The sequence below is a fragment of the Canis lupus genome, chromosome 19 (assembly GCF_003254725.2).
Source record: "Canis lupus dingo isolate Sandy chromosome 19, ASM325472v2, whole genome shotgun sequence".
Lineage (NCBI taxonomy): Eukaryota > Metazoa > Chordata > Mammalia > Carnivora > Canidae > Canis > Canis lupus.
Window position 1 is genome coordinate 31,228,119 of NC_064261.1, and position 281,231 is coordinate 31,509,349.

Sequence of the window (281,231 nt, forward strand, 5' to 3'; positions counted from 1 at the left end):
CGAAGGGCAAAGGGCTTGGGAATAGGAGGTGGGGAGAGGCTTTGGACCACTTCGCAGGTCGAACACCTGGAAAGGAGTGGGGCATGCAGGAGGATCGGGTAGGCAGGGTCTCAGGCTTCAGAGCAGCTCTGAGAAAAAACCTGCTGGGCTCCTGGGGGGCCCCGGAGCCACAGCCACCCAGTGGAGGAGTCCCCCAGTTCACTGGAATGGACCTTAGGCCTGCCACCAGGCCAGCCACTGGCTGAAAGCAGCCCGTGAGAGGCCCAGCTCAGTGAGAACGTGGTGGGGGATCTGGAGAAACGACAGCTGTGGCCGTCAGTCAATTCCGGTCCCCGCAGATCCGAGCGGCACATTTTCATGCCGGCCACAGCCACTGACAGAAGGTTGGCCACACCCCAAGGATACGGAGCCAAAAGCAGCGATGCCAGGATCTGTCACCTTGATGCCGGGAGAGGGGGTGGGCCCACGGCCCCTCGGAGTGAGGCTTCATACATATGCAGGAATAATAGAGCAGGGGGCCTTTACGTACACCCAATGCATAGTCATTCAAAGCTCCACCATCACAGATTTACTTTCAAGCTTGTGATTTCTTTCTCTTTTTAAATATTGTATTTATTTATTTGAGAGAGAGAGAGAGAGAGAGAACAAGCAGGAGGAGTGGCAGGCAGAGGGAGAGGGAGAAGCCGGCTTCCTGCTGAGCAGGGAGCCAAATGTGGGGCTCGATCCCAGGACCTTGGCCAATATCATGACCCGAGCCAAAGGCAGCCACTTAACCCATTGAGCCACCTAGGCACCCCTCAAATTTGTGAAGTTCCTTCCAAGTCTTACCATGGCTACATTATTGCAATTGTCATACAAGTAGTACTTCACCATTTTCTAAAGATTTGATATTTATAACTAATGTTTCTACCTTTCTGTCAGAATCTTAATAATTCTACTTTTTGGTGACCAAACAATATTCCACAGAGGGACATACCACATTTCCTAAGTCATGGCTGTTCAACATTTCCTGTTTTGATTTTTTTTTTTAAATTACCATAGCAAATGCTCTTCTGTACATCTTTGGACATATACTATTTGGTTTCCATTGGGTTATAGCTCCAACATAAGTTTCTAGGTTTCAAGTTACTGGCTCAAAAGATAAAGCTTTGCGATTCTATTAAGTTTTGCCCAATTGCTTTCTTTTTTTTTTTTTAAGATTTTCTTTATTTATTCATGAGAGATACACACACACACAAAGAGAGAGAGAGAGGCAGAGACCCAGGCAGAGGGAGAAGCAGGCTCCATGCAGGGAGCCTAATGTGGGACTCGATCCCAGGTCTCCAGGATCACACCCTGGGCTGTAGGCTGTGCTAAACCACTGAGCCACCAGGGCTGCCCACCCAATTGCTTTCTAAACACATTATATCCATTACTTATCTGTTGCTATACAAAAAAATTACTGTAAAACTAAGTGATTAGTGCAGCTCACTGCTTTATCGTCTTACTGCTTCTTTTTTTTTTTTAAGATTTTATTTATTTATTCATAAGAGACACACAGAAAGAGAGGCAGAGACAGAGGCAGAGGAAGAAGCAGGCTCCATGCAGGGAGCCTGGCGTGGGACTCGATCCCGGGACTCCAGGATCATGCTCTGGGCCAAAGGCAGGCACTCAACCGCTGAGCCACCCAGGTTTCCCAAGTCTTGCTGCTTCTGTGGGTCATGGATCCAAGCACAGCTTAGCTGTGTCCTCCACTTAAGGGTCTGTCACAGGTTACAATGAAGGTGTTGGCCGAGGTTGGGGTCTCTTCTAAAAGCTTGACTAGGGATGGATTATCTTCCAAGCTCACTCAGTTGTTGTCAGGATTCAGTTCCTTGTGGGCAATTGGACTGGGGGCCTCAGTTGTTAGCTGGCTGTTGGTTGGAGGCTGCCCTTAGTTCCTTGCTATGTGGGCCTCTCCAATATGGCCACTTGCTTTATCAAAGCATGCATCTAAGAAGACAATAGAGTCTACTAGCAAGACAGTCATCACAGAAGTGATAACCCTTGCTGTATTCTATTGTTTTGAACCCCGAGGGCAAGGGAAGAGGATGACAGCTCTTGCAAGGCCAAGTGCTCCCGAAGTGGGGACCGTTGGGGGCCATCTTGGAGGCTGTCTACTACTACAAATGTTACTAAGAGCATATGCTTGTACCAATTTTCCCACAGACACTCTAGCACTGAATGTTCTAGTATTTTAAAATTACCAGTAGGGAAGGTGTAAAGGACTATCTCCCATTTTAATGCTCTCTTCTCTGGCCTGGTATCTACCCCAAGGGTCCCTCTGCTCTCAGATGCTGCCAAGTAATTTCCCAAGAATTGTCAGCCAGTAGCAACTAAGACAGCTGAGGAACTGCCCTAATTGGGACATAGAAAAGCTGTAAATGCAGATGCGTAGTAGGCAGCGAGTCCCTGGGGAGGGTTCCGGTATCAAGGAATTGCTGGTATTTGGGCAGCAACTCCAAGGTCTGAATACCCTGGTCAGTACCTGTTCTACTTAAAAGCACAGAAAGTTAGGAGACCAATCTTCTTTTAAATCTTACTATATAGAGGTGCCTGGTGGCTCAGTAGGTTGGGTGTCCAAATCTTAAATTTGGCTGGATCTTATCTCAGCTTTGAGCGATCTCTTGGATTGGGCCCACCTGGGCTCTGCACTCAGCAAAGTCTGCTTGTCCCACTCTCTCTACCTCTGCTGTTTCCCCACCCATACTCTCTCTCTCTTAAATAAATGAATAAATAAATAAAACATTTATTTCAACAAAAGCTTACTATATAGGCTGGGCTCCAGCTTCCCATCAGCAGAGGACAAGGTGGTATGGACAGCAGCCCAGCATCCTGTGCCCTGTCCACCTGCCTGCCATGGCCCGATGAGCAGCCTCCATGCAAGTCATCAGGTGTGAAGCAGTTGGAGATGGAGCTGTACTTAAAACCTGCCTACTGGGACGCCTGGGTGGCTTAGCGATTGAATGCCTGCCTTTGGCCCAGGGCATGATCCTGGGGACCTGGGATTGAGTCCCGCAACAGGCTCCTGTGTGGAGCCTGCTTCTCCCTCGGCCTGTGTCTCTGCCTCTCTCTCTCTGTCTCCCACGAATAAATAAATAAAATCTTAAAAAAAAAAAAAAAAAGAAACGCTGCCTACTGATCAGTTACAAAACCAAAGCATTTCCTGGGGAATATATCCCCACTGTCTTTGACAACTACTTTGTCAGTGTGATGGTAGATGGAAAACTGGTGAATGTGGGCTTATGGGATACAGCTGGACAAGAAGATTATGTCAGATTAAGTCCCTTATCCAATCCATAAACAGATGTATTCTTTTTTTTTCTATTTTTTATTTTTTTTTTTTTAATTTTTATTTATTTATGATAGTCACAGAGAGAGAGCGAGAGAGGCAGAGACATAGGCAGAGGGAGAAGCAGGCTCCAGGCACCGGGAGCCTGACGTGGGATTCGATCCCGGGTCTCCAGGATGGCGCCCTGGGCCAAAGGCAGGCGCCAAACCGCTGCGCCACCTAAGGATCCCAACAGATGTATTCTTAATTTGCTTTTCTCTTGTGAGTTCCGCATCATTTGAAAATGTTGGAGCATAATGGTATGCTAAAGTGTGACACCACTGTCTCAACACCTGCATCATCTTAGTTGGGACTAAACTTGATCTCAGAGATGACAAAGACATGATTGAGAAACTGAAGAAGAAGCTGACTCCCGGGCAGCCCCAGTGGCTCAGTGGTTTAGTGCTGCCTTCAGCCCAGGGAGTGATCCTGGAGACCCGGGATCAAGTCCCACATCGGGCTCCCTGCAGACCCGGGATCAAGTCCCACATCGGGCTCCCTGCATGGAGCCTTCTTCTCCCTCTGCCTGTGTCTCTGCCTCTCTCTCTCCATGTCTCTCATGAATAAATAAAATCTTAAAAAAGAAAAAAAAAAAAAAAAAAAAAGAAGAAGCTGACTCCCATCAGCTACCTTCAGGGTTTGGCCATGACTAAGGAGATTGGTGCTGTAAAATACTTGGCACGAGTGCCTGGCTCTCATGCAGCGAGGCCTCCATACAGTGTTTGATGAAGCTATTTGAATGGTTCTCTACTCCACTCCTGTCAAGAAGAGGAAGTGCCTGTCCTTGGAAATGTCTGAGCTCCTCTACTGCCCTGTTTCCTTCAGAGCCTTTGTGTGTTTTGCTCAAAAATGGCAGTGGCTTTGCACTCATTGCCAAGTTTTTGTTACAGATTTTGTTACTTTTCCCATAAAACCATTTTGAGCCAATCAGTAATTTTTACATTTTTTAAAAAAGATTTATTTGAGAGAGAGAGAGTGCATGCATGAGAGAGCATGAGCAAGGGGGAGGGGCAGAGAGAGAAGCTGACTCCCCACTGAGCAGGGAGCCCAAGGCTTGGGACTGGATCCCAGGTCCCGAAGATCCAGACCTGAGCTAGAAGCAGATGCTTAACCGACTGAGCCTTCTAGTTAGCTATCTTAAAGCCTTCTTTTTCAACAGCCCCTATTCTTGTTCAGATTAAGAGTTGCCAAAATATCTTGTGAACTAAGTTGCATTGTGCTGAGAAAAACTATTCAAGATCTTTGTCTTTTCTTTAAGAAGAGATTGTAGGGGCAGGCCCCAGTGGCTCAGCTGTTTGAATGCCGCCTTCAGCCCAGGGAGATCCTGGAGACCCGGGATGGAGTCCCACATCGGGCTCCCTGCATGGAGCCTGCTTCTCCCTCTACCTGTGTCTCTGCCTCTCTCTCTGTGTCTCTCGTGAAAAAAAAAAAAAAAAAAAGAAAAAAAAAAGAAATACCTGGATGGCTCAGTTGGATTGCACCTCCAACACTTGGTTTCAGCTCAGGTCATGATCTCAGGATCATGAGATGCAGCCTTAAATTGGGCTCCATGCTCAGTGGGGAGTCTGCTCTTTGTTCTCTGCCCACCCCCTTAACCCCCCACAGCTGAGCTCTCTCTCAAATAAATCTTTAAAAAAAAAAAGTGCCTGGGTGGCTCTGTCAGTTGAGCATCCAACTCTTAGCTTGGCTCCCGTCATGAGCTCAGGGTCAACTGATTGAGCTCTGAGTTGGCTTCCCTGCTGCTAATGTTTCTCCCTCTCCATCTACCCCTCCCTGCCTTGTACTCTCTCTCTCAAATATATATATATAATTTTTTAAAAGGACTTCAGCGCCTCAAGCTGGAAATGGAGACCCTTCCTAGCTACTTTCTGATAGGTAAGCAGCACAGCCTTCATGAAATGCTGCCCTCTAATGCACCTGTAATTTATCGGCCTGTGTCCATTTCCCTAAGACTGTACTGTAGGTCAGAATGTAATGAGTAGAATGCCTCAACTCTTTGGATCAATCTTTTTTGATTTTGTAGTGCGGCTTTTAAAAAAAGTTAGTGCATTCACCTTTCCTGAGATTTTGAGCAGACCTCTTATTCAATGTCCCTCTGATGGAGTATCTGCTCTAGCTGTGGGTGTATGGGAGTGTGTGTGCAGCATGGGACGTGATCAAACAATGAGGACAGTATTTTGACAAAATATGGAGGTTAAGTTACAGTACATTGTAATGTCATAATTAAAAAAATTTTTAAAAAGATTCTATTTATTTATTTGACAGACAGAGCATGGGTAAGAGGAGTGGCAGACAGAGGGAGAGGGAGAAGCAGGCTCCCCTCTGAGCAGGGAGCCTGATGCGGGGCTTGAACCCAAGATCCTGGGATCATGACCTGAGCAGAAGGCAGGCACTCAACCAACCGAGCCACCCTGGTGCCCCCATAATTAAAATTGAGTAAAAGTGTCACAGGTAAATTTTTAAAAGGTTAATTTCTGTCAAATACAGTAAATGATAAAGGTCATTATCACCAAAAATAAAATAAAACTTACTATATACTCTTGTTGGGCTTCACATTTTGCAGACTTTATTTTCCTTTCGTTATCAAAACAATGCTGTAAGCTACATGTTAATATCTCCATTTAATAGAGAACTTGGGGGCAGCCCCGGGGGCTCAGCGGTTTAGTGCCGCCTTCAGTCCAGGGCATGATCCTGGAGACCCGGGATCAAATCCCACGTGGGGCTCCCTGTGTGGAGCCTGCTTCTCCCTCTGCCTGTGTCTCTCCCTCTCTGTCTCTCATGAATAAATAAATAAAATCTTTAAAAAAAAAAAAAAAGAACTTGAGGACAGAGATGTGAAATCACTTGGTCAAGGCCCCTCTGCTAAAGTGGTAGGACAGCATTTGAACTCACAGCTGGCTGCCCAGTCTGTTCTGCTTCCTAAGGTAAGCTATCCCCAGCTGGGCCCTCCCAGGGCTCTGTAACACTTGACCCTTCCACCCCATTCCCACCAAATCTGATACATTGGGTGTCTCTTTCCTTTTCAGTTAGCTGAAAGGGTCTCCTCTGGAAGTTCTAGAAAGGTCTCCTTGGTGACCATTTTTCCTGATGAGAGGTGAGGCCGGAAAGTCACCTTTAACCAGCAAGGGAGAAAGGCTGTAGAGGCCACAGTACAAATTTCCATGATAAAAACCCTCAGGATAGGGACACCTGGGTGGCTCAGTGGTTGAGCGTCTGCCTTTGGTTCAGGCCCTGATCCCAGGTCCGGGATGAAGTCCCACATCGGGCTCCCTGCATGGAGCCTGCTTCTCCCTCCGCCTATCTCTCAGGAATAAATACATAAAATCTTAAAAAAAAAACAAAAAAACAAAAAAACCCTTAGGATAAACAGGACAATGTAAATCAAAGCTTTGTAAGGGGATCAGGAACCAGGGTGCTGGCTTCAAATCCTTGTTCTGTCACTTTCAGAGCTTCATGGTTTGGGGCCCATTTCTTCACATTTCTGTGCAACTTCCTTGCCTGTAAAATTGAAATAACATTACCAGCTACCCGTTCCAATTTGGGGATAAATGAAAAAAGGTTTTAGGAATCTAGCATATGTCTGGTGCATAATAAAGGCCCTATGGACACTGCTGTAGGGATGTAGTTAGTGGGCAGGAGGCCTTACTGGGTAGGGTCTCCACTTGTGTTTCAGCCCCAGCTTGTGATACACACTCGCCTGGGGATGGGGGTTCCACACATATGCGCCAACTACAGGCAAGGGCTGCCTGGGGTGCAGCACTGTGGATACTGGATGGGGCCTGCTAGGTTCGGGAATGGGCAGAGCCAGGGATGGCATGATGACTCTGAGACTCCCTTTCCTGTATTGCAGCTGTGTCTGCGCATGTGCATGCATGGGGTGGGGGTGGGGGTGGGCATCTGAACCTGTTGATGCAGCCCTCTATCAGCCTATTTTGGAGTTGTCTGTAAGATTGTTCTGGGATGTTGGGTACCTTTGCATAATCACACTCCGAGAACTAGAGTCACGTCTGGGGGTGGGGGGGAACGACTTAGTACAACGTTCTCCTGGGACTCAGCGCAAGGTGCTGACTCCCGGGGCACACCACAGACTTCTGAGAAGATGCAGTGCAGCACGTATAGGGGAACTGCCTGCCACCTGGCCCATCTATGAAGCCATGGAGCAGGTTTTTGAATCTTTCTGGGATCAACCCCCGAATCTGCGTGTGGGGGTGCCACCAAAGATCATAAAACTTGAGGGAGTCCCCTTTCTCCTCCTTGGGGGCCCTGGTGGCCTAAGTGGTAATCTGTGCCCTACAGGATCCTGATTTCCCCTATCAGAACAGCAATCCCAGATCCCACCCGGGCCCTGCCCTTGGAAAGTCCCAAGTTGGGAAGACAGGACCAGGTCCCATAGGATTCAGATGGCCTCACCATGTGTGCAGCCAGCCTGACCATAATGGCTCAAGATCTAGGGAGCCAGGCCTGCCTGCCATAGCTTTAGGGCCTTGTTCATTTATTCAAAAGTGATATGAAAGCCTCCGTTCAGAGTGGCAAACAAGACAGACACACCCCTGCCCTTTCATTTCAGCAGAGGAGTGCTAAGCACTAACTGCAGGCTAACTTATTTACAGTTAGCACAAAAGGCTGGGGAGAGATACAAGCTGTGAAGTGGTGTGAACGGGGAAGGTTCCAGAAGTCAGGCTGCTGGGTTCTCCTGCAGGAGGAGCTCTAGGTCCCTAAGACAGGGCAAGCCAGGAGAGAGCACCCTAGACTGAAGCAGTGTGTGGGGATGGTGGTGGTGATGGGGGGACAGCAGCAAAGGAACCAAGGTGCTCCTGAGGTTACATCCATACAGTCCGGGGTCGGGGTGGGACACCAGGGCAGTTGCAGAGGCCATTCGGCCCAGGCTCAGAGATGTGGCTCTAGCCAGAAAACAAGTGGGTGCCCTCAGAGGGTTTAGAGGACAGAACCCAGTCAGACCCGTTCTTCCAAGAGCTGGGGAGGGCAAGGACTGAGCTGAGGGTTGCCAGGGCATGGGGGAAGTGCAGAATGCAGCAGGGAGGAAGGGGAGGGGCAGCTCACAGGGTGGGGGCCCTGGGCTGAGGTTTGGGGTGGGGCCACTTGAAGAGTGTGTGTGGAGACTGGGAGCAGCTCTTGAGTAGTTTGAGGATCACTCCCCTTACCACTGCGGCTCCCTTTCCTAATCTTTTGGGCAGGCCAGCCTGATGCCACTGTCCTGCTCCCACAGGACTGAGTAGTTTGGGCGGGGAGTGGTAAGTAGGTGAAGCTCACCAAACCCAAACCCCAAACTACACTTCTCCAGCCAAGATCAGACAGCAACACATGGTGGTGGCAGCTGGGGGGACAACCTGGGAGGCCCCCCTGAGCTGGTACTTCCCACAGTGGAGACTTGCTCACCTGCTCACTAACTCCTGCAACCACCTACGCGTTCATCAGGCATCCTGGGACCTGAGATGGGGTGTCTGCCCAGGCCTGACCTGGGAACCACAGGCTAGTCAAGTCGAGCCAGAGCATGACCTCTAGCCACTGCGAAGGACCCAGCAGGAAGACCTGCCACCCACCCTGCCCACGCCCCATTCAGTCTCTTGCAGGAACCGTCTGCCGCCGCTGGTCCTGGCTTTGTGGACCTGGGTGTGGCCTCATCACTGTGCCCTGAAGTACACTGGCGCCAGGCCTGAATTCTTCCATTCTTCCATGGAAAACATAATCAACAATAAATATACATGAATGGCCAAGTGAGCCTGGCTTGCTGGCCACAACTGTCCTCACCTTTCCTGGGAAGGGGTCTCCTGTCCAAGGATCAAAAGTGGGGTCTGCTCTACCTGCCACCAGAAAGCTTGAGGGAAACAAACAGGGCAAGGGTGCAGCATTCCGCTGGGCCCCGGGCATGACACTAGGCCCAGTCCACCTCGCCCACCTCCATCCTGCTTCTTCCCTGCCCCGAGAACCAAAGCTCCCCCTACTTCTTCCCCTCTTCCCCAGTGCCTCTTCTCTCCAGGCACTGACCATGCTCTGGATTACATCAGCAGGCTCCTTCCCTGCAGGGCCTTGGTTTTGCAAATAGATTGTTCCTTCTATCTTTGGCCAGAGCTCCTGCCAAGTCTCCCACGCCACAAGTCTCATCAGGGTCCAGTAACACTTTCTCTCTCCTTCCGGCCCCAGGGCTCTGAGCATGCCATCTGCACTGGATACACCACCCTTGAAGCACCCCCTCAACTCCCATCTCCCAACCTCTTAGGGCCACACTAGCTTCTCACCTGGGCCCTTAAAGCTTTTCCTGCCAGTGCAAGTTGAGATTAGACCACCAGGTGAACTACAGTGGTTCTTCAGTGTAGGAAAAGTGTCCACATCCTGTAAGCACCTCCAGTGGTGAGATGTGGCCTGATTCCCCCAGCCTGCTGGTATTCAAAGACCATGGAGGAATATCCCATTTATTTAACAGCACGTCCTCTTGGCCAGGCCCTTTTGTTCATAGCTCACGCAACCCCCAAATCCTGCCAGGTAATTTAAGCATCCCCATTTTACACCTGAGGAAACCAAGGCTCAGCTTTAAAAGGGACTTGCTCAAGGTCACTGGGACGATGGGCTGGGGTAAAATCTAGGCTGTTTAATTCCAAAGTCTATGATTCACTGACATGTGGCCATGGGTCCAGAGGCACCGAGAGCCCCCAGAGTCAACATCAGGGTGGTGCTTGCAGGAGCTGCATCTGTCCTTGTGATGAGTCCCTCAGGAGTGGCCTGGGTTGAGTGTTGCCCTCCACATCTGCAGCACAGAATCCCGGCGGGTTGTGTAGGGTAAATGTTTGATGCGAAACCAGTGTCTGGGAACGATGTTCCCACTGGGCGTATACAGCTGCTCTCCACGCTTGCCCAAGAGACTGCGCAGGGCTATGTTGCCCGACAAAATCTTCTCATAGAACTCCACTCCACCCTGGGCATAGGCTGCAGACAGTGCAGCTGTGCGGCGGTCGAGCCAGGCTTCCAGCGCATGAGTGAGAGAGTCCGTGGAGAAGGCATAGGCCACAAAGCCGGCCACTGCTGCTGCCAGGTTGAAGGCAGCCCGTAAATTCATGGGGCCTCCATAGAGCCCCAGTGCATGCTTGGCACCCACGCCCAGCGCCCAGGTGCCTGCCAGGCAAGCTGGGGCCAACAGGGCCTGTAGGGCGGCTGTACTGCTCTCCAGGTATACCACTTCCTTGGCCAAGGCAAACTTCTGGGCGTCGCGGGACAGGGTCAGGGCATCTCTCAGCCGGGTGCCTGCTGGGCTCTGCCAGTTGACTCTTTGCCCGTGTACAACTACTGGGTGATCACTGTCGATCAATGTGCCACCCAGGAAGGTGGCTGGGATGCCCACTATCGCCCCAGCAGGGAGTCGCGGGAAGCCAGCACTCACAGGCTGGAAGGTGAATGAGGTGAAAGCCTCATAGCTATGGCCCGAGGGGATACCCACGTCCTGGAGCACCTCTTGGAAGAGGCTCTGCAGCTCTGGGGAGAGCGGAGCTGGCTGGCCCTGAGGCCAGTACTGGTACAGCCACCGGATCACAGGATCTGGGAAGAGGTGGTATGAGATCTGGGCCCCGAACAGGCCGGCACAGGAACCCACCAACAGGCCTGCTCTGTGTCTCTGCACGAATGCTGCGGCCCGCCACAGGGGACCTGCCATGAGTGTGGCCACCGATGTGAACCTGGGTCAAGAAAAAGAGAAGACAGCCAATAGTTCCCTGGGTCGGCCTGCACACTGAACATATCCGAAGATCACATTCTTTTTAGTGGGGGCAATACAGCAAGGTGGTTAAGAACATGAGCTCTAGGGATGCCTGGGTGGCTCAGCGGTTGGGCGTCTGCCTTTGGCTCAGGTCATGATCCTGGAGACCCGGGATTGGGTCCCGCATCGGGCTCCCTGCATGGAGCCTGCTTCTCCCTGTCTGTCTCTGCCTCTCTCTCTCTGTGTCTCTCATGTATAAATAAAATCTTGAAAAAAAAAAAAAAAAAAGAACATGAGCTCTAGAGCCAGAGTTCAAATCTAACCTCCATCTCTGTGCATCACCTTCTCCATCTGCCCAACAGGCTTCCGACAATGGCATCATGAGAGTGGCTGTGAGGAGTATACGACTGAACACACATAAAGTAACTAGTGTGGCACAGCAGCACACACCCCTTGTGATGATGCTGTGATTATTCCCATGGCTAGGCACAGCACGAAGTACCCAACTGCCTCACTCCGCTATTCATCCCATAGAGAAGCCCCCTATGATTGCTAATTTATAGGTGAAACCTAAGTTCAACTTACTGATTACTTCCTATATGCTAAACACAATTCTGAGAGCTTTATATATACTGTCTAATGACTGAATCCTCACAACTCCATAACCTAATTACTACTATTGCCCCTATTTTAAAGCCCTGGAAACCGAGGCACGGATAAGCTAAGCAAGTTGGAAACCCCAAAATCGCAAAGTGACAGTGCTGCAGGCTGAGTCGTGTCCCCTTCAAATTCATATGCTGAAGCCTTAACTCTCCGTCTCTCACAATGTAACTGTATTTAGAGATGGGGTTTTTATTTTTATTTTTTTATTTTTTAATATTTTATTTATTTATGACAGATACAGAGAGAGAGAGAGGCAGAGACACAGGCAGAGGGAGAAGCAGGCTCCATGCACCAGGAGCCCGATGTGGGATTCGATCCCGGGTCTCCAGGATCACGCCCTGGGCCAAAGGCAGGCGCCAAACCGCTGCGCCACCCAGGGATCCCTAGAGATGGGGTTTTTAAAGAGATAATTAAGTTAAAGTGAGGTCATTAGGTAGGTCCTCTTCTGACCGGTGTCCCTAAGGGAACAGATTAGGACACAGACACGTAGGGGGCAGCCCACGAAGGGACACAAGCCAACGGGAGCGCTCTCGGGACCTTCATCTCGGACTTTGAGCCTCCAGACCTGAGAAAACAAGTTTCCGCCACCCAGTACTTGCCCGCAGCCTGGCTGGCTAACACTGGTCCAGTATGGGAACACAGGTTATCAAGGGTTCACAGCAAACTTCATTTCCGAAAAAACTTTGAATGCTAAATCACAAATATACACAAAGCAGACAAAATAGCACATTAGCCAGCTTCAACCAACTCGTGGCCAATCTTGTTTCCTCTTCTCCCACCCACATTCCTCTTCCAACTGGTTTATTTGGAAACACATCCCAGGCGTCCTCTCCCTTCATCCGTAAATATTGCAGCAAGAATTCGCAACTCTTTTACTCTGGCTGAAGCCTATGGTCTTCCTGCCTGCGACACGCGTTTCATTGGCAAGCAAGTTGCCGCCAACAAGAACGCGGGGCACCCCTGGCCTGTTTTTTTTTTTTTTTTTTAAGATTTTATTTATTTATTCATAGAGATGCAAAGAGAGAGAGAGAGAGAGAGAGAGAGACAGGCAGAGGCACAGGCAGAGGGAGGAGCAGGCTCCATGCAGGGAGCCCGACGCGGGACTCGACCCCGGGTCTCCAGATCACACCCCGGGCTGCAGGCGGCGCCAAACCGCTGCGCCACCGGGGCTGCCCCACCCCTGCCTGTTTTAACAAAAACTCCCGGAAGGACACATCGCTTGGGGCTACCTTCCCGAGAGACAGGCGAGGACCGCAAGGGTCCTGGACAGAGCCCCAAGGCCCCCAGCGCCGAGGCCGCCATCCAGGCTGGGCGACGAGGGGCTGCGGCGCCCCTCCCGGGCCCCGAGGCTGCGCCCCGCAGTTCGAGCCGGCGGCCGGAGGCGATGCTGGGGCGGGGGCCCGGGCGGCTCCGCGAACTCCGCCGCCCACCGGGGACTCACCTCCGCCGCCGCAGCCCGGGACCCGGCGGCACGTGCGCCCGCGGGAGGGGGGGGGGCGTGCGCGGCGTACGTCGGCCCGTGCTCTGGGGGCGGGGACCATGGGGGCGGGGCGTGCGCGGTGCACGTCGGCCCGCGCTCGGGGGGCGGGGACCATGGGGGCGGGGCGTGCGCGGCGTACGTCGGCCCGCGCTCGGGGGGCGGGGACTATAGGGGGCGGGACCTGCATGGTGCACGTCAGCCCGAGCTCTGGGGGCGGGGACCATAGGGGCGGGGCGTGCGCGGTGCACGTCGGCTCGGCCCTGGGGGCGGGGACTATGGGGGGCGGGGATTCGGGGGCGGGGCGGGAGCCGGGGCGCGGGTACTAGCCCGCCGGCGACTGGGGCGGGCGCGGGAGCAGGGGGTTCCTCTGCTACTGCACCTTGGAGCGGGGCTGCAATATGCGACTTCTCGCGTCGGGATGAGCGAAGCGGGCTGGGTCACCCGAAACAGCGGCCCTGCGTGGGTCAGGAGGTGGCCTACGGCTGAGCCCCCATCGGAGCCCATGCCCACCTGACTGCCGGGTCCGTGGCCTTTTCTGTCTGGGCTGGTCTGGGATTTATTCTGTTAACAGTTGTAAATAAATTTTTTTAAAAAGATTTTATTTATTTATGATAGAGAAAGAGAGAGAGAAAGGCAGAGACACAGGAGAGAGAAGCAGGCTCCATGCCCGGAGCCTGACGCGGGACTCGATCCCGAGTCTCCAGGATCGCGCCCTGGGCCAAAGGCAGGCGCCAAACCGCTGAGCCACCCAGGGATCCCTGTAAATAAAGTTTTATTGGGAAGACAGCCATGTCTGTTTCTTTAAAGTCACCTATGGCTGCTTTCCTCCAGAAGGGCAGAGTTGAGTAGCCAGGACAGAGACAGTCTGACCTAGAAAGCCTACACTTTTGACTATCTGGCTCTTAGGGAAAAGGTCTGTGGACACAGGAAGTCCATTATTCCCATTTTACAGATGAAGAAACGGAAGCATTTAGCTTGAGCAGGGTGCCCAGAGCACATGCACCTAGCATGCACCCGAGTGGCACAGGACTCCTGTCCCTGTACATTTCCCATGACATCACCTGCCTCCAGACAAATTCAGTCTAGTGGGTCTTGTGAATTCTCCCAAGAGGGCCTGGCCTCTGTCTCTGACTCTCTCTTCCATCCAAGCCCTGGGGTAAAGGGTGGGGAGGTCTTAGCTCCTGGGTGGAAAGATGAGGCTGCAAGGGAAGGTGAGGATGTATGGAGACCCAGAAGCCTATGGGCATTGGGATGGGGCTTTGGACAGTTAGCAAGCAGGCTGTGGACTCTTGTGTGTCCAGACAAGCCACCAGCTCAGCCCTCTCTGCAGGGCTTTTGACCACAAAAGGACCAGCTGCGATGATCAGTTGGGACCATACCTGATTCCCAGCTAACCCTCTGTGTGTAGCATCCCATGGCGTTTCCTGTCTCAGGTGTGGCCCAGCAGCCCCTTTTTGGAGCTATAAGCTGGCCTGGCAGAGATAACCCTGCTGATACTAGAGAAGAACGGAGAGGGTGGTCCTGGCTGGTCCCTCAGCCCAGAAGCAGTTCTTAGGGAGACTGCAGCCTAGGGAAAGAGACCTTTCTTAAGAGGCAGGGGGCTCTTGTGTAAAGGACATCACCCGTCTGGACCTTGGTTTCCTCATCTCATGCTTCATCCCACCTAACAAAATAAGTAGTGAAGATAATATCAGTTTCAAAGGACCTTATTACATCCAATCCTAGAAGTTTCCTAGATACTCTCATCTGTATAACTAAAGTGGGGAGGCAACTTCAAATCGCATGCACTTGAACCTCCCTTCAATCTTGGCCTTGAAAGGCTGTCATAAAGCATTCTGTGACCAGATGTAAATCCAGTACAGCTGCTGAAGCCAAAGTATTTGGGTTAGATCCTGGCTCCACCTCTTCCTAGCTGTGTGACTTTTGGAAAGTTAACCTCTCTGGGCCTAGTATTCTCATCAATAAGATGAGATGAGAGTACCACCTACCCCCGGGGTTATTATGGGGATTCAATGAGTTCATTTATGTATAATGCCCAGCACAGCGTGTACCATATAGCTATTAGCTAGGATTACTGAGAACTGTTCTGGTTCTGAGACTCCACCTCTGGCTGCCCATTTGTATGTAAATGTTGCTATAACATGCTTTCATATGTGATCTCAGCTAGATTTGGAATGTGGGATAGTCTACAGGGCAAATGATGTGGTTTCTCTAACAAATCAATGGCATAAAAAACAATGGAAGGAGACATCAAATAAGATATGAAAGATGCAGCAGTTAAATGGAATACATGGCTTTTGCTGGGATCCTGAATCAATAGTTTACTTACTATAAAAGAGACACTTTTGAGACAACCAAATAGATCTGAATATGGATTGAATATCAGGTGATGTTAATGAATTGCTTATTTTGTTAGGTTGGATGATGTATATTTATGGAAACCAAAAAGTTCTTATCAGTTAGAGATGCATATTGAAGTATTTATAGGTGCAATGACATGATGTTTGCTATTTAGTTCAAAATATTACAGGGATCCCTGGGTGGCGCAGCGGTTTAGCGCCTGCCTTTGGACCAGGGCGTGATCCTGGAGACCCGGGATCGAATCCCACGTCAGGCTCCCAGGCATGGAGCCTGCTTCTCCCTCTGCCTATGTCTCTGCCTCTCTCTCTCTCTCTCTGTGACTATCATAAGTAAAAAAAAATATATTACAGTCAAAACAAAACCACTACCACCACCATGAATACCAGGGGCATGGATGAAACAACATCAACACAATGTTGGAAGTTGTTTAAGCTTTGTGTCAAGTTTGGGGGATTCATTATACTGTGCTCTATGTATGTTTGCAAATTTCCATAATCAAATGTTATTTTTTTTAAAGATTTATTTATTCAGAGAGAGAGAGAGGCAGAGACACAGGCAGAGGGAGAATCAGGCTCCATGCAGGGAGCCCGACGTGGGACTCGATCCTGGATCTCCAGGATCACACCCCGGGCTGCAGGCAGCACTAAACCACTGTGCCACTGGGGTTGCCCTCAAATGTTATTTTTTTAATGTATGTTTAAAAGTACGCTGACCAATTTGACTTCATCTATTTAAAAACTTTTGAGCATCAAAGAACATTATCAAGAAATGAAAAGATAGTTCACAGAATGGGAGAAAATATTTGCAAGTCATAGATACCATAAGGGCCTAGTTTCCAGAATATATAAGAACTCAACAACTCAACAACAAAAAGACAATTGACCCAATTTAAAAACTGAGCAAATGACTTGAAGAGACACTCCTTCAAAGAAGATAGATAAACAGATGGCCAACAAGCACATAAAAAGATGCTCAGCATCCCTAGTCATTAGGAGAATACAAGTCAAATTCATAGGAGATACTTCTTCACTCATTGAGACAGCCATAAAAAAACAAAAGCAAAAACAAAAAACAACAGACAAGGGCGAGGATGTGCAGAAACTGAAGCTCTCATACGTTGGGAGAGCTCTTGTACAGTAAGAATGTGAAATGGCTCAGCCACTGTAGAACACAGTTCGGCAGCTCCTCGTAAAGTTAAACATAGAATTACCATATGATCTGGCAATTCTACTCCTATGAATACAGACAACCCTCTTAACTGTGAAGGATGGAGTCAAAGAAAGGGTTTGTTCTGTTTTGTTTGGCACGTTTACACGGATAATGATCTTACTGAGAAATATTATGCTGAGATTATCTCATTGAGAGAGACAAATTGATGATACCAGAGAGAGGGGATCCTTCAAGGAAAGGATTCTTTAGGTAGGTGAGAGGGGATGGGGTCCAGGGCATGAGTAGGAGGAGAAGTGGGATAAGGAGCAATTCTTCACAGTAATAAGAGGAAAGTTGCCATCATATTACTATGCTGTAACCTTAAACTTACACAATATTATATGTCTATTATATCTCAATAACGCTGAAAAAAGGGGTGGGGGGAAGCTGTGGTTAGTGCACCCAGGCTAGTGATTTCAGGGTGGGAAGATAAAGATGAGGCTGTTCTTACCTGATTGCTACTTTGTTTTCTCAGTGACACATCGGGGAAACTCAGCTAAAAGCATAGTGGGTGGGGTGATGAAAGTATGAAGAAAGCAGAAAAGATGTGTAATTACCACATGAAGAGAAGGAAAGAACCCACCAGGAAACTGTAATGATTGTTGGATAGCATTGAGTGCCCATTTAAAATCTGGATCAAAAACACAGTATGAGACTGCAGTGCCTGGGTGGCTCAGTCAGTTAAGCATCCAACTCTTGGTTTTGGCTCAGGTCATGTTCTCAGGGTTGTGGGATTGAGCCCCACGTCGGGCTCCATGCTGAACATGGAAGCTGCTTGGGATTTTTTCTCTCCCTTTCCCCTACCCCCAATGCTTGAATGTGTGTCCTCACTCTCTGTCTCTCTCAAAAGCAATACAAAACATAGTGTGAGACAGTTATTGTGATTTTTTTGTGATTTTTTTCCAACAATGTTCAGGTGCTCAGGTGCAGGGAGGGGTGGATGGATAGTTGAAGGGTTTAGGCAGAGGTAGAGTTTGCCAGTCAAGCACAGGGTGGGGAAAAATAGACAAGGGAGGTGAGGGTGTTTGCAAAGAAGTGGTTATATAATGATGGACCATGAACACTAAGCTAGAGAAGAGGACAGTGAGGGCCCCTGAGGGTGATTTATGTGCTTAACACTTTAATTGTGGACACCATGTGGCCAACACTGTTTCTAAGCCCTTTGCAGAAGGAAGAAGTAACACGATCATTGTCCCGGTGGAATTTAAGGATTGTTGGAATTGGGCCACCATAGTAAGGCACATAGAAGTGTAAGGAGGTGGTGATTAGAAGGTGGGAGGCTGGGGATCCCTAGGTGGCTCAGTGGTTTGGCATCTGCCTTTGGCCCAGGGCACAATCCTGGAGTCCTGGGATCGAGTCCTGTGTCGGGCTCCCTGCATGGAGCCTGCTTCTCCCTCTGCCTGTGTCTCTGCCTCTCTCTCTCTGTCTATCATGAACAAATAAATAAATAAATCTTAAAAAAAAAAAGAAGTTGGGAGGCTGGAAATGTCCATTTCAGAGGTGGTGTCAGTATTGTGATGGCAAGGTCAAGAGTATGACTATAGGAGTCAATGACTATGGTGGGGTGGAAGAGATTACTGAAAATTAAGGAGATGTATGAATCATGTTTTTAAATTTTTTTCATATTTTATGATGTTTTGACAATTTAGGGACCTTGCTAATCCTGGAAAAACTCTTGGGACTAGCTAATTCCTAGAGAAACAAATGACTCCTCTCACTTCTACTGCAAGAGTACCTTTCATATGACAAACCAACCAATCCAGAGACCTTATCCCTACCCACCTCCTTCAAGTCTCACATGCCAAGCCAATATTTCCCCTGCCTTAAATGATCTGGACGACTGGAGACCACCTCTATAAGCCCAGAACCCACCAAAATTACTGAAACTATCCAATCCTAAACTTCTTCAAACTTCCCTATTCTGCCTTACCATTCCTTCCCATGGAAACCTCAGTAGAGGCTCTGGGCCATGCTTTCTGCTTCCCCCTTCTGCTTCCTGACTGACCCTAGTACCTCCCATGTGGCCCCACATGGCATGGTGTGCTTGCTCCCTTCTCTCAGGAAAAGTAAATAATAAATACTTCCTTCAGTGGCATTTACCTTTCCATGTTATCCCTCAGTTACTTCCAGAAATTATGTCTCAAGTACCATCAAAACCAGAGGCTCAGCTACAAGAGGCCAAGATGTTGGGTGGATTGTCTCTGCCAATGTTGAAATTGGCAAGAATGGTGAAAAGGAAAGTGGTGAAGAACACAAAGTCTAGGTGCTAAAATAATTCAGGAAGGAGGGAGAGTGATGAGGGGGTTGGTGGATCACTGTAGCAAGGCTGGAATAGTTTGATGGCACGTGTTTCACAGGAGTTGGGGTTTGTGAAGGAAACGGCCATGGGGGCAAAGAGGACACCAACTCTATCCTGATTTCCAGAGAGCATGGGGAAGAAGAAAGAAAAAAAGAAGAAATAAAAGAAGAAAATGATTTCACTTGAGAGAGCTAGGGTGTCCTCATGGAAGAGAGCCAAGCTTTGGTGAAAACAAGCAAGAGAAGCAAATGTTCAGAGAAGGAGGTGAAGGTATGTGGAATTTGCTGATGGTAGACCAAGCGTCCTAGAGGATGCAGTGAAGCTTGAGAGTCCCAATCATGCAAGGGGTGCATGATTGGGAGTAGATTAGGGTATAAAAAGGAAATAAATATAGGGATAGGGAATTTGGTGGTTGTTTTTTTTTTCCCATTGTGGTAAAAACACGTATTTATCATCCTATTTTTAAGTGTATACAGTTCAGTGGTCTTTGTATATACATTCCTAATGCTGTATAACTATCACTACCAGACAACTCTATAATTCTTTTCAAATTGTAAAATTGAAGCTCTGTACTTAATAGCTCCCCATGTTTCCTGCCCCCTAAACCTTGACAACCACTGTTGTACTTTTTGTGTCTATAATTTTGACTAAGTATCTCATATAAGTGGAAACATACAGTATTTGTCTTTTTTGTGACTGGGTAATTTAACTTAGCATAATGTCCTCAAGTTTTATCCATGTTATAGCATGTGACAGGATTTCCTTTGTTTTTAAGGCTGAAAAATATTCCATTGTATGTATGCACCATATTTTGTTTATCCATTCATCAGTTGATAGACATTGAATTTCTTCCACCTTTTGGCTATTGTGAATAGTGCTGTTATGAGTATGGGTATTTAAATATCTCCTTGAGACCTTGCTTTCAAATCTTTTAAATTAGACCGAAATAATGAAATGGTAATGCCTTTTTTTTTTTTTTTTTTTTGAGGAATGGCAATTCCTAAAAAAAAAAAAAAAAAAAAAAAAAAAAAAAGCTATACCATTTACATTCTCATTGACAGTGCACCAGGGCTCCAATTTCTCTATATCCTCACCAACACTTGCTGTTTTCTGGGATTTTTTGATAGCAGCCATCCTCCTAGTGGGTGTGAGATAGTATCTCATAGTTTCGATTTCCAATTTCTTAAAGATTAGTGATATTGTGCTTCTTTTCATGTGCTTATTGATCATCATATATCTTTTTTGGAGAAATGTCTATTCAAGTACTTTGCCCATTTTTAATTGTTTTTGTTGTTGAGTTTTAAGAGTTCTCAAGAGACTCTGGATATTGATCCCTTATGAGATATGTGATTTGCAAATATTTTCTCTCATTCTATTGGTTATCTTTTTACTTGGTGGACATTGTTATTTGATTTTTTTTTTTACAAAGTTTAAAAAATTTTCATGAAGTCCAATTTGTCTCTTTCCTCTTGTTGCTTATGCCTTTGGTGTCATATCCAAAAAATCATTGCCAAATCCCACATCATGAAGCCCTATCACAATACAGCAATTATGTTTTCTTTTAAGAGTTTTACAGATTTAGGTCTTACATTTAGGTCTTTGAGTCCATTTTGAGTTAATTTTTTTATACAGTGTTAAGTAAGGGTTCAATTTTATTCTTTTGCATGTGGATATCCAGTTTGCCCAGCTGTATTTGTTGAAAAGACTGTCCTGTCCTCATTGAATGGTTTTGGCACCCTTGCCAAAAATCATTTGGCTATATAGACAAAGATTTGCTTCTGGACTCTGTATTCTGTTCTATTCATGTCATGCTGGTACCATACTGTTTTGATTACTGTAGCTTCATGGTAAGCTTTGAAATCAGGATGTGTGAATCCTTCAACTTTGTTTTTCTTTTGCAAGATTGTTTTGGCTGTCTCAGATTCCTTGAGATTCCCTATGAATTTAAGGATGGGTTTTTCTATTTCTGTTAAAAAATATCATTGGGATTTTGTTAGGGATTCACTGGATCTGTAGATTGCTTTTTTTTTTTTTTTAAAGATTTTATTTATTTATTCAGGAGAGACACACAGAGAGAGGCAGAGACAGACGCAGAGGGAGAAGCAGGCTCCATGCAAGGAGCCTGATGCAGGACTCAATCCCAGGACTCCAGGATGACGCCCTGGGCTGAAGCAGGCACTAAACTGCTGAGCCACCCAGGGATCCTTGTAGATTGCTTTGGGTAGTACTGACATTTTAACAATATGAAATCTTTCAATTCATGAACATGGGATGTGTTCCCATTTATTTATGTCTTCTTTAATTTCTTTCAGCAATGTTTTGTAGTTTTCATTATGTCTTTCATCTTTTTAGTTAGTTCCTAATATTTTGTTTTTCTTGTTGCTAGTATAAATGGAATTATTTTCATAATTTACTTTTCAGATCGTTTATTGTTAGTGTACAGTGCCTGAATTTTTGTGTTGACTTTGTTTCCTGCTACTTTGCTAAGTTCAATTATTAACTCTGACAGTTTTTGTGTGTGGGGAATTTTTAGGGTTTTCTATATATAATATCATCTGTGAGCAGAGCTAATTTTACTTCTTCATTTCCAATTGGATGTCTTTTCCTTTTTTTCCTTGCCTAACTGAATTGTTCTGGCTAGAACTTCTAGTACTATGTTAAATAGAATCCAGGAAAGCAGGCATCTTTGTTTTGTTCTGGATTTTAGAGGAGAAGCTTTCAGTCTCTTGCCATCAAGTATGATGTTTGGTGTGGGTTTTTCATATGGCAGTTTACTTTAATTCCTAGTTTGTTGAGTGTAGGAGTGCTGGCAACACTGACTCCATCTTTGTTTGGCCCTCCATCTTGGCACAGATGATGCCACTTTAGACAACCAGTAGAGGGCCAGTGAGGCACACAGGTGGCACCACTTTAGATAGCAACCTTAGGACCTCACCACCATACCCCTCGTTTTATAAAAGCTACGTGTTGCAGTCAGGGCCTGGCAGAGGTTGGGTGGAGAATAACAGCTCAGTGCCACGTGGATTGGCTGTGGTGGCCAACCCTCTGGATTGCCCTTGTCAGTAAGTTATCCTAAATAAAGGTGTGTAAATGATATGGAGTGGCTTGCTTTGCATTTTGGTATTAAAGTGCCTTCTCAGTTTGGGGGATATGTTACTGACTCTCCTTCACCTTGTAACAGTTGAGTGTCTTTTTCAGGCAAGAGTGTTGAATTTTGTCAAATTTTGCTTCAGTTGAGATGATCAATTGGGGTTTTTGTTGTATTTTTTTAGTATGGTGTATTATTTATTTTTATTTATTTATTTATTTTAATTTTATTTTATTTATTTATTTATTTATTTATTTATTTATTTATTTATTTATTCATGAGAAACAGAGAGAGAGAGAGAGAGAGAGAGAGAGGCAGAGACACAGGCAGAGGGAGAAGCAGGCTCCATGTAGGGAGCCCAACGTGGGACTCGATCCCAGGTCTCTAGGATCATGCCCTGGGCCTAAGGCGGCACTAAACTGCTAAGCCACCCAGGCTGCCCTGTTGGTCTATTTTCATATGTTGAGCTGTCCTTGCATTGCAGGAATAAATCCTACTCAGTCATGGTGTATAATCCTTTTAATGTGCTGCTGAATTTAGTTTACTAGTATTCCATTGAGGGCTTTTGCATCAGTGTTCATAAGGGATATTTGCTGAATTTTCCTTGTAGTATTTTTGTCCGGCCTTGGTATTAGGGTAATGCTGACCCACAGAATGAGTTAGGAAGTGTTCCTCCTTCTTAAGTCTTTGGCAAAAGTTTGAGAAAGATTAGTATTATCTCTTCTTTAAATATCTGATAAAATTCACCATCAGCTCTGGAGATATTTTTGTGGGGAGATTTTAAATCACTGATTTAATCTCCTTACTTGTTATTGGTCTACTTAGCTTCTCTCTTTCTTCATAAAAAAAGATGTCTGGGGGCCTTTTGGGCATGATAGGAATACTTAAAAGTGATTTGTGTTTTAATTATTATTTAGTTGATTAAAGCTTAACTATCCCATGTCTCTTTTTTTTTATCCCATGTCTCTTAAACCTAGAACCTCAATTTACAGTATTATCTTATTATTAATAAATCTAGTACTTTTTTTAAAATTAGGAATTTTTTCTACTTGTTCTTTCATTAACTTTCAATTAACCATGGGCTTTACAGATAAAATCTTCCTTAATTATACCATACCACTCCTGTACTTAATTGATCAAATTCCCTTAGACATTTCAAACCAAAAAAAAAAAAAATTTCAAACCACACTTTCAAATTTAATTTAGCTGATTCTTTAAATATATTACCCCCAAATGTAGCCTATCAAATCTAATAAGCAAAATCTTCCTAAACCCTTAAGCAACTCTTGTAAATCTAATAAAATTGTCACATAAATGTAACAGATTCTCTTACATGTTTAAACATCTGTAATTGAACTACATATAAAACCGTGGAATGAAGCTTGTTATTACAGATAACCTAACCAGCACCAAAATATCAATTCAGGTAGCTTCTTTTATTCATCCTGATATTACAAATGTAGTCTCCCAACCCTGAGGCACAGAACCATCCTGTTAAGGAACTGCACACTGTAGCGTTCTGGGTTGAACTTTGAGTGGTATATTCTTGACCAGGTTGGGGTCCAGAGTGACTTCCAGGACAATTCATCCTGAGTTTGCGTTTATTAGGTTAAGTCTCTGTGGAGATAATTGGACTTTCCAAACCTATGTGGTTTTAAAAAATATTTGAGAGAGAGAGAGAGAGAGAGAGAAGGGCAGAGGGATAGGGAGAGGAAGGGAAAGAGAGATTCTCAAGCAGACATCCTGCTGAGCTGGGAGCCTGACGTGAGGCCTGATCCCATAACCCTGAGCTCATGACCTGAGGTGAAACCAAGAATCAAATGTTTAACCAACCAAGCCACCCAGGGGCCCCTGTAGTGTTTTCTTAAAAATAGTAAATATTCCATAATTTTTCATTGCCTGAGTAGAATTGATGAGATTTTGCATCCTCTGCCAGGATTGCAATTAATCTTTTAGCTATTTGATTTGCAATGATGAAATTTTGATGTTGATCAAAACTTGAATATAGTATACATATAGTTTGGCTTTGTCAGCATTATACTATAAACATCATTAAAAATTGTATGTGCCTTTTTTTCTCTTTTCCTTTTTATAGTGTGCCTCATAGGGTTGTGCAGAGAACTATTGATTTCTTTCTAATGCCATAATTGTGACAATTTGCTCAAGAGGAGCCCTTTTAACCAGCTCCTGTATCCCTTAATTGCCCTGGATCATTTTGGAGGCATACTTTCTGGCAACAAAGTGATGCTCCAGACCCATTTGAATTATCCTTGCTCCAAGACATAGAATCAGAAACTTTCCAAGACTCCTTGGTGTCTACTGGGGAATTGTATTGGAGACCAAAATCTAGGTGCTTTGGGTACATGTTAGACTATTCTGTTGATATTGGGGGTGGGCTATAGCACAGAGACTACTTCAGGGGCAGACCCAGAAAAAATATCATAGAATTGTATTATTTTCAATTTAACTCCACCCTGAAGATGTCGATATTATTTTATTTTATTTTATTTATTTTTTTAATTTTTATTTACTTATGATAGGCACACAGTGAGAGAGAGAGAGGCAGAGACACAGGCAGAGGGAGAAGCAGGCTCCATGCACCAGGAGCCCGATGTGGGATTCGATCCTGGGTCTCCAGGATCGCGCCCTGGGCCAAAGGCAGGCGCTAAACCGCTACGCCACCCAGGGATCCCTCGATATTATTTTAATATAAAATATTTTCTTGGGGATCTCTGGGTGGCTCAGTGGTTTAGCGCCTGCCTTCAGCCCAGGGCGTGATCCTGGAGTCCTGGGATCGAGTTCCACGTCAGGTTCCTTGCAGGGAGCCTGCTTTTCCCCCTGCCTGTGTCTCTGCCTCTCTCTCTCTCTCTCTCTCTGTGTCTCTCATGAATAAATAAATAAAATCTTTTAAAAAAATATTTTCTTTTCAGAGGTACCAGCTTCCCTTATTGCCACAATAGACAACATGCTTTTTCAAAACTTTAACATGGCAAGCTGTATATTGTAATTCTGACCCACAGAGACCAAATTAGATCCTGGAACCCTCTCCTAGGGTGCACTGAGCACCCCCGTTTTTCACTTTCAGGATCCTATTTGTCCACTGACTATCATTCTGTTTGAGTCAGAAGTTGGGATTTCTGGTGTTGACTATAATGTGGATAGTTTGAGTAGTATCAGCTCATCGAGGGATAAATGAAATGAATTTATTTTCCCAGTAATTGCTACGAACTGTATTTAAACCATCTGATTTCCTGCCTACTAGTGAGCGCCCCTAATGATGCACAGTCCAAATCTATAATTTGTCAGTCAATATCAGTTACAAGTATCATTTTGGTTAAGACTCAGTTTCATTGTGTGTTTTATTTTTTTAAAAGGTTTTATTTATTTGTTTATTTAACACAGAGAGAGAGCATAAGCAGACAGAGTGGCAAGCAGAGGGAGAGGGAGAAGCAGGCTACCCACCAAGCAGAGAGCCAGATACAGGGTGCTCAATCCCAGGACCCTGGGATCATGACCTGAGCCAAAGGCAGACACTCAACCGACTGAGCTGCACCTGAGGGCCAGGTGCCCCTCGTTTTGTGTCTTAAAACTTCAATCCCATATTTGACACAAGGTTACCTCTACCATGTCAGCATGCCATCCCCAGTGTAGACTAGACTTCTGTCTCCAACAGCTTGGAGTGGGGATGTGTGGTCTGCTCTCTTTCCTATAGCTTTCTCTTTTCCTCAGGCTTTCTCTTTTGGTAGGAAGGATGGAAAGAGAAACAAAGATGTTTGCTTGTATGTCTGTCCGTTGGTGGTCCTCCTACTTGTGGTCATAATGTGAACAGCTGATGTAGGTAGTAACCAAGTCACCTTTTGTTAGCCTCTCTGCTGGTCTAGCTTGATTTGTGGTGGAGGTAAACAGCACTGTGAGTCAAGATGAGATTTATCGGGCAGCCTTGGGTGGCTCAGCGGTTTAGTGCTGCCTTCAGCCCCAGGGCCTGATCCTGGAGTCCCAGGATTGAGTCCCACACTGGGCTCCTTGCATGGAGCCTGCTTCTCCCTCTGCCTGTGTCTCTGTGTATGTGTGTGTGTGTAAGGGCTTATACTGTTGGTTACTGGAGGAGTAAGCATCATCTGACAGCCTTCTGCATACATCTCAAGATCTCTGTTTTTGCACTGCTTCCTCTAAAGTCTTGTTATGGGGCACCCGGGTGGCTCAGCAGTTGAGCATCTACCTTTGGCTCAGGTCATGGTTCTGGGGTCCTGGGATCAAGGGGGCTTCCCGTGAGAAGCCTGCTTCTCCCTCTGCCTATGCCTCTGCCTCTCTCTCTCTGTGTCTCTCATGAATAAATAATAAAATCTTAAAAAAAAAGTCTTCTCACAATGGCTTTAACACACTTCTTTTTTTTTAAATATTTATTTATTTATTCATTCAGAGAGAGCAAAGAGAGAGGCAGAGACACAGGCAGAGGGAGAAGCAGGCTCCATGCAGGGAGCCCAATGCGGGACTCAATCCTCGGTCTCCAGGATCACACCCCGGGCTGCAGGCAGCGCTAAACCACTGTGCCACCGGGGCTGCCCGCTTTAACACACTTCTTGCAAACGGAGCACCTGAAATGAAACATTTTTTTTGAAGCTACTGCTATTGAGGAACGTGACACCAGACCTCTCTGCCCATGCCTTGGCCAAGTCTTGAGGTCTGATTAGGCTCTGTGGTATTAGGGAACAGATTCTCTTCTTAAGAAAAAGGGGTTGTTATAGGGGGGCCCCCACTATTGAGACTGGCTGGGATTGGGGCAGCTCAGGGAAACGCATGCTTGTGTTCTGTCCTGACTTGCCTCTTGTTGTCTCTGCTTTACTTCTTGTGTTTTCCAAACACTATAACCCACATCTTCACTGCTTCCTAAGTTCAGTTGCTCAGGATCCATCACTACTGTCCCATACAACTTCTCTGTTTCATAACCATCCAGCTTCTTCTTTTTTTTTTAAGATTTTATTTATTTATTCATGAGAGACACACACACACACAAGAGAGGCAGAGACACAGGCAGAAGGAGAAGCAGGATCCATGCAGGGAGCCCGATGTGGGACTCGATCCCGGGTCTCCAGGATCATGCCTTGGGCCGAAGGCAGGCGCTAAACCACTGAGCACCCAGGGATCCCCACCATCCAGCTTCTGTTGCTAAGTTGTTCAGTATCTTTTTAACTTCCTGGTTCAGATTCCTGAGAGAAGGGATCAGATTAGCTCAGCCTTTTTTTTTTTTTTTTTTTTTTAAAGTGGCTTCATATCCAGCATGGAGCCCAATGCAGGGCTTGAACTCATGACCCTGAGATCAAGACTTGAGCTGAGATCAAGAGTTGGATACTTAATCTACTGAACCACCCAGGTACCCTAGCTTGGTTTATCTTTTAAAAGACAAACTATTGGTCCCTGGTCTCCTGTTGACCAATATCCTTTGGGTAAGGTGTTTACTTACTCTGACTGGATTTAGGGGAGAGGTGTCATGGGCTCTCCACCTTGGAAGTGGCTGCCTCTTGGTTAAAGGGACCTTCTGGATGTCCTCTAGAAGAGGTAGTTCTCCTTGCCTTCAAAATGAACCCCTCTCTGTGATGCCATTTACTAGGAGGAGGGGAAATGGCCTATGATTTGACCAGGAAGGGGAAGGCTGCAAAATCTGGACAGAGACCCAAGATGAAGTACTCCATCTTTGGAAGGGACATGAGAGACCAATGAGGCAATCAGTCCATTCCCCACTTTCAAGGAGGCCCACATCCCAACCATTCACATTCTTTAAATATTAACCTAAACTCATATTCCCAAACCCTGCTTGAAGAGGGAGACTTAGTGTTCTTTAGTGCAATGTTTCATCCTCCTCACCATCTGGAAGATTCTCTTCTATGTGCAGTTCTCAGCTTAGCCACTGGAGCATCAGAGATGATAGTAGATGGTGGCAAGGGGAATTGAGGAAGGTTGGGTAGTAGGTAAGGACTCAACTTCATTCCCTCAACAAATAAATACTAAGATGCTAATAATAGCTAATATTTACTGTGGACTCACTGACAGTATCATCTCATTTAACCCCACAACCACCCCATAAAGTTAATATTGTTATTTCCACCTGTTTAATAAAGGGCAAGGAGATTACATAGACTTGCTATTTGCAGACACATACCCATATTTACCAGGGTAGGATTAGATGATGTTCTATATCCTTCTATCTCTTATGTTCTAGATTCTAAATTCATCTATTATATTCAACTCCTACTTTTTTTCTATAGCAAATACACTCTATAAACCTACACGTCTGTGAGAATGTAAATGGATATTAGACACTTTTCATATTTCCTTCATATTATTTGATTCAACAAACATTTATTGAGAGCCTGTGTTGTACCAAACATCTTGTTGTATGCTGGGGACACATAAAAGTAGCTACTGTCCTTGTGGGGTAAACATACTGTATGATTTCTTTAGATCCAAACTGATTGATTTTAGGGCCAGGAAATTTTCTCATTTTTGCTTTTTCCACATTACAAATTTTAAAGAACAAATAATTAAGTAAAATATAAATATCATTATGTGATGCTCAGAAACCCCAAATCTGAACATTTAAATAAAAAATAAAGAAATATTAAAACTGTAGGACATCTGGGTGGCTCAGTGGTTTAGTGTCTGCCTTTGGCTCAGGGCATGATCCCAGGGTCCTGGGATTGAGTCCGACATCAGGCTCCCTGCAGGGGGCTGCTTCTCCCAATGCCTCTGTCTCTGCCTCTCTCTGTCTCTCATGAATAAATAAATAAAATCTAAAAAAAATATAAAACTGTAAAACTCCCATTGATTTTCATGTGGTATAGAAAACACTGGATTCAGAATCAGGCAGTCCCGGTTCTGTCCAAACCTGGCTCTTCTGTTAATTGGGCAAGTCCATGAACCTCTTTGGGCCTCAGTTTCCCCATATATGTCTCCATAATAACAGGCAGTCTATGTCTCAGAACATTGTGAGGATCATTGAGAAAATACTTCAGAAACCGAAATCCCTAAAGAAGGAAGCAATTATAATTACTTGTAAAATGAAGCAATGGTAGTGACTTACCCTAAGGTTCTGTGGTTTTCTATTTCTCTGGCTTCAGAGGGAAAAGCTGAGATAATCCGAGTAAACACAAGAGAGAAGGAGCTGGCAGGTCTTGAGAGACCACTGTTTAACCCTGAGCTCCTCATTCACGCAGCCAACCTTTGACTATATCCATAATCCCTGTAGAACCTGGCTAACTGATCTGATAGGAAGTCCCCAAACTTCATGATGTCAGTGATTCTACTGAAGAAACTTTTTCTAATGGGGTTGATGGTGGAAAACAATACATATAAGGTTTCCTTGCCTTTTCCCATCTAAAGGTGGTCTGAAAAAGGAAGCAAAGCATAGAGAGACTACTATCTTTGGAAGTTGGTTTGTTTCATGGTGGGAATCTCGGGCTACAGAGTATTTGGGAAGCAGATGAGGCCTTTCTTGTGGCATCCACCAGGTGGCACCAGGTCCCCAACACAGGCATGCATGCAATCTTTCAGAAGGCCCACCGCCATCAGATAGAGCCTGGGAAGGCAGGGGGAGAAGCAGAAGAAACTGTCCCTTATTTATAGATGGGGAAACTGAGATGGATATAAATATATACACTGACAGGAGCCCAGTTTCAGAGCCACATAACTAGCCCTGAGCCCGGGGCCCCTGGGTGGCTCAGTGGTTGACCATCTACCTTTGGCTCAGTTCTTGATCCTGGAGTTCTGGCATCAAGTCCCACGTTGGTTCCCCACAGGAAGCCTGCTTCTCCCTCTGTCTATGACTATGCCTCTCTCTGTGTGTGTCTCTCATGAATAAATAAAAAGTTAAAAAAAAAAAAAAGAAATGGGTTTTACAGACTGAAGCACACTTGTGTATCTATTATACTGACAATGACCAAATGGTCATTAACAACATTTAATTATATAATGCAAGTAATTGCCTCAAACATACCGTAGCTGGAGTCCTGTCCCTAAAGGGTTTTGGTTTTATGATGGAAAAAAAAATCCCAGAAAAAAATGTCAGAATCAATGAGTTAAAGAGGAGCTCTTTTAAAACTGTGCATATAGTCTGCTATCGGCTACTTAAATGTATGCACACACACACACACACAAAAAAAAAAGGGATGAAGAGAATACATCCTAATGTCCTTGGATAGTTATAGGTTGTCATATAACCCTAGTGCCATCAGTCTTTCCAGCTTGTACAAATGGAGTCCTGTTAACATACACAATCGAAATGCCTGGTTTTCACTGATGTGTTCACAGAGACTCCTGACCCCTTGGCAATGACCTTCTGCCTCAAGTGTTTCTGAGAGTTTCCAGAGGGATATTTTCCAGTTACTTCCAAATGGATCTGCAAGCTTGAGTCACCTGTAGTAGTGTCCCCCTCCATTTCCAGTCCATGCTCATGAGTGTGTGCTGTCACATACATGCCTGGGGAGCCAGTGTCCTCACGAGGGCTGTGATGCTCAGGGGCTGAGGGGCTGCTTCTATGCAGAAGGGAGAGAGCAGCCCCTCTCTGGCTCCTCCTACCTCTGCCCCCCCCCCCCCACCTCGTATGTACCGCACCTACAAAAGGCTCTCAGGGATGCTGGTCAGCACTGGCTCTTGGCTCTTGGTCTCTCCACACAGTGGGTGGCTGGAAGCTTGTTCCAGAAGTCTCTGTGACAGCACTGAACCTTGGACCAAGAAGCTTCAAACACTGCTGTCACACTAGGGACATTTTATTTTTAAAAAGAAAAATTATCACTTAAAAATATATACATTATCCACATTTCAGGTTGATCCTCTAGGAAGTTTAATTCTGAAAATGGCTGGAATGTAAATGAACTCAGAGGACCACAGCGATTGGCGGAAAGCCAACAAGAGGAATGGACACTGGAGATTTTTATTCTAGAATCAGGTAGGAGTTGAGAGCTTTGCCCCGCAGAGTCTTCATCTCCTCCAGCACCTTTTCTCCTGCCTTCTCCATTGGCTGTGCTTGTTCTTTGGCCTCTCTGCATATCAAACACCCAACAAGGACACATTAGGGTACTTGGTGACAGCTCGGGTCACCCATCCACACCCAGATGCTGGTTTAGGATTGCAAGGGTTCAGTGAAAGGCTGGAGGACTTGTTTTATGTTTTTATATATGATTGGTATCATACATATATATATTTAAACAATATTTAGTGATAATTTAGTTTCCAGTGAAAACACTTGGCTGTTGTGATTCAAACCTGGCTTCTGATCTTAGCTATACGAATTCTTTTCTTAATTTTTTTAAAATTTAAATTCAATTTGTCAACATATCGTATAACACTCAGTGCTCATACCATCAAGTGCCCCCCTTAATGCCTGTCACTCAGTCACCCCATCCCCCCACCCACGTCCCCTTCTACAACCCTTTGTTTCCCAGTTAGGAGTGTCTCAGGGTATATCTTCCTCTCTAATTTTTCCCCACTCAGTTTCCCTCCTTTCCCTTATAGTCTCTTACACTATTTCTTATATTCCACATATGACGATTGTCTTTCTCTGATTGACTTATTTCACTCAGCATAATAGCCTCCAGTTCCATTCATTACTACAAGAATTACTTAGCATGACCAAGTTCCCTAACTCGGGTTCTGTTTCCTGATGGACAGACAGTGGTCATTCCCTCTCTCCATGTTGTCAAAAAGATGACATGAGAAACTACTCATAGACATCTTAGCATGATGTCTTCTAAACGTTCAGTCAGTACTAGTTGCTTCTTCATGTCTGCAAATAACGTAGACCTGTAATAACTGTGAGTCTGACAGTGGCTCCAGAAGTGGGGGAATCAAGAGCAAGTGTTCTTCTGTACCTGGACTGAGTGGTGCCTGGACCTTTGCTGGGTGTGGCAAGGGGGTTGCTGGGTAGAACTTTCCAGATATCTGGGAAGGAACTGAGGGGTGCATTTGGCTGAAAGGACAGATGTCTGAAGATTGTGAGCTCAGCTATATCATCTGCCTAGATGGGAGAATATTATATAATCTCAAGTACTTCTGGAACGTTTTCTAAACGGGGTGAAATGTAAAGTGCCGGCAAATGCCTGGCAGTTTTGAACAAGCAGAAATATCTGAAAATGAAGAATTAAAATGTCCCCTGATGCGTGTCATAAAAATATTAATTGGTGTCATTCAATGGAAGCAACTTTAAACATATATGGGTCATGTCTCCCTTTAAAGATACTAATGGATGAGTGATCCTGTGGAAATCGTCACTCTCGCAGTTTCTTGGATATTTTACATGATTCGCTTTAGTGGGTCTTGAGGTGCCTGAGATCACCACCAGGACAGAAAAGAATCTCTTGAGTTAATTACACAGGCATGGAGGGATGATTCTTTGCATCCACGAAAACAGAATTTTCCAAAGACCAAATAGCCTTCATGGGAAATGAAACATCACTGATATGTTCTTTTTGTTCTATCCAGGCTCTGGTTGTATGTGTGTCTGACAGCAAGGATGCTGGTGGCTTCTGGCTGAGGCTGAGAAGGTGAGGAAAGGGAATGAATATGGACACAGAAGACAAAACTGAGCATCAGATAATGCTTGATATGAGCTGAAGAGAATTTCTGAACCAATGGAACTTTCCAAAACCATCCAGTGGCTATCAACCTGTTGGAATATTCTTCAGCCAAGAAAATGATAATTATGTTGATAATTTTGACCTGAAAAAATGTACATAAAATAATTTAAACTGAAAAGTGGGTGAATTGAAAATGCCATGATATGTCTATTGAAAGTGGGTAGAACGTATCTGTGTTTTGAAAAAATTAGAAGCTAATTTGTCGTGCAGGAAATGCTTAGAGTTCACTGTTAGTTTATTTTTGTGGGAAATACATAAAAAATACCATTTGGGTGAATACATAAAGTAATAACTTCTTTCATTTAGTAATAATTTGAGGGACGCCTGGGTGGCTCAGTGGTTTAGCATCTGCCTTCAGCCCAGGGTGTGATCTTGGAGTCCCGGGATTGAGTCCCATGTCAGGCTCCCTGCATGGAGCCTGCTTCTCCCCCTGCCTGTGTCTCTGCCTCTCTCTCTGCCTCTCTTATGACTAAATAAATAAATAAAGTCTTTAAAAAAATAATAAGTTTATAATCAAGTGGCGTTCAACATTTGCTCTGTAGTATAAAGGGTGAAAGCCACATTAAAGAGCACGTGTGAGCAGAGAGGGTATTGGACATTACTCCATTCACTGTGGCAAGCATTATTTTGGGGGGGGTAAGTTCTGAAATAGAAAAAAAAAGAGGTTTTTATTTAAAAGTCTCAGTCTATTGTTTGAAATCTAAAACAAAATGCAATGCAAAGTGCATCTATCTGTTGAGGCCTATGGGGGTTTATGTGTTACGTATTATAACATGATATTTTATTGGTAATTACCTGATCAAAGCAGACAGAGGCTCACTGAAATTCTATTTAATGTTTTTATTTCCTAAATTTTCTTTTCCTAGAAACCACTAATCAGTTTTCTGAGAAGTGCTGGTTCCTGAAGGCCTCTAAAACCATCACAAACAAGCCAAAGGAAGCCCATACTACTTTAAGATATGTGGGGAGAATCCCTTTCAGAAAAGGAAGGGCCTCCCCAAACCACTCCAAAGTTATAAGACAAACTGAGATATTTATAACATATCTAAGAAAGGGTAATTATCCTTAAGGTATGAGAGACTCATAAATGAATAAGAAATAGATAAATGCTTCCTACAGAAAAGGCAAAGTAAGTCCTTCATTAAAGAAAAAAAGTAATTGGTAAGCACAGGAAAATTTGTAATTTCTTTTTTTTAAGATTGTATTTATTTATTCATGAGAAACAGAGAGGCAGAGAGGTAGAGACACAGGCAGAGGGAGAAGCAGGCTCCCTGAAGGGAGCCCGATGTGGAACTCTATCTCGGGACCCCAGGATCACGCCCTGCGCTGAAGGAAGAGCTAAACTACTGAGCCACCTGGGCTGCCCAAATTTATAATTTCATTTGTAAACACAGAAGTTAAAGTTAAAATAATGAGAAGGTCCTTTTTAAATCAATCCTATTGCTAAAGAAGAAAAAAATGATAGTTTTCCACATTATTTAGGGCATTTGAATGTGGACAGTCATGACCTCTGCTGGTAGGAGGTATGTTGATGTACACTGAATGGCAATTAAACCATATACAATAAAATCTTAATATGCACATTGATCTAGCATTTATGTTTCTAGAAATTTATCTTGAGGAAATAGTTCCTAATAAGTATGCAAGGAATTATGGCACTATTGGTAACAACAAAACACTGAAAAGAGTTTACATGTTCATCAGAAAAGGGTTGGTTAAATAAATTATGGTGAAATATAAGGATATATAGCTATATATACCTATATTTATAAATATGTCCATAGTATATTGCTAGATAAAAGTGCAGAAGATAAAACAATATGAATAACATGATTAAATTTTGTCAAAACATGTAATAATATGTAATTAATATAATTGTATTAACATTAATATACATTATCATATTATATATATTAAATATATATATCAAATAAGTAAATATTTGGAAGACTTAGCATCAGAATATACAAGTTATTGCCTCTGGGTGGCATTATTGTTTTTATTTTTAAATTTTTAATTAAAAAAATTTTTTTAAGGGGAGCCTGCCTGGCTCAGTCGGTTAAGTATCTGCCTTTGGCTCAGGTCATGACCTTGGGGTCCTGGGATCCAGCCCTGTGTCAGGCTCCCTGCTCAGCAAGGAGTCTGCTTCTCCCTCTCCTTTGCTGGCCACTTCCCCTGCTTGTGCTCTCTCATTCTCTCTCTCTCAAATAAATACATAAATAAATAAACAAAATCTTTGCAAAAATCTTTAAAAGATAAAATCTTAGACTTTTTTAAATCTCTACACCCAATGTGGGGTTCAAACTTAGAACCTTGAGAACAAAAGTCACATGCTCTACAACTGAGCAGCCAAGCAACCTTTTTAAATATTTTTCTGTATTTCTGATTTTTTAGTAATAAAAAAGGCATTTTTTTTTTCAAAGAAAAAGAAGTTTTAAAAGCCTATCTGGAATTTCAAACTTATAAGCCATTGGAACTATAATGTGGTTATTTCCATTACAACCATATTCATTGAAACCAATTTTTTGAGGGATGATGACGATGTGTTTGCTTAGCTCTTTGGCCCTTGATGGAGAGGGGGAGGGGAAGCATATATGTTTGCTGAGCATCTATTTCACATCAAGCAACTGGCTGGACATCCTTGCACTAATATCTCATTTAAACCTCACACCGCCTGTGAGGGAGACTATTTTGTGTAGGGCATAAATGAAGACTCTGAAGCTCAGTTAGTGAGGGAAGCAACTTGGCTGGAGATCTCACAGGTCATAAATGGTGGGGCTGAGACTTGGCCGCAGGTCTCCTCTGGCTCCAGAGCCCAGGTTCCTTATACCGGATGAAACTTATTCAGTTATCAATAACAAACACACCTCTGAAATTAGATGATAAGCAAGTGGGAAAACTAGGTTCAGGTTTTAAATATTTACTTGCCAACCACATTTGAGAGAACGTAATAGTGCATAAAATAATATACACACAAACCTCTCCTTTTTTTAAGCCTGAGATATTTAGATTTAGACAACATGACAATTCTCTACTTCATGTAGGACAAATTCTATCAAAAGGCTGCCTTTGCCTAAGGCATAGACTTACTTCTCCTTTTTGGTGTCCTTGTGATCCAACATAGGGAATTCTGCTTCAATTATTTCTGGAGTCAACATAACTTCTATATTCTGTTCGCAGAGCTCACTGAAAAGGAAGAAGATGCTTAGCTGGAACGGGTTTTCCTTCCCAAAATAAAATAGAGTAATATTGTGATCATTTAAGAGTTCTGCAATTCTTGTGACTTCCTTTATTTTTAAGATTTTATTTATTCATTCATGAGAGACACAGAGAGAGGCAGAGGCTTAGGAAGAGGGAGAAGCAGGCTCCCCACAGGAACCCAATGCAGAACTCAATCCTGGACCCCGGGATCATGTCCCAAGTCAAAGGCCACCCAGGAGTCCCAATTCTTATGGCTTCCAATGTTAGTTCTCCCCACTTTTGTTGAGTCTATGTTAAGAGAAGCAATAAGGCTGATAAACTGCTTTCCACCAACAATGGTGGGAAGCATTATAAACAGAATAAAAAACAATTTTTATTTTATTAAAGATTTTATTTATTCATGAGAGACACACACACACACACACACACAGAGAGAGAGAAGCAGAGACACAGGCAGAGGGAGAAGCAGGCTCCACGCAGGGAGCCTGACGCGGGACTCGATCCCGGGACTCCAGGACCACGCCCTGGGCCAAAGGCAGGTGCCAAACCGTTGAGCCACCCAGTGATCCCCTAAAAAATAATTTTTAAAGTGGGGTTATAGAATGCATATTCTTTTCAAGTGCACATGATATATTTACCAATACTGGCCAAATCTTGGACTGTAAAGGAAACCTGAATGATTTCAATTTCTTGAAATCATTCACAGTATGTTCTCTGACCCCGGTGGAATTTTTTTTTTGAAGAATTTATTTATTGTTCATGAGAGACACAGAGAGAGAGGCAGAGACATAGGCAGAGGGGGAGAGGGCTCTTCACAGGGAGCTTGATGCAGGACTCGATCCCAGGACCTGGGATCACACCCTGAGCCAAAGGCAGACGCTCAACCACTGAGCCACCCAGGCACCCCTGGCCCCAGTGGAATTTAAATAGAAATCAATAGTGAAGAAGACAATTACAAAAAAATCCACAACTGCTTTAAAAATGAAATAATATATTTCTTTTTTTTAAAAAAAGATTTTATTTATTCACGAGATACACAGAGAGAGGCAGAGACACAGACAGAGGGAGAAGCAAACTCCTCGCAGGGAGCCCAACATGGGACTTGATCCCGGGACCAGGATTGCGCCCTGAGCCAAAGGATGCTCAACCGCTGAGCCACCCAGGCATCCCTAAAAAATGAAATAATATATTTCTAAATAACTTGGTAAGGGAAGAAATTAAAGAGATCGAGGTGACTTTTATCCTGTGGTCTGCTATCTGCTAGAGCAGGGGTCAGCAAACTTTTTTGTAAAGCACTTTGCAGGTCATACAGTCTCTTTTACAACTCTGCTTTTGTAGCATGAAAGGAATAAAAAAAATTCATACACGAATGGGTATGGTTATGTTACAATAAAACTTTATTTACAAAAACAAGTGGTGGCCAGAGTTGGCCATGGGCCATAATTTGCTGACTCCTGACCTGTAGCTTTGTTGTCTGATGGTTAAAGCTTGTTTGCTGCAGGTATGGGTTCCAGCTGGAGGAAAGTGGAGAGAGAGAGAGAAAGAGAGGGAGAGAGAGACTGAGACCATGGAGGAGATACAGTCACTCCTCCAAGGGTCCTGATAAGAGTGGAATATCTCTCATCTCACATTCCTTGGATCAGGGCCTTGTCAAATGGATTACTTTCTTGCAAGGGAAATAACATTTTAGTTTCAACAACTCTACTATTTTAGAAGAGAATGGATATTTTGATAGTGGCTCAGCTAAGAGAAATGCTTCCAAGATCAACAAAGGTGTCAAAATTTGGAATTAAAAGCAGGAACACAGGGGTGCCTGGGTGGCCCAGTTGGTTGAGCATCTGCCCTTGGCTCAGGTCATGATCCCAGGGTCTTGGGATCAAGCCCCTTGTCAGGCTCCCTACTCAGGGGGAGTCTGCTTCTCCCCCTCTCTCTGCTGCTCCCCCTGCTTGTGTTCTTTTTCTCTCTGTCAATCAATTAATCAATAAAATCTTAAAAAATAAAAGCAGAAGACCATTCAGCCATGATACACAGAAGTGGCATAGCAAGGTTCTGTTATGGAAAGTACCCTTGGAAGACACAAGAGCTGTTCCAGTCCCATACGATTGAAAACTAATGACTGCTAAGCAGCCGCATGATGGTGCTTGGCAAGCATTAATTTTCCGTGAATAGTTTCCTGTCTCTAAGGTGGGGATAACAGCAAGACCTCACTGTGGGGGATAAATGAGACTGCATGCAAAGCATTGTGCTGGACACACAGATATTGCTTGGTAAATGTTTGTTATAATTACCACCCTTGTCATCAGAGTCAGCATGATCTCCTGTAACTCTGACAACTTGCAAGAAATAGGTTCTATTATTCTCATTTCAAAGATGGGGAAACTGGGTCATGATAGGCCCCACATCAGTGCTGAGTGGAAGAAAGGTTAGCTACGTTTTGGCTTCCTGGTCATCTCCCCATTGCCCCATTAGACTGGACTTGTTCCTCTGAACCTCATGCAGATGTGTACCATCCAGCACCCTCAAGGTGTCCTCGTATAACGGTTTCACTAGAAGGCACTTGAACCTTCCTGGTTTGGAGCTTCAAACACTCAGGGTAGGTATTGCCAAGTGTTGGTGTGCATAGGCAAGTCTTAGAACTGGATATATGCCTCAGATATTTAGGATTTCACTAATTATTTACATGTAAAAATGTTGGAATGGGCACAGCAACAGGAGATCCAAGGCTGTTGGATGCTCACCAGTAAAATGAAACATAAGCTGTTTGGCTTGAAGCCTATAGTTTTTTTGCTTCTCTAAATCCCATCTTCTTTCAAGTACTAACCCAAGTCCATTGAGCACCAGCTCTGCCCTTCCCTCCCTTGAGCTCCTGGAGTACCTAAGGATCGGCAAACGTGAGGCTGCAGAGATCGACTATTCCCCACCAAGAACTTAGCATGCTATTCCGTAGCTAGGGGTAGGGGTCAGTGTTGGCTTCAGCTCATTTGTGTTGCAGACTTGCACTGTGTGCTCTTTGGAAATCCCTCACAGCAGCTAGTGCATTTTTGTGGAACGGACCACTTTAGAAACCAAACATGGGGGCACCTGGGTAGCTCAGTCAGTTAAGCATCTGCCTTTGGCTTGGGTCATGATCCCGAGGTCCTGGGATCGAGTTCTGCATCAGGCTCCCTGCTCAGCGGGGGTCTGCTTCTCCCTCTCCCTGCTCTTGTGCTTTCAGTCGTTCATTCTCTCTCTCTTTCTCCCCCATCAAATAAATAAATAAAATCTTAAAAAGAAAAGGAAGGAAAGAAAAAGTAACCAAAGGTAAAAAAGTACCGTTCAGCTGTTTCCAATCTGTCTTCTTCTGGTAGGGCGTCAAGAAGGGCAGGGACATTTTTAGGAAGCATGGCTAAATTGAAGGAATCACAGCTGTAGAAGAATCACACAGGCAAGGATAAATGCTCACATCTGCATTCTTGGGATCTTCACACAATTTGCTAAAACACTTTTGCTTTACCTCTGGAGAGGACTTTACCATTCCACCCCTCGCTCCTGAAAAGCTGCTCATGTTTCCCTACAAAGGCAAGGGTCTCCAGGCAAATCCTAGAGAATGTGGCCAAAGAAGCTATTTTTTTGAGTCTGGAAACAGAACTTTCAGGCTGGTAGTGTCTAAAATAATATTATTTCCGGAGGACACAGGATTATATTTGGATAGTTCACTTTTCTTAATATTTTCCCCCATCTTTACAGTCTTCCTTAGTTGTTTTATTCAATTTCAAACCCTCCTCCCCACCCTCTGATGTATTATTTGGTATTATATATTTAGAGCTTTATATAAAAATTCCTGGGTATTGAGCACATTAAAAGCATTAAAATATAGAGAAAAAAATATTATCCTAGAAGTTTGCAGAAGACTGTTTCAAGATGGTAGAACAACCATTTGCTTTTTTTTTGTCTCAGCTACTTATAAACTTCTATTATTTAAAAAAATTTAAATTACTTATTTTTAAATTTGAAAAAAAATTTTTAGAGAAAGTGAGAGCGTGAGCAAGTGTGAGCCGAGAGGGGCAGAGGGAGAGTAAGAGAGAGCATCTTAAGCAGGTTCTGTGCTAAGCGTGGAGACTGATGCAGGGCTTGATCTCACAACCTTTAGATCATGACTTTGAGATCATGACCTGAGCTGAAATCAAGAGTTGGATGCTTAACTGACTGAGACACCCAGGTGTCTCTACTTAAAAACCTTCTAAAGGAATAAAAATGGAACACACAACAAAGAGAACAGGAGAAGAAATACACATAGATAAAAGTTTTCAACAGTATGCTGGAATAAATTTCTGGCAGCTGGGAAGAGTGTTGTCTTGTGAAAAAGAGTACACAGTGACAGCGTAGAACACACAGGAAGGAAACCAACCTCCTCATGGACTGTAGAAAGATTGCAAGCTGAGGGTAAGGTAGGAGGCAGACATGGAAAAACAGGAGGATTAACTGAAGTCTCTTTGGCATGTGCACATATGTCTCTGGGATAAGTTTTTTTCTCTGTTTTTTTCTTGTGCAAAAATGCACGGGCTTGTCAAGTACAGAGTATGAATAAAACAACGACGAGTAGTTTTGTAGCTGTACAAAAGAGTGAGAAAGAGAGCTATAAATTAATATCCAGTGATTTTCAGGAGATGTAATAAGTAAAAAAAGCAAAGTGCAGAAGAGCATATCTAGTGTGGTACTTTTTGTATAAGAAAGAAGGGGAGGGGCGCCTTGCTGGCTCAGTTGGAGGAGCGTGTTACTCTTGATCTCAGGGTAGTGAGTTCGAGTTCTACGTTGGGTATAGAGTGACTTAAATAAATACTTTAAAAAAATGAAGAAGGGAAGTAAGAAAAATAAATATATTCTGCTCAGCATTATGAAAACTGGAAAAATAAGTTAGGAGACTCAGTCAGCTATCGACAAGGATGGGAGGGAGGTGGGCAGCACTGACACCTCTTTGAGTATGCCTTTTTGTGTAGTTCTGATTTGGAGAGCATGTTATTGTTCTACGTATTAAAAAAAAAGATTAAAAAGATAACAGAGGGGCTGGAAAAACTCCAGAATGAAAGTAAACTGAAGCAAATACTATTTCATGTGGATTCCATCATTATGGTGAAGGGGAAGAAAGAGAGAAAGAAAAAGGAAGAGAGAAGGAAAAAGAGAAAAAAGAAAGAAGGAAAGGAAGGAATGGAGGGAGGAAGGAAAGAAAGAAAAAGAAAAGAAAGAACTAATTCAAGAAACTTACAGTATTTGACTAGTCATAGATTTTTGTTGTTGTTGTTGTTGTTGTTATCTAGTCATAGTTTTGGTGGGATGTGGGTACAGGGGAACTGCAAATAAGCCTGAACTCTGTTTATCATGTTTATTAAAGTGGTTATAGGTGAAGCAGTTGTGAAACTATTTTGGACGTTCTATGAAACTGATTAATGAGTAAATGTGTTAGGAGCCAGGGATCTCACAGTGGAAGAGGGGACATACAAATACAGATTGGAGGAAAGCAGGCCATAGCTTCATGGATATGGACTGGAACCGTAAGCATTGGTGTGAAATTCATAATTTGTAAACTGCGTGCGTATGTGTGCTTGTGTGCACACTATAGGTACGTGTGTGTGTGTGTGTGTGTGTGTGTGTGGCTTGTCTGCTGTGGAGGCCAAGAAACAAACCCTCCCAGTGGCACTGTGTACACCTAGCAGCCAGGTTTTGGTTTTAAATTTTTTTTAATTTTTATTTATTTATGACAGTCACAGAGAGAGAGAGAGAGGCGCAGAGACAGGCAGAGGGAGAAGCAGGCTCCATGCACCGGGAGCCCGATGTGGGATTCGATCCCGGGTCTCCAGGATCGCGCCCTGGGCCAAAGGCAGGCGCCAAACCGCTGCGCCACCCAGGGATCCCTGGGTTTTGGTTTTAATACTGTCCCTCGCTAAGGGGAGCTGGGTGCCACCACCCTGACTTCATGACAAAGCATGCACGTCCTACCAGACAAGGCCACCGCCAGTTTAGAGCAGGGTGGTCAGAGGGGAATCTGGCCGAGCAGTTACTGGGAAGTGGAGAGTCCGGACCACTCCCCGGGGGAGCAGGCTGGTCTGGGAAGCCAGCCTGGCCACCACCAAGCTCTTTTCATGAGACCAAACTTATCCAAGTTTTACATTCTGAGACCACGTTCCTCTTTCTTTTGAGTGTGTGTTAATACATTCTTCTGAAATTGAAATGGGGAAGACAGTAGATGGAGGTTGGGTACTTTGTTTTGCTTTCCTTTGTTTTAATGCTTTTCTTGGCAAAGCAAAACTCTGATAGCCCTAAAATGGTTCTCAAAATTCTTCTGGACAGGACTCTATGTTAATTAATTGAATTTAAAAAAAAGAAAATCAAAAAAATTCTTTTGGACATTTCACTCATCCATAAAATCCAGAAGTCAGGGTGCTACTGGATTAGATAATTTCTTCTGTTGGCTGCTGACTCTCAAGATTTTTATGGAAGTCCTGGAGAGACTTAGCAAGTTCTCACAGAATTTATTAAGGAGCAAAAAAGCAAAGTGGGCTGTTTTGCTTATTATGAATACAAAAAGGACTTGGAATAAATAAGCAGTAAATAACTACACCACGTGGTTTGACAACACATGGATAATTCTCAGGGGCAAAAGAAACATCTCATAACTAATAGGTAATTTATTCAAGCAAAATGACTGCGAGGTTGAAGTATCACTAATGGATTTATAGGAATAAACAAGAATACCATTATTATTTCATAACTGTTTTTTTAAAAACAAAGACATGGTCTAGAATCTTACATCATGGAAATCTATGATAAGGAAATGTAGCCTCCTCTCTTGAATTTATCATCTGTTATGCAATTATGGTTTATTTTGAAACGAATTGGCCCAACCGAGCACTCAGGCACAGAAGTTGAAAGTAACAACTCATAGTTGGAGAGTTTTCTTTAATTCACGTAGAATTCATGTTTAATTCATGGTTAATTCCAGCCCAGGTAAGTGCATGCTGACTGCTTTTTGAAAGAACAGCCTCAGGAGGTTTTTCCAAGGACATTGCTTTGGGAAAAAAAAATAGGATTTTTTTCCCCCTTAATTCTTGAGACTTGTGTGTGCCGACGGCTGGTGGCCACTTTTCGCCATTTATCCATTGTTCATTTTGCTTATTCAGTTTCCTGACAGCATCCCATAGACAGCTCCGCCTGGTTTACTGAGTATGTGGGTGAAGCCAGTAAAGTGTCCTCACCCCACAGGGAAGGCAGGCAGGGTGGCAGACTGTCGCCATCTGGTGGCAGCAGAGGCACCGCAAGGTTTAGTGGCTGGGGGCGGTGGGGGTGGGGGGCAAGGGGACACGCAGTTATTAAGGATGGTGCTGGATGCTCCATATCATCATTTCACTCTGATCCCCACAAGGGCCTGGTGAAGATGCCATCACCGTCTCTGCCTCACCGATCAGGGAGGGACTGTCCACAGGGCTTCCGTAATAAGTAACTTGCCCAAGGACCCAGAGCAGGTGACTCAGCTAGTGAGAAGCAGAGGTGGACTCCAAGGTCCCTCCAAGATATGCATTCTCTCTGCAGTGCCACTGTTTCCTCTGATTCTGGAGATTTCAGACTGTAGAAATACGCTCAAGGGAAGGGCAAAGATGCTGAGATTTTCCAGATGGTTCCAGGATGGATGAAGCATGGATGAACCCACAGAAAAGAAACTTATATTTTTTGAGCCCCTACCAGGTCCCACACCCCAGGTTGGGTGATTTTTGGTATGTCTTCTGTTCATCTCCAGGCAGAGGATAGTAGCTTAGATGCGCTAACAGAAATAACCTGAAAGGGACAGTGTGTGCAAATGCCTAGGGGAAGGAGGCTGAATGTTGCTTAATTCAGGAGGGGCTTTTCTTCCAGCAATGAAGAAGTTAAATTCAATGTCTTAGAGTCACAGACTGGCTTTTCAGGGACCCCTCCAATACCTGGGGAGGGTGGAGAGACAGGTAGTATATACAGGGTCATGGCACATCCAGAGAGCTCTCTTACTCCTATAAAATGAAAATGTTGATCCCCTTGTTCTGACAGACAAGAGGACTGGGAGAAGAGACCGAGGAGCATGGCTGACGTCACACAGCTCCTGAAGGCCAGCGCACTCTGGGGAGGGATGGGCTTGAGTTCCTGCCTCAGAGGATCGAGGGGATGCTGCTGGGAGTCAGGGCGTGGGAGTGAGGGCGTGGGAGTAAGGGGGTGGGTGGTGGAGTGGTATCTTGCTCACCTGCTGATCCTGCATAGTGGCAGAGCTCAAGCTTCTTGGGGTAGGCTCATTTTGGATCAAAGGACTTGAACGAAAGGTGACTGCTGATGGCCATCATTTTGGACACTAGTGACACCCACTCGCCAATAACCTATTTAACTATGTTTGTAAGGACAATGGGCTAAATAAGCAAATTCAGAGGCTTAGGAGTGGACAACTAACCAACCAAAGTCCCAAAGAAAAGGTGTTAGACTCCTTGTTTGAGATCTTAGGGTTTGAAGAGGTGCTAAATGAGTAAACTAGCAAAAAATGTGTTTTCTCTAGATTTTTTCTTTGTTTCGTTCAACAATATTCTTGCCTGCCTGTTCCGTTTCTGCAGCTGAGCTCTGTCTGTGTATGACAGTAGTTGTGGGAACTCACAGAAAATGCCAGGCTGTAGAGGAGAGAGAAGTACCTCCTCTGGAATTGGATATAGAGGGTGTAGAAAGCTAATTTTGGCAATTCAAAAATGTTAAAAATTGACCATGAGTATTTCAACTGAATTACATGGATTGGTTGTCCACGTTTATCAAAATATAGACGATCAACCACTTGTGACATTAATTTTTTTTAAAAGTATATCTCAATTAAGATAATTCAAAATATGTGAATCAGTTATACATCATCATATCTCCCCAGCTAGCAAACTTCCCTCATGCACCTATAGTAGGATTTGACACAATATTGGCAGTTAACTTTGAGGGTCACGGCCTCTGTAATCTGTGGGGCAAACATATCTCTGGGAGACGAATAGTTGGGCTGTGGCTTACCTCTGTGTTGTGTCTATCTTCGAGGTTTCAGGCAGGGATGAGAGAGCCAGGGGCTGGAACTTCTTCCAGTGCATTATCCCCGGAATGATGTCCTGTAGTGAGAGTCAGGCATAGAGTCCCACATATAAGGGAACTGGCTGGTGAGGTCAGGTCTAGGAAGGACTTTCATTTCATGCAACTGACTTTTTGGCAGTCTTGAAAGCTTAGCTACAAAATTTATCATTTCATTAAATTCGACTGAATTTTTCTGAGGCTAAAAGACAACGTCTCTAGCAGAAGACATTAAACAAAGCTACATGGCACTTGTGTCAAGGGAAGATTTCCAGGGAGGGCCCACTGCACAGTGATGACTCACGGGGTGAAGTGGGAGATTTGCTTGCCCCTCTGTGTGTGGGGCAGACTGGGGGATCCAGTGATGGGTAGGTGTGAGGGATGCAGGAGACGGTAGGATTAAGGGCCACATGGGTCCCTGCACAAGAACATGTAGATCAGAAAGGGAAGTGGGGAGCCCAGGAAGAGGAGGTGGTATGAGGTGTGGTTGGCAGCAGCAGGGCAGATAGTGATCTGAGTTCGGGGACGTATTGAGTTTACATGGCCTGAGGGCCACCTCTAAGAGATGTCTCTGGCCATTTGGGCCAGGTTGGTCATCTAAGGGGAGAAGGAATTCTCTGGAGCCTCTTCCATACTGTGCATTGGTCACATCACCACCTCATCCATTCTGATGTTATACTCGCTGGAGCCAAAGAAAGAGGAGGTCAGACTAAGGGGTTTCGCCTGGCACGTGACCAGTTTTTACATGATTGAACTAGGACTAAAATGAATATTAGGCACAGCTTTCAAGTGCAAAATAGAGTAATAAAGATGGAAAGGAGGGCCACAGACAGCCCTTGGGAGGTGGGTATGGACAGGATGAGAGCAGAGCCGTGGCCGGCCAGTATGAGAGTGTTCTCTTTCTGCTCTGCAGCTCTGGCTGCAAATCTTTTTCTCAACTCCAGCTGTATCCCTGCATCCCTGCCCCCCTGCCCTTCCCTGAAGCCCAGGGCCAGCTCAGCCGCTGAGCCTGCCGCTGGAATTACCGTGTGATGGAGAAATTGCTTTTGGGTGAGAGGAATGCTGGACCCCCTGTGGGACTCCTTGATGAACTTGTACTTGGGGTGAGGGCACAGATGGTAATCTATCAGGGTTTCTGCGTAGGTCAGGGGGTGCATCACAGCAAATAATCCTGGGCTGGGATTCTGCAGGAGAGAGGGAGAAAGAAAGAGAGAGAGAGAGATAAAAAAAAATCTCTTTTGTTTACCAGTTTCTAAGCCAGGCCAGGCCAGGCGGGCGACGGCAAATGTCGTCCATGGCTCCTGCTAGCACTAACACTCTGCGTCCCTGTCAGTTTGTCTGGGAAAGAGAAGCAGCTACAGAGAGCGTCCTCAAACTGGCAGCAGTCACAGTTATTCATAACTGTCACTCTTCCTGGTTTAAGAGCTTCAGTGCATGCCATGTGGCTTTACTAAGTTCTCATGGAAACAACTAGAACTGAAGCCAGGACTTAGAAGACTTAAAACAGCTTAAAGTTCTGTATTTATTCTAAATTTGATGAATCGGGGAATTTATTAAATAAGCAAACTGGTTCTAAAAAGCAAATGAGCTTCTGGTTTTGAAAACAAAAATAGCTTCTTAAAAACTACTTTAAAGACAAGAAGAGGATGACATTTGATAGATCAGGAAATGTCAACATTTAATGTTGTTTTGGTAATGTTTTTGGTTCAGGAAGGCTCCATTTGGATGCAGTATCTGGTTTTAAGGGAGATCCTGTTTTTTCCCCTAATTTTCCAACAGAACTGATGGAAGCCCAGAGCAATTCTATCAAAATATGAAAATAGAGAGCCTTTCAATTTCGTGTCCTTTCTGGGGTTGGTCTAACAAATCCTACCTACTCTTGTCCCACACAACAACGGAGCTTTTGCCCCTCATGGCTGTTTCATATCAGATGTTTAAGAACAGCTAGGTTGCCATTTTGTTCTTTTTGTCCATTCTTATGATTTTTTGTGACTTTTTTTTTTCTCAAAACGACGAACTCCACATAGCTTATGTAAATCCCATCTCACTGCCAAGAACCAACAGTCTCCCTCGATGAATACAGCTAGACTGGGAGGGGTGTGGGCACCAGAGCACCCAGATGTGAGGGAAGGGAGAGCCTCACTGTGGCATAGGAATCAGGTGTGGCCCAGGCAGGAACACTGCAAGAGGGACACCTAGGTGGTCTACAGTTGAGCCTCTGCCTTCAGTTCAGGTCATGATCCCAGGGTCCTGGGATCGAGTTCCTCATTGGGCTCCCTGCATGGGGCCTGCTTCTCCCTTTGCCTATGACTTTGCCTCTCTCTGTGTGTCTCTCATGAATAAATAAATAAAATCTTTTTTAAAAAAAAAAAAGGAACACTGCAAGAGTGTCCACTCTTGGTGCAGACAGGCTGACCTGTGGCTAGAGCTAGAGAGGAAGGTGGGGAGAGGACCCTTGCCTGAATTTGAGAATACAAAGGAAGCCAGAGGGCAGAGAGAGGAGGATGCCCACCTATAGGGGTCTGCATCACCCATAGCAATGGAGAAACAAGCAAAACTTTCAGGGAGCACTTGTGGTTGGAGGAAGAGTTAGGGTACATATCTACATATCTATGTTTGACAGCAGCAGATTCTTTGTGGGTTCCTCAAAGCACCGCCTGGGGACAGAGACAGAAGAGCATGTAACATTGGGTTCCACCCTCTGGAGCTCAAGGGAAGAACCCTTACCCAGAAGGGGGTTGGGGGGCTGGAAGGGAACCAGGTGAAAGGTGGGGGCCCTAGTGGGACAAATCTGAGAACAGATGGGAAGGTGGGTGGGGTGGAAAGAGGACAAGGAGGGTGGTGGCAGGGGAAGTAGGGGACATTTCCTGTTCCAGTGTATTATGGAAGAAGAACTCAAGGACAGAAGACAGAGAAAGCCCCCTCCCATCCTCTCTGGGTGGGCCAGGTCCTTTGCATAATTATACCCCAGAGATATCCAGAAGAAGAACAAGGAGAACTTTGGCCACCCCCTGGCCAGGAAGTGGGGGAGACCAGTGGGTCTGAGGAAGGGAAAAAGGAGTACAACTCCACTTCCTGGGTAGGGGGAGCCACTGGAGCATAACAGGCTAATAACTGCTGACTCTTGCTGCCAGGGAATCACCCCACCCCACCCCAGGTGATGAAAGGCCAATCAGGAACATGCCTGGGAAGGAACTCCAGAGGGAATAGGGTAAGAGTGATCGAGAACCCCCTGGGGAGGGGAGCTTAGCGCGTGACCTTCAGCAGTATCCCTTATACTGCTTGACTGAGGGTGTGTGTGAAGTTGCTATGTGGCCAACTCTCTCAATCTGTCCTGGGGGCCAAGCAGATTGAATGACATATTTTTGGAAATGGCAGTATCACTGTCTTTAGTGGTTGTCATATTTCACATTCCCCAGGCATGGCCTCTCTTACCAGAGCAAGTGGTCTGAGTGGTCATCCCATAATGGTTTTAATTTTTCTCAAACTGATGCGTGCATGTGGTAACAACTCACTCAGCCTGGAAAGATTTATGAAGAAAAGCAATGGGGATCCCGAGGACCCTTCCTGTCCCCTGGCCCATATCCCAGAGGCTGTTCCTTCCCATTATTTCTGAGTTTTGTGTCTCTAATGGTCACTACTCTAAACATTATACTTATTCTTCCATTTCTCTATTATTAACCTCAGACAGAGAGTATCCATTGACTCATTGCTATGCAAGATAAAGATTTTGTTCATGTACACAAATGCTCCTTCCAAACGTATTCCTTCCAATTTTGAAAATCATATTGTTATATTTAGTTCTCCTGTGAGTTACCTTTGAGACATGAAATGATCCTGATGTGGGACTTGATCCTGGGTCTCCAGGATCACACCCTCTGCTGAAGGTAGTGCTAAACCGCTGCGCCACCGGGGCTGCCATTTTTTTTTTTAAGATTTTATTTATTTATTCATAGAGACATAGCTAGAGAGAGAGAGGCAGAGACACAGGCAGAGGGAGTCTTTTTTTTTTTTGTCTGATTTATTTTACTTAGCATAATTATTCTGAGAATCATCCATGTTGTTACATGTATCAAGAGTTCACTTCTTTCTAGGTCCCTCAAAAAAATTAAAAATAGAAATATCATATGATCCAGCAATTCTACTTCTGAGTATTTACCTAAAGAAAATGAATATATTAATTTGAAAAGATATATACATCCCTATGTTCACTGCAGCTTTATTCACAATAGCCCTGATATTGGAAGCAACCCAAGTCAAGTGTCCATCAATAGATGAATGGATAAAGAAGATATATAAAATGAAATATTACTCAACTCTAAAAACACTGAAATATTGCCATTTGCAACAATATGGATGGACCTGGAGGATATTATGCTAAGTAAGTCAGATAGAGAAAGACAAACACTGAATGATTTCATTTACATGGAATCTACAACAAAACAAAACAAAACAAACAAGAAATGAGACTCTACAGAGAATGCACTGGTAGTGCATTAGAGGGGAGATGGATAGGGGGATGGGTGAAATAGATGAAGATTAAGAGGCATAAACTTCCAGTTATAAAATAAATAAGTTATGGGGATAAAAAGTACAGCATTGGAAATATAGTCATAACACTGTGATAACACTGTATGGTGACTACACTTACTGTGGTGAGCACTGAGTAATGCATATCAATGTTGAATCACTACATTATACACCAGATATTAATATCGCATGTCAAATGTACTTCAATTTTATTTTATTATTATTCTTTTTGGAGAGAGTGTGAAAGCAGGGGGGTGAGGGGCAGAGGGAGAGGAGAGAGGGAGAATCCCAAGCAGGCTCTATGCTCACCACAGAGTCTGACATGGGGCTGGATCCCATGACTCTGAGATCATGACCTGACCCAAAATCAAACTGACTGAGCCACCCAGGTGCCCCTATACTTCAATTTTAAAAAGAGGAATTCATTGCTTTCTTTTTTTTTTATTTTATTTTATTTTATTTTTTTATTGGTGTTCAATTTACTAACATACAGAATAACACCCAGTGCCCGTCACCCATTCACTCCCACCCCCCGCCCTCCTCCCCTTCTACCACCCCTAGTTCGTTTCCCAGAGTTAGCAGTCTTTACGTTCTGTCTCCCTTTCTGATATTTCCCACACATTTCTTCTCCCTTCCCTTATTTTCCCTTTCACTATTATTTATATTCCCCAAATGAATGAGAACATATAATGTTTGTCCTTCTCCGACTGACTTACTTCACTCAGCATAATACCCTCCAGTTCCATCCACGTTGAAGCAAATGGTGGGTATTTGTCATTTCTAATAGCCAAGTAATATTCCATTGTATACATAAACCACATCTTCTTTATCCATTCATCTTTCGTTGGACACCGAGGCTCCTTCCACAGTTTGGCTATCGTGGCCATTGCTGCTAGAAACATCGGGGTGCAGGTGTCCCGGCGTTTCATTGCATTTGTATCTTTGGGGTAAATCCCCAACAGTGCAATTGCTGGGTCGTAGGGCAGGTATATTTTTAACTGTTTGAGGAACCTCCACACAGTTTTCCAGAGTGGCTGCACCAGTTCACATTCCCACCAACAGTGTAAGAGGGTTCCCTTTCTCCGCATCCTCTCCAACATTTGTTGTTTCCTGCCTTGTTAATTTTCCCCATTCTCACTGGTGTGAGGTGGTATCTCAATGTGGTTTTGATTTGTATTTCCCTGATGGCAAGTGATGCAGAGCATTTTCTCATGTGCATGTTGGCCATGTCTATGTCTTCTTCTGTGAGATTTCTGTTCATGTCTTTTGCCCATTTCATGATTGGATTGTTTGTTTCTTTGGTGTTGAGTTTAATAAGTTCTTTCTAGATCTTGGAAACTAGCCCTTTATCTGATACGTCATTTGCAAATATCTTCTCCCATTCTGTAGGTTGTCTTTGAGTTTTGTTGACTGTATCCTTTGCTGTGCAAAAGCTTCTTATCTTGATGAAGTCCCAATAGTTATTTTTGCTTTTGTTTCTTTTGCCTTCGTGGATGTATCTTGCAAGAAGTTACTATGGCCGAGTTCAGAAAGGGTGTTGCCTGTGTTCTTCTCTAGGATTTTGATGGAATCTTGTCTCACATTTAGATCTTTCATCCATTTTGAGTTTATCTTTGTGTATGGTGAAAGAGAGTGGTCTAGTTTCATTCTTCTGCATGTGGATGTCCAATTTCCCAGCACCATTTATTGAAGAGACTGTCTTTCTTCCAATGGATAGTCTTTCCTCCTTTATCGAATATTAGTTGCCCATAAAGTTCAGGGTCCACTTCTGGATTCTCTATTCTGTTCCACTGATCTATGTGTCTGTTTTTGTGCCAGTACCACACTGTCTTGATGACCACAGCTTTGTAGTACAACCTGAAATCTGGCATTGTGATGCCCCCAGATATGGTTTTCTTTTTTAAAATTCCCCTGGCTATTCGGGGTCTTTTCTGATTCCACACAAATCTTAAAATAATTTGTTCTAACTCTCTGAAGAAAGTCCATGGTATTTTGATAGGGATTGCATTAAAGGCATTCAAATTGGCAAAGAAGAAGTCAAACTCTCCCTCTTCGCCGATGACATGATACTCTACATAGAAAACCCAAAAGTCTCCACCCCAAGATTGCTAGAACTCATACAGCAATTCGGTAGCGTGGCAGGATACAAAATCAATGCCCAGAAGTCAGTGGCATTTCTATACACTAACAATGAGACTGAAGAAAGAGAAATTAAGGAGTCAATCCCATTTACAATTGCACCCAAAAGCATAAGATACCTAGGAATAAACCTCACCAAAGATGTAAAGGATCTATACCCTCAAAACTATAGAACACTTCTGAAAGAAATTGAGGAAGACACAAAGAGATGGAAAAATATTCCATGCTCATGGATTGGCAGAATTAATATTGTGAAAATGTCAATGTTACCCAGGGCAATACACACGTTTAATTCATTGCTTTCTATTACTGAAGAGTATTCCATTGTATAGTAATACTACAGCTTGTTTATCCATTTACCTGTTGGTAGATACTTGTTTCCAGGCTGGGGAACATATAAAGCTGCTATGAGCATTTTTGCATAAGTTTCATTCTTCTGTTTATCTTGAGTAAATACCTAGGACCAGAATAGCTGGATCATATGATAGGTACATGTTTAGTACTAACTTTTTAACTTTGTTAAAAAGAAGCTGTCAAACTGGTTTTCAAAGTAGTTGTATCATTTTACATTCCCACCAGCAATCTTAATTTTAGATATTCTAATGAGATCTATCTCACTGTGGTTTTAATTTGTATTTTGCTAATGATGCATTATTTTGAGTATTTTTTCAGTGTGTATTTGTCATCTGTGTATCTCTGGTGGAGATATTTTTCCAATTCTAAAATTGGGTTATTTTCTCAGTATTGAGTTTTGAGAGTTTTCTGTATTCTGGATACAAATCTTTTACCAGGTATAAAATTTCCAAGTATTTTCTCCAAATATGAGATTTATCTTCTCCTTTTCATATTTTTAAAAGATTTTATTTATTTATTCATGAGAGACACACAGAGAGAGGCAGAGACACAGGCAGAGGGAGAAACAGGCTCCCCACAGGGACCCTGATGCAGGACTTGATTCCAGGACCTTGGGATCATCACCTGAGCTGAAGGCAGATGCTCAACCCCTGAGCCACCCAGGTACACCTTTTCCTTTTCTTAGCAGTTTCTTTAGAAAAGCAGGAATTCTTACTTTGGACCAAGTCCAATTAGTCCAGTCCCCCCCCCCCCCCCCCATTCATGGATTGTGATTTTGGTGTTGTATCTAAGAAATCTTTGTCTAATCCAAGGTCACAAAGATGTCCTCCTGTGTGTTTTCTAGTTTTCAGTTTTGTATTTAGGTCTATGATCAACTGACTTTTGTAAATGGTATGGGTTTCAGATTGAAGTTCTTTTATTTTCATTTTTGGTAAATGTATATCCAAATGTTCCAGCACTATTAATGAGGGATAGTCAGAAGGAAGGCAGGCAGGGACGGGGCCCCTGTCCTAAGATGAAATTACCCTTAAAAGGAAAAAGACCCCTTCCTGTTATTCTAAGGTTTACTCAGTGCCTCAGTTTTAAGTCTTCCTACCGGGAGGACTTATAACTTGTATGTGACAGGAAGGGAATAGCCTTGGGTGTCCTAACCCAGGCCTGGGGCCAGCTTACTAGCCAGTGGAATATTCAAAGAGCTTGATCTGGTGGCCTGTGCTGGCCAGCATGCTTTCAGGCAGTGCCTTTCCCAAATAGATGGATGAGTGTGCTGACAAAAACCTGATTGGGTGACAGGCACATGGAGCGCTAATCAGGTTAAAATAGCCCACACCAAAGAGCCCATAAAAGCTCCTAGATTTAAATGCCAAATTGGCAACTCGAGTCCCTTCCCTCAGTCCCTTCCCTTCCCTTTCCTTTGTATTATCACTCAATAAACTTTGCTTTCCTATCGCTCAATAAATTATGCTTTGCTCTCTACCACTCTTCATCTGGTCTACCTCTTCATTCTTTGATGCAGAGTGACCAAGATTGCAAGCACCAAGAGAAATGAAATCCTGACACTATTTTTTCAAAAGACTATCTTTTCTCCCATGAATGTCCGACCTTTGTCAAAAATCAACTGGCTACGTATGTATGGATGCATATATTTCTGAATTCTCTATTCTGTTCCACTGATCTGTTTGTCTGTTTTTATGCCAATATACTGTCTTGATCACTGTAGCTTTATAGAAAGCTTTGAAGTATTTGTGCTTCAAAGTTGTTTTGATGTTTTTGCATTCCAAATAAATTTTAGAATAAGCCTGTCAATATCTACCAGAAAAAAAGGTGAGGGGGGGCTGCTGGTTTTTTACTGGGTTTGGTTTGGTTTTGATTAGTTTGGAGATAATTGACACCTTAACTGTATTAAATCTCCCAATTCACCAACATGGTGTATTTCTCCTTTTCTTTAGGTCTTCTTTGATTACTGTCAGCAACATTTCTTAATCTTCAGTGTATTAGTCTTATATGTTTTTGTCAGATTTATACCTAAGTGGTTCATATTTTTTGGTGCTGTTCAGTGAAATGGCTTTTTAAAATTTTGATTTTGGATTGTTTGTTGTTGTGTATAGAAATATAGTTGATCCTTGTGTCTTGAGCCTTTATCCTGCAATCTTGGTAAATTCACTCATTGGTTTTATCAGATTTTTGGATAGATTTCATTGTATTTTCTATGTAGACAATAATTTTGTTTGTGAATTTTTGTTTTGCTTCTTCCTTTCAAAACTGGATGCCTTTTATTTCTTTTTCTTGCTGTGTTACACTGGCTATAGTTCGATTTTTAATAATATATTCTTAGTAAGAGCAGACATCCTTGCTTTATTCCTAATCTCAGGGGGAAAATATTCAGTTGATTACCATTCAGTATGATGTTAGCTCCAGGTTGGTTTGTTGGGTTGTTTGGTGATAAATACATTTATTGTAAAAATATGGAATGCTTCAGGAGTTTGTGTGTCACCCTTGTGCAGGGGCCATGCTAATCATCTCTGTATTATTCCACTTATAGTATATGTGCTGCTGAAGTAAGCACCACTCCAGGTTTTTAATGGATGCTCTTTATCAGGTTAAGAAAGTTCCTTTCTGTACCTCATTTGCTGAGAACATTCATTAGGAATGACAGATCACTTCTCTGTACCTATTGCGATGATCATATGTTTTTTTTTTTATTTTAGCTTGTCAAAGTGGTGAAGTACAGTGAGGTTTCTTTTTTCGATTTGTCAACATATAGCATAACACCCAGTGCTCATCCCATCAAGTGCCCTCCTCAGTGCCTGTCACCCAGTTACCCCAACCCCCTGCACACCTCCCCTTCTGCAACCCTTTGTTTGTTTCCCAGAGTTAGGAGTCTCTCATGGTTTGTCACTCTCTAATTTTTCCCACAAAGTTCCTCTCCTTTTCCCTTATAATCCCTTTCACTATTTCTTATATTCCCCGTATGAATGAAACCATATGATGACTGTCCTTCTCCAATTGACTTACTTCACTCAGCAAGATACCCTCCAGTTTCATCCACGTCGAAGCAAATGGTGGGTATTCGTCCTTTCTGATGGTTGAGTAATATTCCATCGTATACACAGACCACATCTTCTTTATCCATTCATCTGCCAATGGACACCGAGGCTTCTTCCACAGTTTGGCTATTGTGGACATTGCTGCTATAAACATTGGGGTGCAGGTGTCCCGGCGTTTCACTACATCTGTATCTTTGGGGTAAATACCCAGTAGTGCAAGTGCTGGGTCATAGGGTAGCCCTATTTTTAAGTTTTTGAGGAACAGCCACACAGTTTTCCAGAGTGGCTGTACCAGTGCACATTCCCACCAACAGTGCATGAGGGGTTCCCTTTCTCCACATCTTCTCCAACATTTTCCTGTCTTCTTAATTTTTGCCATTCTCATGGTTGTGAGGTAGTATCTCATTGTGGTTTTGATTTGTATTTCCCAGATGGCAAGTGATGCAGAGCATTTTCTCATGTGCTTGTTGATGTGTATGTATTCTTTGGTGAAATTTCTGTTCATGTATTCTGCCCATTTCATGATTAGATTGTTTGTTTCTTCGCTGTTGAGTTTAATAAGTCCTTTTAGATCTTGGATACTAGCCCTTTATCTGATACATCATTTGCAAATATCTTCTCCCATTCTGTAGATTCTCTTTTAGTTTTGGTGACTGTTTCTTTTGCTGTGCAGAAGCTTTTTATCTTGATTAAGTCCCAATAATTCATTTTTGCTTTTGTTTCCCTTGCCTTCATAGATGTATCTTGCAAGAAGTTGTGGTGGCCAAGTTCAAAAAGAATATTGCTTGTGTTCTCCTCTAGGATTTTGATGGATTCCTGTCTCACATTTAGATCTTTCATCCATTTTGAGTTTATCTTTGTGTATGGTGTAAAAGAATGGTCTAGTTTCATTCTTCTGCACATGGCTGTCCAATTTTCCCAGCACCATTTATTGAAGAGACTGTCCTTTTTCCAGTGGATATTCTTTCCTGCTTTGTCGAATATTAGTTGACCATAGAGTTGAGGGCCCATTTCTGGGTTCTCTATTCTGTTCTATTTTTCTATGTGTCTGTATTTGTGCCAGGACCACACTGTCTTGATGTTCACAGCTTTGTAATACAAAAAGCAATGTGAAATCTGTCATTGTGATGCCCAGCATTGGTTTTGTTTTTCAATATTCCCCTGGCTATTCGGGGTCTTTTCTGATTCCATACAAATCTTAGGATTATTTGTTCCAATTCTGTGAAAAAAGTCCATGGTATTTTGATAAGGATTGCTTTGAATGTGTAAATTGCCCTGGCTAGCATAGACATTTTCACAATATTCATTCTTCCAATCCATGAGCATGGAATGTTTTTCCTTCTCTTTGTGTCTTCCTCAATTTCTTTCAGAAGGGTTCTGTAGTTTTTAGAGTATAGATCCTTTACTTCTTTGGTTAGGTTTATTCCTAGGTATCTTATGCTTTTGGGTGCAGCTCTAAATGGGATTGATTCCTTAATTTCTCTTTCTTTAGTCCCATTGTTAGTGTATATATACACTATAGTGTATATAGTGATTTCTGTGCATTGATCTTGTATCCTGCCACTCTGCCGAATTGCTGTATGAGTTCTCGCAATCTTGGGGTGGGGTCCTTTGGGTTTTCTATATACAGTATCATGTCATCTGCAAAGAGAGAGAGTTTGGCTTCTTCTTTGCCAATTTGAATGCCTTTTATTTCTTTCTGTTGTCTGATTGCTGAAGCTAGGACTTCTAGTACTATGTTGAATAACAGTGGTAAAAGTGGACATCCTGTTGTGTTCCTGATCTTAGGGAAAGGTTCTCAGTTTTTCCCCATTGAGAATGGTATTCCCTGTGGGCTTTTCATAAATTGCTTTTAAGATATTGAGGAATGTTCTCTCTATCCCTACGCTTTGAAGAGTTTTAATCAGGAATGGATGCTGTATTTTGTCAAATGTTTTCTCTGCATCTGTTGAGAGGATCACACGGTTCTTGTTTCTTCTCCTGTTGATGTGATCTATCATGTTGATTGTTTTAGGAGTGTTGAACCAGTCTTGCATCCTGGGGATAAATCCCACTTGGTCATGGTGAATAATGCTCTTAATGTACTGTTGGATCCTATTGGCTAGTATCTTACTGAGAATTTTTGCCGGTGTTCATCAGGGATATTGGTCTATAATTCTCCTTTTGGTGGGGGTCTTAGTCTGGTTTTGGAATCAAGGTGATGCTGTCCTCATAAAATGAGTTTGGAAGTATGCTGTCCCTTTCTATCCTTCAAAACAGCTTTAATAGAATAGGTATTATTTCTTCTTTAAATGTTTGATATAATTCCCTTGGGAAGCCATCTGGCCCTGGACTTTTGTGTCTTGGGAGGTTTTTTGATGACTGCTTCAATTTCCTCACTGGTTATTGGCCTCTTCAGGTTTTCTATTTCTTCCTGTTCTAGTTTTGGTAATTTGTGGTTTTCCAGAAATGCATCAATTTCTCCTAGACAGCCTAATTTGTTGGAATATAGCTGCTCATAATATGTTTTAAAAATCATTTGTAGGGCAGCCCAGGTTGCTCAGTGGTTTAGTGCTGCCTTCAGCCCAGGGCGTGATCCTGGAGTCCCAGGATCGAGTCCTGTGTCGGGCTCCCTGCATGGAGCCTGCTTCTTCCTCTGCCTGTGTCTCTGCCTCTCTCTCTCTCTCTCTCTCTCTCTCTGTCTCTCATGAATAAATAAATAAAATCTTTAAAAAAAATAAAAATCGTTTGTATTTCCTTGGTATTGGTTGTGATCTCTCCTCTTCAATTCATGATTTTATCAATTTGAGTCTTTTTTCTTTTTAATAAGACTGGATAGGGGTTTATCTATCTTATTAATTCTTTCAAAGAACCAACTCCTGGTTTTGTTGATATGTTCTACAGTTTTTCTGGTCTCTATTTCATTGAGTTCTGCTTGAATCTTTATTAACTCTCTTCTTCTACTTGGTGTAGGTTTTATTTACTGTTCTTTCTCCTGTTCCTTTAGGTGTGAAGTTAGCTTGTGCATTTGAGTTTTTTCCAATTTTTTGAGGGATGCTTGCATTGCTATGTATTTCCCTCTTAGGACAGCTTTTGCTGTATCCCAAAGACTTTGAACAGTTGTATCTTCATTTTCATTAGTTTCCATGAATCTTTTTAATTCTTCTCTAATTTCCTGGTTGATCCACTCATCTTTTAGTACGATGCTCTTTAACCTCCACATGTTTGAGTTTCTTCCAAATTTCTTCTTATGATTGAGTTCTAGTTTCAAAGCACTGTGGTCTGAAAATATGCAGGGGACAATCCCAATCTTTTAGTATTGGTTGAGACCTGATTTGTGACCCAGTATGTGGTCTATTCTGGAGAAAGTTCCATGTGCTTTTGAGAAGAATGTGTATTCAGTTGCATTTGGATGGAAAGTTCTGTATATATCTGTGAAATCTATTTGGTCCAGTGTATCATTTAAGGCCCTTGTTTCTTTGGTGATGTTCTGCTTAGAATATCTGTCATTTGCTGAAAGTGCTGTGTTGAAGTCTCCTACTATTAGTGTATTATTATCTAAGTATCTGTTTACTTTGGTTAATAATTGATGTACTTGGCGGCTCCCACATTAGGGGCATAAATATTCATGATTGTTAGGTCCTCTTGTTGGATAGACCCTTTAAGTATGACATAGTGTTCCTCTTCATCTCTTACTACAGTCTTTAGTATATACTTTAATTTATCTCATATGAGGATTGCCACTCCAGTTTGGTTTTAAGGACCATTTGAATGGTAAATTTTTCTCCACCCCTTTATTTTCAGGCTGGAGGTGTCCTTAGGTCTAAAATGAGTCTCTTGTAGACAGAATATAGATGGATCTTGTTTTTTTTATCCAGTCCAATACCCTGTGTCTTTTGATGGGATCATTTAGCCCATTTATGTTCAGAGTAACTATTGTAAGATATGAATTTAGTGTTATTGTAATACCTATTCAGTGCCTGTTTTTGTGGATTGTTTCTTTGGACTTCTTCTGTCTTTTACAGCATCCCCCTTAATATTTCTTGCAGAGCCAGTTTTGTGGTCATATATTCTTTCAGTTTCTGCCTATCTTTGAAGCTCATTATCTCTCCTATTCTGAATGAGAGCCTTGATGGATAAAGTATTATTGGCTGCATGTTCTTCTCATTTAGTACCTGGAATATATCCTGCCAGCCCTTTCTGACCTGCCAGTTCTCTGTGGAGAGGTCTTCTGTTAATCTCATATTTTTCCCCATATAAGTTAAGAATCTCTTGCCTTGCACTGCTTTAAGAATTTTTTCTTTATCTTTGAAATTTGCAAGTTTCACTATTAAATGTCGAGATGTTGAATGGTTTTTATTGATTTTTTGGGGGGACCTCTCTATCTCCTGGATCTGAATGCCTGTTTCCTTCCCCAGATTTGGGAAGTTCTCAGCTATAATTTGTTTGACTATACTTTGTGGTCCTCTCTCTCTCTCTCTCTCTCTCTCTCTCTCTCTCAGCTTCTTCTGGAATCCCAATTAGATGTATATTCTTCCTTGTCAAGCTATCATTTCCCTAAGCCTTTCCTCATGGGCTCTTACTTGTTTTTCTCTTTTTTCCTCAGCTTCCTTCCTTACCATCAACTTGTCTTCTATGTCACTCACTCTTTCTTCTATCTCATTAACTCTCACAGTTAGAACATCCAATTTGGATCACATCTCATTTAATCTATTTTTAATTTTGGCCTGATTAGGTCTCAATTCTGCAGTAACGAAGTCTCTAGAGTCTTTTATGCTTTTTTCCAGGGCCACAAGTGGCTTTATAATTGGACTTCCAAATTGAATTTCTGACGTCGTATTGAAATCCAAATTCTGTAACTCTGTGGCAGAGAGTACTGTATCCAGTTCTTTCTTTTGTGGTGAATTCTTCCTTCTAGTCATTTTGTCCAGTGCAGAGTGGCTGTATGAGTGGGCTAAGTCAAAAATATCAACCATGACCTAAGTAAAATACACCCTAGATGATTCTGAAGAGGTTAGAGACCAGGAAAAATAAATAAAAAAATAAAAAAATAAAACAAAAGGACCATTAATGTGAAAAACAAATTTTAAAACAAAGTAGTAAAAATAAAAAGCCAAAACCTAAAAACAAAGAAGAAAAGAGAAAAAGAAAAAGAAATAAAGAAAAGAGGAAAAAGAAAAAATAAAGGGAGGAGATGGTGGTGGTGAGGAAGTGGTAGTGGAGAGAGAATGTAGTCTACCTGAGGAGTCCTAGAGGGTGATCCTCTTGGTTCTGAGTGTATTTTGTCTGTTAGAAGATGCTTAATCTCACATTTATATAAACCAGCAATACTTATATAAAGCCCCAACTTTGACAAAAACATAAACAAGATAAAAGAGGGGGGCAGAATGGGAAGGAAGAGAGAATATAATCTCACAGATTGCAACAGAGCAGTATTCCACTTGGTTCTGGGTGTATGTTGGTCGTGTTTTAGAAGGTGCTAACTTCAACCATTGTAAACCAAAACGAGGCAGAAAAAACAGAAAACAAAAGAACAAAAAGCCCCTGTCTCATATATCTACCAAAATTAAATTGAATATGTTGAAGGGAATCCAGAAGTGAAAAATATATGTAACACATGTAATTGCAGAAATATTAAAGTCAAAAGGAAAAAACTTAAAAATGAAGAGCTGGTAAAATATTGTAGTTAAGATGGGAAAGGAGAAAAAATATTGGAAGTTCTTAGTTTGATATAAAAATGAGTCATAATGGAAAAGGGGAAAAAAAGGACCTTCTAGTTCTATATACTATTTTCCCTCAGTCCTGGAGCTATCCAGCACTGCTTGGTCAAGAACTTGCTCTTCCCCTGTCCTTCTAGCTGGTCTTCTGGGGGAGGGGCCTACTGTGCTGATTCTCAGGTGTGTGTACCTGGGGGAGATGCCCCACCCCCTTCCGGGTGCCGGGCTCAGTGGGAGCTGTTTACCCCCTGAGGACTCTGTTCCCTGGTGGCCTTGCCTCTCCCAGGCACAAGGCACAAAGAGGAAAAACAGCACTGGCAGCAGCCAGATTTCCAGCTCTGGAGTCAGCTCATCCCGTGTAACCAACTGCAGTCTCCCAGTCCGCACTGGCCTAGGTGCTCCTGGGGCCAGTGTGGTTCACTGATCTGCACAGCTTGGGGGCGCCCAGCGGCAGGAGAGTCCTCGCCATCCTGTGCCCTTCCTGCCTCCACCCTGGTCCAGGGAGAGTGCAGGATTGCCGGCTTTGTCCGCTGGGCGCCCTGGGATCCGGGGCTCTGTGCTGTTGGGCCCGCAGTCCCGGGCCGCCTCTCCCGAAGGGAATGGGGCACAGCCACCTCCGTCTGGAGCACCCCCCCTCCCCGCCGTGCACCACAAATTCAATTTTTAAATAGATATGGAGTTAGTAGAGTTATCAATCCCCTCTTGAATAAGATTTAATAGTTTGTGCCTTTTAAGAAATTTGTTCATTTAACCTGTTGAACCTACTGGCATAAAGTTTTTTATAATATGAACTTATTATCTTTTTAATATCTGTAGACTCTTTCATTCCTGATAGTGGTAGTTCATGTCTTTTATCTTTTTCCCCCTAATCTGTTAGATTATAGGTTTATCCATTTTATTGATCTTCTCAAAGAACTAGCTTCTCTCTGTTGTTTTTCTTTTTTCTATTTCATTGGTTTTCAGATTAAAGATTCTATTCATTTTTTATGAGAGACACACAGAGAGAGAGGCAGAGACACAGGCAGAGGGAGAAGCAGGCTCCATGCAGGGAGCCCGAGATGGGACTTGATCCTGGGTCTCCAGGCTCACACCCTGGGCAGAAGGCAGCACTAAACGGCTGAGCCACCAGGGCTGCCCTCAATCTAATCTTTATTATTTCTCTTCTCTGCTTAGTTTGGATTTCATCTGTTGTTCTTTTTTGAGTTTAAAGGGGAGGCTGAGGACATTAAGTTCTACCCTCATTTTCTAATGTAGGTGTATAGCATTATAAGTTTCGCACAAATTTTTTTGTGCTCTCATTTTCATTAAGTTAAAAATACTTTCCAGTTTTTCTTTTGACTGTCTTCCTTGGACAATAGGCTATTTTAAAATATTTAAAATATTTAATTCAGGGTCCAAATTTTGGGGGGATTTTCTAGATATCTTTATGCTTTTCATTTTTTATTAAATTTCTTCAAAGTCAGAAAAAAATACTTTATATGATCTGGATATTTACAATTTTATTGAGCCTTGTTTAATGGTTCCAAATATGGTCTATCTTGGCAAACCTTCTGTCTATACTTGAAGAGAATCTGCATTCTATTGTTTTGGGGGATAGTGTTCTAGCAATGCCAATTAGGTCAAGTTGATTGATAATGGTATTTAAATCTTTTATATCCTTACTGATTTTCTATTTACTTGTTCTATCAATTATTGAGAGGGAAGTGTTGAAATCACCAACCATAATTGCAGATTTGTCTGTGTTTTTTTCCCCCTTTGCAATTCAATTAGTTTTTGTTTCACGTATTTTGAAGCTCTGGCATTAGGTGCATAAATATTTGGAATTGTTGTGTCCCTTTGATGAACTGCCCCTAACCTTAGGTTCCTAACCTAAGGCATGCTCTAAGTATTTGTGGAATTAATGAATTAATAAATAACTGCTGATATTTTCTAAGGAAGTATGAGTGTGACTGTGGAAAATTCCTGTAACTCCTCTAGACCAGTTTCCTTACTTTTAGAATGGTAAGGGAGTGGTAATAGATGAATCTGGGGGTGGTGGTGGTAGATAGGAGATTGAAGAGTGTTTTTTAAACCTTGCTGTGCAGAACCCCATGGTTTAGCATGGACATCGTCCTCAGGAGAGCCCCCTACCCCACTGCCATCCCAGCAAGTAAGTGGGACTCTAGGTATTTTATATATTGACTTCCTATGTCAAGTTTCAGGTGACTGGAGGGCTCTTGTACTAAAGGAAGTTTGAAAAGCACAGAGTTAAACATCCTGTGAGGTTTTCCCAGCTCCAAGATTCTAAGTCTCCAAGGCCACTCCTCTCAACCAACAGGACTATGAGAAAATGCCTCATGATACCCAATGCAAACATTACAGCTCTCAATAGGAAGGCAGCAAAATTCAGAGGAAGAGCTCCTGAGGGAAGCAGCCACGAAACAGGCAGCTTTCTGTCCATGGCTCCTGCACTGACTGGCTGAGTGACTTTGAGTATGACCACCAGCATCTCTGTCCACACTAGAGATACAGATTCTCATTTGGAGAGTCTCAAAAAGAGACTTTCTCAATTAGTATTTAAGATTCTCCAGAACGGTGTGTATGTGTGTGTATGTCTTTAAAAACAGGTATGCCTGGGTGGCTCAGTGGTTGATTGTCTGCCTTTGGCTCAGGGTGTGATCCTGGGGTCCCTGGATCAAGTCCCGCATTGGGCTTCCCACAGGGAGCCTGCTTCTCCCTCTGCCTCTCTCCCTGTGTCTCTCATGAATAAATAAAATCTTTAAAAAAATAAAATAAAAACATAGACCGTAACTTGGGCAACGACTATGGCATTTCACTGGTGATCTCACTGTTACATACAAGCTCATCAGATTTCCTGTCTGGGTTTCATTCATTTGGGACTTGGGTAACAGGAAATATAAGGGTTGGAGGGGGTGTCCCATGAGGGCAGGCTGGCATAAGTGAAGGCCTGGAGGAGGAGGGAGGTGTGTGATGTTTGGCAGAGACTTATGCAGGGGTGCAGAGAAGGGGGGGTGGTTCTGTTGTTGGCCTCACGCAGGCTTGGATTTAATTTAGAAGGAGATGGGGAGTTAGTGAATGTGGAGCAGGATGATGGCATGGTTAGGAGGTGCTTCAGGGAAGTTAATTGAGTGTGGCTACAGAAACGAAGTGGGACAGAAAATCTATAAGGCAGAAGCATAAGTATGGAAGGGACACACTGCCAAGGATAGAATCAGGGATCAATATAGCTCTGAGTGATGAGGTTTGGGCTGATTTTACTTTCTATTGTGTTTTCTTTTTTCTTTCTTATTTTTTTTAACACTCCATATATATATGTATGTGTCTATATGCATATATACACACATATATCATATATATAATTATATGACATTAGAAAAGGTCATAAAGCTATTGTCATAAACATTAATAAATGCTGAGATTGTTAAAAGGCTAAGGCATTGATATTCTTCAAACAATAAATGCTGGCAAGCAACTTCAAAGGTGAGATACTGTTGAATGTTTGTAATTCCAAAAACAGAAATATATTCCTAATTCATGCTTCTGTTTTCTTATAAAGTAAGTCCTGAAACAGGGGAACATAGAACATGAGACTTGCTGAGTGGTCACTTACGAATATATAAAGCGGGTCATAATTTGGAGACATGGCTAAGGCGTCAGGTGGTCTCATGCCCAAGACCGAGGTCTTGCCAGGGAGCTGGGGTGTAGAGTCCTGCTTGGGTAGAGTAATGATGGTGGCCTCATCCTGTGAAGGGACCAAGCATTGTGTTAGTCTTGATGTTAGGACAAGAGGGGAAATGTGAGGGCAATTCTTACAGGTGGGGATATATTACCTCTGCCCCTTGCTTCAGAACTCGAGCAAGCTTTTGAGGTTTGTAGCTTGTTGATGACTTCTGGACACAGAATGGCTGATACCCTTTAATTTTGTACTGTTGAGGAACCTAAGGTCAGAGGTCAGAGAAGACAACTGATTGAATGTTCTTAAACACTCATCACCAATTAATGGGATTTAATTCTCAATAGCCACATTTTTGAGTTGCCTGATGATGATAAAAGGAAAATGACCACCATGTTGTAAACATCACATTGTGGGAACTATTAGTATGCCCAGCACTGGAGGGATGTTAGTACAAGTCCCAGACCTGCTCCAGGTCCCTGGTCTGGGTCCCAGCACACGTGTTGTATATTTGCAATTACTCTCGTGTACCATAGGGCTTCCCTGTAGAAATACATGGAACACTGATTTGTGAATTTGCAATATTGATATTTTCAAAACCAGGAGTGGCTATATACATCAAGAAAGGCTGACTAACTTTTGTTCAATTCACCTTGTGTTTTTTCTTAAAATCGCTAATAAATGTAGTTCAGATAGCTTCATGTATGCATAATACATCGTATATCCAGAGTAAAGATCCTGGTTTCCATAAATCACGTGTGTTATACTTTGCACATACATAAAATAACAGCAGAAAAATACATGTAGTATGCTATGGTGTATAATCTATAATAGAACAAAACTAATAAAATGATATAAGTTCAAGAATATTTCGTTTACTTCATAAGAAATCCATTAATTAATATCATATGACAAGTCTGACCTGCAGACTGAGGAAGGAATAACTCTGCTTGATTTGAGTTTCTGAAGATTTAATTGGAACTGGTCCAAGGCCATCAGGAGCCTAAAATGTGGAAATTCAAAAACATTGACACATAATCAATGAGGAGCAAAAGTAGCTGTGTTTCTATTGCCATACATCCTGTAACTTTCCCGTGACCACAGTTTCTACTTGATGTGTAGGGCATGGAGGCAGCATTGACCAACCTCTCCTCCTTGTCTCGTGGTGTATGTGATCCCTTTTTATTTTCTACTATTGTGGTTACTGCCACTGACACCCAGAATCCCCTTCAGGCTTAAAGGATTCAGTTCCGCTACTTGGAGGAGTCCTGTTAATGAAAACAATTTTCAAGGATCAGTCCTCTTCAGGAGTTGCCTTGGCTGAAGGGAGCTGCCTCACTGAGGTTATGTGTTCTTCCTAGGGCAGCCTGCCTTCAATCACAAGTTGAAACAAAGGTATAAATATCAGGTCCTCTGACTTCATTCCAGCTTTGGAGCTCCTCATGCGTCCAGCTGAGGCTTTTGTCCAGAATAGCCGTGCTCCTTCTCCCTGTCCACACTGGTTCCCACTGCTTCCCTTCCATAGGAACTAATCTCCAAAGCACTATTTTCCTGCATGCTGTTTGCTTTAGTCATCCAGAGAACCTGGAACAGTGCCTGACATACTATGGATACTCCATAAATACTCTACTTCACCTAATCTAGGACACCATCATTTTAAAAAAAAGATTTTATGTATTTATTCATTCATGAGAGACACACAGGAAAGAGAGAGGCAGAGACACAGGCAGAGGGAGAAGCAGGCTCCACACAGGGAGCCAGACGTGGGACTCGATCCCGGGGCTCCAGGATCACACCCTGGGCTGAAGGCAGCGCTAAACCGCTGAGCTACCCGGGCTGCCCAAGGACACCATCATTAAAGTAATATGATATATTGCTAGTATGCGGTTGCTTATATGACATTTCCCAAATTCAAAGCCACTAAATATAAAAAGAATTGATGAAATAAAGTATCTATGGAGTGAACTACAAATCTTTATAGATGGGAGTGCTGAGCGTTCTTTCATCAACCCTAAGTTGATGAAGAGAAGTCTTTGTAGAACTAAGGCACCAAATGAAACGTGTAAGATGGGAACTCCTCAAAAATAATGAGGTGGGCAGTATTGTGCCCATAGGCAAGAAAATGAACTGTCACACCTCTTGCCAGAGAAAGACAGAATTGTGAGTCTCTTGGGTTGAGCATCAGATCTGGGGGCCACTCTTCTCTGGCATCTCCATTTGCCTATAAAGCAGGAGGGCCCAGCTGAGCAGGACCTGCCTGCCTAGGCCAGGCCCTCTTAGATTCTCCATCTGCCCTTTGTTTCTCAGGCCCTGTTCCTGGTCTATCAGGAGGGGACTCTTGTTGGGTTCCAGGCTGGAAAGCACCCAGCCCAGGTTACCAGGGAGCTCTGCACAGGTGTATCAGGTGCCAGGTAGGTGGCAGTAAATGATCTCTGGTTTCCCACTGATCATGAGTCCCTGGGCAAAGATGTCCCCTGGGAGCTTCTCAGGAGGAAGTGGAAGGACAGAGACTAAGGTAGGTCTCTTGCTTTGATATCTGCCTAACAACCATTTGATGGTTCCCGATCCCTACCCCACAGCCTAACAGCACCCACCAACTCATTGGAGCTCTGAGGAGGACTGTAGGATGGGAAGGCGAAGGGGAGCACTTCCTTAGGTGACACAGAGAACCTGCTGGAGTAATCATCTTGACTGATCTGACCCAGGAGGTATCTGGAAGCATTTTTGTCTGTGGGTGAAAACAAAAGAGCACTTTTAGGGGAGCTCATGGGGAGTATTTGTATGTGAAACCATCATCTTTATTTGCCACACACCAATCAGTGGGCACTTGTCTCACGCCATTTGGAGAAGAATATATATATATGTGTGCATGCATACGGTCCCATTTCTAGTTTTCTTTTGTTCTTTACCCCACCCTTTCTCCAGTTTTTTTTTTAAAGAAGATTTTATTTATTTATTCATTAGAGACACAGAGACACAGGCAGAGGGAGAAGTAGCTCCCTGCAGGGAGCCCAATGTGGGACTCGATCCCAGGACCCCAGGATCATGACCTGAGGCCAAAGGAAGACACTCAATCACTGAGCTACCCAGGTGCCCTTCTTCTCTAGTTTTTAAAGACTTATTTACTTCCAAAAGCTACAATTCCTAACGAAAGCGTCTCTGATGAATATTCTTTGTCCTTGTCAGTAAAGAAAAAGATGATGTGAGAAAAAGCTCATGAAGACATTTTACAGGGGTCCTTACATAATTTCACAGATGAACATTACAATATTTTAAACAAGAATTTCTTCTTTAGAGACATCAATAATGGACATCAAAATAACATAGGAGGAATTTTTAAAAAGCATAATTAAAGAGCAAAAAAAAATGGCTCTGAAAAACAAAATACCCATCTAGATCTTGCAAGGGAGGAAGAAGAGGAACAGGTGCTCAGGGTCTGAGCCTGGGCACCAGAGCTCCTCCTTCCCTTGGAGCTGTGTGGATCCTGTGCCCTGGACATGGTTTGGGGGCACTGTTTATGAGGAGGGACAGGGTCCCACTGTATGTCATGCTCAGTGGCTGCTGGGTATGTTCACAGTGAAGGACTAGACAGGCTGCTTGTCTTCTATAGGACTCTAAGCCCTGCACCTGCTGCCCCCCAGCCCACTCCTTTGGTCCACCCTTCCATGGTGAAGACCAGCCCGCCCCTTTTTGTGATGAATGGCAAGTCTTTTTTTGCCTCTCATGATGGACTCAATAAACAGTACTGGATCAGGCTGAAAAACACCCCAACAGCATTAAAATACAATAAAATGTTTTGAAAAAAGTACCCATCTAGCTCTTGAAAGAGAGGAAGAATGAAGAGCCAGGCTCAGGGGTTCAGGCTAGGGAGGGCAGGAAGGGCTTGGAAGGACTGGTGCCAGCCTGTGGGTCTGCATACGAGCTGCAATCGCTTCTTGGCCTTTTGGCTAAGATCAAGTGCATACGAGCTGCAGGGTAAAGAAGATGGTGATGGGAGCCCAAACAAAAGCCATTGAGAGTGTGCCTCCAACGGCTTAGTCAACCCAGGGCATCCAAGGACTGGAATTCCTTTAAGTAGTGAAGATAAAATGAGATAAGAAGCTTTACATGCAGGACACCTCCATGGCTCAACTGGTTGAGTGGCCAACTCTTGATATCAGGGCTGAGAGTTCAAGCCCTGTGTCGGGCTCCATGCTGGTCATGAAGCCTACTTTAAAAAAATAAAAATAAAGCTTTACGTGCAAGTGCTAAATTGTGACAACACTCAATGCAGCCAGTCAGTCAACAAGTATGAATGTCGACCATCCTGGTCTCTCTGGTGTTGAGAACTGAGGGCACGAAACAAGAGGTCAAACCACAGCCAAACTTCACAGATTTCACAACTTGGCTGTGTCAGCTGGCCTAGCTAACTATCGGTTGGGCAGGCATTTCAGCCAAACCTGGCATGGAGGTCTGAATCATGTCCTGGGCGGTAGGCTTGATGGCAGCCCCCCTCCCAAGAGGTACACATTCTGTCCCCTGGAAGCTGTGACTTTGTTACCTTCCACGATCAAAGGGATCTTGCAGGTGTGAGTAAATTAAGGATCTTGAGATTGGGAGATTGTCTTGGGTCATCCGGGTGGGCCCAATGTTGTCACAGAATCCTTGTGAGGGGAAGGCAGGAGTGTCAGGGTCAGAGGAGATGTGACAAATGAAGCAAGAGGTCAGAGTGATGTGAGGAACGGGCCTCCAGAAGCTGGGAAGGCCAGGAACAGACCTCCAGAAGGAGCCAGCCCTGCTGGCAGCTTGATTTTTAGACTTCTGACCTCCAACAATATAAGATCATACATTTGTACTGTCTTAAGTCATGAAGTTTATGGTGATTCATTACAGTGGCCACTAAAAAAAAACCCAACAAGGACCTAATAGATGTGATTTACGAAAATGTTTTACGTCTATGCAGCTAACTTTATTATACAGAAAAGTTATGCTCAGAGGACTTAGGGTCAAAGCTTTGCTGCCCTTGGCAGCCGTGCTCTACCTGTTACTATAGACTGTCTTCCTTTGCTCAGCTTTCTGATTATGGTCTCTTTGTCTATATTATGAATAGCAGTCAGCATACTGAGTAATCTTCGATGAACCATGATCTGGAATTAGAAGAGATGATTTCAAATTACTAATTGGCACATGTTCAGTTTGACATTCAGTTTGATTCACGTTCCCCAGCCACGGCTGAGCCCCCTGCTCTAAGTGAGAATTCACAGGGGCAGTGGCACACTGCCCTAAACTGAGGCCATGGGGACTTCAAGGTCTTGGCAATGTTGACCGGCCTGGATACAAAAAAAGACGGAGTTGTCATCTGGCCTTGTCCCGCCCAATTTATGAGCCCCATTTTTCTATTTCCAGAGTGGAAAGACTGACTAGTTCCACATTCCTTCTTTTCAGTGTATCTGAATTATAATGCTCCCACCGTGTTATTTTCAAAGTGGAGGGACCAAATAAATGGATGATTCCATAGGACTAGGGCTGTGGATCATGGGCGATGCTAACTGTATACCACTGGGCTTTGCACTCTGAATGCATGCTGCTGGAAGGGACTGCTATCTGTGCACGAAGCTGTGGCTGAAAGGACCACACAATTAAAGGACTTCCACAATTAATACCACTTTCCATCCTCTCAGGGACTCTCATTTAACAAATAGATAGTATGAATTGCCAATGCTATGACCAGTTCTGTTCAAGGCATTACAGATACAGTGAGATCAAACAATTGCCCTGCTGTACCCAACTGGGGTGTGTGTGTATGTGTGTGTGTGTGTGTGTGTGTGTGTGTGTGTGTGTGTTGGTGAGGGGTGGTCGTGGTTTACAATAAACATTTAAATGAATCAACAAGATAACTACCATGAAGAAAAGAAAAAAGAGTAAATGCATGAGGGCATGCCAGAGGGGCTGGAAAGGGGGGGTGGTCTGGCCACTGATGCAAGGGTAATTAGTGAAGACCTCACTGAGGACATGAGGTTTGATCTAAGACTTGAATGATGAGGAGAGAATGATCTAGGGAAGAGAATTCAGAGCAGAGGGGGAGCAGCAAGGATGAAGATTCTGTTTCAGGAAGAAATGAGATATGTCTAAGGGACAGAGAGAAGTCCAGAGTGGCCTGTGCCCTTGAAAGGAGCTGTGCACTTCATTCCAATTGCAATGGGAAGGCTTTGGATGGTTTTACCTGGGAGGGGTATCATGGCCTTTCAGCCCTGGGAATACTGCTCCAGCTGCCGTGTGGGGACTGGAAGCAGAGAGAGCCATTGCACTGGCTTTGTGCCACCTCTCTCCACCACTTTCTTCCCCATGCTGAGCATCTTGTGACCACCTCTGTTCTACACATGCAGCCCATGCAGACAGGGCCTCAGCAGGGACATGGTCCTACAGGGCAGGTCACACTGAACAGCAAGTTCTGCCTCTCTTCCCCTTAGACTGTCCTCAGTCCAGACCGAAAACACTGCTTGAAGGATAACTTGTTACATAAAATTTGGAGTCCCTTGTACATATTCACCCAGTTAATCTTCACAACAACTCTGTGGGACAGGTCTTATTGTGCTCCCCAGTTACAGAGGAGGAAACTAATAGAGGTTATATAACTTGTCCAAGACCAGAAAGTTCATAAGTGGCATCAAGAATTAGGGGCAGGCAGCCTGGCTCCAGAGTCCAGATCTCAACCACTGTTCTCCCCGGCTTGAGGTGTGGCTTTCCTCCTCATTTGGCCACATTCCAGTGGCCGGGACAAGAGATCTACAAGCAGTATAAGATACAAGAAGCACCACAGGGATCTCTGGGAGCTAACACTTAGAGGGGCTATTTCTTAGAAGAAAATAAACTTCCACTGGTCCAAAGAACAAGTGTGCACTGATGAAGGGGAGATGGAGTGGCTTCTCAGTTGAAGGGTGAGGAGCAGAGACACGGGTTTGTAGCAGGGAATAGGCTTGTGTGTTTGGAAGAAGATGAGGACTGGGATAACACAAAGGGTGGAGGTGAGGAGTTGCGGGGTGTAGCACGTGTAGCTGAAGCCAGACCAGGGAGTCATTTGACACCTTTCATTTTTTATGCCCATTGCAGGAAGCCATTGGAAGCTCTAACAGGCTGGGGGTAAAAAAACCAATGTGAAAGTGAAAAAGGCATGGTAGTGAAATCACATGACTTGAAGCCTTAAGACTGGATGAGACACGATCCCACAGGAATTCTCAAGTACTCTAGAACTAACTGATCAAAATCCAATTATGCTAGAGTTTCCATATGACCCAGCAATTCTACTCCTATGTATGTCCCCAAGAGAATTGAAAACACATGTCCAGAAACATGTACATGAATGTTCATAGCATTATTATTCATAATGGCCAACAAGTGAGAACACCACAAATGTTTCAGCTGATAACAGATACGATATGGTGTAATCACACCTGATGGGATCCAACCATAAAAAGAAATGAAGTTACAACATGGATGAACCTTGAAAACAAGCCAAGTGGAAAGAGCCAGTTACAAAAGGCAATGTACTGTATGATTCCATGCATATGAAATGTCCAGAAGAGGCGACTCCATAGAGATAAAAAGCAGATGAGTGGTTGCCAGGGACTGGAGGATGGAGAGGACCTGCTAATGGGAACTAGCTTTCTCTTTGCGGTGATAAAAAATGTTCTAAGATTAATTGCTGAATCTCTGTGTTGTATATGCCTGAAACTGATATAACAGCATAGGTCAATGACAGACACTTCAATAAAATTTTTTTGAATGTTCTAAAGTGAGATCATGGTGATGGCTGTACAACTCTGTAAATATATTAAGAACCGCCAAATTGTGTGCTTTACAACAGTGAATTTTATGGTAAGTGAATTATATCTCGATAGAGCTATTAAGATTCATTTCTTGATTCCTTGTGAAGAGGACCAAACAAATTATAATTTCTGTCTGGTGCTGGGACTCACCTTGCGTGCTGCTTGTTGAAACCGCCTCTGCGCTCTAAACCTGTTGACCCAAGTATTATTAATGAGTGGGTCAAAATTAGGATGGAATTCCTTGATTTTCTGTGAAAATGGAACACAGGCACATCTTAGATTTAAATTTTAACTCCAGGTATGAGCACTTAACAAAAATGTTTTAGAGTCTGATCCTAAATCAAGTTATTATTTATTTGTTCTGACATGCATGGAATGAGCATTTATTCATCACTTCTGGTGTACATAGCAGTATAGGGAATCCTTCTTGTGTGGGGGTACCAAAAGTGGGATTTGAGAGCTGGGTTTTAAGAAATGGACAGTGTGGTTAGAGAAGCTCAAACAAACACATGCAGCCCTGAAGAAGAAGAAGGAAGTCATAGTGAAATCAGTCCTACGTGGTGGGTGCTGGCACTGCCTACATAAGCGAGAGGAGCAGACCCTATGGTCCCCACTTCGCCCACCCCTGCCTGGGATCACCACCTTGTGCCTGCGTATTGTGGCACTGAGTGCATACACTGTGGAGCCACCGGTGCCTGTGGGTACACTAGGACCAGCCAGAGCCTCAGGCACTGTAGGTGCTTCGGAGAGAAGCCATATGAAGAAAAAGCCATCAAAAGTGAATTAGGGGCACCTTGGTGACTCAGCTGGTCAAGTGTCTGCCTTTGGCTTAGGTCATGATTCCAGGGTCCTGGAATCGAGCCCAGAGTCGGACTCCCTGCTCAGCTGGGAATCTGCTTCTCTCTCCCTTTGCCCCTCCTCCTGCTTGTGCCCTGTCTCTTGCTTTCTCTCAAAATAAATAAATAAAATCTTAAAAAAAAAAAAAAAAGCAAATTAGTCTTTTGAGATGCTTGGGTGGCTCCATTGCTGAGCATCCAACTCTTGATTTCAGTTTAGGTCATAATCATTGGGGTTGTGGGATTGAGCCCTGCATGCATCAGGCTCCACACTCAGTGGGGAGTCTGCTGGAGATTCTCTCTCTATCCCTCTTCCTCTGCTCATGTGCACACACTCTCTCTCTAATAAATAAATAAATAACCTTAAAAAAAAAGGAATTAATCTCACATTGGCACATGCAGTGGGCTAGAGGGGAGAGGGAGAAGGGGCAGATACATGAATAAACAATCTGTCCGATTAGTTGAGGGCAAGACATGAAGGCTGGACTCAGGTGTGGCTTTGTGCAATAGCTACAGGCAAGACTTTGTGGCCAGATTAAACGTGGGAGAGAAGAAAAGAGGTAAAAAAAATTCAGATGTGACAATCCCAGAGATGAAAATTGAGAATGATGGGGTCAGGGGGACATCAGGAAGAATTTTGTCACTGTTACAATTAATGATTGGGGTTTTAACCAGATATTATCACATGATAGAGGACTCTGATGAAGGGGCCACTGTTCCCATTTTATGTTTGGGACACTGGGTTTTTCCCAGGTCCCAAATCTGTAGGAGAGCTAGGTCTCTGCTTCTGGCTTCCTGTTGTATATCCTGCCCTCCAAGCCAGGGGACGAGAAACAGAGGCCCAAGGACCCACCAGGAGGACCTGCAGACAGAGGCTTGGAGAGCAAAGGAAAACAAGGAGACCAAGAAGGAGAAAGTATACAGGTGGAAAGGAGAAGCCAAAGAATTTAATGCTATTGATTTCAGGGGAAACATTAATAATGACTTTTGATGCCTCACTTGCAAATATATAGTAAAAAACATTCTGAAAATACAAATGAAAATGTAAATGCAAATTAAAACTTAGTAAACATCTCTTGGTAAAAGCATGTCTATAAAATTGTTTAGTGTTTTAAAAATAAGCACATAAAGGGTTGCCAATAATTAGCTCCCAAATAAAGGAAAGTTACTTACTTCTTCTAGGTTGTGAACAACACGTTTGTGGTGGACTTCCGTCGTGAGGCGCTGAAATTCCTCATCCAAAACAGGATCTCCCCTATCTAGCTGGGGTTTTTAATCATTGAAAATATTAAAATTGCATACAAATACACACAACTGTTTATCTCTTTAAAACTGATAGAAACCCATTAAAGGATTGGTCACATCCACCCATGAGGTCTGGTTGGGAGTGGGTGACAAGGTTAAAGTGACCTCTGTAATTAAATTCACTGTTTATATATAGGGGATTGTTGCAGACACATGGATTCAGCACTTTATTTTCATAACCAGGGGACAGTGGCTCTAGAAATCATTTCCAAGCCATTAAAAATTCACAGAAAAGATTTTAAGAAACTGAGTAACCATGGGAGTGGATTGATTTCATTTAAAAGAAACTTCTCAGTAAAGTTTCAAGCTCTTCAGAGCTGATTATCCCAGGATGGGGTTTAACAAAGGCGCGTAATTCCTGCCCTCTCCTGGGTGATGTAGCTGGATCAGGGTCTGCCCCTTCTCTGGAGTAAGTGTCCTCTCATAGGCTGCTCCCCTTCCCCACCTCTGGCTTCCCCGTGCCTCCTCTCCCACCCCCCAGCTCTCTCTTATTCCCCCAGAGCCACGAGCCATGGGACACTCCCCTCCAGGCTGGCTGGCTGGGCTTGGATTGGTGTCTACGTACACCTGCCTCCATGGAAAAGGGGACCCTATATGCTGCAATAGCTTGGTTTGTTTTTAACCTGTGGTTTTTATTACTTGTTTGTTAAATTACTTCCAAATATAGCTTGGCTTGTATGTATGCTGTTCATGGTCCATTTTTAAAACACTTAACTGGAAGAAATCTATTCTGGTCAGTACATTAACAAGAGAAGAGAGTTCTATTATGGTCACCAGGTGGTGAGCTGTCTAGGTCTGATTAGCACACTTCAGGGAGTTGAGTCTGAGACCGTGGACTTTTGCCTCAAAGTGTAGATTTTGTGGGGAGAGACTCAGACATCCACCACCACTGAAAATTAAACAACTTAGAAAAGGGATTGGGGGACGTCCGGGTGGCTGAGCCATTGAGCATCTGCCTTTGGCCCAGGGCGTGATCCTGGAGTCAAGGGATCGAGTCCCACATCGGGCTCCCTGCAGGGAGCCTGCTTCTCTCTCTGCCTATGTCTCTGCCTCTCTCTCTCTCTCTCTGTGTCTCTCATGAATAAATAAATAAAATCTTAAAAAATCATTACAACAAAATACTTAAATCCTCTGTCTATAACAAAACAGTTAAAAAAAAAGGGATTGGCAAGGTAGTTAACTAGAAGAGAGAGGAGGGTGGGGGAGGTCTTATATCTTTATCAAGGCTCTATTTATTTATGATGAATGTTCTAGAATTTACCATCACTGGTCATTTCCTGAGTGAAAGCCCATCATCCCACTGTAACGCCCACACCTGCCACTTCTTCCACATGCCCTGGGCCTCCAGGTGTTCCTTGCCACTGGGTCACCTGCCAGGATTCAGATGCCTGATGAAATCTCCCAGGCACACAGAATACAGTCTCTGTAACACTTGCTATCCATCTGCACTGGGGTTCGTCCTTTCCTGCTTCCCGTGGGCACCTCTGCAAATGCTCACTCCTCTCTGCAGGCCTCTCTCCAGCCCCTGCTCCTGGCTATCTCTGCAGCTGGGTTGGCTTCCTGGGCCACCCAGAAGGACAAGGCCACATGCAGCCTTCAACAGCTTCCTCTCTGCATGCAAATCTGACTACACCATGGTCCCTTCTCCTGGTCAGTGTCAACCTTTCTCTCCAACCACGGCCTACTCCCAAACTTCTTTAGCCTTTTCCTCTGTGATTGCTCTTTGCCCTCAGCATACAAATATTCTCAAGTTTTCCAACTTAGAAACCCCCTCCTTGACACCTTAGCCCCCTCTAATGGTCCATGTCCTGACTCTTCACCCCTAGTCATCTCAACTTCTCAAGAAACCATCTATTCACTTCCATGCATTCCGAGCCATGGCAGTTTGGCTTTTTACCTTCCCCTGTTTCCCAGGATTGGTATTGCCAAGGCAAACAAGGGCTTTCAAGAGGCCAAACACATCATGTGCTTCTCAGGCCTTGCCATCCTGGATCCCTCCCCATCTGCTTTTTCAGTGTCATCCAGTTCTCCTGACACCCCCTCCTCTGACCATTTCTCTCCTGTCTCCTTCATTGTCTGCTGCTCTCCCCTCAAATCATGAAGTTCTCTGGCTTTCCCACCTTCAGCAACCCCTCCTTGTGGCATTCACTTTCCCCAGGTCATGGCACTGTTTTGTGGTCTACTGTCTATGTCTCTGCTGAGGTAGACTTGATCCTGTGGCTGCCACCTGGATGCCCTCCAGTCCCCCCAGATGTAATATGTCCCACATTGAACTTTTCGTCTTCCCCTGTCTTGTTTTTAAGATTGTATTTATTTATTTGAGAGAGAGAGAGAGCAGAGCAAGAGAGAGAGCACAAGTGGGAAAAGGAGCAGAGGGAGAAGCAGACGCCCTGCTGAGCAGGGAACCCGATGTGGGGCTCTATCCAAGGACTCTGGGATCATGACCTGAGCAGAAGGTAGAGGCTTAACAAACTGAGCCACCCAGGTGCCCCCCCCTTCTTTGATATTAGGAATCTCATTTAAAATCACCAGCATGGACCCAAGCTGGACACCTAGGAATCATCCTATCCTCTCCTTTTCTTTACTCCTCAGTCACTGCACTTGGCACATTTTAAATTGTCTCTTAATGTTTCTGTGCCCCTTCTGGACTGTGGCTTCTTGAGGGCAGGGATGGTGGTTTATTCACTAGCACAGAGTCTTACAGACAAAGACCCCTCATTAAATACACTTGCGAAATAAACACACAGTTGGGTTTGCCTGTCGACCAAATGCTGGCAATTACAGCCTTCACTGTCACATTGACCTGGTCGTCCCATGTTTGTGTCACCTTCGTCTTTAAAACAGCTAGAAAATATCATCCCATTGTGGGGTAGACAGAAGACTTAATATTTTGTTTTAAAAAGTCAAATGCCAGGAAATGGCACTACAATCAAACTAAATTTAAATGCCAATCTAACAGGTGCCTTCCCTAAATGCTAAGATATACTAATGTAATCATCCTATATTCTTTCTTTTGTCTCTTACAAAAAATAAAGAAATGCAAGATAAATTTATTCAAATATCTGATTTGGACTCAGAAAGAAAATCTTGAGGGGGCATCTGGATGGCTCAGTCCGTTAAGCGTGTGCCTTCAGCCATTAGCTCAGGTCAGGATATCAGGGTCCTGGGATTGAGCCCTGCATTGGGCTCCCTGCTCAGCAGGGAGTTTCCTTCTCCCTCTGCTTCTGCCCCCGGCTCTTGTACTCTTTTCTTCTCAAATAAACAAATATTTTTTTTAAAAGAAAAAATTTGGGAAGAAAAGGGTATTCTATATGAGAAATATATTCATATCCAACAAGATCCCTATTTTCCCCCAATCTCTCCTACCCAATGCCGCCTCTGTTTGTAGCTTACACACAGCTTACACTCTCAAGCTTAAATATGTGTATTATGGTTGAATTATGTCCCTCTGAAATTCATATGTTGAAACCTTAACTCCTAGTCACATCTTTGAAAATAGTTTTCGAAAATGTAATCAAGTTAAAAGGAGGTCATAGGGTGGACCCTCTTCCAATGTGACTGGTGTCCTATAATTTATAAGTGGAAATTTGGAAAAGACAATGTGAAGGCACAGGGAAAAGATGGTCTACAAGTCAGATTTGGTCTACAAGAAGACAGATCAGTCCCTTATACCTCTTGGAAGGAACCAACTCTATCAGCACCTTGATCTTAAGCTTCTAGAGTGGTAAGAAAATATATTTCTGTTGTTTACACCACCCAGTCTATGGTACACTTTGTTATGGCTGCCTGAGCGGACTAATATGATATGGGATGATTCTGCAAGTCCTACCCTGCAAGTTCTACAAAGGCTAAACCCCTGAGACAGGAAGCCCAAGCCAAGCCCTATCTCCTCTGGCCCATGTGTGTCCTGTGCTCCAGTGACTATGGGCCTGTCCCCAGTGTCCCCTGCCACCTGCCCTCAGGGAACAAGGTCTCTCACACCGTGGTGAGGTTGGGAGTGTGGCACCACTCTACCTACCATTACCATCTCCACCCTCCCCTCTCTGAGCCCACAGTTACTGCCTTGGGAACCCTGCCATGGTCCCTTCCCCTCAATCAGTTTCCAACCCCTTGCTCAGCCCTCTTGTGTGTCTCTGACTTAGAACTTTTGTCTGGCTCTGGCATCACTCCTGGTCACTGTCTTTGGGTCTCTCTTACTTTCATGCCCTGCAGATCATGGGATAGGTGTACATCATGGCCAAAATTCCAGCCTGAATTTGAGGCATTCCCCTCCCTCTGAATTGAATGCCTTTGTCCTTTTACTACCTTTCAAAATCATACCATGTCTTCCAGGAAGTTTTCCACTCAGATGAGCTCTCTCTCTTCTCTGGCTTTTGACACCCCACAATACTTAGTACAGGTCTCTTGTGACATCTACAGCCAGCCTTGATTTACAGTTAACAATTGTCATCAGCCTCCTTCCCTCCCAACCGAACTATGTTTTCTTTCTTCTGATGTGGCATGTTGCATATAGCAGGAATTCAAACTATTTAGTGCAATCAATATCATTGAATTGGCAGTGATTCTGACCTTATATTTGGCGTTTTCTCTTTGCCGTTGTTCAGTGAGGTCTTTTCTAAATTTAAAAGACATATGATCTTTACCAAGGTGCACCTGCCTGGAGAGAAAAAAAAAAAAACTTCCAGCTTCCAGAACCCGTAAGAATACCATGGTCAATTTGGAGATGGAGTATCTTGTTGATTCTCCACAAAGGGTGCTGAGGAAGGGTGCTGAGATTCTGGAGGAGGGCCATGGGGCAGAGAAGATGTAGAGACTACAGCAGCATAACTGACATGAAGACTGTTCTACAAAAGGAAGCTTCTCTTCTAGCCATGCATACTAAATATGTATAAGTTAAAAAAATCTGGATTATCAACATCACTAGTCATTAGGGAAATGCAACTCAAAACCACAATGACTGATGTGCTACATTACACCCACTAGGATGGTGATGATGATGATAAGAGTGAAGGAAAAAAACAGGCCTTGCCAAGGATGTGGGCAAATTGGAACCCTTGTACATTGCTGATGGGAACATAAAAGGGTGCAGCCGCAGTGGAAAACAGTCTGGTAGTTTCTTTAAAAGTTAAACATATAGTTACCATATGACCAAGAAATTCCTCTCCTAGGTATATACGCCAGAGAACTGAAAAGATATGTTCACACAGGAACTTGTATGTAAATGTTCACAGCAGCATTATTCATACTAGTCACAAAGTGAAAACCACCCAAATGTCCATCAACTGATAAATGGGTAAACAAAATGTAATATGGCCGTGCAATGGAATAGTATGCGGTCATAAAAAGGAATGAAGTCTTGATAGATGCTATGATGTAGATAAACCTTCATATCACATTAAAGAAGCCAGTTACAAAAAGGCCTCCTAGGTATATATGATTCCATTTATTTGAAATGTCTGGCATAGGCAAATCTATGGAGATATAAATCAGATTGGCAGTCATCAAGGGCTGAGAGGGGAGAGAGGAACTGGGAGTGACTTTAATGGATGTGGGGTTTCCTTCTGGAGTAATGCAAATGTTTGAGAGTCGAGTGGTGGCAATGGTTGCACAATCCTGTGAATAACTTCTGCATTGTACACTCTAAAACGGTTAACATGGTGAATTTTGTGCTTGGTGAATTTGACCACAGTTTAGACAACTCTAATATATAATATATCAATCATGAAGCCTGGCACATGTTCAAAATAAATAGTAGCTATGGTTTTAAAAGGGGAGAAGTTGTCTGGAGAACTGTTTGACCGAAGCAAACTAGAGAGACTTGGAAGCTAAATACAAATTGTCTGACCTTTGTTTGGATGCTGGATTCTTCTCCAAAAACAAACCAGCCAAAAGTACAGATAGAAAGGGCATTATTGAGACAATCAGGTAAATCTGCATATAGGCTGGTGATTATAATGTCATGGCATCAACACTCGATTTCTTAGCAGTGATTATGGTAATGTTGGAGCATGTCCTAGTCTTAGGAGTACGTGCTAATGTGTCTAAGAGCGAAGCTTCATGATGTCAGCAACTTACTTTCAAATGCTTCAAAAGCAGGTGTGTGTGAAGTGTGCATTTGTGTGTGTGTGTGTGTGTGTGTGTGTAGACAGGGGAAGTATATTTGGCATAATGTCAACAACTGGTGAACCTCTGTAAGTGTATATGGGTGTTACTGGCAGGTTTAAAAAGTTTTCAACAAAAAAAAGTCGGGAGAGAAAATATTCAGTGAATAACCCAGCAATCAAAACTGAATTTAGGCTGTGATTTCAGGTGTGTTACAAAGAAGCACAGGAGGAAGGAAATACACCAGTGTTAAAGTGGTCATTGCGTTACAGCAGATTTTTTTCCCCTTATCTCCACTTAAAAATATTTTTTTCAGGTTTCCTACAATGACATTGTGGCCATTTTTTTTTTTTAATAATAGGGAAAGAGTATTTTAAGAAATGATCTGCAGTTACTTGGGATACTTCCCATTTACCCAGGGCCAGACCATGAATAGAGGCTGTTGTGGAAGGAGAAGGTACTTCTATGAGGAACAAAGGCCACTGTCCTGTGCTAGCAGGGTGGCTGGGGGACACCTGTGAAGGCCTGGGAGGTCGGTGCATATTCTTTCTGTGCAGAAATGTAGAGGTGGGGCATGGGCAAGGGGCCTCTCAAAGACTCCTTCTAAGAGTCTCTTTTTCAGCTCACGAGTTTCTAAAGTTTACTTCAGTGAAATCTCTGTGTGTGGATGCATCTGGTATGATCCAGTAGGACACTGTGGATAGGGCTGCCTTTGACTGCAGGAACACAGGACAGAGAGGTCTCACGGCTGAGTTTTGGAACATCCCCCGGGAGCCTCGCCCACCCCAGCCTGCACCGCTGGGCTCCCCAGAGACACTGGGGGCACACAGCCCAGGGCACAGGGGGCTGGGGCAGGATTTGGGACACCTGGGGAGAGACGGGGTGCTGGTGGCAGTGGCCAGCAGGGAGCAGTGTCCTGGTGTCTCCCACAGTTCACTCTGGTTATGCGACTGTCTGGTGTCACTTAGGCAAGAACATAGCTTGGTCACAGTGATTTATGCCCAATGGAAACTTCTAAGGTCCATTGGAGGAGAGGGAATAATCAAACTTTTCAAAGGGCATAAAAAGCTATTATGTTTCATCATGTCTCATGTATAACAAGCCATTACTAAAAACACTGTACTGTCCCTTGGTATAAATAATTGCTCAATATTTACCACTTAAGGTGATTTTCAATCTCTTCATAAGTGTCGTGTCTGACTTTCTGTTCAAAGAGTGCTTCCTTCATCTGTCTTGTTTTTGAAATCTCGTGGCCTTGGTCCAAGACTGAGGGCAGGAGCAAACAATGATTATACTAGTAATCAAATCAGAATCATTTGCTGAGAGAAAAACACATTTCTAATGGCAAAACATAACAGCAGTCTAACTCAGTTTTGCTGTTGTTGTTCATAAATAGTAAATGTGACAAGCAATAATTCTTTCCTGTTCTGCCAGCGGCTGATTTATAATGGATCAACTAGTTACCTTCTCTTAATTCTTTAATCTTCAATTTTCCTGGTTCTTGGTTTAAAACAGTTGCGACAGCAAATGGATTCGATAAATCTACTGGAAATCTCAGGTTCTGATAGTCAATTTCCTGAGACCAAAATCAGGAGGGAAAATTCATTATTTTGCTTCTCTATTCTTCCTTCCATCATGCTGAGAATAATGCCCAGGTTACCTTAATCTTTGGAGGCTTTAGTTTTTGTGGCATTCGCTGAAAATGTATCTGTGTCATCGCCTTTTCTGGAGGAACGTCCACTCTTTTAGAAAGAGCATTTAATCTTTCAAATTCTTCTAATCTATAGTTTAAAATAGGTATTAAATTACTATATGTTCCAATAACTCAAGGTTCCTATTTTTTAAGGCTTTTTATTTTTAAGCAATCTCTGCACCTAACATGGGGCTCGAATTTACAATCCTGAGATCAAGATTCGCATGCTCTACTGAATGAGCCAGGCAGGTGTCCCACAAGGTTCCTATTTTTATGTTCCTTCTGATAATATCATAACTTTCGGTCTGTTAATGACTATATCTAAATGAAAAATAAATCTGTGTGCTAAAACAGTGGTCTACTAAAATCAATGTAATGTCTATACCAGAGTGTAATCCTCTATGTCAAAATAGTGTACCAGCGGCTGCTATTCCTCACCTTCTCAAAGAACATAACAAGTGGACAATGTGACATGCTGAAAAATGCTCTCCTGGTCTAGTGTTATTCATTTCTAGGCTGTTGGTTTTCAATAGCTAAATCTACTACATTGAAAAAATCTTATAATGATTTATGCTCCTAGTAAAAGCATGATTATGCCCACTGTTTATAGTAAGATCTTTTTAAAAAGTGGTGCAGATTAATGAAAACTGACTTTGGACATATGGAGGTATAGACAGTGCTACTACCATGCCTAGAGAAATTCCTGGAGTTATTTATTATGAGCTGTAGTAGAACTACATCATGTTCAATGCCATGAAGCACTTTTTTTTTTTTTTTTTTTTAGTTTTTATTTATTTATGATAGTCACAGAGAGAGAGAGAGAGGCAGAGACACAGGCAGAGGGAAAAGCAGGCTCCATGCACTGGGAGCCCGAAGTGGGATTCGATCCCGGGTCTCCAGGATCGCGCCCTGGGCCAAAGGCAGGCGCCAAACCGCTGCGCCACCCAGGGATCCCCATGAAGCACTTTCTTAAAGGAGAATGTGCGAACACTTGTTTTGCAGGATTACATATGTCCATTATATTACAGAAATAAGAATACACCAACATTCATTCATTCTGATGAATGAACATTCGCTGAGCACCTACTGAACAGGCTCCACTGCACAACATAGGAGACATGCCAGCAATCTCAAACTTAAGGTCGCCTATGTAAGAGTACCCTGAATGCTCAATGCCCGAGAGAACGTGTCCTTTGATGAGATACATACTGACCAATAGGCTATGATGTGCAGGGCAGAGACACTGGGTTATGGAAGTGGCTGTGGCCCAGCATCCACACCTCATCAGAGCTTACTTACATCACCTCTGCTATAAATATTGGGAAATTACAAAAATTTTTTGAAGGTGTTAAAAAATTAAGTTCCTTAGGCACCTGCATGGCTTAGTCGGTTAAGGGTCTGCCCTCAGCTCAGGTCATGATCTCGGGGTCCTGGGATCAAGCCCCACATAGGGCTCCCTGCTCAGCGGGGAGTCTGCTTGTCCCTCTTCCTCTGCCCCTTCCCTCGCTCACACTATCTCTCTCAAATAAATAAATAAAAATATTTTTAAAAATTAGATTAAGAAATCTAATTGCTGATAATGGAAATGAAGGGGTCTAAGAAAGTGATAAATTGTAATAAGGAGTTACTCATGGAACTTGAGTAGGTCCCTCACACACCATATTCTGAAACAACAACAAAAAGCAACCTGTGAAACTTTCAGAGAACACCGTGGCTAGGATAATTTTTTTCCTTCATGGTGCAATTCATATGTTACAGTACTATGCACAGTCTGGGGAGACATGCAGGTCTTGAGATGTAGTCCTTGCAAACATTAAGACTGCACTAAATGAGATGAACTGAACTCCAGCTGGGTGACCAAAACATAATAGTTTAGAGATAGTGTATGTCTGCATTTGCAGGGGGCTTCTTCCAGCTTCTACCAGACAACGCTCTCGTATATTTAAGAACATGTCTGTGGGAAGCAAAAATCCCACTCAAGTGATGTCCTTAAGAAAGCCATTTGTATATTGCAGCATATGATGTGACATGGTAAATAGCATTTTCTTGGCCAGTTATCTAATACCAGAAAAATTACTACTGTCTTTTATTTATATCCAATGCTGCTTGTTTATTGCCAGAATTAGTTTATATCTACCAAGGTTACTTGCAGGATTTGGGTTCAGCAGGTCACACTAACATCCTATAGTTGATTTAGGCTGCTTTGAATTTTTAGAAACAAAATCATAATATAAATATATAATAACATTGGGTGTTATACTATATGCTGGCAAATTGAATTTAAATTAAAAAACATATAATAAATCATGAGGTTAGTTCATATTTTGATATAAGAATGTTACTCTACTTTTTAAAAAGATTTTATTTATTCATGAGACACACAGAAAGGCAGAGACATAGGCAGAGGGAGAAGCAGGCTTCCTGTGGGGAGCCTGATGCGGGACTCGATCCCAGGCCCCCAGGACAAGACCTGAGCCAAATGCAGATGCTTAACTACTGAGCCACCCAGGTGCCCCTGTAACTCTACTTTTAATACACATAATGATGTTAAAATGTGATGTGTATCTATATGTGAGGGGAGAGAAGCAATATCCAGCTATTTATCATTTTCAAAAATCTGTAAGGATTTCCCAAGGTTAGAATTTATACTGTGACAAGTTTTCCTTTAGCTTTTATAAAAATCATGCATACTAGGAGAAGCTTATCATTTTGACCAAGTACATTGGGATATAAAAATACAAGCTCACATTCAAAAGGAAGTAGAAGTTCAGAAAAAATTTGTTATGAAATAAAACTTAATCCCATTTCACACCTTTACTCTGACCTGAATGCTTATGATTCTTAAAAAAACAACACCCCCTCTCTGCCAAAATCCAACAAAACCTCCCATGTGGCACGTTTTCATTTTTGCCTTACACTGAAATCACTTGTTAAACATGACTTATTTTGGCTTCTCTGCTGTAAGCATCTTCAGAATGTGGACTGCGTCCCATGAGGCTTTGCAATGGACACCGCACACAACAGGTACTCAATTAATTATAATGTTGGGACGCCTGGGTAGCTCAGTGGTTGAGTGTCTGCCTTGGCTCAGGGCGTGATCCCTGGGTCCAGGATAAAGTCCCGCATTGGGCTTCCTGTGAGGAGCCTGTTTCTCCCTCTGCTTGTGTCTCTGCCTCTCTCTGTGTCTCTCATGAATAAATGAATAAAATCTTTAAAAAAATTAATTATAGTGTTATACTGGCATTTCAAAAATGGTTATGTTCTTCCTGTCTTATGATTTAAATTTGAAAGAGTGGGGTGCCTGGGTGGTTCAGTCAGTTAAATGTCTGGCACTTGATTTCGGCTCAGGTCGTAATTCAAGGGTCGTGGTATCAAGCCCCTTGTCGGGCTTTGTGCTCAGTGTGGAGTCTGCTTAAGATTCCCTCTCCCTCTGCCTCAGGCTCTCCCACTTGTACATACATGCACTCTCTTTCTCAAATGAATAAATAAATCTTTAAAAAATAAAATCGAAGGAGTGCAATACATATGGTCATATATATACATATATGTAACATACATATATATAATACATACATATGGTCAAAAGTTGACCAGCACAGTAGCAGTAATCAAGGAAAGCAAGTATCCCTCCATCCACCTCTTCCTGATCATCTTTTCCCCTCTTGGCAGAAATGACTGCGACAAGCCTAGAGCTATTCTATGCATTACTGTTATATTTTAAAGAGTATTTTCTGAAAGCTCAACATTTTAAGTACAGTTTTGATGGCATTCTGTTATAAGAAAGACAGAATGCAAGAAATAGAGATTTGGATTCTTTTTATAACAAAGTTTTAGGAAGAAACAAAGACATTCCAAAGCTGCCATACGGTAAAGCCACGTTGGGATGGCACGTTCCGGTGAAGACACATTCATATGGCTGAGAGTTGAACTGTGAGATCCACAGCTGCATTTTTATCTGTGCAATCCCATACTGAAATGGTGTGAATTTGACAGTCACGTTCATCTTCCCATTAGCTGGGATTATTCCTGAGGGGAAAGAAATGAGACAACAGGATTCTTTCTCTTGTGAAGCCCTGTCAAAGAGGCTCACACATGCACATACAGACACGTTCTTCCCGTGGCAAGCACAAGTATTTCTATTTTCTTTATATATAGTCTTTTCATTAAATCCATGTGAATCAACCTCTGCATGTTTGCATTGATCTTATTTGCCAATTGCTGTGTTAATTATTTATAATAATTATTTGACTGTCAGTTATATAAATACACATCCATTAGTGTGAGTCAGATACGTGCTCCTAGAACTATAATGTTTAAGCCAATTACCAGATGTTGGTGTTTGGTGGTTGTTTTTTTTTTTAAGATTTTATTTATTTATTTTGGGGGGGGAGAAAACAAACAGTGGGGTGGGGCAGAGGGAGACAGAGAGAGAGCAGCAGATTCCCCACTGAGCAGGAAGCCTGATATGGGGCTCGATCCCAGGACCCTGGGATCATGACCTGAGCCCCAAAGGCAGAATGCTTAACCGACAGAGCTACCCAGGTGCCCCCAGATGTCAGTGTTAATGCTGTAACAAGGAAAGCTAGGAACATACATACAAGTTTCTGTCCAAATAATCCAGTTCCCAACATTTTGGTGTCATTTGAATCTCTCCTTCCAAATCTTTGGGATGAACCACCGCTCCCTCTGAAGTCCAATATCCCACCATGCCTTATTCCTCTTTTGCATCTCTAGTATCAACAGGGCTTGGAACATAGTAAGTGCTCAACAAGCATGAGAAGAAAGATAAAAGGGAGAAAGGGAAGGAGCGAGAGAGAGGGAAGAAAAGAGTAGTAGACACAAGACAGGCTAATGTTCTCTCTGATTGCCACTGAAGGCTCTTTGGTTTGCCTTCTAGATAATTCCTTATGCCCCTCCTGTATCTTGCCTTTACACGGTCCCTGTAGGGGCTCTACACAATTCCCTCATATTTACTTGGCATACCCTCCTTCCTATGTAGGCACTTCTCCAAATCTTGTACCACTGTCTCCTTTGTTCTCTATGCTCAACCACTTGAGCCTTTCATTTGGCTATCTAAGTATTCACTAAGCACTTACTGTGTGCCAGGCAATGTGTTAGGCACCTGAGAAACAGGAATAAACAGAACAAAGTCCCAGATCTCACAGGGTTTACATTCTAGCTGGAGACAGCAAACAAGCAAACACAAAATGAATATAAAATATAAAGTCATGTCATGAATACCAACAAGAAAAATAAAGCAGGGTATGAGGGAGGCAGGCAAAACATGTCATGCTATTTAAGAGGGGATGAACAAAAGGCTTCTCTGGTGAGAAGATGTTGCAGCCAAGACCTGAAGGAGGAAAAGGACCCAGGCACTCACCATCCCACAGTGAGCTCCTGCTGCCTCAGGGCCTTGGTGTTTGCTATTTCCTCAGCCTGGAAAGCCCTTTGTCCAGATCTTCTTTTAGTTTTTTTAATCCTACTCTCTTAAATCACTGTTTTGCCATCTTCCCTCCCCTAGGCTCAAATACAGTTTTACAAAAGCAAGGTACCTGCCTGTTACTATGTTCCCAGCCCAATAAACACTTGTTGAATGAGTGAATGAACCAAGTTTCACAGGAAACTCCTCCTGATTCTCCATCCTTAGGAGTCTTCACCCCACCACACACTTCTGTCAGCCCTGTGGTACCCAGGTGACACCTAGTCTGTTACCTTCTCAAGTTCATAACTCTCCCACTAGACTGCAAGGCCCTAAAGCTGACACTGGGCCCCAAAGCCCTGGATTCCTAGTGCAGTGCTTCAGAAATAGCTATTTGTCAACTTCCTGAAGTACCAGTCCAAATCTTTTTTTTTTTTTTATTCAATATGTTATTTATTTATCTGAGGCAGAGAGAGAGAGAATGAGAGAGCACAAACAGGGGGTGGAGAGAGGGAGAAACAGACTTCCCGCTGAGTAGGGAGTCCAATGTGAGGCTTGATCCCGAGACCCTGAGATCATGACCTGAACTGAAGGCAGATGCTTAACCAACTGAGCCACCCAGGTGCCCCCAGAAGTCCAGATCTTTAAATGACATCCATTAGTGACCCAAGAGCTCACTGCAGGGGTGAGTGAATCAGCAGAAAGGCAATGTTCCATAGGCCAACCTAGGATCAGCTGAACAGAAACTCCAAGGTGTGCTGTTCAGTACCTTGACCACCTACTAGGTCAGAAAATACACTATCTGACCTGTAGTTCACTGGGGGCTTTAGATGAAGAACATTCTATTGCTTCTGTTCTAGCTCATTAACTTACAAAAAAAAATAACAAGCTCTGGAGCAAGGATTAATGTTTGCCTTGACCCGGCTGATTTATTTTTAAGTGCTTTCAGCCCACACCTAATACATAAAGCACACTGGAGGTGTAGCCCGGGCAACCAGAGTACACTGCTTTTTTCTATTAGCAGGGATACCAGTTAGCACAGCTCTGTTAACGGAACTTGGCTGCAGCTGATTGTCAGATGTTAATAGCTCTTAGCGGTGTGCCTACCTAGCAGAGGCAGCCTACTACTTGGTGAAAACTAATGGTGGGAGAAGGGACTTGCTAGTCTCCTGTTTTATTTTGTTTTTTAAAGCTTTTTTTTTTTTAAAGATTTATTTATTTATGATAGAGAGAGAGAGAGAGAGAGAGAGAGGCAGAGACATGGGAGGAGGGAGAAGCAGGCTCCATGCTGGGAGCCCAACATGGGACTCGATCCCAGGACTCCAGGATTGCTCCCTGGGCCAAAGGCAGGCGCTAAACCGCTGAGCCACCCAGGGATCCCCAAGTCTCCCGTTTTTAAAGTGAAAAGGCTTCCCCTGTCCCCGAATTACAATTCTGTTTTAAAAAACCCAAACCTCGATTTAATGGCTTCAGTCCAATTTCAGATCACCACCCTTAACATCAGCAGGGATAATGTTAAATCACAGGGCAGGGAGGCTGGTAAGGCAGAGGGAGAGAGGAAAGGAAAATTAAGAAATAAACTAAAGGCTAAGAAAATCCTAGTCTATCAATAAAATGGGTATAATGAAGAAAATGTAGCAACCTGAAAAATGCCGTAATGATTAACGAAGTGACCAGAAATTATCACTGGATCTTTGCCTTGATGATAATTATGTAAAGTATGCATAAATACAGCCAATCACTAAAAGGAGATAGGAAAATAAAAGTATGTTATTTGCTAGGGCGGTTAGGCCCAGGATGGGGATCATTTTTTAAACATTTTTCTTTCATGTCCATACAGCATCATTACAATATTGTTATACTTTTAAAATAACTTTTTCTTCAAAATCCTCAGAAAGCACAGATTATCCTTCCTAAATTATCACAGAGTCATGTAAGCCACATGCTTGAAGTGTTAGTAAGTATTGGTTTTAATCTTCCAGGATTTAGGGTTTTACGAGCTGTGTGATTTGGGGTAAATTTCTTAATCTCTCTAAGCTTTGGGTGGGAATTTAATAGCTGTGTAGTTTAAAAATCGTCCATGAACAAGCTGTTGATGAACTCTGTTTTGAATTCACTGGGCTACAGAAGGGGGAGCTTCAAGAGTGTTCCTCCCATCTGACTCACCCCTATGAATCACATGTCATGCACTGGGACACTTGCAGGCCACCATCACTGCCCAGGGCGTAGGGACAACACTGACTCTGACTCGTTGGGCCCTGTATGAGCTCTGTGGCTTGGCTTGCTACTTCACCCAAGCCTCAGTTTTCTCATCAGCAAAATGGGACAAGGTTTAAAGGAGAAAAGAATGTACAAGGTCTGGGATAATGCTAATTACTCAGTACACAGTGTGTGTCCTATAAATGTGTCCTTCCCAACATTTGTGCCAAACAAAATGAGTAATAATTTATTGTGTCAGGAAGAGCTCCTGGCTGGTCAGTTGGTGGAATGTGTGACTCTTGATATTGGGGCTGTGAATTGGAGTCCCACATTGGGCGTGGAGCCTATTAAAGAAAAAAGTTACAAAATATAAAATGTCAGGAGGCTCTGGGTAACTCGGTTAAACAGCCAGCTCTTGATTTTGGCTCAGGTTGTGATCTCAAGCTCCCTGGATGGAGCCCCACTTCAGGCCCCACATTGGGCCCCATCCTCAGCAGGAAGTCTGCCAGAGATTCCCTCTCCCCCTGCCCCTCTCCTGTGTGCTCTCTCTCTCTCAAATAAATAAATAAATTTTTAAAAAATAAATAAAATAGGGAATCCCTGGGTGGTTCAGCGGTTTAGTGCCTGCCTGCAGCCCAGGACATGATCCTGGAGTCCTGGGATCGAGTCCCACATCAGGCTCCCTGCAGGAAGAGGAAATATTTCTTGGAAAAAGTTATATAGTTGACTATGAATCATGACAGCGAGGGGCACTGACGCCCTGTGAAACTGAACACCCATATATAACTTTTGCCTCCCCCAAAACAACAAATAGCCTACTGTTGACCCAAAGTCTTATCAATGACATGAACAATTAATACATATTTGTATGTATGTTCTGTGTATGATAGGTAATATGCTTACCATAAAGCAAGTCAGAGAAAAGAAGATATTAAAAGAATCATAAGGAAGAGAAGATACATTTGCAATTGTGCTGTACTTATTGAAAAAAAATCTGCATAGAAGTGGACCTGCGCAATTCAAACATGTATGATCAAAGGTTAACTGTACCTGACTCATTTGAGTTCTAAAGAAGGAAGACGCAATTGCCTCATGATGCCAAGCCACGGATGAGTTTCCCAAAGCACTAGGTCTTTCTTTTTGCAGCATAAAAGTGCCAAATGCAGGAGATTCTACTAGTCAAAACAAGGGCTGGGCTGCCTCTGGGAAGGTCTATTTTAAAATTTAGGCCCAGGGGAGCCTGGGTGTCTCAGTCGGTTAAGTGTCTCCCCTCACCCTCTCATCCCCAAACCCCAACCCTGCTCATAAGTATGCGCTCTCTCGGAAGAAAAAAAAAATTTAGGCCTGGGGACTTTCTGTAAAGGGGTGAAATATGAGCGCTGAGGCTTTCAGTTACCAGTGTTCACTTCTAAGTTTCCCTGGGGAAGAAACAACTTGCTCAGCTGATGCAGAAGTGGGACAGATACTGCTAATTACCCCAGGACTTATTTTATTTATTTATTTATTTATTTATTTATTTATTTATTTATTTATGAGAGAGAGTGAGAGAGCAAGGGAGAGAAAGTGCACACACACAGATGAGAGTAGGATAGAGAGAGAGAATCTCCAGCAGACTCAGTGCTAAGTCCCCCTTCAATCTCACAACCTTGAGATCGTGACCTGATCCTAAAGCAAGAGTCAGATGCCTAACTGATTGAGCCACCCAGGCACCCCTCCTAGCACTTATTTTAATCTTTAATTCCCTTCTCTCTCCAGCAAACCTTGGTGACTGAAACCAGAAACAATCAGTAAAATGGAGTCTTTGGGGATCTTTTCCTCCCTGACCATCAAATGGCCAAAATGCAGACACTGGGAGCAGGAGCAGGACAGCCTGGCGGCCCTGCCCATGCTAATGGAAGCTGAGGAGCAGTCTGAGTAGACGGATGCTAGGGAGAGCCAAGTCAGGCCAGTAATTCATTTGCTGTCAAGCTGTAACCTGCAGGCAGGGAGCAGTGAGTGCAGCACACATGTATTACATGGCCACCGTCCTGGGCGCTGTCCAGCACACAAAGAGTTCTGGGAGGCCAGAGAAGCTGTATGGGTTGCTTATCACTGAATTTAAGAGCTGCATGAGGCATCATGCACAGCGCCTGTATTTCCCCATCACCTAGAGGGATGCCAGGAGCTATGTCCCCTGTCCCCAGCCTCACCAACCCTTCAGTAAAGCCTGATTATGCTACCATTTGCCATCCAGGCCAAGCTGGGCTTCCTTCCTAAGGCACAGTCTGTGTCTCATTGGTGCTACTTCAACCCACTATCCCCTTAGGAGCACAATGAGGCCATGCCACACCCCCTGCTGAAAACCCTCTCCTGGATTCCCTCCCAGCTCAGAACCAAACCCTAACTCTTACCCTTCTCAGGTCCCTGAGGCCTCTCCAGCTTGGTCTCCCTCCACCTTCTTCCCCTTGGGTGCACTGTCCACACACTTTGGGCTTTGGGGCTTCCCTCAAATGTGACCCTGCTAAGCCTGTTCCAACCTGATGGCATTGGGAGCTTCCTCCATTTGAAACCATCTTCTCTGGGTCCTGACCACCAGATAAGAGCAGTCACTTGGTCACATCCCTGTGTATTGTTTTTCTTCACAACCATTTCTACCCTGGGCACTATCCTCTTGGTGTGCCTGTCTCTCTTCTCCATACTGGGACCTCAGAGCCGGGAGCAGGTCTGTCTTGTTCCTGGGGCAGCCCAGCGCCTACCACAGCACCAAATGCACAGCAGGCCCAGAGTGCTTAGTTCTAGAATGAATGCAAATGTAGGGCCACAGGGCAGGATTAAACCCATCCACAGGGACAAACAAGCCCAGCAGCATTTCTGGTACAAGACAGTGAAGTGGAGCTATTTGAACTTGACTACCCTCCTGTAAAACTCAACAAAACAACAAGAAAAAAATGTTTAAAATGAAAGAGAAAGAAAATCTTCTGTTAAATGAGGGAAATGACTATACTTCCAAACCCTTGTACAGTAAGGTGTAGGAGAGAGATGAGAGCCGAGAAGGCAACAGATTTCCCCAAGGGTAAGAGGAATGGCCCTGAAAACAAACACCTACCTACTCTTTGTTTTTTTGTTTTTTATTTTTATTTATTTATGATAGTCACACACACACACACACACAGAGGCAGAGACATAGGCAGAGGGAGAAGCAGGCTCCATGCACCGGGAGCCCGATGTGGGATTCGATCCCGGGTCTCCAGGGTTGCGCCCTGGGCCAAAGGCAGGCGCTAAACCACTGCACCACCCAGGGATCTCCCTACCTACTCTTTGATTAAAGTGACAAAATAGGGAATGTGGCTGGACTCTGGAAAAGTGGGGATTAGGACAGAAGAGATGTGACCTCAGCATCCTGGAAGAACAGGGAGACAGCTTTAGAAGTAACTATGTTGACCTGACATTTCTATTGTTTTAGACCTGGGACTGGAAGGCTGGAGGTGACATCATGGGGACAGAAGGGAGGAACTGACCACACAACGGCAGCACACAACACTCATGATGACTCACCTGGCCCTTGTGAGCCTGGGGGTGGGGGGGGCGGGCAGCAATGGGAGATATTCTCCCAGGATTCAGGAGACCCCAGACTATGTGCCAGACCCTGGCTTCCAATCCCAGCTCTGCCCTTGGACAACTTATCTAAACACCCCATGCCTTGGGTTCCTCATCTACAAAGTGGACACACTAATAGCATAGACTCATAAATACTGTTGGGAGTATGAAATGAGTGGTGCTGATGCTTGGCACATTGTAAGTGCCATGTAAGCATCAGCTACTATGATAATTATTATCACCATCATCATTCCTTTCCCATGTTATTCTTCTGCTGGCAGCAGGTCCTACTCAAAGGTGAGTAAGATGCTGAGTAGAACCAGTACCAAAAAAAAGGTATTTTTTAAAGATTTTATTTATTTGAGAGAGTGAAAGAGAGAGACTGAGAGAGACTGAGAGACAGAGAGAGAGAGAGAAAGAGAGAGAGAGAGAAACAGACTCCCTGCTGACTGGAAGCCCCATGTGGGGCTCAAACCTGGGACCCAGAGATCATGACCTGAGCCAAAGGCAGACGCTTAACCAACTGAGCCACCAAGGTGCCGCTAACACAGTTATTATGCATAAAAACTGCAAATTCAAAAATTAATACACTTTGAAGGAGGAAAAGGACATGAGTAAAAGCAGGTGAAGAACACACAGCACAAGAGGGATGACCTCAGAACTCAGAGGGTTCACCAGAGTCTTGAAAAAATTATAGACAGCCTGATCTTGCCACAGTGAGAGTCACCAGTTTCAAGGAAGCAACAGTAGAACACACTAAAAGGAGATGAAGAGACAGTTGGTGGCACTTAGGAATCATGCAGAAAAAAGAAAAGGAACAGTCACTGAGGTAGACACTGTATTAGACAGAACTACAAAACCCCCACACACATACATATATGCACATGTATGGAAACACAGGCAGAGCCATGGCAGGCAGGAATGAGGAATCCACACAAAGTTAAAAAGTTAAATTAATTTAAAGAAGGTAACAGGGGCACCTGGGATGCTCAGTGATTGAGCATCTGCCTTAGGTTGTGATCCCAGGGTCCTGGGATCAAGTCCCATATCGGGCTCCCCACAGGGAGCCTGCTTCTCCCTCTGCCTGTGTCTCTGCTTCTCTCTCTCTCTGTGTGTATCTCTCATGAATAAATAAATAAAATCTTAAAAAAAAAAAACAAGGAAGATAACAGATACCAAGGGCAAGGGTAGCCAACACCTACATATAATTTATATTCCTGAGCAAGAGAACAAAGCAAATAGAAGATTGAAATATTCCTAATTTTAATTAGTTGAAAAATTTCCTCAAATAAAGAAAGTCCTTTTTCTCCACATCACATGCACATGCCATGGTCAAGGAAAACAAATGATACAGAGCAACACCAATATGTATCCTGGCAAAGTACTTAACTTCAAGACTGAAACAAAAACAAAAACAAAAAGAATTCTAAGGGCATCCAGAATTCACCTTGGGTGGGTAAAGATTCCAGGCAGCCTCTGAATTCCTAGCACATTCAAAGTAAAGAGCAGTTGAGCGATGTCTACCAAGTTCTGAGGGGAACAGAATTGTAAATCAAGACAAGTCAAGTTGTCCTTCAAGATGACAGACGGCAGAGACATGGTCAAACATGTAAGCATCCTCGGTATGTAGCCTCCGGGAATTTATGGTTAACAAGCTGCTGGATTACACAATCCAGACAAGCCAGGAACGGAATAGACAAAAAACTTAGAATGGAGAAAATGTGTATCAAAGAATGGAGGTGACACCCAGGTTCTACTGAAATAGAAACTAAGTAACTGTGGCATTTCTGGTCATAAGACAGATGCAAATGCTGTAAACCCAGATAAGGTTAGATAATCTCACGGAACACAAAGCCATTAGGAGGGAGGGAGGGACAGTGTGTGGATGCTACCTCTCTCCTTTCTGCACTGCCAAGTTTCTAGCTGAACTTCAAGTGTGCAGCTGAAGACAACAGTGGTTCTGTCCTCTTAATGTCTTTATAATCTCTTTTCTTAATTTGAGCAGTAAATTTTAAGAATATCACACATACCAAGGAAGTTCATCAATTCCTTTGGCTTCACCATTTTTTAAAACCACATCAAGTAACACATATTTTTATAACAAACATACTTGATTTTTACAAAGCCACTTCTTAAAGAACTATTTATGTTTGCTCAACCCACTATCTCCCACACTTATTTACACCCAGAGCTTTTCTCTTCTTTCTTTCTTTTTTTTTTTTTTTAAACTTTGTTGTTGCTATTACCCGGTTTTAGGTATATCATCTTTTTCAGACCAGCCCTGTGGGACCCACAGAAAGGCCTGCTCTCCTGCAAGCAAAGCTGGCATTCCCTTTCAGTGTCCTGGAAGATAGGATTTTCCAGCAGGATTTTCAAGCCATCCCTGAGCCTCAGTGGGACTGGCACTTCTGGATGAGCAGCAGAGGTACTGAGTTTGGTCAAGGTACAGGAATTGGTCTCTGGGTGAGGTTCACTGAACCCTGCTGGCCAACTGAACTCAAACCAGGCCAGACAAATGGTCATCTTGAACAAGAGATACCTAGGGACTCTGAAGGCAAGAACACACAAGGCCTGGTTGAGAGCTATTTTTAATCTCCTAAATTTCCTCTCACAAAATAGAATTTTCCTAAACTCTTAGTCTGTAATAAAGTTCTATTTGTTGTCCTCTCCTGTATCAAGGTGTCCTAGCATCGTTACTCTTCCAGTTTAGGGGAGAAGGTGAGATCTTGAGTCTGGAGTCAGACAGACCCTGTTGCCTTGAGCATGTCATCTGGCTCCCTGAGTCTTGGTGTTGATGGCTGTAAAAGGCAATGCTACTATCTCCTTCCTCATAGGGTTGCGGGATGCAATGGGGAGGTGCATGCAATATACTTAGCACAGCGACCGTCACGTGGTTAACAATTAGTAAATGGGAGCAATTATTAGCATTAGGCCAGCACCCTGTGTATAACCACTGCCACCCTCAAGGAACACAGAGTATCAGGGAAAATACGGCATTGCTACCCATGTGACAGAGTCGTTCAGAGCCTGTGCATAAAGAATTACCACCTGCCTGTCTAGCTTTTCCTGCTTTTTTCAGAATGCTGCAATAAATCAATTATATATGTCCTTAAATAAGAGGCTTAGGGAACTCATTTGCATTTGATGTATTAACTGTCCCTAATTGTTCTCACTTACTCACTATTAAATTTTGTGCTTTAAAAAGTCATAAAAACATCTGATCTCTTGATTTTACTTCTCATAAGCATTCTATTCCAACTTGGCATATCGCTTCTGGCTCTTCTCTGGTTTGCTGAACTAGAAGGTGATCAGAAGCACTTTGCTGGTATATTTTACTCATTTCTATCACTTGCCAAAGATATAGCTGTATGTCTCCATTTCTCTATGTAGCCATATGATCAGTATTCTTTTCTGGGATGAAGCTATCCATGATGGTCCTAGCCACCAACAAGAAACATTTTATGGGGGCTTCTTTTGTGTGCTGAAGATCCAAAGACTGTACCATCGTCTCGACAATCCTGGTCTGTCCCCTGCACTTATACAACACAGGTGCATAGTGAGGTGGGTAGAAGAAGCAGGGGCAACCTTCCCTATTCATATTATGGGTTTGCTCATAGATTCCCAAAGGCTTCTGGAACCTGCTGGTAAGGCTTATAATATGATAGAATACCTCAGTCTGGGGATGGGGGAGGGATGGGGAAGAGGGCCCTTGGGAGAAAAAAGAGGCAAAAAAGAAATGAGTTAACACTCACTTCCTTTTTTTTAATATTTCATTTATTTATTCATGAGAGACACAGAGAGAGAGGCAGAGACACAGGCAGAGGGAGAAGCAGGCTCCACCTGCAGGGAGCCCGACGTGGAACTCGATCCTGGGTCCCCAGGATCAGGAGCTGGGCTGAAGTCTGCGCTAAACCGCTGAGCCACCAGAGCTGCCCAACACTCACTTCCTTTTGAAACCAGTAAATGCTGGGGTATGAGGAGCATCTTGGAAGGTATTGCAGGAGTATGAATGAATCGACTGGGATCACATGATTGGACTAGGAGTCAAGTCTTTATGCTCCTCCCGCAAGAGTAGGTATACAGAGGTGCCTTGGACTTTGACAGGTCAGCTGCAGTGTTTATGGCATTCTAGTGCTCATCCCAGGGGAAGGGAAGCTGTTCTTTGTCAAGATGTGCTGTCAGATGGGCCTATAGGTAACACTTACAAACAAAAAGTAGTGTAGGTCCAAAGAAGGGGAAGAGGTACTGGGATTATGCCCAAATCAATATAAAATTGTCATAAATTTGCATTTCATAAGAAAATGCAAAATATAAAATTACTTATGTTGGCTGATGTATTCCTTGGTAACGAGAAAAAAGATAACAAAAGTATTAAAACTTTCTATAAGAACTCCACGCAAAAGTCCTCAGGGACTCTTGCTTAACTAGCCATTTTATGCTACAATTTGCTATTTATATGAATTGTATGCATTCCTCCTGGTGTATGTGACACCAAGCAAATGTCCAGGATCTCAAAGTGGTCCAAAGTAAACAAGTCCAACAATTTTGTGTGGCATTTGGCTGTTCTCCAACACTAATAAGATCTTGGCCAAAGTCATGTAGTGCTGGCTCTTCCAAAATGATCAACAGAGTGTTCTTGATGTTTTAATTGCATGTGATTTCTTGTCAGCCATATAAAGAAGGTCACAAAATCCTGTACCTCTTGTCCCCAATCAAGAAGATCTTGGCACCATCAGCAGATCCAGCTTCTGACAGCTGTAGTGCACTCATGCATCTTAAGGATGCCCGGTGGGCAAATGGCCAGTTGAGTTAAAGTCGGGGGGGGGGTACTATGTCAGATTCACAGCTTGTAAATGGAATTAGCTTAATTCAGATTTTTTCATTTGGCAAGCCTGAGCACAAAATGCCTGGGAGGCATGGATAAATGATGTTTCTCATTCCTAGAGAAGATGTTGCTTTATAACCCCATGGACCACAGATGTCTCCATGGGGTGTAGACAATCAGTTACGAAAATATGCCTAAGAGTATGTATATTTATACATCCTAACTGGGTAAAATCTGCCCATGGTGCTTTGTCTATCAGGGCCCAATGTGTAAAATGGGGGCAATAAGGAGTTACTGGCCAAAAAATGATCCATGACTGTCCAACTGTATAAAATCTATGAGTCAAGTCAGATGCCTGGCAAGTTGCAAAAGCCCAGAATCTGCCTGGGCCACATACCAGCCGAACTGCATTCACTGTCCTTGCAGTCAGAGCTTTTTACTGCAGGTGGGTAAAAGTCATTGTAAATCCCATAGCCTCAAAAAAAAAAATTCCCATAGCCTCAAAGATGTATAACAGGTGTATATAGAGACCTCAACAAAAGGAAACCAAAGCAAGAAAGTGCCTGAGAGACCAGTGGACCAAGGAATGCACTAAGCCTCATAAAATGACTCCTGAGAAGGCTGAAGGATCCAGCTTAGACCAGCTTGTAAAGCCACATCAGCAATGCCATCCACATGATGCAGAACATTTAATATCATAAAGATGGGGTCTCCATTGTTAAAGAGCCCTGGCTTGTTCTCATTTGTTCGTTCATTCATTCACTTGCTTGCTCACTTACTGTCTTCCTCCTTCCCTCTCTCCCTCACTCATGCCTTCACTTGCATCACACTCTTCTGATTTTCCTCCTAGGTCTCTGTCCCAGACCCACTTCTCCTTGGTGTCCTCTGAGGGCCAGTGTGTCCAGGGCTTGGTTCTCCATCCACTCCTCTTCTCTAGCTAAACCCACGCCTTGGGCAACCTCATCTCTATCCCACAGCTGTACATTCCATCAGTACCTAGGTGACACTGAAATTTATGCCCCTATCTCACACCTCTCTCCTGTCTCCAAACTGGTATATTCAATTTAATTTCACTTAAAGGAGGAATTTAAAAGACATGCAACAAACCAATCACTGGGAACAACCAGAAAGCCTATCAGATGGATCAAAGTGCTCATGGATCACCCATTTGTCTGAATCATGTGGCTGTGCAATTTATAATCTGAGGGCTCAGAGAAACGCCTGTATGATTTTGAAGTGTTTTGTGTATAGTTGTCATCCATCTATGTTCAACACTGTATTTGTTTATTGTGTATGCAGTCTTCAGATTTTGAATTGGCTGTGTTTCAAACGCTTTTAGTAGATTAATACTCTGTATCCTGGGACATAGTTCTTTGTAGAAGTACAGCTTGGCCATAAGAATCTCTAGCTTGCTTTCAAAATCTCCCTGCCTTTTCCTTGTCATTGACACCAGCTCAGTTCAGGCTCTCAAAGTCTATGTGATTTCATTCCCAACACACTGGTTTCCTGGTCTCTTGCCTGTATTCACTTCAGTCACCCCTGCACACTGCAGCTGTGCTGACCTTCCCAAACAACAGGTGGTTCCCTTCTGCCTATGGAGCTTAACAGAATTATAGACCATCAAGTGGGGCAGGATCATTTAGATGAACCTAGTCCAGTGATTGCCAAACACCACTCCAAGGAATGTCCCCATCAGGATCACTGGGGGAGGGGGGGATGCTTGTTACTGGCACAGAAAACCAGACTCATAAATCACTGGGGATGGGTTTTTTTGGCTTCATCACTGTCTTAAGTGTTCAGCATCTTGGGGTAGTGTCCAACTCTAAGCCCCATCTGCTGACTCTCCTCTGCAACACCCACCAGTCTTCACTGATGGTGAACTAGCTACTGAATAAAACATCAATTCCATATTTGGGCATCTTTGATGATGCACCAGGAGCTGCCAGGCCCAAGGCTTTTCCTTTCTACACCATAGGGATTCTTCTTACTGACACATCTGGCCTGCCTCCAGTACCTTTCTCTTCTCTACGTTCCTACAGTGACCTGATACCCTTTTACCAGGGTTTATCTGGATATGCTTAGTGTGTGTCTTTCAGGGACAGTCCCAGGGGGCCAGGGTAGTCTGATGGCCTAGAGTAGGCCAGGAGTCTCTTCTGTCTTGCTATCATCTCTTAAGTCGAGTCTAGACTAAGATCACAGGAGATAGCTCACTTTACCAACTTACCTCCTAGGTCAAATTCTTACAAGATCTTCAGAGTTAAGGTAAAAATTCAATTTTATTTTATGAGGCAGTACACAGACTTTGGAACCAGAATGTCCAGTTTCAAATCCTACCCCTGACACTTAACTGCTGAGTGTCCCTGGACAAGTCATTTAATCCCTTGGTGCCTCATTTCTAGGTCTATAAAATGGAAAGAATAATTATACCAATCTTACATAATTTTGGTATGGATTAAATATACATGTACTTATATAAAATGTATCTATATCTGTCACTTGGAATAGTACCTGCACATAATAGTCACTAAGTAAGGGCTACTATTATGATTCTACCAAAAGACAGTGAGAACACCAACTATAATTAAAAGTAGAAATATAATCTTGTTTAGTATAATTCTGGTAACTACTTATTCTCTCTTTTTAAAGCCTAGAAATAATAGAGCTTCTCTCTGGAAAGAGAATTGAGTCTTGCTTTTACAATATAAATAGTAAGCTAGCTATATTGTATTTCAAAAATCTCAGAATGGCTCCTGGTTCTCTAATAAATAATCTACATACATCTCATAATTTAGAAGTAATTCAAAATTTCTGCTTTGAACACTCATAGATGTACTTGGAATCAGGATATTAATGGCTACCTACCCAGACATTCAAAAACAAAACTATTTTTGTGTTCATAATAGAACACTGTAGACAGATATTTCAAGCCCAAACCCAAACATCAAGAGACAGATACTGGGAAGCAGAAATCACTTCAGATGGAGATTTTGCTTTCAAAAGTTCTGAGCAGCATTAGGATCTATGCCTTTTGGGGCAGGCAAAGACAGACTGCATGCATGCAGTAAATTCATGACAGCTTCAATTATATTGAAAGTTTAGTTAGAGATAGTATTCCCATTTTATCTGAAATTGAATAAAATGGATACACCAAAAAAAAAAAAATAAAATAAAAAAATAAAAAAAAATGGATACACCAAGGATACACCAAGAGCCAAAATTAGAATAGGAATGGTTAACTTCAGATTTCAAGTTTTGGTCTTAGAAGAAATTTATCTGGACACTATTATAAATTATCTGCATGATACAAATGATCTCAAAGTGTCCTCACTCTCAAGTGTCCAATCCCAATTTACAATATGTCAGACACATCAAATTTGTTATTGTTACACATGTGAAAATATCATATTGAAATGTAGTTTACTCTCTTTAATAACTTGAGGCCTACTCTCCAAATCCTCTTTGATCTGAGAATTCTAAGGAAATTGGAAACTTGAAATCTTGACTGTCCTTACCTGATACTGGGTCAATAGTAAAGGCTTCATGAGACTGAACCAAAGTGATATGAAACTCGAAGTCTACAGGGCAGTTGCACTGCAAAGGGAGAACATATTTTTTGCTGCAAAAAAAAAAAAAAAAAGGAAAAAATTTCTTTATAACTAGTTCTTTTGATATCAAGTAATAGAGACTCAAGCTACATAAAAACAACCACAACAGGGATTACAATCAACGCAGGTATAATAATTCCTGGGTGACACCTATCACACATGTGTCCTAGATATTAACTCTTCTGATCCCATGATCATCCCCACTTACCGACAAGGCAAATGAAGCAAAAAAGAGGGTAAGTGTTGTGCCCAAGGTGACTCGGCTAGTTAGTGGCAGAACTGGGATTCAAGGCAGGTCAACTGTGCCCAGTTTCTAACACTCCAAGTACTTCTGTCCACACTGCCTCTTGTGTACTGTCAGGTTTATCCTGTGGATACTGTGAGTGACAGGGAAAGGGCTTCTCTGCCACACAATGGGCTCCAGGAAACCTAGGGAATGCTGAATGAGCAGGCTTTACACAAAGAAGCCTGAGAAGCCCCTGGCCTTTGCAGAGCTTGGACCTAGACCGTGTTAAAGAAACCACACTTCCAGTTGTATTTGACCGCAATGTACCAGAGACTCCTTGTTTGATAGGAAGGCCAACAAGCAGTAGAGGACCTGGACAGCTCCCTCTCCCAAGACAAGTCCGACTTCCAAGTGTGCTTGAAGTTGTCCCTTATGGCACTGTAGGAGTTGCTATGGCTGTGGCATTTCTCAGAGAGCCCTGAGTTTCTCCTCATGTCTTCTCCTTCTATCTAGGGGGCCAGAGTTTGCAGGATGAGTGAGGTATGGAGAAGCTGAGTTCTCTAGTTGTCACTTGGCATCCCACAGATGCAGAGCTGGGACAGGTGATCAGAACTCCTTTCAGCAGCTGGGCACTGAACTCCTCCCCTAACAGACTCAGCCCTGCCCTCCATCCCTGCCTTTCCTTCTGCCTCCTCCCTTATCTACCTCATAACTCCTGTGCCCCTGCAGTCCATCTTGCCCTCCTGCCCATGGTTGGTCCCTACCTCTTAACATTTTGATGAAAGCCTTCCTGCCAAATGCCCTTCTCCCTCTCATTTTCCAGTCCATGTGGAAGAACGTGACTGTGATTAGGTTCAGCAGAGCTGCCAGGCCAGCTAGCATGCTGCCTTCTGGGTGGTGCCCATCCCGACCTAGTCTACCTGGAAACTTCTCCTGTCAGGACACACTTCCTTACCTACCTGTCTAGTAGGAGAGTCTAAGTCCTATGAAGACAGAGCTGAGCCTACTTGCTTCTCCAGCATAACCTCAACAAAATTCCAGAGTCCTGCACAGGCCAAGTACTCAATGAATATTTGTTGGAGCAAAGTAAAATAACTCTTTTTCAGTAGTAATTCTGGGGATACGGTATAGTTTAGATGTGGTTTTAAAAATTATGCCAAGAACATTTTTATTTGGCTTTAAATTCATTATCTTTAAAAAATTTATGGACTATTCCAAATGTAAAGAAAAATATAGAGAATAATGTAATAGAGATCCCTTTACTCACTGCCAAGCTCTTGAATCTTCTGCTTTGAGCAAATCAGTGTTTTATTTTTAAGGTTTTTTTTTTTTATTTGAGAAAGAGAGAAAAAGAGAGAAAGAGAATAAACAGAGGGGAGGGGTAGAGGGAGAAGAAGAAGCAGATTCTCTGCTAAGCAGGCAGCTGGACATGGGGCTTGATCTCAGAACCCTGAGATCATGACCTGAGCCTGTCAGAGGCTTAACCAATTGAGCCACCCAGGTGCCCCCAGTGTTTTATTTTTAAAGAAATAAAACATTACAGAACACTTGAAACTCCCTGTACACCTCTCCCCATCTTCTACTTCATCCTTCCCCAAGGGTAGGGGAAAGGATGTCTCATGCCCATGCATTTTATAACACCACAACATATGTAGGTACTCACAAAATACATAATATTGTATTATTTGTTTTCAACAATATCGCTCTAAAACTTGCTAATGCTGCTTAATGCTATCTTTCTGAGATTTATCCACAATAATCAATTTTTATCTACGACACATGAAGTATTGTTCATTCATTTTACTAGTGAAGAGTATTCTATTCCATGACTATATCATTCTTACTTACCTACTCTTTTTTTGTTTAAATATTTTATTTTTTTAATTTATTTATGATAGTCACACACACACACACACACACACACACAGAGGCAGAGACATAGGCAGAGGGAGAAGCAGGCTCCATGTACCGGGAGCCCGACGTGGGATTCGATCCCGGGTCTCCAGGATCACGCCCTGGGCCAAAGGCAGGCACCAAACCGCTGCACCACCCAGGGATCCCATTACTTACCTACTCTTGCTGAAGGGCATTTAGATTGGACTTTTCCACTATTGCAATGGCCATTCTTGTGTGTGACTCCTTATGGCTCTGTACCAGAGCTACCCTAGGTGTACCCGAGAAATGGAATTGCTGGGTATTAGTAAAGTAAAATGATCAGTTTTACTAGATATGGCCCAAATGCTCTCCAAAGCCCTTTTACCGATGTATACGTCTATTAGCAGCCTACGAGAGTGCTTGTTGCTAACTAACACAGGATTTTCAGACATTTTAACTTCTACTGACCCAATGAGGGTGAAATGGTATCTCATTTTATTTTCATATTCATTTTTCTGAGGTTGAACTTCTATTCATATGGATCCATTTGGGTTCTCTCCTTTATCAATTACCTGTACAGATCCTTTACCTATTTTTCTATGAACTTGTTCTGTTTTCTTATTATTTTGTAAATTTTAGATATTAATTTTGTCAATTATATCCAGTGATATAAATTCAAGATAAGGGTCATTATATAGAGTAATCTCTTCAGCCAACAGTGAGATGAGCCCTCCATAGGCTTTTTAACCAAGCTCATAAATCCTGTGCTCAGTCAGGCTCTCTAGAAGTACCTAGTCCATTTTAACTCACTGAGATGCTTCCTAATTCTGAAACACAGAATTAATGAATGAAGGTCATTACATTTTCAAGCCAATTTACCCTAATAGACTCTCGGGCCCCACTGAACATCAGCTATGCCACAGCACTGGGGAGATAAAACTAACAGTACAAGTTACAGATGCCCGCCAAGAAGTGAGTCTTGGGCAGTGGTCAATGTGAAGTCTAAACTGCTCAGACATGATCTCTGAAGATCAGGCCAGTAACTCTCATAGCCACCAGAGCCAGATAGCGCTTGGGTTGGTAACCCCAGTGATCTACTCAGAGCTGCCCATGGGGGTAAAGCCAGCTACTCAAGAATGTTTTTGCTAAGAGCTGAATATTTGCATTTTCCTGAACTAAAACAAAAAAAGACTACTGGGCTTTTTATATATCCCCAATTTTAAACTAATTTGAGCTCTGATAATTCCCATAGAAAAGGTGTCAAGGTGTTTGTTTAGTGATGATTACATGAAGCCAAGTTCCTGATGCAGTAACTAGTCTGGAAAAACAAACAATTCCTTAAGGGTACAGAATTCCAAGTAACCTGATTCAGAATGAGACATGGCAATGTAAATAACACAGATTTGCTTTCATTACTGCAGCTCATATTATGGAAGTTGAATAAGCATAGATGATCACCATAATCATAAATCACCATAAATCATAAATCACAGTCTAGATGAATTTGGGTCGCAAGGAATTTTGACAAATATATGGTTTGATTAGAAAATTTTCATATTTGAAAAAACCAGGATCCTGTTAGAATCTAAGAGGACTTAGAAATTCTAAACTAGGAACGCCTAGGTGGCTTAGTGGTTGAGCATCTGCCTTTGGCTCAGGGCATGATCCCGGGGTCTTGGGATTGAGTCCCACATCAGGTTGCCTACAGGGAGCCTGCTTCTCCCTCTGCCTATATCTCTGCCTCTCTCCTGTGTCTCTCATGAATAAATAAATAAATAATATTATAAAAAAGAAATTCTAAACTAAATACCCATCCTAAATACCATTAAAACTGATCCACACTGAAGAAACATGAATAAATACATATATCTTATGCCTATGGTTCCTCAGGCACAAACAGGACCCTGAGTTCTCCTAACTTTGAGGAAGCAGCCAGTTAAAATATCAAAGCAGATATAAGCAGGTACTTTTGAAGTTAACCACAATTTTTATCCCCGTTACCTTATCATTTAAACATTTTATCAGTTATGCTAAGGCTACATATAAAGTACTTTTAAATGATGTATAAAAATATACCAAGTTCTGGGCAGCTCTGGTGGCTGAGCGGTTTGGCGCCGCCTTCAGCCCAGGGCCTGATCCTGGAGATCCAGGATCGAGTCCCTGCATGGAGCCTGCTTCTCCCTCTGCCTGTGTCTCTGCCTCTCTCTCTGTGTCTCTCATGAATGAATAAATACAATCTTAAAAAAAAAATATGCCAAGTTCTATAAAAGAATTATTCCCTATTTTGAATAAAATTCAACACAAACCACTTATTTTTTTTACTATCTTTAAAATTTAAACTCAATTAATTAATATAGAGTGTATTATTAGTTTCAGGAGGTAGATAGAGTCCAGTGATTCATTAGTCTTATATAACACCCATTGCTCATTACATCACATTTATTTTTTTAAATATTTTTAAAATCTCTACACCCAATGTGGGGCTCGAACATGCAATCCTGAGATCAAGAGCTGCAGATTCCACTGAATGAGCAAACCTGATGCTTCCCAACCCAAACCTTTTAAATACTATACTTACATCATAATTACATACAAGTTGTGTGCCTATTTTTTTTAAAATTTTTTTAAATTTATTTATGATAGTCACAGAGAGAGAGAGAGAGGCAGAGACACAGGCAGAGGGAGAAGCTGCACTGGGAGCCCGACGTGGGATTCGATCCCGGGTCTCCAGGATCGCGCCCTGGGCCAAAGGCAGGCGCCAAACCGCTGCGCCACCCAGGGATCCCCAAGTTGTGTGCCTATTAAAAGAGGAGAGTGTACATTTTCCTTATGGAAATTGGATATTTCAAAATAACAATATAAATTCAAATTTCTTCCTTCTTCCTTCTCTAAATAAGTACTAATAAAGGGCCAAACATCACACTGATTTCCAGTTAATTATATAACATTCATTTTTACCTTAGTCTTATTTTCATCATTTACCCTAAAATTTAACATTGTATTTGTTGAGGAAGTAATCAAGGCTTTTTTTGAGAGAAGGAATGATCTTGTGAATTTGTAGACAACATAAAATCAAATTTTCTCCCTAATTCCAAAATCTCAGTATGCAGAAAGTGGAATAAGCACCTTGCCATACATAGGATTTAACTTCTTTTTGAAGAACGAAGGTTAACTGGCAACAGCATGACAAATGCTAACTTATGACAAGATTTTGGACTCAGATGGCACAATAAATTAACCATTAGCTATGATGCCTGTATAAAATCTGAGGGTAATATCCTCAAGATAAAGAAAGGCATCCCTACAAAGACGTATGGAGAATTTAAACTATAACATTGACTATTGCTTGTCAATTTTGTAAGACTTTTTCTTTGTCAACTACTCATTGATGAAGGATCCTGAATAGATCAAAAGACATGTGTGGTAACGATGTATTGATGTCACATTCCTTCCCTTGGAGATGTACAGGAGACTCATGAAAAAATCAGATCTGGGCAAGCTTTGGGATCATACACTGTGGCAGCTTTAAAACAACTCTATAAACTCTTTCCAAACTCCTTCCATTGACAGGGGGATCCTAGGCCTTCTTGCCTGAAATCTGGGCTCTATGACTACTTAATTGCCAGAATGCCATGGAAGTGATGCTGTACTGCTTTCCTGAGACCAAGCCTAAGAAACAGGTACCTCTAGCTGCTCTTGAGATACTCACTCTGCAACATACTGACCATGTTGTAAGAAAGTTCAAGCACCTGTGGAGAGAACCAAGGCTCCCAGCCCTCAGCCCAGCTGAGTACCCAGCATGTGAGTGGAGCATCTTGCAAAGTGGAACTCTCAGCCCCCAGGTGAGCAGCCCCAACTGACTCCACATGGAGTGATGATCTTCTCCACTGAGCCTTGCCCACATTGTATACCCACAAGCAAAGCAAGTGATTGTTGTTCTTTTAAGCCACTACTTCTAGGGTGCCTGGGTGGCTTAGTCAGTTAGGCATCTGACTTCAGCTCAGGCCATGATCCCAGAAGCCTGGGATCAAGCCCCACATCAGGCTCCCTGCTCAGGGGGGAGCCTGCTTCTCCTTCTCCCTCTGCCTGCTGTTCCCCTGCTTGTGCTCTCTCTCTTTCTCTCTGTCAAATAAATAAATAAAATCTTAAAAAATAAATCACTACTTCTAGGGTGGTTCATTACAAAGCAATGGAAAATAGACACAAATGGCATTCCCTCTTTCTTGTTTCTTCTTTAGTGAATGATTACCCTCATTTCTGATTATGGTCTTAATTTGGCAATTTTAAGGTTTGTTTGTTTTTTTTTTTGTATTAGCCCTTATACATACCAATCACTATACTCGTATTTTGATTAACTCTCCTAACAACTTGCTAAGTACAATTACTACGCTCATTTTATGGACAAATGAGCTGACCTATAGGCTAGTCCAAAGGCACGCACTTCATAAGAGATGAGTATAAATTAAACGAAGGACCACAGAACCTGAGCTGTTCATTGCTATGCTACATTACCTATCTGTGGGCTCTAATATCAACGAATAGCTAATGACATACCATTGTTTGCACTGTAGTCCTCTTCTCTATTGACATTCTCTATGAAACTGAGCCCTCTGTGCTTTATTTATTGAGATTTTTAGAAGGTGTTTCCTTTAATTATCCTGTCAGCAAGAAAAGCCTAGAAAATCCCAAGACCTCTTCTCAAATGTTACAACCTCCTCTCAAGCACTGTATGCAATATAGAGTCAAAGGAAGAAATTTGAGGACTGGCTAGTTATTTTCCTTGAAGTTTTAGATGTCAATTGTTGTACCCAGAATACAATCCAAAACCAGAAAGAAATCAGATAAAGTGATTAGTTGCCTGATGAGCCAGACCCATCCCCCCACCCTCCCAAATAGGCAACGATTTGAAAAGATATAAAGAGCTGAGGGTAAATTATGTTTCAAATTTCAAAGTATGCCCTTTTATCGAAGATAATTTATGTTCTTATGAACTTTCATGTGCTGCTTATCTTATTTTCAAAGACACAATTAATCTCACCGGGATTGGAGCCTCAAACCAGAAGCAGAGTGGGCCCATGATACTTAATGATAGAGTCAAATAAAGACAAACATAAAGAAATATTCAAGTAGCAGGCATTTAATTATTTTTTATACCTGGAGAATGAACATCACCTTCATTTGAGCCTATGCCTAGGCCAATATGGGAGGCAAAGAGCAAGAAGGTGGAGAATCAGGGAGGTTTGATGTCTTTCTCTTGCTGACCTGGGCTTTGCGCTCTTTTCTTGCCTTTGGTTCAACTCTTTCCTTGACCTACTTACTTAGTCCTCCCTGTTGGTAAACGCCCCCGCCCCCCCCCCCCCCCACTCCCTGCCTTTACTCACGCCTCTGTAGTTCAGGAAAACTGCTCCTAAGGAGCAACCAGAATTAAATGAGGTCACTTCTGCATTTTTGGTAAAAGAAGCTAAGGCATTTCTCTAGGGGCTGTAATAGAACTGACTTCAGAAAAAGTTAGAGGTGGCCATGACGTGTTATCCACTTTTTGCAGAGATAATCTATGCCTTATTCATACTTTAAAACACACACACACACACACACACACACACACACACACACACTTTAGCAAAATATGATAAAACAGGGCACCTGGGTGGCTCATTCGGTTAAGCACCTGCCTTCACCTCAGGACTTGATCCTGGGATCAAGTCCTGCATTGGGGTCCAGCTCAGCAGGGAGCCTGCTTCTCCCTCTGCCTCTCTCTCTGACTCTCATGAATAAACAAATAAAATCTTTAAAAAATATATGGTAAAACATCTATAACCTAAAGTTTACCATTTTAACTATTTTTAGGTATACAGTTTAGCACATTTGCATTGTTGTACAACTATCACTTCCATCCTTCTCCAGAGCTCTTTTCATCACACAAAACTGAAACTCTGTCCCCAGTAAACACTAACTGCCCCTTGCCCCACTCCCCAGTCCCCGGCAATTGCCATCTCTTCTATTTTCTATCTTTGAATTTGACAACTCCAAGTACCTCATATAAGTGGTTTCATACAACATAAAATAGCTTTTAAGAGTTAAACATTAATTTCACTAAAAAGTTAAAGTATTCATATAAATAATAAATACTAGAGAAAACAGCCATTACAACTCACTGGAGTTGCAGATAATGTGGAATAAGATGGGGTAAGGAGCAAAAATCAGGGGTGGCTCCTCTGAGTCAGTGCAGGGCCCCTGGCCGAGACCACAGAACACAGGGGCATCTGGCATCAGGAAGGAAGTCAAACTCAAGGGAAAGGAAGCAACTGAGCTGTGATGTGAAGGGAGATGAAAAGCCTCCTGCAGGCTGATTTCTTCTTTTATTGAGAAAAATATAGCATTTATTCAGAGAAGATAAAAAGATACACTAAAGACTACTGTTAGGCCTTTTCTTCATTTAGAATAGAGGGCACAAGAAACCGCATGCTGACTGCCTTCAAAACATACCCCCTCAGAGCTCTGTGACTTACAACGTTGGGCCTGACACAGTCGGCAGGGCACCCAGCTGCTGGCTTATGGTCTTGCGGCTTACCCATCAGCAATTATTAGAACAAAAAGCTCACTTGGAAGAGGAGTCAGAGATGAATTTTTAAAGCAAAGAAACTTAGGTGCAAATAAGTTTGGTCTTGAAATGATAGTATATAAGGATTTTTTGTGAGAAAGATGGGGCCTATTTAAGAAAAAAGAGGCAATTCAGTTGACTGGTTGCTAGTTACCCTTAAGTATTCTTACAAGCATTAGATAATCACATTCTAGAAACTGTATTCTGTTTTGTTTTTAAATTTTATTTATTTATTTGTTTGAGATTGATTGATTGATTGATTGATTGATTTATGTATTTGAGGGAGAGTGAACATGTGGGAAGGGACAGAGGGAGAGGGAAAGAATATCCAAGCAGACTCCCCACTGAGCATGGAACTCAACTGGGGCCTTGATCTTACGACCCCGAGTTCAGGACCTGAGCAAAAACTGAGTCAGATGGAAAAAAAATGACAATAACAACAAAAAACTGAGATGCTTAACTGAGTATGTCATCCAGGTGCCCCTCTAGAAACCATGTTAAAAGCACCTATGTGTATGCAGGTATCACAAACCTGTGGAGCACAGAAGCAGTGGTGACCAGATGTGGCTGCTCAGTGTTTGGTATGAGATTTGACAGCTGCATAAACCAAACAAGGACAAGGGGTGCCCAGAAAACACTTTCCCCTTAAGAGCGTCTCTCTAGCATTGAAAACAATCCCATGTTTGTCTTTGCTTCTTCCACAAATGTGCTTTGGGTAGATATGGAAACTCCTCGTGTTTTGTTTTTTTTTTTTTTAAGATTTTATTTATATATTCATGAGAGACACACAGAGAGAGGCAGAGACATAGGCAGAGGGAGAAGCAAGTTCCCTGTGGGGAGCCTGATGAGGGACTTGACCCCAGGACTCCAGGATCATGACCTGAGCTGAAGGGAGACGCTCAACCACTGAGCCATCCAGGTATACCCTCATGTTGTATTCTTAAATATCAGAATTAGGAACTGACCCTGAATATTTGTTGTAGAATTTAAAATGTAGAACATTTTAAAGTTCTTACAGCTTAGTCCATGACACCAGCTTGGTAGTTTCACATAAATCACAAAATATATGTGCTATGGAATTTAAGGAATCATTCCAAGAACGTATACAAAGCCTAGAGGACCCTCAGCAACAGAAATACCCCACCTTTAATTACTGTCACTGATACACACACTCATTTGCTCAAGATGCTGGCCAAACATTGGTGTCACTCTGTCCCTTAACCCCATGCAAACCAAGTGAGTAATTTTCCAAATCAGATTTGTACAAAATCAAAGGGAGAAAAGCAGAGTATTATAGTCTCCTAGGCGGGCTTTAATAAAGGTCAGTATTGCCTACCCCATTTTCAGTTTTCTATCCTTTCCATCACTTTTCCCAGGAGCCAAAAATTTAGAATTCAACATTTTGTAAGAAAAACTTTAAAAAGACATAATTCAGGCCTTCCATGGAAAGTTCCCTTTGTTGACCGTCTCAAGTTGGCAGTCACTTCTGCTGAATGAAAGGGGGATACATTTATGCCCTTTCATTATTAACATAAACCCCTATGGTATAGGGGATAATTTTCTTTTCCTGCTAAAATTCACTAAAAGAGGCTGGGTCAAGATAGTAGGTCAGCAAAGGGTTATTAAATCAAAGCAATTTTAACTATAAAATATAGTAGAATTTTTCATATAGGAGAAATTCAGGCTATTGGTAAGTGACAGTGATTTTTTTTCTCTGAATACCAATTTTGAAGCAATTTGGAAATATAAGTTCACTATTGCTCAATAAACTCAAGTAGGAACTGGAATAAAGCACAAGTGTGTCAATGACCTCAAGTCACCATTGTCAGAATATTTCCATAAATTGCTGCTGCTCCTTCAAGTCAACTTTGGCTTAGGGACATAAGAAATGAGTCCCTAGTGTAAGGAGTGTGTTTCCCTGGATGAGTCAAAAAATGTGAACTTACTCTCTTTGAGTAGGAAGGGCTTCATAAAATCCTTCTGAATATTGATGTTGTAGTCATTCTGACCCCTTCATTCTAACCCAGTTAGAGCTGGTTCATGGGCCCTTCACACAGAGGCTCTTTACTGGCACAGTTCAAAACGGGACCTGGTAGCTGTCTATGTCCATCACCCTCACTGTCGACCCTTCCCTCCCAGTGCTAGTTTGAGGATATACATCCTCTTGTGATCCACATGCTTTCAATTCTAGGCGAGTGAGAGAACTAGGTTTCATTTAGACATCTTATCCTGACCTTGACTACCACATTTTCTGAAATGAGCCATGAAGTTCGCTGCCTAAGGAAAAACATCCTTTGGTAAGTTCTTAAACTTATAATATAGAAGTTCCAGAGATAAAAACATTCTGACTTGGGAATGGTGTAGCCAAGAACCTGCTCTGCCAGTATTGTTAATGTGACCCTGTGGTTTACACAGCATCTGTAGCCCTGAGATGAACTCACAGTACCATGTGCTTTGGAGCCATAGGACTGCCTGACCCATGGCACCAACCAGGTCCAGAGTGGAAAATGGGGAAATGACAGGGAATCCAGGAGAGGACCCACGTGACTTTCATGTAAGCTTGTCTATAGCACACTAATTAACAAACAGGTTAATAGTCAGCTTTGGTGCGAGGAAGATCAGTTGATGCCCCATGGAGAGAACTGGTCAACTGACTGTGTTTGTTATAGATTTTGACCAGTTATTTGGTACCAGGTAGACACTGCTAGGGACACTACAGGGCTTGATGAATCTATACAAATCTTTTTGAAAAGATACCAAATTTCAGCACCTAATAGAAGCATGTTCTTACTTACTTGCATCTATAGGAAGGAGAAAATTAAAAAAAAAAAAAAGGAAGGAGAAAATTGTATTTTATCTGCAGTATAGATATGAAGTGATTATGAAATTTAATCAGCCATGGTGGTTAGACTACTTATAAAGCAGAATTTCAACCTACAAAAGGGAAAGAGAGCCAAAAGTCTTCTGCACTCTACAGTGTTTAGTTTAGAGATGTTGGACAGAAACTGGAATGCAACTCTTTGTTATTTACAGAAGCTGTCAAAATACATTTTGCCAGATCTTAAGCCACCATGGTTGTTTATAGGTAGCTGGCAAATGTCCATGTGGAATTTACTTTTAGCAAGGAAAATTTACAACCAATCCAGCCAATGAAAATGTAGTTGATGAATGTATACAAGTCTACTTCATGATCTTGTAGGAAAGGTACTGAAGGCTATTCAGTCCTCTAAGAGGCACTACCCAGACCATGGCTGCCTCTCCCCAAAGCAACATCAAAGTAAGAAAGCAGACTTGGTGTATTAAATGCAGATCCTATAACTTCTGGAAGTTTTGTCTGAATGGGTTCGGCATGCAAGGAGAAAGCACATTCTCTGAGTCTATCTTCTGTTAGATTTGTTTTCCTATAACCTTTGTCTTTTCCCATAACGCACAGTAATTTTTCTTTAGTTATAGACATGGTTGCTTTCCTCTAACGTTTACAAATATAAGTGCCATTGGAACTCATACATTGCTGGTAGAAATTGAAGCATGCAGTTACTTTGTAAAGTGGTTTGGCAGTTCCTCAAAATGTTACACGTAGAGTTCTCCTATAACCTAGTGGTTCTACTTCTAGGTATATACCCAACACAAATGAACACATATCTCCAAATAAAAACATACACACAAATGTTTACAGTGGTATTATTCAAAGTAGCCAAAAGTGTGGTATATGCACAGATTGGAATATTAAATGGCAATAAAAAAGGGACGCCTGGGTGGCTCAGCGGTTGTGCGTCTGCCTTTGGCTCAGGGCGTGATCCTGGAGTCCTGGGATCAAGTCCCACATCAGGCTTCCTGCATGGAGCCTGCTTCTCCCTCTGCCCATGTCTCTGCCTCTCTCTCTCGTTCTGTCTCTCATGAATAAATAAATAAATAAAATATTTTTTAAATAGCAATAAAAAGGATGAAGTACTGATAGAGGCTGTAAGTTACATGAACCTAGAACATTATGCTAAGTGAAAGGGGTCAGTCACAAAAGCTCTTCTAATGTATGCTTCCACTTGTATGAAGGTCCAGAACAGGCAAGTTTATAGAGATAGAAAGTAAATTAGAGTTTGCTTGGGACTAGGAAGTTTGAAGGAGGAATGAGAAATGGGTAATGCGTTTCCTTTTGGGGTAATGAAATGTTCTAAAAATTGATTGTGGTGACGGCTGCCTATACTAAAAACCACTGAGCTGGACATGTTAAATTAGTGAATTTTATGATATGTGATTTGTATCTCAGTAAAACTTTTTTTTTTTTTAAGTATAAAGGCCAAGAAAAAGAGAACCTCCTCCTGGACTTGCAGCCACACTCTCCTCCCTGCCCTGCCCCTCTGAGGACCTGCTAGTGGGCTGGCTGCTCTCCTCAGCTGGAGCACAGTCCTTGACTGGCTGTTCTGGAGCTTGCCCCTCGGCTATCAGCCCCATCACTCAGTGTTGGAAGCTTACCTTCAACTTGGCCACTGGCCTTCCCATTCCAAGCTTCTCATTGCAATTTCTCTATATATTGTCTACCTTTGCTGAAGTGTGAGCCAACCTGTCTGGGTCTCACTTGTGTGTTACTTAGGGAAAAATCTCTTTGGTGATGATGATGGTGATAGCTACCACAAATCAGTAGCTACATGCTAAGTGCTGTTTTTACTACTATTATGTATTAAAATTTTTCAAATATTGTTAACTATTGATATGTTCTATTTTAACCTGTTTAATCCTCAGAGCAATTCTACAGGTAGGTACTCTTTTTAAAAAAGATTTATTTATTTTAGAGAGAAAGGAAAAGAGAGAGTGTGCACAAGTGTAGGGGAGGGGTAGAAGGAGAGAGAGAATCTCAAGCAGATTCCATGTTGAGCACGGAACCCAAAGTGGGGCTCAATCTCATGACCCTGAGATCATAACCTGAGCCAAAATCAAGAGTCAGATGCTGAATCAACTGAGCCATGCAGGCGCCCCTACTAGGAACGTACTCTGATTTTTTTAAGGTTACTTATTTGGTTGACCACTTCTTCCTTGTCTTCCAACAATCTAAAACTTCCCTAGAAAACCATGCTGGGCTTTAGGTTTCCCATGAGGAGGTACAAATGGAAAGGCTAAGGCTGAACAGCTATGATGGGAACAGGAACAGCCAGAAGCCAGATGGCAAGCAGCCAGGGTCCCATCTCTGAAAGACATGGTGATGCATGGGTGAGAGTAACAAAGCAGAAGGAGCTGCTCACTGGATTTGCCCCAGGGTGGGGTGGGGTGGGGAGGAAAAATGGGTGAGATGGGACACAGAAGCCGCCAGGCAGCTGGGACAAGTATAGGGCACAGCATGGGCAATGCATCTACTTCTGCCCACGTCCACCCCCCACAATCTGATCTCACAAGCAGCCCCTGCAGAAATGAATGGAGCCATGTTGGGGGTGTTCATGGGCACAGGGGGTAGGGCCTCATGCTGAGGCACAGGAAGAACAGGAACCCACTGCATTCAGTACCGCTGGAGATGGTCTAATGGGCCCCCTGGAGGGGGGCGTGGAAACCCTGTGATAAGAACAAAAATGAGGCCTCAGGGAGACCAGAGATCACAAATGAGGTGATTGCTTCTTCCCGTGTGTCTGGGCGGTGGCTGGGAGCAAGTCTGCCCTTTAGGGAGGAGTATTTCATCACCGGTAATATTTAGAGTTGTTGGTGCATGGTGATATTCAAAAGCAGACCGATTACTAGAAGGTTTTGTTGTCTTTAAATTTTTTTTGCAGGGGCACTTGGTGGCTCAGCAGTTGAGCATCTGTCTTTGGCTCGGGTTGTGATTTTGGGGTCCTGGGATTGAGTCCCACATCGGGCTCCCAGCATGGAGCCTTCTTCTCCCTCTGCTTTTGTCTCTGCCTCTCTCTGTGTGTCTCTCATGAATGCATAAATAAAATCCTAAAAAAAAAATTTTTTTTTCTACAGACAATGATCTCATATTATTGCTTATGTGTGGTGAGACCACTCCCGCGACCTGCCTCTTGCTGTGCCATGTAGAGAAACCTCTTCCCTAGGCCCTGTCCTGTCCTGGGGAGGGAAGGCAACCCGGAGACAGCTAACCTGGTGCACTACCCAGTTACAGCACAGTCCACCAGGAGATTGTCACCTGGTACAGCTCATATCAGCTTAACTGGTTATGGAATCCACACCATCAGTCAGAAGTACGGCTTCAGAGCTAGATGAAACCAGATGGAGTACTGATGAGGGGACATCTAAGTCAAGGACCAGTTTGCTTACTGTAGGTTTCTAGTAGATGCTGTTGGCACACTCCTTCCCCAGCTGGTGTACTCATCACCCAGCTCTGGAACTGCTGTTGCTTGACCTTTCACCAGTGAAATACCCTTGGCTGGGATCTGGGCAACCCCCATCCCTATCCTTCACTCATTTGTAGGTAACACCTTAATATGTCATATGCAAGGAATCCTTGTTTCTGCTTCTAAGAAAACTGGCCTGAGGGATCCCTGGGTGGCGCAGCGGTTTGGCGCCTGCCTTTGGCCCAGGGCGCGATCCTGGAGACCCTGGATTGAATCCCACGTCGGGCTCCCGGTGCATGGAGCCTGCTTCTCCCTCTGCCTGTGTCTCTGCCTCTCTCTCTCTCTCTCTGTGACTATCATAAATAAATAAAAAAAAATTAAAAAAAAAAAAAGAAAACTGGCCTGAGACCCTCCTGCTACATATACATATTTGCAACTAATGGCTATGTTTAAACTGTCCCAGGTGTCCTGGGGGAGTAGGGGGGTGGGGATGGTCCTGGCCAAGCCCCCTCAATTCCCTGCATGGGCCCAGTCACCAGAGTGAGGTTTCTGAAAAGTGGATCTGACCATGCTTAAATATTTCAGTAGTAAAAATCTAAAATTTCCCACCAAAGCCTATGAGGTCCTTCTTGCTTAGCCCCTGCCCTGCTAGATGAAACCAGATGGAGTACTGATGAGGGGACATCTAAGATGTCCTGCTTCCCCTGCCATGGATCTTGCAACTCAAATCCAGTTGCACGAATGTTTTGGACAGGCCTAAATGTGCTGTGCCATTTCACACCTCTGACTTTGTGCAAGCTAGTCCTGCCTGGAACACCCTTCTTTTCTCCTATTCTGTTCCCTTCTTCTGCTGGCTGATTTCTGGTTGTCCTTCAAAAACTCAGCTCAGACATGTTCTCCTCTAGGAAGTCGTGTCTGAGCTCCTCCATCCTGACTGCCCCCGACTCACTTCCCACTGCACTGGGTTAGGTGTCCTTCCTCTGAATACACCACATTAGATGTTAGTATTGTCTGCTTAGTCATGGTATCAGCTCTCAAGCATCTCTGCATACTCAATACCTAATGTGGTGCCTGGCACATACTAGCATTCAGTAAACCTCTGAAGAGTGAGTGAATACTGAATAAGGAACCAACTCAGGTGATACCTTCAGCCTTCAAAGTAGCCCACAAAGAACTGAGAACATTTCAGGTGAAAGCCCTTTCAAATGCTTTCCTTCCATCCTGCTACCCAACATTTTAAGAGTGAATGCAGCAGAGGACAGTTTGGATGGTTAACAGTTGGTAAAAAGCCATTAAGTAAAGTGTATTAAGTCTTGGGAAGACATTGCCTGCTGCCAGAATGTTTATAGGAAAAGAGGAGCATGCTTATCTTTTGAAGGATTTTTAAAAATCTCATACTACTATATACAATAACTTAGTTTAATAAACTGTTTGGCTGAGATTTTCATTCGATTATAAATGAAGGGCATTATGTTCAGAATAGTTTGGGAGAAGTTTCTAGGGAAGTTGGTAGATTTATGTATTAATAACGAAGACTAATGTTTGCATTACAAGCCACATCGTTTCCACCAGCTTATTAGATCATTGTACTCAACTCCTAAGCCTACTTTATTACCCAAACAAAACATAATGTGAAATTTGTGGAGGTGAGAAAGAAAAGAAGGAAGGAAGAAGGAATGGAGGGAGGAAGGAAGGAATCATGAACTAGGAAGCTATTTGTTTCCTTCCACTTGGGTTTTTGTAAAAGTTGCTATGTTCGCTCATTTAAAGGAAACAGCTATGTTTGGCCTCAAAACACATAGAGTGAGTGGGTCCTGCCAGGAGGTATTCACCTTTGCAGACCACTTAGTACTAACAGGCCTGGGTGAAGACGGGAAGGTTGAGGAGGGAGAGGGAGAAAACAGTAGGATAGAGTTCTGGCAGAAAATGTCAGGGGAAAATAAATAGAGGAATGGGAGAGCAAGAGGCCAAGAATATATGTCAGTGAAAATGTCAAAGTTGATAATACCCATTGTTGGCAGTGATGCAGGAAATCAGGAATTCTCATGCACTGAAGGTGGGCCTGTGAATGGGTACAACCATTATGAAAAACAATTTGGCATTACACAGTAACACGGAACTTGTGCTAGACCTACAATTCCACTTCTGGATGTATACACTGGAGAAAATCTAGAATACGTGCCCCAGACCACAAACAGGAATATATAACCACTGTGCTGGTCATGGCCAAAAAAAAAAAAAAAAGTGTTAACAACCCATAGGTTCATTTGAACTAAAGCAGATAAAAAAAAAACTATGGTCAATCCATTCAGTGGACACCCCAGTAGTGGTGAGTTAACATGGCGAAATCACAAAACCACAATGTTGAATTAAAAAAAGCAACTTACAGAAGAACTTACATACAGTATGGTTCCATTTATATAAAGAACACACACTGGCAATGTGAAACAATGTGTTATTTAGAGCTGCTTAGGTATGTGTCGAAACTATTAAATCAAAGAAATGATTATCACAAAATTCTGAGTAGAAGCTGCAAAGTTACTGGTCATGTTTTATGTCTTAAAGCCAGTGTTCATTATATTATTACCATTCAAACCTTACAGATGATTAGACATCTTTTTGTAGGTATTATTTATTTATGGAGGGAGGAGAGCTCAGGACATTATATATTTCCCAACCAGTATAGAAGTATTAACAACTGGCATGGTCATTATATATCTTTATCTAACAGTTCAATATCCATCTTTTTAGATCTCAAGAGACAGGTAGTAGGTATTTAATAAATATTTACTGAAAAAACAAACCCAAGACATATCTTTTTTTTTCCCAAGACATATCTTAAATTACAATTGGAATCTTTAACTATTTTTCCAATAAGACAGAGGTGAGGAATCTGAGATTTCGCTTGAATAATGACTTTCTATTCTCTCTGCTTTCTCATTCAAAACAGAGATTGGTTAATGAACGGGCATGTGATCCAAGTTAGTCTAATAAGACTTAATCCTGGGACTTCTGCTTGAACAACCCCAACCCCTTTAGCCCCTACCACCCCCATTGCCAATAGTATTTGAAACTTCTGGCAGCTTTCTTACCCCTGATAGGGGAGTCTTTTGTGAAAGGTGACTGCACAGAGAGAAGCAGAACCAAGAAATGAAGAGAGTCAGGTTCCCGCAAGCTGATTTAAACCCTTAGATCCAGCCATGCCTGAAGATACACCTCTTGGTTATATGGCCCAGTGTATTCCCTTTCTATTTAGATAGGGCTTTTGTTTTTGTCTTGCCTTTTCAACTATAAGTCCAGTCTAACTCAGCCACAAGCATAACCTGGCATTAGGAAAAATACAAATCTAAGTTTCGATATGCATGTCTCTTAACTTTTCATGACCTATGACATTTTGGTAGTTCATGTTTGTAACTCACCTTTCACCAAGGAGAACGTTGGATAGATTTATAAATGAGGGAAAGTCCAGTGTGTTGGCGACAGGATAGGCATGGATGGGAATAAGCAGAGTCTCATCTCCCTAAAATTAATGGGGGAAAAGAAGGTGAAGTTTACCATACTGGAGGCTATAATTTTCAAAGATGAACTTGTAGATACTTTATTTCTTATGTTTTCTATCACTAAAAACTATTTCCTGAAGAACCCTGAGTGCTTACTTATAACATTAGAAATACTGAGCTTTCCTAGCTATAAACCAAGTGTAGGAAATTTTAAGTACATTTCCTCCAAGCAGTATTCATTATTACCCAGGAAAGCTAAAGATAATGATGCCTTCATGTAGATACAAAGACAGTAATCTACCTGCTTCTATTTGAGAAAATTATAAGCAAACACAATCTTTAGTAGCCTGAGACATAGAAACCATCACAGAGTTAGCTGATCCAGACAACACCCGTTGGTCAACAAGGAACTGACATTGGGTACAGAGGGCTGCTGGCTGTCCTGGTTAATATATGACCTTGAACAAGACCTCTCCAGCCTTGTTTCTTCCTTTGCAAAATGGGAATATTTCTGCCTTCACTTGAAAGGTATTCTTAGGAATTGAAGCAGATGATGGCCTGAAAGAGTTAAGAGCACTGTGTAAGTGCAGATAGGTATGATTAGCATTACCATTGAGTAGCAGGAGATGTGCCCTGGCACTCTGTACCATACTTGTCCCTGAGATTCATCTTCTTGGTACAAATACTCCTTCTGAAAGAGAACTCTAATATTGTTTTTATTTTTTTATTTTTTAAAAAGATTTTATTTATTTATTCATGAGAGATACAGAGAGAGAGGCAGAGACATAGACAGAGGGAGAAGCAGAAAGCCCTATGTAGGATTCGATCCTGGGACTCCGGGATCATGCCCTGAGCCAAAGGCAGATGCTCAACTGTCTCTCAAGATATAAAAAGATGGATATTGAGCTGTTAGTTGTCCCATCTAATTTTGTTTTTAGTTTAGCTTTTTAATTTTCTTTTTAAAGACTGAAACTCATTGGTTACTAAAAGATAATCTTCTACTTTAGTTCTAAAAATTTAAGTTTAGTTCATCTTAAGGCTTCTTCACTTGTAAGAGCTGGACCTAGGAGAGCAAAGGGAAGCAAAGGGAAGTAGGGGGTATTGTCTGGAGAAAGGGATTGACAGCATGCAGAGCTGGCTCTGGCTGGAGGCCACAGGATGAACTGGGCAACCTAGAAAAGTCTCATAGGGACTCACATGGCACAGCCATCTGGGGTCAGGCCACACAGGCTCCTATCTCCCTGCAGACCCCAGAATTGCTTCTGAGGATATTCTTACATGACACCATCTAGTCCCTAGAGTTTATCATCACAATTCGGGGGTGTTGCTAATTTGGTAGCCTAGCACTTAAAGGAGTTTATTTAAGCTCTTTGAAAAAGACTTTCTCAACTCCTAGCACTACATGATAAATAAGGTTTCTGGGCCAGGGCAGACAGAAAACCTGAAGCAAATGATATCTTATGGCTCTGTCCTTGTTCTTGGTGGCTTTTGTACCTGGAACCCATGTCACTGGACAAGGACCCTCTATGCCACTCACACTGGCTGCCCAAGGAACCCATACACTGGGCGAGAAACCAGAGAAAAACTACACAAAGTTCTCATTCCATTCCTCTTTGTTCTTCCCTCAGGATATAAGTTTTGACATCCTCCCCCTCCCTTAACCCCCCAAAAAACAATTTTAAGAAAACTTACCTGACAGTGAACCCGAATACAGTCATAATAGTATCGCCACTCATCTGGAGAAAATGTAATGGTGATTGTGAGGGACAAGCCGGGGACAAGGCAGTGTTCCTAGAAGACAAGTGGGTTCAGGGCACACAGCAGGGCTGTGGATGCAGCACACTACATGCTCCCCTCTTCCCAAGTAGATCCACCACACAGAAAGCCACAACTCAACAAAGAACACCACAGAGAAGAGGCAACTGGATGTGCTTACCTTTTTCACATACTTGATCTGAAAGTATTTGGTTTGAGGGGGTAAGATATGCACATGTATGTCTCCGTTGGAAATATTGACCAGATTCTACAAGAGAAAGAAGCACTCAGAGAAAACATTGTTTTATCTATCTGCATATTCACTTCATTTATTTATACCTCCTCTTGTTTCTAAAGGGATTTGAGGAGATAGAACTTGTTTAACTTTTTAAAAGATTTGAAATGCACTATACACCATTTAAAGAACAATGAACACAACACTATTTACAATTTCTTAAAAGTAGGCTCCCGCAATGTGGGGCTTGAACTCATGACCCTGAGATCAAGAGTTGCATGGTCTACCAACTGGGCCAGCCAGGCGCCCTGAAAAGAACACCCTGTAAAGGATAACAAAGTATACTCAAGTGACTTCTGCCTAGATTAGGGCATTTACCAGAGCCTCAGTCCCCAGGCATGTATCCTACTTATGTACCTATCATCTCCAATCCTGACCAGTTACCATGTGTGCCTTTTTGTTGAGCTCTGCTAACCTCAACAATAAAACTTCCAGTTATCTTGCCAGCAAAAGTGAGTTTATTCAGGAATAGCAGAGAATTGTAAACCAGAACAAGTAGGATACTAAAAAAATCATAGACAAGTCCCCAGACCAAGGGAGAGGAATGGTCTTTTATTGGGGGGGCAGGCAGTATTGTTATAAACACAAAGTCCATTGGAGTAAACTGGGAGTTTGAAGTATAGGGGCTTAGTTGTGACCATCCCTCATTGGCTGGGCTGTTGCTGGGGAAGAAGGAAAACTTTCCTTCTTCCTGCTAGGATAGTCAAGCAATACCTAACGTATGGACTTGCAAGTAACATCTCTTCCTATTGGGTCTGTAATCACAGAGGAGTGATGGGGCATGACAGCTCTCCCTGCTAGCCTCCCACCTCCACTATGAACCATGTTGTCTTTCATTAATGAATTTTCACAACTCCATTTCATTCTGTGATTCAACTAAGAAGCCAGCCACCCACCAACTTCCACAATTTCTCAAATTATATGCCACTGATCCTGAGGGCCCTGCAACACTTAGGTGGTCAAAAAAAAATAAAAAAAAAAAATCAGGAAAAAGCATGTGGCTAGCGTAGCCTCCAATCCATCCCTGGGGCAAATGGAAAAGAAGTTGGAAGTCAGGAGTTCTCTGATGGTGGCAGGAGAGGGCCACTCCTGTGAGGCAGGACAACCTGCTGCATAAATTAACTGGGTCTCTCAGTAGAAGTGTTTCCCCCCTTTGCTTGAGATGGGATCAAGAACCGTGGGATCTGGGGATTTGAGCTTCACCTGGGCCAGGGGACAGTTAAGAGGCCTTTGGTTTCCAAAGTCCAGGCCAGAGGACGGGCCTGTCACGGGGCCCATTGCCCAAGGCCTCATGTTCATTGAATCCATAAATTAAAATTCAGACATTATTCCTGGATGAGGTTACAGTGGTGTTTGCATTTGTTAAAAGTTATTTGTCACCTGTAAACATTCCTAAAGTGACCCTGTTCTGTACCCTGTTTTGGCATAGCTTTTCTTTTTTTTAATATGCTAAAAGTTAAAAAAAAAAAAAGTTCTCCAGGCTGCTCTGGACCTCCAAAGTGCCCTGCACAGGGGCAGTGTTGGGGAAGGTGTGGGCTCTTGGGGCCCTACCCACAAGATGGTCCTTCCAAGAGAGACTGGGGAGACAGGTATGCTGGGACCCAGGATGTCCGGGGCCTGTGCCCATCACACCTAGAATCTTGGGGTGGTGGGACCTGTCTGGGGATGGAGAAGTAGCCATGCAGTCCCACAGCCTGGATGTCTTGACAGAGAACTCTGTCCCCATGCTTGTCATCAAGGGAGGCCCTCAAGTTGGAGACCTTGAGCCAGAGTCCAGGAAGAACTGGGAGCAAAGGAGGTTATATTGGCTGTCACTTAAAAAAAAATCCAATAAGGGGATCCCTAGGTGGCGCAGCGGTTTAGCGCCTGTCTTTGGCCCAGGGCGCGATCCTGGAGACCCGGGATCGAATCCCACATCGGGCTCCCGGTGCATGGAGCCTGCTCCTCCCTCTGCCTGTGTCTCTGCCTCTCTCTCTCTCTCTCTCTGACTATCATAAAAAAAAAAAAAAAAAAAAAAAATCCAATAAGGACAGGAAAACAAACAAGGGTATAGGGATTGCTTTTAAATGCATCTCAAGGGTGGTTAACCTTAGAAGAAATCAGTAATCCACACTCTGGGAGTGCTTAGTACACACTGCAAGATCCTAATCTAGAGTCCTTATTCCAGAGGTGGCTACTAAGAGCATGTCAGTCCTGCTCACCTGAACTGACACTGGAAGGTCTACAATATTAGCATAGGGGATGTTCGGGATATACGTACTAACTAGAACTTTCCCATACAGGCATTCCTGCTCTTAAATAAAAGAGATCTGAGAATCTGATGAGCCCAGAGCCCAGTATTCTTTAGAGTGACTTCAAAGACCCAGAAATCCCTTTTTTGCACAGCACAAAAAATTCTGTCAGCCAGTCGGAAGGCTGGCCAACCCTACCAATGGATGATACTACATGTGTTGCTAGCAAAGCTTCCTTGCAAGGAACGGTGGCTGGGCTTTCCTGGAGCTTGCAAGTATGGCCATTCTTTTTTGCCTGCTTGCTCGCAAGTGTCATATGCATGCAGAATTTCTTCTCAGACCTGTTTTCATTGCAGTAGATGTACCTAGTAGCAAGGTTGGTGGGAGGTTACGTATGGCTCCCACCTCTGGTCAGAGTTGGATTCTCATTATCTATCTGACAATGAGAAATAACTTCATAGGTTTAGGTCAATTTGCAACAAGCAGCATCATAGTCTAAAGACCAGAGGTCTGTGCTCTAAGCTGCTGAGCCAGCTCAGCTGTTCCAATATTCCTGGATGGTCCCAAGGGAGGAGACAGGTGCTGGCTCTCCTGAGACTGGAGATGCAGCCAGCACCTGTGGGTGATGGCTGAGCCACATCTTGATTTAAAAAAATACAGAAACCTCAAGCTTCTTCCAACCTGACTGTGGCAGAGCAAATTGAAACACGCCCAACTACTCATTTGTATGTGAAGGCTGAGCATTGGAATTTAGTATAAATATCTACATTGTCAAATGAATACAAAATTAGCAATAAGAAAATATTGAATTAATTTCTTAAAGATTTAAACAACATAAGGGTACCTGGGTGGCTCAGTCAGTTAAGAACCCAACTTTTGATTTCAGCTCAGGTCATGATCTTGGGGTTAAAGATCCAGAGCCCCAAGTTGGGCTCCACACTGGGCATGGAGCCTACTTAAAATTTTTGCTCCCCATCTCCCTCTCCCACCACCTTCTCCTCACACCCCACCCCTGCTTGTGCATTCTCATTCTCTCTCAAAAAAAGAAATTTAAAACTTAAAAATTAAATGGGTGCCTCAGTGGCTCAATTGGTCAATCCTCCGACTCCTGATTTCAGCTCAGGTCATGATCTTGGGGTCCTGGGATAAAGCCCCACATCCAGCTCCACACTTAGGGGGGGCATCTGCTTGGGATTCTCTATCTTCTCTCCTTCTGCTCCTCCCCACAACTGGCTTGTGTGCAAGCACTCTCTTTTTCTCTAAAATGAATAGATGTATCTTTAGAAAAATTTTTACAAAGAATTAAAACAACATAGATCCCATTCATGATAATAAAAGATGTATTTGGCTATGTATTGAGGGAGTGGTGTTAAAGGCTGCAATAGGGAATTGAAAACTAATATCATTATTTCAGAACAGATCAGCCTAAGGAATTGTTAATTTATGTGAGATGAGGCTGTATAGGCTAACAACTTTGTTTTGGGTTGGCAACATCAACACCGGTTGTCTCATGAGAAAACTAATTATTTACTTACTAAATACAGTTTTCCAGACAAACCAAATCTTTCTACAGAGGGGAGAAAAACAATTTAAGAGATCTTGTTTTGAGAAAATTGCAAAACATTCTTTCAAATTTTAAAGTAAGTCAAAGCATTGATCTCAATAAGAATCCAAATAAAACACTTTAAATCCTTTAACCATCTGGATCAATCTCAAATGTTAATGAACAATTTATTGTGGTTTTAACCCCACATTCAATCATTCCATTCTTGGGCAATTTGCATAGTTTCCTGTAGCAAAACCAAGATAAAAGCAGAGCTGGATTTTCCCTCTTGTTTGGCAAGAATCTCAAGGTAATTGCCTTAGCCTTCCGCTTAATTTTGCTGGTGGAAATAGGAGGCTGGCCCTCCCAAGATTTCCCAGAATGTTATAAAGATGAAATCATTTTGTACTTTTATCTATGCCTGTTTGTTTTAATGTCTGATAGAAGCAGTATGATTATTTAGACTTTACACTGCATTTACTTGGAGTGAGTCTTCACCAAGTCACTCTCTTCCAGTAAAGTGAATTCAGTGTCATTCACAAGTGTTTACTGAGTGCCTCCTATGTGTTAGGCATTGTGCTGTATAAAAGAGATGGTGTCTGCTCTACAACAGAATGAAGCTTTTATTTTCCTCCCCAAACCCTGCAATCCAGGTAAACCAGATGGTATACTAGTGCCCAAATATGCAGCATGCACCATGAACCTCTCTCAACATCCTCCTTTATGCCCTGAATATCTCCTTCCTACTTCTCTTTCCTTTTAGGCTATCTCTTAGGTTTCTCTTCTATAAGCTTTCTTTTCTTTTTTTAAGGTTTTATTTTTAAGTAATCTCTACATCCAATGTGGGGCTGGAACCTATACCCCGAGATCAAGAGTCACACGCTCTACTGACTGAGCCAGCCAGAAGCCCTCACAAGCTTTTTTTTACATCATGACCAGTAAGCTCCTGGTCTAAAGATGTTCAACATCATTAGTCATTAGAGTAATGCAAATGAAATGTACAAGTAAAAAAATACAAATAGCGAGTTGAGCAGACAGCATCTGCTCTGCTGTCCTGTCTGCTGCTCCCTTGTGGTGTATTCAGTAAGCTTTTATTTCTTAAAAGAAAAATAAAAATTATATATATATATATATAAAATGAGTTGAATGGTGGCCTCAAGAAAGTATGTTCACATTCTAATACCTGGAACCTGTGAATGTGAACTTATTTGGGAAAAGGATCACTGCAGATTTTAAGTTAAGGACCTTGAGGTGAAATCATCCTGAATTACCTGGGTAGGCCCAATCTAGTGATGTATCCTTTTAAGAGAAGAGAAGACAGAGAATTAGAGGAAGCCATGTGAAGGTAGAGGTAGAGAATGGAGTTATGTAGCCACAAGCCAAGGAACATCTGCCAGAAACTGCCAGAGGTGAAACAAGATTCTCCCCAAGAGGCTCTGGAGGGAGCACAGCTCTGCTGACACCTTGATTTTGGACTCTGTCCTCCAGAATAAATTTCTGTTTTTTTTAAGATCCTCAATTTGTGGTAATGATAGCAGCCACAGAAAGCTAACATATTATACAACCCAATAATTCTATTCTTTGGTATATATCCAAATCTAATTCTACTGAAAATATGTCCACACAAAAACACATGCACGAATGTCCAGATAGTGTTATTCATAATAGCCTCAAAGTTGAAACCCAAATGTCCATCAATTGTTGAATGAATAAACAAAATGTGGTAGAGCAATATAATGGAATAGCATTTGGTCATGAAAAGGAACAAAGTACTGATAGATGCTATAAGCTGGATGAGCCTGAGAAACGTTATGCTAACTGAAAGAAGTCCCACAAGATTACATGTTATATGATTCCATTTGAAATGTCCTGAACAGTTAAATCCATACCAACCAAAAGCAGATTCATGGTTGCCTATAGTAGGAGTAGACTGGGTGGGGGGAATAAGGAGATTGAGGGAACTGGGGGGTGGGGAGTGAACTGTGTATTCATTACATTCATTATTTATTATAAACAGTGAGCAATTACAAAAGATAATGATTTTAGATATACCCTATCGCCATTGAGATGGCAAACCTAATACCAGGAAAAATAGGCTCCAAAATGAATTATTAACCTTCATCTTTGAGGCTGTATTCTAAGAAATACATCCTTGTAGGCTGATGGGTGGATTTCATAAATCGCTGTTTTAAATTGTAACCCTTTAAAAAATAAGTAACCCTTTTCCTTAGGGGAAACACTTGGCACCTAACAGGTTTGTCTCTGGATTTATTCTCTCTCTACCCACTTCAATGCACAAAAATGGCATCCTCTGTTTGTTGGGAACTGCCTGATAGAAACCTAACTTCACTTCCTGACAGCTTTAGCATTTGTCAGCTTCTTCCTCTTGCTCAGAGAAATCTAGCACAAGAGTTAGAATTCTTTCTTAAAATGATCCACTTTAAGACATGGCTTCTAAGAATGCATTACATCTAAAAGTAGAGACTCTCGTGGTGTCTGGAGACAGAGCCAGAGGGAGTACATCGTGTACAGAGCCAGAGTCTCAGAGGGCTCATGTGAAGGGAGCCTGCCTCTGCCCCGCTCCAACCACACACAGAGGTCATTTTACTCAGATCCAGAGCCCAGTGGGAGTAGTTCTGAGATGTCCTGCTCAGTGTGACCTTAGGGGATCGATGTGAGGTCACCAAGGTTGTAGAGCTGACTTAAATCTTCAGGTCTTGGGGCACCTGGGTGGTTCAGTCGGTTAAGCATCTGACTTTTGATTTCAGCTCAGGTCATGATCTCAGGGTTGTGAGATCAAATCCTGCATCAGGCTATGGGCTGGGTATGGAGCCTGCTTAAGATTCTCTCTCTCTTTCTCCTTCTGTCCCTCCCTACTCTCTCTCTTAAAAACAAACAAACAAACAAACAAAAAACAACTGTTCAGGTCCCTATAAGCAAAGAGGTTAGGAATGTTATAGCCACCCAGAACCCACCCAGTCTGAACATGCAGGTCAATGAAGGGGACCCAGGAAGCTCTGTGGTGGACTGCAGCCCATCCTTTTAAATGTCCCTTCTGGAACCTGTTCAGTAGAGCTGACCCTTGCCACCCAGACATGGCTAAAATCTATCTGATTTCTAGACCTGACCAGAATGGCTGATTTAGGCATGGGCATTGGACCTGAGCAGGTGAAACAGAAAGCTGACTGGAGCCTCCTAGAAGAGGAATACCCCTTTCCCTGGTGGTGTAGGCCTTGACCAAGCAGGCACTAGTTTGGAAGAGGGCAGCTTAAGAGTCAGTTGGTCTCTATCACTTACGAGCTGTGTATTCTCGAGCCAACTATCTAACCTTCTGGAATCCTGGTTTCCTCGCATATATAATGAGAATAATAGAACAACCTCCACAGAGCTGGTATAAAGGATGAAATTGCATCATGTGAGACATAAAGCATAGTTCCTAGTTCCTAGCCTCTAAGAGTCAGTTAGCCATGACACCTCTTGGGAAAGAATGCTTTGAGGAGCCTTTGGAAGGGGGAAAGTAGCTTCTCCAAGGACACTGGTGTTACTTAAGAATTTCTCATCCTAGAACCCCCTTTCTGGACCAATTTAACATCTGCACTTCTGCAGATGCTGCTGTTCTTTAAATGAATGAGTAATATAAATGCAGAACATTCATGTCATTTCATTACTATGATTAATTATCCCACTTAAAAAATACCTACCAGAATCTGTTGGTGTTGTTTGTCTACTTGATAGCCTCCAAAATGCAATATGCCAGGTTTTGCCTGTATGACCTTATTTTTCAGAAGTTTTGCATAAACCTCTATAAAAACAATGTAGATAAGTACACCATGAGATGAGACATAAAAGAAAATATTAAATAAATGAAGATCCTATTAATGTGGGCTCTCTTTAATTTAGGATATTTTAAGCATATGAAAGTTTCAAACAGAGGATACAGCTGTCAACAAGATTAATGACCTATTCCAAATGAACTGTACTGCTTCTCCCTCTATTTTTACACATCATTTGGGAGATGTTATCATCACAATGCAAATTCTCATGTATTGTTTATTACCTACTAAAATAATCAGCTCTTCACATTTTGTACAAGTCTTCATAATAAAACACGAGCTTGTAAGAGCACGCACCCTATCTTTGCTGCTCCATATAACACTGAGATTACTTATTATGTAATGAATGCACAGTTCAAAGAATCCAAACACCAACTGCTTAGTTTTGTTACTGTGTATTTACCGGTTATCATTTGATTTCCTCTGAATAGAATTACAATGTGATAGAATAATTGTAAAGCTCTGAATAATTATCGCTCTGGACAGTAAAGTCTCAAATTGGATTAGTGTAATGTGAATGTCTTTCTTTTTTTCTTCAGTTTTGAGAACAAGGTTAAAACAGCCGATCTCACAAGAGTGTCCAGATCTAACTTGGACTTTTCCCAGCTCTTTATTTAGGCAGGAGCAGGGGCGGCACTGAGAACCCACTACACAACTGTCTCTGTGCTTCCGCTGCTTATGCCGGGCATTTGTTCTTAATCCTCACTCCAGCGCTATGCAGTAGGTACTATTTCCATTGTGCAGGTGAAGGTGCTGAGATGCAGTGAGATTAATCAACTTGCCCATAGCTGGTAGTTTAAAAATCAAGCCTCAGTCTGTTGGATTCCAACCACTAAACTGCCTTCCTTAACACCAATGCATTGTCTGGTTTCTTACAAGTCATGACCTTTCACCTTTGGCTATCACCAAACCCTATGAGCCACACACACCCTCCCCCATTGTTTAGCCTACTGTGATTCTTGTAAACATCTGGAGTGCATTGGTGTTCTTGCTCCTTACCAGGTGAGCTGACACTGTCATGGCTTTGGGCCAGAACAAAAGGCTGGAATGGGGTAAAGATGATGTTTCTGGGGGATGGGTAATTTCTGTAGGTTATTTGATCATTTTGTAAGTATTGAAATGAACATTATTTGGTAAATTTTTTAAATGCTGAACATTTTCCTTCGGTTTTTAGGGCTGCAAAATAGACATCAAACAGGTATTTTTCTGTTAATGCCCAGAAGTAGTCAAATATACTAATTTGCACTCAATAGGTTCTACAGTGACAAAAGCCACACCAAAATATTACATTTCCAGAATTTTCAAAGGGCCTGGAAAGATGTGAGAAGTAACCTAGTGTGATGGTAGAGAGGTGGACTTGGGCTACTGTGATTGAACACCACCTCTCCATCCAGCTGTGCCACCTTGGGGAATTCCTTTGACCTTTCTGAGTTTCGACTTCCCCAACAGTAAAATAAAAACGGAGGTTGATGTGTGTGTGGATTAAGTGAGAATAATGTAGGCAAAATGATTTTTTTTTTTTATGTAGGCAAAATGATTAACCTCTTATATAAAAGCTAGAGGATTTTACTAGGCTTTCCAGATGCATGGAATGGAAGGGGTGCACATGGGAAAAGGCGAGGTGGTATAAGGTGGGTGTTGTCTTGAAAGAGGAGGAGTAATGGTGTGGTTGGAGCTGTGGATGAGAGGAGCCGGAGCATGAGGATAGTGCTGGGTAGGCAGTCTTACAGCCACAGCAGAGGGAGCCAAATGTCAAGTGAAGGGAATGCAACTCTCTTCCATATGCATGGGGAACTGCTGAGAGTACCTGAGCAAGATAGGGACAGAGCCAGCCATGATTCCATAAAGGAAACTGACAGGGTGTGAAGGGTGATCTAGAGGAAAGCACTATGATATCCTAGTGACCTGCTGAGGATGAGGAACAAGGCGATGGGGACAGATAGGTATGATGTTTGAGGAAGTGGAAGCAACAGAACTTGGTGACTCATTTACACCACAAAACTCTACCACCTGAGTAGATGGACCTAAATAGAACCATTGTTCTTAATAATAAAAGCTATTGTGAGCCTATCAAACAATATAGAGAAATCAGCACCAAAAATCCCATTATACTTTCTGGACTTTGGGTCCTCTGGGAAGATGTAAATTGTAAAGCAAATCTCTCTTCTACTCACTTACTTGATTCTAGAAGGTGATTAGGTACTTCTGTTCTTTTCTTGGGCTCCTCCACTAGGCTCTTCAGAAGGAGGGGGGATATGTTAGTAAAAGGTTCTTCCGCACTGTTTAGTTCTCTGCTGGGGGTTTTCACCACTGCCATTTTATCATGAAAAACGAGTCTTCTTTTTAGAGCCAAAGGTCATTTCCTGGGGAAAAAAAAACAGAGGCAGTATGAGAAAGCACACACATATTTTTTTTCTCAGTCTTTGACAAATGTACCTCTGTGACTGCATGATTTACTGTGAACCAGACCCTCTCTACCTCCCTACCTCTCCTGCTACTCCGTTCCCACACAGGGATGTCCTATTAATCTTGTGTCACACATCATGACCCAATAACATGCGATTGCTCAAAACCCACCCATGGTCCTTAATTCTCCTCAAGAGCTTTTCCCAATGGGACAGCCCGGGTGGCTCAGCGGTTTAGCGCCGCCTTCAGCCCAGGGTGTGATCCTGGAGACCCGGGTGGGATTGAGTCCCACGTTGGGATCCCTGCGTGGAGCCTCCCTCTCCCTCTGCCTCTTCCTCTGCCTCTGTGTCTCTCCCTCTCTCTCTCCTCTGTTTTCTCGTGAATAAATAAGTAAAATCTTAGGAAAAAAAAAGAGCTTTTCCCAAAATGTAGTCCTGAGATGCTCTCGAGATATGAGGAGCAGCAAACTGAAGGGAAAAATAAAGGCACTCATAGTCAAATAAAATTGGGAAATGCTGAAGTAAATCATTCAACAGGCCTCTTCTGAGATTTCTCCAAATTGGTTTCTTCATTGCATGTGATCATGAAACCCTTTAATATTTGGAGACACTGGCATTTTGTTGTTGTTTTTATTTTATATATACACTTCTTAATTTAAATCGAAATAGCCAACACAGTACATCATTAGTTTCAGATGTAGAGTTCACTGATTCATCAGTTGCATACAACACCAAGTGCTCATCCCATCATGTGTCCTCCTTAATGCCCATCCCCCAGTACCCCATCTCCCCCAGCCACATCCCTCCAGCGACCCTCCCTTTGTTTTCTAAAGAGTCCCTCATGGTTTGTCTCCCTCTCTGATTTCAGAAATCAGACACTGGCATTTTTGAGCTACCTTCATGTGCCTGTCTCTGGAGTGATGAGGAGGTGGAGTAGCCAATCGACCTCCTCTAGCACCAACAGAGGGGATTTCTAGGACTTCTGTCACAGGATCTAGGGTTCCCTTCATGTGGACCCTTTGTCAGACTTTCTTTTCCTTAACATTCACATTAAACTCTACCCTCTTCATAAAGTCCCCACCTGACCTCAACACTCTTCAACACTCTTTAGCAACTACTGCCTCTACTATTCATCGGTACTAATGATTCATTGCCGTGTACATGGCACTTTACAGAGCCCACACATCTTGCTATCTTCCATAGCTAAGTCTCTAAACTTGGGGTCCTTGTACATGCTTGGGAGTGCAATTCTGTGATGCCACTGAGATTGAACGTGAATCCTATGTGGATCTTTATGTGTCTGGTTTTTGTTTTGTTTTTTTCTGGAGAAGGTCATAGCTTTAGATTCCCCACGGTCCACAACATCAAGCAGAATACACTGAGTACACTGAAGAAAGTACTTAACAACCATTTTGTGAAAGTTTCTCCTTTCCCCTTACTCCCACTCCCTCTCCCTAGCATCTCTGAAAATTCCCCACTCCTCAGCACAGCCTCCACACCTGCTTGGTTCCCCTCCATCCGGCCAACACCTGCCTCAAGTTCACTTCCCAGCTCCCTCTCCTCGGGTCCCTCAAATTCCCTACAGGTACTTCGGGCAGGAACCACTAGAGGCCTAAACCATTTTCACCAGAGCTCCTATCCCAGTTCACTCACTCCAGGGTGATGCCTTGTCTCTTTTCACACCCCCCACCCTTGGTCCCCTCGCTCCATCCTCTACTCGGCAGCCCTCTCACCCCAGCCAAACGCCTGCTCCCCTCAGCGCCCCTTTACTCCATCACCTGCTGGGGGTAGGGGTCGACCCCAGACCCACGCACCATCCCAATCCTCACTTAACCTCTCCTCTGACCCCAGCTCAGGCTGACCGGAGGCTGGACACCCGCCCGGGGTTCCGGCTGCTTCAGCTGCAGCCCAGGGGGGCCCCTTGGCCCCAGGTCCCAGGCTGCTCTCACGGGAGATGGTTCCCGGGCGGGATTCCGCGGGCGCCGGCCGCCGCCGGGAGCGTCGCCATGACGACGCGGACGCGCTCCGGGGAGGGGGTGTGGCCTGCGGTCGGACGCTACCAAAGCCCCGGGCCGTGGGGCGGAGGGGAGCGGGCGGCAGCGGCTCCAGGTCCGGAGGCCGCGGGCGACTTCTGGGGACTCGGAGCAGTCTGTGGGGCCTGGGGAAGAACAGAGAGAGCGACTTAGGGGTGCGAGGGCAGTGGGTGCCCGAGGAGAGGTGAGAAAGTCGGGAGACACCATAAACTGGCTCCCCGCGAGAGCGGACGGCGGGAGGGGGCGGGGCCGGGGCGGGGCCTCCCCGGGCAGTGGGCGGGGCTTCCCGATCATCTCCCTTCACCGGATCCCCGAGCACCTCAATAAGCTTTGCTGTACGCTTTGTTAGGGTAAATTTCAAACATACACGAAGGTAGGCCGAGTATTATGATGAACCTTCAACAGCCATCTGTAACAAGGCTCAAATCACCATCTTGTTTTGTCTATACCTTTCCCCTACTCCCTGTATTAGTATTATTTTTATTTTAAGATTTTGTTTATTTATTCATGAGGCGCAGAGAGAGGCAGAGACATAGGCAGAGGGAGAAGCAGCTGCCTGCAGGGATCTCGATGTGGGACTCGATCCTGCACACCGGGATCACGCCCTGCCGCTCAACCGCTGAGCCACCCAGGCGTCCCCAGATCTTTGTTTATAGTGATCACCCAGTAACTGTTGGTCAAGTGGGTGAAAAAATCCATTTGCCTATGTTAGTAGGTTGTTTTAGTTCTGTTTTGTTGACCCAACAAGGTTGTAGATTTTAGAATAAGTACTTTGTTTCCCACAGCCCCAGACTTTTCCACTCCAGCTTAAATCATCTAATGCTTGTGTCCGTATACTGGTTAATGGGCATTGGGTAACACTTTTTAATTTGTCCTAATTTTTTTTTCTTAGAAAAAGTGCCACATTTCCTATTTTATATGTAAACATAGACATAAAAATAGATACATAGATATGGATCTAGATATAATATGTAGATCTCTGTGCAATTCACCAAATTGAGTATGACAGTGTAGTGGACACTGCTGGTTGTCTACTCCCACCCTCCAGCTTTGCTCAGACTTCTTCCCAGTCCCAGTTCCCCAGACCCCACTTCCAGCAGTACAGACTGATCATTCTACACCAGTCATGGAACTCCCCATCCTCTTGCCTACAACTGATTTACTGTTGAGTAAATAACCAATTCTGGCCACAGAGACATTAGGGAAAGGCTTCTGAGGAACCTCTGGAAAAGCCTTCCTCTCTCCTAAGAAAGAGACATAAATAAATACATTGTAATATCCTGAAGTGATTCTTTGGAAGTGCAGAAGCCATCAGAAGCCAGAATGGACCTGAGTGTGAAGGTGACACTGGTGAGGAGGATTGGCAGAGCAAGGAGACAGGAAGAAGATTCTGGACCTGGATGACATAATCTCACCTTTGCTTGCCTGGTACCTGCATCCGTTCTTTCTTTCTTTGAACTGAAAACATTCTGGCACACAATGATTTCTAAACAGTAACTACTCAAAACGTGAACTGTGTGCACAGGATCTTGTCAGAAATGCAGAATTTCAGATCACCCCAGACCTACTGAATCATAACCTGCATATTGATAAGATCCCCCAGAGATTCACAGACATATTAAAGTTTGAGAATCACTAAGCTGATGCCCTGCAATCACAGCTGTCTTCGATGAGCAATTATTTAACCAATTCATTTATGTATTTCTTACTTATTTTACCAAGAGTTTGCAGTGAGCAGAATACAAAGGTATCCTAGCCTCTGCCAAACTAAGTCAATGAAATGGTGTGAAAACAGGCAGAGAAGCTATAAACTAGAAGTTTCAGCAGCACAGGAGGAACAGTTAATTTCCTTGCTTAAAACTCCTCAATGTCTTCATGTCGAATGGAAAAGAAAATGTAAAATTCTTAACACAATTTTTAAGGCTCTACAGGAAGTTACTTAGGGCCTTCTCCCTCCACCTTCTTCTCACCAAACCCCCTGCCTGTGCTCCACCCCCCTCCCACATCCCCTTTGCCTGGTGTAATGGGTAAAAGCTGGCTAAAAATTCTGACGCCCCTCTCATGGGGTCCTTTTGCTCTCCCTTTGAATGTAGGTGGGTCTGTGACTGCTTTAACTCCCAATCCTGTCCTGCCTGAATTTCTGACCCCAGCAATCATGAGAAATAATAAAATGGTTATCGTTTCAAGCCTGCAAGCTTTGGGATTGCTGCAATGATAAACAGAAACTTGGCTAATTTCCACTCAGCTGAAGAAGGATTTCTTTCTTGGGCTTTCCATGGCTTCTTTTTTTTTTTTTTTTTTTTTTTAAGATTTTATTTATTTATTCATGAGAGGCCCAGAGAGGGGCCCAAAAGGAGCACCAAGGGCAGGCCACTCCAAGATGGGCCACTTTGGCATGAAGATTATTTTGAGTTAAAAAGCAATAAATACCCAGCAGATTGAAGAAAAGCTCTTTATCTCCTCTTCAACTGCCTGAAAAGAATGTAGATGGAGGAATTACTCTGGGAAGGGAGCTATCACCATAGGCAACTATGTTATACTATGAACTAGGCATGGCAGACAGGGAGGGACCTAGCAAGGCCTGTTTGATCAAAGTCCTCCAACTCCCCTTGGTCCTGAGGGGCCCAGCAAACATTTGTTTACCAAACATTTACTCATTTTCATCTTCCTGTGAATTGCTTTGCTTCCCTTTGAAGTCCCAGATCCTTACCCCCTTCTCCTTGGTCCAGAATTACATATGTAATTTATTTTGCCTGTCTTTGGAATGTCTTGTCTGTGTGGATTCCCTGGATGTATGATATTAAATTTGATTTTCTCCTGTTATTCTGTCTCATGCCCATTAGATTCTTAGTGTAGCTAGAAGGACATCGACAGGTAGAGTAACTCTTCCTCCCCAACAGATTCCGCCTTTCAACGGAGAAGTGTCAGTATCTTAAGAGAGTACCACATTCTCTGTTGCTCGGGCATTGACTAGATGGTGGGGTACAGAACTGCTGTAGTCATCTTACGACCAGCCTTAGCTTATGCAACTCAGAGGAGGGCAGAACCACGAGAACCATGCACAAACAGAACCTGAACCATGCGTGAGTCCACCCTGAAGTGTGTTCGGTCTCTGGACACTCAATCATATGAGCCAGTACTCATCCTTATTGCTATTTCAGCCAATTTGAGTTGGTTTGTCTGTTATATGGAGCTAAATGCCTCTCAATTTGTACATGCAGACCATTTAATTGCACTGATTTTTTTTTCAACCTCATGATAATGCTGAAAAATCAGGATTATTTGCCCCATTACACAGATGAGGATTTTAGCCCTGGAGGGCTAAAGTGACTGCCCAAGGTCACATGGCTAATTGATGCCTAAATCAGGATTTGAACCCAGGTTTGTTTGTTGCCGGCTTCTTTTCTGTATGCCAAGCTAAACTGCCTAATTAGGCAGAAATGTGGGGAGCTCTGGGAGGTCAGGGTACCCCCTGATCTTTCTTTGTTCCTTCCAGTGAAGATAAGGCCTTGGGAACACTGGCAACATTGTCTTTCAGATATGGTTTTATTTGCTCTCTTTTATTTGACCTGTTTTAATGATAATATTTCATATAAATATTTAAAAGGATGCTGACAAATGGAGAGGGAAAATAAGAAAAGTAAAGGAAAACTGCTTTCCTGAGAAAGCCAGCCCACATTTCCAGAGTGTAAACAGTGAGCCTGGACTATAAAAACCTCATTAAAATGTCAGTGTTATACCTTTGTACTTGAGCACTGAATAGAAAATCATCCTTGCCCCATTATTTATGGCTCATCAATAATACATTAGCTCGGCTCCAGAAAAGCTCACATTCAAGAGAGGACAGACCTCTTTGTTTGGTTTATTGAGCAGCTGAAGGGGCGGAACAAGTTCATTTCATTGGTGTGGTCATTTGGTGAAGGCCTTAAACCCAGACATCCGGGGACAGCTAATTTCTCACGCCTTCCCAATGCTCTCCTCATCCCTTACCCCCAAACCAATCCCTTCTGCTCAAATGTCACTTTTCCGGGACGCCTTCCTTAAGCATATACCAGAGGAAATTGTTACAGGTGACAGAAATGGATCTAAGTGACAGAAATGGATTACAAGCAACAGAATGAACTCAAAAGTAAAAAAAAGTTAAAAATCTTTTTATCTACCTATCTCTCTTCTATCAAGAGAGACTTCAGTCACAGCTACATCTAGATGCCAGAGGATGGTGTTAGGATCTTGTCTTTCTGTCTCTTGGTTCTCTACTCCATGTTGGCTTCCTTCTCAACCAGGACTCTTCATCACGTGAGAGGGCTGCCATCTTGCTATGAGTTTTGAGAATAATGCTAATGCATAGGTCTTGGTGATGCCCCTCTTATTGGCCCAGCATCAATCATGTGTCCATTCCTGAACAAGCTACTGTGGCAATTTGGTGGAGGTGCCTCTCCTCGCATAGGTCTGGGTCATGTGCTCACCCCTGGGCTGCTGTTGGTGAAAGCCCCACTGAAGCCACAAGGTCTGAGAGTGGGAGAGAGGAAGGGAGATCCTTGTACCAGAAGAAGGGAGAATGGAGGCTAGCCAGACACACCATCCAATGTCTATTAGATTGAACCTTTTTTTAAAATGCTTTATTTATTCGTGAGAGACACACAGAGAGAGGCAGAGACATAGGCAGAAGGAGAAGCAGGCTCCTCACAGGAAGCCTGACATGGGACTCAATCCCAGGACTCCAGGATCATGCTCTGAGCCAAAGGCAGACACTCAATTGCTGAGCCACTCAGGAGTCCCTATATGGTTCAATCTAGGGACTCCTCAGTGGCTCAGAGGTTGAGTGTCTGCTTTTGGCTCAGGTTGTGATCCCAGGGTTCTGGGATCAAGTCCCACATTGCGCTCCCTGCATGGAGCCTGCTTCTCCCTCTGCCTCTGTCTCTGCCTCTCTCTCTGTCTCTCACAAACAAATAAATAAAACCCTTTAAAAAAAGCCTGATTTAACCTTATAAAATCATTGATATTCAACTACATTTTACCTATAAGAATGGTGACTGATATGGCTCAGCCTCATACGTTAACCCACAAGGTTTGGTCTGGTCCCTTGGTACATGCTGCTATAGCATGTATCATAGTTTACGGTATCATCCCACCATACATTCTGCAGTTGCTTACTTCAGCTGACCAATCAGATTGTTCACTATGTGGTTATGCAAGTCTCTGAAGTCTTGCAAACCAGCTTCCATCATCTTGCTTGGCCTCCTGGGAGGGGGTGCAATTGTAGTATCACAGGCTTTGTGCACTAGGCCTCTATCATTCTGGCACAGTCACCTGGAACAGAGTAAGTACTCAAGGAATATTCATTGAATGAATGTGCTTAATTAGTTCTCCAACAAGTGTTTATTGCTCCTGGAAAAAAATGCAAAAAAAAGCAACCTAATTTCTTGTTGGAGAAGTTATTTATTTATTTATTTATTTATTTATTTATTTATTTATTTATTTTAATGGAGAAGTAATTTAAAATAAAATCTCTAGTCAACCAAGTGAACCCTCTTCACAAAATGAAGAAAAGAATGAATCAGTTTTATTATTAAGCATTAAACCAGACTGAGATGTGCATCATTGACAATCCACAAAGAGATGGCAAAGACAAATAAAAATCTTACCGTTTGATAGAGCCTGGCACAAACAATCCCTTACACACAAGTTAATTGTCTTTATCCAAAGGAAAAATGAAACTCCTCATATCTTTTTGACAAGCAGGAAATTACAACTTGGAGCCAAATGTCTGAGCTAACCTCCCACAGTGACAGGGAGCTGGGGCATCACCGTGCCTTATATCCACATTTCACAGAGATGGATCCAACGCCTTCAAGAAAAACATTTCCTGACACAAAGCTGGCAATAGGCTTATTTCACTTTTTAAAAGATTTACATACATTTCAGAAAGATGGAGGAGATTTCTAATTACAAGTTTTATAAAGGAAATACTAAAAGAGAAGGAAGAGGAGAAAAGATCTCTTTCCCTTCGGGCACCAGAGATTTTTAAAATCTAGCTTTTGGGGGGTTGTATAGAAGGGGAGGAAAAATCTTTTATCCCTACCCTCCCGGGTTCAATTGCAAATCAATTTGTTAGAAGACAGATGAACAAGAGCAAAACAGTTGTAATGACCTGCAGATGCACTGACGTTTCATAAGGAAATGAGATTCAGAAAGGTGGTCAGATGATTGTAGTGTATTTATCATTTTAGGCTAAGCAAAAGAAAAGGGGGCTTGGGAGCTTCTGGGCTGGGGAGGCAAGTATAGGAAGAGGAGGCGAGAAAATGTATGATAAATAAGATTTGTCCTGTTATGTGGCTAAGAGTCTCTCAGGTAATACGAGTAGTCTTGGGTGCATAGCTCTCTTCCTGGTATAGACTTTTTTTTTTTTTTAACAAATGGAAATTTCCATTATAAGTGTAAATTTCCTTTACAAAAAGGCATATTTATACTTTATAATTTAGGCAAAGGGGAGGGGAAGTGGGTAAAGAGTTTTTCCCGTGGCTGCTAGTTCTCAATTGCTTTTGGCTCAAAATAATCCTTACGACCAAAGTGGCATGTTTCGGGTCCCATATTCTGGTTACCCTTCAGTATTTACCCTTACATTCTGTCTCACTGGGATAAGAATATTTGTATGAAACCAATGGAGAACTAGTTATCTTAGAATCAAATATAAGAACTTCCATCATCAGGGTAACTTCTAAACTACTGTTACAAGAACATGAACTTCTAGAGTTTGGGGTGGTCACGACTTAGGTTTGTATGCCCCACTCTTCCTGTGGGGGTACTAGGAGAAAAGGATTAGAATCAAGATCTAGATAGAAAATCATCAAAATCAGAGAGATGGAAAAAAAAAATCAAAGAGATGGGTGCTTGGGTGGCTCAGTTGGTTAAGCTCCTGACTCTTGATTTCAGATCAGGTCATGATCTCACAGTTGGGAAATTGAGCCCTGCACTGGGCTCCACACTCAGCAGGGAGTCTGTTTGAGATTCTCTCACTCCCTCTTCCTCTGCCTCTCTCCCTTTTATTGGTAAATAAATCTTTACAAGAAAAAAGAGAGATAGCCCCTCTTCATCACTCATGGGGATTATAATGCAGTTTAGAGGGTGTATAGTATGGCATTTCCCCACAATGGCCATAATATTTGTGGTTTCACAAGTTCTTCTAGAATCTTCTCATTCTCTCATCAAGAGGTGAGTGTATGGTGCCTTCCCTTGAACCTGGGCAGGCTTTTCTGATTGTCTGGATGTCAGTGAGCCCTCTTGCTCAACTATAGACCCCCAACAGTTATAACCAGAAATAGTAAAGACCCCTTAATTCAGCTCTAACTTAAACCTATTGTGCTTATTTCTTATCACACTTTCTTGAGGCATTGACAAGACATTTTGCAATGACCTCATTCCAACTGCCAGACCAGAAAAGCCTTCATAGCAATGGAATGCCTAGAAGACCACACCCCAATGTCTCCTTCCCCACCATGATCAAGTGCTGAACACATACTGACCCCCACCCATGACCAGGTGCTCTCTACCTGTTTTCTTGCACACACACCCCAACCTCTCTCTATAAACTCTAGATGTCCATCTTGATGTGGAGAACAAAGACAAAAGAAATGTAGATAAAATTAAATTTCCTAATAACCTGCAGCCCATTGACAAATACTTGAGACAGGCAGAGTTTGACATTCCTCCAGGAACTCCCAACTGTCTTAATATTAATGCCTTGCTAGAGGAAAAAACAACCTTAGCTTGACAATAGCCAGGCCTCCAGGATCCTGAGAGTCTTCTTTAACATATGAAAGTCCTTTTGGAAACTTCCTTTGTCTCATAACTTAAAAGTGTATAATCAATTGCTCCTCACAATCCCAGGGCAACTCTTTGTGCCCACAGGTCCTGTCCCTGTGCTTTAATAAATACAACTTTCTTGCACTGAAAATGTCTCAAGAATTCTTTCTTGGCCATTTGCTCCTGTACTGAAACATCAAATCACATCACATCTTGAGGGCTGGAAAGGTTGGTTGAGCCTGCTACCTCCCTGCTGCTGCAGGCACCCAAAATAAATTTCTCCCTTTCTTTTTTCCGAACTCTTGTCTCCTGAGTTATTGGCTTCTCTTGCCACGAGTTTATCGGAGTTTGTTGAACAATAATGCTAGCAAACCCAGCCAGGAGCTCTCCTTTCAATTTGTCCGCCCGTCTTGGGATCCCCACCCTACCAACCAGTTGGCTGAGGAGCGTGCCAGGGCTCACCAGTACCTTTTCTGAGTTAGCAACTATGATAGATCAATTGGTAATATGGACAATTCAAGGCAACAGAAGCAGCACTGTGTGATTCCCAAAGCTGCATCATCAATCACAATACAGTTTCCACATGCTCTTTCTTGGGATGCACACTTTTGTGATCATGAGCCACTCTCGAAGCTCCCTGTCACCAAGATCACGTGGAGAAAGCACACAGACAGTGGGAGATGCATGAGGAGCCCCCGTTGCTCCAGCCCCAGACATTTGACCAAGCACATCTTAGGATGACTCTGGTCCTAGCCACTGTCTGACTGCAACCCTGGGAGACTTTTTTTTTTTTTTTTTTAGATTTGTTTATTTATTTGAGAGCATGGGGAAAGGGGCAAAGGGAGAGGGAGAAAGAGTCCCAAGCAGATTCCCCACTGAGCTTGTAGCCCAATCCGGGGCTCAAGCCCATGACCCTGAGATCATGATCTGAACCACCTGAGTCAGCGCTTTACCAACTGAGCCACCCAGGTGCCCTGGGGAGAGACTTTGAATGAGAACTGCCTGGTTGAGGTCAACCCTAGAACTGTGAAATGATAAAAAATAATTGCTGAGGTTTTCCATCACTAGAGTTGAGTGTAAGGGGTGTGGGATGGAAACAGTTCAAGGCTGGGGACCCAAAGTCCAGAGTTCTGGTACCAGCGAGCCTACCTCCCAAATGTGTGATTGTTGAGCTACAGTCTCATCACATCTCTTTTTCTTCATCTGTTAAATGGATGTAAGATTTCCAAGTGGGGCTATCCTTTCTCCTTTTGCCTCCTCCCTCCCAAATCCATTTTCTCCCTTCTCCATCCAGCAGGTAGACTGTATGGATAGTTTCTCTATCTCTCATATGCCTGTCTTGTCTCTGGCACTGGGTTGTGTTCAGCTAATGGAGACATCACCAGGAGATCAGTGGACAGGAGAAGAGAAGTCAGGGTATTTATCTGACCACCTAACCCCCTTCCAGGGCTGCAGTTTTAACAGTGGCCACATTCCTTTCTGGTTAAGTTCCTAGCGTGACTCTAGGACAGCTCTTGCCAACTTCTGGGACACTGCTTTTTCTCCTTGCCCCTTATTAAAGAAAACATTTTAACACTTGTTAAAATGGTTAGAAAGACTTTATTCAAGACAGTTAGTAAAGGGGTATTGCAATAGGGGAGAGAGACCCAGCTCAATTTGGAACACAATAAGGACAAGTGGGGATTTATGGCCTAGGAGCAGGATGAGGGGGCAATGGATGGAAGATCACTAAGAGGAGACATCAAGAGTGGGGGATTCTTGCTAGCAGGACTTAACAGGATCCTTGCTGAAGGCAGGCCAGGATTGAGACAGCAGAGGTGGGGAATGAGGAACTTGACCAGATATCAAAGATGGTCAGCTATCAAGAGTTGGAGGGGGGAAAAAGAGTTGGAGGGATTCTTACTAAGCTGAGGACGGTGGGACTCTTGCTGAGACCGGGCTGGGCAGGCCAGAGACAGAGGGGGCCAAGATCCAGGCCTAGGTGAGAATAGGAGAATTCTATTTAGGAATTGGCCAAGGTCCTGTCCCTGTGCTTTAATAAATACAACTTTCTAAATTCTATTTAGGGGCCAAGATCCAGGCCTAGGTGAGAATAGGAGAATTCAGAGAATAGGGCTCTGAGGAGTTAAGCTCAAGTTTTGTCAAGGGGAGAGTCTTTGCCCTCTACTTGCTAGTTGCTAGTCCCTGCTATCTCACTGTCCCTCACTGGCTCCCTTAACCTTGCCCACAGCACTACACCTCCATTGTCCTTTCATTAAACACTCTTTAGTGAAACCACCCATGCTTTCGGTTCTCCATCTTCTGCCAGGCATGGCTGTTATCTTGCCAACCCCATAGGGCTGTTTTAAGGGACAAATGAGATGATGCATACAAAAGCACTTTGGAAGCCCAAGAGTAAGGAAGTCATCTTCATGACGGACAAGAACCCTAGTACAGTACAAAAGGTAAAGGCAGAAGCTTTGAGCTCAGTCCTGGGTTCAAATCCTGCCCCTGCCCCTTGTTAGCTAGTCCCATCTCATTGATCAAAGAAAGTAAATATCTCTCATATAGTCCTGGAGGATTGGCTATGGTAACACACTCCAAATGCCTAAAAAGGGTCTCTAGCACATGGCAGGTATTAAAAACATTGTTAGTTCCCAACCTCTTTCCTTCCACCCCTGTTATGAAATCATTTTCTCAGGCAGGTTTTACAAAGCCACTAACTGCATCCATGACTTGAAAATGGGCTTCTCATGGAGCACCTCAGACCCTTTTCTCAATACTCAGAGAGGCAGAACCTCCCATTTAAGGAAGAATGGCTTGCCACAGGCCAGAAATTTATTAAGTTGCACAGAACCAATGTGGTTCTGCTATTTTCCTGGAGATCATGAGGCTCTGATATAGAGCACAGATTCTGTTTTTGTACTGTTTTCTTGAAATTTCTTCCCATCAAAGAACCAATGCATACAGTGGTTACAGAAAACACAACACAGAGGTCTATACAGTAAAAATGGCAAGTCCTTACGGCATGGTTTTTCTGATGTACGTTTAGGGTGTTGGGGCTTAAGGGGCCAGGGAAGCAACATTCTTTCCAGCCTGAATTTTGACCCATTTAATAAATAAGATTAAGACAGATGAGGTCAAGTAGCACTTTCATGAGTGATAACTGGGAGACTGCGTTTATACTTGAGGGCAAGTGGGTTTTCTGACTTTGAACTGCAGAATTACCACTGTCCCTGGTGACACTGGTTCCACACAGGCAGAGCCTTGACCAGCAATGAGTCCGCTGGGACAATCCACTTACAGGCTCTCTGCAGATGAGGGAGCTGTCAAAGGGAGGCAGGAGTGCAGAACCTCATGCAAGTCCTTACCACATATGTGTGAATCACATAGAGCTCTCTCTACCTGTGTGTGTGTGTGTGTGTGTGTGTGTATGTGTGTCTGTGTGTTAGGGGGAGAGCCTTAATGAGGGAGTAGAGAAAGGTCAGGAGGATTATACTAATGGATGCACTCCGGGAGGAAGGAAATCAAGGGTGGGGTTGAGTGTTCCCCTTCCACATACATTATCTCCTGTTCTCCACTACTGTACTAGTGTTTCTACAAACATCCTTGCACATATTTCATTGAATCTTTGGGTGAGTATTTCCGTAGGAAAAGTTCTTAAAAAAGGAATTCATGTGGGGCACCTGGGTGGCTCAGTGGTAAAGCATCTGCCTTTGGCTCAGTGATCCCAGGGTCCTGGGATTGAGTCCTGCATTGGGCTCCCTGCAGGGAGCCTGCTTCTCTTTCTGCCTAAGTCTCTGCCTCTCTCCCTGTGTCTCTCATGAATAAATAAATAAAATCTTTAAAAAAAAAAAACAACTGAATGCATGTTTCTGTATACTTTAGGCTGATATACCCTGGGTATTGACTGTGGACCTGAGAGCTGAAAGTTCTTTCTCCCTTTTATTTTTACTCTGATTTACCAGCTTTGCCCTATCAATAGCTTCTTCAGGTGAGGAAGGCCGCTAAGGACTAGCATATGCTGCCTTAAGAGCAGGTTAGCTAAACAAACAAAAAAAAGCAGGTTAGCCATCTGACCAGAGGCCAGTCACAGAAAATCAGGGTACCAGGGTTAGGCAGGCTTTCTGATCTGACCTTCTGAGTCGCAGGTACCCAGCAGCATGGTTGATCCTCCTGCACCCTCAATACCCTTCTCTATCAAATGGGCATATTATGACTAAAGGGCTTGGGGGGGAATTCAAGGAGCTGATGTGTACTTAAAGTGCTGGGAGAAAGGTCAAGATAGGAGAACCAAGAGAAGAGGAGTGGAAACAAAAACAGAGAAAGAGAAAACTGGGCCTGTAAGAGCCATTTGAGGGTACCCAGTACTGAGAGGCTAAAAGCCCACCTCCAGGTCGTCTAGGCACTCACTCTGGTTGAGCAGCTACTGGGGAGACCTGCCTGGTGCTTAAATAGCTTCACAGGGACACCAGGAAGCACAAAGCCTCCAGGGGTTCATCTTCAGCGCAGCCCCCATAACACCTTGGGTGTACCACGGGGTCCTTTCCCGTCTCACCTGATCATCCGAACTTCCTCATGTGATGGTGCTCAGGGGAATGAAATTCCCTAGAAATGAGCGTTATGACTTATTTATTTATTTTAGAATGACTTTATTTTTTTAAAAAAAGATTTTAGTTATTTGACAGAGCACAAACAGAGCAGCAGAGGGAGAGGGAGAAGCAGGCTCCCTCTCTGGGCAGAAAGCCCGATGTGGGGCTCCGTCCCAGGACCCTGGGATCATGACCTGAGCCAACGGCGGACGCTCAACAGACTGAGCACCCAGGGGCCCCTCAATAATGAGGAAATATAAAGTGAAAAATCAGAAAGGAAGTGCCAAGTAGCTACCCCCCCCCCCCCCCCAACAGATGCGATCTGCATCCAGGAGCAGCCGCTCAACCTCCCTTCAACCCGAGGGCGGGGATCAACCGATGCGAGACGCAGAAGGGGGCGCACGGTGCCCTCCGCGGCAAAGCCAGGGAGCGCGCCCTCGGGACTCGGGGGGCGGGGGGCTGCCTCTCCCGGGGCCTCCGCCCCCCCCACCCCCACCCCCACCCCCGGCCCGGGCCCCCCTCCGCCTGCTCGGCCGCGGCCAGTCGGGGCCGGCTGGAGGAGCGCGGGCGCCCGCGCCTTATCCATGGGCTGGGCGGCGTAGCGGGCGGCCACCTCCGGGAGGAGGAGCAGTCCCGGGGCCGCGGCGGGAGGGCCGCCCCGCAGGGCTCCTCCGCACGCGGCGGCCGGCCGGGGCGCGGGCCCCTGCGCAGGGCGCTGAGCCCCCGGGCCGCGGGGCGCACACGGGCGGCCGTCGAGGCGCCCCCGGGGGCGCGCCGGGCACCATGCGTCCCCGCCTGCTGCTGCTGCTCGCCTGCGCCGCGCACGCCGTGAGTACGCTCCGCTCGTGGGCCCCGTCCCACGCCAGGGGGGCCTGCGGGGTCCCCAGATCTTCCGCGGAGAGGGGGAAATCTGACACCCCGTAACCCGCCCCCATCCCCCCAGAATGAAAAGAGCAGGTGCGCCTGGCGAAGGCGGGCTTGGCCCCCCTCCCGTCTGCACACCGACCCCTTCCTCCGGGCTGTGCCTCGACGGAAGCCCTGCCGCGCCCCTGGCAGGGCCCACTGTGTGCCGGGCACGCCGCCTCCAGTTTTTCATTGAAACCTCACGATCGGCTTTCCAGGTCGATATTGTCACCCTCGATTTTAGGGACTGGGAAACAGGGACTCTAAGTAAGGCCAAAAATCTTGCCCCAGGAAAAGATGCTTGGAACCCACATCCTTCGGTCCCAAAGCCTTGACATTTTAACACACACACACACACACACACACACACACTCCGAGGGAAACCTCAGAAAGTTCTGGCTGGAGCTTCTGGGTCTGTCTGTGGTGGGACGGTTCACAGCTCCCTCCCTCTCTTTGGGATTTGGCTCCCTGAAGTCTGTACATCTGAGGGGTCCTGGGAGTAACTGGTCCCGGCCAACCCTATCCAGGGAGGAGCTGGAAAAGAAAAGAGAAAGGCAAAGTGGGTGGCTTGTTTTCCTTTCCCACAGAAACTCCTTGGACTCCAGAGCCTCTCCCACTGGGATTTGTGAATGAGTGGCTGCACCCAGATAGCCTGGATGGAAGGAATGGTGGTGGTGGGGGGGGTTGGGGGGTAGGGTGGGAGGAGGGCCCAGGGGGTGCAGATTTCCAAAACCACTTCTTCTCACCAGCATTCCAAACTGGCCTTCAAGGCCCCTGTCCTAAGAAACTCCCCAGGAAAAGTGCTTGGGGACCTAATTCTGCGTCTCCAGTCTCCATCCTGGGTGAGTCCTTTCTGATGTCCAAATGACCTTGCCTTCCAGGAGTCCTCTCCTGTTTGATTATAAGAAAAACCTTCACCGCCAGAGCTGATGGGAGTGTTCATACTCAGGGGATGCCCCTTGGGCAGCTCTGTGACATTCCAGCAGCAGTAGTTTGGAAGAGTGGGATGTGAGACTCTCATTCCCAGCTCCCTTGTAACCCTGGAGTCTCTTCTCATCCGTGGCAGTGCTGGTGTCAGAAAGTGCTAGAGCAATAGTACCCCCTCACTAATCTGAACTCCCAACTTGGGGAAATACCACTCAGGACACTGGGGACAATTCAACGCCTCTAGGTATGTTGCTATTCAGTGCCCAGGATGAGAGAGGCAGTAGCTTCTTCCTATGACCTTCCCCACCTACTTCTTAACCCTGAAGTGGTCGGAAGAAACCAACGTGTGGCTGAGCTTCAGGACTGAGGTTCAACCTACATTTTTAATCTCAAGGGGATCCCCAGGTTACGTCAGGAATAAGCAGAGGGGGCAATGAAAGCTTCCACTTGGCTTGAATCTTCAGTGTGCCTTGGAAGGCTTTTCATGATGCTCTGGTCCAATTCCCTTATTTTACAGATGAACAAACTGAGAACCACAGAAAAAAAGAGACCAGCCCCAAATCAGCAAGTTAGCGGTGGAGCTGGGACTAGAACCCAGCTCTCTTGATCTCAGTCACCCATAGCAATGCTTCCTTATGTCCTTTGTCTTTACATGTCATTTTCATACACTCATGTCCTGCTTTGTATTATCCCAAGATGGTTTCCTGTGTATAAGTTTCGGTCCTCTGGGCGTTTTATGGACTTATCTGGACCTGAGGTCTCATACGTCTTGGCAAGAACTCCTTTAATAAATAAGAATGGAACTGACCTACTTTGGTTGGAGTATTTCCCAGCCTTTGAAACCCTGCTTACCTTCTGTTTCTTTGACTCTGAATGGTCAGACATTTGATTTGGAGATTTAGGGCATTTAAACAATTTTTTAAAGTTATTTTTAAATTTTATTTATTTATTCATGAGAGACACAGAGAGAGAGGCAGAGACACAGGCAGAGGGAGAAGCAGGCTCCACGTGGGAAGCCCGATGTGGGACTCAATCCCAGGTCTCCAGGACTATGACCTGAGCCAAAGGCAGACACTCAGCCACTGAGCCACCCTGTTGCCCCTAAAGTTATTATTTTTTAAAGATTTCATTTACTCATGAGCAACACACACACACACACACGCAGAGAGAGAGAGAGAGAGAGAGGGAGAGAGAGAGAGAGACAGACATAGGCAGAGCTGGCTCCCTACGGGGAGCCCATATTGGACTTGATCCCAGAACCCTGGGATCATGCCCTGAGCCGAAAGCAGATGCTCAACCACTGAGCCTCCCAGGCATCCCAACAAATTTTTATTCATTTTGGGGACCCCCCATTGAGTAAGATCACGGATATCTTCCTAATGGGACATCATTAAGCCAAATTGCTTATTACTGCTGCCTGCCCTGTCCCCTCGCCTTTCCATATAGGGAAGCGTCAGGAGGGTCCCTTGCAAATGGAAACCAGAAAGTGATGATGACTGAAGGGGCCAGTTTTCTGAGACCTCCATAGAAATATGGTCTTACCTCCCTTTGCTATCCCACCCCTTGAAGCTCATGAGGACTTTTCCCTGGAACGATATTGAGATTATTCACTAGCATATCTGTACTCCTCCTCCTCCCCAATACACACACTTTGAGATGTTGTCTTATTCATCTTCTATCCCTAGAGCCTGCCACAGTGTAAGGAGGAGCTCAATGAGTGTGTTGGTTGAGTGAAAGAGTGAATGAGTGAATGAATGAGTGTCATAAGCTGTGGCACTTTCCTGTAGCACCAAGTAATAAACAATGACATCCTGAAGGCAATCATTACTTACAAAATTGTACATAACTGTGTCAAGTAAATGAAAAACAGTCATTCAAGGAAGGGCTTTTTAATCTGTGGCATCTGGCAAACTGCCAACTTCATGACCTTAGTGAGTTAAATGGGGTGTAGAGAGCTACTTTCTCCTTCGAGTGGGGTTTCTTCACTTTGACACTGTAACCCTGGATATTAAATCTGGGCTTTCAGCAAAGGGTGCCAGGAAGGGAGTGAGCCCCTCTCTCAGCTTGGAGGAAGTGATAGGGTAGGAAGAGTGGGGACACGGTGGAGAGAGGAGAGTCATAGAATTCTTTGTTATGGGGGATCCTGTACATCGTGTTCCATCTAGCACCATCCCTGGCCTTTACCCACCAGAAGCCAGTAGCACCTCTCTGCATTGTGCCAACAGAAATATGTCTCCAGACATTGCCAAATGTTGTCCGAGAGGCAGGGAGGGAAGAACTGCTCCTGGTCAAGAATTGCTGCCTCGAAGCTTGTCCTGTTTCAGGGGAAATGCATTAGCAGAACTAACAATAGGGGTTTGTTGCATATGGGATTCAACACGGTGGGATTGGTGACAGGGAATCGGAGCCGAAGACAGAACATGTGTACCTGAAGAACACACACTTCCAGACAAAATGACTGGTGCCAAGAATGGGCTTAATCTTCTCCGGCCTCCCTCCTCTCTCCATCCTGTCTCAGTGGACAGCTCAGAAACAGAAAAAGTCTTGGCACAGCCGTCTGGCACATGGTGCTACTGCCTCCAGGGCGCTGACAGGCTCTGTGGCAACCCGGGGGAGCAGGATTTTAGGAAGACCTGCAAGGGTCACCTGAGGGGCTGGCTCTGGACAACTCTTCAGAGGAGGCTCACTGGGATTTTTTTTATCTACCAGAAAAATCACCTTCTCATTTTCTGGGGGAAATATTTGTGGATTCCTTTTGAAAACTGTTGCTCTCTCTAAAATTAATGTGGATGATGATGATAATGATGATGAAGGCTTCCTTTATCGAGCACTCACTTCATACCAGATACCCTGCCAGAGCCTTGCCAGCACCATCTGACTTTATTCTCATAACCCTCATCGTGCAGAGAAAGAAGCCCAGGCTCCAAGAGGGGTGAAGCCATTTGTCAGGGCCACTCACCCAGACATGGTGTGAGGACCCAACCCTGGGATTCCTAACGAGCACCCACATCTGCTCCTAGAAAGAGGCCTGCATTGGTTTCTGGTGCCCAAGGGGGCTGTCACAAAATTTTCTCCCAAATCTCAAAGTGACATTAATTTCCGTTTAATCTAATCACTTTATAAGACATACAACAATTACTGAATTACACATACCATTTTATTAAGGGCCCCAGAGATGATCTTGAGAAGTCATAAAATCAATCACCTGGAGGTTACACCTCCCAAACTCTTTAAGAGGCTCCTTCTCTTAGCTTTGACCCACCTTTCTATGCTCCCATGGGGCCTTCCTCCATGCACCCTGTTCCCATTATCCCTGCCCTACAGCTTCCTCCATGCCCGGGGAGGACGAAGGGTGCCCCACTTGGAAGCCTAGACTTCATAACCAGGATTAGAGTTTCACTATCACAACAAGCGCCCTCCAATGTCCCCTGACTTGCTCCTCACTTTCCTGCCTTTAGCAAGCTGAGCTTTCTCACCACTGACCTTCACTCAGGCATTGGGACAACCTGCAGGGTAAAACCCACAACACTCAGATCCTATCTACGTGCTTACATTACAAACAGAGGGCTACTCGGCATTCATGTGGACTCCAGAAAATAATAATATCCTGGGGCCCACTCAACCTCAATGTTCTGTGTCCGGCAGATTCCAGGGGGCATTTGGGGCAAAAACATCTTTTCTTGGCCATGTGCTATAGTCCCAGCCCACCCTGCTGCCAGGGTTCCTGTTTTCCTGTCTTCTCCAGAATCCCCACATGTCCAACATCCTCACCTGTGGGCTCTCCCTGATGTCTGTGTTCCTGACCTTCCTGGCCCTTCTTTCATTGTCATAGACAAGCTTGTCTCCTATTTCCTGACAGCCATGAATGAACTTCCTCCGACCAGCATTGGGCTCTTCTAGACGTATCTAAATTGTATCCACCTGTTCCCTTCCTTCGCATGTACGTCAGTCAGCTCTGGCTGCTGTAAGAAAGTACCACAGTCTGGGTAGGCTCAAACAACAGAAATGTATTTTCTCACAGTTCTGGAGGCTTGATGGCCCAGATCAAGGGCCGGTGGGGCTGGGCCTTGTGAGAGCTCCCTTGCTGCTTTGTCCTCACATGGTCTTTCCTCTGAGTGGGTGTAGAGAGGCAGATAGAGAAGGAGCTCTTTGGAGTCTCTTCTTATAAGGACACTAATCCTATCATATTAGGGCCCCACTCGTATGATCCTGTTTAACTTTCATTACCTCCCTACAGACCCTATCTTCAAATATAGTCACTCTGGGGGAATAGGGTTTCAACATGAATTTGGGCAGGATAACATGGATATTGAGTCCATAGCACCATCTGAGTGGGAAGAGAGCCTCCTCTCCTGCTTGTGAGGCCAGTCCCTGCCTCTGCGCTCCCAGTCCTCCCACCCCAATCCACTTCCATCCTGAGAGGACACAGTGAAGCCACTGTGCCCTGTCTTTATCTTTCTTCCTCTTAACTGACCTTCCCCATCGGCTGGTCTGTCTGGGTCTTGCCCGGGTCTGGCCAGCCCAGATGGTCAAGAGCCCTCCCTCTGCACTCGAGGCCTTCCAGATGCAGTTCCACCTCTGCCCCCTGATGGCCAGCTTCTTGGAACAGGCATCCACAATGATTGCTTCCACTTGCAATGATTTCTCAGCCCGCCACAACCTGCTCCCACCCCACCACCCACTGAAACCAGTCTCTTACATGGCCTTCGTTTTGCTGTCTTCATTTCACACCTTTTGGCCTTGGTCCCACCTAGAGTGACCACATGACTTAGAGAGATGGGAGGTTGTAAGTAATGATGTCGAGACAGCAGGCATACACCTGACTGTCTTGGGCAAAGTGGGGACAGGACCCTGGCCTCTCAAGGCATCCAGTGGAGGACCCTCCTTCCTTTCCACTCCCCACTCCCTTGGCTTCTGCTCTTTCCAGGCTTCCGGTCCCCATCCTTGTGCCCTGTCTTCTCAGGCCTATCAGGATCTCTTGCCCAGGCTCCCTCTTGCTCTCCTCACTCTGCCCACTCTTACTGTATGATCCTCTTTAGCAGTCCTACCACGTCAGAGATCCAGTCTTCCAAACTCATCTTACCGCGCCCCCCCACCTCCCATGCCTTCTTCTTCTTTCCTCATTTTTCCCATTCTTGAGGCAGCCTTGTGGGAGTCCCACTGTCTCCCATCCTCACCCTGACATTCAATCCACTGTCTGCCGGTGCAGAACCTACTTGCTCACTGTCACTCTGGGCCCTACTCTTCCTGGGATGTTCAGGTGTTGCTGTTCTGGGTCTAACAATTCTCACTTCCTCCCTAAATGGTGGGGCCACCTCCTGGAGGGTCCCAGGCCTCCACTTTCGGTCCATTATGGCTGTTGCCTTCACTGTGTACTGCAGCTGTTGGCCTCTCTGGACCCCTTAGACCATGAGCTTGAAGAACAGGAGCTATGTCCCATGCACCTTTGTGTCCCCAGTGACGAACCAATTGCTGGGCAGAGAAGAGGTGCCCAATAAATATTTGATGAAATTTTGCATTTTGAACTGGTTGCTTGATAATGAGTTTCCTCTTCTTAGTTCTCATTGTATAAACTGGCTGGTATCATATCTCCATTTATTTCCCCCTTGAAAAAATTTCTTTCAGCAAGTTGGAAGGCAAGTAATTATATCATAAGGTGTGATTGGCAGAGCGATATTGAGTCTCTTCACCTTCTTTAGAATCCCGTAGATTTTTACTTCATCTTCTCCCAGATACTACCTTTTCAGATGCAAGAGTCCAGAGTTAAATTAGCAGAACTCGCTCTCAACATCTTTCTCCTCTTTTTTTTTCTTTCCATCTTTCTCCTCTTATTTTGCTTTATTCTCTCTGTAGACTAGAGTTTCCTGTTGCTTTCTGAAGGCTAGAATGTGGCTGCCCCCTAGCTTTCCAAGATTACATGCTTTAGAAATGGGAGGGATTGACCTTACTCCTCCTTCTAATACCACATATCCAAGAGAGGAAAGCACATTGTCCCAAAATGGGTTAGGTTTTCTCCAAAGGTCTGATCATTGCAATGGGACCTCATGGCATACCTCAGGGTGAAAGGGTCTTCCCAGGGAAGGGTTGATGGCTAACAGGTTGAACAGATACCTCAAAATATGCCCACCATCTGAGAAAACCCTGTGAAAGGGACAGTGGAAGCTAATCAGACAGTCACAAAGCAACAGGTATGAACTTGTACATGGTAGTAGACCAGCCATGACTAGATGCTGAGGTCAATGCTGGAGTATCAAAGAGTGATACTTGTACAGAGACACTACTAGATACTCAGTCTTAAAAAGGATACTACTTAAGTGCCTTTCTTTAAAAAAAAATTACTGTGGGTTATGCCCAGCAAAACCAAAACTGCATCTAAAATATAGGACACAGGGGCACTTGGCTGGCTCAGTTGGTAGAGCATATGACTCTTGATCTCAGGGTTGTGAGTTTAAGACCCATGTTGGGCATGGAGCTGACTTAGAAAAAAAAAATTAAAATAAAATAAAATAAAATATAGGATGCAAAAAAGTGGAATTTATCCAGGATGGCAATGGGCAGATCAGTTCCACAGTTCTGAAACACAGAGGATTTAGTCCAGAAAGTCAAAGGACTCCTTGAAGTCAGTTCCAGAGAGGCTTGTTGGCAGAGCTGCTCTATTTAGAAACTTAGAATGCAACTATGCTATGCAGTTGATAAAGTGAAGGACTACAGATTTTGTGATCAACAAGAAAAAAGAAAGTGAATTTAAATTTCCAGCGAAAGACAAAAGTTATATGAAAACTTTCATGGTGCAAGTATTAAAAAAGCCAAAGTTTGACATGATTGCAGCAATATTTTTCAAACTCCAGATGTAAAAGTGGCCTGGACTCAAAGTCTGAAAATGAAGAGGAAAGTAATGTAATGTTTCTCTTTGGCTAATTAAAATAATAAAGAAAAGTACCATTTAGTAAATTTTTTTCTGACAATACTTTAGTGAATTTATGAGGAATACATATATTTAAGTGTACTTAGGTTGGAAGTGCCTTTTTAAAATACCAACTAGCATCCCATTCTTGGTACCAACTATTCTGGGATTTTTCTGTTCAAAATATTTTGCTTATGATGCTAAATATATAGGGTTTTTCCTCACATTGACAACCAATTCTCCAACTGGCCCAGCACCAGCTGACTATTCTAAAATTTAATTCAGTTCTGACTCTAACCATCTGGAATCAGCACAGATCCACAGACTATGGGTTAAGGACATAGTCCACAAGACCGCTCCTACTTTAGATGCCAATCCCAAGTCAGGGCCCGTACTTCTGGCTGATTGACTGTATACTGTAGGTTCCCATGACCTCCTCCTTTGATTTGATCATTTGCCAGAAGCATTCACAGAACTCAGGAAAGTACTTTACTTGCCATTACTGGTTTATTATAAAGGATACAATTCAGACAGCTGAGTGGAAGAGATGCAGAGGGTGAGGAAGGGGACACGTGGAGCTCCCAGCACCTCCATGTCTTCACCAACCTGGAAGCTCTCCAAACTCTCTTGTTTAGAGTATTTACGTAGGTTTCATCACATAGGCATGATTGACAAAATCACTGACCATTGGTGACTCCATCACTGCCCTCCCTCTCATCTCCTGTGATCAAAGGGCAGCTGGAAGTTCCAATCTCTAACTACATGGTTGGTCTTTCTGGTGACCAGCCCTGATACTGTAGTTATCTAGGGGGCCCCAGTCATCTTATCAGCATATACAAAGTCACTTCCCATCACTTCGGAGATTCCAAGGGTCTTAGAAACTTTTGTATTATTAGGAACTGAGGAGTAAGACCCAATATTAAGATGCTTCTCTCACCCTTGATGCTCAGGAAGTTACAAGGATTTTAGGCACATGATGCCAGGAACCAGAGATGAACACCAAATCTATATTTCTATTATATCATAATATTGCATTAGACATCCAGTTTCAAATGGCAAATTAATCACAGGTGTTTATCTACTCTGCCCCTGGTAGTGTCCTTAAAATGATAGTAGAGGAATCACAAAGGTATAAACCCAAAAATCAAAGGGAACAAGATGAGACAACAATGAAGCAGAGGTTTCAAGAAATCTTTGGAGATGGAAAATGAATGAAATAGTGGTAGCAGTGTGGGAAAATACCAACCTATGTGCTTGCACCAGGTAGAGTGAGATTGATGACAAATGGTCTGATGGGCCTGCAGTGCCCTAGAAGGGATCCGAGCATGGAGGAGAAACATAGATCCTGTCTTGGGAATCCTGATTATTTATTTTATAGCAAAAGCCACAAACTGTTCAGACCCACAGTGGTTCCAAGGACCCCATTAGTGAGTGCTTCAAGCTTAACTATGTCATAGTACACAGCACAGTGACTATAGCCAATGGTATTGCCATAGTGTTCTGTGGGGACACATGGGAGCTACTCTAGCTACACTTGTGAGCACAACAATAATGTATAGATCTGTAGAATCATGTTGTGTACCAGAAACTAATGTAACAGTGTGTGTCAACCATACTTCTAATAACATACATGCATATATATGTATATGTAATAATATACATGTATGTGTGTATGCATATATATATATAATTGAGGAAGGCCTCCAATGTGAAAGCGATGAACAGGAGAAAAGAAGGAAGATATATCCACCATGCAGAGAGGAGCAAAGGTCACATAACTACAATTAATTTCCTAAAAAACAGTTCTTTATTTTTTTTAAAGATTTTACTTATTTATTCATGAGAGACAGAGAGAGAGAGAGAGAGAGAGAGAGGCAGAGACACAAGCAGAGGGAGAAGCAGGCTCCTTGTGGGGAGCCTGATGTGGGACCCGACGTGGGACCTGATCCCAGGGCTCCAGGATCAGGCCCTGGACTGAAGGTGGCACTAAACCGCTGAGCCACCCAGGCTGCCCTAAAAAAAGTTCTTTAAAAAGATCTAAGGGTGCCTGGTAACTCAGTTGGTTAAGCATCTAACTCTTGATTTCAGCTCAGGTCATGATCTCAGGGTCCTGGGATTCAGCCCCACATGAGGCTTTGCACTCCGTGTCTGCTTGAGGATTCTCTCTCCCTCTCTCTCCCTACCCTGCTCATTCTCTCTCTTGGTCTGTCTCTCTCTCATCAATCAATCAATCAATCAATCAATCAATCTTTAAAACAGAAAAGATGCCAGGTCTAAGAAGGAGGAGTATGGGAAAGAAGGTGCTGAAGAAAAGGAGTCACCAGAGAATTAGACAGCCTGCCTGGAAATTAAGTGTACGATGACAAAGCATTTATTAGGATGCTCAACAGATGATGTCAAGGAAATGCCTCAGAAAGAAGAGCATCTGACACAATGGTGGAAGAGTAGAGAAAGGTGAAAGACTAGAGAGTCCATCTGAGTTGTCCATTAATCAAATAATATGAATTTTAGGAAGACAGAATAGAGAAGATGAAGGTAGGAAATAATAAAATAAATCACATAGCATTTAAAAAATTCCCAGACATGAAGAACATAAGTCTTCAAATAGAAGTGTCCCCTGAGTATCTAACCAATGAATAAAAAAAGAAACGTTTCCTCTAGGAATTTAAAAGCAACTAAAAACAAGAAAAATTCTAAATATTTCTACAGAGAAAACAAGTCACATGAGAAAGGTTTGGAAGTACAACTGGATTTCTTTTTGATCCAGAAAGAGAGGAGAAAGGCCTTCAAAATTGGGAAGGAAACTTATTTTCAACCCAGAATTCTCTGCCTGAATGATTAACTTGATAATTCATCAAATTCATAAAAGCCTTTTCACTTCTGCAAAGATTTTGAAGTTTACCTCCTACATACACTTTCACAAGAAGCGGCTAGGAGAATGTGCTAGAGAACAAGGAAGTGAAGCAAGAAAAAAGACGTCAGATCTATGAAATCAAAGTCTAGTCAGAAGAGCTGAAGAGAGGGTACCCAAAACCACAGCTAGGAATCAGGCCCACATTAGAGCAAGAGGAACAAGGACCAGCAGAGAGGTCTCCAGAGGTAAAACAAATACAACTGTTGATGGATGTCTCACAGAGCTGTTGGAGCACTTAGAAAAATTAACCATATGTACACAGAACACTAATCAAATGAAAAAAACAAAGTAATTATTGACCTCAGGAAAAACAAAATGTACGAGAAGAGACATAATCATTTTACATGGCTAGACTTAGCAATGAACAATATTTCATAGTCAAAACAAGACATTATAGACCATTTATTTAACAAAAAATTAAGTCAAGAGAAGTATATATAATATATGAGGGACAGAAGTATATATAGGGAGGTTTAAAAACATCTAAATCTTTATCTTCCATAACAGAGTTTGGAATAGTGTTTCAAATTAATAATCTAAGAATTAGCAGTAGAAGAATATAATTTTTAAATATGGAAGGGGGCTTGGCTGGCTCAATCAGAGAAGCATGTGACTCTTGATCTTGGGATCATGAGTTTGAGCTCCGCATTGGGTGTAGAGAGACTTTAAAAATCCTTGAAAAAATATGGAGATAAAACCAAAAATGAACAGCTAAAAAGAATTGAAATAGTTGCCTCTGAAGAGCAGGTAAAGATTAGGGAAGGGAACTGCTACTTTTGGTGGCAAACCCCTTGGCACTAGTACAAGTAAAAGAGAAAAAAAATCCACGTACATACACAAATTCAATTTTTAAAAAATGTTTAAAGAGACTTTTTAAGGACTAATAATTCTTGTTTTGAGGACAGTTTTAGAAGTTCTTTCATCTTCATCTGTCTGTTTCTCCTGTGAACTTTATTTATATATTTATTTTTAAAGATTTTATTTATTTTAGAGAGAGAGAGGATGGCAAGGAGGAGCAGAAGGAGAGGGAGAGAGAGTCTTAAGCAGACTCCATATAGAGCATGGAGCCCAAATTTGGGCTCGATCTCATGACCCTGAGATCATGACCTGAACCAAAGCCAAGAATTGGAGGCTTTAACCGACTGGGCCACCTAGATGACCCTCTTCTGTGAATTTTAAGTAAAATTATATTTAATAATTATATATAAATATAAATATACATGTAGCTTCTCCTCCCCTTCTCTAGGTTAATTTAGCTAATAAGGGGGCTTGTTTCCCACTTATTTTCCTTCCGATGCTTCTACCACATGGTTGCTCCATTGACCACACTCCTCTCAGCCACTCCCAGCAACCTGAAGGGCCACTTTTCTTCACTGCTGGTCACCATCTGGAGCCACAAGCTCAGTCCTTTCAGCAGAATGCTTCTGCTGTCTTTAGTTGGCATGCCACCACAATACAAAATTATTTTGGTTTATTAAATTTTAATGGAAGGACTAAGGGTAAAAAATGTGGAATGAACCACTTCACATCCATCAAGATGGCTGCTATTAAAGCAAAATACAAAAATAGGGGCTCCTGGCTGACTCAGTTGGTAGAGTGTGTGACTCTTGATTTCAGGGTCCTGAGTTTGAGCCTTACATTGGGTGTAGAGTCTACTTAAATATATATATATAAAGTAAAATAGGGGTACTTGGGTGGCTCAGTTGGTTAAGCCTCTGACTTGATTTTGGCTTAAGTCATGATCTCAGGATCATGAGATCGAGCCTCTTGTTGGGCTCCACATTCAGCAAAGAATCTGCTTGAGATTCTTTCCCCTCCCTCTGCACCTCCTCTCTCTCTCTCTCTTAAATAAATTAATAAATAAATAAAATATTTAAAAATATATACAGTAAAATAAAAAATAACAAAAGTTGATGAGGATGTTGAGAAAATGGAACCTCTGTGCATTGCTAGTGGGAATGTAAAACTGTGCAGCTGTTGTGGAAAACCATTTGGTGGTTCCTAAAAAAGTAAACATAGAATTACCATATGATTCAGCAATTCTATATCTGGGTATACACCCAAAAGAATCGAAAGCAGGTACTCAGATATTTGCACACCCATGTTCATTAGCAGCATTATTTACAATAGCCAAGAGGTGGAAGCAACCCAGGTGTCCATCAACAGAAGAATGAAAGAACAAAACGTGGTGTATATGCACAATGGAATATTATTCAGCCTTACAAAGGAATGAAATTGTGCTAGATGCTACAAGGTGGATGTGCCTTGAAAACACACTAAGTGAAATAAGCCAGATATAGAACAAATATAGTGTGATTCCATTTATACCTACAAAAGCCAAATTTGTAGAGTCAGAAACTAGACTAGAAGTCATTAGAGGATGTGGAAGGAGGGAAATGGATATTTATTGCTTAATGGGTACAAGGTTTCTGTTGTGATGCTGAAAAAGTTCTGGAAATAGTAATGATTGTTGCACAACATTGTGAGTGTACTTAATGCCACTGAATTGTACACTTAAACATAGTTAAAGCCCTAAATTTTATGTTATGTATATCTTACAAGATTTTTTAAAAAAAGAAATTATAGGATAAGAAGAAAAGGTTACTATCTTCTATTTTTTCTGTAGTCCAAGGGAAAAGCACCAAAGAGGTTGACATTGTCTTGGAGGGACAGTCCTAGTACAGGGGTTCTCTCATTTCTAACCTTGCTCCATCTTTTTCTCAAGAGTCCTCTCTGGGGGAGGACCCCTTTCTTGAATCCCACAGTGCAAATTGCCACCTCTTGGGGGAAACTTCACTCCCTAAATTACACACATTGGTACTGCCCTAGAATCTCTTCCCTACCCTGTGTCAGTCAGTTATGCTGTATAACAATCACAAAAAAATCTCGGTGGTATACAGCAGTAAGTGTTTATTTGTAAACTCTCTTTGTTTGTAAGTGAGCTGGGGTTTAATTGATCCAGGCCACGCTCAGCTGGCTTGGCTCCAGCCCCTGGGTTAGGTTCAAGTCTGCTGTGTGTGTTATTCATTCTTTCAAGACCGGCAGGATACCCCAGGTGGCAAAAATGCAAGAGAGCAAGCACAGCTGTGCAAACATATTTCAAGCTTCTTTTCATATCGGATCTACCTAATAGCCCGGTGATCAGTCACATGGCCAAGCCCAGTGAGAAAATATACTCCACCCACCATGAAGTCATTTGTATAAACTCCTATAGGAAATTGAGACCAATAATTCTAATTATGATAATTCCTCTTTCCCTGTCCTTGGCAGTAAAACTCCTAAGTCTGTTATGAGTTACATTGTCTATATTAATACCCAAAGGATACTACAGAATGTGGAAGCTGGCAAGTACAGTCCAGGATAGATTTTGTCCTCTGAATCTGGCAGCATAATCAAGCCTGAAATGTTGCCCTCATCCCCATAATTGAATATGGCACATCACTATATCCACACATGAAAGAGAGAAGCGTGTTTCTTTCCTTTTAAGGGCAGTAAGATACCACTTGCACATGTGTGTTTTGCTCTAATCCATTGCTAGAACCAAGTCACGCGGACACACGTTAGTTGCAGGGAGATGGAAAATTCTAGTCTCCAGATGGGCAACCATATATGCCCAGTTAAATTCTGATTGTAGTAGAGGAAGGGAAGAATAATTATAGAAACAAAGAGTAATCTCTGCCAGAGAGGTTATAACTGCAGATAGGAATGGGAACAGAGACATGGAATGAAGTATCTACCTTCCTCTATGTATTTACATAATATTTTTAAAGTTTCATATAATTTTCATAATACTGCCATGTATTCTCTTCCAGATTTTCTTCTGAAAATATGGTACATTCTACATCCTTACAATCATACAGTGTATACAACTTTGTGTCATGCTCTTCTCATTTAATATCATGGTGTTACCATTAACAATCTGTACTGCTGAATAGTCTTCTGAATTATCACAGGTAATGGCTGAAACTATCATGTTGAATGTAATTTCAAGATTTTAAAAAATATATTTCATTATTTATTTGAGAGAGAGAGAGCATGAACAGGGTGAGGGGCAGAGGGAGAAGCAGACTGCCTGCTGAGCAGGGAACCCGACATGGGGCTTAATCTAGGACTCTGAGATCATGACCTGAACCGAAGACAGATGTCTAACCAGTTGAGCCACCCAGGAGCCCCTAATTTCAAGATTATAGTATTATATATTATGTTGAATGTTAGCTGAGTGTTCCCTTAGATGTTTAAATTGTCTCTTTTTAATATTTAAACTTTATTTTGAGATCATCGTAGACTGTATGAAATAATACAAAAAGCCCATAGCCTTTTGCCAGCTTCTCCCAGTGATAAAATCTTGCAAAACTATAGGTAGTACAGTATTACAATTCCAGCATTGACATTGACACAGTGAAGATACAGAACTTTTCTACCACCCCAAGAATCACAGTGCCCTGTTACAGTCACAACCACTTCCCTCCCACTCCTAACCCTTCCTTAATTCCTGACAACCACTAATCTGCTCTCTATTTCTGTAATTTTGTCATTTCAAGAGCTATATGGATAGAATCATATAATATGTAACCTTTTGGGATTGACTTTTTTTCATTCAGCATACTTCTCTGGAGATTCATCTAGGTTGGCATATGTATCAATAGTTTGTTCCTTTTTATTGCTGAATGGAGTTTTATAGTATGGATGCATCATAGTCTATTTAATCATCCACCCATTGGAAGACACCTGGATTGTTTGAGTCTAGGGCTGTTATGAATAAAGCTGCTATAAATATTCACGTACAGGTTTTTGCATAAATAGAAGTTTTCACTTCTGTGGGATAAAGGCCTAGGAGTGCAATTGCTGGATCATATAATAGTTGTGTATTTAGCTTTTGTAAAAACACTGCCAATCTATTTTCCAGAGTGGCTATATCAAATTACATTCCCAGCCGCGATGTATGAGTATTCTAGTTTCTACACAACCTCGCCAACACCTGTTGTTACTATTCTTTTTAATTTTAACTATTATGATGGGAGTATAGTGAAAACACATTGGGGTTTCAATTTGCATTCACTTAATAGCTAATGATTTTGAGAACCATTTCACATGCTTATTTGCCATCTGCATATCTTCTGTGAAATGTCTTTTCATATATTTTACCTATGGTTCTAACTAAATTTTTTGTTTGTTTACTGGTGAGTTTTGAATGTTCTTTATAAATTCTAGATACCAGACGTTTCTTGAATATGTGACTGCAAATATTTTCTCTTTCTTTCTGCAACTTGTCTTTTCATCCACTTAATATGGTTTTTCATAAAGCAAAACTTTAAAAAATTTTTCTGAAGTCCAGTTCACCTAGTTTTCCTTTTATGGATTGTGCTTCTATTGTCACATGTGACCCTGAAAGTCTGCTCATTTTTTGGATCCTTGGGACTCCAGGATCATGCCCTGGGCCAAAGGCAGGCACTCAACCGCTGAGCCACCCAGGCCTCCCTACTTTTAATTTTTTTAATGAAAAAAATATTTTAAGCTCCAACGAGGGGCTTGAACTCACAACCCTGAAAGCAAGAGTCACATGCTCTACCAGCTGAGCCAGCCACATGTCCCAAAGTCTGTTCAATTTTATTTTCAGTTTATTTTTTCTCTGTGTTGTACAGATAGAGTCATTTCTACTGTCCTGTTTTCTGGCTCAGTGACTCTTTCTTCTGTCCCTCCCCATGCCACCACCATTCTCCTGTTGAACCCTTCCACTGAGCTTTTTCCTTCAGTTATTGTCTTTTTCAGTTCTAGCATTTACATTTGATTTCTTTGTATCTTCTATTTCTTTGCTGAGACTTTCGCTTATTGCCGAGGTTTATATCCCTACATTTGTTTTGAGTGTACTTATAATTGCTCATTGAAGCATTTTTATGATGGCTGCTTTAAATAAAGGTCTTTGTCAAATAGGTCTAGATCTCTCCACCTCAGTGTAGGCATCAATTAATCATCTTGTCTCATTCAGTTTGATGTCTTCCTGGTTCTTAACATGATGAGTGATCTTTTATTGAAAGTGAGACATTCTGTATTGCTGTAAGACTGCATCTTACTTAAATCTCTCTTAGTTGGCTTTTCCTGATGGGAGAAGGGGATGGGTGCTGCCTCATTTCTGCCAGGTCCAAGTAGAAGTCCAGCTTCCCCACTCTGCCTTTTTTGACAATAGAAAAGGAGAGAGTTTCTCCCCTTACTGATGAGTGGAAGGTGGGAGTATCAGCTCCCTATCTGGTCTTATAACATTGCAGTGGGTGAGATCTCATCATCACTGGTGCTGATGAAAGTTGTGAGTGTCCATTAGGCCCCCTCCATGTTTAGAGAACCTTTTTTTAGCCATTCTTTTAGGGTAGGAGGCTGGCAACGAGTTCCTTCAGTCTTTCTTATCTGAGAGTGTCCTGATTTCCCTTTCATTTCCAGAGATATCTTCTCCTGAGTATAGGATTCTAGGTTAACTCTTTTTCTTAAGTACCTATGACACCATCCCAGTGGGGAGATGGAGGAGCACCTCATTACTTCTGGATTGGGATGGAAGTCCCGTCTCCAAAGACATCATAGGCTGGGGGGACCTCTGTTAGCACATAGCAGGGAGAAGGCACCAGCTCGCTACTTGGCCATCTCTGTCACCACCCTGGCAGGGATGCTGAGGCCATATGTCACAGCCTGGGGAAGGCAGAAGTCCTAGTTCCCCAGCTGACCACAGTTTTTTCTGTGGTATTTGGCTGGAGTAGGGCAGTTGTTGTCTATACATTTTCTGCCTTGCTAGACTTCCTCTTTCCTGATCCTTGGCTAGAGAGAGCAGGCTTTTATTGGGGCTATTTTTGTTGCATATGGCTACATTTCCTTACTGCTGACTTCTTCAGCTCTGGTAATAGGATCTAGGAAGTGAAAAGAAACTTCAGAGACATTACGGCTTCCTTGGGTCATGAGGTCTTCAGCTACTTTGCCTTCTCTCCACCTTCCAGAATCTTCCTAACCTTGCTTTGTAAATAGTGTCCAGGATTTCTTGTTGTACTTAACAGGAGTAATAGGGAAAAGCTTTGTGTACTATATCTTCCTGAAGTCCATCTCTTTGTTGCTATAAGACGTAAAGCTGCAACAGAATCCTTCCATAAAAAGCTTTTTACACATAGATTACTAGAAGTAAAGTCAGTTGGCCAAAAGGTATGAACATTTTTGTGACATTTAATGCATGATGACATCACTTAAAAGATTGTACCTGTTTGCACTACCTCCAGCAGTTTCTCACCTTTTAAGAGTGATGTTAGTCTCAAGGTAGCACTGAACAGAATGTGTGTCTACTTGAGATCTTTGGTGAACTAAAGGCAGCTTGCCAACCTGCAGGTGGATTTTTCCACTCAAGCTCTTCTACTGGCTCTGCTGAAAAGCTAGAGGGTGCTGGTGTTGATGGACTTCAGCAAGGACTGGGAGGGAATCCCATGAGAGGATAAAGGCATAAGTATGTGAGGTTGCATGCCTGTTCTCCCAACAATGACTACATTCTTAGAGAAACTTGTTTAATATGAGAATCTAAATATAAGAGTCATCACAAGCAATGTGATGAAGTCGTTTTGCTATATTGTCAGGTATGAGATGGAAATTCAGGGGAGATGAATGGGGAAAGAATGACCATAGCGTGATTTTTTTAAAAAAGATTTTATTTATTTATTTATGAGACACAGAGAGAGAGAGAGAGATAGAGAGAGAGAGAGAGAGAGAGAGGCAGAGACACAGGCAGAGACACAGGCAGAGGGAGAAGCAGGCTCCATGCAGGGAGCCTGATGTGGGACTTGATCCCGGGATTTCAGGATCATGCCCTGGGCTGAAGGCGAGACTAAACCGCTGGGCCACTGAGGCTGCCCAACCATAGTATGATTTTAATGCTGGACTGGCACAGGCATTCCTGCAGCAGCTCTGTTGTGGCTGATCACAGGCTCTGGGCCAGGGGATGTGATGTGTGTGTTTCATGGGGATCATGGGCCCAGTTGCTTGGTATTGGGGAGTAGTTGGAGAAGAGCAGTTGCTGACAGCTAATATATTCCTTTTTATTTTGAAAGAGAGAGAGAGCGAGAGAGATTGAGGGTGGGGGTAGGGGCAGAGGGAGAGAGAGAGAATCTCATGCAAACTCCATGCTTACCGCATGGAACCCTACAAAGGGCTTGATCTCACAACCCTGAGATCATGACCTGAGCTGAAATTTAGAGTTGGATGTTTAACTGACTGAGCGACCCAGGCACCCTGTGGATAGATACTTTCTGACTGTAATAGCGAAGGGTCATAAGATGTGGAGGATCCAAAATAAGAGATAACCAGATAATTTATGTTTGGTTTGCAATCATTTGAATACTGTACTACCTTAGCTGCCCTTCTCTGGCCCAGAGCTTTTGTTTATTTGGGCCATTTTGGAGCATGGCTTTGTCCCTAGGGACTTCTCCCCCTCTCCATTATGTTGACATTTTCATCTACAACACAGTAGTGCAGGATTGACAAGAGGATATGAAACCTAGCCCTTGACCTCTTGGAAGGCTGGTCTCTGAAATCAGGAATCCTGGGTGTCAGACCTTGGTCTCATGCCCAAACCACTATGGGCATCAGTTTCCTTTTCTGTGTCTTTTACAGGGTTATTTTGGGATTAAACAAGGTATTATATGTGAAAAGTCTCGAATATTAAAATTCATTACTCTGTAAAAGGTAAAGAAGAAATCCAATTCATTTATCTTTTCAGTTGTTCATTCATTTACTCATTCGTTCACTCATTTACTCACATATTTATCAAGTGTCAGGCACAAATAAAAGAAGGGAGCCGTGCTCTGGAAATCTACTCTAGGAAGAGCTAGGAAGTCAGGACTATATGCTAATTCTTCCTGTCTAGCTCTTTCCTCAGTTGCTCTTTGCATGGGGTGAACATGTGCTGTCTTCTGGGGAACTGGGAGATAGTTAAGTATAGGTTTCAAAGACCTTTGAACCAAAACTAAGCTTGCCAAACCTGGGAAATAAACACTGTTGGAATAAATGAAGTCCTACTGACTAATAATGGTGAGATGTCCAGAAAGCAAGTAACTCACTGGGCTCAGGAGTCTTGGTAAACTTAAGAGCATGATTTGCAGTGGACAAGCTACAGATTGAGTGTCCTGGCTGTCCCAGCTGTGTCCTGAATTCTCTCTCAGGAGTGGCTGCCTCCACCTCTCTGTGAGGAGCTCCTTGGTGGCATGGATTTTCCCCTCCTTATTTTGAATCCCACTGTCTAGTCCCACTCTTGCTCACAGAAAGTCTTTTTGTGATACACTGGAGTTAGTGGCCAACATGAGCATTCTGGGTTTTGGACTTGCAGGTGGGTGCCCTCCCCAGACTGTGTGATGTGCTGCAGGTGCTGCGGGAAGAACGGGACCAGTGCCTCCAGGAACTCTCCAAAGAGAAACCAGGAGACCTGGGCATGGAGCAACCAGCCCCAGGTATGTGGCCCACTTTAGTCCACTCATGGATGTGGATTGTGTCCAGTCCCACTGGGGTAAGGCGGGCTGGGCCAGTTGAAGATGTAAGGTGCTGGACTAGCTGTATTCATTCAGATAATCAAGGGTGGGGGTGGGGAGGGTCTGGAGTGATCCCAGTGAGCAGTTGACACACACTCAAGAAGTCAGATCATCACCACTCACTGTTTCTCTGGGCTTCTGGATACAAGTCTGTGTTTTCAAACCACCAACTTGTGCATGATGACTTCACCAAGGCAAGAGTTTGGTGAGAATGACTAGTCAAGGCAGTGTACCTCTTATCCATTCTCTCACCTCCTCTGCCAGTTTAATGAGTGAGGTAGCCAGAAAGGCAGCAAGGGGTCAGAAGAACCAGGGGTCCAATGTTGGCTTACACTCACTGGCTGCGTAACCATGAACAAGTTCTCTGAGCCTCAGTTTCTTGATCTACATAATGGAGATGATAATGCCTACTTTGGGACTATAGTGATAAATAAGATAAAGTATGTTCAATACTATGATTCTCAGGGCACCTGGGTGGACCAGTTAGTTAAGCATTTCCTTCACCTCAGGTCATGAACCCAGGGGCCTGGGATCAAGCCCCATCTAGAGTTCCCTGCTCAGAGGAGAGTCTGCTTCTCTCTCTGCCCCTCCCCTTGTCCATGCGCGGGCTCTCTCTCTCTCAAGTAAATAAATAAATAAATAAATAAATAAATAAATAAATAAATAATACTAAAGAAAAAAACAAAATAAATACTGGTGATTCTTAAATGTCATTATTTTAAGTATTACTATTATTCATTTTAAAATACCATTAATTTGACATTTAAATGTTAATTTTATTTCTATTCTACTTTTTTAACTTCCTCTCATTTAAGGATTAGGAGGCATGTAGCATTAAGAAAAGAATCCATTACAGGTATTCAAACAAAAACTTGTACACACATATTCACTAGTCTCAGTAGCAAGAGGCAGAAACAGCCCAAGTGTCCATCATCTGATGCATGGGTAAGGAAATTGGTCTATACACACAATAGAACATTATTCAGTCTTAAAAAGAAATGAAATACTGGTACACGCTACAACATAGATGAGTCTTGAAAACATGGTAAGTGAAGAAAGCCAGTTACAAAAGGCCATGTGTTGTATGATTCCATGTATATAAAATGTCCAGATCTGGCAACTCCATACAGACAGAAATTAGATCGGTAACTGCAGGGGCTAGGGGAGGGGGGATGGGGAGTAACTGCTTAGCGGTTCCCTTTTGGTGCTGGTGAGAATATCTTAGCTCCAGATAGAGGCGATGAATGCATGATGCTGTAACTACTAAATTCCACTGAATTGTACACTTTAGAATGGATAATGGTTAAGTGTATGTTATATGAACTTTTAAATAGACTCTTTTTTTTACAGCAATTTACTGCAAAATTGAGCAGAAAGTGCTGGGTTCCTATATACTCTCTGCTCCCCACCCAAGCATAATCTCCTCCCCCATGAACATCCTATAACAGAGCGATTCACTTGTTATAATCGATGAACCTGCATTGATACAACATTACTACTCAAAGTCCAGAGTTCATATTAGGGTTCACTCTTGGTATACACTCTCTGGGTTTTGACAAATGTATAAGGACATGTGTTCACCATTATAGTATCGTACAGAGCAGTTTCTGTGCCCTAAAAATCCTCTGTCCTCTACCTATTCATCCCTCTCTCTTTTCCCTAATCCTTGGCAACCACCGATGTTACTGTCTCCATAGTTTTGCCTTTTCTGGAACCTCATATGGGTAAAATCATACAATATGTAGTCTTTTCAGATTGGCTTCCTTCACATTGATATGTATTTAAGGTTTTCTCCTTGATAGCTTGATAGCACATTCTTCATAGAGCAAAATAATATCCCATTGTCTGGATTCACCACAGTTTACCCATTCACCTACTGAAGGACATCTTAGTTGCTTCCACATTTCGATAATTATAAATAAAGCTGCTATGTGTGGACATAGGTTTTCAACTCATTTGGGTAAAATACCAAAGAGCTTGATTGCTGGATCATATACATGGTAAAAGTATGTTCAGTTTTGTGAGAAGCTACCAAACGGTCATCCAAAGTGGGCGTGTAATTTTGCATTCCACAAGCAGTGAATGAGAGTTCTTGTTGCTCCACAGTCTTCACCAGCATTTGCTGTTGTCAGGGTTTTTTTTTTTTTTCAATTTAATTTGTTAAAATGCATGTAACATAAAATGTACTATCTTAATCATTTATAAATTTAAAAAATTTTAATTTTAAGAAAAATTGCATAACATAAAATTTACCATCTTAGCCATTCTCAATGTACAGTGCAGTAGTGTTAAGTACATTCACCTTGTTGGGCACTTGGTCTCCAACACTCTTCATCTTGAGAAACTGAAACTCTGTATCATTAAAACAACTTCCTTGGGGTGCCTGGGTGGCTCAGTTGGTTAAACGTACAACTCTTGATCTCAGGGTTGTGGAACCTCCTGAAAAACAAACACCCAACAGCTCCCTTTTTTTCCCTTAACCCATCGCCTGGCAACCACCATTCTACTTTCTGTTTCTATGAATTTGACAATTCTATTAAAAAAATTTTTTTTTAATTTGACAATTCTAGATACCGCATGTAAGTGGAATCATACAGCGTTTGTCTTTTTGTGATTGGCTTAGCATAATGTCCTCAAAATTCATCAATGTTGTGGCATAGAGCAGAACTTTCACATTTTGTTTATCCATTCATTCGTGAAAGGACACTTGAGTTATTGTCACCTCTTATCTGTTGTGAATAATGCTGCCATGAACATGAGTGTGCAAGTATCTCTTCAAGTTTCTGCTTTCAATTCTTTCAGATATATAACTGGAAGTGAAATTGTGGGATTATATAGTAATTCTATTTTTAATTTTTTCAGGATCTGGCATACTGTTTTTTTTTCATAGTAGCTGTAATATTTCACATTCTCACCAGCAGTGCATATGAATTCCAATTTCTCCATATCTTCACCAATATTTGCTACTTTATTTTTTATAGTAGTTATTCTAATGGGTATGAGGTGATGTATCATTGTTTTGATCTGCATTTTCATGATGATGAATGATGTTGAGCATCTTTTCATGTGTTTGCTGGTTATTTGTATGTCTTCTTTGGAGAAGTGTCTATTCAAGTCCTTTGCCCATTTAAAAATAGGGTTGTTTGTTTTTTTGCTGTTGTATCATAGGAGTTCTTTATGTATTTTGGGTCTTAACCTGTTATCAACTCTATGATTTGTAAATAATCTTGCCTATTGTGTAGGTTGCCTTTTCATTCTGTTGGTTGTGTCCTTTGAAGAACAGAAGTTTTTAAGTTTGATATAGTTCAATGCATCTATTTTTTACTTTTGTTGTCTGTGCTTTTGAAGTCATATCTAATAAATCATTGCTAAATTGAATCTCACAAAGCTCTTCCTGTATGTTTTATCTTAAGATTTTTATAGTATTAGCTCTTATATTTAGGTTCTTGGTCCATTTTGAGTTAATTTTTGTATATGGTGTCCAACTTCATTCTTTTTCATGTGGATATCCAGTTTCTCCAACAGCTTTCATTGAGAAATGTCTTCCCATTGAATGGTTTTGGCACTCTTCTCAAAAATCATTTGACTATATACGTGAAGGTTTATTTTTGGGTTCGCTAGTCTATACTATTGGTCTGCACAGCTGTCTTTCTGCCAGTGCCATGCTGTTTTGATTACTGTAGCTTTGTAGTAAGTTTTGAAATCAGAAAGTGTGAGACTTCCAACTTTGTTCTTTCAAGGTTGATTTGGCTATTTTCAGGTCCCTTGAGATTCCATATGAATTTTAGGATGGATTTTTCTATATCTGCAAGTAATGCCATTGGGATTTTGATAGGGATTGCATTGAATCTATAGATTGTGTTGGATAGTATCAACATCTTAACAATATCAAGTGATCTGATCCGTGAACACAGGATGTCTTTCCATTTAGTTGTGTCTTTAATTTCTTTTAGCAATATTTTGTCATTTTCAGCATGCAAGTCTTTAACCTTGTTGGTTGGGTATTCCTAAGTGTTTTATTTTTTTATGCTATTGTAGATTGCTTCATTTCCTAATTTCCTTTCCAGGTTGTTCCTCATTAGTGTACAGGAATACAACTGATTTTTGTGTGTTAATTTTATATCTATCCTGCAACTTTGCTGAGTCCATGTATTAGTTCAATAGTTTTTTTTGTGGAATATTGAGGATTTTCTACATATAACATTATGTTGTCTGTGAACAGAGATAATTTACTCCTTCCTTTCCAATTCAGATGCCTCTTATTTCCTTTTCTTGCCTAATTGCTATGGCAAGGACTTCCAGTACTACTCTGAATACACCTGGTGATAGCAGGCATCCTTGTCTTGTTCTTGATCTTACAGGAAAAGCTTTCAGTCTTTTACCAGTGAGTATGATATTCACTGTGGGCTTTTCACATATGGCTTTTATTATGTTGAGGTAGTTTCCTTGTCTTCCTAGTTTGTTAAGCGTTTTTATCATGAAAGGGTGCTGAACCTTGTTGTATGCTTTTTCTACATCAACTGAGATAATCATGTGGTTTTTGTTCTTTACTCTGTGAACGTGGTATATTACATTGACCGATTTTCATATGTTGAGCCATTCCTGTGTTACAGGGATAGATCCCACTTGGTCATGGTACATAGTCCTATTAATGGATTATCCTCTTCAATTAAGTTTCCTGGTATTTTGTTTAAAATTTTTTGCAATAATGTTCATCGGGGATATTAGTCTGTAGTTTTCTTGTCTGGCTTTCTGTCTTTGTCTGGCTTTCGTAGCAGGATAATACTGACCTCGTAGAATGATTTACCCCCTTTTCCCCTTTTTTAGAAGCATTTGAGGAGGGCCAGTGTTAATTCTTTTTTATTTTATTTATTTATTTTTTTTTTAATGTTGATTCCTCTTTAAAGGTTTGGCAGGATTCACCAACAGGGCCCTCTGGGCTTTTCTTTGTTGGGAAATAAAAGTTTTTTTTATTATTATTATTGACTCGATGTCTTTACTAATTAGAGGTCTGCTCAGACTTTCTGTTTGTTTGTCTCAGTAGATTGTGTGTTTCTAGGAACTTACCCATTTCATCTAGGCTATGCAGTTTGCTGGTGTATAGGCCATGCATACATATCCTTTTGCAACAGTCTTCCCTCCAAGTCATGGCCTTTGTTCTTGAAATTCTTGATCTGTTGGTTATCCAGTTTCTCACTGTGTACCACGGCTGGGTCGGGGGCTCCTTCCCCTGCTCCAGCACCATGCAGCATAGATACTCCCTGGATCTCAGCTGGCACTCCAGCAGCTCTGCCTGGTGCACACTGCTTTTTCGCTCCTCTCGTCTCCTCCGCCTCCACCTCCTCCTCCTCTCTCTAACTTTCCCACTTCACATGGTGCCTGACTACTGGTGGCAATGATGGTGGAATGTGCTGTGAGCTAGAAGAGGAGGCAGCCTCTATCTCTGTTTTGTGAATTTTACCTCAATTTTTAAAAAGGAAGAGGAAGAGGATGAGAGTGGAGGAGAGAGACCCAGACTTTTAAATTAGACAGTCTGGGGGCACCTGGGTGGCTCAGTTGGTTAAACATCTGACTCTTGATTTCAGCTCAGGTCATGATCTCAAGATCATGAGATAAAGCCCTGCATCAGCTCCGTGCTCAGCGTGGAAACTGTTTAAGATTCTCTCCCTCTCCTTGTGCCCCTCTCCCTGCTCACTCTCTCTCTCTAAAAAGATAAAATAAAAATAAGTTAATAAGTTAGACAGGCTGTGTGACCTTGGACAAGTTACTTAGTGTCTCTGGGCCTCAATTCCCAATTTTTTTTATGGAGTGGTGTGAAATTACAAGCATTCATTTACAAAATATAGCACTTACTGTTATGAGATGGGAATGGTGAGAACAAAGTATACAGTGATGAGAAAAAGGAACACAGATTCCTCTCTAATCACCGAGGGATCTATTTTTCCACATGTAGTAGAAGTTTGGTAGCCTAGTTTCATCAAGTAGGAGTTGGCTTTTTTAGCACATTATAGGAAGTCCAGAACTGGACTTTTTGTGCTGTTTGCCTCATGGTCATAAAAAGGCTGCCATACCTCCAGGCAGGAGGGGGAGAGTACCTGTCTCTGGCAGGAAGAATAGAATCACCAGTAGAAAGGGTGAGATGTACTGGGAAGTCCTGAAGTTCTCTAAGTGACTTCTGCTTATATACCTCATCTGCCAGAACTGGACTGCATGGCTACCTCTGGCTGCAGATGAGGCTGGAGATTGATTTTTAGCTGTGCCTGCGGCCACCTTGAACACAATCACGCTCTGTCAGTGAGCAAGGTAGACAGTCTCTGCTACAGCCGTTATGACTAGCTGATGAGGGAGACATTACTCAAATATCACAAATTATTGTAAAACGGAAACAAGATGAGTAGAGTGTGATGTTCGGCTCTGTGTAAGTATGAAGTGAGGGACTCTGACCTGGTCTGCAAACCCTGGGAAAGCTCCCTGAGGAAGCCATGTTTGAGCCCAGACTAGGGATGAGTAAACTTTCCTATGCAAAAAGGAGAAAGAGCAATCAGGGCTGGGGGAACAGTGGAGAGCACACCTGTGGTGGGAGGAAGGCGAGGTGGCCAGAACGCAGCCTAGGGAGGAGAGCGAGCTTGTCACAAAATGGGCTCGAGAGGCAGCAGGGCCATGGCCATGCACAGGAGCACACTGGCCACATAGAGGATTTTTAGCCTGATCTTATGAGCACTGGAAAGCCCTGAAGAGTCTTCAGAGGGGAGCTATGAGATCCTCTGTTTATGCAAAGATCACCTTTGCTGCAGCATGGAAGGTGCATTGGAGAAGGACAAGAGGAGGTTCCCAGACCCCCCCTGGAAAGCTAGTGGTCTGGGCAATGGATAATGGTCCTCTGGACTAGCAGGGTTCCTGGGAAGCAGGTGCCGGGAAGAGGGTTCAAACGCAAGTAGCTAATTTGGCAGCTATCCCAGGAACGCCCAGTATGGGGAGCTGAGGGAAAGGAAGGAGCCCCTAAATGTGGCATTCTTTTCATTCACTTTTTTTTTTTTTTTTTGGCATTCAGAACAGGGAGGGAGCTGGACGTGGGTTCCAGCGGCTGGAGAAAGCCTTCAGATAATGGGATTCAGGGGCTGGCATTTGAAAATGAGGTTGGTGTGTGCAGAAAGGGGAAAGAGCAAGGCCACACGAGAAAGGTCTGCTCCTGAGGGTAGGTGGAGGTGGAGAGGAGCGGACACAAGTAAGCAGGTTCAATGCCAATGCAGGCAAGACGTGGTGGAGATTCGACTCAGGGGCGAGGTGGGAGAGGGCACGTCCAGGATGGCTCCCAGGTGTTCCACTTGAGCAACAGGAAGATAGGGCAGAGGAAGACCGGGTGTGCAGAGGGAGGAGCGACACAGATCAGGAGGTGTCAGCCATGCAGAGGAGGGGTCAGGCTGGGGAGCCCCTCTGTACAGGTGACAAAGGGGTTGAGGCTGAAGGAGGTGAGGGTGTGAGGGGGGAAGAGTGCCCAGGAGCCAGCCTCAAGCTGCCCAGCAGGCATTGTCAGGAGCAGCCAGAGGCAGGAGGAAGATCAGGATGTGGTGGGCAGCCTGGACGTTGCTATGTGCTTTCAGCGATTTGCCCATCCTCTGCATCAGGGACAGGGACAGGATGACCTTCACCCCCAGCCCAGCCTTTCCTTCCTCTGCCAGCTGTGAAAGCCACTTGCCGGAGGCAGACCGTGGTCTTACAGTACTCACTGGGGGGCACCATTGAGCCTGAGCCTCTTGATTTCCCGGAGCCCCTCCTGCTACCCTAGAAACTGTGTCTGGAAGGGCAGAAAATGAGCCACCAACTCAGCCAGCCTTGGGTGCTGCAGTGTTGGCAGCTGACCTCTGCCTGCATGTCCCCAACACGAATGCCTACAATTCCAATGACAGGGCATGGGCTTTTCATTAGCCCTAGGAGAAAGGCCTAAAATACCAGGCCTCTGGGCAAGAGACAGTGAACTTCAGCTCCTACTGAGAAGTAAGGGGCACTTATCTTGAGAATTAGTGCCTGATGTGTTTGGAATGTTCCATTGCTCTTCAGTGGGTCCAGGATGAGGTCCAGCTCCTGACTGGGCTCTCGTCCATGCCTCCATCCCAAACATTTCCCCATGGCTCAACCAAATTGCTTACAGTTTTACGATTGTGTCAGTTTCTCTGGGCCTCCAGGCCTTTGCACATGCTGATCCCTCTGCTACAGCACCATTCCCTCTTCCTCACTCTGCCAACTACCCTACTTTTTAGACACTTCCCAAAACAATTTCCTGAATGCCCACAGCTCCGCTGGTTAGGTGGCCACCCTGACCCCTACAGGGAGCCTGCTTGTCTCCCTCCTGGCACCTCGGCACTGCACTACAGAGATGTATTTGCTAGACTGTGTTAACTTTCCTCCCCTTCCCTGATGCATGGCACAGGGCTTGCACAGACCAAGTACTCATTGTGTGTTTGTTGACTGACTTACCAAGTGAATGAGTGAGTACAGATACTGACTGAGAGCAAGGAGAGAGGAGAAAACAAAAGAGCTGGCCCTGAGTGGACAGTGGGAGATGAAGCAGAGCCATCCACGAGCCAAGGCCCCTGCAGGCCTGACCTGTCACAAACTAGCTAAGGTGGGGAGTGTGGCCCATGCCACCCATGGAGGGATGCAGAGAGCCTGACCCAGGAGCAGAGACACAAGCCCTTTGTCCTCAGGGAATGCCCATAACAAGCATCGAGCTGCTCTGCTAGCCCCATTCAGCCTCCAAGTGACCCACATCGTTGGCTGGGCCCCCTGCTTGGCCTTCTGGATGCCCCAGTGCTCCTGTTGGCTCCCGCACCATGAGGGCACATGTGCTCCTGTAACCGTGGGGGGTTGTGAGCTGAGCACCAGGGGTGCACACCAGGCCGCAGGACAGACAGAGCCAGCCAGAGTCTCAGTGCTGTTGCTTCCTCTCCGTGATCTTGGGCCAGATCTCTCCAACTTGCCCATTTAAAAATGAGGATATCATGGGGACCTCACGACACCGTTGGCCATATATAGAGGCAGGGGTCTCATGGTGGCAAGGGGCTTCTCTTATGGCCCCTCTGCTAGGTCCACAGAGACCAGGCTGGCCTCTGCTGTGGATGCCTAGGCTCCACCTGGGCCTGCTGTCCACCTGCATGCTCAGCCCTGCCCGGGGAGGCTCCACTATCTGGAACTGCTACCCAGATGCTACGGACGCCGACCTCACGCACACAATGCTTGGGGTGGCTGTGAACGTGCCCACACCGGGTTCTGGGTTGACTGATCTGGAGCAAGTCTGCTCATCCTTTCTCCTTAAGGCTCCCACGTGGTCCTAATGGTGCCTCCAGGTCCGAGAAAGCTCATTAGAGCTTCTGCCTCTAACTCCCTTGGAAGGCCCTGAGCATACCCTCCTTCTGGACCCACTCTCTCCGTATGAGAAAGGGACTATGCTGGATTTGTGGTGTTCAAGAATGTTTGGTGAGGCCAGGGCAGGTGAGTGAGAAGGTGGCCAGGCTCCTCTCCTCGACCCCCCCCCCACCCTCCAACACACACACAGGGCCCTGTGGGATCTGTTTGGCATGTCGGTCTTCTGCGATTTTCATTTGGGAAAGCGGATCCGTGGCGTGGAAAGCCTAGTTTAAAAGCCCTGGAGGCGCAGGATGTCCGAGCGCCTGGCCTGCTGGAAAAGTCTTCAGGCTCGCTCTGCCGAGAGGTTGGGAAGACAGAGCAGAACATGCAAGCTGGCCCAGGCCTTGCTCTCGAGACTGCCCGGTCCCCGGGCCACCCAGGCCACAGGCCCACAGGCCCTCCGTCCCCAGCAAGGATCCGTCTCCTCTCGGTGCCTGAGGCAGGAGGGGCTGGCCGGACTCTCGGTTGGGGGCGTGGGGTTAATGGTTAAGCTGTCCAGTCCTCCCTGGGGAGGAGGTTAATGTTTGATCACCAGACGAGTCACAGGAAATGCCACTCACGGAGCTGTCCCCGAGCCTGGCACACTTATCACAAATAAAAAATTAACTCTTCAGCTATTCCGGGTTAGGTGGCCAAGGCCTTCCCAGCATTTTGTGGGAACATTTCAGGGTCACCCTAATAGCTGCATGAACCACTCTACCAGGCTATTTATTGCTCTGTTTACAGAAGCTGATACCCCCTTGGAGCTGGCTGGTGGAAGGGCTTTGACTCCATGGGGAAGAATGTTCCAGAGAGTTGGTATGGTGGCAGGAAAGGTGTGCGCTTGGCAATCACAAAGACATGTGCATTCCTCTGTCACGTAGGGGCTGTGTGACCTTGAGCAAGACACTAATCCTCTCTGGGACTTCATGTCCTTGCCTTCAAAGTGGGGACTTGCCATTCATTCCTTCCCTCTTTCTTCTTGTCTCTGCTAGCTGGTTGCCCTGTCCTGAAGAACATGAGCAGGAGGGGACAGGCTGACTTCTTTTTGGGGGGCGGGGAAAGGGGAAGGAGTGAATGAGGTGAAATTCACATAACTTAACCAAACTGAACCAGTATAGAGTGAACAGTTGATCGGCATTCAGGGCACACAGTGCCGTGCAGCCAGCATCCCTCCAGTTCCAAAACATTTTCATTGCCCCAAAATAAAACCCCATCTCCAGTAAACAAACCCTGCTCACTGCCCCCATCCCCTGCCCCTGGCAACCACAAATCTTCTTCCTGTCTCAACGGATTTGCTGACCCTAAATTCCTTTTTTTTGTTGTTTTTTTACCGATTTTATTTATTTATTCATGAGAGACACAGAGAGAGAAGCAGAGACACAGGCAGAGGGAGAAGCAGGCTCCCCATGGGGAGCCCGATGTGGGACTCGATCCCAGGACCCGGGGTTGCGACCTGAGCTGAAGGCAGACACTCAACCACTGAGCCACCCTGGGTGCTCCTGACGTTGGATTTCTAAACGGAATCCTACAGTATGTGACCTGTGTCTGCCTTCTTCTACAAAGCATGTTTTCGAGGTTCATTCACACTGTAGTCTACACCAGTATTTCAGACATGCTGCTTTTAACAGTTTTTTTCTAGCCAACATTCCCAGCTCCTTTTCTGGATTCTCCTCCTGAAGGGTTCCAGAAGCCAACTGTCTCCCCCCAGTGCCTGACATGCCCACCCTGCCCACAGCTCACTTCCCCTCTCCTTTGCTCGGCACAACAAATCTTGGCTCATTTTTCAGAAATAAGTAACTTATGTTTGTGTAACATTTCAGACTTCTTTCTTTTTTTTTTTTTTTTTTTTAGTTTTTACCCTATATAGTAAGTACTGTGATTAACCCCAATTCACAGATGAGGAAAATAGAGGCCCCAAGAGACTCAGGATCACCCAGAGCTGAAATAGGACTCTATCTCACATGTCTTGACTCTAAATCCAGAGAATTTTGTAGTTTGCAACCCTGCCTGAGCTGTGAATGATTGATACCCTCACACTCCCAAGAAGGGATTTAGAAGTTAGAAAAAAAAAAAGAAAAAGACAGACTGTTGATGCCAATTAATCTTTAATTCATGGGAGAGGCAGCATGAAACAAAGAGCTTTAGGCCAGGTGAGAAAGAGCTATTGGGGTGGATGAGAGGATTCTGCAGGGCAATGTACAGTTTGCCCAGTGCCTGAGAGGGGACGGGCTCAGCGCACAGTGCTCAGGAGCTCACCTTAAGGAAAGCAGCCTTCAGCCTCAGGCTCGAAGCGTCCTTCCTCGTATCTCTCGAAGCCTCCATGCAACATCTAAGGTATTTCCCAGTCTGCTAATTCCGTGCCCTGCTTGAATACTTTTAGTGATGGGGAACTCACTACTCCCAATGCAGTGTATTCTGTGGAACAGCTTGTGCTTCCTGGTTTTGGGGTTTTTTAAAAAAGATTTTAGTTATCTATTCATGAGAGACACAGAGAGAGGCAGAGACATAGGCAAAGGGAGAAAGCAGGCTCCCTGCAGGGAGCCTGATTGCAGGACTCGATCCCAGGATCATGCCCTGAGCCGAAGGAAGATCCTCAACCACTGAGCCACCCAGGTGCCCCATGCTTCCTAGTTTAAAGAGAACTGCCCCCCGACCTCCAGGCTGTTTAGCTGTTCCTCCCATGCTCTGCTTTGAAATGTCTTTTTCACCTGGGACTTTAGTTCCCTTGACCCCATCCTGACCACTCCTGTGTGTGGTCCAGCCATCACCTAGAGGGCAACACCTTTCCTGACCCAGATACTGGATACTGTAGATCAGCTCATTAGCAAAGCCCAGGAGGCCTCACCGAGTTGCCCAGTGGATGGCCTAGGGATGGGGCTGGGGTAGCTGAGAAAGGTAAAGAGAGACGCGATGAAGCTGAGGAACAGGCGGGTGGCAGTGGCAGGACACAGGGTGGGTGGCAGTGAGCAGGGTCAGGAGGCACCTGGAAGATGGCTATGGCAGCTCTAGTGGGAGGAGAGAGTTAACACTGATGCAGGCAGAAGCTAGGGGAGGACCCGAAGGGCGAGGCCAGGGGGAACTTGGGTCCTCGTGACCTCCCTTAGCTGGCCCAGCAAGCAGCAGGGGTGGTGTGGGGGGCTTGGAGGGCCGGAGGACCCACTGCCCCCACCCAGCACATCCCCGGGGGCCTGGCTTGGTCCTGGCCCCATGGCACTGCCGCCTGACACAAGGCTCCGGAAATGCTCCCAGGTTATCGTCAGGCCATCTGAGCTCATTTATAAATAAATCAAGGCCTGGAAGATGGATGCTCCCCTCTGGGTGGATGCAGGGCAGACATGCAGTTGGCAGAAGGCTGGCTGTTTGTCAGGCACTGGGCTGGGTGGGGATGTAGAGATGCCCAGGCACTGTGCTGCCCTCTCTTGGATCACCTTTACCTGTAATCCAGGCCCTCCCCGTTGCCAGACCTGCCCGTGGGCCACCCCTCTCTACAGGGGCAGGGGGTGAGGCAGGACAGCAGGACTGCAGGACAGAAGGAGGCTATGTCACCGAGCCTCGGCTGGCCCAGTGCCAGGGGCTTCACAAGTGCAAAGGAGACCGATGTCTGTCCATCAACTCCAGTGGGCAAAAAGAGAACTTTCTCAGTTTTCTGTAACTTTAATTCTGACTCCATTCTCCTGGGGTGAAGAAACCTAACCTAAGCCTTGGGATTTTGTGGCTCTTCCCCACATCTTGCCCAGGGTATCAGAGATCCACAGGGCACCCTGGTATCTGGGGGAGCCCACGTGGTCCTGAGCTTGGTGGCCAAGAGAGTGGTCTTGAGAGCGGTGGCCAACAGATTTCTGTGCTTCGCTGGGAGGCATGGGCTCTGCAAGTCTTGTCTGTGGTCCTGCTGGTCTAGACGGTCCCTACAGCCTCTCCTCTCCAGGGCTGGCTGGACGGCAGGGCTCTCACACCTCTTTCTGGAACCTTGTACGTCCCACTCATCACTTGCCTTCCTTTTCTTCCCAGTCTGAGGGAAGTCTTGCTCCTTTTCTGTTTTCTCCCAAGCATGTTGTTCACACCAGAATTCTTGTTTACCACAAGTCACAAGTGGGAGGATTTCTTTAGTTTTTAAGGCTGAGTAATGCGCCATTGTAATCTTCCTTATCCAGTCATGGTTCGGTGAACACGTGGGCTGCTTCCACAACTTGGCTATTGTGAACAATGCTGCAGTGGACACGGGAGTGCAGAGATCTCTTTGAGGTCCTGATTTCACTTTTGGGGGGATATACCCAGAAGTGTGATTGCTGGATCATGCGGTAGTACTATTTTTATTTTTTGAGGCGCCTCCATACTGTTTTCCATGGTGGTTGTACCAGTTTACATTCCCCCAACAGCGTATGAGCGTCCCTCTTATGTTTTTTTTCCTCCTACGTTCTTAAAAAGATGTATTTACTTATTTTGGAGAAAGAGAGAGAGAATGTGAGTGGGGAGAGGGGCAGAGGGAGACGGAGAATCTCAAGCAGACCCTGTGCTCAGCCTAGAGCCCGATGCCGGGCTCAATCTCCAGACCCTGAGATCATGACCTGAGCCAAAAACAAGAGTCAGATGCCCAAATGACTGAGCCACCCAGGTGCCCCAAGGATTCCCTTTTCTTCAATAGACTTTTACTTTTTAACTTAGCCTCATCCTAAATAATAACAGGTATAAAATCACAGCTGTGACATGCTAGTTCTATAACTTTTTAATGCATATTAAATCCTCTTAAAAAAAAAAAAACGAGTAACCTATTAAAATGGAAAGCATTTAGCCATGTACCAGCTAGAAGAGCATGCCACTGGGGATGTGCTCCTCATACTGGGAACACTAGGTCTGTTCCAACGCCCTCTGAGTTGAGGCTGGGAGAGAGAGTGTGGCTGCATCATAGCACATCACAGTGCTCAAGACACGAGCAATGCCCCGTGGAGGTAGTAGCATCAGGTCTGCTGCCACCAAGCAGCCTGGAGGGTGGGATTCCGGCTCCACCAGGATTAGCTCTGTCCTCTTGCTCATGTCATTTTGCCTTTTGGAGCTTGGGCTCCTCATCTCCATCACCCATGCTGTGGGGCAGTGACCTTACCCAACCCCTACGGGCTCCACAGGGTCTGATGCATGTGCAGCGCTGATCTGGGTTGGCCCCATCCCCAGGCTTTTCTCCTGCAGGGCTGATATGAGCCAGCTGTCAGGGGGACCCTACTCATGTGGAGGGGAGCCTGCTCCCACCTCACCACCAGCCGCTCCTCTGCTGCCATCTGCACCAGGGCAGTGTCCCCATGGGCCCAGCCTGATGACCCAGGTCAGGAATCCTGCCAGATGCCCTGGCACCCTCTCCATCTGTCTGGCCAACTGGACGTGGGTTGTCTGACCTCCTGGGCAGGAGCCGTGGGCCCATGCCTTGGCTGACCTGGCCAGGCCCAGCCCTGAATTCATTTCTCCCAAAGTGAGGAAAGAGGCCCTTGAATTTTTCCACAGCTGGAAAATGCCCCAACTGCTTCGAATACAAGAGATGTGGCTCATTGTAAATGAGGCATCCTGCAGTCATATATGGAGACTTCTGGAGAAGAGAAAGGACATGGGTCAGCCCCATCTTCCAGACTCCAGAGGCTAGAATAACTCACGTAGACACAGCGGATCACCTGTTACGGGCCTTCCCAGCGCAGTGTCGCCGTCCCAGGGGCAGCTGGGGAGGCCAGAGTCACTGGGAGCCCGCAAGCTCTGGCAGTCTCTGCTCTGGTCTGGTGAGCAGTGTCCACAGCTGGAACCTGGCTGACCAGATCCTGGAATTCAGGAGTCAGTGCGCAGATGCAAGCCTGTTTTCCAAGGGATGCACACCGGGAAGGGCACAGGAGCCTGTGGTAATGCAGTGTCATGCCTGGGCCCCTCCCCAGACCGGTTAAATCAGGATCCCTGGGTGTTTTTAAGGCTCCTTAGATGTAAAGCTTTAAAGGTGTATGTTTTTAAAGCTCCTTAGATGGTGAAACTACGCAGCCAGGCTAGAGATCCCCCGCTCCCCAGTCTAATGCAAGCTGCCACCAAGAGGTATTCGCTCTTCTGTTCTAGAGAAATCCAGACCTGCCCTTGTAAGGCTGATATCAGATAATATGTGTTCTTTCCTTCCTTCGTGCCTTCAGCGTGAGTGCTTACTGTGTAGATGGCCCCAGAGATACAAAGGCACATCAGACAGCCTTTGGTTCCTGACCCGGAGAGTCACTGCCTAATGGGAACTCTAAGCAGGCCCCGGAGCGCTGGGGACGGTGACAGGTGGTGGGGGAGGCCCTCGGCCCATGCTCCATCCTGTCTAATGCTGCGGCTCCTCTTGGCAGGTTGCGAGGGGCTGTGGGACAACATGAGCTGCTGGCCCTCCTCCGTTCTGGGACAGACTGTGGAAGTGGGGTGCCCGCAATTCCTCCGGATGCTCACTGGCAGAAACGGTAACCACTCAGTGCAGGGGGTGCTGGCTGTGAGGCAGGAGGTGGCCCTCTTGTGGGGGCGCGCACTGGCCTGGAGGCCCAGGAACCTCTGGGGACAAGTGGTGGATGGAATGGTGGGAGGTGGTCCCTGCTGGGGATTGGAGGCCTTGCTTGGGGGTATGGGGTGGGCTCGATTGCAGGGTCCTAAGGGAGGGGGCCAGGAGGCCTTTACTAGGACATGATAAAGGAGACTGGGCTTGCTTCTCTCTGTCCCGTACCCCCATATAGGCTCCCCCATTTCCTTCCATGCTTCTGTCCCCTTAGCAACCAGACCGATTGTTCCAGGCCCTGGGTCTGGGTCCCACCCCGGCACAACCAAGCTTTCCAGAACACTTCCTTCCTATCTGTCCATTCTACTAGGTCCTGCTGATAAACTTGCCCTCCCTGAAAGCCCCTGGCCTCCTGGGGATCTCTTGCCCCGGGGAATACTGCAGTTTACAAGGTTTTTTTTTTTTTTTTTTTAAGATTTTGTTTATTTACTCATGAGAGACACACAGAGAGAGAGAGAGAGAGGCAGAGACATAAGCAGAAGGAGAAGCAGGCTCCATGCAGGGAGCCTGACATGGGACTCGATCCCAGGTCTTCAGGATCAGGCCCTGGACTGAAGGCGGCGCTAAACCGCTGAGCCACCCGGATTGCCCAAGGATTTTCTTAATTTGAGGCAGGGAGGTGGGACTGTCTCCGACAGGGAATATTCAGGGACTGACATGGTCTAAAGCCCCAGTCCTTGCTGGGCATTTTCATAAACATGGGCTCATTTTACTGTCACAACTGCCCTGTACATCAGAGACCTTGCCTCTTCCCCTTGACCCAATAATGAGCAAAAATAACAGAGACTACGAGAACTTTAGCACTTTGCCTAAGGTTCAGAGCTAGAAGGTGGAGAAACTAAGATTCAAACCCAGATTTCTCCAACTTCAAAACCAATGCTCTGTCCTCGAAGCCATGGTCAAGGTGGGACTCCAACCTCGAGATGGGGGTGACGCTGGCTGGAAGCAAGGTAGTTTCATGGCCTTTGCCCCTGCCCTCCATGAGGTCATTTAAAGCCTAAAGCCTGGCCTGGCCCTGCTGTCCTTTTTCCCTGACCAACGAGGACCTTAATGAGAATGAACCAGAAAAGATGGTCTAACACTGAAACCCACCAGCATCCCAAAGCCAGGTAAGGAAAGGATGAGGGATCCCTGGGTGGCGCAGCGGTTTGGTGCCTGCCTTTGGCCCAGGGCGCGATCCTGGAGACCCGGGATCGAATCCCACATCAGGCTCCCGGTGCATGGAGCCTGCTTCTCCCTCTGCCTGTGTCTCTGCCTCTCTCTCTCTCCGTGACTATCATAAATAAATAAAAAAAATTAAAAAATTTTAAAAAAAGGAAAGGATGACTGGGGGTGGGGGACCAAGACCATGAAGTGTGGGAGAGGAGTGTAAATTCCTCACCGTGTAATTCTCCAGTATGCAGGTGCACACACATGTGCACATAACCCCTACCCCCCCCCCCCCAGATCTGAGGAGCACACTCTCCCGCTCAGCCATTGATGCCCAGCAGACGGGAACTGCAGGGGACCAGGAGACAGGTTCGAGTCCCCCTTCTCCACTTACGGCTTGGATAATGCCAGCTGCTGACACAGGTGTCCCAAATCTCAAAGCCTTCATACAGACACTACCTGCCTGCCTGACGTCCACACCAGCTGTCCCTGATTAGCACCAGGCCTGCACATGATCCTGCTTCTGCCCACACTGCCTTTGCCAGAACTCAGTTGGGTGGTGACACCGACCTGCGAGGGACATGGGAAAGCATGGTCTAGCCAGGTGTCAATCTCCGCCCGAGAGCGCAAGTTATTCATTCTCAGCCTCGATTTTCTCCTCTGTAAAATGGGGAGAATAAACAAGACCAATCTATAAGTCTGGGCTTGGAAATTAATTTTAAATATCTTTCTTTTCTTAAAAAAAAGATTTTATTTATTTATTTGCAAGAGAGAGAGAACGAGCAGTGGGGAGGGATGGGGGAGAGAAAGAGAGGAGAGAGAGAGAGAGAGAGAGAGAGAGCAGACTCCCTGCCGAGCAGGAAGCCCTGACTCACAGCTGGATCCCAGGACCTGGAGACCACGACCAGAGCTGAAGGCAGATGCTTAGCTGACTGAGCCACCCAGGCGCCCCTAAATATCTTCCTTTGTCCTTTCTCTCCCTCTCTTTTCCCTTCTTGCCCTCCCACAACCTCCATCCTGCACACACAAGCCTGCAGGCTTACCAACAGTCTTTTCCTCCCAGCATCACCGTTCCAAGTCTGTGTCGGGGGTCCCTAGAGCTCGCAACACACAAGATTAATCCACACATGGTTGACCTGGAGCAATGTGCTGGTCAGATGCAAGGCCAGGACCAGATCCTGGACTCCCTGTCCAGTGCTCCTTCCTCGCTGACCGAGTTCTCCTGTTGGAGGGACTTGAAGCTCTCCTCCTCTCCCAGCCTCTCCCTCACGGCGCTCGCAGCGCCTCTGCCTCCCCCACCATCATCCCTCCTACCTTCCTGCAGCCGGGCCAGTTAGAGCCGTGCTCATGGCCAAATCCTTCCAGATCACTTGCTAGAACGCCTGCCTGCCTCATTAACTAGTAGCCCACTGACTCCTTCTGGAGGATCCCCTATGCTTTAATTGCTCAAGACCCACTGGAGAGAAAATGAGTGGGAAATATCAGAGAGGGAGACAGAACATGAGAGACTCCTAACTCCGGGAAACGGAGTAGGGGTGGTGGAAAGGGAGGTGGGCGGAGGGTGGGGGTGACTGGGTGGCAGGTACTGAGGGGGGCCCTTGATAGGATGAGCACTGGGTGTTATGCTATATGTTGGCAAACTGAACTCCAATTAAAAAAATACTTAAAAAAAAAAGACCCACCGGAGTTCACCGGGGGTGCAGGTCCAGGTCTGCTCCCTGCGGGTGAGGAAGCTGGGGTCCCGCCCCTACCTCTGCTGCAGTTTCTTCTTGCTGCCACGCGGTGTCGCTGCGGGGCCGCAGGAACCACCCGTCTCGGCGTCCACGGGGAGGCCCAGCCCGCTGAGAGCCCTGCGCCTGTTGGGGGGCAGTGTCATCTCACCCTCCCCCGCAACCCCCCAGCCCCAGGCCCAGGGTACCAGCCAGTCCAGGGGCGCGGGTCAGCACTAGTCTGGGCTCAGCCACCAAGAACCATCTTCTTAGCACCTCCTTCCCTCCCCAGAGATCCCAGATCCGCCTACCCCAGTCAGGAAGGAAAGCTTCCCTCAGTCCCGCAGGATTCCAGGGGCCCCCAGGGCAACGCACGGAGGAGCACCCAGTGAGGACATGAGGACAGTCGGGTGTTTTGGACCAACCCTTCCTTTTGAAAGAAGAAAATAATAATCATAAGTTTAACTATTTCTCAGGGCACCCACTACAGGGGCCCAGGGGTTGGCTGTGCATGTGACTGAGGAAACTGCCGGCCGGAATCTGCCCCCAGATATTTTTCTGTATGTGCCAAGGTCTAGAATGTTCCCTCCAGGATGCATTCCTGTGATTCTTAATGGAGCACCGGTCTTCGGAGTTCCTAGTTAGAAAACACACCTCCCGGGCAGGGGCAGGCTTTGGCCTTTCCCTTCTGTCTTGGGATTGGAGTCTTAAAGCAGTAGAGGTTCCTAGCCTGATTAGGGTCCTGGAGCCTTTTGAGAATTGGATCAAAGCTGTGGACGGGCTCTTCTCCAAACTGCACATATGTATATGCACAAAAATACTGACTGTACCTGCAAGGAACCTCAAGGTATACAGTGTCTGAACCTGGTAACGACCCCTGACCTATTAGAAATTAACTCCAGAGGAAGTGGGTGGGGTTGAAGGGACTCTAGAGAGAGCCCAACCCTTGTCTCTGCCACAGTTCTGCAAAGAGCCCTGTCAGCAAAGGGCACTGCCTTGTTAGCCACACCAGGGCCTAGGCTGGATCACATGCAGCCTCTGTCTGGGGCATCCCACTGGGTCAGTGAGGAGGAGACCCTCAAACAGGCAGCCCAGGCCAGCCTCTAGGCACACACTGATACGATACCTAGTTCTGGGCTCCAGGGAGTTTGTGTTCTCTTAATTCAACTTCCCATCCAGCCGGCCTAAATCTGACCACCATTCTTTCCTGTTGCACAGCCTCACTCCCTTAACTGTGGAAATCTCCCACCCCCTCCTAAATTCCATGACTCCAAGCCCCACCACCCCTGGTCTATTTTGGAAAAGCTAAAAGGAGGAGGGAGTCACACTCTGGTGTTCACTTGTGCCTGGCACCAGCCTGGGCCCTTTCCGCATGCTATCATGTTTCCTGCCCAGTCTTGCAGAGTGAGTGGTTATTCTCACTGGCACAGAGAAGTGATGCCCCTAAGGTCACACCCAGATGGCCAAGAGGCAGTGCCAGGTTTCAGACTCAGATCTGGCTAGTTGGAAACCCGTCCTCCAGGTCTCAGGAGCCCTCATGGACTGGCATTCCCTAGATCCAGAAGTCCGTGGTCTCCTGGTGCTAGAAGCTTCCCCGGGACTGCAGAGTCACATCCTGGCTGGGGACTGTTGCTCAATTCTGGGGCTCGGTTTTCTTGTCTGTAGAATAAGCTAGTGGTACCTCCCTCACTGGGTGCTATGACGATTCTATCAGAATCTGTACATTAGCATCGTGGCTGGTTCTAGAAATGCCAGCCAGATTTCTCTAGTTCAGTGGAACCTGTTTGACCCTGAACCCTGTGAACCATTCAGTCAATGGAAGGCACCTCCTCCTGGTGGCTTCCCAAGGCTTCCTTCTCAGCTGGCAGCTCCCCTTCCCATGTCTTCAGGCTGCTGTTCTAAAAGGTCCTTGTAGGCAAACTTCCCTGTTCTCTTATAGAAGAGTTTAGAGAGGGCGCTTCATCTGCACTCAGTGGCTCTTCTGGCCAGCTGGTCGGCAAACAGATGAGCAAGGGGTCTGGGTAGGCACCTGGAGCCCTCAGGAACTCAATACCTCTGCCAGGGGAGGCGGGAAAGCCAGCCACCACTGTGTGTGGGGCTCTGGACTTGGCTTTGGCCCTGTGCTGGAGAAGGGCAGTGAGCTCTGCAGGAAGACTGCAGTTATCCTGTGATTCACAATGCAGAGAAATGCAGACGTGTGGCCTGAAGGACTGAGAAGTCCCTCCTTTCCATGAGGGGTGGCCCCCTGGGAGGTTGACCTCAGTGCCGCTGCTCTGGTGGTGGTTTTCAGGTGTTGGTTAGCAGGTTGTGGACTTAGATTTGAAACGGAACTTCCTTGGTGCGGCAGTAGCACCAGGAGCCAGAGGAAATTTCACCATGGGTGTGGCCAGATCCTTTCCAAGGGTGCCAGATTCTCGGGGAAGCCACCCATGAAACGACAGTGCAGACCTGGGATCAGGATAACCAGGAGAAAGAAAGGGGGCCAGTACATAGTGTGTGGCTAAGATTAAGGGTTGGAGACCTGGGGTCAAATCTCATTTCCCCCACATCCTATGCTGTGATCTTAAGCAGATTATTTAACTGCTTTTGCCTCAGTTTCCCCAACTGTAAAATGGATGCAGTATTTACATGTTATAATTTATTTTACAGGAAAAGTAACTGCCTAGCTCATAGTCTTGCTAGGATTATGAGTTGCTACCTGCCATAGGCTTAGAACGGTGTCTGGCACATAGTAATCACCATGTGTTATTATAGTAGAGCTCAGAATTTTATAATTGAGTAAATAAATCATCATTAGTGAGGTGAATGGGTTTTTTTTTGGTTAGGGTTGTATAATCAAAATTGCTTGAGGCTGTTGTCCTTGAGCACGACACTTGGCCTCTTGAATCTTATGGGACGCTGCAATCCCTTGAAAGAGTACTGGTGTCCTCCCAGCGTGAAGGTTTATTATTCACCTCCTGTGAACACCCAGCAGATTGGGGAGCAGCCCCTGTTTTGGGAAAACCCTCAAAAAGCCAGAAGTGGCACCCCAGCCAGTAGGGGTGGAGTATGGGGAAGTCCCTCCTGGAGCGCCAAGGGACCTTGGAGCTGAGATTGGAGCCTGGGAAGGGAAGGTGAGGGGTGGGGTGGGGGTGGGAATGGAGGTGAGGGATGGGGTGACCTCAAGTCCTATGGGGGGCTTGGGGTCCAGCGGAGGAAAGCTGCTGGGACCATAGGGTGCTGCTCACCTGCAGGATGCTTGGCCCCCGTAGGTTCCATGTTTCGAAACTGCACGCAGGATGGCTGGTCGGAGACCTTCCCCAGGCCGGACCTGGCCTGTGGGGTTAACGTGAATGATTCGTCCAATGAGAAGCGGGTAAGCCTGTCTGCCCCTCTTTTCCAGGTGGGGGCCTGTAGGGTGAGAAGCCCTCTGGGAGAGGACAGAGTAGGGCCAGCCCTGGGTCAAGATCAGGGGACTGGGAGCTGCTCCTGTTCCCCCCATGTCCCCTGCTCATCACCTGGGGTTCACAGGGCCTGCCTCGCTGCCCTGGTCTGGTGTTCATGACGGAGATGGTGTTCCCGAAGACCCAGACACGGTGAGAACTGCCCTGTGCCACCACGAGACGGGGGGTGATTTAGTCATGAAAGCGAAAGAGAAGCAACATGGTGGCTAAATGCCTGGACCCAGACTGGAGAGTCTGAACCCTGACTGTGACCTTGGTCGGGGAGGGAAGGACTTAACTTCTCTGTGCTTCAGTTTCTCCATCGAGGAAATGTGGCTAATAATGGTTGTGACCTCACAGACTTGTCAAGAGAACCAAATGAGGTAACCCAGGGAAGTGCTGAGCAGGGTGCCTGGCTACAGTAAGTGCTCAATAAATGTTTGCTCTCGGGGTGTCTTGGGCTCTGATGGGAAGAAACGAGCAGACTGGTATAGGGCTGGCCCATTTAAGAGGGGATGCTGACCAGTGGGCTGAGCTTCTCCGGGTGCCTGGAGTGCCCAGGAGTTTCAGAGAGCCCCTCATCCTTACTTTTCCTGCCTGATTTGTACACATCCTTCAAGACTCCACTCCTGCCCATCAACTCCAGAAAGCCCTTTCTTCCCACCTCCCCACCCCAGGATGGGCTCCCTTAATATGTTTCATTGGCCCCCACCTACTACCTACTACGTTAAATGAAATTGTCAGCATGTGCCATGGGCATCCATCTCTCTCACTAAAATGCGAGCTCTTCAAAGGCTTTAATTCACTTAACCAACATTTATTAAGCACCTACTATGAGCCAGACTTGGGTCTAGGTGTAGGGATATTACAGGGACAAATCAGTAGCTTGTTCACTTCCAGGCCTCCAGACCCCAGCACAATGCCTGGCACCTACCAGGTGCCCAATGAATGTTTGTTGTTGTAGTGACCACCTACCGTGAGCTGGCTGCTTGATACAGTTACACGAAATCCTCAGAAAGATTCATTGTAAAATTGTCCCTATTTTGCAGATGAAGAAACCGAGGCTCAGAGGGGTTAAGGAACATGCTCAGAAACTAGTGGAGGCAAGAGTCAAACCAAGTTAATTCCAAAAAGAGCCTGTGTTCTTTCCTCTAGTTTCTTTTTTTTTTTTTTAAGATTTTATTTATTTATTCATGAGAAATACAGAGAGAGGCAGAGACACAGTGAGGGGGAGAAACAGGCTCCCTGTGGGGAACCCAATGCAGGACTCGATCCTGGGACCCCAGGATCACGACCTGAGCCAAAGGCAGATGCTCAACCACTGAGCCACCCAGGCATCCTATCCTTCCTCTAGCTTCTGCTACCTCCCTAGTACAGTGCATGCCCCCTGTGAGATGCTCTTTTGTAGCCCCGTGGGCTAAACTCCCCAGTGGGAGTCCAGATGGACAGGTTTACTGGTCCCTTGGAGGATGGGGTGAGGGTGTTAGAGAAGCATGGGTGGGGAGGAGAGAGCAGCAGAGTGAAGGGAGAAAGGATGAGGTCTTGAGACAGACCATACCCACTTCTGAATTTATTCTAAGACTCTTACCTCTGGCCAGTTCTGCTCTGTATGGAGACCAATTGGGGAACCAGAGTGGAGACTTGAGTTTCTTCCCTCCCAGGGCTTGTCATCCTGTTTGGGGAAACACACGAGGTCTTCAGATCTGGCCAGAGCAGGGTGCTTTAATAACGAGACCAACAAGCATTGATCAGTGGGTACCGATGGTTTTGAAGGACCCCTGCAGGTTACCACTTCTATCACTGAGTATCTGAGGACAGGAAGTTTATGTGATCACATTGTCAAAAGCCATAAAATTAAGAAAGAACCGTCTTATGATGGATGGCATCTTAAGGTTCAAAAGGATGCTCTGGGCTGCAAGAAATAGAAATTTCCAACTTGCCTAATAAACAAATGTGGCTCATGTAACTGGGGGTGCAGAAAACAGGCTTCAGAATTCTTTAACAAAGCAGCCCTAAGAAGCTGCCGAAGGATGAGTTCTTTCCATTTCTCCACCTGCTATCCTGATGGCTTCTTCTTGAGGCTGGCACCTCTCTTGATGGAAGGTGACTGCCATTGGTGATGACAGCCACAGACTCCTCGATGCCTGCTTGTCCAGGAGGAGGGACAGCCTGATTTTCTATGGCTCTTTCCTAAAAGTAGGAAAACTTCTTTACCCAAACCCCCGCAAGCTTGTCCTCATATGACTTGAGGCCCCAAATGACTTGAGCCTGTCCACCCCTGGACCATCCTTGGCAAAGGGATGGGACACAGGATTGACCTAGGCCAGTGGTTCTCAAACCTTTTGGCCTTGGAACCCTTTTACACACTTAAAAATTATTGAGGACCCCAGGGAGCTTTTGTTTTTGTGAGTTATCTCTATTGAAACCACATCTGAGACACTGTTGGCTTAGACCAGTCAGCTGGGAAAGGACAAAGCCCAGGGCCTTAACCATGATATTCATCCAGGATTGAAACTAAAATAACCGGGAGCTAAAATTTAACAAAGATAAGTGCAAAGTTTGGACTTAACTCAGAATTTTAATTGACCAAAAATAGTGGAAAGGAGACCTACCTTGGCTTCAATGCCCATAAAAAAATTTAAAAAAAATTAAAATCCCTAAGATCAGAAGGGTTTCCAGACTGTGTGATTTACTGGAGCCTAGATTCTGGTCCATGCTTTGTCTTTTACTCTGAGATCTGAATCATCCTATTGACTGAAAAAGAAATGTCTTTTTTCTTTTAATCAAATGATGATGGAAATGTGCATTTGTTGGTTGTCTTTTTTTCAATTTCCTTACTTGGCACATGCCACTCTACTTATTGACAAATGCCCATAGTGGACTCCAATTGGCAGAAAGACCAGGCTGCCGCTTGAGTGAATAAAATGGGTTTGCTTACCTACAGCAGAGGTTGCCACAGCCTTTGCAAGTAAAGTTTTATTGAGACATAGCTATGGCCATTTGCACTACAAGAGCAGAGCTGAGCAGCGGCAAGACACCAAATGGCATCCAAAGTCTAAAACATTTATTATCTATCCCTTTACAGAAAAAGTCTGCTGACCCCTGATCTAGAGGATGCAGAAGGAATTTGGCCCAGTCAGGAAATACATCAGAGAGACACGCAGCTTGATCTAGGACAGACAGCAGTGAGGCTTCTGGATCCCAAGCCCCCTGGGGGGTGGCACCCACTGCAGATGTGGAGGGCTGGCATACTGAGGACACAGCAGGCCTCCTGGGAGGAGAGCTCTTTCTGGGTCAGAACTTAAACACACAATGCAGGAGCAAGTGGGGTTGGCTGACGTCCTGAGGGTTCCCTGGCAGACAATAAACCCGACCTCAGGACAGTGCAGAATATTCAGGCCAAACACCCCATACTTGTCACCCCCTGCCTCCTCATGCTGTCACAGACTGGCCCAAATCTGCTTCTGAACTGGGAGCTGCCAAACCATGTGTTCCTAGGAGTGAGGCTCATGCCCTCAGGTATGGGGCTCATCCTGCCCATGGCAAGATTATAGGCTGACATTTATTGGTCCTCTGATTTCTTAACATCTGACTGCTCCTCGATGTCCCAAAGTCCAGGCACGGTTAATTTAGCAAAGGCAGCTTACTGCCTTTTTGGCTCTCTTCCTCATTCCTGGGAGGTGGCTCCTGGCTTCTGGGATCATAGTCATCTCAGCGGGGAAGCTCAATGTCACATGGCAACCATCCCATCAAACGCTACCTCTTGCTCTCAGAAAATTTTTGGTCACCCTGAGTCAGATTTCTTTTTGGTAACTTCCTCACCCTGGAGCTCACACACTGGGTCTTATGCTTCTACCTGTCAGTCATTCTAATACTTTTCTCCCCCAAGTTTGTTTGTTTCCTTGGGGCATAATATACCCAGTTTTTTCACGCACTCTTCCCTTCTCCTGAAATGTTCCAATTTATCAACGTGCCTCTTAAAATACCATGCCCAGAATTGGACATAACATTCTAAACACCCCAATGTTTCCTGCTGTCCCACAGCACTCCATTTTGTAACTGAGATTGGCCTAATTTTTTTAGCAGCTCTCTCATACTCATACTTCATATGACCGATGACTTGTGTTGAAGGGTGGAAGGATGATGGGGGTGGAGGTGGAGGTGGGGAAAAATTAACACGCTCCAAGTGTCTTCTAAGTGCCAGGCATTGTCTAGATACCCCACCTGATACCTTATTTGTTCCTACAAGCCTGCAAAGTAGATATTATCTACATTTTGCAGATGAGGAATCTGAGGCTCAGAGAAGTTAAGTAATTTGCCCAAGGTCACACGGCTGGTGAGTAACAGCCCTGGGTTTGGAAACCTTGTCTCTGGGCTCTGAAGCCGCATTCTTTCTCTGCAGTATTAACACCACGGAGCTTGGGCCATTTGAACTTCAAGGTCATTTTCATATGAACAGCTGTCAGCAAGGTTTCCCCAAAACTATCCTTGTGCCTGTTTTTTCTTTTCTTTTCTTTTCTTTTCTTTTTTTTTAAATTAATTACCCTTTTCTTCTGGCTATAAAATAGTACTTACCCACTGGAGAGAAATGAAAAGTGTGGAAAAAATACAAATAAAAATAACAACTATGTCCACAAACTTACCACCCCAAGTTAACCATTATTAACATCTAATACATCTTTTTACAATCTTGTGATCTATGCATGTATGAGATTGAACCACATGAAATGACCAGTATTCAATCATTTGACCTACAAAAAAAAAGGGCATTTTCATGTCATTCAACTTACCACTTTTTTAAAACAGATGGCAAGAATCACACTGTACATGTAAAATTTGAATTCTGCTTTTTCGCTTAATGTTACATTCTTAGCATGTGCTGACATCTTTTAAAACTCTTGGTGAGCATCATCTTAATGGTGGCATACATTAAAATAATTTAATTTAAAATAATTTTGTTAATTGTTCTTCTATTGTTGGACATTTGAGTGTTTTTCATCACAATGATTCTGTGATAAATATCTTGTGATGTATAAATATGCTTTTCCTTTTGTGTTTATTTCTTCTTGTGTGTGTGTGCTCATTTCTTAGAACTAATTGTTAGAGGTAGAAGGGAGGTCAAAAGGAGAACACTTTTTTTTTTGGAATACACTTTTTAAAAAAGATTTTATTTATTCATTCATGAGAGACGCAGAAAGAGAGGCAGAGACACAGGCAGAGGAAGAAGCAGACTCCCTGCAGGGAGCCTGGTGTGGGACTCGATCCCAGGATCCTGGGATCAGGACCTGAGCCAAAGGCAGACTCTCAACCACTGAGCCACCTAGGCATCCCGGAATGCATATTTCAAAGGTTCTTGATACATGATACTTTCCAGAGAGATTGAAGCAATTTTTACTCCCACTATACCATCACCTGCATAGGATATTATTGCCTTTAAATATTTGTTAATTTGGTTGGGAACAAATGGTATATAACATTATTTGTTTAATTTTCATTTCTCTGATTTCTTTTTAAGACTGTCATACTAGTTTTTTTTTATCTAAAAGATGCAAAGTTTATATTTATATTTATATGTCACATTTTTCCATCCCACTGAGATCTTTCTGAATCAAAGAAGAGTCAGTAGTGTGAGGTGGTGGTTGGCTGCATTAATAGGCGTGCGGTGTACAGGTCAGGGGAAGTGATGATCCTCCTTCCTGGTCAGAGAATACATTGGAGCTTTCCAGCTACCAGTTCTGGGTGTCTTATTTAGGAAGGATGTTGACAATAGAGCATATCAATTGAACAGAAGGATGAAGGATTGTGGCAAGAGATTGAAGACACAGGAAAAATGTCATTCTGAGAATGTATGTGAGAGATGAGTGAGTAGAATAGCAGTATTAAGAAATGACAGATCTCTGTACGATATTTGCAACTCTTCTATAAGTCCAAAACGATCTCAAAATGACACGTTTATTTTTAAAAATAACGATAGGCCTTAGGTACGGACAAATTCAATTTATTTCAAGTGGCTCCAGGAGTGGGTCCAGAAGAAGAACCAATAAGTACAATTGAAAAGTAATAGATTTTAGCTTCACAGGAGAAAATAATGATCTAATATTTTTGCACTGCTGTATAGCAGCTGACTTCCTAAAAGGCAGTGAGCCTGTATTCCTGGAGGTGTTCAAGCAAAAGGCTTGAATTCAGGGTGGTGGTAAGGGGCGCTATACATGGAGTAGAAGCTTGAGTTTGGCAGCAGATGATCCCCGAGGCTTTCTCCAAAGCCAAGATGTTCCCAGTCTATGAATTGAGGCCCATGGAGTGATCAGTGTAGCAGTCCCTATTGAAAGGTTCAAGTGGCCCCAGCAGGTATCTCTGAGGCAGAAAACAGCACAGGCGGCCGGGTGGGCGGGTGGGTGGGGCTGACACACGCCTCTCTCTGCAGCACGAGTACCTGATGAAGCTGAAGGTCATGTACACCGTGGGCTATAGCTCCTCCCTGGTGATGCTCCTGGTCGCCCTCAGCATCCTCTGTGCTTTCCGGTGAGAACACATTGCCAGCCCTCTGTCTCCCCAGCCTTCTCCAGGCACAGAACTTGGGTCTCTTTAAATTACTTGGGCCAGAAAAATGAAGGTATGGGTGGGCCACCTTGTGGCCTCTTGCTCTCGATCTTACCTGTGGCAAAACACTAATATCCCTGTGGCCTTATTCATATTTCTATTCATTTAGCATTTCCTGACTATATCTAGGAACTTACTGCACCACTTGCTTTACATGTGCTATTTGTAATTTTCACACAACGCTGTAAGATAGGTATCATGAGCCCCATTTCATAGGGATGTTAGCCAGACTCTTGGTTGCAAGAAATAGAAATCCACCTTAAAACAGTTTAAGGAAACAAAGGTGACCTGACCTACATAATTGACAAAGTCGGGAGTATCTTCCCGGCTTTAGGAATGGCTGGATCTAGGTGCTCAAAGGTATCAGCAGAACTAGATTGTCTCCCTCCCTTTCTCAACTCTGCATTGGCCTCATCCCTAGGCAGGCTCTCTGCAGGGGTGGCAGAGACAACCACCAGCAGCCCCAGGGGTACATTCCACGGGCTCAGCCACATCAGGACAAGGAGAGCCGCTTGCCCATTAGTTGCAGTGAAAGTCCTGGGGTGGGGTGGGGGGAGGTTCTCATAGGTTGCGCTTGGGTCGCACACCCAGCCTGAGCCAATCACTGCAGCCAGGGGTTGGAGTACTCTGATTGGTCAGGTCTATCAACAGGGTAGGGGGTTTGGAGCCACCCCCACCCAGCGCTGGGATGGGTTCCCCATAAGAAAGCCTACTTCTGGTACCAGAAGACTGAACGAGTATCCGACTTTGACCCTTTCTGCAGAGGAGGAGGCTCAGGCTCTGGCAGGTGAAAAGGTTTGCTCAAGGTCGTAGAGCTAATGTGTGGCAGAGTGCCTGTGGCTCTGGCCCCACACCCTTGCATTCTTTCCCTCCAGGAGGCTCCACTGCACCCGAAACTACATCCATATGCACCTTTTCGTGTCCTTCATCCTGCGTGCCCTGTCCAACTTCATCAAGGACGCGGTGCTCTTCTCCTCGGACGATGTTGCTCACTGTGATGCCCACAGGGTAACACACCTGCAGGCCCCAGCGTGTGGCCAGGCCTGCCCGCCTTCCCCAGCCTAATTTTTGAAAGGGTGGCGGCCCCATTGCCCCGCCCCCAAGTACCTACTTTGGCTGCACTTCATGCCTAGAGCAGAGGGGCCGGTGCTGGACTAGACCTGGGGATGGGGGGAGAGTCCTGCGTCTCCAGTGCACAGTCTGGGTCATGTCTGTGAGCAGTTTGTCAGGAAGCTGCTGGAGGCTGCCCTTTGACTCCCAGCATCTAGGAGTGGATTAGCCACTGGAGCAATGAGATAGGTAGCGAGGCTTTCCCTCCACCTGCCAAGTCCCAGCTGTGGACAGATGGCCAAGTCTAAAGAGGATTGAGGTTGGTTGTAGAAAGCAAAATGGGAGCACACGCCTGTGTGTCCACACCTGCAGGTCTGTAGTGAAACTATTGTTTTGTTAAATCTAACCCCCTTCCTCCTTCTGCAGGCTCAGATGACGACTCTTAATTCTTTGCAATATCACTCTGTGTATCAGTTGGGAATTCCTTTTGCCGCATATAACAGAAAACTATGCATCAGTGGCTTAGACAGATGGGGGTTTCCCACATAAACAGTCCGCAGATGGGAAATCTGGAGGTGGCACAGGGGCTCCATGATGCCATGGTGGACACAATCATTTTCCTTCTTTATGCTCCACCGTGCTTGATTCCGTGCTTTACACCACATGTTTACAATATGGCTGCTGCAGCCCCAGGCCTCACATCCATGTTCCAGCCAAGCAAGACAGTCAAGGTTAACTAACAGCTTTTGTCTTTGGGCAGCTTTGCCTTTTGTGGATGGGAAAGAATGTCTGCCCCCAAGACACCTGTCTACATTTCATTGGCTAGAACTGTGTCATGTTTCCATAGTTAACTGCAAAGGAAGCTGGGAGATTGAGGTTTTTACTATCATAATCTCCACAGCAGAGGCAAACAAAGGAGAAAGGGATTGGAGATTGAGATTGGTTTGATCAACCTGCCTGTCACTCCCCTTCCCTCCCTGGCTCGTATCTGTAATTCCTTACAGATCTGTTAAGGTTTATAATTCTGTGTGTGTGTGTGTGTGTGTGTGTGTGTGTGTGTGTGTGTGTGTTTTCCGACTCAAACGGAATCTCCCAGGGAGATTGGCAGGATGAAGGAAGAGTACCAGAGTGAGAGTCAGAAGACTTAAATTCGGGCAGCCCAGGTGGCACAGCGGTTTAGCGCTGCCTGCAGCCCAGGGCATGATCCTGGAGACCCTGGATCAAGTCCCACATCAGGCTCTCTGCATGGAGCCTGCTTCTCCCTGTGTCTCTGCCTCTCTCTCTCTCTGTCTCTATGAATAAATAAATAAAATCTTAAAAAAAAAAAAAAGACTTAAATTCAGGCCCCCCACCTCAACTAGCCAGAAGTCTAGCAGTGCCAGCAGGGAACCTCCTTGGGGCCCACTAAACAGCAGACTCACAGGCCAAGCATGAGCCCTGCCTAGAATCAGAATCTATGGGTGGCTGTAGGCCAGGAACCACAGCTGGCCAGCAGGGCAGCACTGGGCGCTCCTCCTCTGTGGATGTGACCTCGAAGCAGTCCATGTAGCAGCCCTTGGGCTATCCCAGAAGCTGTCTTCTCCCCAGGGAATAGCTCAGTGAAAGCAAAGGAGACCCTTGTAGTGTCGGAAGGGTTGCCTTGCTGGCAAGGGAGCCTTGTGCCCCATAAGTCCCCAGGCATGGCTTCTGGTGATCCCTGTAAGAGACATGCCCATAACCAGGCACAGGCAACACCCATCCCCATCCAGTAGTTAGAGGTCTCCAGAACAGACATAGTGTGCCAATGAGGGGCTGTTTTCACTATAATCAATGTTGCCTCCTGACATAATTGGTCATAATTGGCCCTTCTTTTCATCTGTTTCTGTGGAAATAGCTTGGAAAGGATTTTGTTAGGCCATTGCTCAGAAATCCCTTTCCTTCTCCAGATGTGTTCTCAACTGCAAATGAGGAATGTGGGATTTGGGCCCTACCTGACACAGGTTTACAACTGGCAGCCAGTTCCAGGGTTTGAATACAACTCCTGCTTCTGTGATGGCCCATTAGCCTTCTTGTCTGAGCCTGTTGGCATGTGGACTTCCGCCCTCTAGACACCTCTGTAGGCCTGGTCTTTTGAGAGTGGAAGGTCACAGCGGATGGCCATGAGCCCCAGAGACTCCCTCTGTGACCTGACCCTTACCACACCCTGTCACTTCCTTTGGGGGTGGCCACTAGAGGGAGGCCCACTGTCACCTAGCCTGGGGCTCACCTGCCTCTCTCTGTCCAGGTGGGCTGTAAGCTGGTCATGGCTTTCTTCCAGTACTGCATCATGGCCAACTACGCCTGGCTGCTGGTAGAAGGCCTCTACCTTCACACACTCCTCGTCATCTCTTTCTTCTCGGAAAGGAAGTGCCTCCAGGGATTTGTTGCCCTCGGATGGGGTATGTTTCTCCATGGGTATAACGGCTGTGGTATAAGGGGAAAGGTACTGAATTAAAGAATTTGGTTTCTAGTTCCAGCCACACGCTTAGTTAGCCAACTTGTGGAATCAGGCAGGTTGCTTCTTATTTAGCGCCCTGGTTCTAGTTTATTTGTATGTCAAATGGGAATTAAAAGCTAAAATATATCCCCAATTTTGGCTACCCAAAGTCTCTTACCATTCAATACCACCCAACACTTGTCTTCCTTAGACATTCTACTGACATATTTTCATTCTTGCTTCCTTTCTATATCAGTTAGGGTATTTTTGACTGTAGGTATCAGAAAACCTGGCTTAGATCAGCTTTAAACATAAATCAATTGGCTCCTATATCTGAAAAGCTCAGGGACTGCCAACTTCAGATGAGGCTGGATCCAGCAGCTCAATCACGTTTCTTTGCGTCTGTCTTTCTACTTTGCCTTCTCTAACATTGGCTTTATCATTAGACCAACAGCTTCTGGTCTGCCAGATTCCTTGTTATATCCAATGAGAGAAAAAGGCTGTGTCCGAGCATTCCCAGCAAATACTCTGAGGTTCACTCTGATGAGACCGGCTTATCTCATATACATCCTTGAACCAATCACAGAGGCCTGAGTGAGGGAAATACACTGATTGGCTTAAGCTACTCAAACCACATAGTTTTCCAAAGGAAATTCAGGGTTTGTTTGTGGGAAGGAGGGGAAATAGTAGTAAGAGAGCCAACTACGGGCCCCATTCCATCTCTTCCCCCTTTCATTTCTAATCAATGAAGATGATAACTTCCATTTCTTGAGCAATTACTATGAGTACAGTGCTTTACATGCTTATTTAATTGCCACAACAACCTCCAGAGGCCTCTCAAAGAAACCTGCTCAAAGAAAGGATGTAATATGCTCAGCTCACACTGCAGACAAGAGCAGACCCAGGATTCAAACCAAGGCTTGTGTATTTCCAAAGCCCCTAAATTCTTATTCTGCCATTAACAAACATCCATCCATCCATCCATCCATCCATCCATCCATCCATCCATCTATCCATCCACCCATTCATCTATAGATCGAACCATCCACCCATCCATCTATGTACCCATCCATCCATCCATCCATCCATCCATCCACCCACCCCATTCATCTATAAATCGAACCATCCACCCATCCATATATGTACCCATCCATCCATCTGTACATCCATCCATCCATCCATCCATCCATCCATCCATCCATCCATCCATCTGTATTCATTTGATGAACATATGTAAGTTACCCACTGGGCTCTAGAAAGATAGCCAGGTTCCTTTGAGTGACTCATATGCTAACAGGGATAGTCATGTGTACCAGCCATTAATTTCACTTGCTTTCTTCTTAGTGTCTTTAATTAAGAAGTGCCCTTGCCAGGAATGTCCTGTCTTTTCTGCTTGTCTGAATCCTTACATTGCAAGGGCCCTATCTTCTCACATCAGGAAAGTCACCTGAGGTGCCAGAGCTCACTGAGCCCTCCTGTAGACTTTGGCAGCCTGATTAGCACATGACCCTTGGCCAGTGGGAGCTGTGGGGCTCTGCAGATCTTTGGATTTCTGCATAGGACAATAGTCCCAGAGTGCTGGGAAACCAGGGACTTGCTTTATGCAGGTGACCCCAAAAAAGCACCCAGTTTCTAACCTCATTCACTGACTTTGGCTCCCAAATCTGCCAGGATCTCACCATATGAACATGGGCAGTTTCATTATCTGTAATACCAGGATCACAATTTATTTGGCTTCCTTCGAGTATTTCTTTGTGCTAGGAGGGGCTTCTAGAGATTACAGAAACAAAACCAAAAACAATTCCAGCTTCAAAGGTGTCGTAGTCTAGCAATGAGACAAAATTGGATTGTGACGTCCCCATCACAGATTTTTTAGGAGGGTTTATTTTATTTTATTTTATTTTATTTTATTTTATTTTATTTTTTAAAGATTTTGTGTATTCACTTGAAAGAAAGAGAACACAAGCTGGTGGGGAGGAGCACCTGCTCAGGGCTCAATCCCAGGGTTTAAATGAGTTTTTAAAAGAGTTTAAATGAGATCATGAGAGCCATCCTTTCTTCCTTAAATATTTACTGAGCATCTACTATATGCCAGGCCCTCGGGGTAGAACAGCACATAAAACAGCAGTTAAAACAGCGGTTCCTCCTCTCTGCCGGCATAGTCCCGAGGAGACCGTGAAGGGACTCAGGAAGGTCTAAGGTGTTTTGTCTGGGTGAAGCCGTTCTCTTGCAAAAGCAGGGGCCCCTCCTAAGTTTATATGCAACTTGTTTCCCCAGAGATAGGTTGCTTAAATGAGTCCATGCTCACTGTAAAAGTGAAAAAACATTTTTTTAGTAGAAAAAAAATTACCCTGGTCTCATCTAATGAAAAATTTTTTTTGGTTTCCCTCCAGACTATTTTTCCTATTCAGTTTTTCTCTGCAATTTTGTGGTCATTCCATATGTAGAATTCTGAATCTTGCTTCTTTCCATTAACACACAAGCGTACTCTGTATTTTTCTACCCTTTCCATAAACATTTTTAACTAGTCCATGGACATATTTAACCAAATACCTATTATATGGATATTTAAGTTGTTTCTAATTTTCCACTATTATAAATAGCACAGTGACAAATATTTCTGTGAGCTAAGCTTATTTCCATGTAATATGGAATCCTAGAATTGGGATCGCTGAAATCAGGAGTGAGCACTTTTAAGGTTTTTTTTTTTTAAGATTTTATTTATTTATTCATGAGAGACAGAGAGAGAGAGAGAGAGAGAGGCAGAGACACAGGCAGAGGGAGAAGCAGGCTCCATGCAAGGAGCCCGATGTGGGACTCGATCCTGGGTCTCCAGGATCACACCCCGGGCTCTGGGCGGTGCTAAACTGCTGCGCCACTGGGGCTGCCCACTTTTAAGGTTTTTAATACTTATCCAACACTTACACTTTTTCAAGGTGGCTGGGGTGTCAGCCTGTACCCAGAAAATGGTGATACCTTTGGCTTTTAGAAAGATGAACCAAGCTCCCACTCACTGAGTTGGGAGCCAGCATCAGAGTCACGTGGAGGGTGTGTCAAACCCGGCTGGCTGGACCCCATGTCCTGTGCCTCTGAGCCAGTTGGCCTTGGGTGTAGCCAGAAACTTTTCCTTTCTACTAAGGCCCCAGTGACTCTGATACTGATAGTTTGGAGACCACGCTGAGAAACCCTAACTCAAGCCATTATCGGTTCTCCCACTTTCTACCCACTCTGTTGAAGATGGAAGACAATGAATAGGTGGCCCTTCAGAACCTATGTTCTTTGCCCAAAGCACCCAAAAATAAGGCAGGGAATTTTTGGAAAAATGTTATTTGTATTAAAGTCATGCACATACTTGGTTTAAAGAATTAAATAGGACCACAAGACTTACGATGACAAAATGCAGTCTCTTGCCCCACTGCCCAGAGGTGACACCATACAACTCCTTAGCTAGTCCTTCTAATGTTCACTCTTGTGTTTCTAAATAAGATTCTACTATTCCCTGATTTGTCCATCTGAGGCACTATTGGTTGACTCTAAATGATGGACAGTAAGAATGTAAAATTCTCCATCCACTACCTCCATCCTATCACTAGTTTTTCCACTTTTGGTTAAGTCCTATTCGATGTATATATCAGTATGTCTACGTAAATGTTTACTGCCGAGCCGAGTTGTGTACAATGATTTTACTTCCAATGTCTAACCTTTTGTTTTTTATGGAGTCACTTTTAATTGACTTACTTGTTTTATGCTCCTGTACTTAATTCCCCCAAATTCTCCCACAGAACTAGAAGACGCTCCGATGGCTGTTTTCCAAATCATCCAATGTCAACAGGAAATCTATTAGTTCCTATTTGTTTGGTCTCTTCCTGCTGTCTTAGTTTCCTATGGGCTGTGTAAACAAATTGCCACAAACTTGGTGCCTCAAAACAACAGAAATTTATTCTCTTACAGTTCTGGTGACCAGAAGTTCAAAATCAAGATTCGAGCAGGGTTGATTCCTTCTGGAATGCCCCATGCCTCTCTCTCTTCTAGCTTCTGGTCATTGCTGGCAGTCCTTGGTGGTTTTTGGCTTAGGGATGCATCCTTCGATTTCTGCCTTTGTCTTTATGTGGCCTTCTTCCCTCTGTGAGTCCTTTCTCTCTGTGTCTCTCATGGCCTTCTTTTTTTTTTTTTTTTTTTTTTTAAATTTTTTTATTTATTTATGATAGCCACAGAGAGAGAGAGAGAGAGGCAGAGACACAGGCAGAGGGAGAAGCAGGCTCCATGCACCGGGAGCCCGACGTGGGATTCGATCCCGGGTCTCCAGGATCGCACCCTGGGCCAAAGGCAGGCGCCAAACTGCTGCGCCACCCAGGGATCCCTCTCATGGCCTTCTTATAAGAATGCCAGCCATATTGGATTAGGGCCCCCATATGACTGGCTTCCTTATAAATATGACCTATGACCTCCTTTTACCTAATTACATGTGCAAAGACCTTTCCAAATCAGGTCATGCTCTAAGGTTCTGGGTAGATATGAACTTAGGGAGGATGCTATTTAACCAAATAGACCCAACAATGGTCTTTTAAGAGACTTCTGCCTTCCTGCTCTATTTGAGCTGGTTGTTCTCTAGACTTGCTCAATTCCCTTACCCTTCATACTGAGAATTTCTTTCGTTTTCCTCTACATAGCCTATTCCTTTATTTCTTATCTCCTCTGTGGTTTGCTCCTGGTGGGGTTGGAGCACACACTCTAGTCCTTGTCTAACAAAGAGTACATGGAAGGTACATGTTTTTGCATTGCATTATCTGAAAATATCTTTTTCAACTTTCACACCAAATTCATAGTTTTCCTGGGCATAGAAATTAGGATTGAAAAACTCGTTTTCTCCTAGAATCTTGGAGGCTTTCTGTTTGGGCATCTGATGTTACAGGATGTGCTGTGTTATTCTGTTTTGTTTTGGTTTTTTAAGATTTTATTTATTTATTTGAGAAAGAGAGGGAGAGAGGAGAGAGCATGTGTAAGCAGGGGTTGAGGGGTAAGGGGCAGAGTGAGAGGGAGAAGCAGGCTTCCAGCTGAGCAGGGAGCCTGACACAGGACTTCATCCCAGGACCCCGAGATCATGATTTGAGCCAAAGGAGGATGCTTAACCTGCTGAGCCACCCAGGCACCCCTGCTGTGTTATTCTTCCCCCCACCCCCATGAGCATTTTTATTCATCTTTTTCTACGTAAGCTGGAGGGTCTTCTCTCTGTGCCCTGTGTTTTGAAATGCCCTAGGGATGTGCCCCCATGCGAGCTGATTTCATCCTTTTCGCTGACATCCGGTGGTCCTTCATCTGGAAACTCAAATCCTTCATTTTCTTAGACAATGTTCTTACATCACCTATTTGATTTCTTTCCCCTTGGTTTTTATCCTCTCTTTCTAAAACTTTTCATCAGATGGCGCACATCCTGGAATTGACCTCTGATTTTTTTCCTGTCTTTCCTCCTACTTTTCATTATCCTCTTTGTGTTCTGCTTTCCGGGCAATTCCTGGTCTCTATCCTCCAACCCATCTATAGAGTCTTTTATCTTGGTTATCATATATTCAATTTCTAAGACCTCTTCCTGGTTCTCCGACTGCTCCCTATTTTCAGCATCCTGTTTGGGTCTTGCAGATGTAATCTTTCCTCTTATCTCTCTGATGATACTCCTTAGAGTTGTTTTGTTCAAGTGCCTCCTGCAGCCTGCATGGTCTGCTTCCTTTGAGTTCCTTCTCTCTGATTATTTTGGTCCTTGTCTTTTATGTAATCAGCTTTCCTCAGATGTCCGTGACCTTGACTGTCTGTTCATGTTTAAGAATGAGTCATTTCAGTGCTGACTGAACATCTTGTGTGTGGGGTAGAGGGGTGTGTGTGTGTGTGTGTGTGTCATGTGTCTTGAGGGAGACGGGGCTGGAGGTGGCCACTGTGTTGGGGGGTCCCCAGCCTCATGATCACTAGACCCTTTGTCTGGGGCTGTTTGATTCTTCCAGAGAAAAATCCTTTAATTCTCTGCCTGGGGATGAGGGGCTAGGGTGTAAACCTGGCTGCCGGAGGTCTGAAAACTGAGCAGCCCAGGGGCAGGGCTGTTACTGTGCAGGTGCACGTGAGCATGGCCATTAGAAACAGAATGAGCCATGTATAACCTAAAATCTTCTAGTAGCCACAGCAAACACAGTAAAAAGAAGCAGGTAAAATCAATCTCAATAACATATTTTAGGGCACCTGGGTGGCTCAGTGGTTGAGCATCTGCCTTTGGCTCAGGCTGTAATCCTGGGGTGTTGCTGGCAAGTCCCACATCAAGCTTCTCACAGGGAGCCTGCTTCTCCCTCTGCCTGTGTCTCTGCCTCTCTCTCTGTGTCTCTCATGAATAAATAAATAAAATCTCTAAATAATAATAATAATATATATTTGCTTTAGCCTGGTGTAAAAATATTATCATTTCAACATATAATTAATATAAAATTAGCATATTACACATTCTCTTATTCCTACTAAATCTTCAAAATCTGGCATCTTGCACTTACAGCACATCTCCACTGGGACCAGCCACGTAGCAAGTACTCGATGGCTACGCGTGGCGAGGAGCCACTGCCCAGGACAGTGCAGGTGTAGATCATCACTGTCCTCTTCTCTCCCTGCAGTGGGCCGGCCGGGTCTGGCCCAGGTTCCCAGGACACCCTGGGCCCACTGTGGTGTTCAAGATCCTTCTGATTCTGCCTCAGTTGCCAGGGTGTGCCTAGTACCCTAGAAGCAGGAGTCTACCCATTTGCACAGGATTTCCAAGGGGGTTTCTGTGGCACCTGCTCACTCCTAGGCCGGGCTCACCGCCCTGTTGCTGTATGGGTGTTGAAAATTGAGTCCCCTCTCTCCCACCCCTCCCTTTATTTTTAATCCTCAGGTTCCCCGGCCATTTTTGTTGCTTCGTGGGCTATCAGCAGGCACTTTCTGGAAGATGTCGGGTAAGCTGTTTGAAGGAGAGGTAACAAGAGTGTATTTTATGTTGTCCAGCTCTTCAAGCAGGATGGACACTTCTAGGAATGGCCTGTTTTTCAAACTGGGGGCTACAGGCGAGTACCCCGGAGTGCTGGGCTAGTGGTGTGGGTCGTGGCCTTCACCACGCCCGCACCCTCCTGGGCCTGCCTCCCTTCCTGCCCACCCCATCAGCTCCTGCAGGTGCCTGGCAGGAGCCGTGAAACTCCAGGCAGGTGCTGCTCAGAGAAGGAGCTCTGGGCCAACCCGGCTTTTCCTTCCTCCTGGGGTATCTCTCCTCTGCTCCTCCCTACACCCCGGTGTTTGAGAGTCCAACAGAGGCGGGCACAGTTGTATTCCCGTAACCCCTGATGGGGATAAAGAGATCTAACTTTGTTCTCTGAGGAGGGAGGTAAACCCAGGTGGGGCTGCTGGGAAGTAGGCACGCAGAGAGAAGCTTGAAAGAAAGCCGGAGAGGGACGTCTGGCTGGCTCAGTGGTTGAGCGTCTGCCTTCGGCTCAGGGCGTGATCCTGGGGTCCTGGGATCGAGTCCCACATCGGGCTCCCTGCATGGAGCCTGCTTCTCCCGCTGCCTATGTCTCTGCCTCTCTCTCTGTCTCTCATGAATGAATAAATAAATAAAGAAAGTCTTTAAAAAGAAAGAAAGCCGGGGACAAAGTGAGGCAGCGTGACAGAACAGAGGCAGTTGCTCATCAGCACACTGATGCACCCGAGCCAGTATGAGGCTCTTGCAGTCCAAATGTGCCTCCCAAATAATTGTTTCAAAGTAATTATTTTCATTGGGTGAATTAGATTTTTTTTTAAATCGGGATTTTTAGCTTCTCTGGAAAACATGAGACGTTCTACCAACATCTCTCATTTTCCCTTGAGGCAAAAATCAGCGGGAGCAGAGTCGGGGTTGCCTTAGGCCACACTCATGCTCTCCAGTTTGCCAAGTACTCCCTTCACCTGGTGTCCCAGGGTCCTGAGGTCACATGGCAGTCACCCAGCCCCTTCACTCACTGATGTCACCTGCCTGGCCATTCTTGGCAGTTTGTCACTGTGCTGGCTTTGGGCTCTGGGATCTTCTGGCTCTCAGGTTCCATGTACTATCTACTGCCCCAGACACTCACTGGACATGCACAGGGACAGGGAGCTGCTCCAGTGGCCTCAGAAACGCTCCTGGGCAGCAGAACAGGGTCAGTTAGAACAGTCCTGGGCACACACCCACAGGGTTCAGGGCCACCAGCGTGGGGAACTGGTCTTTCCTGGTCACCTTGGCTCTCCACTCCTAACCATGCCTGGCCACCCCTCCTACAGGTGCTGGGATGTCAATGCCAATGAGTCCATCTGGTGGGTCATTCGGGGGCCCGTGATCCTCTCCATCCTGGTGAGTAGCCATCCTCCAGGGGGAGAGATGGAAAGGGTGACTGACCTGGACAGAAGGCCAAAGGATAGGGCTAGCAATCACTCCCTCCAGGAGCTGGGAGGGACAAACCACAGAGCTTCCCGAGATTGGCCAGTGCCTTGAGGGTCTAGATGATGGATGGGAGAATGGTGGGTGGTGGATAGGAGTGAGATGAGGTGTACTTAGGAAGCAAAAGTTGATATAACTCTCTTTGGTCTGTGAGTAGCCACTAAAATGTGGTGAGCAGAGCTCCTTGCCCTAAACTGGCCTGAAATCCCTCCTTCAGGTCTTTGGGTCCTGATCTTTTTTCCAGGCAGGCTCTTGTTAAACAGAAAAATCACTGGGGCTGAGGAAAGCCAAGTGAAACTTGGTCTTGGGTCTTTGGGATGCTGTTGTGGGGGAGGGGGGCAGGCCTTGAGGGGTGGCTTCCAGGGAGGAGATACAGGAGTGAGTCTCATGGACGGGGAGCTCAGAGTGTCTTAACTGAGCTGGCCTTCAGAATCACCTGGGAGCTGTTTAAAAATTCTGATAGATTTGGGCTTTTTTTTTGTTCTGGGGTGGGGCCTGAGCACTCATTGGATGTCAAAGTTCTCAGGTAGCTTCTGCTCTGCAGTCAGAGTTGGGAGGCCTGGAGCTGAGCCTGTGGGAAGGAATAGGAAATAGGTGGGCAGAAGATGGGGACACCCTGGGGTTATCCCCTGGAAGGAATTAGCCCCTCAGCTGTGTGCAAGGCTCCAAGGGACACCAGGCACGGCTGCAGGACCATTTGACAGGAGGAGTCCTTCATGGGCTCACTGGAGGGGGAAAGCGTGCAGCACAGGGCAGTGGCCACCTCCACACCCCCCCTACCCCACTTCCACTGGCTGGCTGTGACCTTCCAGGGGCAGTTGGAGGAGGGGGCCATTCTGGGACTCCTTCTTTTTACTTTACTTTTTTTTTTTTCCAAAATAGAATTCATGTAAAAAAATTTGGAAGATACAAAATGTACCTTTTTTCAAAAAGGGAATAAAACCACATGAACTTTTAGCACCGAGACACACTGGAATACACATGTACTTTTCCTTCCTCTCTCTTTTTTTTTTTTTTTTTTTTTGAGCACACATACTTTTTTTCCAAATGCTCAATATAGTTTTGAATACTAGTTTTCAGTTGCCAACCTTAGCAATAGATGTGAGCTATCCCATGTTCTTTGAAATTATTTGACTAGCCAATGTGCTCTGGCTGCATAATGTTCCCATAGGAGGTCTTTCCTCATTCAGTTAGGCCAGTTTCCCTACCATCATTGTGGGCATCTGACAGCCCAGCCCATGAGAACTCCGGCTGAGGGGTGATGGGCCCCGTGCCCTGGCGGGTTTCACCAGACTAGTGATGTTTGGTGGGCACTTCTGATGCAAAATATCTCCCAACAGAGGCCCCTGGCTGGCTCAATTAGAAGAGCATGCAACTAGGTCTCAGGTCATGAGTTCAAGCCCCATGTTGGGGGTAGAGATGACTTAAATTAATAAATAAGAACTTAAAAAAAAAAAATCTCCTAACCAGTAGGTCAAGGGCATCAACTTTCACTATTTAAGACTCATTCTTGGGCTCTTAAAGATGTTTTTCTTTTTCTTTTCTTTTCTTTCTTTCTTTCTTTCTTTCTTTCTTTTTTTTTTTTTTTTTTTTTTTGCCTTTCAGTGCTAGGGAGCACTGAAAATCAAAAAAATCAAAATGCACCTCTAAGACAAAACAAATAAATGAAAGTAAAATAACCTTTATTCGTTTAGGCCACGCATAATCAGCTGCGAGCAAGATGCATAAACAAACAACAAGCTGAGAAGCAATGTTGCTGAAGAGGCAGCTGGGCTAGAAGTCCTGGACAGGCCACTAATCCTTGTCTTTTGGCCAGCATTCCCAGGCCCCAGGCTGGTTGTGTGAACAATGAGGGTGCCTGGCTGGGCGATTCCATGGATCCCTGCTTCTGCAAATGGTGCTGTAGCCGGTGGGTGGGTGAGAGAGGTGGAGAGGTGCCGGCTGGCTGCCACGTGGGCACTTTTATAACATTCTGGCACTGGGCTTGGGGAAAAGGACACACAAAAAATAATGAGACTACATTCTTGTCCTTGAGGAAGTTATGATTGAATTGGCAGATAAGTAGATACATGTCCAAGTTTGACAGATGGATGCGTTTAGCCTCCCTCAAATATTTCAAGTGCTTGCACACCAACATGCCCCCTTAACTGCAATGTATCAGGAAAGAGAGGTAATCAAGGGTGGCTTCCTGGAGTTGGTAATTAAACTCCAAAGTGATTCTAGAAGACTCTGAGGCAGTGGTACTCAAAGTGTGGTCCCCAGACTGGCAGCTTCAGCATCACCTGGAAGCTTGTTAAAAATGCAAATTCTTGGGCCCCACCCCAGATTTGCTGACCTGTAACCCCTGATGGAGGGAGCCTCCCCACCCCCGACTTGCCCCCAGAACTTTAAGAGTCTCTGCTGGAAGAAAGCCTTGCTACTCAAAGTGTAGTCAGGGACTGGTTTGGGCATTATCTGGAGCTTAATAGAAATGCAGACTCTCAGGGATGCCTGGGTGGCTCAGTCAGTTAAGGGTCTGCCCTTGGCTCAGGTCATGATCCCAGGGTGCTGGGATTGAGCCCCACATATGGTTCCCTGCTCAACAGGGAGCCTGTGTCTCTGTCTGCTCTGCCTACTGGTCCTCCTGCTGTGCTCTCTCTCTGTCAAATAAATAAAATCTTAAAAAATCTTTTAAAAAGAAAGAAATGCAGATTCTCAGGTCACCTGTGACCTGCCTTTTAACAAGGTCCCCGAGGGAGTCCAATGCACTCCCGGTGTGAGCCATCGCTGCCCCAAATGAGCAGACCTCAGAGCTCCTGCAGCCAGTGCCAGGAGCAGGCGCTGTGTCAGTCAACATCTCCAGACAGTTTGTTCTTCCGGGCCCATGGGGATGCCTGGAGGGCAGGGTGGTGCAGTGATATGCACCCTGGGTGTGGTCTGCAATGCCTCCTCCGAACTTCTCCCAGGGGCCAGGGCCAGGAGAGGTGGCAATCACCTTCAGCCCCATGTCCCTCTTGTGTTTTCCAGATTAACTTCATCCTTTTTATAAACATTCTAAGAATCCTGATGAGAAAACTTAGAACCCAAGAAACAAGAGGAAAAGAAATGAACCATTATAAGTAAGTAGAGGGCAAAGGCTGGTCACTCAGCCAGTCAGCAGATATTTACAGAGCACCTATGGTTTACCCAACTGGCCCTGATTCCAAGGTTACAATGTTCTTGGGAATAGAGGTGGGGAGGGATGGGCCCACTGGGAAGTCTTAGACATTGCCCAATGGTGGGAAGATGGAAATCTCTCAGGATCCCAGGAGACAGATATCTATGTTTGGGGAAACGCTAGGGCTTCAGAGGCCCAAATTCAGAGAAATTTGTACAGGTATGTGTATTTTTCAGGGGAGAAAGGCTCTAGGTTTCATCAGATTTTCAAGATGTGGGATCCAACAATACTTTAAAACCTTTAAAAGATGTTAAAGGGAGATGCCGTATTAGTTTGCTAGGGCCACCGTAACAAAATAACCACACACTGGATGATGTAAAGAAGAGACATTTATTTTCTCTGAGTGCTGGAGGCTGGAAACCCAAGATTCAGGTGTTCACAGGTTTGGTTTCTTCTAAGGCTTCCTTCCTGGCCTTGTAGATGGCTGCCTTCTCCCCTGTGTCCTTACTGGACCTTTTGTCTGTGTGTGGGCATCTTTGGTGTCACCTCCTCTTCTTACAAGGACACCAGTTGATTGGACTAAGGTCCCACCCTAATGACCTTATTTTAGCTCAATCACCTTTTATGGGCCCTACGTGCTTGTACAGGTAGGTATTTCTGAGGTCTTGCACCTAGGACTTCAATTTGTATATTTGGCTAGAGGAGACATAATTCAAAACAGAATAGTTAAAGATAAATCAGTGTCCAACCAAGACTTTCTCTGTGATGTTCTGAGCTTTGAGAATCTGGCAGTGACGCGATTACTTGGTGACAGATTCTCCAGGACACCTTTAGGGCAGTGGGCTCCACAGTAGGGTAGAGCTGGGGATCCAGGATAAAGTTGCCCAGTAGAGGATGCCCAGTTCAGTTTGAATTTTGGATAAACAACAAATAGTGTCTTAGCACTTTGTCCAAAAAAACTATTATCCATTGTTTATCTGAAATTCAAATTGAACTGGGCATCCTGTATTTTTTATCTCTAAATTTAGCAACCATAATCTGGGAAGAAAATAAAAGAATGTCTCCTTATAGATAGTTATTATCAAAAAATTAAGAATGCTGGCTTTGTGAATAACAGGTTTGATGACTTATGCATGTAATTAATAAATAATAAAGTTATTTGGGTGGCTATGTGTTCAAATTTTTCTTTTCCTGATGGGTGCACGATCAGAAAGCTTAGGGGACTGGCCCTGGGGGATGGGTACGTGGGAGTTGGACATTCTCCAAAATGAAAGATAAAACCACAAAGATTGGGGGGCACCACTCCAGGCCTCCTACAATGAGGTAGGTTGGGGTGTGCGGAGCTGTGCCTGTGGGGAGAAGACGGGACACGACAGCGGGTCTCTGTCTGCAGGCGCCTGGCCAAGTCCACCCTCCTGCTGATCCCGCTCTTTGGAGTCCACTACATCATCTTCGCCTTCTCCCCAGAGGACGCCATGGAGGTCCAGTTGTTCTTTGAATTGGCCCTTGGCTCCTTCCAGGTAAGCTTCAAGGACTGTGACTCTTGGGGGTTCTCTCTTTCAAGAGCATTGTGGGAATGGGGGGCGGGGGAGGGCATCTGAAGGAGAATAAACTCTTTATTCTGGGAAGTCCATGAAATGCCCCAAACTGAAAAATCCAGAAGGAGCAGCATCAGCATATTATTCAGAAGCTGCAAAGAGAATTCCAAGTAGCTGCCTCTGAGGAACAGGAAATGGGGGCAGGGGTGTTGGGAGGCTGCCCTTGTTTTGATGAGAATCATTTGACTCCTTGAAACTATGTGCACACACAATGTATCAAAAAGAAAAACCAACTTTAAAAAAAAGGAAGGAAAGTGAAGGGGGAAATCACCTACCCCCAACTCATAAGATGTTGTGAGGCTAAAAAAAAAATGAATAGTCAAAAACAAAAAACTCCAACAACAAAAAGCAAATAATAAACACCTTCAGACAGAAGGACTCTTCACATGAATCCCAAACTTCAGAATGTTATTTGTTTACACTCTCATAGCTGTCTCCTTCCAAAAATAATATGATGTAGCTTTCAGGAAAACCACACAGAGGATTAAAAAAATAATAAGTAGATGAAGGATCAGCGAAAAAATAATATAAAAACCCAAACTGAGTTCATACAGAGAAGCAAATCCAATAGAGTGCCACGAAGGTGGGAGAGATGGGTCATACATTTGGTTTGGAGCTCCCCAGTAGCCAAAGCAATCGGTTCCAAAATTTGTAATATCCATAGATGGAAACAAGCCAATTCTCAGGAAAAGCCTAGACATTAAAGACTTGGGGGCCTGAGAAAAATTTCTCCCAGTGGCTGTTCCTCAAGAAGCCAAGCTGTCCTCAACAGCACTGATTATCCTGAACAGTCCTCCTTATGGCAGACGCTTTGGTCTCGAGAAGGGACCCTGAGTCTCCCTCGGTCCCTGAGTTCAGTTCAGGGCGAGTGGGTGAGTCAGGGTCATCCTCCTGTCACTTTCAGGTTTCAGGCAGGACACATCACTGGAGACACATTATTGAAGCAGTTAGGTCTTGCCCTATCCCTGCCTTCAGACCCCATCCAGGGGCTGTCCCCTCTGCCCTCCCTGAGCTTCTCTCCTCTGCCCGGAGCTCCCTGCCAGTGCCCCAGGCCTCCAGGGAACCCAGCCTCTTGCATAATCCGTATTCTTTGTTTCTAGACCAGGGAGTTTTCATGCCCACCTGCTCTTGTAACATGCAAGGAGGCCTGGGTCACGATGGCCCATTAGCAGGTAGGGGATTCCAGGTCCACAAGGATGGAAGGCCTTGGCCTGGCTTCCAGAAATCGGTAGTGACCACACTGCGAGCAAGGAGACCCAGGTCAGCCTCCCAGCCGAGAAAGGGAACCGACTTCCTGTCCCCTGGAGCTGGGGCTTGTGGTTGGGGCTGAGGACTGTCAGCGGAAGGCCATTCGGCTTCTAAGGAAATGGCTTGTCGAGAGAAAACCAAAAGCACTTTCCTAATGTGTCCATAGAAATGTTTATGCAGAAAAGAGATCTTTGAGGTTTTTTAAACCCTTGTTCACAAACATATTATCAGTTTTATATATTACACATATATATTCTCTATGTGTCTATTTTTAAAAGTCTGTATTGTAGAGAATGTCTTCACATATGAAAGTGAAGAGAATAGTAGACAGTGAACCCCCATGTGACCACTGCCCGCTCAAGGTGCAGCATGTTCCAGCTCTGTCCCCATCTATTCCCTCCATCCCATCCCCCATCATTTTAAGCCAATCAAAGGGATGATTCTTCTCAAATGTAAATATGCAAGTATGTATCTCTAAAAGACCGGGCTTAAGGAAAAACATACCCAGAACCACAATACATTATCACCATCCTGTTCTTTTAGAGACGCAAGTTGATTAGCATTTTTTCCGATTGTAGAAATGATACTTAATATAGGAAATTTGGAAAATAAGGAATAGTTAAGGAAGGAAATCATCCACAATCTCATGACTGCAGAAATAACCTGTTAAAATGACAGTGGGTTTACTTGTAGTCTCTTTTCTCTGCAGGAAGACACATACACATGTATACACGTCCCGTAAAATTGAGGTCATGCTGCATGTGGTTTTTTTTATCTTGCTTGTCCCAATATCTCTATCTTACCTGTGGTGAACATTTCCCTATGTCATTAATTCTTCCAAGACTTCATTTTTAATGATTGTATAAACACTGTGGAATTTCTTTAACTTGTCAGCTGTGGGAGACAGCTCTAGATACCTGGGGTACAACTAGCTTTCCCTCACCCAGGACTCCTGCCTGTCACCTGAACTGTGAAAATGTGTCCCAGGATCTTGGCAGCGCAGGCACTCCTGGGCCCAGGGAGAGGGTCCGCACCCGCAGCCAGCAGCCTGACTTCCAGCTCGGGCTTTGGCAAGGATTCAGTGATACACCTGGAAACCAGAGCCCCACAAGTATGCAAGCCAGGTGGCACACCACATCCTGTTCCATTTCATCCCAAAGCCTTTCACACCCTCTGATGGTGGTTTCCAATTGGGAATACCTGTTAGAACCATCTGCGATTTTTCAAAGCTGCTGGGGCTTCCATCCTCAGACATTTGGACTTGGGTATGGAGTGCAACATACGCAAACGCTCCCACGTGATGCTAACATGCTACAGACTTTAGAGATTGGTACCTTGTGTAAGTGTTCCTGCTGCCCACCTCCCCCATATAGTCCCTGTTCTGCAGTGGTCCTCGATGCCTGATAATTCTTTGAGGTCTGTCACTAACTCTTGTTAAAAATGACCTTAGCCCTGAGCAATGGTACATATTAAGCCCACCATAGTCAGGCTGGCTCATCATTCTTTTGGGTCCTTTCCAATGTAGTAAGTAGGTGAGGGCAGGCTTGGATGGGACTGGGAAGTGTGTGTGTGGGGGGGAGGGTGCGGTTTAGGGCCCCCTGAGGTCAGAGCTATGACACCCAGGCCTCTGAGGGCGAGGGTGCTCACCAGCTAGGGAAGCCTCAGGGCAGAAGCAAGGGCAGGCTGGCCGGAGGTGTGTCCCTGAGATGAGCATAAGCACTGTGGTGAACCCCCCCCCCCCATAGCTTATGGCCCCAAGCAGGCCTCTTGGCCTCAATCCTGCATCTTGAGACTGGAGTCCCTGCCCTGGCAAAGCTCCAAGCCACGACTGGGGGTAGGGGGAGGCGCCACTGGGAAACAGGAACCCCAGAGACTAGGGAGCCAGGGTCCTGATAGGTACACACCCCCACCACACCAAGGAACGTAAAGTATATATAGCCCCAAGGTCCCTAACCAAGGTGACATAAACAGGAAGTCATACCTCACTGGCCCGGACCTACATGTGGGTTTTGTTCTGACATCATGCTCACTGTGCTTGTGTTTCAGTTTGAATAGTTGCCTGTGTTGGAACATCTCCAGGTTTCCAGCTTATCTTGAAAATGAGCCCACACAGGGCCCAGGGGGTCTCACATGGGCTGTCCCCACCCCCTACCTGAGGGACAGGTGCACTTCAAGTGCCACCACTCCTTGCTTCTCCCAGACGGCCTGCCTTACTAATTCTGGTGACTTGCCGGGTCTCCACAGGCCCAGGTTAGCAGCTTCTGCGCTGAAATCACATGCATGCAATGCCCCATGCTGGACCCTGCCGCTGCCCCTGCCCCAAGGAGCTGAGCCTGTGCCAGATGATGCCAGCACAGCCAGGGGCACTGTGGGCCCCCCCCAAGAGGTAGCCCCAGTCCCCCTTGGAGTGAGAGGTGTGGGAAGGCTCTGGGGCACTCTCTGGGGAGAAGTGAGCCTGGGGCTGGCAATTTTAAGGACATAGGGAAGAGGTTAAAGGAAGGAGTCCGGGTGCCCTAGCACCTGCACTGATCCTCTGCTGCCTCTGCCCCCTCTGCAGGGCCTGGTGGTGGCCGTCCTCTACTGCTTCCTCAATGGGGAGGTGAGTGTTCTCTGGGTGCCCAGATGGAGGAGCTCCCTAGCCACCGATTCCTGCTCAGAAGCTCCCTGGAAAACCAGGGTGGTGGGGAGAGATGGGTGGTCTGGGAGGGGGAGGTCTCCTGAGCCCACTTCATGGAAGCACTGAAGCACCAGGTCTCATTAAAACAATTGCTTGGCCCTACCCGACCCACACCACATCCCTCCCCCCTTCTAATTCGACAAAAGGATTGTTATGTCTGGGTAAGAGCCTGAAAATGTTTAACAAGCATTCCAGGTAATTCTTATCCTTGAGCAAGTCCTGAGACTAGAGCAAAAGTTGCAGGCACCCCAACAAGAACTCTGGTTCCCAATGGCTCTGATGCTTGCCTGATGGGTGATCCAGGTCACTGCCCTCCTCTAGGCCTCAGTCTCCCCATTTGTAAAATGAGTGACTTGATGATGCAATCCCTAAAGCTCAGTGCTCACTGACCTCCAAATAATCGTTGACTCTTCGGAGGGCTGCACACTTACCTTGCTGTCTCTCTGCTCCCTGCCCAGAGCATTTGGGGGGGGACACACACAAGCCATGCAACCAACAGTTGAATACAGTATTCCACCCAAGTCGGGCCTTCCTGTGACTGTTGACCATTTATCTGGTTCACCACACTTGAAGGGGAATAACCTGTTTTCCAGAACTCAAGCCCTGAAGCCTGGCTTCAAAGGTTTGGGCTGCTACAGCTTGGGGACCGTGAAATTAATATCCAAAGAGCCACTCTAAGGTCCCCAGATTTAAGTTCTGAGCTAGGCTGGCTTTATGGGAATGGGTCCGGTGGTCCCAGGTCATGATCTGGATGTCATTCTGCAATTCGTAAAATAACCCCAAGCCCCTTCTTCAGGACACATGCAGTAAGGTGGCAGGTGAAAGTGTCCAGATAAGGTGAGGGGGTTCGATCCCTACTGGATATTGGAGCTGGAAGGGGTCCATCTGAGTGGCCTGCAGGAAAGGCAGGGCCTGTACTGAGGGGGCAGTGAATGGGGCTCTGGGGACAAGGTGAGTTGTCTTCCCCAACTGATGGCTGGTCTCTGGGCCAGGTGCAGCTGGAGGTGCAGAAGAAGTGGCAGCAGTGGCATCTCCGCGAGCTCCTCCTGCGCCCCGTGGCCCTCAGCACCTCCTTCAGCAATGGCACCAGCGGCCTCACTGGCTTTACGCACAGCACCAAGGCCAGCACCTCAGAGCAGAGCCGGGCCGCCTACAGGGCCAGTGTCATTTGAGGGTCTGGAGCAGGGCCAGTCACAGGACAGACAGACGCCAAGACAGGTCGTGAGAAGGCCAGACACTGCTGCAGGACAGTTCTCTGCAGACATCATCTGTTCCTCCTGGGACCCATCAAACCTCCTCTGGGCCTTGGGTTGGAGCCCAAGGTGATATGTTCCTCAAAACTGAAGATAATGAGGGACCACGGGGCAGGAAGAGAGGGCCTGGGTCTGTTGTATTTGGGAAGGGCAGTTCGGGCGCCCCAGAAGAGGGCAGGGAAATAAATGGTAGTGGGGATGGGTTTGGTCCGTAACTGACCACTCTTTTTGCCCTTGAGACACCAGGTGGAGGAGGACCCTCCCACTCGCTTCCCTACCCCTTCCTGGAGTTTTTAGGGATAAGTTCAACACACAGGAAATGGGAGAAATGGAGACCCTTGGCTCTAGGTGGACCCTCCCTACCCTTCACTACAAGTCACCTCTCTGGTAGCTCTTCCCCTACAGCGTCAAGGCAGCTGGATTAATCTGTCCCAAGTCAGCACGGCTGACAGTCCTAAGATTCCTAGCTTCCTTAGTAACCCTAGTGTGGTGCAAGCATCCCTCTGGGAATGGGGTGTGATTCCGCTGGACAGAAAAGAAACAGGTTCACTAAGGTCCTGTGACTTGCCTGAGATACCCAGCAAGAAGGGACAGAAGTTCCATTGAGGGCTTTGGTGTCAAATCCCTGTGCTCCGAGCCTATATCTGTTTCTTCAGTCCTGGGCAGGGGACAGGGGGTCTTCTGGGGGATGTCTCCCCTTTATTCTCTGGATCTCAGTTCCCCTTGACTATCAGCACTCCCTCACCACCAGCCACATGAGGATGAAAGTGAACTGAACATTTGAGCCCTTTTACAAAACAAAGCCTACCAGTGTTCAGGGGAAAGCGTGGTGTACAGGAGCTCAAACGTAGAGGAGACATCTTGTTGCTGGGTGACCCCGGACAAGTGCCATCCCCCTCTGGACCCTGGCTTCCCACCTTTGCACCTCCCCATTGCAGAGACAAGGTCACCCGTTTGCGCCTGGTGAACGGCTCTTGAAATGAAAGGTCAGGTGCTTCTTTGCCAGGGCTAAGAACCCAGCCCATAGGGTTGATGAGCTCTGCTCTCTGAAAAACTGATTGGCCCGTGACACCTTTCTTCAGTGATCTCCATGGACTCCATTGGAAAAGCTTTGAAGAACCCCAAGAGATAGATAAACGCACCCAGCCCAGGCCAGGAAGGGGACCTGCAGTGACAAGGATGGGGCAGAGACCCAAACCCACGCCAGGAGCAGCAGTAGTGTGGCCCAGGTGGAGAGGGAAGGGGGGAATGAAGTGGCGGCTGAGGGGCGAAACCCCAGCTATGGGGCAGAGAAGAGACTGGAAAGGGGGCAATTGGCACAGAAATGCACATCTGTGGGCAAGGATGGAAAACTCCACTGGTTCCTGGTCCCCTTCACCCGCACTCATCCCCCGGGCCGGCTGTTAATCATTACTCAAGGCCCTGCAAGTCCTCTTTACCCCTTGGAATTTAGCAGGTCCAGATCTGTGCTCTTTGGAAATGTGCTCTAAGATCAGAAGTGGTACCCTGAGGCTGTCCTGACACATCAGAAGCAGACACGCAGGCACGCTGGCCTCAGGGAGGACTGCCTTGGAGGGCTGGCGGCCACCCTGGGAAGCTTGCTGGAAGGGTTCAGGGCAGGGTCCCCACAGACAGGACAGCTGGCTGCTGGAGTCCACAGTTATTCAAAGATTACGCCCTCCTCACCCCTGCCCCAAAGGGCAGGGTTCAAAGAGAGTCAAATGGTTTGAAAACCTAGTATGTACAAAAAAAAAAAAAAAAAAAAAATCAAGGGAATCCTGAATTCTGCTTCCAAGCGTGACTGAAGCTACGGCAGGGCGATGGGCCCAAAGGCCCTTTGAGCTGGTGGAAGAGAAGTCTGAGGCACTGGCTGGATATGCTTAGCTGGAGGCATGATCCACTCTGGTCAACCCCAGGAGACCCCGGGGACCCGACAGCCCCCATCCTGGCACACAGTCAATAAAACAAGTGTCAGCTGGGCAGCCAGCCGGGCACCAGTTACCCACGCTGCTTCCCAATCTATTCCCATCCCAAGAAGAAGGATTCAAGGAAAAGGTTTTAAAATATGTTACTTCTTCTAAAATCAACATCCTAACAACTTGGCTAAGCCTGTGCAGCTGGTGGCACTGAGGCACCCTGGCCTCTGGCCCTGCAGGCCAGCTGCAAAGGCCACTGGGCTGATTGTGGCCAACCACCCAAAGGTTATTGGCTAAGCAGCAGCAGTTTCAAGGTCATTGTTCCGCCTTTACCCCCACCAGAGGTCACATGTTGGAAAAGTCGAATCTTGCCCACACTTTCATGTAGAACCTGATGTCCTCGGATGTAAGCAAGAGGCCTAAAATTTCCTTGGTTGGCCCCAGGGATGGGTGATGCTGTTGATGTGAAGCCCACTGATGGCATTCAGAAAGAAGAGGAAGGAGGCTGTGAACTCGCACCAGAACATCAGGGTGAAGCCAATGAGCGTAACGTGGTTCCAGAGGAGGATCACAAAACCCAGGAGCCCTCCAGAGGAGAGGACGAAAGAGACGAGGAGGAGGACGGAGCCCATGGCCCACTTGCGCCGCGAGTGGAGGTCCTCACACACCTGGGACACCATGAGGAGCTCTAGGCCCAAAATGGCGACCACCACGGCCAAGGCGCCCACGCTGCGGGCCAGGACCATGCCCACCACCAGCCCAGGCACACGGGCTTGACTCAGGTCTCTGAAGCAGTGTGGCCCCGTCTGGTTGGAAGACGTGCAGAAGTGCCAGAGCCCAAAGAGGCGGTCTTCAGCCAGCAGCCAGTGGCCATCGCAGATGGAGACGGAGGAGAGGACCAAGGCCAGAGCAGCACACACAATGATGAGGGCCCGGATGAAGGATTCCAAGAAGGGCCGCTGGGGCCTCCTCTGGGCCAGGAGCCTCTGGGCCTGGAAGACACCAGACAGCATGTCAGGGAGGGCCCGGCTCTACCCCTCCAACCTCTGCAGGGAAAACCCTTGACCATGTCCCCGTCTTCCCAAAGCCTCATTTTCAGCTGCAGTCTCCTTGCCCACCTTTGCAGGCAGCTTCTTTCCCAACTCCTCACCTTTCAGCCGACTCACCTTTCTTGGGGAGTCCTTCCCCTATTCCACCTGCTGCGTCCTCCATTCAAGACCTAGAAGCACTGCCTGTCCAACTATTCACCAGGCACGAAAGGTTCCCTGACCTTTCTTTCTTCAATGATCTTCATGAATAAGAAATCCAAATTCTACTGACCAGCAGGTTGGCAGATCCTAGTCTGTTCTGAATTCAGAAAACTTGTCAGGCCTGGCTCGTGTGACCTTGAGCTTGCAGTACCCCCTGGGTTTCTTTGTACACACGGCAAGAATCCCAGCACTGGATTATTAGTATTCTTTTTTTTTTTTTTTAAATTAGCATTCTAATACAAGGCTACATTCCCAGTACACTTCAGTTTTACCCTCATCTCCACCCAGCGGCTTCTGCATGTTCCAGACTCCATGTTATTACCTTGTTTTCCTTGGTACTGAAAGTGGTGTTTGCACTTTGCCCTTCAGTCTTGAACCTGCACCCCTCCCAGAGTTGGCCAATCAAGATGTCTGTCTAGAAGCTTCTGGGTGTGGGGAGGCCGCTGAGCCTCTAGTTTCAGCCCTGAAGGGTGCACCTGCCCCTTTCTTCTGCCAAGCTGGGCCAGACATCCAATGAGGTGTCCCTTATCTCATAGCTGCAGGACGCCACCCAGGCATGAGTTCTATCCCCAACCATAAAGCAAAAAAAAGAAAAGCATGTCAAAGAATCAAACTCCTTACCACTACCCACAAGCCCTGCACCTTCTGCCCTGCCTCGCTCTCCAACTTCACCCCCAGCACACTCTTCCTGGCCCCCTTGCTCTGACACAGCAGCCCTCTTTCCAGACCTAAGGATAAGCCTAGAACTTTCTTCCTCAGACCTACTGGCTCCTCCACCTGAAAACTTCTTCTCCAGGTTACCTCCTTTTCTCCATTCTTCATGTCTTAATGGAAATGTCCCTTTCTCACAGAGATCTTGCCTGCCTCCCTGACCCAAACCAAACCAGGACTCCTCCCGTCAGGCGCCATTTTCTTCACTGTTCTGACCATAGTTGTACTTAGGAGGGCACGGCCTCCCAAGTAGGCACTGCTGCATCCCTGGTACATGGCACAGGTACTTGACCTGGGCATTCAGTGAGGCCCAGCGAGAGCTTGAGAAGCCACAGGAAAAATGGTCATTGCAAGCACTGTCACTTCCATCAGAAGCTCCCTTTAAATGAGTCTCCTACCTGGTCATAAATTACCCTTTACAGTGTATACAGAAGCAGCCCAGGTTACACTTCAGTTTGGGAGGCAAGCAAAGCAGGCAGCTCATGCGCAGCTCTCACTGCTGGGAAACTGAACAGGGACTATGAGGTGCACCTTATACCATGTGCAAATGGAAGCTTCCAGAGGCAAGTCGGTAACACCTCTCAGTGAGGGACAGAAAGCAAAGCCATGCTCCTGGGAGACTCCTGTGGTCAGAGCCCCAGCAGGAACATCAGGGCGCCTGCTAACCTGTCCATCGGAGCAGAAGCTACTGCTAAATCTCAGCCCCCCTACCCTCACCCCGCCCCATACACGAATAAGGACCTGGTTTGTTTTCAGCACTTCTGCCTAAGCAGGGACCTGTTTTACTCAAACCTGTGAGGTGGGGAGAGCAGGGAGCTCCACAGGGGGTGTGTAAAGAGGGAAACTATGTCATGCAGAGGTCAGATGACTTCCCCCAAGATCACTCACCTAAATCACAAAGCTTGTTCCGGCTTCCTGGACAACTGAATAATGTGCAGGGTGCGGGATGCATTCAGCCAATAAAAACTGACTAGGGCCTTCCAAGTATGGGGCATTCCTATCAGGGGCTCATTACTACTGGTGGGGAAAAGGAGTAGAGAGTACAGAGGGATGGATGCCGAGGCGGGATCAGGGCCCCAATTCACATCCCCAGACAAAAGTAGCCCAGGACCTTAGAAAGAACACTGTGGTGGAGTCGGCTGGGGTTCTCAAACTGTGACCCCCTGTTTGCTAAGCGGCCTCCAGGTGCTAAGTAGGGGGAGCAGGAGAAGCTGGGCTGGCCAGCTAGGATCACTTCCCTACTTCAACCACAACAGGTACTTCTTACCTGCTGGAGACACCGGTAGGCTAGGTGTCTGTGCTGGCTTTCATCAGAAAAAAACGGTTTTACTGCTAAGAAGCAAACTAAGGAAACCTTTGTCTACAAACCATTCAAGGCCTTTGTCTTTGGGTGCTTCTGAACCTCTGTGGCCCTGGGTTTCCCATCTACAAAATGAGAGTTAGCGACCCCTGCAGGAGAGTGGGAGCCACGAAGTTACCTGGCCAGGTTACAAGGCTCCTAGAAGTTGGTTGGTAAGGTCCTGGAATAGGAGAGCCCCAGAGGCAAGGCCCCAGTCAAGTCACAAAACACCAGAGGACCCAGGAACTAGAGAACAGGTATGCACTGTCCCTCACTCGGCCCCACCTGCCCTGGGCACAGACTGGACTTTGGCCTCCAGTCCTTCAGACATCACACTGGGATCAAAGAGGAGCCAGTTCATGTCAGTTCATTTCTTCCCCCTCCCAACTTCAAAGCTGGCTTCACTTAAACTCTCTAATCAGCAAGAAAGCTCCCAAGGATTAAGTGAGATCATGTACGGAAAGGTGCTTGGGGGCCTACTGATAATATGACAACAATAATAACGCAGACTGGAGTCTTCATTCCTAACTACGCTGCACTACACTGGAGCTGCTCTGCTGGCTGTCAGTGACAGGGCCTGAACCACCTCCTGGAGGGGCGCGGGCGGCAGTGTGGTCAGTGGAAGGCCAATGCACAAGAGGAATCAAGACTGTCTAGTCCTGCCCCTGCCTGAGGGCCTCGGGCTTGGGGACCCGGGCCAAGACACTAATCTCTTCTCCATGAAAAAAATGTTTCTCTTTTCCATCTCTAACCCCGAATGATTTCTATGAGCTATAGGACAGGGTCACTTGACACTCCTGGGCCACTGAGTCCAATCCCAAGGTCTTCTTTTTCTCTACACTCCTGGACCCCACCTGCTCCCCTCAACCCCCAGAGGCCCTGCTCACTATTCCTTCCTCACATCCCCAGCCCTCCGTCCCATACTTGCCTCTAGAATCACTGCCCACTCCGTGCAGGCCCAGGTCAGGCCCCTATCATGATCAACCAGAAGTATCTTTTTTTTTTTTTTTTAAGATTATTTATTCACCAGAAAGACAGAGGCAGAGACACAGGCAGAGGCTCCATGTAGGGAGCCCAATGTGGGACTCCATCGCGGGACTCCAGGATCAGCCCTGGGCTGAAGGGAGGCGCCCAACCGCTGAGCCACCGGGGCGTCCCAACTAGAAATATCTTGGCCAGCTTCCTGCCACCATCCCTGGAACCATAGCCCACGCCTGCCTGCACCCCCCAGCCAGCCTGCTCTTGGCTATGCGTCCTCTGGCATGCAGGTATCCCCTTTCACTGGGTTTCCTCGCCTATACATGAAGATAGGGCATCTCCCTCCCAGTGGTGGTGGGTGGGTGGGTGGGGCTGGAATGAGTTATCACAAGAGCCTAGAACAGCCCCTGGCAGGGCTTTAAGGCGCTTCTGAAGAGCAGCAACCGCAGTCAGGCAGGGACAGCCTGGGGCGCGCCCCACCCCTGGGGCAGAGCCTCGGGGCCCCGCTCGCCCCTGCCCCCTCCCGCTCCGCCACCACCGAGGCCCCCCACCTGCTGCCAGTCTTCCAGGCCCCGCACACAACGCCCCGCCCGTTAACCCAGCCTGCAGCTTTTGCACCTCTTAATTTAGCCCCCACTTCCCGATTGGTCTTCTAAATCCTTGTTTACAAGCCTCTCCGCAGCTGGACCGCGGGCTCCGGGAGGAGAGCGACCACACCCGGTCCCACCCTCCTCCCTCCCGGTCCCCTTCTCCCCAGGGGCTGTCCCGGACGCTCCCTCCTCGAGACTCCGCATTCTGGTCCCGAACAAAGAGGAGGGGCTCGCTGCGACCCGCCCCTGCTCCCCGAGCGGCCGCGCCCTGAGATGGGGTCTGGGGGTGCCCGGCGGGGAGGGTTTCTTGTTAGTAGAGTAGAAAGGGCAAGTAGGACTTGGAGTAAGAAGCCGAGCGCCGGACCTCGATTCTGTCGCTTGGCTGCCTGCGGTGGGCGGGCTACTTCCCTCCGAGCCTCAGTTATTTTGTCCATAAACTGGGTGAAAGCGCACGTAGGGGGGTCGGTGTTGGGGCAGGGGTGGAGGCTGGGCGTTTGCACCCAGAGTCAGCGCGCCTCTCTGGGCCTCTCTGGGCCTCTCTGGTCGTTAGGACGGTGGGGCCAGGAGACTCGGACCGGGCGGGCCGGGAACCGCCTCCTCGGGGAAGCGGCTGGCTCGCAGGGGACCCGGCGGTCCCGCCACCAAGTTGCCTTTGGACGGCAGCGCGCCCAGGGGACGCGGCAGGAACCGGCAGCTTTCTCCGCCAACAAAAACATCTTCTCCCAGTCTGAGACCTCGAGCCTTCGGGGGGATGCGGCTCCCTTGCCTCCCGGCAGCTTTTCTCTTAAGCATCCGCGCGCCCCGCGAGTGGGTCCCCGCCCCGGCACCCCAGAAGCGTCTGGGAGACGGTGTTTCTAGCCCTTGCCCAGAAAGTTCTTCTGGCAAATCCTCACCTTACATAAGACAAGCCTCCCTTTTGCAAGTGGACTGTGTCCATCCTCCACCCCGGACGAGCCTCTCCTTCTTAAAAAGGAGGGACCCCCCATGGTTACTGGGGACCCCAAAGAGAAGCAGAAAAATGCCCCCTAAGAAGCTTGGGAGCCACGGCCGCGAGCAGAGGCCCTAGGAGACCGCGCGCAGGGGGCCCTGGGGTCGGGGAGCGGGCTCCCCCAAGTTGCTTCCCGCCCACTTTCCTCCGCACCCCGCAAGCTTGCAACCGAGGGCGGGCACCACGGGGCACTGGGCCCCCGCGCGCCCACCCCGCCGCGGCTGGGCCGGGCTCCGCGCGCAAAGTCCGCTCCCGCCTCCCGAGGGGCGCAGCCCGCGCGGCGCCGCGGGGCCCCGGGTTACCTGCACGGCGATGGCCGTCATGCTGCGCCCGCCCCGGCCGCGCTCCGGCCCGCGCCCTCCAGCGGCTCTGCGGCGGCCGCGCCAGCTCGGGGCCCGGACCTCTCCCCGGGGGCGGGGCGGGGAGGCGGGGGGCGGGGCGGGGCGGGGCGGGGCGGGGCGGGGGGCGACCCGAGCGGAGCCGGGGAGCCCGGGAGCCCGGGGCGGGCGCGGCTCGCTTTACGCTGAGTCAGCGCGGGCGGCGCGGAGGAGCCCCGGGCAGGGGCGGGGAGGGAGGGCGCGGGACGGGGTGGGGGGGCAGGGTCCCCCGGGGCCGAGGGCGGAGGACCCGCGGGGACCACCTCCCCGGGGCCCGGATTCCTCGAGGGAGGGCGGGCCGGCGCCGGGGGAGTCGGTTCCGGGCCCGGCTTGTCCGGAAGAGGCCGTGAGGTCCGGAGGGTCTAGGCCCGGGCCCGGTTCTGCTGCCTTCGGCACCCGCTGTGTGGCCTTGGGCTGCTCGTTTAACGTCTCTGAGCCAGGGGCAAGGAAGAAAGTATCTGTGAAAGTTCGGGGTCTTGCAGGCCCTCAGTAAGTGTAAAGGGGAGGGGACCTTCACAGGGCAACCCTGGCCACCCTTTTTCTCTGCCCTGAAGGGGGGTTGTACAAACCGGCCCCCTTCCTGGCTTCAGGGATCACCGAAAAGGCAAATAGGACGAAACAGAGGTCGTTGTGCTTCCTTGACTTTTGATGGGGACTGAGTTCGAGAGGAGACCGCCCTAAGTCCCCACACCGAAAAGAAGTGGGAGGCGGGAGAGGGTCCAAGGGCAACAGATGCCAACTAAGACCTTCCTTTCTCTCCTCAGGTGTAGGGGGGGTGTTGATGAGGAGGGAGACCTCTGCTTGGGGAAAAGCAAGATCCTCTTTCCCCTTAACCAAATGGAGAAATTAAATTATTTGGCTCAATTAGGCAGGCAGCTTCCCTGTGACTTTACCCGAGGACCTTCAAAATAGCTACACTTCTTCCGGACCAGAGACTTTTCCAGCTGCTGAGAAGGAAACAGAACAAAACGAAAAGAAAAAAAAAAAAGCAACCACTAACAAAACCAGGGCACTTCTCTCTTTTCTAAGAGCCATGTTTTGAGAAAGGGGGAGAGTTATCACAGGTAGTCTGCATCTCCCAGTTAGATGTTGATTTGACTTCATTACTGCCAGAGAGACCTCATAAAATTCTTTATTTAACCCAGTGGACAGCCAGGACTGGACTTAACTGCCCATCCCCATCCGGTTTCACCTGTCCCACCATTCTGTACCAAAATCACCCAGAGGGTTTATTAAAACACAGATTGCTGGGCCTCGTCCCTCCAAATTTCCTTTTTTATAAAAGGTTATTTATTTATCAGAGACACAGATTGAGAGGCAGAGACATAGGCAGAGGGAGAAGCAGGCTCCCCGCAGGGAGCCTGACGCAAGACTTGATCCCAGGACCGCGGGATCATGACCTGAGCTGAAGGCAGCCGCTCAACCACTGAGCCCCCCAGGTGCCCCCTGTGTGTTTCTAACAGGGGGGCTGCTGCTGCTCCTGGTCTGGGAGCCGTGCTTGGAGGACTATTGAGCCAAGGCGAAGGGCAGCTGGCCAGGCCCAGCCATGTCAGCCCCTCTCTGCGGGGCGCCTTCCCTGCATGGCTCTCTCCTGCCTTCTCCCCCACTCACAGGTCCCAGAAGCCAGGTTCTCCTTCCTCCACAGCCCCGGGCTCTAGACAAGGGGCTCACACAGGGAAAGAGGAGCTGCCCTGTTAGGGATTCCTTTGCAAGACCCTAGGATGCTCTGTGGGAGGGACCTTCTGGGTTTCTGGGGCCTGAAGAATCTCACATGACCAGGAGGGGCGTGCCTGGCTGAGAATCAGGAACAATTGGCAGGTTGGGTGATCCCTGCCCATCGTGTGCCTCCGCGTGCCTTCTAAGGTTCCATGTGTGGTCAGGCATGTTTGGGGATATATTGCTGTTATACTTTCCTGGTAAGAATAGAAAGTCTTGAATCAGTGGAATTTAGAACATGTCTCGTCAGCAAGATTGCTGGAGAAGCAGAAATGGTTTAGGAATCATAAGGAGGAAGTGACTGTCATTTTGCTGTCATAGGAAGGCCCGGACACAGCCAGGAGTCTGGGTGCAGTACCAGCCATCAAGTCTGGGCTGGTCCTTTGCATTCTAGAATCCCAGATTTTCCTAGGTATCTCCTTGGTGGCCAGAGGTTGGGGCCGAGTAGCGGACACCCTCTTGGCATATCCTTAGTCCCTGGGGAGATGATGAGTGAGGCAAATGACTCGCAAGCAGATGGCTGTCTGGAGAGGTAAGGGGTTCCCCCTGACATGGGGGCAGAGCAGAAGGGCCAGGTGACAGGGTGGGGTCCCCAAAAATAGCATGGGAGTGAGTGGTGGCCTCTGGGATAGCACAGAACCAGCCCTCTTCCTTGACTTTCTCTGCCTTTCCTCCAGGCAGTGTGACAGCTTCAGTATCTGTCCATCCCACTTCCCCTGCTTCTAGGCCTGGTCAGTGCTGGGAAAAGAGGGACAGCATTAAAAAAAGGAAGGAATTGGCTCCCATTCCACCCTTCTGACCAGTCTTGTTCGCTGGGAAAGACCCAGGCATTGTTCTCAGAGGCTTCCAAAGCAGAGACACAGGTACTGATTAATGAATCAACAAGTAAGAGATCTGCTGGTCGGTCAACAAGCACTCCGCCACCTCTGGGCCTTTGTACCTGCTGTTCTGTTTGAAATGTACTTCCTCAAGATACATGTAAGTCTCCCCACCTCACTCTTTTGAGATCTAGGCTTAGAGATCGCCTCGTCAGGGAAGCTTGCTGTGACCACCACATTTAAAACAACCTCCCCCCCTCAACTGAGGCCCCTTTCCCTTCTCTTATCACCAATCACACACGTGTGCACACACATGTACCCTCTCCCTCTATAGTATAAGCTCTGAGGGGGCCAAGGACTTTGCCTGGTTCACTGGTATATCCCTGGGGCCTAGGACAAAACCAGGCACACAGTAAGTGCTCAATAAATATTCACCGAATACGTGCATGAGTTGATTGACTACCTACTATGTGCCTGCCACTGTCATGGCCAATGAGGGCCAAGGAAGAAAAAAGTAACTGTCAGTGGTAAAATGTTTGGGCTTTATTTATTTGTTTTTTAAAAAAATACTTTATTTATTTATTCATGAGAGACACAGAGAGAGAGAAGCAGAGACATAGGCAGAAAGAGAAGCAGGCTCCATGCAGGGAGCCTGATGTAGGACTAGATCCCGGATCCTGAGATCCCACCCTGAGCAGAAGGCAGACAAACGCTCAACCACTGAGCCACCCAGTCATCCCAAAATGCTTGAGTATTTATTTATTTATTTATTTATTTATTTATTTATTTATTTATTTATTTATTTTTAATGCTTGGGTTTTAGGGTCAAAATCCTCCCTACTATGGGCCCCATCATCTCTGAGCCAGATGCCCTATGGAATAGCCACTCACTTGGCCTCCCTGCCTCCAATCCCACCTCTTCTAACCCTTCTTGCAGCTTCCCATCCTCTTTTGCCCAAAGCCTGAAGATACCCAACTCCTGCCTACCCCCCTTCAATGTCAGATCCAGTTCTGCTTGCCCACTTGCCACTTGGGCAGGAAGGGCATGGCAGGAAGCTCCATCTGGTCTCAGGGCTTCCATGCTCACCCTTCTCTCTGTATGGGAGCTATCCCACTTCCCTACTTCTAGAGTGTCTGCTGAGCAGGGGTGTCTGCTGGGCAGGGGCCTCCCTCGGCTTCCCAGCCTGAGGAGCAGCCCCCACATGCTTGCCCCTCTCTATTTGCTTTGTATGTCCTTCATCATTAGCTCAACCTCTCCATTTGCTTCTTGGATTTTTTGTCTTCCCCTGTAAAAAAATACCAGAAGCCCCCTGAGAGCTGGGGGGCTGTCTCTCACTGCTGCATTCCCAGTCCCCAAAGCAGGGACTCTCAGTAAAGCTCACAGAGCGATGCACCAGGCTTCAGATGTGTTCTGGCCCAATTATTTCCCCTCTGGAAGCCTCTCTTTGATGTCAAATGGGGAAACTCTCCCTCCTGGTGTCATAAAGGTCACGGTGGGGGGTGGCGTGGGCGGGGCAACTGTAGTGAAGTGTCCTGCAGACTGCTTGGCATACGAGTGCCCGACAACCTATGGTCTGGACCATCCAGTGTCCCAGTCCCCCAGGGAGCCCCAGATGGGAGAATGACCCCATGCCTGTTAGGGAGCTTTGGCCCCAAAGACGGAGATCCCTACCCTGGAGTTTCTCCCTTGAGGGGTTGGGGTTGGGGCTGGTGGGGGGGGGCGGGCTCCTGGTCTCAGGGGCAAGGCCCGAAGACACTCTGGAGACCCGGAGGCACTGAGGGAGTCTGCCCGGAACGCCGCAGTTGACTGAGCAGCTTGAAAGCCAGTGACTAAGCCTGCCAGCCCCTTCCCTTGTACTTTGGACTTCTCCGACTTTTGCCTGCTTTCGCCTTAGAGACAAGCAGCATCCCCCCCAACCCTCCCCCTCCTGCGCCTCCTCCCCACTGTCCTGCCTTCGCCCACCACCCACCAGATCTTCCTCTTCTCCCAGCTCCGTCCACCCTCCTCCCTGCCAGTCCCACTCCCTTCCACACCAGGCCTCCTCCTGCCCTTTGCCTCCACCGCTCCACACCCCGGCCCTGCATTCTGACCTTGTCGCAGGCGCCTGGATTGCAACACAGACCTTGTTTACCTCATTCTAGTGCAGCTGGGGGGCAAGGGGCTCCTTCTGTCTCTCCTTCCTTCCAGCCAGGCTGCAGGTGTAACATTTACTCTGCAGTTGAGCAAGCGCCCTGGCACCAGGAGGACTGGCTGTGGTTGAAGCCATGAATGAATGAAGCAGGAACCCCCTCCCCGCCCAACACACACACACACACACACACACACACACACACAGAGGCACACAGAGGTGCATGCGTTTTGAAGGTGGTGGGGTATCTGTGGGTGGGACCTCTGAGGGTGACCTTTCTATGGGGTCTCTGTTTCTAAAGCAAGTCCTTCCTTGAGATGGGAAGCCTCTACGGTCCTGGGATCTAGGGATTCCCAGGCAGACCTCCCACCTGTGCTGGGGATACTTCTAGCACCTTCTTTTCAGAACCAGACACTGGACTTGTCAGCATCCTCTGAGGCACCCAATCCCTTGGGGACGGTCCCCTATTAACCAAATACACTCAGAGGTTGTATGGAGCAGGATTGCCAGCCCAGTCCTGTGTAAAGGGTGGGGTTCTTCCCTAATCAGGGGACCCCATTGAGACCAAAGTGCCCAGGAATCAAGATTAGGCAGCAGGAATGGTTGGTGAGCACAGACCATGATGAGGGGGATTAAATGGTTTAGACAGGGCTTTGCCTAAGCTCTGGGGAAGCCCAAGAAATACCCCTCCGCCCAGGTTTTTAGATTCTATGTTTACAAGGAAAGCAGCCTGGGTCAAAGGATCTGGGATGAGTGACAAAAGACACAGAAATCTCTAGGGAATTCACCAGGGGAAGATCATCTCCCCAGCAGAAGGGCAGTGGCCTCTGCGTGCTGGCTGCTTACCATCCTCCGTCCGTGGACACGTTTTGTCCACAGTGTTTTCTTGTTTTGTTTTGTTTTTAAAATTTTATTTATTTCAGAGAAAGAGCACAAGTGGCCCGGTGGGGGGCGGGGAACAGAGGGAGGGAGAAACAGACTCCCTGCCTAGCAGCGAGCCCCGCAAGGTCTCAATCCCAGGACCCTGGGATCATGACCCAGGGTCTGGCTTAACTGAGCCACCCAGGTGCCCCATCCACAGTGTTTTTTAATTAAAAGCAAAAAAATGTCAATTCAAGAATTAAGGAGCTTTCAGCTAAATTCTTGATTTCTGGCTTTTCTAGAAAATGCAACAACCTGGAACCCTGAGGGTCCTTTTCCCACGTAGGAATGATGTCCACTTTGGGGGGATGTTGTTAGGACGGTGTGTGCTCTGCGGGCCCCACTGATCTTACCCCAGGGTCTGTCCATTCTGTGTTGCCTGCCTCGCCCTCATAAGATTTCAGTTTGCAAGCCCAGCTCCGGGTTGTGCTGGTAAAGTAACCCAGCCATGTTTCCAGTGTCTGCCTATTTCTACCCCACCACCGCTGCCTTCTCTTGCTTGACCCTGGTTTCTGTTCCCTTTAACCCTGACACCCACCCCAGGCTCTCCGGCCCAAATTCATGACCGCCCTGCAGCAGCTCTCACAGTGAGGTCTCCCTTCCTTGTTCAGGGTCTAGAGACAGAACCACCACCCCCACCCCCCGAGTCCAGGAGAGCCAACCTGCTCGGTTTAAAGGGAACCTGACAGCCTAGTGTTGGTTACTCTGGGGCTCGAGGTCAACCCAGCGCAGAAAAGCTGTGACCAAGGGCTGGGCACAGGGTCACACAGTATAAAATACGCCTCCTGGGCAGCAGAAGCTGTAGGCAAGAAAGGGTTGGGAGCAAAGCAGGATATATACTGACCAGTCATATCTCCGATTTTCCTTTTTGCAAGTTTCCAAGCCCACTGCCTCCTTTTCAGGTGGCCTCTCCTTGTTGATGGTGAAGGGACCCTATTCCCTCTCTTCTAAGTGAGCCCTGGATAACATTTTGTCTCTGACCCTTATAAACTGATTTTATTAATGCATTTCAAGAATTCTAAATGTGGCATTCTCCAGCTTCTACGTATTTCTGGAGATTTATGTGATTCTCAAACTTTTCCAGCAAGAAATTCATCCCCATCCCATCTCTGTTTTGTCAGACCCCAGTTTAGGACACAGTCAACCATTCTGCTCTGAGCGTGGCACAGTGGCATGATCCTTGCACTCAAGATCTTCCGGCCATTTACTTTCTTTTTTTTTTTTTTTCATTTCCCCATTGGCACTCCCTTTAATATATTTGCTATATCTCCTTAACTATGCAGGTCCGTGTGTGTGCAGAAGCATGCTTTTGGCTTTAAGTGGCACTGACATAAATCTTATGTTTCCCATTTTTTTTTTTCACCCAGCAGCTTGATTGAAGACCATCGCTGTTAATGTATAGAGATCTAATTCACTGTTTTCCAAATGGTAAGTTGGATTCCAATAGTGGCAACTGGAAACAATTTGGCAGAGGCATAACCAGAATGTATAAGAAATGAATAGGACTTAACAGAAGTTATCAGAGTGCCTTGAACATAATTAGGGCAGATATTATCTCATGATTTTTTTTTTTTTTTCAAAAATAGACAGACTGGAGCGTCTGGGTGGTTCAGTGGCTTTAGCACCTGCCTTCAGCTCAGGTCATGATCTCTGGGTCCTGGGATTGAGGCCCAGCCTCTACCGCATTGGCGGCATTGGCATCCGGCTCCCTGCTCAGCGGGGAGCCTGCTTCTCCCTCTGCCTCTGCTCCTCCCTGCCTCCCCTGCTCTTGCTCGCTCTTGCTCTTGCTCTCTCAAATAAATAAATAAAATCTTAAAAACAACAACAACAAAAATAGACAGACAGATAGCTATAAATTACAATGGGAAAAGTATTTCTTACTGTGGGTCCCAGTAAGAAAAGCTTGAAAGCTCCTGGTCTAGCTCACTGCTTCTTACGGCTGCAGGGTCCTCTGCTCCTCCATTACTTAGGGTCACTTCGGAGTCCCCACCCCATGTCAATCACACTGATGAATATCTTGATTCATGTTTTGTCATGTGGGGAATTACTTTTATGCTACGAAAACCTCCAAGTACACTACCAAGCATGTTGATCCAAAGATCATACAATGGAGAGGTTCACAGACCAAATTAGGATGCCTGAATCATAGGGAGTATTAAGTCAATGTAAAGCCACAAAGGGAAGATGGGAAGAGATGGAGGGGGTTAACATACCTAGGACAGGTGCAAGAAATCTGGAAGGCAGGTATTACCTGGATCCTGAGTATGTAATCAATGCTTGTTTGTCTTATCTCTCTCTCTCTCCCTGACCTTAGCCTTTTCTATTGAAGGTGAATTATACTGTCTAGAGTTGAGGCTTGAGCAAAGGGCCCAGCAGACAGAGGTACTCTAGGGCAAACACATACCCTTGCTCTTTTGAGTCAAAGGAATAGTGGGCCTGACCCAGCTGTAACTCACCACAAATCTGCTGCACAGCCCTGGGCTTTCTCTGGCAGGAGACCCCTGGGGCAGAATGGGTCACCAGTGAGAAGCCACATCAAGATCATGAGTATCAGGTACCTTGTATGCTTTGTGTATATCTAGTGTTTTAGAAATAGTCTGTGCCCCCTGGAAAATGTTAACATACCAGGAATAGTTAGCATCTCCTGCTCCTTCCACCCCTTTCTGTCTATATTCACAGTATGATCTTCTGGTCTGTTATGTCCAGAAGATGTCTGTCTGTTATGTCCAACCTGTCTCTACTCAACACCTTCTAAGTTTCATCCTTCCCATTTTTCTGGCAAAATTGAATGTTCTTAAATTATTTTAGTAGATGCACATGACCTGTTCCCAGGATGCCGGGCCACAAAGCACATGTATGGATTTGAATTTGTTAAATGCACCTGTTGCTCCCCAGAATGAGTCCTCAGTGCATACCAGCACCAGAAGCTGTGCCAGCTTCCGTTTCCCCACATCATTGTTGACATTTGATTTTATCCTCTTTGTTAAAGTTTGCTATTTCAATGGGTATAAAACAGGGTATTTTTATAATTTCAAAAATTTTTCAGGGTCCTACATGATGGTTTCTTTTTTTTTTTAATGATTCTTTTTTTCTAAGATTTTATATATCTATTTGACAGAGAGAGAGAGGGAGAGAGAGGGCACAAGCAGAGGGGTGGCAGGCAGAGGGAGAGGGAGAAGCAGGCTCCCCACTGAGCAGAAAGCATGACATACTTATGGATCCCAGGATCCTGGGATCATGACCTGAACCAAAGGCAGACGCTTAACTGATTGAGTCACCCAGGTGCTCATAAATGATTCCTTTTCTTCTTCTTTTTTTAAAGATTTTATTTATTTATTTATTTATTTATTTATTTATTTATTTATTTGAGAGAGAAATAGTGAGAGAGCACAAGCAGGGAGGAGAGGGAGAAGCAGGCTCCCTGTGAGCCTGGCGCCTGACACAGGGCTCGATCCCAGGGCCCTCAGATCATGTATGACCTGAGCCAAAGGCAGATGCTTAACCAACTGAGCCACCCAGGAGCCCTTACATAATAGTTTCTTTTTTTTTAATTTTAAAGAATTTTTAAAAAAGATTTTATTTATTTATTCATGAGAGAGAGAGAGAGAGAGAGAGAGAGAGAGACAGGCAGAGGGACAAGCAGGCTCCATGCAGGGAGCCTGACGTGGGACTCGACCCCAGGTCTCCAGGATCACACCCCGGGCTACAGGCGGCACCAAACCGCTGCGCCACTGGGGCTGCCCAATTTTAAAGAATTTTAATACAAACTTAATACATAATAGTTTCTTGATTGAGAAAAGTATGTGTTTGCATGTGGATTCCTAGACTCCTCCTTGCAAAAGGCTCCTCCAGTTCTCCCTCCCATGATTGCTGACCACTGGTCTGAACTATTGACACTATCAAAAAAGCACTGTTCTCAATTTTTAGGGGTCTGAAGACCTGTTGTTATGCTCTGTGGGGGTGGTGGGGTGACAAGAACATGTAGGGACTGAGAAGGCCCTCCCTACACTCCAACTTCCAAATGGACTAGAATTCATGCTTTAGGTGTATATTACACATTTACACATTTATTTGTAGGTACAAAAAGTTTCCCTAACCATGGAGGTGGTATGTTCCAAACTTTCTCTCCCCTTATGTTTTCCAAGCTTTTTTGGGGGAAAGTTTCTTGCTTTGACTTGGGTGTGCCTCTGCCAGAAGTTGGGTAGACGTAGTGGTGAGGTGAACGGGCTTGGCCCACTAGAGCTGTATAATGGCCCCAGGGCTGCCATCTTAGGGGACTGGGGTACAGGAGGGGAAGAAGAAATTTTCTATCATTTCCCCTGAACACACACTCAGGTCTCAAAGAGGTTAAGAGTTTCGTATTGAAGGGATGCAGAATTCACCACCAGGACATAAAACCTATTTTGAGCTGGAGTTGTTTGAGAATGGGTTGTTCCATTTGTTTGTTTTTCTGAACTGCCTTATCCACCTAAAAGCTGAGCCCCAAAATAACTTGAAAGGAAGGAAAAACTGTTTTCCCTCTCCCCATCTTTAGTTCACTGTCTGGGGCTTCACCAGTTGGACTGACAAAAGACAGATCAAGAAGAGAATAAACAAACATAAGTTAGTTAGCATGAGTATCACCCACACACACTGGGGGGCACTCAGTGATTAGTAACTCAAAGGGGTACCTTGGAACTTGGCTATGCAGCATTTTAATAAAAGAATAATACATTTTTATTTCATTTTACTATTATTTATTATTGTAGTATAACTGATGTACAATGTTATGCTAGTTCAGGTGTATAACGTAGAGATTCGACAGTTCTATGCATTCATTGTGCAGAGCTCACTGTGTTAGGTGTAGTCACCATCCGTCACCACATGACATTTTTTTTTAATAAGATTTTGTGACATCCCAGGAGCTTTTTTTTTTTTTTTTTAAGGATTCATCTATTTATTCATGAAAGACACAGAGAGAGAGAGAAAGGCAGAGACTCAGGCAGAGGGAGAAGCAGGCTCCATGCAGGGAGCCTGATGTGGGACTCGATCCCAGGACTCCAGGATTATGCCCTGGGCCGAAGGCAGGCGCCAAACCGCTGAGCCACCCAGGGGTCCCCACCACATGACATTATTACAATATTATTGGCTCCATTCCCTATGCTGTGCTTTTCATTTTCATGACTTATTTATTTGACAACTGGACATTTGTATCACTGAATCCCCTTTGCCTAGTTCATTGATGTCCCCTCTCCCAACTACCAGCTTGTTCTCTGTGTTTGAGTCTGTATTTGTTTATCCTTTTCTCTCCCTCTCTTTTTAGCTTCCACATTCAAGTGAAATAAAAAATGACAAGACAGGGTGCTTGGGTCCTGGGATCGAGTCCTGCTTTGGGCTCCCGGCTCAGCAGGGAGTCTGCTTCTCTCTCTCCCTCTGCCCCACCCCCTGCTTGTACTGTCTCTCTCTCTCTCTCTCTCTCTCACTCTCTCATACTCTCCCTCACAAATAAATAAATAAAATCTAAAAAACAAGACAAAGGAAAAAGGCTGAGTTTCCAGGGCAGCAAGTTGTGAGGAGGCAAATCCATGGGAGACATTTGTGGAAGGTAAGGGCTAGTCAGTAAGTTTGGAATGTAGCTGTAGCTGGGCTGCTAAGATGGTCTACAGTTGTCTCCTGTGCTGCGATTCTGTCCTTAAAGGGGGCAAGGGGAGGAGGGACACCTTTGTAAATTTGTGTTTGCTTTTAGTAAAGGGACAGAGAGCTTTTCTTGTCTCTGCTTTTTCTCAGGTTCCTTCAGCTCAAAATAATCCTTATTATTCTGGGATGGCATCTTCTACTACCCCTCTAACCTAATCGTCATGAATCCCCTCCCTAGGAGCCATGAGGGAGGATGGACTCTTATCACTAGAACTAAAAATCTGCATCCCACACAAACAGACATTGTCACAGGACTATCACATCTCCCATCTGCTCTCCTAAGAGCCTGTTTATCTTTCCCCAAAGTCATTTGTTTTCCCATAAGTACTCTCTCTCTCTCCTTTCTTCTTTCCCTATTAAGAAATCATTTGGTTTTTTTTTCCAAGAGTACCTTCCTCCTCTCTCCCTTCTCTATTTGGGTGGTATATAAGCACCAAATTCCAAATACCTCTTTTAGTCATGTTGTGTGTGTGTGTGTGTGTGTGTGTGTGAATTTTTGTTTGTATATGGTTAAACTCTGTCTTTTCTGTTGCTAAGCTGTCATTTGTCTGTTTCATTCACAGGCCTCCATGGCAACATGGGAAAAGTTTTTTGTCCTCCAACAATATCTTGTTTCTTTTTTAAAGATTTTTATTTATTTATTTGAGAGTAAGAGTGAGTAAGAGAGAGAGAGAGAATGAACAAAGGGAGAGGGAGAAGCAGACTCCTTGCTGAGCAGGGAGCCCGACTTGGGGACTCGATCCCAGGACCCCAAGATCATGACCTGAGCCAAAGGCAGAAGCTCAACAGACTGAGCCACCCAGGTACCCCTTCAATAATATCTGCTTTCTTGGACTGGTCTGCTTCCTGGTGACTTTCTCCTCCTAAACCAGTGGGCCCTAACTTTGGCTGCTTAATGGATGGAAATTCAGATTTCATGGTCTGGGCTGGCCTGTTGACGACATTGTCCTAGTCTCTAGAGTTGTGACTGGGGCACACCCAGCCCAAGTACCCTCTCTAACTTCCCTTTCCTCAGCTTCCTTCCTTCATTGACCTAGAACTCAACTGGGTGTGAGGAACTGATTAACATTAAGTGGAAAATGGTCAATTGACTTCCCTTAAGGAAGTAAACTTTTAACATGAAGATACTGGTTTATGGAGACAGATCCATAATTCAAACATGACTGGGCAGTTGTAGAAAAGTGGAATTACAGAGAGTTTTAGGCTGATGTTAGACCCTAATCCAGGATTATCAACCCTACGTGCATACAAGGATCACTAGGGGAACTTGTGAAAAGACATTCAAGGCCAGCCCCCACAGGAGACCCATCAACTCTGTGTCTCTGTGGGGCTGGGCATGGGTATTCTTTCTCAAAGCTCCCCAGATGATCTTTTTAAATTTTTTTTTTTAAACAGATTTTATTTATTCATGAGACACACACACACAGAGGCAGAGCCACCCCAGGGGCCCGCTCCAGATGATCTTAATATGCAATTGAGATTGAAAATCTCTGTCCTACGGGCTTTCTGCTTTCCTTAGTTTCTCGCCTAATTTATTCTCTTCTGGGTTCACAGAAGATGTTTTGACCTGGGAGTTTTGCTTGTTTGTCTGTTACCACTGCTCACAGAGCAATGTGGGCTCAGAGGTGCAGGTGGGGGGCATCTGGGTGGCTCAGTGGTTGAGCATCTGCCTTTGGCTCAGGTCATGATCCTGGGGTCCTAGGATTGAGTCTCTCTTTGGGCTCCCTGCAGGGAGCCTGCTTCTCCCTCTGCCTCTGTCTCTGCCTTTCTCTGTGTCTCTCATGAATAAATACATGAAATCTTAAAAAAAAAAAAAATGTGCAGGGTGGGTGTTGGCTCTTCATTTCAATAAATGCTGTAAGTCAGGGACTGTGCGTGTGCATGTGCAATGTGGATCTATATAGCTGTACCTGTTTACACATTTCTCGGGAGAGACAAAAGTCCTTGCTTATCCACAATGTCATTTACTTGGCAGTGTCACATGTCTCAAACACTAGTGAGACCAGGAAATAAGCCCGCCAAAAGTTCCTCAACAGTCAGACAGAGTCCCTGAAATCATTACTGAATCAACTTGCACTGATTGGCATTCCTGTGTCCTCAGGTCAATGGGAAAAGTTGCTTGAGAGGACAGGGAGCCCACAGGGGACTTAAAGGCACTGGTGCCTGACAAGGCCAGCTGCAAATATTTGGAAGACTGATTTATATGCACTCAGATAAACAAGGTGTTAATGTATGGTTTGTGTTAGAGGCCCAATAATATAGCAATATTTGTTGAGCACTTATTATGTCCTAGGAACCATGCCAAGCTTGCCAAAAGATATTGTTTCACTTATTACTCATATTGCCCTTTTAAGGCAGGTACTGCTGTTATATCCGTTTGGAGAGAGGAAACAAGCACAGAGAGGTTAAGCAACAGACTTAGGCACACACAGCCAGTACTGGCATTTTGGGCGATTTAGATCCAGGCCTCTCTGCAAAGTCCGCACTCTCAACCTTAGCATGACACACACAACCCGGACTCACTGCTCACATCCTGGGTGCTCTGAAAGAGGGTTTATTTAGAAAATCTCCCAAGTCTGCCACAGACATTTTCTAGAGCTTTTCCAGAATGCCCAGCTACCAAGATGGTGAGCAGAGAACCAGGAAGCACTTCTCTCTGGGGCAAAATGTAATGGAAAACTGGACCAGGCTGGAGAATTATGGGGCTCTGGCTCTCTATCTGCTCACCCCACACCCCCGGGCAGGGTGGCTGGGCTAGGCTGTTCCACCACTTACCCCAGCTCACCACTGTTGGGGGTCAGAACGAGTCGCCCCAAGATGTACCACTTTGGTTTACAGATTATTTCGAGCTAAAACTAATCAAGGTACAAAAAGACTTAGGAAGAAATTAGGCCCTTCCCCCTAACTGCCTAAAAGTATTTAGGTAGAGGACCTGCTGCAGGAAGGGAGCTATCACCCTAGATACCTACAGAATGATATGACCCGGGGGGTGACAGGGAGAATTTAACAACTTGTTTGTTGAAATTCCTCTCTCTGTCTCATGGTTCCTGAGGGGGCCCAGCAAACATTTGTTTAACAAATGTTTACTCTTTTTCATCTTCCTGTGAATTGTCTTCCTTCTCTTTGAAGTCCCAGACCCCTACCCACTTCTCCTTAGTTGAGAATGACATGTATAACTCATTTCTGCCTCTTTGGGGTCTTGTGTTCCTGTGGGCTCCCCATATATACATACTTATATTTGATTTTTTCCTGTTAACCTGTCAGTTTGATTCTTGGGCCACTAGAACCTTGAAGGGTAGATGAAAATGTTTCCAGCCTAACACCACCAACAAATTCGTCCCAGCCAGGCAAGAGACTTGGCTTCCCAAGTCTTGGCTCTGGGCAGAGAGGACCCCAAAAATCCCAGAAAATCACAACATCTCCCTCTGCTGACCTCTGCCTGAGGTTACAGTCAAGGGATTAATGTTTCATCCCCCCACCAAAGCATGGCACCCTATATACACATACCTCCTGGTAACAGTTCTCTTCGTGGGAGATTGGCTCTCTCCCATTTCCATGTCTCTCGATTTCAATAGAGCCACAATCATGGAATCCCATGTGTCCCCCACCCCGCCCCCCAGCCAGGCAGTGGGCATGCAGCCCAAGGCGGTGAAGGGCCTTAAGGGCAGGCACATAACCCAAACAGGACAGTCCTGGGGCATTATAGGCCTATGCTGTGCAGGACCCCCCCCCCTTCTGCTGGGGTCTCCCTGGGAGATGCTGAGAGCCTGGGCTCCCTGTGGCTTGGCTCTCTTTCCACATAAAGAAAGCCTGCCCACCCCTGTAAGGCCCATACACAGAGAAAGCCACTGGAGATGGAGCAGGAGCCTCATGGGAGTACTTAGATGCAGAGAGGGCTGGTTCCTTAAATAGAGTGCAGGCTTTGCTGTGGGAATTGAAACCAGTGGAAGATAAGGCCCCAAAGGAAGAAGCTGGGGTTCCTTGGAAGGCTTCCCATCTTCCAACTTCCCTGGGATATGGCTGAACCAACTGGCCACGTGTTCCCAGGATGCCCTTGGTCAGTGAGTACATTACTTGTTAGCATTCACTGAATTTGTGTTTTTCAAAGATTTCTCATATTATATCCTTTTATCCACCCCTCGCTGAAAGCCCCGAGCTTTCTCTCTCTCTAATGAGCTGGGGAAGATACTTTTCTGGCTTCTAGTGGTTTTGGTCCTGTGTTTTTAGATTGGGAGGGCCTCATGTGAAGCCTCAGTGTATGCAGTATGTGGCCGAGGGCCGATGGCAGGAGCACACCTCTCCCTCCTGTGTCCACACAGCTGCTGGCTGCAGTGACTTGGGAACCCACAGAGGCAGGATGTCCTGCAAAGGGCAAAGGTTTGGCTTTCCTCTCCCTGCCCTTAGAGCTGGGGTCCCAAATGCAGTCAGGCCTAACAAGAGTGCAGATTTTAAGGCCTGCATCATTTCTGCATTCCCGGGTTGCCAGGCAACCCGGGGTTGCCTCTTCTACAGGAGATTTCTTTCTTTTTCTTCCTTCCTCCCTTCTTCCTTCCTCTCTTTCTTTTCTTTTCTTTCTTTCTTTCTTTCTTTCTTTCTTTCTTTCTTTCTTTCTTTCTTTCTTTCTTTCTTCCTTCCTTCTTCCTTTCTTTTTCTTTCTTTCTTTCTTTCTTTCTTTCTTTCTTTCTTTCTTTCTTTCTTTCTTTCTTTCTTCTTTTCTTTCTTTCTTTTTCCTTCTTTCTTCCTTAAAAATAAATTGTCCTTTACTGCAGAGGGTGAGCCAATGATAAGTGACTGAATTTCTGCAGTCATCTAACCTTAACTTTCTTGTTTTCCTCTCCTAATTTTCTCCAAAAGGTTTGGAATAAGGATTGTTAGGGCAAGACACATCAGAACAGGACCAAAATGGAACCTCCCATTGGTGGGCCCAACAGCAATTTCTACAATGGAATGTAGACATATGGTGTGGCTTTTTTCTCTTTTCTATCTCTTTGTTTCTTTGTTTTCCTTCCTTCCTTCCTTCCTTCCTTCCTTCCTTCCTTCCTTCCTTCCTTCCTTCCTTCCTTCCTTCCTTTCTTTTTTCTTTAATAATTAGAAACCTATTTTTCCCTCACACATCAAAGAAGCTGATGTTGGGGCATCCACGTTTGATATGGCATCTCCATGTTGCCACTGGGGGCTCAAACTCCATCTTTCTGCTCGGCCATCTTTAGCAAGTACATTTTGGTCACAAGCTTATTATCTCTTTGTGAGCTCACAGTAGATGCTCCACCTTCAACATGGTGTTTCCATTCTGGACAGAAAGGAGGGGCAGAGTTAAGAGCAAAAGGCATACACCAGCCCGGTCTCAAAGGATTTTCCAGATGCCTCATCTAACAACGTTGGCTTTTCCTTAGCCAGGACTGGCCATTTCTAGCTGTGAATGGGACTGAAATTTATAGTTTTTCACTGCACTCTGCTTTCCCATACAAAATTGGTGTCCTATTGTAAGATGGAAAGGGTGAATGGATATCAGGTGGTGACAGGCAGTGTCTGCCTCTGGATCACACTTGGTCTGTACTGGAATGTTCTGAGATAGCATTGCTTCTTGAGTTTCTACTTAATGGCTCCTCTCAGTTATTTCTGTACCTGATTGGAGTCTCAAATACAGAATTTTATGCAGGTGGCTGGATGGCATTACTGATCTAAGTAACTTACACAAGACAGACACATGTACAAGCTATTCATCTGTAGCTCACATCCATTAGGATAGCTACTATCAAAAATGTAGAAAGTGGGGTGCCTGGGTGGTTCAGTTGGTTAAGTGTCTGCCTTCTGCTTAAGTCATGATCTCAGTCCTGGGACTGAGCCTCCTGTGGACCTCCCTGCTTAGCGGGGAGTCAGCTTCTCCTTTTCCTCCCTGCTCATGTTCTCTCGGGCTATCTCTCTCTCTCTGTCTCTCTCAAATGTAAAATAAAATCTTTTATTTTTTTTATAAATAAAATATTTTTTAAAAATGCAGAAAGAAACAAGTGTTGGTGAGGATATGGAAAAATTGCAACCCTCGTGCACTATTACTAGGAATGTAAAATGGTGCAGCTTCCATGGAAAACAACATGGTGGCTCTTCAAACAATTTAAAATAGAATTACCATATGATCCAGCAATCCCACTTCTGGGTACACACCCCAAACAATTGAAAGCAAAGTCTCAAAGAGATATTTGCATACCCATGTTCACAGAAGCATTATTCACAATAATGGAAAGATGGAAGCAACCCAAGTGTCCATCAATAGATGAACACGTAAACAAAATGTGATGTACATATACAGTGGAATGTTATTCAGCCTTTTAAAGGAAAACATTCTGACACATGCTACAACATGGATGAAACTTGAGGACATTATGCTAAGTGAAAAAAATTAATCATAGAGAGACTAATACTACATGATTCCACTAATATGGGGTATCTAAATTAGTAAAATTCCTAGAATCAGGGACGCCTGGGTGGCTCAGCAGTTGAGCATCTGGCTTGGGCTCAGGGCATGATCCCAGGATCCAGGATTGAGTCCCGCATCAGGCTTCCTGCATGGAGCCTGCTTCTCCCTCTGCCTGTGTCTCTGCCTCTCTTTGTGTGTCTCTCATGGATAAATAAATCTTAAAAAAAAAAAATCCTAGAATCAAAGAGTGGAATGATGGTTGCCAGGGGCTAGGGGAAGGTGAAATGGGGAGTTAGTGCTTAATGGGTATAGTTTTGCAAGACGAGAAAGTTCCAGAGGTGGTTGGTGGTGATGGTTGCATGACGCTGGGAATATACTGCAGTCTGTACTTAAAAATGGTTAGGGTGGTAAATTTCATGTTATGTATATCTTACTATAATTGATCTGATTTGAGGAAATCTCAGAACTGTTCAGACCTGCCTTGGCAACTGGCTATTCCTGAGCTTGTGTCTCTGGCACTCCAGCCACCATGGAATTGTCCATATGGTGTGGAAGTCCAGGGGCAAAAGACCACTTCCTTTGCTTACTACTCTCAGACATTGTGTCAGTGCTCTGATCGGGGACAGGAACTAATCACTATTTCTTGGTAAGAACTTTCCTGTCAAGGGACACCTGGGTGGCTCAGTGGTTGAGTGTCTGCCTTCGGCTCAGGTCATGATCCTGGAGCCCTAGGATGAGTCCCACATCAGGCTCCCTATGGGGAGCCTGCTTCCCTCTTCCCCTCTATGTTTCTGCCTCTTTGTGTCTCTCATGAATAAATAAATAAAATCTAAAAACAAACAAGCAAACAAAAAACTTTCCAGTCTAAACATTGTACCAAACATTTGTCAAAGCTAGCATTCTGTTATGTCAAGGGACCATTTTAGGACCAGTAACCTGGCAGTGTATTCCATGAGCCCTTCTTGGGTGAATGAATTTATTTGCTTTACAATTCTTGGAAGAGTCTGTCTGTCTTTCTAGGTGTTCTCCATCCTCAGTCACCCACAACACTGAATCTGTACCACCGTCACGAGCACCTTAGGAAGGCACCCACAAGAGCTGCATCTTTCCACAGCATCAGCTTTATTCGGTCATACAGCAGGGTTAATGTAAGTGTAAAGCAGATTCAGGATTCCAGAGTCAATGACATTTCACTACCCATTTAACTTGGCTTCACGCAGGCCACACAAAGCAAGCACAGGACAAAGTCACACAACAAACAAGATATGATAAGGGGTAAGAAGGTAATGATCCAAACGCGCAGGGAGTCCGTGAGCATGTGAGGTGGAGGCAAGGACTGGATCAGGTGCAGTCGGGCTCGGCTCTCAGCCCGCAGCGGAGGAGCTCTGCTCTGTTCAGAGGTCAGTGCCTCTGGTGGCAGCTGCCTTTCCAATGCAGTCATATGGGGTCAGGTCAGCCTCTGGAGAGTCTAACAACTGGCTGCAACTCCCTTTTTGAAGGAGTTCCGTTAGCCTTGGGCCTTTGCAGACCTCCTCTGGTGGTCATGATTGCCAGCTCCTGGTTCTTCCAGGCTTTCTTGGCTTTCCTGGTTATTGGTCGAGGGTGCTGGCAGCCTCTGCTGATCTTGCTGATATCTGGTCTTAACTGCAACACCCTCGGCTGCTTACATCACTGCTTGACATAAGTCATTGTTTGACGTGAGTGATTCCATCTTGCTCTCTACAACCATCTTCAAGGAATCTTCTCTGATGCTCTGGAGGCCGCAGCACCTGGCTTGAAATAGCTTCCTGAGCATTCCTTCAAACCCCAGAAAGAACCTCTAACCTAGGAGAAAAGTGCAAGAGTTGGAGAGGTTTGAAGGAGTTGGGAAGATTTGAGTAACTCAAGAACATTTATTCTTTACCTCTCTTGCTAACCAGAGTCTCAAGAAACCTGTTGTGACGTTATGATTTATAATAAGAAATGTATATTTGATCTTTGTTTCCATTCTGGCACAGAGCTCCTAAAACTCTTGGAACTTTCTAAGTGATGAGGGTGATAAAGGTGTCTTTTGTTAGATTAATAAGTGAATTTTGGGTTCTCCTAAGGATGGGCGCTGGTTGTCAGGAGAACCAACTGCGTGATTGGAGGGTGGGAACCTTCAGTCTCCCACTCCTGCCTCCCGCCTGGGGTGGGGTGGGGAGGCTGGAGGTTGAACAGGTGTCAATAGCCAATGATTTAATCAATCATGCCTATGTAATGAAGCCTTGGTAAAAGCCCAAAAGGACAGGGCCAGAGAGTTTCTGTGTTGCTGAACAGAAGGAGGTGACGGAGAGTGGCGAGGCTGGAGAGAGCACACAGCGCCCTGCCTTTCCCCGACCTTGCCCTGTGCATCTCCTCCATTTGGCTGTTCCTGACTTACATCTTTTCACAGTAGGCGGGTGATCTAGTAAGTAACATGTTTCTCTGAGTTTGCTGTGCAGCTCTAGCAAATGAATCGAACCCAAGGAGGAAGTTGTGGGAACATCTGATTTAAATAGCCAGTGGTCAGAAGCACAGGTGACAACCTGGCTGTGACTGGCATCTGAAGTGTGTGTGGGGGAATGGGTGGTCTTGTGGGATCGAGCCCTTAGGCTGTGGAATCAAGGCTGCCTCTGGGTAGGTAGTGTCAGAACTGAGTTGAATTGTTGTGCTGGTGTCAGAGAATTGCTTTGGAGGTGAACCTCCTCTGTCCTTCAGCACATTGCAATTGGATGCAGAACCCCAAATACCCGAGTACCCTCTGGTCAGATTAAGACACAGAGCTGGTTGTGCATTTTAACGTGTCCTTCTAGGGGAGTCCTAGGTCCAGTTAAGCCCAGCTTAAGGGCTTGGGCTCCAACTTCTAAACAAATGTTGCAGACAGAAAGTGTGTTTGTTTCTCCTCTATCTCAGGGAAGTGAATTAAGGAAGAGAACCAAAGGGTCATCAGGAAAGGGCGAACAAGAGATTAGGGAGAGTGGGGGGGGGGGAGGAGATCCTGCCGTGACTGGCTGGTCTGCTGGCCCTGCTGCTACCGAGGTGCTGGTGACCTAGCCCTCTGAGTCAGGGGTCACTCCGGCTCCTCCTCCTCCTCCTTCTCCAGCTCACATTCTGCCTTTGAGGGACTGGAATGTCGCTGTTGAAAGATGGGCAGCGATAGAAAGAAAACCACAGGTCCAAATGCTGTCACTTAGGCTGAGTTACCACATCTGGCTAAATAGTGAACCTAAATGCAGTTTTCACCTCTCCCCAAAAGTTAAACCTAAACCTGTCAATCAGGAATCTTCTGATAAGCACCCAGGAAGTAATCTGTCACTTGGGCGCTCTCTATCCCCTGAAAGAAGATGAGGTAATCTGTGTAAGACCCTGTGGCCCTTCCCCCTAAGATGTAGAGGGCTTGGTGTCTTTGCTAACACCAATTTTAAACTTACCCCATTCCTACATTATAAATGCCTTCAGATCATAAGGTTTACTGCCCATTCAAACTCAGGAGCAGTCTGGAGAAGGGAGAGACCACCTCCTATCAACAAGTGCGACACAGCAGAAGGCACCAGAAAAACCCATAGTGGCTTAAAGACTGGTTATAAGGATCAGAGAAGGCGAAGTCTCTCCCACAAACCCGAGGAGAATACAGGGCCACACTTGAGTCCATGTTTGGTGTAGGCCAACTGTGAGTCCTGGCCTGGGCCTGGGCCTGGGCCTGGGCACCCACCAGCAATCACGGAGTAAGGAATGGCTCCTAACTTGGCTACTGTCCTTGTCAGCCACAGGGCTCCAGAGGCAGAGCTTCCTGTCTTCCAGGCACCCCGATAGCATGAGGTAAGGCATGAGCTCCACACAGGGAGTGCTCACTGGGTGGCACCTTGCTCTTCACTGGGGTGGCCGGATTCTGTGAGATGCCACTGGACCAGAGCTGGCCCACGCAGCCACAAGGCACCCTATGCTCGGAGGGCTCGTGCTTGCTTCAGTGCTGTCACACACGTCCTGAAATTCTCAATAGCAGCTGAACAAGAAGCTCCGCATTTCCATTTTGCTCCAGGCCCACGGCTTAGGCAGCCTCCTGCTCTCGTTGGAGGTGCAGACCCTGGCGCAGAGCAAGATGGGAAGCCAGGACTGCAGGGCTGGGGGATCAAAATCCTTCCTACCCCTTCCTTTTGCAGAGGAGGAAACAGAGGGGCGGGGGTGCGGGGTAGGAGGGGTGGAGGAGGGCAGGAAGAGGCACAAAGGAGTTTGGTTAGGTGCAAAAGCAAGGCTCTTCATTTCCACACCAGAGTCCTCATAGCAGAAGTAGTTCCTGGGGATGTTATGCAGGCAAAGGCCCAGTGTCCTCTTGCCGCAGCCCAGCCCAGAGCAAGGGGCCTCCCAGTAGTGGTGCAGTGCAGATGGGCTGGAATCCAGTAGCTTAGCTGTGGAATCTTGGGCGACACTCTGGGCCCTCCCGAGTCCTCATGGGAAAAATGGGAATAGCACTGCAGGGACTCTGTGAGGCATGGAAGGCGCCGATCACACCCTATGGGCCATTTTATAAGTGTTAGTTTGCCTTGCTTGTTCCTCCTCCTGAGGACAAGCCACCAGAGGTTGGATGGCTGCTGGGCCCAGAGCATTCCGTGGGGGCTCTTGGACTCTCAGGGTCGGGGCTGAGTGGCCTCTGCCGGGGGCTAGCCCTGTCCCTGCTCTGCAGGGTCTATTTGCTTGTGTCTCCCCTAGCATCTCGTGTCCAATAAGGGAGACAACTGCATGGACCGGGCATCATGGAGGTGGGCCCTGGGGCTTTGTCACTGGGCTGGCCTTTATGCTCTGTCCCTGGGTGTTGAGGGGCCTTCAAGAGGGAGGCTGCAAGGGCAGGGGCCAGGGGGATCACCACCGGATGACCTTGTACTAAAAGCAGCTGATCCATCTGGGCTCAGTACACAGAGCAGCAATCAGCAAATGCTTGATGGGTTGAATGAATGGAGACCTGAATAATCCCTGGAAGGAGCAAAAGCTCCTTCCAAATGCCTTCAGGCTGTACTATGGTTTGGGGTCTGTATTTTCAGATGCTGAGCAGAAATTCCCTGGAGGCCCTGTATGGGGCAGCTGGAGGGGTCAGGAACCAGGAACCTTTGCCCAGCACCGTGGGTGTTCTCCAGACTCCGGCAAGTCGGCAACCTTTAGTGCTGAGGAAAGCACAACCTTATCACTCCTGCCCTCTCTGCCCCCGGCCGCCGCCAGGGAGTTCCAGCTCCAAGCTGCTTGGTTTCTTCCTTCTTCTTCCTTCCTACCAAGTGGATGCTGCAGGACAGGTCAGAAAGAGGCAGTGGAGTGTAGAGCAGCGATTCTCAAACTAGTAGAAAATCTGACTCCATGAGGCCAATATATAGACGAATGTATATGGAGAGGCCACGAGTATATGAAGCCCACTCAGAAAAATGGGCCGTCAGACTAACATTCATCACTGGTGACAGAATGGAGGCCAGCTGAGGACAAAACAGAAGCTGACACTCCACAACCCACCCCCACCCCCCGGGTGGGATACGTGTGAGGTTCCTCAGACATCCTGGCTGCCCTAAAGCTAAGGAAAGGAAAAACAAATAGCTAACTTAGAGATCACGATCCTGAAAGACTGGAGTCTCCCTCAGTTTACAAATGTCTTACTAATTTACAAGAACAAAACATGTTTATCAATAACCCAGCTTCTAGAAAGAAATGTAGATACAATGAAATGTCCCTATAACCTGCAGCCCACTGACAGATACTTGAAGGGGGTAGAGTGTCACGTTCCCTGGGAAGCTCCCAGCTGTCTTATTGTTAGTGCTTTGCTTAGAGGGAAGAAGAACCTCAACTAGGCAAAGGCAAGGCCTCCAAGTACCCTAGGAGTCTTCTTTAACATATGAAAATCCTATTGAAACCTCCTTTGTCCTTACCTCCCCCAACGTCTGAGTTATACAATCAGCCACCCCTCACATTCCTGGGGCAGCAGCTCTTCCTGCCCATGGGTCCTGTCCCTAGGCTTTCATAAAACTATCATTTTGCACCAAAGATGTCTCAAGAATTCTTTCTTGGCCGTTAGCTTTGGACCTCACTCTACCCAACTTCACTTACATTCCAAAAGAGCAATCACTATTTTCTCAGTTTTCTATTAATATTAATTTCTTCATTTAATTTTAATTGGTTGCCACTAAAAAAAGGGGGGGGGGGTAAGGGAAAAGCACTTGGCATTGGGAACATTCTACCCAAAGGGGAGGTGGGTGGGGGAATGGGGTAACTGGGTGACAGGCACTTGACGGGATGAGCACTGGGTGTTATACTACATGTTGGCAAATAGAATTTAAATTTAAAACGGGGTGGGGGGTGCACCTGGGTGGCTCAGTTGTTGGGTACCTGCCTTCAGCTGGCGTCATGGGATCAAGTCCCGTGTGGGGCTCCCTGCTTGGCGGGGAGTCTGCTTCTCCTTCTCCTCCCCACTCATGCTCTCTCTCTCTCTCTCTCACTGTCTCTCTCAAATAAATAAAAATAATTTTAAAAAGAAAAAAGAACATTCTACCCATCAACTTGGGAAACTTGGGAAAACCATGTTTCATGGTGGAAAGACCATGAGCCCCTCAGGAGTTGGCTCCGGGTGACCAACTGTCCAGGTGTGCCCAGGGCTGAAGAGAGTTTGTTTTTTAGGATGCGGGACTCTCATTGCTAATACCAGGACAGTTCTGAGCAAACTGGATGAATGGCTTGCCCTACACTAGCTGCTTCTGTCTTCCAGGCCCGAATGTGCTTCCCTGGAGAATCACTGTGAGTGCTCAGTGACCACAGAGCCAGGCAGGTGCAGAGCACTCAGCAAGTGCTCACTGTTAGGAACCAGCGGGCGGGGTGGTACATGGGTTTGGCCTCTGCAGCGCTCAGGCAATGTCACTGTTCAGTGTAGTCCAAGAGCGACCGGGTTAAAGAATTCTAGAGTTTTGGCTCCTCAGGAAGTCAGGGGGCTAGTCCAGGGTGTTGGGAGATGCAGAAGCTCCCTGGCTTCCCCACAAGAGGCAGGAATTTAGAGAAAACTGAGCTCCTGATTGTGAGGGAGGCCTAATTCCACAGATGGAGGATTCAAGCCCAAAGACTGGGCTGCAAGTAGGGTCATTGATTCTTTACATGCCTGTGCCCTTAGCCTTCTATTTCACATGTCAATTTTTTGAAATTTCTTTTTTTTTTTTTTTCTTTTTTGAGCAGCTCACTCTTTATTAATGGAAGGTCCTGGGTCACTTGGAGCTGGTGAACTTGGTGGCAGCCTTGGTGCCCTCAGATATAGTGTGCCTGGCTAGATCCCCAGGCAGCAGCAGATGCACTGCCCTCTGGACTTCCTGGGTTGTCAGTGTGGTTCGGTCTGAGTACTGGGCCAGCCGGGCAGCCTCGCTAGGCAGCCATTCAAACACATCATTCACAAACAAGTTCCTGATGCTCATGGCCTTGGAAGAGACACTGATGTCATGGTGCACCTGCTTTAGCACCTTATAAACATACATTGATTAGGTTTCCTTGTGCCGGCTATGCTTTTTGGACTTCTTATTCACCAGAACTATGGCACCTGTGGCCCTCGAACAGAGGCAGAGATAAAACCCCATGCACCTATCAGCTCCTTTCAACAACTATTAATTCATGGCCATTCTTGTTTTATCTATATGTTACTATCTACTCTCCTTCCCCAGTGATTTTTAAGCGACTATGTCATATGTCATATATAAATACTTCTGTGTGTATTGGTAAATGTAAACATAAGAGTTCTTATATAAAAAAATGCATAGCCCACTATCATTATCATGCTCCCCCCAAAATAGTAATTCCTTATACCATCCAATCCATCAGTATTCAGATTTCCAAATTATCTCATAACTTTTTAAAAAGATTTTATTTATGAGAGAGAGAGAGACATGGGGAGTGCGAGCACAAGCAGGTGGGGGGGGGGCGCGGAGGGAGAGGGAGCAGCAGATTCCCCGCTGAGCAGGGAGCCCACTTGGGGCTCCATCCCAGGACCTGAGATCTTGACCTGAGCCCAAGGCAGATGCTTAACTGACAGCCACCCAGGCGCCCCACATCACTTTTTAAAAAAGAGTTATTTTATTCACATCAGGATCCATCAATTGGATGGATCCAATTGATCCAAGCACAGTCCATCAATTGCACTCAATGGAATGATCTCGTAAGGGGTCTCCCTCCCTCCTTATTTTTCCCCTGTAGCATTTTTTGGACAAAGTTGGGTTTTTGCCTGGTAGCATTTGTCTGGATTTTGCTGGTTGCCTGCCTCTGGGGTTGCTTACCACATTCTTCCTCTGTCTCCTATACTCCTTGTAAGCTGATAGTAGGATCTGGAGGCTTGATCAGATCGAGGGGAGATAGTTTGCAAGAACCAGAGGTGGAGCTGTGGTTCCATTTGCATCATCCCCTGGTGACTGAGAACTCTTGAAGACAAGGATGAATCAGATTTAGCAGTGTGTGGCAGGACCTCCACACAGCTGTGTGTCCAAAGACCAGGAGTCTCAGCAGCTGCTGCTCACAAGGTAAGAAGAGCCTGGCCTCCTTTTGCTGTACACCCCTGTGCCCATCACCGGCCAAGGGCACTCGAATCCCCTCTCCAGGTGGTTGAGTGGGCTCCAGGGCAGCTCTTTCCCAGAGTCTCCCTGCCCCCAGGACCGACTGAGGTAGGGACAGGAGGCAGTGTAGAGGCACCATCGCTATCTCTTGCCCAGGAGGAGGCCAGAAGGAGGCTGGGAGGAGGCCAAGCAGAGTATCAGGGGAGGGCTCTGGGGCCAGACACCTAGGGCCAGAGCCACTCTGCCCCTTATTGTGCACCTTGTGTAACTTACAGAACTTTCTGGGTCCCAGTTTCAGAGCCTGTCTCATGGGGATAATAGAATCTCCTCTGCATAAGGGCTCAGAGAAGGCCTTCCTGGGACACAGCTGCTAAACGCTCCCAAGGTTGGTGATCCTTCTTGTGATCAGCTTACTCCATCTGCCTGAATACCCAGGCGAACCCCTCAGATGGTGCAGGTGGGAGAGGCCGTGGCTGGCCTGGGTTGGGAGGGGCCCCGGGAAGGTGACATCACGCAGGCACCACTTCCCTGGCTCTCTGATGCCTGCACGAGGAGTGAGTCACCTCTTGGAGTTAACCATGGCTTTGTTCCTCATTTCTCCTTTTGAAAAGCAAATATTCCAAGGTAGCATTAAATTTCTGGAGAAGGCCTGAGAGGAGGGGGGAAAGTCCAGAAAATGGAGATAGGGCAGGGAGTGTCCATAAAGGCAGGTCCCCTCCGGCCTTGGGGCAGTGGCTCACTGGCCAGAGGCTCTGCATAAACTGAGCTCAGAAATGAGCTCGGCTGGCCCACGCTGTCCCAGAACGTCCCGGGACGCCCGGGGGAATGGCCGTTTTGGGGTCAGGCCTTCCAGAGTCACTCTCAAAGGCCTGTGCACGCGCGCAGGGTTAGGAGAATCTCCAGGGTGGCAGGGGACGCCCGCGTCTGGACTCGACATCAAGGGGGCTGGCAAGTTGCGCGGCCTGGAGGCCTCGGCGCGCCCTCTAGAGGCCCGGAGCCCAAAGCACAGCGCAGGCCGCTGCCCGAGCGCCCCGCGTCCCTGCTCCGGCCCTGGCCCGGCCTCCAGGAGCCTCCGACGGCGCGGGCGGGCCCAGCAGGCAGGCAAGACCCACGCGCGACACAAGGCTCGGGGGACGAGGTATTGGCGCAGGCAGTTGTTCGTCTTGCCTCACCTCGCTATGCCCCCGGCCCACCGCGGGTGGGAATCGAGTGATGGGAGCTGGCAACTGGCAGATCAAAGGGACTGAGTCTCTCTAGGTCTGCAAGAGCTTTTGCAAATGCTTAGTTTTCAGATTTAAGCCTCCCTATCAGGCCTCTTCTCTGAGGGAGGCTTCCCTCCCACCCTTCCTAAGAGGTCAGAGGCAGAGGATGAGCTGTGGCCTGGGCCTGTGTCTGGGGCAGCCCTGAGTCCCTTACTGGTGTGTGGGGTGGCTTGGGGAACTCAGGACTTGCTGCTGCCTTTTGTCCCAAGCCCTGCCCCTGCCCCCAGCTCGCCTGCCCTCACCTGGTGCTTGCTGACATTGTCATCCTTGAGACCTGGTGGTGGCCTGGCTTACAAGTTCTGCCTGTGTCCCTTTTTCTCAGATCCCCTTTGTGCCTTACTGAGGCAATCAGCACCAGGTTATCCTCCTGGAACCACAGGGAGTCTGGGTCCTGGAGCTGTCCTATCCTGGCTCTCAACATGGGCACACTGTTTTCCTTGGTAGAGGTCTTCAAACTTTCCCAAGATCTACCCATGTGTCCTGGGCAATGACACATTCAAAAGACACTTATAGGGCTCTAACTTCAAAAATGAAGATTATTATTTTGCTTAATTTCTAAGTAGTCAGGTTTGGTACTTTCGTATAATTTTGCACTAAAGGGAATCAGGGCTCCATTAGAAGGTAATGAATTCCATATCCAGGGAGGAGAAAAAGATAGGAATGGGCCTAAACTGTCTTGCTGCTGGCCTCCAACAATAGAAGATTGCAGAGGTGTGGGGTGGGCCTAGGGGTCAGCAGGTAGTGTTAACAGGACAAATGGTCTGCTTGGTCAAACAAACACCCATTTATCACAGTTTGAGTGTCAAAGTTGAATAATAATTGTAGTTGTTAAGAGCAAGTCGGGTCTAAAAAGACCCTAGAGGAAATGGTAGTTGGCAATGTTTACATGAAGTATACAAAAAGGCAGTATTTTAAATGCATTTCAATGGTGAGAAGAATCTTATGTATGGCTTTCTTATTTCTTAAGGTTCTGTTTATAACACTATGTGTTCTTTATGTTTGGAATGGGTGAATATGGGATATGTGAGCAGGCGAGAGGTAACCCGGAAGAGTAGTGTTGATAGTCACACAGTCACACAGTAGAAAGAAGCCTGAGAGTGTGTTGCAAGTTGGAGGATGAGGTAAGTTTCCAGAAGGAGAGAATTAACTGGCTAGATGTTATTCATCTGGGAAATGAAACCTCTAGTTGTCCAACTTAATTAAAATGAGTCCCCAGAAAGCAAGAGTGTTTCCCCCCTCCCTCCTTCCCCCCCTTTTCTGGTTCTTCCCCTTTCCATTGCCTCCCCCTCATTTTTCAAGGTATTTTGCTATATTCCTAGAAGGTATCAAAATAAGGACCGCCATGATTGTAAAAGAACAAGTGTAATGGTGATGATTATAAGATAAATCCCATGGTGCTGATATTTTAAAACACATTTCAATGTAAATGTAGTAGATAGTTTCGTAGTCATTGGGTTTGTGGATATTTTACATCAGTATAGATCTTTTTTTTTTTAAGATTTTATTTATTTGAGAGAGAATGAGAGAGAGAGAGAGAGCAGGAGCAGGAGGGTGGGGCAGAGAGAGAAGGAGAAACAGGCTCCCTGCTGAGCAGGAAGCCTGACATGGAGCCCAGTCCTGGGACTCTGGGATCATGACCTGAGCCGAGGGTAGATGCTTAACCAACTGAGCCACCCGGTGCTCCTCTTTTAATTTTTAAAAAGGTTTTCTTTTTAAGTAATCTCTACACTCAATATGGGGCTAGAACTTACAAGCCCAAGATCAAGAGTTGCATGCTCTACTGATTGAGCCAGCCAGATGCCCCTATATCTTTTACTTTATATTTATATTTAAAATTTTAATTATTTATTTATTTGAGAGAGAGTGCACACATATGCATGTGCAAGCACTACCAAGTGAGCTGGGGGCGGGCCAGGGGAATGGAAGGGGATAAGCAGACTGCACTGAGCACAGAGCCAGCCAGATACATGACCAGATTCACAGAGCCAGATACCCATGGCCCCAAGATCATGACCTGAGTCAGATGTTCAACTGACTAGGCCACCTTGACACCCCTATCCTTAGATCTTTTTCTTAAGGGTATAGATAGTAAATGTTTTCAGCTTTGTGGGCCTGTGTTGCAACAAATCAACTTTGCTGTTATAGAGCAAAAGGAGCCATAGACAATTTCCAAATGAAGGGCATGGCTGTTGGCCATGAGAACCAGCTTTATTTGTGTGCAAATAAAACTTTATTTATAAAAGCAGCCAATGGGCCGTAGTTTGCTAATTCCTGGACTAGAGTATTTATTTTCTATTTATTTTTATTTATTTATTTATATTTTTTGAAGTTTTTTTTGTTTTGTTTTTATATGTATATTTTTTATTGGAGATCGATTTGCCAACATATGGTATAATACCCAGTGCTCATCCCATCAAGTTATTTTTTATTTATTTATTTATTTATTTATTTATTTATTTTTCCATCAAGTTATTTTTTAAAAAAGATTTATTTATTTCTTTTAAAGAGCGAGGGACAGGGAGGAGCAGAGGGAGAGGGAGACAATTCCTCAAGCATACTCCCCACAGAGCACAGAGCCTGATGTAGGACTCCATTCCAGGACCGTGAGAACATGACCTGAGCCAAAATCAAGAATTGGACCTTAACCGGCTAAGGCACCCAGGTGCCCCCAGATTAGAATCTTTAAAGCTTCAGATAATCAGTTTGTGATAAGACTATAATTTTAGTGTTAGCCATTTAGGATATTTATTGAATTGCCTTTGTAATGACTGTTCAAATGTTTATGAAAAATTGTTCTTCAGATGTGGTTTATTAAAATTGTGTTGTTTAATAGAAGTATGAATTCCTATACAAGTGATGGGAAGAGTTCCTCTCTACTCAAAAAAGTCTGTCTTTTAAAAGACTTCATTTATTTATTTGAGAGAGAGAGCAAGCACAAATGGCAAGAGGGATGGAGGGAGATGGAAAAGGAGATGGGGAGAGAGAAGCAGACTTCCTACTGAGGAGATAGCCTGATGTGGGGCTCCATCTAAGGTCCCTGGGATTATGATCTGAGCCAAAGGCAGACACCCCAAAAAAGTGATACTAAAATTTTCCACCCTGGTAAATGACAGAATCTAAATCTCCACATCTTTCCATTAGTAAAAGAATTCCTGGGTCACCTGGATGGCTCAGTGGTTGAGCATCTGCCTTTGGCTCAGATTGTGATCCTGGGGTCCTGGAATCAGGTCCTCACATTGGGCTTCCTGCAGGGAGCCTATTTATCCCTCTGCCTATGCCTCTGCTTCTCTTTCTGTGTCTCTCATGAATAAATAAGTAAAATCTTAGAGGAAAAAAGAAAAAGAATTCCCATTAAGGTGGTGTGGCAGAGATGGGCTGGGTACCAAGATCCCCTTATCTCTGAACACACATAGCCAGACTACATCTCCCCGCCTCACCTACAGTTAGGGTCCTGTGAGGCTGAATTCTAGCAAATGGATTATCAGCACAAGTGATGCATGTCAATTCCAGAGCTGGCCCATAAAAGCCTCCACATTTTTTCCCAGTCCACACATTGAATGTGGACAACTCTAGGCTGGGGAAAGGAGGGCAGAGCCAGGACCAGACACTGAGTGGGAAGTCTGCTTTGGGATTCCCATTAGTGAGCAATAAAATTCTATAGTACTGAGCCACTGAGAGTTTTGGTTTAGCTGTCACAGCCAATAACGTATCTTAATTATGTTAATGGTGGATAGCAATGGAGATTTATGAATTTATTTTGGAATATCTTTGAAGGGTGTGGGGTGGAGGAAGGAGGGAAGAAGATGGAAGTTTATATCTATCCGTCCATTCATTTAACAAGTACTTATTGAGGATTTACGTGACTAAGCTCTGAGGGTACAAGACAGAGAAGACACAGTACCTGTCTTCGAGGGCCTCGTATGGCAGGAAGCTGGCAGTTGTGCTAACAAATAGTCCTATGGCACTTAGAGTGTCCTGTGATAGAAATACATGATGTGAGTGGGTGGGATAGAGGAGGGAATTCCCATTTCTGGGGGAAGGAGGGAGCTACTTCTTTCAAGGGCATACAAAGCCACCACAGCCTGGGGCCAGCTGGATCTATAGTTCGCTGAGGGGAGGTTGGGGAGGGCAAGAGTACCAGGAGGTGGGCTGGAGAAACAGTCATCCCTTATGTCCTACCAGGCGGTGGCAAGAGGCAGGTGGTGGGGTCCAGGATTGAGTTCTGCATAAAAAGGATTTTCTGCTGAGGATTCAGCAGAAATCTACTGTCACAGTTTTACCATAAGAAGAGGCTGCCCGGTGAGCTGAGCTAGGGGTTTATGGGATTCTTAACAAAGCTAGTTGGGGACTCTCACAAAGTTAGCACAGTCATAATTCTTTTTTTGGCCTCCAGAGGGTGCACCAGTGCTACCTATAAAGATTCACTCTTGGAATACAGTAGTCTCCACTTAGACTAAGTTTTTCTGTGGTTTTGTTTACCCTCAGTCAACTGCCAGCAGATGAACCTGTTTCTGATGAATAATCAGAAGGCCAACAGCAGCCCAATGCTACGTCACGATGGCTGCGTCATTCCCATCACTTCGTCTCATCGCCAAGCATCACAAGAAGAAGGGTGAGGACAGAACAATAAGGTATCTTGAGAGAGAGGGAGAGACCACATTCACACAACTTTAAAAACAGTATATTGTTCTAATTATTCTATTTTATTAGTTATTGCTTGGTAGTCTCTTATTGTGCCTAACTGATAAATTACACTTTATCAGGGGTATGTCTGTATGTATAGGGAAAAAAACACAGTATACATTGGGTTTAGTACTATCTCTGGTTTTCAGGCATCCACTGGGGACCTTGGGATGTATCCGCCATGGATAGGGAGGAATTGCCGTATACACAGAATGTGTACCGTGTGTCAGGAACTGCTCCGATCCCACAGTCTAGTAGGCAGTGGGAGCCACAGACACAAACAGATCCTTTAGATGCCCTGCCTGTGATTACTCCACCAAGTGACACACATGTAAGATATCTAAGGAGCTCAGAGAAGGGCTTGGCTATGTATCCATAATAAGTAAGGACTCCTTGTCCTCACCTTCTGGAATGTGTATACCGAGTCCTTGTTCCCTCCACACAATAAAAATTGCCTGATTTATGGAGCAGATACTGGATGCCAAGCACTGCATACATCTAAACACATCTGATTTTGTTGAATTCTAATAACAACTCTCTTTCCAGATAAGTAAATGGAATCATGGAGACGTTAACTAGTAGGTGGCAGAGCTAGGGTTTGAATTCAAACCTGCTCACCCTGAAATAAATTTCATGCTTTAGGCTTTCTGCTCTAGGGCACCCCAGGAACTGCACATTTTGCTCCTCTGGCCCCTAGGCCTTCTTTGCAGATCAGGGCCCATTCCACCCAGAGATCAGTGATGCCCTCTCTCTGCGTGTCCCTTGGAGAACCGTGGTTGGCTCTCTGCACTGTCTCCATCCCTACCTCACCTTCCTATGCAACAGTGGGGAGATCTGCCCAGCCTTTGCTTGGGACGCTGGGCAGTCAGGTCTCCTTCTGACAGCCCGGCCTTCTCCTACTATGGGTGTATCATGGCCACTGTCATCTACACGGCTTTAGGCTTGGGGTTTCTCCCCACTCCAATGCTGTCTGCCTCAAATTCTGCCTTCTTCAGGGTGATAACTTGCTGGCTCACAAGACCTCTACCTGTTATCTTCATTTCTGAAACACCAATTAAATGGATTTATCAAATGTTGCCACAAGACATATCTCTCCTATAATAATTTATTTTAGGGTAGTTGTCATATATATGATAACTTTTCCTACTACTGAAAGACTGGAAGGGTATCCAAATTTGAATAGGCTTAAAATACAAAATGTAATTAAAGTACAACTTTATATTTGCCTCTAATAGTGAGTTTTTGTAACTTTAAAAAATATTAACTTTATTGAGATATACTTTAATACTATAGATGCACTCAGGTATATATTTTGATGAATTTTGACAAATTTATATAACCACATTAGACCACTGTAATCAAGATAGAGGACATTCATATCATCCAAAAGAATTTCCATGTGTCCCTTCTCAATCAACCATTCCCAGCTTCCATTTTGGCCCAAGGTAATCACTGGTCTGGTTTCTGACCCTACATATTAGATTTGTCTTTTCAGAGTTTCATATAAGTGAAATATAAAGTATGTATTCTTCTGTCTGACTTACTCCAGCATAATGTATTGGCTATTCATCTGTGGACCAGTATTTCTGTATTATTTTTGAATAGTAGTTTCAGGGCAGCCCTGGTAGCTCAGCAGTTTTGCACCGCCTTCGGCCCGAGGTGTGATCCTGGAGACCCGGAATCGAGTCCCATGTCGGGCTCCCCATAGGGAAACCTGCTTTTCCCTCTGCCTCTGTGTGTGTGTGTGTGTGTGTGTGTGTGTGTCTGTCTGTCATGAATAAATAAATAAAATATTTTTTAAAAAGAATAACGTTTTCATTGTATCAATACACCACAATTTGCTTTTCCATTCTTCTGTTATGGACAGTGGAGTTCTTTCTTGGTCACTGAGAATAAAACTGCTAAGATAGAGAGGTGCCTGGGTGACTCAGTTGGTTAAGCATCTGACTTTTGATTTCAGCTCAGGTCATAATCTCAGGGTTCTGGGATTGAGAATCTTGTGTTGGGCTCAGCATAGAGTCAGCTTGGGATCCTCTCTGTCCCTCTGCCCCTCCCTCCACTCGTCCTCTCCATGCCTCTCTAAAATAAATAAATAAAATCTTTAAAAAAACTGTTATGAACGTTTGTGTACTAGGTTTTTTTTTAAGGGTTTTTAAAAAAAGATTTTATTTATTTATTCATGAGAGACACACAGAGAGAGTGGCAGACATAGGCAGAGGCAGAAGCAGGCTCCATGCAGGGAGCCCAACGTGGGACTCTATCCCAGGTCTCCAAGATTAGGCCCTGGGCTGAAGGTGGCACTAAACCACTGAGCCACCGGGGCTGCCCTGTCCTGCCCTGTACTAGGTTTTGTGTGGACATACGTTTTCATTTGTCTTTAGTCAATACCTAACTTTATAAGAAACTACTACATTTTTAATGGTTGCACCATTTTACATTCCCATGAGCAATGTATGAGAATTCCAATTGCTCCACATCTTTATCACGTAGTACTATGAATCTTTTATAATCTGAGCCGTTTAGTGAATATGTAATGTTATCTCATTGTGGTTTTAACACAACTCACTAACTCTGGTGACTAATGATGCGGTTAAGCAGCTGCCTTTGGCTCAGGTCGTGATCCTAAGGTCCTGGGATTGAGCTCCATTTGAGGCTCCCTGTCAGTGGAGTGTCTGCTTCTCCCTCTCTCTCTGCTCACCCCACCCTCACCCCAAGTCATGCTTTCTCTCTCTCACTCAAATAAATAACATCTTTTAAAAAATCTTAAAAAAAGAAAAAGGTTCTTCTTAAAAAAAGAAAAGAGATTAATCCTCTTAATCTCAGGATTGTGAGTTCAAGCCCCACACTGAGTATAGAGATTACTTAAATAAAGAAAACTTTATGAAAATAAATTAGAAAATGAAAAGAGGGCAAAAGAGCTGAAAAGACACCTCATCGAAGAAGGTGAGCAGATGACAAATAAATATATGAAAAGATGCTCAACATCCTAAGGCATTAGGGTATTGCAAATTAATACAACAAAATACCACCATACACTTATTAGAGCAGCTAAAATCCAAACACAGACAATACCAAATGCTGACAAGGATGTAGAGCAACATGAACTCTCATTCATTGCTGTTAGGAATGCAAAAATGTTATAGCTACTTTGGAAGACAGTTTGGCAGTTTCTTACAAAGCTAAAGATACTCTTATAATATGATCCAGCAAATGCTCTGTTTAATATTTACCCAAATGAGGTGAAAACTTAGCTCCACACAAAGCCCTGCACATGGATATTTATAGCAGGTTTATTCATAATTGCTAAAATGTGGAAGCAACCAAGATGTCCTTTCGTAGATGATGGGATAAATAAACTGTGGTACATTTATATAATGGAATATTATTCAGTGGTAAAAAGAGATGAGCTATCAAGCCAGGAAGACATGGAGGAAACTTAAATGCATATTACTAAGTGAAAGAAGCCAGTCTGAAAAGGTTACATCCCAAATGATTTCAACTGTATGATGTTCTGGAAGGGCAAAACAGTAAAAAGATTGGTTGTTGTCAGGAAGCAGGGGCTGGGGAGAGGAATGAATAGTTAGGGACCAGCATATTTTTAGATCTGTGAAACCGTATTGTCTGATACTGTAATGGTGAATACATGACGTTACGCATTTGGTGAAACCCATAGAACCGTACAACATTAAGAGTGAACCCTAATGTAAACTAGGATTTTAGTTAATAACAGTGTATCAATTTTGGTTTATCAACTGTAACAAGCTACCACACTAATGCAAGATGTTAATAATAGAGTGAACCAGGGCTGGGTGTATGGAAGGATAGGCATATTTGGGAGCTCTTTGTATTTTCGGTGTAATTTTTCTGTACATCTAAAAATGTTCTAAAAATTAAATAATACTTTAAAAGGACTATACACCATGATCAAGTGGAATTTACTCCAGGATGCAAGGATGGTTCAACATATGTAAATCAATCAATGTGATGTATCACATAAACAAGATGAAGGATAACAAAATGATCATCTTGGGATGCCTGAGTGGCTCAGTGGTTGAGTGTCTGCCTTTGGCTTGGGGTATGATCCCATGATCCCGGAGTCCCAGGATTGAGTCCCGCATCAGGCTCCCTGCATGAAGCCTGCTTCTCTTCCCTCTGCCTGTGTCTCTGCCTCTCTCTGTGTCTTTCGTGAATGAATAAATAAATAAATAAATAAATAAATAAATAAATAAATAAATTCTTTAAAAAACAAAACAAAAAACCCATTATGATCATCTCAATAGATAGCCTGAATATGACAAGCCCACAGCTAACATTGTAATTGACAGTGAAAAGCTCAAGGCTTTTCTTATAAGTTGAAGAACAAGACAAAGATATTCATTCTTACCAACTTTATTCATAATGTTGGAATAGTATTGGAAGTTCTTGCCTCAGCAATGAGGTAAGAAAAAGAAATATAAAGCATCGATACTGTAATGGAGCAAGTAAAACTGCCATTATTTGCAGCTGGTGTGATATTATATGCAGAAAACCTGAAAGACCCCACCAAAATACTACTAGAACTAATAAACAATTTCTTTAAAGTTGCAGGATACAAAATTAACATACAAAAATCATTTGCATTTCTATATACTAATAATAAACTATCACAAGAAGAACTAAGAATACAATCTGATTTACAATTAAATAAAAAAATACCCAGGAATAAATTTAACCAAGGAAGTAAAAAGCCTGTACACTGACTATAATGCATTGATGAAAGAAATTGAATATGACACAAATAAATGGAAAGATATTCTGTGCTCATGAATTGGAAGAATTAAAACTGTTAAAATGTCTGTATTACCCAAGCAATCTACAGTTTTGGTGTAACCCATATCAAAAAAAAGTTTTTAAAGATCTTATTTTTAAGTAATCTCTACACCCAATGTGGGGCTCAAACTTACAACCCTGAGATCATGAGCCAGTGAGGGAGGAACCCCGCTATCAAATATCTAATGACATTTTTCATAGAAATAGAATAAACGATCCTAAAACTTGTATGGAACTACAAAGGACCCCAATTAGCCCAAGCAATCTTGGGCAAGAAGAACAAAGCTGAGGGTATAATGCTGGATTTCAAAGTATTTTATAAAGCTGTAATAATTAAAACAGTTATGGTATTGGCATAAAAACAGACACATAGATCAATGGAACAAATAGAGTCTAGAAATGAACTTACATATAAGAGTATACAACAAGGTAGTCTCTACAACAAATGGTGCTGGGGAAACTGGACAGTCACATGCAAAAGAGTGGAACTGAATTACTATTTTACACCATATGCAGAAAATGAACTCAAAATGGATCACATATTTGAATGTGAAACTTAAAACTCTAAAATTGCCAGAAGGTAGTAAACTCCCTGACATCAGTCTTGGTGATGACTTTATGAATTCGGCATCAAAAGCAAAGGCAACAAGAGCAGAAATAAACAAATGGGACTCCATCAAACTAAAAAAACTCTGCACAGCAGAGGCAACCATCAACAAAATGAAAAGCCAACATATTAAATGGGAGACGATATTTTCAAATCATGTATCTGATAAAGGGTTTAATATCCAAAATATATGCAGAATTCATACAACCCAATAACAAAAGCCAAAACAACACCCTAAAACCCCCAAACCCCCAAATCCAATTAAAATATTGGTGGAGGATCTGAATAGGCATTTCCCAAAGAAGACATACAAATGGTGCAACAGGTAAATGAAAAGGTGTTCACCATCGCTGATTATCAGAGAAATTCAAATCAAAACAATAATGAGATATCTCCTCACACTTGTTAGAATGGCTAGTATCAAAAGATGAGAAATAACAAGTGTTGGCAAAGATGCGGAGAACAAGGAGCCCTTGGGCATGGTTGGTGGGAATGTAAATTGGTGCAACTATTACAGCAAATAGTATGGATATTTCTCACAAAAATTTAAAAAGTACCATATGATCTAGCATTCCGTATAAAAGTATTTATTCAAAGGAAATGAAACACTAACTTGAAAATATATATGCACCCTATGTTCACTGTAGCATTATCTATAATAGCCAAGAAATGGAAGCAAGCTAAGTGTTCTTCAATGGATGAATGGATAAAGAAACTGTGGTACATATGCACAACAGAATATTACTCAGGCATAAAAAGAAGGAAATCTTGTCATTTGTGACAACATGGATAGACCTCAAGGGCATTATGATAAGTGATACAAGTCAGAGAAGAAAAATTCTATGTGGTCTCATATTTGGATCTAGAAAACAAAAACAAAAAGCATACTCATGGATACAGAAAGCACTTATGTGCTTTATGTGCTTTTTTGTTATCAAAATGGTAGTTGCTAGAGAGGAGTAGAGATGGATGAAATGGGTGAAGGTGGTCAAAAGGTACAAACTTCCAATCATAAAATAAAGAAGTCCTGGGGATATAGTATACAGCATGGTGACTATAATTAATAATACTGTTTTGTATATTTGAAAGTCTGGTTGCCAGAAGCAGGGGGTGATAGGTGGGTGAAGTGGACCAAGGGAGTAAAAATGTACAAACTTCTAGTTATAAAATAAGTAAGATAAGGGATATAATGTGCATTACGGTGACTATAGTTAATAATACTGTGCTGTATAATTGAAAAGTGATAAAAGAGTAAATCTTAAAAGTTCTCATCACCACTAGCAAAATTTTGTAACTGTGTAGTGATGGACGTTAACTAGACTTATTGTGATGATCATTTTGCAACCTATACAAACACCAAATCATGCTGTACACCTGAAACTAATATAATGTTATTTGTCACTTATATCTCAATGAAAAAGATAAAAAAACTTCATTGATTATATAAGTGTAGCTCAATTTCTGGACTCTCTATTCTCTTCCATTGGTGTATCTGTCTACCCTGATGCTAACACTACTCACTACTGTAGCTTTACAATAAATCTTAAGTAAGTAGAGCAAGTCCTTTAATACCTTTTCCCCCAAGATTTGAATTTCCATGTGAATTTATTAATTTATTTATTCATTCATTCATTCATTTTTCCCAACACCACCTCCTCCCCCCCACCATGTAAGTTTTAAAATCAGCTTGTAAAGCCCGATGAAATTTTGGTTGGAATATATTGATTCTATAGATTAATCTGGGGAGAACTGACATTTTAACATTGAGTTTTCTGATCCATTAATATTGTATATCTCTTTATTTGAGTTTTATTTCATTTAACTTGCAATGCTTGGATATTTTCATTGTACAAGTTTTGCAGAAAATTTCTTTAAATCCATCCCTAATTATATCATATTTTTGGATGCTACTGTAAAGTTTCTTTTTATTTTGATTTTCACTTGTTCATTGCTAATCCTTAGAAATAGAATTGATTTTTTAATACTGACCTTGTATCCTATGATATTGCAGAACTCAATTACTAGTTCTTGAAGATTTTGGTAGATTCTTTAGGTTTTTCTTTGTACATCATTTCATCCACAAATAAAGACTTTTATTTCTCTCTTTCCAATATAGATGCATATTTTAGTTTCTATTTCCTTACCACATGGCTTTGCTAGAAGCTACAGGACGCTGTTGAACAGAAGCGGTTAGAGTGGACATCTGTGCTGTGTCCCTGTCCTCAGAGGGAAAACCTTTAGTCTTTTTCCATTAAGTACGTATGATATTAGATCGAGTTTTACCATCAGCGCCCTTCATCAAGTTGGAGGAAATTTCCTTATGGTGTTAGTTTGTTCAAAGTGTGCATCATGGATGGGGAATGACATTTGTTAAATGCTTTTTCTGCATCTACTGAGGTGATTACGTTTTGTTTTTTCAATCTTTCAGTATGGTGAATTGCAGTGATTTGTTTCTGAATGTTAGGCCAACCTTATATTTCTGTAATAAATCTCACTTTATCCTTTTTATATATTGCTGGATTTGATTTGCTAATATTTTATTAAAGATTTTTGCATCTACATTATGTTTTGTGTCTATTCCCCCCACTCACTGTAATATTTGTGAGATTCATCTATATTGTTGTATGAGGTTGTAGTGTGTCCATTCATTACTGTGTATTATTCCATTGCATGAAAATTCCATATTACTTCCCCCTTCTCCTGTTGATGGACATGTGGGTTATTTTCAGTTTTGGCTATTACGAATAGTGCTGTTACGAACATTTAAAAAAAGATTTTATTTATTTATTCATGAGAGACAGAGAGAGAGAGAGAGAGGCAGAGACACAGGCAAAGAGAGAAGCAGGCTTCATGCAGGGAGCCCGATGTGGGACTTGATTCTGGGACTATAGGATCACACCCTGAGTTGAAGGCAGATGCTCAACCACGGAGCCACCCAGGTGTCCCTATGAACATTTTTATACAAGTATTTTTATGATGCATTTCAGCTGTGTGTATACTCAGGAATCGATTGCTGGGCCCTATGATATACATATGTTTAGCCTTAGTAGATATTATCAAATAGTTATAAAAGATATTTGAGGTGAAATATTTGAGCTAATGGAACATCAACAGTATCTTGTCTTATTTGACATGTGACTTTTTTTTTTCAGTTTTGCTATTCTGGTGGCTGTGTACTTGTATCATACTGTGGTTTTAAATTTTTCTGATGACTTGAGCACCTTTTTGTGTATTATTAGCCATTTACATAGCCTCTTTCGAGAAGTTCAAGTCCTTTGCTCTTTTTTTCCCTTTGGATTATCTGTCTTTTTATTATTGATTTGTGAGAGTTCTTTATATATTCTGGATATGAATATTTTGTAGGATAGATGTATTGCAAAAATTTTTCCCAAAATGTTTACCATTATCCAAACTCTGTGGTTTACCTTTAGATTCTCTCTCTTTTTTAAAAAAAAATGATTTTATTTATTTATTCATAGAGACAGAGAGAGAGAGAGGTAGAGACACAGGCAGAGGGAGAAGCAGGCTCCATGCAGCGAGCCTGACATGGGACTCGATCCCAGGTCTCCAGGATCACGCCCTGGCTGTAGGCAGTGCTAAACCGCTGCACCACTGGGGCTGCCACCTTTAGATTCCTTTAATGGTGCTTTCCACTGGTTTCTTCTTTTTAAAGATTTATTTATTTATTTATTTATTTATTTATTTATTTATTTATTTGAGAGAGAGAGAGAGAGGAAGAGAGAGAGCAAGGGGAGGGACAGAGGGAGAAAGAGAGAATCTTGAGCAGATTCTGCACTGAGTGGGGAGCCCAGCCTGGGGCTTGATCTCACTACCCTGAGATCATGACCTGAGCTAAAACCAAGAGTTGAATGCTTAACTGACTGCACCACCCAGGTGCCCCTTTACTGTTGTTTTAAATTCTATAAATGGAAAACTTTTTTTCATGTTTGTCCCACAGCTGGGTTCTCAGTAGGCCCTATAGTTTGCTAGTTTTTTCCTACATTACAAAGTGTTCTTAGCTAAGGTGGAAGAAACCTCCCACAAAGAGTACAAATGTATGAATTCACCTATATGAAGTTGTAGAATACATAAAGCTAATCTAGGGTAAAAAGAAATGAGAGCGTTTGTCTCTAGGAGGATGATGACTATTGACCAGGAAGGGGCATGAAGGGACTTTCCGGATTATAGTAGTGTTCTGTATTTTGACAGGGATCTGGGTTGTACAAGTATGTGCATTTGTAATATATCAAGTGGCATGTTTAAGATGCTTGCTTTTTATTGTAGATACATTTTACCATAAAGAAATAATAAAACTGTAACAACTGTTGAACTCAAGTTAATAACATACCCGTTTAAGTACTTAGGGGGAAACAGATTAATGTCTGCAACTTACTTTGAAATGCATAAAATATTTCAGGTTATAGGATAAAGGGGTAGGTGGGTTACTATACGAGAAAGTGACTGGAATAAAATGCTGTGGTGAAAATCTAGGTAGCAGCTACGTGGGTGCTCACTGCAAAAGTCTTTTGCCTTTTCTGTATGTTGGAAAAGTTTCCTAACAAAACGGAGAGAAATAAGATAAATAAGATGAAAGCACTCAAAGTCCTTTAACGTCTGGTGAGGCTGGAAGGAGGCCAGCTTTTCTTGCTTCCTGTCACCAGATTCTGCAGAAGTGTCCCCCCCCCCCCCATTTGTGAGTCTGTGTCACGCTGTTCTGTCCTGTGGCTGTCTGTGCTGGAAAGCAGCATCTTCCCTCAGAGCCCCCAACACATTTCTCTCTGTCCACGCAGGCACTCAAATTCCTTTGTGAGCACTTGAGTCTTGATCATGTGCACCATTCAGGAGGGTGACTTTATCACCACAGTGAAGCCAAAGAAGGCTTTGCATTTGGTCCCCCCTGTGTGTAGCATCTGGCCTGAGAGGCTGGATGGGGATGCCTCAACCCCACTAAGCTTCCTGGACACCCCTGCATCAGGGCTTCCCTGGTTAACCCTTTAACACACACAACCTTGGTTCATGGAAGATGTCAGATCTGCTCCCTGGCGGAACTGGACTTTGCGGAGCAGAGCTGAAACTGAGAAAGAGCCTCAAACTGCAAGACACCATGTTTTACCCTCCAATTTATAAAAACAAAAAACTTTTTGAGATGGTAATACTCAGGGCTGGCAAGGATGTGATGATGACAGGGCACTTATATGCATGACCAGTAAGAGCTTTTTATGGAAATAATTTATATATGTATGAAAAAATTCTGTGTTTTGAATCAATAAGTTATATCCAAGATTTAAGTATAAGTGAAAAATCAAAGTGTTTTCAAAGATCTAAATATTAAGATATTTTATAAGTTATTATAATAGTAGCAAAAACTGGATATTGCTTATCAGGATACTAATTCAATGGCAGCTCAACAACGTGATACAAATATTACCCAGACATTTTTCATGATATACTTTTAGGGGGGAGAAATGAGGTTATAGAACTTTATACACAATGTGAGCCTCATGATATGCTAAAAGACTATGAGACATTATTTGTTCTTTTTTTAATAGTTTCTGGTATTTTCCAAGTTAGCTGTAATCCATGTACATTGTTTTTCAAATTAGAAAAAAAATTTAAAGATTTTATTTATTTATTCGTGAGAGACAGAGAGGCAGAGACATAGGCAGAGGGAGACACAGGCTCCCTGCAGGGAAACCAATGGGGGACTCAATCCCAGGACCCCAGGATCACACCCTGAGCTGAAGGCAGACTCTAACCACTGAGCAACCCAGGTGCCCCTAGAAAAAAAATTTTCAAGGTGGCAGTTTGGAGCTGGAATATGAAGGAGAAGTCTACTGGGAATTCATGGTATGATGCATTTAAAGAGACCGTAACTTAAAAGGTTTAAGAACTCTTAAGATCAGGTTGCAAAATCTTTTGCTTACAAAATGAAGACAGGGCAGGTCCCCACTGAGGATCAAATTGTTGGAAATGTTAAGTCAGTGGGTGGAAGGAAGACGAACCACAGCTGAAGAGTGGAACTTTGTCTGCATTAGGCTGGAGAAAATGCATTACAAAATTCCCAAGAGTGTAATTGCAAGCAAGGGGTGTGAACTGTCCATGGTGGTAAAGGTTGCTGCCATTGCTGCCAGTTCCTACCATCCACAGGGATGTGAAGGGTCACTGGAAAGGAAGGAACAGGGGGAAGGAAACTTTCACTTAGGGAGTCCCTAGAATGTGCGTTGTGTTGTGAATTTTGCAAGCATTACCAATCATCTTATCTTAGAGTGGCCCTGTGAGATGGGCATTATAATGCTGTATCCAGGAAGTGACGGAAACCCGCACCAGACCAGCTCAAGCAGAAAGGGGATGTGAGCGTTGAGTTATCTAGGAAGGACAGCTTGATGGAGGCCTCATGTGATAAGGTCATGAACCTTGGGCAGGTTGTACTCCACCCCGCCAAATGACTGCAACAGTGTCCTCCATCTCACAGGCCTTTCCAACGATGGGACTTTGATGCTTCTCCCATTAAAAAAAGGTTCCCTGTGGGCAGCCCCAGTGGCCCAGCAGTTTGGCGCCGCCTTCAGCCTGGGGTGGGATCCTGGGGACCTGGGATTGAGTCTCGTGTCGGGCTCCCTGCAGGGAGCCTGCTTCTCCCTCTGCCTGTGTCTCTCTCTTTATGTCTTTCATGCATAAATAAATAAAATATTAAAAAGAAAGAAAGAAGAAAGAAAAGAAAGAAAGAAAGAAAGAAAGAAAGAAAGAAAGAAAGAAAGAAAGAAAGAAAGAAAGAAATAGAGCCTGTGTTCTCTCTCCCTGAATTTGGGTTAGCTTATGACGATGGCAGAGGTGATGCTATGTGGCATGGGAGGTGAGCTGATACAGATTCTGACAGGGTCTTTTCGGACACCCACTCGGGAACTCATGCTGTTAGGAAGCCTACCCCACATAGAGAGCCCTGTGTAGGGTCCTGGCTGACAACCAGCGTCGACCACCAGGCACTAGCATGAGTGACAAGGCTCTCAGAGGACTCTACCCTTGTTACATCTAGCAGCAACCACGTGAGCCATTCTGGGCAACAGCCATCCAATGGAGCTGGGCAAGTCCAGAGCCATGAGAATGATAATGAAATTATTGTTTTTTTTAAGCCACTGATTTTGGGGGTGACTGTTTTTTGTCCAGTGTCCAGTCTTCCTCTTCTGAGAAAGAGCTAGTCTGTTGAGTCATGACCATGCTGGATAATCACTGTGGCCCAAGGAATGGGGTTCTGTGACCTAGGTTGCCATCTGTATACTCACTCTCCCCTTCACCTGTGAATGACATCATAATTGTATTTGGGTTGACAAGGTGCCCAGTCTGTCTCATAGCTAAGTACAACTACATGGTTAAATCTGGCCAATGAGCAGAGGTTTTTTTTAAAGATTTTATTTATTCATTCATGAGAGACACACAGAGAGAGGCAGAGACAGAGGGAGAAGCAGGCTCCTCACAGGGAGCCCAATGTGGGACTCGATCCCAGGACCAAGGGATTATGCCTTGAGCCAAAGGCAGACACTCAATCACTGAGCCACCCAGATGTCTCTGTATGTGGTTCTTTAAGGATAGATCCTGTATTTATTTCCTATAATCCTGCCTAGTCTCCTGTTGCTCTAAGATTATTATAAATTTAGTAGCTTTAAAGAACACAGACTTATGGCCTTACAAGTTCTGGAGGTCAAAAGTCTGACATGGATCTCACTGGACTAAAGTCAGGGTGTGAGGGAGGCTGCATTCCTTCTGGAGGCTGTAGAGGGGTCTCTCCTTCCTTGTCGTTTTCAGTCTAGAGGCTGCTGCATGCCTCGGCTCATGACTCCTTCCATATTCAAAGTCAGCAATATCACATCATTCTGACATTGACTGTTCTTGATTTTTCCACATGTAAGAACCTTGAGATTACATTGTACACAGCTAGATAATCCAGGATCATCTATTTTAAGGTCAGCTAATTAACAACTTTACTTCCATCTGCGACCTTAATTGCCCTTTGCCATGTAACCTAACATATTCACGGATTCTGGAGATCAGAACATGGACACCCTTGAGACATCATTATCCTGCCTACCACAGATCTTTAGATGGGAAGGGGTGTCTTTTTTGTCCTTTCCTCCTCCTTCCTGCTATCTTTTGTTTTGTTTTGTTTTTTTTAAGATTTATTTATTTATTTGAGAAAGAGAGTGTGAGAGGAGGGGCAGGGGGAGAGAATCTCAAGCAGACTCCCCACTGAGTGCCAAGCTTGAAGTGGGGCTTGATCTCACAACCCTGAGATCATGACCTGAGTTGACACCAAGAGATAGATGCTCAACCGACCGAACCACCCAGGTGGCCCATTCCCACTGTCTTGAATGGACTCCGATATGTCCACTTCTGGGATGAGGTATTGTGGTTGGCAGCCTTCCAGAACCACCTTTCAACAGTTGCTCAAATAAGACAGGGAGGAGATGCTGGACAGAAAAAAAACATCAAATGTCCTCTGAACATCTGCTACAAAAATGCTGCATAACCAACAACCCCAAGACTCAGGACCTTATAACAACATTTATCATCAGTATGTAGTAGCTCATAGATCTTCAGTTGATGGTGGCTCTGTGGCTTCTCTGCAACCAACTGGATTTAACTTTAGGCTCTGGGTTAGGTTCAGGTATGTTCTACCTGTCTCTCACATCCACTTGGGACAGTTGTTCCTCAGGAATATTCTTCTCATGGTAGATGCAAAGTATATGAGGGCAAACCAAGCCAAGTAAGCACAATTACAAGTCTTGCTTGCATCACATCTGAACATATTTCATTGGCTAAAGCAAGTCACATGACCACACCCAATATCAATGGAGTGGAAATGAAAATTTTGCCCATTCTAGTGAGAGGGTCTCCAAAATGATGCACAAAGTTGTGTAGATATGTACTTCTATTATATGAAGGATGTAAAGGATTGGGAGCCATCATCCACTATTTAAAAAAAATACTTAAAACATATAGAAAAGACTAATATATCACATATTGAAATATGTATTCATAACCCAAATCTAAGAAGTCTTTTTTACTTGAAAGAACCCCCTAAATTCCTATTCTATTTTTATATATGTATAATTTAGGATATATATTTTATATATTAATATATACTTATAATGTATATAATATATATTTTGTTTATATTTATGCAATATAATTATATTTACATAATAAATTTATAAATAAATTATATATAACATATTTAGATATAATTTAGGATATATATTTTATATACTTATAAATAATATGTATAATATAGATATTTTTAAGTAGTCTCCACATGTAATGCGGTGCTTAAACTCATGACCCTGAAACCCAGAGTTGCATGCTCTACTAACTGAGCCAGTCAGCTGCCTCTTATTCTTTTTCCACTCTTTTTGAGAACCCCAGATAAACTATAAATGCATCAGTTTTTGTTCCAGAATCCTAGGTCCCTTACACTAGGTTATTACCATACCTATATGGAACACAGTCCTGACTATTCACAGTACCTGTATCACTTAGGAATTGCATTTGGCTGCAAGTAAGAGTGCCCTGAAAAAAAGGGTGTTTAAACACACAAGGGAGCAATGCCTGGGTGGCTCAGGGGTTGCGCGTCTGCCTTTGGCTCAGAATGTGATCCCGGGATCCCGGGATCCCGGGATCGAGTCCCACATCGGGCTTCCTGCAGGGAGCCTGCTTCTCCCTCTGCCTGTGTCTCTGCCTCTCTCTCTCTGCATCTCTCATGAATAAATAAAATCTTAAAAACAAAAAACAAAACAAAACAACAACAACAAAAAAACACACAAGGGATTATTCTCTGACAGAAGGAAGTCTTCAAGTAAGCAGCCCAAGGATAATCCAACACTTCTTCAGAGTCATCAGGAATCAGGATCCTTCTATCTTTCTGTGTCCATTTTCAAGTTTTCCTTATGGTTTGATATGGCTGCTGGAATTCCATCTATCATATCTGCTTGTGCATCCTTTTTTTCCCTCATCATTCCACGTGTATCCTTTTTTTTTTTTAAGATTTTATTTATTTATTATTTATTCATGAGAGACACAGGCAGAGGGAGAAGCAGGCTCCATGCAGGGAGCCCAATGTGGGGTTCAATCCCGGGACCCCAGGATCACACCCTGGGCAGAAGGCAGGTACTCAACCACTGAGGCACCTAGGTGTCCCTCACTCTATGTGCACTCTATGTGTATTCTTCTAAAATTAGGTACTTGGCTGGAGAGGATGATCTCTGTGGACCCAGGAGAATGTCTTTTGGTCAAATATATTAGCAGAGGAGTATGTTTGTCACATAGGACTTCCAGCTCTCAAACCTATTCTCTAACTTATTGTTCCCACTTTTTCTCTTCCTCCCTGTAACAGAATTTTATGTCCATGCTCTTTGCCATAAAACTCTGTAGCGCCTCCCACTGTAGTAAACAGAATGAATATCCTTTTCCTGTTGACTTTGGACTGCCATGAGACTTGTTTTGATTCATGAAAAGTGAGCAGCTGTGATCCAAGTGGAGTCTTTGAATGTGATTGCACAATTTGGTTCAGCCCCAGCAGAAGAACATGCTCCCAACACTTGCTAGTTCAAGAATAAGGAGATATATGTGGAACAGATCCAACTCACCTCAACCTGGATTCAGGTTCAGTTGATCTCAGAAGTCCAACAGTAGACCCATAAATGAGAAGTATATGCTTATTTTTATAAGGCAGAGTTTGAGGAATTATATGTTACAGAGCATTATGATGGTAAAAAAAAAATTGAGTAATATACCCTCCAGGCTGGTCAACTCCAGAGAGAGTTAAGGATACTATTTTATATTCTGTTGAAAACGACAAGAAGTCAAGGAATGTATGGGTCACATTTCTTAAAAGCTCAGGGGCAGGTCTGGCATCTTGAACAGCTGAATACAGAACCCAGAAGATGTTGTAGGGCTTTGTGTTTCTTTCTACCTATCCCTTGCTTCTGCTTCTCTCTCTCTCTCTCTTTCTCTCTCCACGCAGGGAGCCTGATATGGGACTCCGTCCCGGGCCTCCAGGATCACGCCCTGAGCCAAAGGCAGACACTCAACCGCTGAGCCACCCACGTGTCCCACTCCTGCTTCTCTTTGAATATTAACTTCATTCTTTGCTATGGTAAACCACTTCTTTCGTGCTGCCGGGAATGTGGCAGCAAGCAGCTCAAGCTTAGAATGTCCCTGCAACTAGGATTCCTATGGATGGGGAACATTGCTTTGAGGCCTGGCCAAAGTGCTCCATGTTCCCAGCCATGGAATTGGTTCAGCCATGGCCAGGAAGCCCAAGCAATCATTCTTCCCTATGATTTTCATGCTAGGTTCCTCAGGAAAAAGTATCCCTTTTTCCTAGGGTTCTGATGGGCCAATTCCTCAGGAATAGGGAGGGGAGGTATTTCCTTGAAAGAAGGGATGCTGGTCCAAGTTCACAGGAGCACAAAAGATATACAATTTAAGATTGGAGAAGAGTCTGGGCTACTTTAGCCAAACCTCTCAAGTCTTAAAACCCTGGAAAAGGTTAATTCATTCTTTATTTAACTCTTGTGTTGACTAATAATAACTATCATGTATTAATTTTTCTTCTGTGTATTAGGCATTTATTCAATCTTCCCTCATAGAGATTATCCTTTTTTATATAAAAAAATCTCAGGCTCAGGGAAGATGAAAAATTTGCTCAAGATCACGAAGAACAAAAGTGGTCAAGCTGTGATTCAAATTCAAATCTACCTGCAAAGCCCATGCTCTTTCCACCCCAACGAATCACCTGATGAATTGGCAGCAACCCTCAGGGTCAACTTGGGCAAAACTATGTTAAGGGGGGGCGATAATTGCCTCCCTCAAACCCCTCCCACTTTGCAGTCCCCTTCTTTTGACACCTCTCCTACTCAACGGTGATGCCCTGGGATTGCTGTGTGATTTCTCAGTGTGATGATTTCCATCAAAAAAAAAAAACCCTGCCAACTCCCATGCTTTTAATGCCCCAGATCTCTAACACAGATGAACCCAATCATGTTCACAGGAGAGTACTCCAGGTAATGGTGTCACATTTGTACGTGACAAAGACCCTCAGGGTTTTACTTCTAAAGAAGGGCAACTGGTGGAAGGGACTAGACCATGTGCAGCCACACAGGAGTTGGCAGGCACATGGGTTTCCTGGGGTTCCTGCAACAAAGCACATAAACTGGGTAACTTAAAACAATAGAAATGTATTCTCTCACAATTCTGGATGCCAGGAGTTCAGAGGTCAGTTCCTTTTTGAGGACTCTGAGGGAGAATCCATGCCTCTCTCTCTTAGGTTCTGGTGTTGCTGGAGAACCCTTGGCATTCCTGGGCTTATGGCTCTTCACTTCAATCTCTGTCCCCATGTTCACAGGGCCTTTCTCCCTGTGGACCCCTGAGTCTCAAATTTCCCTCTTTTCCCTCTTAAAAGGACACCAGGCATTGGTTTATAGCCCTAGATCACCCAGGATAATCTTTTCTTGAGATTATAAAAAAAAAAATTTCCCCCAAGGGTAGGAATGTCTTTAGTTGAAGAGGGATACTGGGACATACAGGAAGGAGACTCTCAAAGGCCCAGTGCTCTCCCAGTACCCAGCTGCATGTTCGTTCCACTGTGGCTGGCTTGTCCAAGTGGCTGCGATAGCCAGTGTCAAGGGCCCCAGAGATGACCCCTTCCCCAAGTGCAGTGGCCTGTGCTTGGGATCTCCCAAGTTTCCCTGGAAAGGCTTTATGGGGCTCCTAAAAAAGGAAAATATTTGCAGTCTAGAATTATGTTCATCATTACTTAGAAAAACCACGAAACAGGGATGCCTGTTTCAAACAGGGTGGCTCAGTGGGTTAAGTGTCTGACTTTGGCTCAGGTCATGATCCTGGGGTCCTGCGATGGTGCCCCTCGTCAGGTTCCCTGCTCAGTGGGGAGCCTGCTTCTCCCTCTCCCCCCATCCTTGTGCTCTCTCTCAAATAAAAAAAGAAAAGAAAGAAAGAAAAATCATAAAACATAAGAAAAAGCTATTGGTTAACTAATTTCTGGTCTTCCAGGGGTTGAGTTGTATCCATGCCAGGGATGTTGTAAAGCAGAGAGGACGGATTCTCTGTTTGGATGACTGCAGAGAGAGCATTCTGTTGCCCTACAGTTTGCAGTTTCCAGCCCTTTCAGGGCAAAGGTGGCATCTGAATGATCATCAAACCCTAGGCTCCTGAAAGAGTTTTGCTTATTTTGCGGTCTGTTCTTAGCTATTCTGTGTTCTTTCAAAAGAGATGTCATGTACAACTGTACAAATAAATAAGAGGAAACATTCTGATATCTTCCTTGGGAGCTGCCAAGGGCAGAGGCGTCTTGCCTTGACCCAGGCCCCCAAGGCACAGCTCTGTGAAAGGCAGCCTCTGCTGGTTATTTTTCCTGGCTTGTCCTCAACTCCTGACATCTGTAATCTAAGTTTAAATACCTTTAGTCATCTGGCTACTTAAACCACCCCCTCACAACTTCCCAGACTGGCTCCCATCAAGTCGGCCATTTCTGGGGACTTCATATTCCCCTCCTCTGGCTTTCCTTCCTCCCTACCCTGGGCAATGGCCTTTAGCTCAACCTCATTTTACTGATGAAGAAACTGAGGCTTACAGAGATGACCTATGTAACTCAGGCAGGGGCTGAGCCAAGTCCCCTACTGGCTCTGATCTACAGCAGTGGTTCTCCAAAGCTTTTGGTTCTTGGAGTTACTCTTGTGCAGAGAGAACATTCTATGACAACCCACACTTATTTGTACAGCTGACTTCTTTCCTATTGAAGCATGGTCAAGGTGGGCAGCAGCAGGCCAGGACCTGTTTGGATGGCGGGGAAGGAAGTATCAAGAGTGAGGATGCACACTAGGGAAGGCCCCCGGGCCTCTAGAAATTGTTTGCCAGGCATCAGGTGAAGTTCTTTACCCATTTTATCAACCATTTTCTAGATGAAGAAAGTGTGTCTCCAAGAAAATCTGTGATCCAGCCCCTGAGAGACCACAGTGGGATTCACAGGGAGGTCCATCACCAAAGGCAGATTGAAGGTAAGCAGTACGACAGGGGGTACTGCGGCTGCCTCACAGGGGAGAGGGTGAAGCCTGGTGCCCTGCCCTGCTCCCCACTGCCTGTCTCATTGGTTTCCGAATGACAGCCTGCATGTGAAGCGTACGTGGACTTCTGCAGCAGCCCGCGGAGCAGGCCCGGCCCGAGGCTACTGGTGACGTGTTCTCAGAACACCACAGCTTCTTACTTTCGGAGAAACCAGTACTACTGCTTTATAGTATGTGTATGTGGAGGCGGGGGAGGTGCTTACAAACCCAGCAGAGGCTCAGAATCACCTGAGAGGACTAGAAAAGTATTGGCTCATTGGTCCCCCTGCACCTCCTCCCCAGCCTGGGAGATGTGATCTGCTTCCCTGAGCCCCTCCTCAGGAAGACTTGCACCATGGGTAGGGGGTTTCCCAGCACCTTCTGTGAGCCTGGTGAGACAAGTGAGGCAAGGGTCATCCTTGTCATTGGATGGGCAGGGGCAATGCAAAGCTGAGTGGCAGCCAGTGGTCATGAGAGACCATGTGATAGAAGGGGACAAGCAGGGCCTTCCTGGACAGAGAGCCCTGGGTCTGGATCCATTCACATCACCTAAGTCTTAATCCCCCCATCTGAATAACAGGTCCAGGAATTCCCATCACAGAGCCTACTGAGGTGTAGTACCTACTTCAAAGCACCGCAGGACTCAATTCACCGAGCAAAGCAATGAACCTGAGAGGGAGGCTCACCCTGCAGGTTCTCAGCAACTGACATCTAAAAACCGGAGGCCGTGCCAATTGTGGGCAGATGGGCCTCTCTGGTCCCATGGTGGTTGTCCCATCTGTATCCACACCTGCATCCACGGGAGGAGAAGGAACATGGAGTAGTAACCTGTAACTGTAGACGGCCAGGCTGCACAGGCTCTATCAGGGCTTCCTGAGGCTGAGGCCCATTCTCTGATGCTGCCCAGCAGCTGTGCAGCCCAAGCACACATCTGCCAGGGCCCGGCTTCCTTTCACAAGCTAGAGTACCGGGTGGGCTCTTGTCCTGCCCACACCCCCTCCAGTGCCACCACAGGGATGATCATTTGCTTCTGGGCTCTGTCCTAGACTCTGACAGACATGGCAAGGGATGTTGCCAGGGACAAGAGTTGGTTTAGAATTGCGGGAGAGGGATCCCTGGGTGGCGCAGCGGTTTGGCGCCTGCCTTTGGCCCAGGGCGCGATCCTGGAGATCCGGGATCGAGTCCCACATCGGGCTCCTGGTGCATGGAGCCTGCTTCTCCCTCTGCCTGTGTCTCTGCCTCTCTCTCTCTCTCTCTCTGTGACTATCATAAATAAAAAAAATAAAAAAAAAATTAAAAAAAAAAAAGAATTGCGGGAGGAAAATCCTGATGGAAGGGTCATGCACCAGGGACCCACTCTGTGGCAGGACTTTCTCAGTGTCATTTCACACTGACCACCGCTGTCCCATGAGTTGTCCTAGGCCTGATCCCGGAGCCAGGTCTGTTTGGAGGAGAACCACGCCCTGGACTCACTGAAGGTGGTTTTTCCTTTGGCTTACCCCTGAAGCAGCCAGAAACTGATCAAAGGGGAGAATCCAGATATGAATATAGGTGAGTGACTCTGGTCTCTACTGCCTCCCTTGGGCTCAGAGGTGCCTGGGAGTTCTGCGGCCTTGGCAGGCTGGTGCTGTGGAGGGGTGGGGGAAGAGCAGAACGGAGGGCCTTCTGCCTCGTATGCCCGCTCACATTAGTGTCTGGGGAAGGCTAACTCCCATCAAATGACATCACTATTCAAGAAGTCACTTTACTTGGGTCACATGTCTCAGTTTTGAACCTTGACCCCATTGGGAGCACCCCCCCACCATCTACACCAGAACTTCTGGGCATCATTTTCCATGTGCAGGCTGGGCTGGCACTGGGCTATCACCATTCTCAGAATCCACTGACACAGATCAATTCTCTGAATGCCTTTGACCATGTCTACTTCCCAGCAGCCACCAGCACCTTTGAGGACTGCCAAATTCTGTACTCTTCATTGGCAAGACTTCTCACTATCCAGTGCCACTTTCCATCAAAGGTATGCTGCCGCCACCCATACCAGACAGTTGCCCTTCCCTGCCGTTCCGGTTTCTCCCATTCCAGCACGGAGCACGCCTGAGGCTGCCTTGTGTGGTGCAGGCACTGAGCCAGGAAGATGTGCGTGTGAATGCTAGCTCTTAGGTTACTCACCAGCTGAGTGGCCTTGGCCAAGTCACTGCACTCTGATGCATCCCTGCACTCTGATGTTCTTCTGGCTGAACTAGGTCTAAGACCAGGACATGGGCTTCGGAGAGAAGAGAGAGCTGGCTGGCCTCAAGGAGCTTCTCCCTTGACCCCTTTTCAGCCTTGCATCCTTACCTGCATAATGGGAACAGCATCTCCTTCCTCACCAAGACTGTGGGAGTGATTGGAGTAGAACATCTAGCAGGGAGGGCCTGCCAATTGTCTTTTTTTTTTTTTTTTTTAAGATTTTATTTATTCATGGAAGACAGAGAGAGAGAGAGAGAGAGAGGAGAGAGAGAGATGTAGGCCAAGAGAGAAGCAGACTCCGTGCAGGGAGCCCAATGTGGGACTTGATCCCAGGACTCCAGGATCACGCCATGGGCTGAAGGGAGGTGCCCAACCGCTGAGCCACCCAGGCATCCCTCTTTATTACTTTCCAACAACCTACACCCAACACAGGGGTCAAGCTCTAGCCTCTCTTCGTGTGACCTTAAACCCTTGCCTTCTGG

General features: G+C 45.0%; 3 protein-coding genes, 1 long non-coding RNA gene and 1 other non-coding gene across 30 annotated transcripts; 1 reads left to right on the forward strand and 4 right to left on the reverse strand.

Moving 5' to 3' along the window:
- Window positions 1–5,572: 5,572 nt before the first annotated feature.
- On the reverse strand, window positions 5,573–9,349 carry LOC125753027 (uncharacterized). The gene is made up of 2 exons (XR_007403840.1): window positions 8,747–9,349; window positions 5,573–6,847 (listed from the first exon to the last, which is right to left on the reverse strand). It is a non-coding gene; the product is annotated as an uncharacterized LOC125753027 (long non-coding RNA).
- Window positions 9,350–9,764: 415 nt separating this feature from the next.
- Window positions 9,765–134,424, reverse strand: LOC112647948 (transmembrane protein 177). Of its 23 annotated transcripts, none has more exons than XM_025429283.3 (25): window positions 134,270–134,424; window positions 132,181–132,365; window positions 129,871–129,971; window positions 122,282–122,368; window positions 122,038–122,136; window positions 120,956–121,036; window positions 120,265–120,365; window positions 101,776–101,879; window positions 86,111–86,270; window positions 82,212–82,332; window positions 82,016–82,127; window positions 81,709–81,817; window positions 79,019–79,106; window positions 74,318–74,407; window positions 72,459–72,557; window positions 69,524–69,629; window positions 67,098–67,231; window positions 65,426–65,506; window positions 64,661–64,768; window positions 64,441–64,572; window positions 46,090–46,248; window positions 45,014–45,105; window positions 39,296–39,388; window positions 35,873–35,968; window positions 9,765–11,034 (listed from the first exon to the last, which is right to left on the reverse strand). In XM_025429283.3, exons 2-25 carry the CDS (start codon window positions 132,317–132,319, stop codon window positions 10,077–10,079), a joined length of 3,450 nt encoding a protein of 1,149 aa, XP_025285068.2. In that variant the 5' UTR covers window positions 132,320–132,365; window positions 134,270–134,424; the 3' UTR covers window positions 9,765–10,076. The 23 variants fall into 23 exon arrangements, with proteins under 23 accessions (XP_025285068.2, XP_025285087.2, XP_025285078.2 ...); XM_025429302.3 differs by having other exon boundaries at window positions 134,242–134,418; XM_025429293.3 differs by having other exon boundaries at window positions 134,237–134,418.
- Window positions 54,547–54,653, reverse strand: LOC112650016 (U6 spliceosomal RNA). Its single transcript, XR_003129874.1, has one exon. It is a non-coding gene; the product is annotated as a U6 spliceosomal RNA (small nuclear RNA).
- Window positions 134,425–147,548: 13,124 nt separating the features above from the next.
- Window positions 147,549–218,878, forward strand: SCTR (secretin receptor). Of its 4 annotated transcripts, none has more exons than XM_025429396.3 (13): window positions 147,549–147,642; window positions 167,806–167,926; window positions 183,733–183,840; window positions 190,039–190,142; window positions 196,634–196,731; window positions 197,685–197,817; window positions 200,123–200,276; window positions 207,216–207,276; window positions 208,607–208,676; window positions 211,770–211,861; window positions 213,293–213,419; window positions 217,303–217,344; window positions 218,415–218,878. In XM_025429396.3, the coding sequence occupies exons 1-13, from the start codon at window positions 147,598–147,600 to the stop codon at window positions 218,592–218,594; spliced, it is 1,335 nt and encodes a 444-aa protein (XP_025285181.1). In that variant the 5' UTR covers window positions 147,549–147,597; the 3' UTR covers window positions 218,595–218,878. The 4 variants fall into 4 exon arrangements, with proteins under 4 accessions (XP_025285181.1, XP_025285185.1, XP_025285186.1 ...); XM_025429400.3 differs by having other exon boundaries at window positions 218,421–218,878; XM_025429401.3 differs by lacking the exons at window positions 147,549–147,642; window positions 167,806–167,926 and adding an exon at window positions 177,390–177,493.
- A 1,849-nt stretch (window positions 218,879–220,727) lies between these two features.
- TMEM37 (transmembrane protein 37) lies at window positions 220,728–226,831 on the reverse strand. Its single transcript, XM_025429406.3, has 2 exons — window positions 226,750–226,831; window positions 220,728–221,583 (listed from the first exon to the last, which is right to left on the reverse strand). Exons 1-2 carry the CDS (start codon window positions 226,768–226,770, stop codon window positions 221,011–221,013), a joined length of 594 nt encoding a protein of 197 aa, XP_025285191.1. The 5' UTR covers window positions 226,771–226,831; the 3' UTR covers window positions 220,728–221,010.
- Window positions 226,832–281,231: the final 54,400 nt, after the last annotated feature.

Coding starts and splice junctions, on each gene's coding strand:
- TMEM37 (XM_025429406.3), bottom strand. CDS start 226,770: ATGACGGCCATCGCCGTGCAG. Junction 221,584..226,749: donor TGACGGCCATCGCCGTGCAG/GTAACCCGGGGC, acceptor GGTGTCTTCCAG/GCCCAGAGGCTCCTGGCCCA.
- LOC112647948 (XM_025429283.3), bottom strand. CDS start 132,319: ATGGCAGTGGTGAAAACCCCCAGCAGAGAACTAAACAGTGCGGAAGAA. Junction 120,366..120,955: donor ACATCTCCTGCTACTCAATG/GTAATGCTAATC, acceptor CATTAATTTTAG/GGAGATGAGACTCTGCTTAT. Junction 39,389..45,013: donor AAGATAGACACAACACAGAG/GTAAGCCACAGC, acceptor ATTCTTCTACAG/CTGTGATTCCTTCAATTTAG.
- SCTR (XM_025429396.3), top strand. CDS start 147,598: ATGCGTCCCCGCCTGCTGCTGCTGCTCGCCTGCGCCGCGCACGCC. Junction 197,818..200,122: donor CTCACTGTGATGCCCACAGG/GTAACACACCTG, acceptor CTCTCTGTCCAG/GTGGGCTGTAAGCTGGTCAT. Junction 213,420..217,302: donor TGGCCCTTGGCTCCTTCCAG/GTAAGCTTCAAG, acceptor CCCCCTCTGCAG/GGCCTGGTGGTGGCCGTCCT.